General features: G+C 41.5%; 1 protein-coding gene across 4 annotated transcripts; it reads left to right on the plus strand.

Annotated features, from left to right (window-relative positions):
- The first annotated feature begins 22,070 nt into the window (after positions 1 to 22,070).
- On the plus strand, positions 22,071 to 207,545 carry Sfmbt2 (Scm like with four mbt domains 2). 4 transcript variants are annotated; one of them, XM_005071721.4, is made up of 21 exons: positions 22,071 to 22,399; positions 43,128 to 43,273; positions 51,810 to 51,904; positions 54,195 to 54,435; positions 97,143 to 97,231; positions 99,193 to 99,439; positions 104,860 to 104,957; positions 125,549 to 125,650; positions 130,316 to 130,463; positions 139,667 to 139,749; positions 146,778 to 146,904; positions 161,097 to 161,210; positions 163,039 to 163,081; positions 165,020 to 165,090; positions 167,884 to 168,026; positions 180,552 to 180,661; positions 189,891 to 190,066; positions 192,349 to 192,515; positions 193,285 to 193,548; positions 194,686 to 194,814; positions 205,759 to 207,545. In XM_005071721.4, exons 2-21 carry the CDS (start codon positions 43,177 to 43,179, stop codon positions 205,897 to 205,899), a joined length of 2,685 nt encoding a protein of 894 aa, XP_005071778.1. In that variant the 5' UTR covers positions 22,071 to 22,399; positions 43,128 to 43,176; the 3' UTR covers positions 205,900 to 207,545. The 4 variants fall into 4 exon arrangements, with proteins under 4 accessions (XP_005071778.1, XP_012970147.1, XP_012970146.1 ...); XM_013114693.3 differs by having other exon boundaries at positions 167,887 to 168,026; XM_013114692.3 differs by lacking the exon at positions 22,071 to 22,399 and adding an exon at positions 22,602 to 22,914.
- The last annotated feature ends 80,813 nt before the right edge of the window (positions 207,546 to 288,358 follow it).

Here is a 288,358-nt window from a genome sequence, read left to right on the forward strand (position 1 = left end):
TCTTACCTTGAACATGACTGGGGTGGCAAATCCACAGCCCAATAAGGACAAGCAGAGGAGTTAAGTGTTGCTCAAGGCCACACAGCAAGTTGGGCATTAGAGTTTTCTAACTTCTAGTTTATGTACTTAGTTGAATTTCCATGCAAATATATACTGTAAAGTTTCCTCACAACTCACTACGTTATTCTCTCTCCTGTTAGTCCCTTCACCCACAGACACTTTCATGTCAACGTTAATGCTGCACACTTCTACTATTTTATATATCTCTGTAAAATCTAGGGAGCACATAAGAGAGAAGACATGATATTTCTCTTGCTGAGTCTGCCTTAGTTTGCTTAATATGATTATCCCCAGTTGAGTCCACTTTTTTCCTGCAAGTGACATAACTTCACTCCTCCTTGTGTGGAGCTAGAATGTGACTCTTGAACTCATGTGTTCTATTAGTTAGTGACTTGATCCACACCTATTTAAACAAGTCATTCTGAACCCAAAATTCATGGTATTGAAACTAGACTCAACACAACACAGAAACACACTCTGGTTGCATCTTTGTTCTAGGTGCATCATCAACTCTCCCTATGCTTTGGGTTTTGATGGTACCATAAACTTAGCTCATGGGGATATGACACAACTATACTGGTGGTTGCTATGACTTGCAGCTTAGGGGAGAAAACACTTCTATGAGCAAATATGAACCCTAAGTACACCAATAGTCAAGAACTGGAAAAAAGGAACCTGACTTCCAAAAGTCCTGTGACTCTGAAGTGAAACAATGACTATAAATCTTCTACCCACTACTCCTGTGTCCCCAGTCCTCACATCTGTATTCTTACTTCCTTCCAAGTTAATAAATGTCATCCCTTGAATTGAGGTAATTTTCTTGACAGCTTTATTTTAGCCAGCTCATCTTCCTGAGAAAATGGGATGAATCAGGATGGCACTGGCTTAGCCAATGAGAATTAGGTGACAGTCTGAGCAAAGCGTTGAAAAACTGGGGTGGGGTGTGTGTGTGTGTATGTGTGTGTGTTGTGTTGTGCTTTCTTAAGGTGGCTCATGTTATCGTGTCACTACTGGGTATTTCGACATTTCCCTTTGCTTCTTTGATGTTAGCATTTCCTCCTGAATCCCCCAAGAAGGGGATTATGTGATCATGTGTGTTGCACCCTCCATTCATAACTGGGCTTGGAAACATTGTGAGCTTTGCCATCAAGGAGACATGTTCATGTAGCAAAGTCTTTGATGAGCTGTGTGGCCTTGGGTGAATGACTAAACCCCACTCAGTGGCTTCTAGAGCTATATAAATGCAGATAATGTCTACCCCTCCCCCCTGCTTTAGAGGAGAAAGTAATCAAGAAAAGACTATTAAAACTCCTAGCCTCCACAAGTGGATAAGGAAGATGTGGTAGGTTTTTAAAGTGTGGGCTTCCTTTTTCTTTCAAAATCCAACAGAGATATGTTTCTTAGTACCCAAATGTAAATACATGCCAAGAAATCCACAAAGTTAACACAGCATCATGCAGACAGAAGTATAGACATCATGTCGTAGCCAGCCAACTGTTTCCCTCAGCAAGGGGACCTTGGAGATGGATCAGTTTCTCTTTGTGATATCCTAACCAAGGAGACTCATGGAAAAGAGATGAATAGACTTTTCCCAGAACATTGCCGGGATAAGGGAACAAAACAGGATGGATACAAAGTAAAAGGAAAACTGAAAACAGCCGGATTCCAAACCTGCTAGACATAGAATTTTCAATTTTATAAACCAAAATATTTTCAGAATTACTTGTTTCATTTGAGACCTAGAGGAGCTGTTTGTACAACACTTAGGACCTCTCTCTACTACAGCAAGATGAAACTTGCTGCACTCCATTTGGCCCTGGTGTTTTCATGCTGGCTGCCAGTAACTTGCAAGAGGGAAAGCATTTGTTCTTCTCTCCCCAAACACACATCTCTGCCTCCTCCCTCCCCCGTGCCCCTGTGCTCCCCTCACTGAATGCCCTGTCTCTCTTTGTTTATGCTAATGTAATAATCTGTCCCCAGGGAGTGTCACTAAACAACCTTAAATAGTCAACAACATAATCAATTATTTTCACTGGTGGGAACGACTTGTTTACTTAATCTCTCCTTTAAAAACAGTCATTTCTAGAAGGTATTTAATACCTTACTTATTTTGACAGCATCAGGAAACTCTATTGTTAATCAGAAGCATGTTAAATCAAACAGACGTACATAAAAGCGGCCGCGGAGATCTGTCAGCCAGATCGACGTTTACAGCAGAAAGCTGTAACAACATTTTATAAGGACAAGCCATTTAGGGTCTGGGAAGCTCAAAATGAGTGACAAAACTTAGACCTGATGAGTCCAAAGGCAGAGTCACAGATTAAATACCCAAATTCATTTTAATGCACTCTCTTTTTTTGTAGGAAGAGATTTCAGAATGAGCGAATTTATAGAATCAATAAAACGTCGAGTTCTGAATCATGAAGTGTCTTTGGTTGATTTATTTTGACAGGTGCCATTTAGTTTTAATGATTCAAATGACACTTTGTAGGAACCCTAAAAGTCTGCCGTGTATGATTTATGTGTGCGGTGATAAAAGCCTGGTCATATGAATTTTACTGTATCTTAGTGGTCGAGTCATCAGTAAGGGTTGTTCTTTAGTTTTGTACGTCAGGGACAGTGCAGTGCCGGGATCCTCTACTGGATGGTTAGAGATTTGAAAAACTTCATTTATTTATTTTGTGTGTCTGTGCATGTATATATATGAGTGTGCATGTGTCATGGTACATGTTTGGAATTCAGAGAACTAATTACAGTCAGTTTTACGGAACTTATTACAACAAGTTTGCAGCAAACCCCCTTTCTTGCTGGTCTGTCTCATTGGCCCATTTGGGGTTTTTTTAAATCCTGTTTCTTATCTTAGTTTCTTTCTGTATAGGGAATACTGAGAATCATTTTGTCTGTATAATTATCCAAGTTCTAATGTCAATTTTTAACATGACTGTCATGGGCCACAGAATCTTCTTACATCAGTTGTTTTCCTAAACTGAAAAAAAAAAGATGTTTCTGCTAAGAGAATTAACATCTGGAAGGAACTTAAAGATCTCTCTATGAAAGAACACTTCCTGGGAGAAAATGATATGCCTTGTGAGATAAAAGAGCAGACTGTAGATTTCAAATACTGTGGAAGGTATTGAAGAATTAAAAAAATAGCAAAGGTATTTAACTATCTCCAGAAAGACACACATCACTAGATAGACTAGAATGCAGTGATCAAAAGAGGTAATAAAAAGATGCTGGATGGAGCTGTGAGGGGTTTAGGGGCTGCCTACTTAACTTTGATTGTCCGCTTGAGAAGACAGCATCTATTGAGAAACTGCCTGGATTGTGTTGCCTCATGGGCATGTCTGTGGCAGGTTGTCTTGGTTATTAATTGATGAGGAGGGCCCAGTCTACTGTGGGCAGTACCCTCCTGAGCCAGGCGGTCCTGGGTTGTGTAAGAGATACAGCTAAGCACATGTCAGCAAGCAAGAAAGCAAGCAGCACTCCTCCCTGGTTTCTGCTTCAAGCTCCTGCTTCAGTTCCTACTCTGACTTCCCTCAATAATGGACTGTGACCCAGAAGTGTAAGCCAAATAAAACTTTTCCTCCAAAAGTTGCTTTTGTTCATGGTGTTTAGTACAGCAACATAAGCAAACAAGGACAGGGACTATGCCATCAGGGTGTGCCCCTGATTGGAAAACCCTAACCAAATATGATCCGGAGAATCAAACAAGAGTAGCCCCGTTAAGCTGACATGTAAACTGCAAGAACTCTGGCAATCACTGAAACTTGGGGGGACCTCCTTGCCTCCAATTCCTCTTCTATGGATCATTACTGATCCTTTAGTCTCAATTCAGAGTATGCTGTTTTGCTTATAGGTCTGAGCAGCCAGGCAGTTGAATAATGCTTGTAAATTCCTCTCTCCATCATTTCTGGTCTTTGCTTAAGAGAGAAATATTCTACTCGCTTTATCTACAGACAAACTCCATTTTCATAGAACTTCTGTTCCCTTACATCAGTTGTGTTTGTTTAAATCATGCTCATACAATGACTGGCCATTTTTAGAAACCCGCATATTATAATCCACTTAGTGAAGAAGGCTTCTAACTCCCTGAAGGTACTGAGCGATGTTGTGTTGCATGCTACAAAAGAACAGATACTGAAGCCAAAAGGACTGAGTTGGTCTGTTCTTCATCCTTGCGATAAACTATCAGACAGAAAAGGTTTAGTGGTACAGGTGTCTTGGACAGTATCAGGGCTCTGACTGCTCTTCTAAAGGACCTGGGTTCAATTACCAGCATGCACATGACAGGAGAAATTGTCCAGGACAGCCTGCATCAGGCTCAGGCACTTTCTTCCTGAGCCAAGCCTGCTTCTACACCCAGAGATACCTGATGGGAGACATCAATGAGAAAAAGACAATGCAGCTGAGTCAGTCCCCTGAGCCAATGGGACCTTAGAAGGGGGTATAAAGGCAGGTCTAACTTAATTAATTAATGAGTCTGCAGCACGATCTGCTACTCACTCAACTCCCAGTGCCCATGTCGCTGGTGCTGTGTCCCCTTAACCCCCCCAAAGGGTGTCTGAGCAGGGTCACCAGCAACACGTACCTGTCTATAACTTCAATTCCAGGGGATCTGACAATCTAACACAATAAAAAATGCAGGCAAAACACCATTGAACAGTAAATAAAAATCAATTATTAAAAAATGAAAAATCTATTTCCTTCTGGCCAAAGGAATGAATGGAGACAAGACATTCCGATCTTCCCTAAGGACTGTAACAGTTCACATCACACGTTTGCTTTTTCTCCTAAGGGTTAGTCTATCTGGCTTGTCAATCACCTGACCACCCCCCCAAGCTGATTCACCCAAAGTCATAATAAAGAGGTGGGAGGAATAATTATCCCATTAATTATATAAGAAATCCCTCCCTTGGTACAGAGGATTATGAAGCTGTAGCCATGCAGTTAAGCTGGCTTGCTTTTTCTGAGTCCTGACTTTTGAAAAGCATAATTTTTCTTCTTCTCCTCTCCCATCTCTTTCCCAAAGCTCCAGCGTGGCTTCTCTGGCACTTGGGGCCCTCTCACTGGTTTTCTAAGACTACTCAGTCTGTACCATATGACAGCTTGCTACCCTCCATGATGAGCAGCCTAACTGAAACGGCTTGGCTTGCTTTCTTCATTTTCCTCCTCCGGGAAGTGTTTTTGATTTACAGCTTTCATGCCCTGTCATTTTTCTCTCCAGTTCTGGTAAAAATGTCCTTAAACTTCCTTCTAAATCTGGGTTAATTTTTAGGAATTCACCTTTTTATGTGTATGTGTGTTTAGCCTGCATTCATGTTTGTGCAGCACATGTGTGTGCCTGGTGCCTGCAGAAGCCACAAGAAGATGCCAGATTCCCAGAACTGGAGTTCTAATGTGTGAGGACTGGGACCCAAACCAGAGTCCTCTGCCAACAGCAACAAGTGCTCCTAACTGCTCATCTAGCTCTCCCTGAGTCTGTTCTTGAATCGTTTCATTTCATTAGAGATTTAAAACTCAAGGTCAGTTCAGCTGGTAAACACCAACCAAGTGATTGGTGAGAGAATGGGAGTGGAAAATTTAAAAACTCCAGGAAAATCTTTGGCTCCAGAAGAATACATTGAGAAAGGGACTTGGACATATTGTTATACTCTATGGGAAAATTAAACAAGATTTTTTGATGAAATCTGTGTATAAACTCAGGTCACTGGAATTAGGTACTACCCCTAGTTGTTTTTTCTTCAAATTCTCCTTTTATCTAAATGAATAGATGCCTCAATTTGAAGGCCTACTGTTGTACACTTTAACTGTCTTTTGGTACTCAAGGAACTATTTCCACTTTTAGCGTTTCTAAATACTAATTAATTGTTAGTCCTCCCCAAGACTTTAAAATTGAGGTCAGAAAAGTTTTTAAAATCTGTAATTATTTGATTTCCTCCATAGGCCCAAACATAACAGCTTCTTTTTTTTCCCCAAAAGGAAAAAGAAAAAAAATCTAATAAATATCTAGCTGATTTGAAACTGTTTGGAAAATCAATTGAGAAATTAAAATGATGGATAATCACAGTGTAGAGCTAAGGTGTTACATTAACGTTCATATTTTTAGAAGAGGATTGCATTTTAAATATGGCAATAATTATCATATCATAGAGAAGACAGCCTATATTTTTTTAATTGAAGTTGCACCTGAGGGCTTCAGGGGAAGGGCCCTGATGCTGGGAAAATGATCGAGAGACTATACATGTTGCCCAAGAAAGTGTGTTTATGGGGGTCAGGACATATCAGCTGGTCACATAGAAACAGAAGTGACTCTTGCATTTCTTGCATTTAAGCCTCAACCTTAGCTTCTACTGACAGCCATACACTGAGCATGCTCAGCAGTCAGTGTACAGCTCATAGTTCGTAACAGTATCGTATAGGTCCATTCCAAGTCTTCCATTTAGATGTTTATCTTAAATTTGCCCTGCGCATTTGCTTCTTTCAAAACTCTGGGCTTTATTTTCTCCTATTAAAGAAGGAAATGGAAGCGGAGCACAGTTTCTTAAACCCCAGCTTGCACGTGTGCCACCCTGGGATCTTGTTAAAACTGCGGGTCTGAATTCAGGAGGTCTGTGAGGTGACCCTTGCAGGTCAGCTTCCCCACTCAGCTGAAGTGATGCTTGTGGTGCTGATGCGAGACCTGCATTTGGGGCAAGACCAGGTCATGAATTTCCTCTTATCTCTCTCTGAAAGGAACTTCTTCAGATGACCCAGAGATTTCTGTTTTTATCATGTGTTACTTGAGTTGTGCACGGAGCTCAGAGCATTACTTCTCATCTTGTCTTCTCTCGTCTCCCTGGGAAAGGCTCAGTGTAGGTTTTGTTTGTTTGTTTGTTTGTTTGCAGAGTTTCTCTGTGTATCCCTGGCTGGCCTGGAACTCTGTAGACCAGGCTGGCCAGCCTCTCGACCTCCTGAGTGCTGGGATTAAAGGTGTGTGCACTAACTTTGTCATCAAAAATGCACTGTTTAGGGTTGGCTATAGCTCAGTGGTAGAGTGATTGCCAGAATATTCAAGGCCCTAAGTTTGTTCCACAGATAAGAAGAAGGAGAAGGAAGAGGGGCACTTTGACATAGTACCACATACTTATAATTATATGCAAGAGGATCAGAAGAGAGTTCAAAGTCAAGCTGAGAGCAGGAGAAAGGGTTTACTCTTGTGTGCATGTGTGTGTGTGTGTATGTGTGTGTTTAACTTCATAGATCACACCTGTAATCCTAGCATTTAGGAGATAGAGACAGGAGGGTTATGAGTTTGAGGCTAGCTTGGGCTACATACCAAGTTCCAGTTCAGCCTAGGATACATTGGAAGATCTGGTCTCAAAACAAACAAACAGATAAGCAACAATACATGAATGAATTTAATTAGGAGGGAATGTTAATCATCACTGAATTGAGTAACAGACAGGTAAGAAAATTCAAGTCAACAAATTAATGCTTTTGTTCTTTCATTTTCTTCTAAAGACTGAATTTTTATTTTGTCAAAGTTATTCTTTTCAAAGTGGGCTACTGTTATTGTTTTCTTGATCACAAAAATAGGATGTGCAAAAGCAGAGCCTGCCTCGGGGAGATCTAGGAGACAGACTATCATCAGGAAGGGAGCAACCGTTACTTTCTGGATTAGATCATGGAAGAAGGCAACCTTTGTTACTATGTTTTGCTCTCTTGTCTCCTTCACATTTTGAATATGTGCAAATATTATTTACCAAATTAAGTGTTTTTCACAAGTCGAGATGAATTTTATAATATGCATTACATAGTATAGAGAGTTCAAATAAATAGAAAATGAAATTATTCATTTTATTATCATTCAATTACTATCATATTTGTTTTCAAATTCTGAGAATCTTCAACTCCAGGCAGAAATGTATATTAAAAAAACCGAGATCATGTTATACATGCTATTTAAAAAATATCTTTCATGTCAAAGTAGATAAGCTGAGAACATAGTTTTTAATGCCTGTACATCAGCTGAGTCAATAAGCTCTCTAGAGATGAGTATTTTTAATAACTGTGTGATAATTACATGTATGTTTATGACTTTGCTTTGTTTTTTTAAGATTAGTTTCCTAGAAGAACAATTGATAGGTAAAGATATACCGTGAGGTTGAAACTTACTGGGTCCAAGCCATGACTCAATGGGTAAAGGCACCTGCTTGCTGCCAAGCATGCAGACTGGAGTTCAATCCCTGACTGTTACATGAAAGAAGATGAAGACTCACAGGAAGGAAGGTAAGAATAAACTCCTATAGGTTGTTCTCTGACCTTCACATGCATACTTCAGTGTGTGCACACACACACCCACACATATACATAAATTCAGTTACACTCTTTTTCTTTTTAAAGTTGAACCTTTCTTTTCTTTTCTTTGAGAGAAAGTGTTCCTTTGTGTAACAGCCCTGGCTGTCCTGGAACTTGCTTTATAGAACAGTCTGTTCTCAAACTCACAGAGACCAACCTGCCTCTTGCCTCCCGAGTGCTGGGATTAAAGGCGAGCACCACCATGCCTGCTTAAAGCTGGGATTTAAAATGATAGCAGGAGTAAAGAAATGCTGATGTTAGCTCTTGCAATTCTTCCAAAACAGAAGTGATGCATTGTGGTTCAAGGACAGGAGCAGAAGGACTAGACCTGTCCTTGCTCCCCATGGTAGAACAGAGTGCGATTGTGTACCACATAGGAAAATGTTAGGAGAGAAGTTGGATCTAGACATTCGGTTGAATTTTGCTTCTGTTCCTCTGCTTTCCAAAAGGAAATCTCTGTCTGGTGTTTGAAGTAGCTTTACAGTTATCTTTGCTTACAGTCTCATAATGAGTTCCTATGACTGTAGCTAATGTTCATCTTAATGACAAGAGGTAGAATCTGAAGGGGACAGCACTTACAATCTCTCGGTCAAGATGACAGCAGCAACCCAAGCAGAGGAAATGGACAGATAAATGTAGACAAAACGTAAAGGCAAGTTTGTTCTTTTTCCCTCTTTTTTCAACTGGAGGATATTTAGACACAAAGTGGCAAAATCACTTGTCCAAGATGATAACAGAGTGTGGAATCAAGCTAATCTAAACTGTGGTTTGGGTTATTTGTACCACATCAGGTAAGTCCATGTCTGAGTACATAGAATGTGTAAAGACTGGGTACTAGCTGGCAGAACTGGTTTCTCCATTACTTCTTATTAACATATTTAGGAGCTCCCTATGGGATAGTCAATGCTTCAGTTTCCCATTGGTTAGGCTCACAAACAAAATAAAAGGAACAGGCAATGTTTGACTAGGGCAGCATCGAGATGTGCTTCATGATGCTTACATCTGAGCTGAAGGAGAAGCAGACTTCTTGTTCTTTAGGTCTGCAAGTGGCAGAAGTGTTTGCTATTGCAGTGTTGTGACCTATAACAGAGTGGAGCTCCTGGGAAGATTTGAGTTAGTACTCAAGCATTTATCTCTCCTCTGCCAACCCCTGCTTCTGGCAGTCCTAATAGAGCCCAGCAGCCTCTTAAAGAACTGCTCTCTGTAAGTGACAGCCACTGAGATCAGCATTATAATCAGGGAGGTAATAGATGACAGCTTGGAGAACATCTATAGTATAATAGGAAATCTGCTTTAAAAAAAGGAGAAAGAGAGAAGGACAGAAATAAGAAAGGGAAGGAGAAGGAAAGAGGAAGGAAGGAAGGAAGGAAGGAAGGAAGGAAGGAGAGAAGGAAGGAAGGAAGGAGGGAGGAAGGGAATGAAGGCTGTAAGCAAAATGAGCTTTAAAGATTTTTTTGGAAGTATGGAAAGTTCCAGAAACAGAAGAGGGCAATTTGCACCTCAGTCTCAAGTTGACACACAAGGTTAATCATGAGAGTGCTTATACCTGACTTTTGTGCTCTCACATCTTGCAAAAGAGAGAAGAAAGCAAAAGTTTTAGGATTCATAGTGCTGGTCTATTTGTTTGCTCCTTGATTGTACTCTACAATGGTTAGTTCTAATTGTCAACTTGACATAACCTAGATTCACCTGAAATGAGAGTCTCCTTGAGAAACTGTCTAGATCAGGATGTCCTGTGGACATGTCTATGGGCGATTGTCTTTTTGATTTTTCGAGACAGGGTTTCTCTGTATTGTCTTGGAGGCTGTCCTGGAACTTGCTTTGTAAACCAGTCTGGCCTTGACCTCACAGAGATCCCCCTGCCTCTGCCTCCCAAGTGTGCTGGAATTAAAGGCGTGTGCCACCAATGCCCCGCGGTGGGGGGGTTGTCTTAATTGCCTTAATTATGTGAGGAGACCCAGCCTGAATAAGGCACTACCACCATTCCCTGGGTTTGGGCACTGAACTGTATGAGAAAGCTAGCTGAATACTATGCATGCATGCATTTTCTCTCTCCGCTCTTGATTGAGGATGTGATGTGAGTAGCTGAATACTATGCATGCATGCATTTTCTCTCTCTGCTCTTGATTGAGGATGTGATGTGAGTAGCTGCCACAAAATCCTGCCTTTGTGACGCTTCTGCAAGAATGAGCTATGACCTGAGATTGTAAACTAAAAGAAACCCCTTTTCCATCAAGTTGCTTTTTATCAGGCTATTTTATCACAGCAGTAGAAATGAAATGATGACACAAGTCAGTGGTCTGAGCATATACCCATGAGACTTTTGCCCATGATAAATTACAAGTTCCTCTCTTCTAACTTCCCACTATTAATACAGAGGCCTTCTACATGAAAATGTTTAGAGGAGGCTGTTACACCAGAGGACAGGTTTGTTGTGGAATAATATTTTTGTATGCTGTGTAGATGTGTCTCTGTCAAGGCACCTTCCTATTGGTTTAATAGAGAGCAGAACAGCCAATAGCTAGGCAGGTGAGGTTAGGAGGATAGGTGGCACTTAGGACGAGAGGGACAGGAATTCTGTGGGGACTCTGAGAGGCAGGGAATTCTGCAGTCAGACACAGAGAAAGTAGGATGTACTGTACTGAGGAGAAGTAACAAGACAGGTGGCAGAACATAGATTAATATAAGTGGGTTAATTTACGTTATAAGAACTAGTTGGGAACAAGCTAAAGCTAAGGCTCGCTTTCATAATTAATGAAAAGTCTCCATGTTATTTTTTGGGAGCTGGCAATCCAAAGAAAGTCCAACTACACAAGTCAAAGGTAAAGAGCCCCCAATAAAACCTATGAAAATGTGAGCTAAAAGTGCTCCTTATGGCCCAAGTTGTGTAGACTGTGGGCCATGATTTTGGAGTGGAGAGGTGGAGCTGCCACTAATCCAGCAGGTATCCTTACTACAGGCTCCCAGGACCAAGGCTCAAGATAAAGTAACAAGGATGCTGCTGAGAGTGGCTCATGGTGGGGAGGAACCACAGGTCTACAATCCCAGTTACATAGTAGGCTGGAGCAGGAAGATTCCAAATTCTAAGTCATTCTGAGCTACAGAGTGACTTGAAAGCCATCCTGAGTGACTCAGTGAGATTGATCTCAAGATTAAAAACTAAGGCTCAGGTGAGTGGCTTAGTGGCTAAAATGCCTGCCTCAGGTTCCAACCCCAGCACTGCAGGAAACCAGATGTGGTAGCTCACACCTTTAAGCTCAGCACTGGAAAGCAGAGGCAGGCAGGTCTCTGTGCGTTTGAGGCCAGCCTCGTCTACTTGGAGAGATACCTTGTCTCAAAAAACAAACAAACAAAACAAAACAAAACAAAAACAGTAAACAGTAAAATAAAAAGAGGTCTGGGCAAATAAGTCAGTGGTAAAAAGCCTACAAAGCCCCTTGGTTCAATTTCCAGAATGACAGCAGCAACAGCAACCAACCAAACAAACAAAAACCCCCAACATCCCAAGGTATTGTCCCTTTCGCTGAGACAGGAAAAAAGAAAGCAGCCCGGAGAAAGAACCCCTGCCTGACCTTTATGCCCACACCTTGGATTATCCCAATGGGAGTCACACTGAAACCTCTGCATCCTCTAGACTGTTACACGGGGACATTCAGTTGATAAAAGTAGCATTCTTATGAAAGGCACTAGCAGCCCTTTGTTGTCACCTTCCCCCTGGCAGGATCCACCCTGTCTCCCTCAATGACTCAACACAAAGTAAGTCACTTCAAGTGTAAACTTTGCATTTATGGAGCCCGTGGGTCACTCAGAAGCTGTGTAAATAAACTTTGCTTTCAAAAGCCCAAATCAATCTGATTAGTGCTCTTTAGTCTAAGAAGTTAAGGAAAGGCACTGAACAATTTCTCTACAATCTGCTCTCAAGTGTTCACACAACACTATACTTGTTTAGAGAATGGAGGAGGCATCAGTACATAGATGACATTCAGGTCAAGGCCAATGCCTTGACCTTACATTGTAAATATTTACTGAGACTCTTTGAGGAACAAATTACTGAGGGAAATATCAGGTTCTAGCTGTGATCATTAGTATGTGTGTGTTTTCACTGCCCAAAGTTAGCTAGAAAACAACTCAGCAGGTAAGAGCACTTGCTACACAAGTATGAAAACAGGGGTTCGAATCCATAGAACTCACCTGGCATCTGTAACCCCTAGCATTGTGAGAGGTGGCAGAGGAGAGAGGAAGTTTTCTGGGGTTTACTTACTATCAATCGAGGCTGGTGAGAGACCCCTACTCAAGGGAATAACGGGTGGAGTGATATGCATACACCCCAACACACACACACACACACACACACACACACACACAGAGTAAATAATCTTCCTCAATTATCAGGCAGAAAGAGTAAAAAATACTTGATGGCTTTTCCAAGTGGAAAATATTGATTCATTCAACATGGCTACTATTACCTACAAAGAAGTGGGGACATTTCTGTCTCACAGAGAGTCTTGATTTTACAAATTTTCCTTCTTGCTTTCTACTTCTTCTTCTGCTATACCACTGAAAGACACACCTGCAAAAGAGCCACAAGAAATACCATCCAGATGAATGGTGCCGGTGCACTAGCGAGGCAGAGGCAGGCAGATCTTTTTGAGTTCGAGGCCAGCCTGGTCTACAGAGTTTCAAGAAAGTCAGTGCTATGCAGAGAAACCCTGTCAGGGGAAAAAGTAAAAAAAGAAATCCATAGGTTGGCAAGTTGTCTCAGCCAATAATAGTGTTTGCTGTCAAACTCAATGACCTGAGCTTGGTCCCATGATCCCCAAAGTGGAAGGAGAGAACTGACTCCTATAAGTTACCCTCTTACCTTCACAGACACAGACACACATAGACACACACAGACATACACACACACTCACACCTAAAACATGAATTTTATTCATGTTAAAATTTTGTAATTCTCTTCTATCTAAGAGTTCAAGGCAGTTTGAAACGAGGATAAACGTTAAAGCAGGTGGTACTTAAATAAACAATGTGAATAGTGCTGACAATAACTTACTGGGATTAAGGCAACCTTTATAATGCACCCGGTGTAGGAAAGGGTGGAGATAGCTATCTCTAGGTATCATTTTGCCTAAGGCAAAAATACAGTGTTTGCTCACATTTATATGATTCAAGATTAAATTTTAATTTGGGGGGGTATTAGACTCTTCCATTTCTGGGTTCCATAGTAACATGTTTCTGTGGTTTTCTTTGTTGATAATTTTGTTAGCTATCAAGTTGAAAGGGGAGAGTAGTTCAGTTGGTAGAGTGCTTTGCCTGGTGTGTAGGAGCCCTTAGGTTCAGTCCTCAACATTGTATAAAACAGATAGACTGTCCCACATCTGCAATCCTAGCATTCGTTAGGTAGAGGCAGGAGGTTCTTCAGCTACATAATGAGTTCACAGCTTGGGCTGCATAAAAAAATGAATGTAACAACAGCAACAACAACAACAACAAAACAAAAATGAAAAGAAAGAAAGGAAGGAAGAAGGGAAAAAGGAAAGATGGAAGGAAGAAAGGGAAGAAGGAAAAAGAAGGAAGGAAAAGAGGAGGACTGAGTAGTTTCCCGTCTGGAATTCTGAACACATTGCTTGGTTTAGTCAGGGAAAGTTAACAGTTTATGCTCATGTGGTTGAACATGTATCATCTAACTTTTATATAATTCTTCCTTTCAAACAGTTAAGACAACCCCAGGGCATCTGCAGCCATGGTTTCCTCCACATTTTCCCCAAATGTCAATTCCAGAAACTTCTTCAAAATAAAACGGAATGCCTTTTGCTATTATTGCCACTTTCTATGCTTTTATCTTTTCCATATCGTGAACCTCCAAGTGGCATGTTGTAGAATTGCTTACCTTTGATTTCTCATCAATGGAATCTAAGTACCATGAAGTAAAACTTCTCTCACCGTATTTCAGACCCAGAGCAATGTCTAGGACTTTGGAGGTCTTTAGTGAGTGTTAAGGGAGTAGGTGTGAACACAGCAGTTACTGTTGTTGGTTGTTTGTGGTAATGGGAACAGAACCCTGGGGCTGGAACATGCTTCGTGACAATCATATTGAGTCATAACCTGAACTTTGTTATCAGTTTTCATGACTTCACATTCTTCTAGACATAACCATAAACATTTACCTCTTCAATAAATTGGCTTAGGAAAACTTTGAAAGAGCTCCTTCTCTTCAAGGTATGAACATAAGGTTGATACCTCCAACACCTTAACATGATATTCATTTCATGGGCACTTAAAATATTAAAAAAATTCTTAGGTGGATGATAAAAAATAGTACTCTTTGAAAGAATTAGTAAATGATTCATTTTCAAAATTGGAAGTAGGGGACTGGAGAGATGGCTCAGAAGTTGGGAGCACTGGCTGTTCTTCCAAAGGTCCTGAGTTCAATTCCCAGCAACCACATGGTGGCTCACAACCATTTGTAATGAGATCTGGTGCCCTCTTCCAGCCTGCAGGCATTCATGTAGGCAGGATACCGTATGCATAATTAATAAATAAATCTTTAAGAAAAAGAAAATTGGAAGTAATTTTACCTTTCAAAAACATTCAAGTACTTTATGTCCCAAACACTTAAAGAATGGATGATTTGATAGGATTATATTTCAGCTTCTTTCTACATAGAGATTTCAATGCATTATATATTACATTAAACATAATTAGGATCCATGGCTTCCCTTACTCCTGATGCCTATATTTGACAATGTCCTTCCTGTTACATACAAACAAATAATAACAAAAAGACTACCTTAAAAAAACTCTTCCCATTCTATGGGCTGCCTTTATGTCTTGTTGACTGTGTCCTTTGACTTACAAAATCTTCTCAGTTTCAGAAGGTCCCATGTATTAATTATTGACCTCAGTGTTTGGTCTCCTGTACCAATTCATTCAAGGGTACCTCCCACTTTCTCTTCTAAGAGGTTCAGTGAGACTAGATTTATGTTGAGGTCTTTGATCCATTTGGACTTAAGTTTTGTGCATGGCGATAGACATGGATCTATCAGAATTCTTCTACATGCCAGCATCCAGTTATGCCAGCACCATTTGTTGAAGATGCTTTCTTTTTTCCATTGTATATTTTTAGCTTCTTTGTCCAAGATCAGATGTTCATACGTGTATGGGTTAATATCAGGGTGTTCAATTTGATTCCATTGGAGTACCTGTCTATTTTGTGCCAATACCAAGCTGTTTTCAGGACTATAGCTCTATAATAGAGCTTGAAATCAGGGATCAGGTGCTTTGTTGAATAGGGCTGTTTTGGCTGTCCTGGGTCTTTTGTTTTTCCATATAAAATTGATTATTGTTCTTTCAAGGTCTATGAAGAATTTTGCTGGGATTTTAATGGGGATTGCATTGAATCTGTAGATTGCTTTTGGCAAGGTTGTCATTTTTACTATGTTGATCCCGAGTGAGGTAACCCAGTCACAAAAAGACAAACATGGTATGTACTCACTCATATATGGATCTTAGACATGGATCAGGGGAGTGACAGCCTACAATCCTACCACCAGAGAGTTTGGGAAACAGAACCTTCAATCAGTGACTGATGGAAGCAGAGGCACACACCCACAGCTAAACACTGAGCTGAACTCAAGGAAGCCAGTGACAGAGAGGGAGGACTGATGAGCATAGGAGTCAAGACTGGGCTTGTTTAACTCATAGAAACAGCTGAACTGACAAGGGTTAGCTCTTGTATCCCAGACTGATGGCTGGGGATCCAGCATGGGACTGATCCAGACCCCCTGAATATGAGTGTCAGTGAGGAGGCCTAGGCAATCTATGGGGCATTGCGTAGTAGATCAGTATTTATCCCTGGCATACAAATGAACTTTGGGTGCCCATCCCACAATGAGAGATGCTCTCTCAGCCTAAACTCTTGGGGGAGGGTCTAGGCCCTACCCTAGATGAAATGACAGACTATGAATATCCCCCATGGAGAGCCTCACCCTCCCTGGGGAAAGGAGTGGGGATTGGGGGAGAGGGGTGTTTGTGGGAGGGTGTGGAAGGAGGGGAGGGAGAGGGAGCTGGGATTGACATGTGAAGCAACCTTGTTTCTAATTTAAATTTAAAAATAAAATAAAGAAGAAAAACAACAACCAAACCTCAAAGGCAAATCAGCGTTTGCTTCCAGTAGATGGCACTGCAGAGCAAGCCTTTGGAGATGTTCCTTCTTTGATCATGAGAATAATTATCTATTCTGTTATACGCTCATATAAGAAAGTTTTACATAGGGAGATTTTGTACATTGCTCTGTCACCAACATTTCATCTATACACAATAATTAGACACCACCAAAGTAGTGGACTCCCTGTCACTGAAGTGACCCATTGTATGTATGCATGAAATCACTTTTTGATGTTGGCTTTTGCCTGCTTGCTTTACTTTGTTTATTTTATTTTATGTTGTAAGTCCTGTGAGACTGTATAAACTAGCACGGTGCCAAATTTGACCTCATTCAGGACGGTCAGCACACACAGAGGAAAGACTGTTCTAGAGTCAGAAGCCTGACTGGTTTCTCTCTCTCTCTCTCTCTCTCTCTCTCTCTCTCTCTCTCTCTCTCTCTCTCTCTCTCTCTCTCTCTCTCTCTCTCTCTCTCTCTCTCTCTGTGCATTCATGAGTGCTACTGGCTCCAGAAATGCTATCTCTACACAATGTTTCAGGTACAGTGACAGTGAGTTGGAACTCAGAATGCATAACAAGGAGTATATATTTACACTATTTCTTAAAACCACTTAAAAGAAATATTATACATGTTACTGACTAGTAGTTATTAAATGCTATCAGATATAAAAATATGCCTAGACAAGTGTCTGGGTTAAATTAGGTATGAAATACCCACATTTGGGGCTGGGGATATGGCTCATTTGATAGAGTGCTTGCCTAAGCTCAAAAGGCCCTGGGTTTGATCCCTAGAACCCCATTAAAAACAGATGTGGTGTTGCTGTGAGAACTCACCATCCTCTGGTGTATAAGTGAGTTTAAGGCTAGCCTGGGGTAAATGAAATCCTGTCACGAAGCAAAACAAAACCCCCTTTTCTTTCTCTTATCACTCAGAGCATAGAGGAATACAAAGGGTCAGGAGCAGAAAGTCAGCTTCTTCTCCACAACTCCATCCAGTTACTGGCACTGACCATATAATCTTTCTGAAATCCAGCTCTAGAACGTCTGAACCTGAGGCTTCAGGACAGGAAGCAAGCTGTCTGAGAGAAAACACCATGAAGTGTTATGTGTGTCACTGCCCACTCATATGTTACTGTGTGTCACTGTCCACTCAGATATGTTACTGTGTGCCTAGGTGCTCAAGCCAATATCTGTGAAAATTCTCAGGGAGATTTGCCACAAGGGCTTTCCTCAGTGGAGAGAGAAGCCATTACTCCAAACTGACACTCTGCAGTCAAGGTATCAGCTCTTTCAAAAAGTGCCACATGAGCATTTAGGCACAATTCACTTAAAAGTATTTTGTGTACTCTTAGTTTTTTTTTTTATTCTTGTCAAAGGAATCTGAAATGTCATAGCAACAATGAGTCATTGAAATTTCTACAAATACATAAGAAGTGGTTATACTTTTGTGGACAACACTATAATGTACCTCTTAACAATTTTTTAACCATGTGAGCATGGCTTCTTTTCCTAGGTATTTTTTGAAGTCACCTTCATGGTTGGCACGCCCACCCCAGTCCTGGACATCGCTGGAGGCAAGGCAAAACCCACAAGGTCATGGTAATAATGGAACAGAAGCCCAGGAAGGAAGAAATGTGATCCAAAGAATACCTTCCCAGGAAAACCAGGTGAAGAGGATCCTACACACAGATCTCTGTGCTTGTGTTTTCTTTCTTCTCTGTGACCCCCAGAGTTTCTGCTTTGCCCTATATGGAACTGGTAGAGACAGTGTTAGACTATTACAGAAAGCGATTTGTGGCTTTGGGGTAAAGCAAATCACTAGATAATCTTTGGAGTCTTAACAGGTTTTACAGAACATCTAACCCCATGCTTTTAGTTTACCCACTGGGGGAGAATGCAGCAGAGAGGGAGGTCACTGGAGTCCCAGAGGTTACATAGATAATTAATGATGAGCCTGGGACCAAGGTCATTCAATTCCTGGTACTTTGGCCAAGTACTTTAATGCTGATAAGGGATAAAGAAAGAGGTAGAGAGAGAGAGAGAGAGAGAGAGAGAGAGAGAGAGAGAGAGAGAGAGAGAGAGAGAGAGAGAGAGTTTAGATTTGGTGACTTAGGAGGGGGTGGAAAATGCACTCGTATGTGGTCTAAGAGAAAACAAGTTTTGGGGTAAAGGTTCCAGGAAATAGATGATTGCACACATTTGTCAAATATTAGTTTTGGCTGTTAGCTCTCCTGCTTTTGTGTAAGCTTCTATGGCCTGCATCCTTTAAGTAATATTCACATACAAAGTGTCTCTGGAAAGGCAACTTCCCTTTTTCCTTTGAAAGAAGTGGTAATGTAAACACCGGGTGTGGCTAAGTAAATAATCAATATCTATCTATCTATCTATCTATCTATCTATCTATCTATCTATCTATCTGTCTGTCTATTATTTATTTATTTATTTATTTTAAGAATGCAACAAGATTTAGACCACTATATGCCCTTAATATAAAAATAAACGCATACTTTTCCAACTCTGTAGGTCCTCATAATGTAATTCTTAGGAATGTACAGAGTATGAAGGAGAAAATTTTGTCTGTGAACTTTCTACTTTTTTCTGTGTCATCAAAGAAACTGGACAGCCTATACATATTTTACAGTTAACAAAACTAATTTAAATATTTTAACATAGTGATGAAATCCATGGCTGAATCAGAATTTAAGAGTGCAATAACATCTATAGATGGTGCCATCAAATACTTATTTGAGAGGAAATCTTCAGTAAGTGTTAATGATGTAGAGACAAGTCTTGTATTAATCATGGGTTTCACATGACTTCCTCTGAGTTGGAGTGCAATTTGTCTTTGAAGAAAAACAGTTTCTGTTTTCACTACTACTTTATTCTTGGCAAAGGTTATTGTTTTATTGATTCGGGGTGGATCCCACAATTTGATTCCCACATCCCTAAAGGGTCTGGTTGTGAAATGAAAATGGAAATTGGAACGTCTTTGAGTGGATGAAGTTGCCTGAGGGAATCTATTAACCACTTTTCATTTGCATTTTTGGTGTCCTTAGAGGTGCTTTAAGAAAGAAAGGAAGAAAGAGGAAGGTAGGAAGAAAGGAAGGAAGGAAGGAAGCAAAGAAAGAAAGAAAGAAAAGCCGAGGTACGTTAAGAAAAGTCACATGCAAAGAATGAATCAAGAGTAAAGGAAACTGAACTTTGAGACAGTTCGCTGTAGATATCATTGAAGTTCTTTGTGTAAACAACACAGCCATTGTGTGCTGTGGTAGCGCAATGTTTTTATTTCTTAATCACAACAGATAGATAAGTTAGTACGTAAGTAAGTAAATGGAACCCCGAGCCATTTATTTTAGATCCACGGGCAAAATTACATAAGGTGGGTCTGAATATCAACCGTCTAAAGAGATTGCTCAATTGCCTTGGAGAATCATGTAAGAAACTCAGATGTGTATTTTAAATTTTTTGATGGAATAACGTTCTATGGGGAATCACGACTTAAAATCAGTAAACAGACTCGAGACTGCAGGTTGGTTACAGCTCAAGTTTTTTGGCTGGTGGAGTGGTAATATTCGATTTCCTTCCAAACAAGAGCTGCCCGGAAGTCGTGTGGGGAGCTGGGAGCAAGGTGGGCGGTCTGGGACGCACAAAGGAGTCCTGCAATCCAGGGCGCCTAACGCAGCAGCCACAGCTAGCGGCTTTGGGGAACTGGAGGACCCAGTGTGAACTCCTGGCCATTCCGGTCCAAGAGGGCTTTGTACTTGGGGGATGGACAAGACCGTGACCACAGTCTCCAGGACAGCATCTCAGGTTGCACTTTAAGTCTGAATCTTGTTCCCACACCTCTCCGAAGGCTCTACTATGTGTTGAATGAGAGAAAAGAGATGACGTGAGATTTTGAGACCCGGAGCTAGCATTGGAATGCTGAGATTCACAATCCATCATCAGGACCCACCTCCGGATGCTGAAAGGGGCAGTTGTGGGTGCAGGTGGGATGTTTGGAGGAGTCTCTGCGGTCAGTGACTTTAAGGGCATGAGCTCAGAACTATGGTGTTCCTAAAAGTCAGAGGCTGGTACACTTCTGGAGTGTCTGGGGATTGAAGTGTGCTCCTCAGAGAGCACTGCTAAGGGAGTGACTGGGAGCTTCTGGGTCTTAGGTGGCTCAAGTACTAAACGGAGGTGTAAGGGCCAGGCAAGGTTAGAGCTCTTAAGGAGTTCTCCAAAAACATTAAGGAAATAGGATATTCTCAGACTGGCAGTGCTCAGTCTTTCCAAACTTCCACCATCCTCCCTGAACCGCTGACCTTCGCCCACGGGTTTGGCGAGGTCCATCTGTGGCAAGAGCCATTTCTGGGCACGTTACATCCTGATTCTTCTAGATGAGTTAAAGTCTCATAGTTGGTGATTTTTCCTGCTCAAGGTTAGCCCCTGGCCCCCTCACTCCACTGGAGGTCCCTAGCCCTCACCACTCCTTTGGAGCATATATATATTATATATTTCTTTGGGATGTTAGGATCAGGGAGATCAGGAAGGGTGACACAAATCCCAGATGTGGTTATTTTTCAGCCAGTGGTGTAAGAGAGATGGACTATAGGAGACTGGGGGGGGGGGGTGAGGAACTTTTATCCAGGGTTTCAAAAGCAAAGCTCTTGAGCAATTGTGTTTGCTCTGTTTTCTAGCAGATATAACCAGCTCTACACTCGCACGTCCCCCACTGCTTCTTAGCTTCCTAACCCGCGGATCTTATCTACCTGAGCTTCACCAGCTTTTCCGCACCGGGGACGTTTCGTTTGTGTTGTGTCCAGGCATTGCGCCTAAGGCTGGGAAGCTCTTTAGTCCTTCCACTACGTCTTGTGACAAAGTGCGGACTGACCCCGCAAACCAGGCTGCGTGGATCTTCCTCCGCAGTCTTCGTTTCTCTCGATCTGGCCCAGGGATTCTTATCCCCACCCAATGGGAACCCATCCTGGCCAGGTGTCCCACGAGAAGCCCGGCGAGCTTTGTCACACACATCCCAGTAGATCGCAGCTGGTAGATCTCACCACAATCCAAACTTAATCTCCAGCTTCTCATGTGTGGTAGGAGCCCCAGGAAAACCTCTCCTAGATCCCTCTGCCCTCCCCCAAAGGCAGGAGACTTGAGACTCTTCGTAGAAAAGCGCAATTAAAGAGCAGGGTGGGGCGGACCGCGCGGGGCAATACATTTTGGTTTTGGGGTCCCCATCCTCCCCACTTAGAAAGCTCTTGGGCAGAGATAGCACAAGTCTATACTGAGTCGACCAGGCGATTGCAAACCGAGAAAACAAACAGCAGTGGAGGAATTGCGGCGTTAGTTCAGTTGTAGATGCAAATGGGTGTTCGGGAACGCTTGCAGTGGGAACTTTCTACCCATCATTTAGGGAGGGAGTTGAAGGAAAGGAGGGAAGGGAGCGGCCCCAGGGGGGCCGCGTGGCGTGGACTGTGTCTGCTGGAGGAGGTGTCTCTGTATGCCGGAGCGTGGGGGTGGGGAGATGTCGCGTTGTGGGCGGAAGGAGTCTACCACGAACAGCAGGCTAATTGGCTTGAGACATTTTGCAAGCGCTGGAAAAGGTCATTGAAGGAGTTCGCTGTACAGAGAGAAAGAGAAATCTTAAAAAAAGAGTGCCGGGCATGCGCATAGAGAGGATGCCATATTGGAATGAGGCTGTAGTGGGAGCTGGAGGACCCGAGCGGGCGCGCTAGGGAGGCGGCGGGTAGAGAGCGAGTGAGCTAGGAAGGAGGGTGAGCGGGACTAGCGCCTACTCCGGTCGCACCCGGGGGCCAGGCTCTACTATCCGGGTCAGGACAAACTTCATCAGGTAAGACGCCACCCCAGCCACTGTCCCCTCGCCTAACTCGACCCTCGAGCAGATCTTTGGCCCGCAGGTTGAGTGCGCCGAAAGGCGTCTTTTTTCCAGTTTAGTTAAAAAAAAAAAAGAAAGAAAGAAAGAAAAAAAAGGAAGCCAGAACCAGCCTAGGGGTGGAGGTGGGGGAGGCGGGGGGTTGGGGAGGAAGGAGGAGAAAAACCGAAGAGCAGGGGCTGGAGAGGAAATGAGCAGCATTTGAGCGTAGCCTCTAACTCCTTTCCGCGCTCTGGGTTGTCATTTTTTTTTTCTTTCCCCACCCCCTCTTCCCCCGGGCTCCGGGCTCTGAAAAGCCAGGCCTTACGGGAGTCTGTCCGGAGTTGCAAAGTGACCTCGTCCTCCTCCGGGTGCAGCCTGTTCCCTCCCGCCGCCCACCTTCCTCGTTTGTGCACTCGTTTTAGCGACTCAGCCGCCTCTGCTACCTACCCCGCGTTCCCGCGTCTCCTTGGCTCTGGGGTCTCCCTCTTTTGGTGTGTATTTGGAGGTTTGGGGGACTGGGGAGAAGAAGGTGATGGTGGTGGTGGAATTGGAGATCAGCAGGGGTGGGGTGGGGGCTGTTTCCAAAATCGCGCAGACATTTGGAATCGCCCGATTGCAAACATTTGCCTTGTGCAGCGGAATTGAAATTGTCAATAGTAGTTTCGGAGAGAGCTCTAGCAAGGGCGATCTTTTTGTTCATTTTTGTCACCCTTTAAAGTAACATTCCGTCACTTGGGGCTTTCTTGTGTACACTCATCCTGCCTCTTTTCAGAATCACTAACCCGATTGAGCTCTGGAGTTTATTTATTTTGTGTGCGTGTGTGTCTTGCTGAAATGGTCTTTAAAAAAAGCAACGGTAGGAACTGCTACATGTATTTTTTGATTTTTTTTTAACCTGGAGCGGTTGAAGGAGATTAGGCTGGAAAAGGGAGAACACTGGGTGTGGAAAGTGGTTGATTCGCAGTGGCCAGACACACGTCCCCAGCCCAGTCCATACTTGTGTTTTCTTGGAAGCGCTACAGCAGCGGGGAAGGAGTCTTTAGACACCGTACCAGTTCCAATATGGCGGGCTAAGGTGGCTTTTAAAAACTGAAAATAAAGGTTTTGAGGTGGGAAAAAACCCAACCGAAGTTGCCACGCCTTAGTTTCGACTCCTTTTGGTTACTCCAGGAGCTTCTTTAGCGAATTAAGTAGGAAAAAAAGAGAGGGAGAGAGCTATTCCAGTTTTTTCCGTGGTTTATCTGTATCTAGTCCATTGCTAGAGGGTCCAGGGTGGAGGGGTGTCTTGGGCCCGGATGAGAGCATCCAAGCGCAACTGCCTCGTGTGTGTGTGCCCGTGGAACCGTGCACAAGTCTGTATGTGCAGTCACTAGGGTGTGTATTAAAGAGACCCCCTCTTCCACGTCTGTGTGTGTGTGTGTGTGTGTGTGTGTGTGAGAGAGAGAGAGAGAGAGAGAGAGAGAGAGAGAGAGAGAGAGAGAGAGAGAACCAGACTTTGCCACGTTCTGATGTGACAAATTGCTGACACGAAGTGCAAAATTCACGAGGGCAGAGGGGATGATTAATTTCCCTCTTTTAGGGGTTGTGTTTTCTTTTCCTCTCAGTGTTGTTGGAACAGGCAGAGCGAGGAGGTGCCCATTAAAAAGACTAACTGTCCAGGGTACTCGGTGAAATAGGGAGGGCTGCATGTAGTCAATGGCATTTTGTGTCCAGGGAGATTGGGTATGTGCCACATTTAGTGATAGGCTCTTGTTTTCCTGCACTCCCCGTAAAGGTGGGAGGTTGCCCCCCCCGGGGGGGCCCAGGCTTGCGGAGGATGAGGAAGCTCGGACCTCCCCCAAAAGGCTTGCCAACAAGGTCAACCTGAAGCGTTGCCAGGTCACTTTCGATTTTTCCATTCTAGGGAAGGGAAGGGAAGGGATGGGGAGTGAATTTTAGGTAAAAATTGACCCTTGCAACAGTTTAAGCACCGACTGGACTGAAGCAGGAGGGACGCCATCCATGGGTAGGTGCTCAGGACTTGGTTGTAGCCTTGGGGGTGTGAATGGAAGTTCGAGTGCTGGGGAAAGGTCTGCATCCGGGGTCTGGGTAGGTATGGGAAGGTCTCGAAGAGGAGTTTGGAGACAAAGATTGGAACCCCTCTGGGGGTTCTTAGGAAAACCAGTAAACCTGGGCCTAGGGGGGAAAACCACCCACAATGCATGATTGTAGTAGCCTAGTTGGGAATAGGGGTCCCCCGACAGGGGTCGCCAGTGTCCACGACGCAGCAACGGAGTAGTGTATGCGCGCGAGTCCAACCAGAAAAGACCCTAGGAGGACAGTGGGTGTAAGCCACACGCCAGTAGCTCTCGGTCTCTGGTGTGGGCTGGTCTGGGAGGGCATTCTTCCCCCAACAATTGTGAAAGCGCAAAGCCAAGATCGAGGAGGCATTTTTAAAGGATTGAATTAAAAACAAGACTGGTCAGGTCAGTAGTTTCTGCAACAACGTGGTCACCTGGCAGTTGCAGGGACCAGAGGGTAATTTTATTGGGCCACCCAGACTCCGTTCAGTCGGGGTGGGGAGTGTCCTGTCCGCTCGCGGTGTCAGGTGGGTGGGAGATGGGCATTAGAGACTCCATGGCAGGTTATTTCTTTCCACCTGAGCGATTGTTGACAGGCAGGACAGGACGCGTTTCATCTTCCCAAGTGGAGCGCGCAGTGCATCTCCAGAACTCCCATCCTGCGCGTCCTGGGGTGGGTGTGGGGGCTCAGTTGAGGTGAAGATACGCACAAAATGGTTCTGTTTGTAAACTGCAAATTCAACCATGGTTCCCTCCCTTCTTTCTCCTGACTTTGCCTTGATGAGGACACAGCTCATCCTAAGGCTTGTAAGCCCACAATTTTTGCACGGGATCGGGCCATGGAAGCGAGTACCCTGTTAAGTCTCAAGAATACTTCGCAGGATTGTCGAAGGGCCCAAGTGTTCCTTTTTCATGGGGAGCAGCGGTAAGAGGGAGGAATTGAGGTGGTGCTAGGGAACAGTGTTATGCGGAGGGGATTTGGGGCACTCCAGTGGCTGGAATGTGGGGACTTGCGCGCCTAAAAATCCGAGGGAGATCCCCCCTGGCCCTGTGAGGAGCAGCGGCTTGTGCTCCTTGATGTTATGTTAGTGCAGCATCCAGGAGCACCTGAGACAATGCAAGGAAGCCTGCTTCCAGAGACCGTTCCCAAACTTTTCAGTTTCACTTTTGGAATTTTAGGGATATTGAAGATTCGAGGGGTTAGATGGGATTCCAGGGAAGGTCTAGGGACGTTCCTGCACCTGTGGCTCAGTTTCAGGACTTACAGCCCTTTCCCGATAGCGCTGTTTTGCACCATATGCCTGGATATCCAGAGTTTGGAGCACCCAGCCTACAAATGCTGACTGGGAAGGGAAGGTCTTAGCCCCTGGTGGGAAGGAAGCTACTTTGGAGCTGGGCTCACTCCCCTTGTAAATCATTGTCAGTGTCTCCCACTCTCACCCCTCCATCCTGGTACCATAGTCCAAGGACCCACCTAACTACCAAATGAAAGGATTCAGGATCTATCAGGTTTGAGAAAAAGGCTGTCTTCCTTTCTGGAGAGGTGGTGGTTGAGCTGCTTGGTAATGGGGAACGGGGAGGGGGTTTTGGTGTCTTAAAGGAATTGTTGGCCAAGCTGTCTTTGAGACAAACTTCTGTGACTTTCTCCCCACTGACCACTGAATTTGCATTCCCTGGGGCCTTCCAAACCATGAAGAAATGCCTTTTAGATGTGTGTCTTTGCTCTTTCCTGGGACCTTTAATGGGCAGAAAAAATGTATGTCTCAGCCGAGTTCTACTCCTTGCAAGACTCATTCCTAGTCCCGTGTCAAGAGAATGTGGTGAGTAAGGATGGGTATTTGGACAGTCCTCATCTTAGAAAAAACAGCACCTACCACCCATTGCTGTGCAATACTAGCCTAGATTTGTTTATGTGACAAATTCAGTGTTCCCATCTCCAGTTAGGGTACTGAGACAATGAACCTCGCATAGTCACTTCTGCTGAGAGATATTACAGATGGCATTAAAAAAAATCTATGGCCTTTTGTGTAGGTATAAATAACTAGTTCCACAAAACCCACAAAATAAAACAAGATCCCTTTTCTTTTTTATCAAAAGCTGTGTCGCTTATGTTCATCGAATCCCCTTTTTGACCCCTCTAGCTGAGGTGGCATTTTCCTTTTTATTTTGTTCTTCGTGCCAGTAACACCCCTTAAGAACTTTGGGAAGAAACAGGAAGTATTAGCAACATTGCTCTGAGCTGAGCCTAATTACATGTGATTTTGGTTTACTTAATATAACATGCCTTTGAATGTAAGTCCATATAGCAAAACTCCAAACTTTCTGTGGCCACATTTAAGTCTACAAGTTTGTTTCAGATATCAGAGTAAGAGTTCTAGCTTTCTACAAGTTTTGTTTAAATGCCCTCCAGTTTGGTATAGTCAGTTTGGATAACACTTTTCTCTTTGTATTTCAGGATTTGGAATTTTTGTGTTGATGTGACAGTACAGGTCTCAAAATGAAATTTGTCTTGTCAGGAAGTAGATGCTCGTATAGGCTTTTGTCCCAAAATGATATTAAAATTTGTAGCTCAAAATACAGTTTACGCCTCATTCCCAACTCCTATATATCCAGATTGCTTCAATAGCAATTTGCTGTCTCCTATCTACAATTGGAAGAAAACAGGGAAATTATACTTGTCGCAGCAAAGCAGAAGGTCATCCTTGTGCATTAAGTTTGATAACCCATGAATGTCTGCCCAGTTTGAATTTAAGGAAAATTGTTGATGTGAGGAGAAAGGGAAAACTTAGAAGGCCTGATCTTTAGTTTCAGAGATGGCTCTGTTGAGCTGTGTGACCTGTGATGAATGTAGATTTGGTAGAATCTGAGCCTACTTGTCTACAAAAGGGCATTGGATTGGATTTCACTCAGTGATGTCCCTGTTACCACGAAGGACCAGAAACAAAGAGACAAAGGCTATGATGTCATCTGTCTACACTTACACGCTCAAGAGATGCTTGAGCTTCACATCCCCAAAGTGTAGTAAAATACGACTGGCCTTAGGTGACAGTTGTGTGACATAAGGTCTGAGAGCAGCTGGTGAGTTGTAGGCCATGGCACAGAAGTAAGCACTGTTATTGTTCAGTGATGTAAGAGCCACATGGGGCCTTGTTTTCATTTCTGCTCTGGAAAGTAATGAACATACTGTCTGGGTTTTGTGAGGTTTCTTTGAATACAAGTCTTGAAGAAATGCCCATTTGATTTGAGTCTACTCATTCCAAGGTCTAAAAGAAGCCTTTCCAGAAAGCTCTCTGTACACCATTATCTCAGACTTGCTGGGGCTTGTTTGGACTGCCTTGGCTAATGGCTATAGTGTGTCTTGATGACTAGGGCACACTGGTAGCCAGTGAGAAAGCGTCCACTGTCCCTGGGAGACTTAAAACTTTCTCTCTGTATGCCTGTCCTTTGTAAGATCCGGGCAGTTCTTTTCCTTTTGTTACTTTTTATGATTTATTTTATGTGTTTATACCTGTGTGTATATCTGTGTATCATGTGCAGCAGTCTGTGGAGACCAGAAGAGGGGGTTGGATCCTGCAGAACTGGTGTTACAGATGGTGGTGAGTCACCATGTGGGAGCTGGGAGCGGAAGCCCAGTTCTCTACAAGAGCAGCGGGCACTCTCATAGTTGAGGAACCATCTTTTCAGGCCCCTGCGCAGTTCTTAAGAACAATAATTTCTCACTAAGGTAAATGTTGACTATATTTAAAACAGTATAAGGATAGCCAATGTGTAAGATTGTGTGTTTTAAATAGAAACTCTGGATAGAACTTTGAACTTAACAGAACATTGTATATTTGCATTGTCAGTTCAGCTTTGTTCTGCAAAGATGCTGCCCTTGCACTGACCACCTTGTTATCCAAAAGCAATGAGTTAAAAGTGAAAATGTGCCACTATACATTGATAGTTATCTATTATACAGGATATAAACCCTGTGATAATGAGACTTTTCATCACTGACAAAATATCTGACACAGGAATGAAAGGAAAGAAAGGTATATTTCAACTCCCTCTTTCAAGACTTCTGTCTATTACCCTTGGCTTTTGTTTTGGAGCCTATGGTCAGACAAGACATGCTTGTGGGAGTGTGATGCAGAGGCTATTCGCCTCATGATATATATGATACATGACAAGTGTGTGGAGGCAGGGTGTGTGGACACAAGAGGCGGCTATCAAGAACATGACCCCAGTGACCTAATTTATCCTACCAGGCTAAGCCTTGTCTGCTACTGTTTCAAGAGTCTCTTCCAATAGCCCCAACAACCAGCCCTTGAATATGTGAGTTCCAGGGTGGGGGCACAGTTTATGCCTAAACCACAACATCACCAATTGACTTTCCTTATATGATAAGATGGATGTTTTCCACACAGACTAAAGAAAACAATCTATTGTTTTTCTGATTTTCTGGAAAACAAACCCCACAAAAAACAAAATACAAAACAAACAAACCCCCAAACCATAAAGTAGTTTAAAATAGAAATAGAGCATTTGTAAAATAATTTGTAAATTGTTATAACATTGGTAAAATAAAGCATATGTTGGTGACCCTTTAGGGGACAGGAAGTAAATTATAGAAGACTTGCCTTGGTTTTTACCTGGGAGAATGAGGAATGGGGCTTTGCTGAGTATTAATAAACTCAGATAGGGTCACTCGTCAGCTGTGCAGGTCACCCGTGACTGTGGTCCACCAAAACCTGAAGCTCATTGCTGGCCTTAGCGAACAGTCATCCCTTGTATAATTGACCTTTTGTTTTGCTTTGTGTTTTCAAAACTAAAGTCTCTAAAGAAAGAAAATCCAGCACATGTTGTCAGGTGCAGTGATAGGAGGAAGATGAGATGGAACTTGCCAGCGTGAAGGGATGGGATTTAAAGATTTTAGGACTTTTATTTATTATTATTATCATGAGTGTGCATGTGTGCCTGTGTGTGCGTGCGGGTGTGTGTGTGTGTGTGTGTGTGTGTGTGTGTGTGTGCATGTTTTGTGTGGAGGCCCGAGCACAGCTTTGCAGAGTTAGCTTTCTCCTTTCCACTGTGGACTCCAGGAATCAAACTCAGGTCTTTGGGCTTGGGCAGCAGGATGTGTATGCTGAACCATCTACACAAAGCCTATTATTTAACTCCCTCCCTCTGCTCTCCCTCCCTTCCTTTTCTAGAGTGTCCTGAGCACACCAAGTGGTCTTATTGGGGGAGGGGAAAGGAGAGGCTGTCACCAATTCTGGTGAAAGGCAGAGTGTGGTCGTGATCATGCTTAGGTGCACAGGCGACCAACCTCCCTTTCCTTACAACGGGCAAATTTTTATTCTGGGAGGTTTTTTTTCCTTTTCCCTCTGCAATTTTATTTCCCGAGAAAAGGAGATAGCAAACCGTGGCTTCGCTGTTCCCTGGTAAATGTAATTATTTTGTTTTCTTTTCCCCAATTTGATCAAAACTAATACCTGTACTGAATTGTGTTGCTGGAGTCTGAGTTTTAAGTGTACACCCTTCGAAGTCTCCTATTAAGTGTAAGTGAAATAAGCAACAGGTTTCTTTGCCAGAGAGCATCCTAATCTGCCTGCGGATCCCAGATGAGCCTGTGGGTGGATTGTGGATCAACCTGATTGTTCAAAAACCGTTCTTAGTGTAACCGATGCTGATTTAAATACCGTTGTTTGCCAGCTACTTTTCCTACTGAACTGCATTCTTTTTTTTCCTTGGGTTTTTGAGACAGGGTTTCTCTGTATTGCTTTGGGGGTTGTCCTGGAATGACAGTTGGGAGCCAGCATAGTAATTGCTCACATTTCTTTGTTGTAGTGAGGTAGGGATATGTGTGTCTGTGTGTGTGTGTGTGTGTGTGTGTGTGTGTGTGTGTGTGTGTGTGTGTGTAGGCTGGAGGTCATTCCTTGGCACTCCTCACCTTGTTTTTAAATGGCCTCTCTCATTGCCCTGGAACCCATGAATTAAACTAAGAGGGCTAAACTGTTGTCTCCATCTCCCTAGTTCTGAGATTTCTAAAGTGTGCCACCATGCTGGGTTTCCTTATGTGGGTTCAGGTCACTCAGATCCGAATTTTGCCTTGCAACACTCCACAGGTATCTCTCCAGCCCCTCCTTCAACCATCGCAGGTAGCTATATGGAAATTTTCTTGCAGAACTCTAAATCTCTGCTTCTTAGTCTGTCATGATGTGTCTTCAGAATGTTGCTACACCTCCAGGTTAGTGAGAGTTTATCTCCCTTGTTTCATAGGTGAGAAGACTGAGGCCCTCTTTTATTCTAGTACATTCCTTGCTATTCCCTTTTACCATGTCTATAAGGAAGGGAAGCAAGCATGACTCCTATGCGTTGGAGTGGGAGGGGAGATTTGAGAAGACTTCCAGAACAGCCCTTTTTTTTTGCATCTCAGAGCACAGCACTTGGAGGAGTTAAAGAGTCCATCTCATGTTTGTAAGTGGTATTACTGTGCAATTTGTCAGGCTGCACATGGACAGGTACAGCTATGAATGCGGCCTGACTTAGTATACACTGACCTTAATATACATTTCGTTCTTGTGTGGCTCAATCATGCGGCTTTTGGGTATGAGGGCAGTAGATGATAATGTCTTGTTGCAGAGTCAGGAGACTGGACAGTTTGTCTTCTGCCAGTTGCTGTACATTTTCTAAGTTCTTTCCTAAGTAAATTAGGGTGTGTTTTTTAAAATTTACTCTGCATAAATTTTCAGTTCTCTTAGTAAAGTCCCCATACATTTAAGTGATACAATTTATTAAAGTTTGATGTGTATGCAAATTTGTGTCTTAAACACACAAAGCCCCCAAATTTGTGTCAATTCCCAGCCAGATGGGTCTGTTGGTCTGCTTTCTGGTCATGGTTTTCAAGAGGCTGCTTCCAGAGTTGGTGCTCAGTTTTAATGTTCTGGTGCCTGTGGGAAGCAAAGATTTGGTGTGTGTGTTTATGTGGTCTGTGTGTGTTGTGTGTGGTATAGGAATATGCTTGTGTGGTTATATACATATGTGTCCAGGTCTGTGCAAATGCATGTGGAGGCCAGTTGCTGACTTGGGGTGTCTTCCTCAGTTGTTCTCCACCTTATTTTTTGAGATAGGGTCTTACATTGAAGCTGTAACACATTGATTCAGCTAGACTGGCTGGCCACCAAGCTCCAGGGATCTGCCCCTTCCCACTGCCACAGTACTGGGACTATAGTCCAGTGCCCCAGCTGGCTTGTTATATGGATGCTTGGGTTTTGACTCGTGTCCTCATACTTGTGTGAAAGGCACTTTGTTGGCCAGGAGATGTTTTCTTGTGTAGTGTAAGCTTGGTTGATGTCATCTGTTGAACACTGTTGCTGAGCATCTGTTTGGTTTGGAGTTCTTAGTTCATAAACATCACCCAAAACACTGGACCCTGGATATTTGACAGTGTCTATGCATTCCAGCTCACAGAAAGCTCTCTTGTAAATTTCTCTACTTTCTAAGTTCTCACGACTGAGTCACCACTGTCTAGTTTACCGTAATTGACCTGTGTGTGGATGTGCCATGTGTAGCAGCCAGTTTGTTCACTCACTTTGTGACAACTTGGGAAGATGCTGTAGTTTACTCTTTTTAGTATTAGTACAACTTGGGAAACCTTATATTTGGGGTTTGTTCAATGTGTCAGAATCAAGGAGATCACGTCTGTGCAAAGTCTGAAACTTAAGTTTCTTCTTGGGTCAGGCTTGGTAGTGCACATCTTTAATCCCAAGACCCAGGAGACAGAGGCTGGTGGATATAGGGATGGCCTGGTCTATATAGTGAGATATTGTCTCAGAAGAAAAGGCTTTCCTCCCCCTGAAAGACAAGCAGGCTTATTGAGAGGTTGAGAACTAGCTCCTTGTGGCAAGAGCACACTGGAAAGGTAGTTGGCCCTCTTTTCCCCTCCCCTCCTCTCAAACTTCTTTTACTTAATTTTAGGACCAGGCTCAATCCTTTGTGGCTTGAATGCAAATTTCCTGGTACAAGAAATCCTAATTTGGTACTGTGATGCCAAACCCTCTTGTACTCAGGTTGAATTTCCTAATTCAAAAATCTGAAATGAAAAATGCTCTGAAATTGAAAACTTTTGACAACTGATGGGTTACTGCACATGGGAAACTCCAGACCATGAAGCTGTATTTCAGGTACACAGTGTCAGCAGCCCTCTCTAATAGCCTAGCATGGAGACACCTGCCTGTTATCCCAGCACTGGGAGACTTAGGCAGTGACATATTGAGTTCTAGGCCAGTTTTGACTGAATACTCAGTTTCTAAAACAACAACAAAACCCCCTGATATTAACTGTGTGTTTAATGTGTTTATGTATGAAACATAAATTTCATATCTAGACTTGGGTCATATTATGTATTTGTGTCCTCCAAACCTGGAGAGAAATGAATTAGAAATCCAAAACACTTTTTGTTCTAAGCATTTTAGATAACAGATTCTCAACTTGTGTGGTATTTAACTGGATAGTTCACAATCTTATCTTTCTTTATGGTGAATAAATAACTTGTAACTAACTAGTTGATAAATGAATGCACTTTCACGTGAAAATACCCTGAGCTAAATGTTGAAAACCTTTCCTTCTCATAGAAGGCTGTTATATTTGCAGCCCTGTTGCTGTGATTAACTTCCCCTGACCAAAAGCAACGCAGGGGAAAGAGTGGTTTATTGGATCTTTAATTCCAGGTTACAGCTCCCCATTTAAGGGAAGTCAAAGCAGGAACTTCAGGCAGCTAGTTCCAGTCATCCACAGCCAAGAGCAGAAAGAAATGAAGCCTTAATGTTTGCATGTACTTGGTTGAATTTGCCCACTCATATAGTATTTGGGTCTCCCTTGCCTAGGAAATGGTGCCGCCCGCAGTGAGCGGACTCTTCCCATGTCTGTTAATTTAATTACTATACTTCCCTATAGACATGCCTATAGTCTAACCAAATGTACACAAGCCTTCATTGAGTCTCTTCCAAGGTGATTGATTCCAGGTTATGTCAAGTTATGATTAAAGCTAACCATCACAGATATTTCTTTTAAATTTTTGTTGATTATTTTTGTTTGTGGTATGTCTGTCTGTCTATATGTATGTATGTACATGTGTTTTTTTGTGTATGTGTGTGTGTGTGATGTGGAAGGTAGAGGCTGACACTTGATATGTTTCTCCCTCTCTATATTTTGAAACAGTGTTTCTGACTGAACCCAGAGTTTACTGATTCTTCTAGGCTGGCTGGCCACCTGGCACAGGGATTATAGACTTTTACTGTTATTCCTGACTTTGTTTTGTGTGGATGCTGGGACTCAAAATTCAGGTCCTTAGGCTTGCATAGCATGCACATTATCAACTGAGTCATTTCTCTAGCTCCTTGTGCACATGCCCCTCTGTGAGCAGGTGACTCTGCTCACTGTATAGTTCCTTAGCGTACATTGTTGAGGGTTGAGTTGAGGAGGTCCATTGGAAACAAACACTTGCTGTGGGAGGTGGTGGCTGCCTCCAGCTCTGGTATTTTCTCCTGGAATGCCTATTATTTCCAACATATCTTATATCCTAGTATTGGGGTATGAATCTGATTGCAAAAATATTAGCATTTCTTATGCTGGAGCAGCAATTTGTGGCAGATTTCAATCTATTTACAGTGAAAACCAATGAAGTCTGCTTGAAAAATGGAGAGTAAATTGCTGTCCTAATCAAGGTAAGTCAGACTCTGTGCTCATGGTAGATGGCACCATTCCAGGACCTTCTGCCCCAAACAATCAGGCCATCTCATTTGATGATGGGAGGAGGCAGGGCTCCTCTGTTCCTAGGAAGGCTGAGAGTTGGCTGGTGATAGCAGGAAGCCATGTACTTAGTCAGGCGTTATTAGCAGAACGAGCCAGGTGACAAGGTGAATATAAATAAAAGGGATATGGTAGCGCTTGGCACTTAACACTGCTTTTCATCTTCAAAGTCATTTGCAGAAGCGTTCTCCGCAGGCCCTTGCGATTCCTGGCTGTTTGCACTTGGCTTCTTAGGAAGAAGTTAGGATTTTTTTCAGAGATAAAATTTTGGTTCCAAACTTGGTTGTTCTTCATTTAGATTCTCTGAAATTTCCCCTTTTGATTGAAATCTTCCCAAAGGTCTCAGGTCGGTGTACTGAGCTCATTACAGAATTCCTAGTGTGGAGTGATATAGCTGGGATTCAGACATGCCGAGCTTCACAAGCCTTTGGTGTAAACCTTTCCATTTTATTTTACCCCTTTTTTTCTGAGTTAGGGAATAAAATAAATAACTTTAAGGTAAGCACAAGTCAAACGAGCTTTTGGAGAATAAAGCATGTAGAAGCTAATGGAAGAGCAAGAGAAGAAGCCAAGGAAGTGCTCCTGATGGTAGATTAGGAAGGCGAGGGTTTAATTTTAAAAAATGAAAGCAGTGTAAAATAAAAGGAGAAATGGCAGAGGTCCAGTCTTTTAATGAATGAATATTAAAATGAAAGAGAAAATGAAGGTGAGGAAATTAGCAATAATTCCATAAGGTGTCCAGAATTGAAGAAATTGACAGAAGTCAGTAAGTGCTTCCAAACCTTCAAATAGATTGCCATGAGACACAGTGTTGTGACATTTCTAAGCATCAAAAGACTGGATTTCAGATGGCATCAGAGCTCTCCAGGGTGGATGCTGGCAGGCAGTGGGGGGACACCCTCCTATCCTTTGAGGATAGATGTCTTTCTAATTGAAGATTAAAAAAAAATTACATTGTTTTTATTCATCTTGTGTGTGTGCAAATATGTGTCTCTCTGTGTGTATGTGTGTGTGCGCGCATGTACCACAGTGTACCTGTAGAGGTCTCTCCTACCAATCGGTCCCTGGGACTGAACTAAGGTCATTAGGCTTGGTGGCAGTTGCTTTTATCTTGCTAGCCACCAACCGAAGATACCTTTATCCACCTAAACTATAGTTTAAAATATGAGAGCACATCAAAAACATTTTCAGCCACACAAGGCCTGGAACATTCTGCTCTCAGTCCTTTCTTAGGGAGCTGCTAGGAGGATGCTCCAATAGCAACAGGGAGAGTCCAAAAGAAGACATCAGCAGATCCTGAAAAAAGGGGCTATGAAGTGAAGTCTCCAGACATCACCTATGCCCAGTTAGGGAAACTCCATGTGGGTTGGAGCAGACTAAGGTACTAGTGCACACTGCCACAAGTGAAACTTAATACTATTTCCATACTTAATTTATTCTTTTACTTTGTATGTGTGTGTATGTATGCATATGTGTATGTACGTGAATGTTTATGTGGAGGACATAGGTCAACAGTAAATGTCTTCTTGCCCTCAGCCTTGTGTTTTGAGACAGCGTTTTACTGAATCGAGAGAGCTCACTGATCTGATAGACTGCCTGTGCAGCGATCTCCAGGGATCTACCTGCCTCTGCCCTTAGCTCCTCACTGAGTGCTAGGTTACAGATGCCTGACACCTAGCTTGCTAGCTTCCTTCCCTCCTTATTCTTTCTTTTCTTCTCGCCTTCCCTCTCTTCCTCCCTCTCTTCTTCCCTCCCTCCCTCCCTCCCTTCCTCCCTCTCTTCTTCCCTCCCTCCCTCCCCTTATTCCCTCCCTCCCTCTCTCCCTCTTTCCTTCCTGCTCTTCCTCCTCCTCCTCCTCTCTCTCTCTCTCTGTCTCTCTCTCTCTCTCTCTCTCTCTCTCTCTCTCTCTCTCTCTCTCTCTCTCTCTCTCTCTCAGCATGTGCTAGGGATCAGAACTCAGATCCTCATGGTAGGTACTTTGTGTAGATCTCCCCAACCCCTATATTCTTTATTACAGACAGGAGCTGTAATTGCAGGTTTTCTTTTCTTTCTTTCTTTCTTTCTTTTTTTTTTTTTTTTTTTTTGAGATAGGGTTTCTTTGCATAGCCCTGACTGGCCTGGAACTAGCTCTGTAGATCAGACTGGCCTTGAATTCACAGTGATCCACCTGCCTCTGCTTCCTGAGTGCTGGGATTAAAGGAGTGTGCTACCAACGCTGGGCCGTAATTGCAGTTTTGCTGACTTCTTTTATGTTCTTCGGAGTTAGCTCAGTCAGTGGGTGATTTCTGTTCTGTTTTCTTGTGGAACTGGAATGTCTCGATGAACACATCAATGCATTCTGTAATTCTTTTTTAAACCAGAGATGGCATTTGCAATGCGAATAGTCTTTTCAGCAAAACTTTTCCTACTTGATAATAAGCATAAAAACATTACTCTATTCATTATACAACCATTTTTCCTACTCTCAAAGAATTGTTACAGCATGATAAAATGCTCTCTATGTAATGTTAGATGAAAATTGTGTTAGATTCTGAATTTTTATGAACTCACAAAATTATGCACCAAGAAACCATCTTGAGAAGATAGAAATACATGAAAATGATTTTCTTAGGTGTTAGGGTTAAAAGTGATTTTCGTTTACTGTTTTATTTAATTTTATTTTCCTGGATTTCTGTCAAGACTTTGTTCACAATGTATGCAGGAAAGAAACTGTAAACATTGTTGAAAACCTGAAAACATGACATGCAATTTGCCAAAAGAAGCATTTTTCAGCCATAGGAGAAGGCATAAAGAAAGCCTGGCGGGGCTGGGATGGTTGCTTCTGGAGGAAGGTGCTCGCTGTGTGAGCCTGTGAGCAGGAGGACCTGAATCTGACCCCAACACCCACGTGAAAAGTAAGCTGTGCTTGTAATCCTGTCTGGGAGGAGGTGGAGCCAGGCAGGTCCCTGGTGTGAGCACCCGTGACACCTGCTGTCTGCGTTTGGCTTCCATATGCGTGTGCACACACGTATACTTATTTCCATATCCTTGTACACACACATGCATGTGCACACACACACACACACACACACTCACAGAAAGAAAGGCTTGGAGTGAGGTGAGGATTAAATCTCCCACTCATCCTGGGGATTTTCACCTTGTTGCCAATATCGTTCCCTTTGAGATCTATTTACAATGATCCATTTGTTGCCTTTACATCAATGTCTGACTTAGAGATTACCCTTCCATGGTGTCTTGTGAGATACAAATGAATACAGAGTTGAATCACTGTGGAGTCACAGACTTTAGCAATGCCTCCCCCACCCCTTTGGTAGGTGTCACCGAAGCCACTGGTACCTGATTTATTAATAGATACATTCAGTCCCCCTCCCTGTTTTCAGAAAAGCTATGTGTCTGACAAGATTTCCAGGTGGGGTGCTTTATCTTTTGAATTTACAAATAAATAAGAGAAGTAGTTGTAGTCTTAGTGTAACACAATAGATTGGATTCCAAGATTGCTTCTCCTTTGACATTGTGCCCACACCCTTGACAATGGTCTAGTATTAGAGAAAGCTTGTCGCATGTTACCGGAGAGGGAAATGGGATTGTTTGTAGTTTCTTAGGCTTTGAAATCCCTAGTTCTCTTTTAACAAGCTTGACAGTATTAAATTAAATGACTAGTTTCTTTAAGAGAGCCAAGAAACAGTGATGGATTGGATTAGGGTGTGTTCCAGAGTCCCAAATGTAGGTTCCTAGTGCTGGGGTGTCTAGTACGAAATCAGTGGATAAATGTGTGTTTGTGTGTGTGAGTACATGAGCATGTACACACTTTGTTTTTTGTTCATTTAGTTGAGAGGGTTTTTTTTTTTTGTACAAAGTGTGACGTGCGGTTGAGCCGGAGGGTATTTATTCTATTTATTCTCTGTCTTGGAGTTGGGCTTTGGTTCTCTATGTTCAAGGCTGCTCAGTAGCTGTTTCTCTCGGTGTGCATTCTTCCCAGGTCAAGGTGTGTGCTTTCATATACAATCTTGCTTCTGATCTGTGTCTGGCCATTGTTTTTCTGGATTCTTTGTTTTATAGAAGTGTGTCTATAATGGAACCAGCATCCTAAAGTCAACATGATAAACCTTCTACTCTGACATCATATGTTCTTCAAGTTTGGTTACCAGGAAATGTCCAAGTCTGTCCACAACAGATTTTAGACATCAAGTCTGTCAGGCAGTGCTCTCAAGCTGCAAAATGCCTAGGAGTTTAAAGGGATTTTCTTCTCAGCTTCAGACTCAGCCCAGTCTCCAGTCTGAGCCCATCCCTGCCCTGTATCTACCTATCCTAGTTTGTTTGTTTTTTTGAGACAGGGTTTCTCTTTGTAGCTTTGAAGCCTGTCCTAGAACTTGCTCTGTAACCGGGTTGGCCTTGAACTCACAGATATCCTACCTGCTTCTGCCTCTCAAGTGCTGGGATTAAAGGCGTGAGCCACCACTGCATGGCTCGTTTGTGTTTTGAGAAAGGGTCTCAGGTCAGCAAGCTCCAGGGGTCTGTTGTCTCAGCCTGTGCAGTGCTGGGATTGTATGAGTGCCCCGTGCCTGGCTTTTCTTTTAAACACCATCTGGAGATTGCTTCTTAGCAGATCTTCATGTTTGTAAGGCAAGCACTTGATTAACTTAGTTTTCCCCCAACTCCAGATATTTAAATATCAATTTGCTGTAATTAAGCCCTGTGGAACACACCCACAGTCAGTACTTGGGAGGTGGAGGGAGGAGATTCATGAATTCTGGCGTCATTCTTGGTTACATAGTTTGTGATTAACCTGAGCTACCTGAGACCCAAACCCCCAGTTGCTGAAATTAAAATCCGGATCCTTAGTCACATTGTCTATATTTTGTGTGTCAGTAGCCACATAGGGCTTGTGGGTACCGTGTCACCAGGCAGGTATAGAAAGTTCCTTTGGATGGTGCTGACACTCAAAATCAATAATTCCATCCTTCTGATTTTAGAGTTTTCTGATAACATCCAATGAGTGTCCTTCTATGCTCATTTTCTCCCTGACAAAGGTTTGCTTGACTCATCCTAGAATTAGTTGTATTCTGTAAGTACACCCCAAATAAAGGAAAGAGGCTGGATGAGGCTAAAGGGGGGGGAGGTTTATTGTATTAAATGTGATTCAGATAAAATGATAGTCTGATGGAGAAAATACACGATTAATACTGAAGAGGCATCATAGATTCTCAGCCTTTTAGAGTTGAAAAGGATCTTTGATTGCATGTAATCAAACCTCTTATTTAACTGATGAGAACTCTGAAGCACAGAAAGGTTAATTTATGTCCCACAGCTTGATAATGACTTAGTTACTCTATATTCAAGCTAATGGCTTTTTCACAGGGTCAAGCAGACTTTCCCAGTAAGTTCCCATACTGTAGTTACAAGACTCCTCTGCTTTGGAGGTGAGAGGAGCCAGTTATGTTGCCTAGGCTTATAGTAAGAAAAGGAAGTTCCCCTTTAGAAGCACAGCTTGCTGAACTTTCATTATATATATATATATATATATATATATATATATGTATATATATATATATCTTTGGTAAAAAGAATTCTGCTACGTTTTAATAGGTGCTTTTAACTTTGACTTTGAAATTATAGAGTTTATTTAAAAATAGGAGACAAAAGGTTTGGGAGTGTAGCCTAGTGGTGGATTTACAGATGAGGGTACTCTCTCTTGCACTCTCTCTCTCTCTCTCTCTCTTGCACTCTCTCTCTCTCTCTGAAAAGGAAATATGCTTCCTCTAAAAATAGCTCTTTTTTTGTGAGTTGGAGGTGAGAGTTTGTTAGGAAGATGATTTATTTTTTAAGATATCCTGTTACCAACTAGGCATGGCCAACATGCTTGTAAACCTAACGTTTGGTGCAGAGAGGTCAGAAGATCAGCAGTTCAATGCCAGACTTGGCTACATAGAGAACATGAGGCCCATCTGGATTCTATGAAATCCTGTGTTAAAAGTAACAACAAACAAAAGCTTAAGCAAAATATCTTCATGCAAGTGAGTTCTTGTGACTCCAGTGTGTGTGTGTGTGTGTGTGTGTGTGTGTGTGTGTGTGTGTGTATGTGCGTGTCTTTTATTTTTGTTTCTGTGGAGACATGGGGTGGAATCCAGAGCATCCCATATGCTAAGGAACACTTAAGCAGTAAGCTAATCTCCAGCCTAAAATACCCCACCTTAATTTTGCTAAGCTTAATGGATCAGTCAGTTGTCACCAGTAAGACTCGACCTCCCATCCCTTTTAGAGTAAAATCGACTTTTAAATAGGAGAGTAAATAGAAATTTCTGTGAAGTAGTGTGCCATTCTTGTATTTAATGGGTTTCCCCCAGAACGATCTATTTCCACGGGCGACATTAGTGGCTAAGAACTGGCTGCATAGTGATTTATTCTAGTCTCAGTGGCTACATGCTGTGAAAAGGTTGTATTTTTTTAGGATTATTTCTACTTTGTTCTGCTGATTATGCCTTTCAAATGTTTCTTGAGCTTGTCCGCTGCTTTAGTTTTAGCCTTAGCCATTGCCTGCACTTTCTTGTTTTTATTCTGCCCCTCTGTTAGTCAGCTTTCCATTGCTGTGACAAAATGCTTGGGGAAAACAAACAAACAAAACAGAAGGGAATTTCATTCTGGCTCATAGCTTCATGGCGTGTGGTGAGAAAGTGGAGGCCCAAGGTTGTCAGAGGTCACACTCAATCCTTCTCCACCTCATTCAGTGAGTCATGGTCTCTCGGATAAACCCAGAGAGCTCTGTAATGAGGCTCATCTTGCCAGCTGGCTTGCTCTGGAGTCCCCTTTCTCCACCTTCTGTGGCTGGGATTATGTGCATGCTGCCATGCCCACCCTGCATTTATCATGGTCCTGGGTATCTGAACTCCAGTCTTCATGCTTGCATAGCAAATGGTTTAGCAACTGATCCGTCTCCCCAGCCTTTGATTTAACTTTTTCCTTTCTTTTTTGTTTCGTCACTGCTGTTGACTCTTACTCCTTGGTCACGTATCCTTATGTTTGCTTCATAAACATGAGCCTCTGTGCTTAGAGAATATTGGATGAAAAAAGATAATCCAGTTGTTTGGAGATGCCTTATATCTTTGACTGTCATCCTTGCTTATTCATGAGCAAGATGCCCAGATTACTGTTTAATGAACTACTTAAGGTGTTCTTATACTTTCTAGTCTAGAGCAAGCATTTTCCTCCTTTGTATTTTAATTACAATAAATTAAATTACAAAACATGTAATTTAATAGCCTGGGCTCTTTCCCAACAACGTTTGCTATGTTTTGATGCAACAGGTGGATAAATAAATATGCAGGGATTTGCTTTCAGAGCTGGGTGTCTGGCACTTTGCAGCCTCTTCCTGGTGATCCGAGCTGTTTCAGCCTTCCTTGCCATTGCACAAAAGATTCCCACTCCCCTCTCTTCTAGAGTCACTCCCCTTTCATTGTCAAGACTCACATTCTTTTATGAACCTAACTGCTTTCTAGGAAAGAAAACTTAGTAATACTAGAGGTAAGTGTATGTGGATGTGGAGTGTGTGTGTGTGTGTGTGTGTGTGTGTGTGTTAAAGAGGTGATAATCTTGGAGCACTTACCAACATGTGAGCTATACATTATTCTACTGCTAGGCATACTTGTACAATATTCTTTCTTTTTTGGTCTAGTTTTGCCTTTTTGCTGACTTTAGTTTTTATCTACATGTGTAATATACAAATTATACATATAATTAAAAATTATATATAGTACAATATGTAAGTACATATAAGTTAAAAAAATTTAGAGAGGGCACATGTGTCCCATGCTCCCCTTGAATTTGCTGTGAAGCCAAGGATGACCTTGAGTTTCTGATCCTTCTACTTTCCCTCATAAGTGCTGAGTGCTGGGGTTCCACGTGTGCACCATCACCTTTGGCTTATATGGTATTGGAGGTCAAGCCTGTAGCTTCATGCACTCTAGGCAAGCACTCTCCCAGCATCCTTAGCCCCAAATGAATAAAGATTTAAAAATGCAGCAGACTGGTGATGGTGCACAGCTTTGATCCCAGTATCCCGAGGCATAAACAGGTGGATCTCTGAGTTCCAGGCCAGCCTGGCCTATGTTCCAGGCCAGCCAGCAGTACACAGAGAAAAAACAAAACCAACCAACCAAACAAACATTTAAAAAGACTCCCTGGCCGTGCTATCTACCAGAGATGAGTGCTCCTGGTATCTCATGGGTTCTGCCATTATTGAACTATGTTGTAGGATTCTATGGGACCTGCCTGTAATTTTACCTCTTCCTCTTCCCAGACATAACAGAATGCAAGTGAGGAATGGCAGAGCTATTGTATGATGGCGGAAATTCTTACCCATTTCTAGTTTGTCAAAATAAGCAAACCAATGTGCCAAGGCTTATATAACTGTTCTTAGTACCAATTCACTGTGAGACAGAATGACTTCTTACAGAGCCAGGGATGCATGTGGGACACTGAGGCTGAGGTGGGTTTGCAAGGTCACCAACTCAAGGGACAGATGGCACGAGAGCCGTCTGATGTCAGCATGGTGGATTGGTACTTAGACTGTACTTGTTGGTGAAAAATGTGTCCATGTTAGTGGTGCTAATGACCTCTAGAAAATAGCTAGTTTTGCTGTGCTGTGACCTTTACTATTGACGCTGTGTAGAGATGAGATGTGCTGCCATTTGGCCTAATTCCTGGTATTTCCAGTTGGCAACTGCACCACCCTGCTTCTGAGATGTGACGATGAGTTGGTGGCCACTCTGCTAGGGTTCTGTTACCTTAGGAGTGCTGAATGAGTTAATTTGATGTATCTGATTAAAGTGCTCTGATCTTTTGTTTTTGGTTGTCCTTAGATAACTTGCTACAGGATGAACTAAGGGAAGAGGACACATCCTCGTCAGCATGGACAGACACTTGCCAGTTTCCAAGATGCAAAACTCATCCTCACCATTGGAAAAGCAAACCGGCCCAGCAAATGGAAATGGGGATCTTGATTCAGGTAGGATTCTGCTTATTGATTTTTCTGAAAATTTGGCTCATTGAACATTATTTTCTTGAGATGCTCCAGAACAATGGGGACACATTTCTAGAGCTCATCTACCACCAGTTCTTGGCATTTGCTGTCCTAGCCAAGCTATATGTCTACAGATACAGCAGCTTTCAAGTTACGAAGATTTTTGGGTCAATATTAATGTTGACCATACAGAGTGGGCTAGGTTACAAGGTGATGACACAGTACTTCTAAGTCTTGGTGCCTTATGCTCGTAAATGTCGATAAATATCTGTGCTGTCCCAACGGTTGTCATGGTGCTCTCATACTTAGTGACTGCACCATCCCTCAGCAGGGTAGTTTTAATGGGAAAAGAAGAGATGGGGGATAAGACATCACTGACAGACCCTCCAAAGTATGGAGCATGGCTTTGGAAACTGTGTAGTGTGAAAGAAATTTAGGTCATGTGCATTCGTGTGATGTAATTAGATAAAACAAAGCAAAAGCCGGGCGTTGGTGGCACACGCCTTTAATCCCAGTACTCGGGAGGCAGAGGCAGGCGAATCTCTGTGAGTTCGAGACCAGCCTGGACTACCAAGCGAGTTCCAGGACAGCCTCCAAAGCCACAGAGAAACACTGTCTCGAAAAACCAAAAAAAAAAAAAAAAAACAAAACAAAAAAAAAACAAAGCAAAAAAGAATAAACAAAAAACCAGATTGTGTTTGATTGGATTTTAATATTTAATGAATTTATAAGTACATCTCTAAAAATATTTATGCAATGGTTTATTTTAAAAGGATAGTTTTTTCTGAAAATAGAATTGCATGGTTTATATATTAGCAAATTAAATAAGGGCAAGAGAGCCATATGAATCATTAATATTTGCTACAGTGAATTCATACAAAACGTTGCCCATTATCTTAGGGGGGAGAGTTGACCATTGTCTAATGAAATTACCAAGTTTGTCTTCACTTTAAAATAACGGAGTGCACGTGTGTGTTTGTGTGTGTGTGTTTACTCATTTGCCGTGGTGCATATGTGAATGTAAGGGTCAGGCTGCAACTTGGAGGAGTGAGGTCTCTCCCAGCATGTCGTTAGTGGGGTTTAAACTTGGGAGCCAGCATCTTTACCTGCTGAGTCATCTTGCTGGCCCCATTTTCGTGTTTTGAGCAAACTCGTCAATGATGGAATCAAAATTTGCTTGATACCATTGAGTTTATTAGACTGGGTTTCTCCATTCTCTCTTTCTCTGCAAAGCTGTAGAAAGGGAATATCTAATAGGATAAAGGTATGTAGTGTGTGCTTCAGCATCAGGTCACTATAGAAGAGAAAGAAACTTCTATAGCCACAGCTGGCACCTTGCCTCCCTGCAGAAAAATGGAAATGCCTTTCTGAGCGGTCCTCACCCTGCAAGGCTGAAGGTTCATACTAACTGCTCTTTTGTTGAACTGTAGACTTGCATCCTCCCTCTCCCCTCCCCCGCCGTGTGCAAGCATGCCCATGAGGTTGACCTCATGTGTCTTTTCAAAGTGCTTTCCACCTTATTTATCTGCTTTGATTATTAATAATAGTTCAGGCAGAAGTTTGTGGGTCATGTGTGGTGGTCAGAGGGCAACTTTCATACTCACGTTATCAGACTTCTGCACTGGACCTGGGGGCTGAGGTGGGTCTGCTGGTTTTGCTTGATGGGCTAGCCTGCAAGGCTCAGGGATCTTCCTTCTCTCTCTGCCTCCCCAGCATTAGAATTGCACCACTCTACTCGGCTCTTATGTGGGTGCTGGGGATACGAACCCAGGTCCTCAGCAAGCATCTCACTGACTGGGGTATCTCTCCAGCCCCAACTGCATTTTCTTTTAATGATACTGGAGACTGAACCAATGGCTTTGAGTATTCTAGGCAGGCACTCTGGTACCACCTCCGTGTCCCCCTGCCACCCCCAGTCTTTTTTATGTCTGCTCAGTAATCTTGCACTTTGGAAGTTCCCGGGCATTTCCTGTATTTTAATAGTGCATCCTCTGCACGCATCACTGTCTGTGGCTGTGTCGTTTGCAATGATAAGTTTTCATTTTCACACAGCTGCCATATTTCTCTCCAGCATTAAGTAGAATCTGAAGCTCATTACTGATAATATACTGTCAGGAAATTATTTTTACTGACAGAATGCTATCAGAGACTGGGGGATTCCAGGTTGAAAACCCATGGTAGATACTCATTCATGATTTGTTCTTCACTCTTGTGTAGTGGATGGTTTAAATCATACAAGACGTTCTGATCTTTAATACTAAGGTTGCTAAATAATTCTAAGTTATGCTCATATTTTTCAGCTTCTGATCCACAGTCATTCCCCACGGTGCTAAGGGCTTATGTGTCCCTGTTTCTTAGTATTTCTGTATGTTTGTGATAAGGAGGCTTTGATAGTGCTACAATTTCTACAGATTAAATTAAAATTCTTACTTGTGAGTTTCATACAGGAGTACAATGTATTTTCATCATACCCACCCCATTTTCTGCCTCCGTTCCTTCTGTGTTTCCTTATTGCCTTTTAAATTTATGTCTTCTTTATCCATAATTATTGTTGATATGCCTATGTACCCTGTTGAGTGTTATTAGTGTTGTCCATATATCCTTGAGTGTAGCTGAGCACTTGGCATGGGCAAACTATCAGGGGGCTTTTCCCAGGAAAAAAAGTCAGACTCGCTCTTGGTAGACATCCACTGCCTGTAGCTCTTTAATTATGGGTGGGGTCTATGTGCCCTTCCCCCACCCATATTGGAATGTTAGATGGTGTGGTTTTGTGTGGGTAAGCATATTGTCAGGAGTTCATGGGTGCAAAGAGAGTCTAAAATTTTATAGACAATACTGACTGGCTTTATTCTCAATCACATGTAGTTTTGAGCATTAAAACCATAATAACATGGTCAAGTCTGATTCTTCAGGTCAGTATTTTTTCAACTTGTTGAAACATGAAATACCTTCCTTTTTAGAGTCATTTATGAAGACGTCTGGTTGTGCAGCTCACTGGGACATGCTTAAGGATGCTCAGAACCAGTTGAGCTTTCTGTATGTACAAAATAAGGCATGCTTGACATACTTCAGTGGGTTCTGAATGGACTTGTGAATTGGGACAATAGGCACATAAGTACAGTTTCTGTTCATAAATGCATTACTTTAGAGGCCTTCACATGTAAGTTGACTTAATCTTCAGTGCCCGGTAAAGTGACTGTTTTTCAGGTCTCATCTGGCAGATGAGGAAACTGGACAGCAAGGTGAAGTTGTGTGGTTGGTGTGTTGGAAGCAGGATTTAGTCTCAGGTCCTGGGGATCGTGCACTGAAATCACCAAGAATCGTGCCCTCCTCCTCCTCCCTACAACATGCAGATTCCTTTTTCTTCCTTTTGCCTGTCCTTTCTCCCTCTGTTACACGACACATGATGGCATCTCCTCAGCAAGTGACAACACTATGAAACAGAAGGGAGGGAGGGAGGGAGGGAGGGAGGGAGGGAGGGAGGGAGGGAGGGAGGGAGGGAGGGAAGGAAGGAGGGACGGACGGAGGGACGGACAGAGGGATGGAGGGAGGCAGGCATGTGACTGTGTAGGCGTGTCTGTAGCTCTCCACTGAGAAAACTGTCCTGTCTGATGATCAAGCGACAGAGAACTTGTCTGGTGGCTTCAGGGCTTTTCCTTTACCACTTAGTTCTGTCCGCTCTGTGCTCTGTCCTCTCTGTCCACTCTGTCTACTCTGTGCCTCTGGCTGATTTAACTCCTTGCAGTGATGAGTCTTCCATGAGATCCGTCCCATCTGAGATTGGACTGAACAGTTTTTTCTCTTTCACCTTTTGCTTCTCCTAAGGAAATCTTCGATCTTAGCTGAGATCAATAACTCAAATGTTAAGCCTGTTCTTGAAATAAGATGAAAGGACACCCCTTCCAGAAACAAAGAGAGTGTGTGCCTGAAGTAAGGACAGATAAATATCCAAGGAACCCCAGGTCTCCCCAGCAGATAGAGCACCCCAGCAGCACCCTGAGTTACACAGCAATGAATCCCATTGAAATTCGATGGCTGGACTTCTGGGTGTCTTCAGTCAGAATAAAAGCAAGCAGAACGATGTGGGGATGCCATGATAAGCAGGTTCCGTGACATGGTTTGCGCAGGCCTGCTCAATGTACTTTCCCAGAGGAGCCTGTGGTATTGTTCATGCAGCCATGGCCAGCCTCTGAGGAAAAAGAAGGAAGCAGAACTCGTGGAGTGAGTTTTCCAAATTATAAAAATTTAACAGGGCAGGAGAGGTACGTCAGGCAGTGGAGTCCTTGACTTTAGAGCAGGAGGACCCGAGGTCAAGCCCCAGAACCCGTGTGAAAAAAGCCAGTGTGCTTATCACCAGTGCAGGTGCTGGGGAGGCAGTTGGAGGTCCCGCAGACTTGCTGACCGCTACACTATCCTAACTGGTGAGAGACCCCGTCTTGAAAACAAGGTGGATGGCTCCTGACGTATGGCAGTTGACATTGACCTCTGGCCTCTGCATGTGCACAGTCATAGGCATACTCACATAGATGAACACACTGGCACATGTGCACACACAAACAATGTCTATGTGTGCTAAATATAGTCCTCTCCATATACATTGTCCTTGTGTTAAGAGACAGGGCTAGTTACGTGATTGTCCTTCACTTGCTTGAACTTAAGAGTTCTCCTGCCTCAGCCACCCTAGTGCCATGCCTGGCTCTCACTGGGCATAAATCAAAGAAGCAGGCTTCTTTTATTTGGGAGAACATGAGTCAACACTTAGAAAAATTCAGGGCTTTCCCTTCATCCCGAGAACTGTTTCTCATGGGTCAATAATAACATCCCCCACATTCCCTCTTCGAACTTCAGGCTGCAATTGTCTGTTCAGTCAGATGCATGGTGGACTGGCAGCGGCAGGTCCTGTGAGTTACTTAGACTGCTGCTCACAGTTGTGCTGTTTCCTCTCCTGGCAATAGGAGGAGCTACCAACATCTAGAGGTGTTTCAGTCTCTGCTTCCTTTCTCTTTCTGCATTTCAAAAGTTACCTAGCATGTGAGAGGTTGTCTTCTGGGAGATTGTGTCTGTGCAGAATCTGCCCGTTCGCAGATTGTATTGTGGCAGTTACAGACTTTAATATCCAGCCCTGGGAAGCCAGGCTCCCTTCAGATTGTAAAGTGAGCTGATTCCAGATTTATTATGAAAAAGATGGATGGGGCGCTTGTTTATTATATTTTTATTCTAAAGTCACTTGTGTTCCAGCTTTTCATAAGACATTCTCGTTATGTTTATTCTGGAATATTTTGGTCCACAGATAGGCTTCCTTTAAAAAACCAAAATGAGACTCGACGGCTGTTTAATGAATGTGCCTGTTTTCTTTGTAAGGTGTGAAATGTTCCTAGTAGCTTTTCATAGTGGGTTTTCATGACATCATGGGGAAATGTCTCCCACTAGTTCATTTATGGTGGTGGGGGCTGTCAGAGTCTCTTTGGCAAAATGTTTGTGGTTTTAAGAGGTTTATGGATCAGCTGTAAATATTTTCTCTGGCTTTATGAGATCTCTCATAAACATTGCGTGTGTTTGCCTATTGCTCAATGGGCGTGCCTTTAGAGAATCTACTGTTTGGGGACACAGGCCTGAGGAAGGGGTGTATGCGACAGATTTTAACAGGTTGTGCTATGAGTAAACCTAAGTTTTGTATACAGCTTTATTGCTCCAACAGCATGGCTAGCGTTTCCAGTGCCGAACATACAGTTTTTGTGTTATTTAATCTCATTTTGGACCTGATGCTTGGTTTACTTTTCTGAAGTGTTTTTTGTTTGCTTCAATGAAAGACTGAATTCTCTATTTGCTTCTGTGTGTCTTAGATGCTCCAAGTCCTGTATCTTTCTTGCTTAGGTTGGGGCTCAGGACCTAGAAACTATTTTGAGAGGCATGACTCTGTTCTCTTGTGTGTTTGATTTCAAGTATCTTTATTGGCATGTACTCAGGAGCAACTGTAAGGAACTTATAATTAGAAGGCAATATTTAAGATCATTACCTTCCAGGAACTGCTTTTAGATGGGCCTGGTAGTGCGGGAATATGCCATTCCAGCTTCTTGGGATGCTAAGGCAGGAGGATCACAGACTTAAGGCTTGTTTGGGCTACAGGGAGAGTCTTAAAACTTTTCTTAAGAAACAATATTAGCATTTTCTGATTATAAAATAAATATAATTTTCTATTCATTTCTTGGACTATGCAGAGTATAACAAGACAATTCTTTTTCTTTCTGATAATAGAAAAAATTGTTAGTAGAAAAAAGGCACCATAGCTGCTACAGGAAGCCTTTGTTTCGGCAAAGCTCCTGGTCCCAATCCCTCTGGCCCTCCGGTGTGCATATACCACTTCAACGAGGACCGCATGCCCGAGATGGCACTTCCTCTCTGCCAGTGGAATCAGCTCCTGGTTGTGAAAGATATGTAGTTTGAAGGTCAGCACCCTTTGAGCATTTTTGTAAGACAAGAGAAGTGGAATATTTGAAGTGCTCCTTCTAGGTGGCCACGCAGTCCTCGCTACCGTATATTCTGTACAACAGCCTTACAATGTGTGGAAATCATGCACAGCCGCGTATTAGCTACTTTTTCTTGTTGCTGTGGGTGGAAAGACTTGCCTTTGGCTCACGGTCTGACTGTATGATCGGTCATGGTGACAGGCACATTCACTCAGGAAGCGGAGAGAGGTGGATGCTGGTCCTCGGCTCCCTTTCGCCTTTTTATCCAGGCCCAGGCCCCAGTTCATAAATGGTGCCAAACACATTTAGGGTGAGGAGCCCCTCTTCAGGTAACCCAATCTGGAAACTCCTTCACAGACACCCAGAGCTTTGCCTCCTAAGTGATTCCAGTTACAGTTCAAGCCAACAATGATATTCACTGTCACAGGCTGCTTAGCTGTAACCATTCTAGCAAGACATTTATGCTTTCATTGTCTTAAAGTGTATTATTTGATGCTTCTTGGTTACATAATGATTTGGCAATTGCTTTTCAGATCCCAGGTGTGCAAAACTGTGTCAATTTAGAATACTTATGACTCCCTCTCTCTCTCTCTCTCTCTCTCTCTCTCTCTCTCTCTCTCTCTCTCTCTCTCTCTCTCTCTCTCTATGAATGTACTTTAGGAAGTCAGAAAACAGCTTGCAGGAGCCTGTTCTTTCCTTTCCTCACATGATTTCCAGGGGTTGAACTCTGGTCTCCATCTTTGGCAGCAGCATCTTTACATACTAAGCTGTCTTGTCCACCCCAAAGAAGAGTTACTTACTGTCTTGATGACCATTGTATGCTTTTGGTTGTTGCTGTCCTCTCCTGTGTGACTTGAGAAACCGTATCCTGTTGACTTCTGTTGGTGTGAGAGTCCCTGAGTACTCTTGTGTTGCAGGAGATGGGGTCCTGCCTGGGGATAGGCATGTCAGCACAGATGACTGGAGGTGTCAGGCAGCTGGTTTGTTCTGTTGATAACTTGCTGGGTAACCTCAGGTTCCTCAAGTGATCCTTCTGCACATCTACTTGCTTGTTTATGTGCGCGCATGCGTATCTGGCTGTTATCCCATGCGCAGGAGTGTTTGTGGAGGCCAGAGAAGGTGGTGGATCTCCTGGAGCTGGAATTACAGGTGGTTGTGAGCTGCCTGATATGGGTGCTGGGGAACCAGACTCAGGTTCTCTGCAAGAGCAGCAAGTACTCGTAACCACTGAGCCCTCTTTCCAGTCCAATTTATTTCTCTTAAAATGTTACTGAGGTCACAGTTCTATAAAAATCTTTATTTTCCAGTCTCTAGCCTTAGTGGGTAGGTAGTTTGGTGCCTGTGTCTATCCTGGCACATACCTTGGGCTTGAAGCGTCCCTTTCCATTTCTTTCAATCTTCACAAACTGGGCTGTCTTCCATGGCTAACGTTAGGCTAATCCATGTTAACTTTAAGACAACTCTTATTCATTTGACTTGAAAGCACAAATGTCGCTTTTAGTTTTGACAGGGTATCAAAGTGTTGTCTCTTCTTGTCTATCTGTCTCTGTTTCTATCTCTCTGTATTTCTGTCTCTGTCACTGTCTTTTTCTGTAAGCCTGACATCAATGTTGGCTATCTTCCTTAATCATTCTGTCTGTCTGTCTGTCTGTCTGTCTGTCTGTCTGTCTGCCTGCCTGCCTGCCTGCCTGCCTGCCTACCTAGCAGACTCTGTCATTGAATCTGGAGCTCACTGATTAGCTAGACTGGACAGATAGTGAGCCCCAGGGATTCCCTTGTCTCTGTCTCCGTTTGATTACATATATTTGTGTGTTACCCAGCATGGCTTTTTATGTGGGTTCTAGGTATCTGAACTCAGGTCCTCATCCTTGGACAGCAAGCAATTTACCAAAGGGGCTGTCCCCCCTTTCCCTTTTTAAACTCAGTATTTCTACAACAGCAAACCGAATCTCTTCAGAGAGTCTAGCCATATCTTTAAAGGCACTGAGTCAGTTTGTGTCTCCCAGGCATGCTTTGCCCTAGTTTGATATTCTTGCCTTGTTTTGTTTCCACAGAGGAAGGTTCCGGCCTGGAGGAAGACGGTTTTAGCTGGGGAGACTATTTGGAAGAAACAGGCACCAGGGCGGCGCCACACTCATCCTTCAGGCATGTACGTTAAGCACTGAGCAGCTCTTCTGGTCTGTGGGAGGGAAGGGGATCTGTTGGGTGAGTCAGGAACCAGTCAGAAGAGAAGAATGAAAAGAGAAGTGGAAATGCAGCTAAGATTGTATAGGAAGAAGGCGACACGGGGAAGTTTGGTTTTCACAGATAGCTGCATATGAAATAGGCCACAACTGGCTTCTCATCAAAAGCCACCGAGTTAGGCAAGATGTTACATTAATGTCTTCTTGGTCAATGTAATGACTGTATATTTTTCATAAGGAGGTGATATTTGGGACTGGGGACTTGGCTCAGTAGATAGAATGTTTTCCTAATTGCACGAAACCCCTCAGCATGGCCTAAAATCAGGTGTTGTGGTGCATCTGTGTAATTCCAGCAGTGGGAAGGTGGAGGCAGGAGGATTAGCAGTTCAATTGCAGGCTATGTAAGGAATCTCAAGGCTGGCCTGAACTACATGAGATTTTTTTTAAAAGGCTGATAGTGTAATTTCGAAAAGTCACATTAGAGTTTTCTAGTCTTCAGAGTGAAGATAAATTGGGTGAGAGGAATCAAGACAGATATTCTGAAAACGTATACCTCACAAAGGTTGTCCTCCTTAATAATATCTGCTTGTATAGTGCTCCTAGCATGTCCACCAGGGAACAAAGCTCAGGAAGAAAGAGCATGAGTTCTTGCCAGAGTTTTCCTAGGTGTGAGCTCTTGCTTCTATAGCACTAGCACAGAAAAGATGGTATTCCCCAAACCCAAGCTCTTATATGTGACTATTGTTTTAGCAAATAAAATGTTACTTCTGAGACATCTGTTTTCTCATCAAGCTGCTCCAGCAGCAACTCAACCTTCTTAACTTTCTTTTTGGCTCCTCAGCTTAAATAAGAAAGCCACAATAAGTTCTACTCAGAAGTGAAGTGTTCTTCTGAAAGATAACTTAAGACCTTATTAAATTTGTAAGATTGCACCCCTCTTTTCTTCTCTCTCCTCATCAAGCTGTGGTTTATTCTGACCATGGTTATGGTATGTAGTGAAACCAGGAGCTCTATTTTCAAGTACAGCAAAAGCAATGCCTCTCTTTGGCTTACACAACTAAGATCATGACCCTGCAGAAGCCAGGCTGGCAAGATCCTGGGATGACCTGGCAATTTTCTTCAGGCAGTTTTGGAAAGAAAGACGATCAACAACTTTCCCCTTTTCTGTACAGTGAAATCATGTCACCTCCATTCTCTGATTCATCACTTCTCTCATGTCCTTTTTGGTTGAAGCAGATGCCACCAAATGGTGAAGGCTTGGATGGACATGCAGTCATCTTTCAGGATATCTGTATTCCTGAAGGGTGATGCAGCCATCTACCCTTCCAGATGTTGACTAGCCCTAGGCCTGAGTGAAAGATTCACAGGAAAAGTAGTCTCAGTTTCACAGATAACTAATTTATGGTTCCATTGCTTTCTTTAAGGTCGCCCTTAGGGTGGACCTCACATCCATGGCTTTAGAATGTTGAGAACTCCAGGCTGGAAAGCTTTCTTTATTGTTATTTTTCATCCTGGTGGCAGTTCCTGGCACACAGAAAAATTGGATTACATGGAAGAGTTTGTAGCTACAATTGAGACGTGCTGTTCATTGAACTCAATCTTGGAAGCCTTTGTTCAAAAACACTAGCCCTTACTTTTTTTTTAAATACAGGATCCCTTGTAGCTTAGCCTAGTCTCAAACTTAGCATGTAGCCAAGAATGACCTTGAACTTCTGATCCTTCTGTCTCTACCTGCTGGCCTCCCACCCTTTCTAATGATGCTGTGCTGAGGATCAAAATCAGGACTTCCTGCATCCTTGACAAACATCCTATCAACTGAGCCGCGTTTTCATCCCTCATTTACTTTCTCTCCCCCTTGGTGTTTTTGAGACCGGGTCTGTTTGTATATTCAGGTTGACCTAAATTTAGGATATTTGTGCCTTGATCTCCAGACTGCTGAGATGATGGGTGTGCACCACCATTCTTGGCTTATTTACTTTTTATAGTATTAGTTTCATATTGAAGTGACAAACTGTTGGATTTTACGGGTGAAATAAAACTCACAAAAACCCAATCCATTTTATCTTTCCTTTAAATGTGGTTTCCAGAAGACTTAGCCTTGCATTGGAAGTTTGTGTTCCATTTGTCTAAAATTGTGCCTATGTTAGGGCAACAGAAGTACTGTTTTAAAATGCTCTCTGCTTAAGTAGTTCTCAAATGCATTTGAGGCACATGGCTAGTGTGATCTCGGTTCGCTTGTGTTTCTCATGTTTCAAGGTGGAGATCAGCATCCAGAGTAACTTCCAGCCGGGAATGAAGTTGGAGGTGGCCAATAAGAACAATCCAGACACTTACTGGGTGGCCACGATCATCACCACCTGTGGACAGCTGCTGCTTCTGCGTTACTGTGGTTATGGGGAGGACCGAAGGGCAGACTTCTGGTGTGACGTGATCATAGCAGATCTGCACCCCGTGGGGTGGTGCACACAGAACAACAAGGTGTTGATGCCCCCGGATGGTGAGCTCACATATCAAAGGCTTTGATATCACTCTTCTTGATGCCTGTCTTTGCAGAAGGGACAGAGAGAACCTTCTAGAAAACCCTGAGTGGGTTTAGTGCAAAGGTTTTTCAGTTCTTTAAAATGTCTGGGGCTTTCTTATCTAGGGGATGCTGTAGGGTAGGTAGTGGTGGGTTTTGTTTACTAGAAATACTATTGATCTTCAGCCATTTGGGTCACACAGGAGGAAAAGAGGTTCAATACTAATTCTCAGGTTGTATTTGGATGTTAGGAGAGGAGTTAAACTGGATGTTAAGGGGAGAGAGAGAGAGAGAGAGAGAGAGAGAGAGAGAGAGAGAGAGAGAGAGAGAGAGAGAGAGAGAGAGAGAGAGAGAGAGAGAGAGAGAGAGAGAGAGAGAGACCCTGGGGATTAGATGTATTGCTTTTACTTTTCTGCCAGTTTAGATAATTGATATTTTCAACAGACTTCTTTTTTAATTAATTAATTTTTAACTGTGTGTGTTTGTATAGCTGTGTGCATGTGAGTGAGTTTAGGAGCCTAGAAAAGGGCATTGGATCCTTTGGAACTGGAGCTACAGGTGATTTTTTTGGGTTTTGAGCTACCTGATTTGGGTGCTGGGACCTGAACTTGCATCCTTTACTATAGTAGTACATGATCCTAACCATTGAGCTACTTCTCCAGCGCCCTTACACAGGCTTCTTCCTTAGGTTTGCTTTCTTTTCTCTTCCCCTCCCTTGCTTTTGACAAGGTCTTACCTAGCCCACATTGATGACCTTGCCTCTCATCCTCCTGCCTCTACTTTTCCAGTGCTAGGATTACAGCATTTGCCACTATTGTCCCATTTATATAGTGCTGGGGATTGAACCAAGGGCTTTCTGCATTCATGGCAAACACTCTACCAACTGAGCCACATCACTACCCCTGAACTTAGTTTTTGACCTTTCTTACTGCAGGGAGACTGAGGTTATGAAGCAGGCAGAAAGCTAAACTGATGAGAATTGACATCACTCAAAGAAGTAGTCCACACTCATGTAGACATGAGATCAGTTCAGTTGCCTCAAAGCAATGGTTCTTTACTGGAGCAGGTTTTCCCCCAGGAGACATCTGGCAGTGTCTAATGGGAGGGAGATGCTACCAACACTTACTGAGACCAAGCCAGAGACACCCCTGAGCCTCCTCCAATGCATGGGACATCTCCACAATGAAATATTCTCAGGTTCAACCTTCCTGAAGTGCTGAAGGTGAGGGCTTCTGCTTGAGAAGAAGGCATTGAAGAAGTTCCTATGGGTCTGTGAGAACTGAGTCCAACCAAGTATTTGACTCTGATCTCTGGTATATTGTATGACATAGCATCAGTAGTACCCAACAGCTTTGCTATTGTCTCCCAAGGGTATTGTTTGATCCCTGTACCCAGATGGCTGTTCTTCCTTTGGAGTAATCTCTTTCCATCTTCCTTTCCCTCCCTCTCTCCCCTCTCCCTGTCTTTTCCCTTCCTTCTCTCTTCTCCCCTTCTCTTTCTCTATCTCTCTCTTCTCTTCCCTCTCCTCTCTCCTTTGCTTCTCCTACACGGCTGGTATGATTTTCTGCCTGGGAAGAATGGTTTGTGGCTTTTATTTAGTCCCTTTCTTATGCATAATTGATGGCTTGCAAAAGAGGGGTCATAAAATCCTGAAACTCAAGAGTTGCTTTTCTGTGACATTGGCAGGGTTGAATCCATTGCCTTGACCTCAGCTGACACCATGACCCCTTATTGTCTCAGAAGAAAGAGAGAGGGCATCCTTTTTGTTCTGGCCTATGCCTGGACCTACTTGCCTCCTTCCTCCGACTCTTCTCCCACCGGTCCCCGGTGCTCACAAACAAGGCTATTGGGACCTTAATGTTGCTCTCATCTCAATTATGTGTGTGTTTAATATAACTTAATTGATTAATTAATGTTGCAAGGACTTTGAGAATGCTAAGCAAACACTCTACCACTGAGCTGTGCCCTGAGCCCTGCATAATTTTAGAACGTAACTCATGTTTCATAAAAGCCATCCCTCTAAGTTCAGTGATTTTTTTTACCATATATTATCAAAGTCTTACTATAACCCGTAGTCGACTTTTAAAAAATCACATTTTAAAATTTTATTTGTGTGTATGTGTGTGTGTATACAAGAGCACACATGTGTATGTGTGTGGAGGTCAGAGGACAACATGCAGGAATCATTTCTCTCCTATGTTGGTCCTAGGTTTGGCAGCAGACACCTTTATCCACTGGGGCATTTTGCCTTCCTCTCCCCAGCCTGGTGGTTGCACTTCACAATAGCTGCTTCCGTGACCCCCTATAGAATTCTGGAGTTCTGTAATGTTTGCGCTCTAAATGCTTCTGGGTTCTTTTGGGATGGTCCCTGCTGTCCCTGGGGAGACGAGGCACAGTCGATTCATCAGCTCTCCTTTCTTACTTGGAAGAAAAATACAGCAGTTGTCAAAGTCTCAGGAACACCATCAAATTTGCATCCTGTAGACTCTGTGCTATTAGCCAAGACAAAGACGCCCTTAAAATGACAAGATGAAAATGAAAAATGAAAAAACCCTAGAAAAAAGGTGACCATTAATGTGATGGAAAGATAGAAGTCTTTTCAAACAATAGTGAGTGATGTTACCTGGAGGATTTCTTTAGTGCTGTCTTGTAAAGAACTTAAAAAAATTTACTAGGTAATCAATATGACTTGGGAATCTTTAGCTCAGAGGACAAAGTCAGGAAATAGCAGGTTCATGGGGCAAGAGGTTTTATTGATTTCTGTGGGGAGGGATAATTATTGCTTCATAACCAGAGACAGTGGTTGTTCTACAGGGACTAGGCGGATCTGTGTTTTGAATGGGGATTTTATTGTATGGTTTTCTTAGTGAGTTAATGCTACAAATACTGCACCTGTGTCTGGATGATCTTTATCTTTGTTGTGGTTGAATTTAAAAGCACTGCAAAATATGAAATAGCAATTCGGGACCTTAGTGTTTCTGTCTGAGAAGCTCCATGGTGATGAGAGGCTTGTACATGTGCTTGAGGTGTGTGTGTGTGTGTGTGTGTGTGTGTGTGTGTGTGTGTGTAGACCAAAGGACAAGCTTGACTGTCTTTCTTCAGGTCTGTCTACTTTGCTGTTTTTTATTAGACAAGGTGTCTAATTGTTTAATTGATCTTGAGCTCTCTTGTTAGGCAAGGCTGACTGTCCAGGGAGCCCTGGGGAACTGTCTCACTAGTCCTGGGATTACAAGCTGGGTTCTGGAGATCTGGCTTATTGTGCTGAGCTTGTGAAGCAAGAACTTCACTGAGTGAGCTATCACAGCAGTCCAGCTGAGGCTTCTTACAGACTTCCAGGAATCAAAAGTAAAGAAAGAGACGCTGCGGTGGACTAGAGATCTGAGTGTTTAGGAGCTCACCATTTACTTAGTTCCATGGTTGAGTCCCCCAACCTTCTCCATCTTCCAAGTAAGGACTTCTGTATTGTAATCCCAGTGAGCTATCTGGTCCAACCTTCCTGCTTTTGTGATTCAGCTTAAAGGAGAAAAGTAGGACAGTGTGACTGCTTACCTTTCTATTTTATGAAGGAGGTAGGGAGTTCTTTTAGGATTAGGATTATGCATGCCAGTTTAAAAATCCATGAAAAGCACAGGAACAAAATGCTGGTTTCCTTGTTGAACCATGGCATATATTTATATTCTAGTTTTATTTCTGTTACTGTGATGAAATATCCTAACAAAAGCAACTTGCAGAAGAGAGGGCTTACTTGGTGCACAATTCCAGGCTACATCCATTATGATGGAGAAGTCAAGGCAGGAACTAAAAGCATCACATCCAAGCACGAGCCACGAGCAAATGAGCGCATCCTTGCCTACTTCCAGTACTCTTACACAGTCCAGGGGCCATCAAGTGAAACGTGCCATTTACATTCAGTGTGGGTCTTCTTACTTCAGATAATACCAGGACAGTCCCCCACAGACTTGTTTACAGACCAACCTGATCTGCACAATTCCCCAACCAACTCTCACCTTAGGTGATTCTAGATCTGGCAAGTTAGCAGTTAAAACTAACAACCATGACATATCTAGGATAGAATATGCTTGTGAATCAATAATTAGAGATGTTAGTTCCCCTTTTCAATCAAGATAACTAACAGTCCCCTAATGAGTGGCCAGGGAAGAAACAGTAGTTGTCAGCTAGGAGTCTGTGGGTTTTTGCCTACTGTTCAGTGGGAGGAGAAAAAGGAGGTCCCTTCTCAGGCTGAAGTAGCTGAGTTCAGGATATTTGGATTATCTAAAGCTGTCTCTGCATCAAAAAAAGAGTAATTCTATTGATCCATTGTTTGATACAGGGTTTTTATGGGGTGCTAGTGACTGAACCTGGGGCTTTGTGCATGCTGAATAAGCACTGTACCAACGAAGCTACATCCCCAAATCCAGATGCTATGATTTTAGATGCCAGTTTGATGGAGCACCTAGTTACAGTACTATGTTTTCCTGTTGCATGATTTTGACTTTAGCTTTGAATGAATGTAGGCCTTCATAAATATGTTAAATGTTGGGAAGGAAAATGAGCAGGGCGGAATTCCCAGTCTGTGTCATTGTGATGTGATTCCCATCAGCAGTCAGAGAACTCCATTAACAAGGACATGCTCAAAGACAACTGGGTTCAGTGGCCAGTTGGCTGTTGAGAGTGCAGTGTTCCTGCTCCAGGGCTAACCAGTGCTAATCTTTCATATTAAAAGTATTAAGAGATGTACTACATTAAAGCCTCACTAAGTGCAACCAGGGATTAGAGCTCCTATTAGCAGAGCAAAATGGAAAGTGTTTTGGCTTAGTAAATCAATAAGGCTTGATTTATTCATAAGTGTGCACCACGCTCGCAAAGGGCAGCTGCCAAATAATTATTGTTTATGGTGATAATGTAGGGAAGTCATTTAATCCAATGACTGTTTTCATTGTTATGTATTCAGAAGTTGCAACATTACCTCCTAATGTCAGGGGCCCGGGAGCTTTGGTGCGCTGATGCTCTGAATGGTGTCTATTGAATTATCTTAAGGATGCTCCTATGTGAGATTGCAGGTGAATATTTGTGAAGATGCAGGACAATAAAAGCCCTCGGCTACTTCACAGGCAAGTATTTATTCGTGCTCTTGACTGCTGCAGTATGAGTGTTGGAATTACACGGCCTTAGGAGTCCTGCCACTAATTTTTATTTTTGTCATTATGAAAATATCTGTAATTTGAATTGCAAACACCTGCAGGCATGCCAGATGACTGTAGTTATCATTTCAAAGTGGAATCACCATTATCGGTGTTAGTTAATATATATATGTATGTATGTATATATATATCTTATTTGAATAAAGGAATGTTTATTCATGAAGTGTGAGGAGAAAGTGTGAAGATGGCCTTATGTTATGTGGGTAGATCTGCCAAGTTCTCTGGTGTGTGTGGGGGACTCTAGTTGATTGCAAAGGAAGAGTTGCTGCCAGATGGGACACAGTGCTAAAATGTCCTGATGCAAGGACTCACTTGTCCTTAGCCATTGCTTAACCATGGCTGTGAAAAAGAGAATTTCATGTTTTATGAGACTATTCATTTTTAGTATCTTTTTTCTGTTTCTATTTGTGTGCAGTCATGAGAAGTGTGCATATATTGTGGTCACACACATGAACAAATGCGTGTGCATGTTTGTGTCTGGGTAAGTGAAGGTCTGAAGGTGATACTGGGAATCATCTTCCATTTCTCTACCTTATTCTGTGAGGCAGACTCTCTCACTCAAACCCAGAGCTTCCCAATATGGCTACCTTCTGGGGATTCCCTGCATTCTGAGGATGGAGTGAACAGGCCAGGCTGCCTTGGCTACCTGATAATCACACAGGTTCTGGAAAGCTGAACTCTAGAAAGCATTTTAGCACTGAGCTATTTCCTCAGCCAGAGAATAGTCATTTAAAAATCTTCAAGATTTAAAATGTAATTTTACTAATATTAGTGGGACTTAACTACTGTTTTCTTTGGAGATCTTGTTATTAACAAATATTTCTGATGATTGTGATCTCAAGCCCACAATCCTCCTTCATCAAACTCCTGAGTGCTAGAATTAAGGACTTCTCCTACCATGCCTGTATAGGTCAGTTTTTTTTCTCTAATTGAACATTTGGAGTTGAGGGATGCAGGGTGATTGAGATAATTTGATATAAAGAGTATAAAACAATATTGGTATGAGAAAAGATAGAGTGCATTTGATAAATATGACAGTAAATAAATTAATCATAATTGTATTTTAAAATCCTGTTATCAAAAGTCACTTTTCTTATTTTTCAAAGTAGTGTTTTACTCTCTAGCTTAGGCTTGCCTGGACCTCACTATGTAGACATTGTTGTCCTTGAATTTGTGGCAGTCTTCCTGCCTCAACTCCTAAGTGTTAGGATTACAGGTATGTGCCAACATGCCTGGCTCCAAAGCTAGCTTTTCAGCATGGTGTGTTGAAGAAGAAAATTTCAGCAGGAAACAAAGTAATCCTTCTATGTAGACACTCAGTAGACCTTTTAAAACAACTCACATGGTTTGAAGCCTTTTTGAGCAGGTGCAATGTCTGTGTTGACACCATGTGTAGACTAGAATGAAGTTGGCTTGTGAACAGTCATGAGCATATATGTATGTGAGTCTCTGTGTTTGTGTGTTTTGACTTAAACAGTATATCATTTTCAAATGGCATCATTAAAAACTTAAACCTTTAGACTCTGAAAAAATACAAAGGTGTATAGATGGTTGAGTCTACACACTCCAGGGCAGTGATTACCTACAGCAGCCACCTATTTTGATGGTCATTTGTTCTCTGCATCTTCTTTTCTGCCTGATGTGTCTTATATGCTTATTCTTTGTGCCTGAGCATCAGTCATGAAACCAAGAGAATTGCAGATGTCTTTGTATAATCTCCATGCATGTGACCTCAGCATCATGACCCCGTATTGTCACATAAACAATTGCATCAGCAACCTCAAGCTTTCTCTCAGTTCAAAAATATCCTGCTTGACCTGGCATGGTGGCACATACCTGTAATCTCAACACTTAGGACAATGGCAGAGACAGGAAGATCAGGAGTTCAAGGCCACCCTCAGCTACATGGCCAATCTGAGGTCATCCTGGGCTACATGAGACCTTGTCTCAAAATAAAAATAAGTTTCAGATATAAGAATTCAAAGAAATGTGATGAATGAGATCTATGAAAGGACTCCAAAATAAACAGGAGCCAGAGTTGTGTGTTAGCTTCTGAAAGGAAAAACAGCAGAGACCAAAGGAGAGAAGGCAGTTTTGACTGTCCATATGTAAAGTAGAAATGTTTATGGGTAAACAATGAATGCATTCTGTTCTCTGTGAATTTTGAACCAGCAGACTCAACCAACCACACGGATCGAAAATATTAAAGTAAAAATTTGCATGTGTCCTGAGCAGGCTTTTGTTATTGTTCCCTTAACAGTAGGCTATAGCATCTATTTATATTGTCTTTATATTGCATTACATGTTATAGGAAAGCACATGTGTAGGCTGTATGTAAATTTCACATGATTTTACATAAGGAGGGAGCATCCATAAAGTCATGGAGTCAAGGATTCAATCCCCATTGTGCACAAAGGGACATCTGTCCTTTTCTATATAATCCAGCATGTCTAAATATCGGATCCTCTCCCAGGTAATCTTTTCTCTTATGAATACCTGTTTTGTGTTTGTATTGTCTCTTGAAAACTACTGTGTGCTATTCTTCCTTCATCAGTGTCTTGCACAGTGAAAAATCAATCATATATATATATATATATATATATATATAGCGTGTGTGTGTGTGTATGTGTGTATGCATGTGTGCAGGTTGCAGGCATGTCTACATATATGTGTATGTCAGTGTGGAGGGCAGAGGTCAACCTTAAGTGTCATTTTTCAGCTGACAGCCTCCTTGGATTTTGAGACAGGGTCTCTCTTTGGTTTGAGGCTGGTTGATTTGTCTAGGCTGACTGGTCAGTGATGTGACTGTCCGTCCTCCTAGTTCTGGAATTATAAATGCATACCATCATGTTCAGTTTCCTTTTTTTTAATGTGGGTTTGGAGGCAGGCCCTTGTGATTGTACGATAGCTTCTTGGCTGAATTTAGCCATTGACTGAAATTTCCAAAGTAGACTATTTATTACTGTGTGTCTACTTATCATAGTTCTAAATGTTTAATCCTATCCTTATAAAAACCATGTAAATTGACTGGTGGTGTTTTTATTTCTCGTTTGAGGAGAAGGTGGCCTATTCTAAATCAGGTGCAGAATAAATTTAAGCCAAAGGTGACTATTCCCAGTATTGAAGTTAATGATTTGAAAATAGTTGGGGTGGAGTGATGTCCATCATTCTATGGTTGCTGGTAAAATTCTGTGAGTTAGATTTTGTATGCGAATGGCCGATCTTGAAATATTAGGAACGCTCACTGAGACAAACCCTCGGCCTCTTGTGATCTTTAAGAGCAGAGTGGGAAGCTGCTTGCCGGAGTGGTTCCCATCTTGTCTTTTTGGCGGCAAATAAACGGAAGAGCTGTGGTCTGGAACTTCTTTGTCAAATGGTAGTCATGAAATATGTAAAGTTATGTAAATTGGATCAGATGCTATTTGGGTTTCCCTTGTTGCATGAAAACTGTAAGCATAAATCCAGAAGCAGATTTTCTTTTCTTGTGAGTCATAAGTGCACTTATTTTCTCCAGCTTCGTAATTGAGCAACATATGTAATATAAATGGAACATGCGTGTGGTTGTGTGTGGACTACCAGTGTGAGTGTGTATTTGACCTCTGATCACTCCTTTTTCCTGTTACTCCTTTGTTTATCTCCATCATTGTTAGAGCCCTGGTCTCATTTGGCCAATTCCTCGTGTTGCTACCCCTCTTTCCTTATCCAGAGATCCTGTCCCTATCCTGCTCAGATGACATAACCCTATGCCCACAGAGGGCTCAGCTCCCATCTGGCCCAGTTCCTGCTCTGGGAGGACCTTCTAATGTCCTACATGTGCTTGAGGTTCATTTTGTGGGGCAGGTCTCATGGCACCTGCAACAGACAAGTCCTGTGGACTCAGCTTGTTTGCTGGAACATCTGATGGTTTTGCCCTCCTTTGTTTCCACTCAGCCTGGAATCTCCAGCTCTGCCCACTGCTCTCTGTTGGGTTGCTGGTCTTTCAATTAATCTATTGGAATGGTGAGCTGTGTCCAGTGCGGTTTGGTCTTTTGGTCTTCAGAACGTATGCCTCCTATACTTTTTATTAAAGCTCCCCCATGGATCAATGTTCTGTTCCATACCTTCATTCCATGGCCACATTCTACGGTGATTTCTACACTCCAGGGCTGTGCTTCTATTCCACAGTCAGGTCTCCCTCTATGACCTTGCCGTGCCTACATTCCAGACTATCTACAGCTCGGTCTTTGTGATCTGAAGACCTTCCAGAAGAAGAAGAAGAGTTTGTCTTCTCACTTCAGCTGTAAGGGAAGGCTTGCACATGTCGTCTGAACCTGGAATTATTTTAAGGCTCACTGAATACAACTTTCAATTCAAAATCTTGAGCACTAAGATGGTGTGAATCAGAGATAGATGTAATAGTAATTAGAATTCTCCAGAGAAAGAGAGAGAGAGAAGTGATAGGATATGGATGCATGTGTGTGTGTGTGTGTGTGTACATATCTATATACACATACATACATGCAGACACACACACAGACACACATACATACATACTGGATTGGCTTATGCTAGTATGGGAGTCTGAGATCAGATGGAAAGGACTGGAATGTAAGACTCCAGGCAGGAGACTTAAGAAAGAATTAGTGTGTGAGCCCAAGAGGCCATGTCCTGTACAGACAGGAGGGCTGATGTTGCAGGTGAAGCCCTAAGGTCTTTCCTGGGAAACTCCTCACAAAAATAAACTGTGCCCTTTGTTCTGCGCATGCCTTCAACTGATTCTATGAGGCCCACCCATGTAAGACAGACAGTCTGCTTTACTCAGAGTGCCAAGTCTGGGGACTGTGAATTGTGATGTTAACATTGTTAGAATGAAAGAAAAATCAGTGGCCAAATTGCTTCTCCAAGAGAGCATAGCTATGATGGCATTTGTTCATGACAGGCATCACTTTGCAGAAGCGCTGAGTTGGAGCAATACCAAGCATCACCATTTCCCTTTTTTGGTTCCACTTATGATCCCAGTGATCCTTCCCAGTCAGTGAGAGTTTACAACAGTTGTACATATTAGTTAGTGAATATTTGATCATATTGAACAAAACTGAATTTCGTTTTTACATCATACTAATTCATGTTACTGTCACTTGTGTAGATGTTGTTCCAGAAATGATGTGGGTGAAAGACAGTTTTGATTTTTTTTCATGTTGGCAGTGGGTCGAGATAGACTCATTGATAGAATTGCAATTTTTAAAAAATAAGCACATTTAATTAAAAAGTTGTGAAAAATATAGACAAATTATTTAACCTTTTTTCACTGTTTTAGATTTTGGATACCTGTAAATAAAAATTCAACTCTACATATTTTAGTTGGTAGATCCAAATGATAGAATAATAGATAATCTGTGTAGTAGCTTTTAGAAGGAAAATAGATTGAAAGAATTCAGGCCTAGGGATGTATCTAAGTTGGTAAAGTGCTTGGCTAGAATCCATGAAGTCCTGGGTTTGAGTCCCAGCACCACGTGAAATTGGGCATGGTGGTACATGCTTGTAATCCCAGCACGCAGGATGCAAAAACAGGAGGATCAGAGATTCAAGGTCATCCATGGCTACATAAGTCCCTCTCCCTACATGTATCTATATAGCTAGGGATACTACTTTAAGATTTTGTTCCTTTAGTTTTCAATTTTGATGAAAATATTAAGATGATACAGGTTTCTTTGAATACAACATGTTATATCAAAAATCTTGATTTAGCTTGACAATGGTTTTGCTGAGATGAAGAAAAACAAAGTCATCTTAGAATAAAGATACAATTGAATTAGGTAAATCCTTACTTTGTTTCTCATCTAAATGTTTACATTTAGTCATCTTTGGCATTTTGCCCACTTTGAGTGTCAGAGGTTCTATGGCTTTCCCTCCCTCCCTCCCTCCCTCCCTCCCTCCCTCCCTCCCTCCCTCCCTCCCTCCCTCCCTCCCTCCCTCCCTCCCTCCCTATCTCTCTCCCTCCTTCCCTCCCTCCTTCCTCCTCTCTCTTCCTTCCTCTTTCCCTCCCTCCCTGTTTCTGTTCCTCCCTCTCTCCTTCCCCCTCTCCTTCCCACCTTTATATCAGTGGTGTTATGTATATGTGTGGTATGTGTAATGTGTATATGGGTGTGCGTCTCCTCTTCCTGCCTCTCCCATGCTCAGTTGCTAGTAGGAAAACTGGAGCTGGGTAGACAGTTTCATAGCTGTCAGCAGCTGCTTGGGCTTCTCTTTAGTGCTGTGGTCATGTACACGCTAAACATGTGCTCTATCACAGGGTGATACCCTCCAATTGATTCACAGCCTGTATTGCTGTTGCCATGGAAGCAGAAACAGTTTTCTACCAGTCTATGGGCAGTTGTTTATTGAGGGCTTTTGTTTTCTGTTCTTGTTGAAGCCAGGTGATACAGATTACTAAGCTTACTACAATTACTAAGTATTAATTGAAACACATACGTAATACAATCAACTTTTAGCCAATGACATTCCACCTCCCTTCATCTTTACAATGACTAATCCACTAGGATAGCATTCTCATATACTTTTACATTTTAATCTAATTTAATTTAAATTTCTTAAGCTTTTTTTAATGTGGGCATACAAAATGATTATGACATTTTATAATTACTTTGTCCACTGTGGTTTGTAAAATATGGATCGGTGTAAATGGCATTCTAATAATACTTTGCTCATTTTAGTATGTGTAATTGAATATGTGTAAACTTCATACTTATTTCCATAGTAGCGGAACCTACACTCTCACCATCAGTGAACAAGGGTTCCTCTTTCCCTCACACCTTAGCCAGAATTTACTTGTTTGATAACAGCCAAGAAGAGAATGAGATAAAGCAGTTTGAATTTGCATTCCCCCATGCCTACCTAACCTTCCAGTTTAAGCATTGGTGACCAACATAAAGACCTCGTGACTTTTAGAGAAGTGGAGAGTGGGAAGATCCAGTATTAGTGTGTGTGTGCATGTGTGTGTGTGTGTGTGTGTGTGTGTGTTTAAGTCAAAGGCCTTTACCTCAGTCTTTCCTTAAAAATGCACCAGCAAATCAACATCAATTAAAGATCCTATTAAGATAGCTGGCAGAAGTCTTCTGTCATTAAGCACCATATTGTTTAGATGAGGCAATATTTCTGAGCAGGTAGTCTGTTTCCTACCTTGACTCATCTGCGGCCATATCGATGTGGCATTTTCTAGATTGTTAATTGCTATAGGAGTGCCCAGTCCACTGTGGGCGGTACCCTCCCTAGGCAGGCAGGCCTAGGCTGTATTTAAAAAAAGGTCACTGAACACATACATGTTCCTTCATGGTCTCTGGTTCAGTTCCTGCACCTGGATTCCTACCTTGAGTTCTCACCTTGGTTTCGAAACCCTTTCTTCTCCTAAGTTGCTTTTGACCAGTGTTTTTATTTTTTATTCATTTTTTTTATCACAGCAACAGAGAAACAAGCTAGGACAAAGGGTGAATGCCATTTAAGCCAACACTTGATACTATTAGATTGTGATAGTATTTTTACAGTGGCCTGGGGAGATGGAAAACAGATTTCTGTGTATGATTACTAACTGCAGGGCATTTGACTTGGAATGTGTTCTGTACTTGTAGACTTTGTATAGGTAGAATTAAGGACTTAAAATTGATTAGTGTATGATCTAATTTCTGTAGGAGGCAATTGTCTACTTAGATGATTAAGAGTGATCTTGAAGTTATTTACTGACTTTTAGGAAGGTGTTTTGAACCTACCACCTCTAAATGTACAGTTAGGCTTTTGAAAGACCCTGGAATATTCTTCTTTTACTTTTTGTGTTGTTAGGGTTGGAATCTAGGGCCTTGGGTATGCTAAATAAACACTTTACCACTGAGCTACACCTCCTGCACTATAATTCTGCAATAGTGACACACTAAGCTATCCTGTTGGGCCTTGAATATAGTCCTTTTTCCTCAGTCTCCCAAGTAGCTGGATTACAGGTGCAATTCCTCCATATCAGAAGATTTTCAACCTTGTAAAGTGTTTAGACTCTGACCCTGAGGGGAAGTCACCTGACTTTTTTGGCAAGAAGTAGGGTCCTTAGCTTCCTGGTTCATGCATTAGCGATTTCACTTCTCTTTGGGATCTCCTGGTACCATCTTTGTCAAGCCCTTAATTTTTTTTGTAGGCCTCTTTTTTTCTGTTGACTTTCCAAGACTACATCACAACCTTCTTTGACCATTGTTATTCATAAACCACAGCTCAAAAATATTAATTATAGGAGCTGGGTTATTTGTTCATGAGAAAGCCCTTGTCTAGCATTGGTGAAGGCATAAGTTCAACCCCACCCCTACTCCATTACTGCCAGATCAATTTGAATATAAATTATAGATAAATGATAGTTTCTCTGATCCTTCTTCTTGGTTTGCCTACCTGTGTCTTCAGCTCTAAACCATAGCATGTAAAAACTGTAGTTGAGCATTAGGACGACAGGAAGACAAGCCACACGTGTTCTTTCCCTGAAGCAGCTCACGGTATACACCAACAAGACGAGGAATTAAACCGAGGAGGCATGGAAGGTCCCCTGACTAATTCATTCCAATTAAACTGACTGTGGCTTCCTTCAGAAGTGTGTGAATAATTGTGACTGCTACTCGATCTTTGGATTGGCAGATGAGAGCCATAATAAAGAGTCATAATAGAGGGGAACATTTCCTGCCTCATTTTTAACTTGAACTCTCAGAGTCTCTTATATAACAACCCCCTAAGCCACCCATCTTCCACAGGACCTGCCAGTATAGACATTGCAATCAATGTTGTATTTTCTGCTCTCTCAACTCTGTTGTCCCCATTCTCTGAACGGTGTGCCACTTTGTTAGAATATCAACTTATCACAGCATGCTAATATTGGTTCTCATGTGTCCTTTTTCATTCTGATGCATTTTTGACATATACATCTCTTACCTCCTTACTTCCATTCACAAAGATATTAATAGAATTCCTCTGCTGGGTGGTGGTGGTACACACCTTTAATCCCAGCACTAGGGAAGCAGAGGGAGGCAGATGTTTGTGAGTTCAAGGTCAGCCTGGTCTACGGAGTGAGTTCCAGGGCAGTCAGGATTGTTTCACAGAGAAACCCTGTCTCAGAAAAAACCAAAAGAAAAAACACAACAAACAAACAAAAAAACATTCCTCAGAGGATGATGTAACGGTTTAAGAAAATTCATGGTTTAGCAAAATTGTTTTTCTTTTAATTTAGCTCTATAATGGCTTAAGTTTTGGCTCATTTAAGCAGTTATTTCATAATAGTTTTAGGTAAAACAAAAGCAATGAAAACATTAATAATTATATATAAAAATGAACTTGTATAAATGAATATTTCTTGGTAACTACAAGAGTTGTTCCTATATGACTCAGTATTGTGGTTTCACAGTCTCATTGACTTCTAAGCTGTTTCCCTTCCCCTTCAGCCCATGAGTTAAACTAACTCAGGCAAGCCCACATGTGTACATGCATAACTTGCTGTGGTAGCTAATATGTAAACTAACCTACTAAAATTTGCTTGTCATACAAATATTGTGGTTCTCTAGATTAATATCAATTCATTAATTTTGAGGTTTGCATCTGAAGATCTTGGGGTGCTCACGGTGAACACATGATAAATTATTTTTAATGAGAGAGAGCTGTCTTCAGCTTCTCAACTCCCTTTTGTCATGTTCTGTTAAATTGTGTGCCTCACAGTTGCTTGCTGTGGTTTTATAGCTTTCCTTTTACATAATAAATGGCAGAATGCCTCTCTAATTCTGCTTTGAAAACTTTTTTTATTATGGGAAATTTAAGTGTATCCAGTAATAGGCAAAACCTTGTATGTTCATTCTTCAACATTAACCACGATCAGTTCAAAGCCAATCTTTTGTTTAATCAACACGCCATCCTTCTCCTGGATTTTACTACTTAAAAGCAAATCCTAGACATCATATCAGTTCATCTGTAAATATTTTAGCATGTGTGTCTGATAGATAATTCTGCACATGTGTGTATAGAATTATTGAGAAGTCATGGCAATTTAAAGAGAGGCTTTTTATTTATTTTCAAGATGGCTTTTGACAAGTGGAGCCAAACATTGATTTAAAAAACACTCCCCTAGTGGAAGTTAAATGCCTCTTCTGAAAAATCTGTGGAATGAGTAAAACCTAAAATTAAATCAACACCTCTACTCAACAAACTGTACCCCAAATTAAAACCAGAAAAGGGTGCTCTTTCTTCTAGATATAAAAAATGCTGAATGTTTGTGTTTTGCTTTCTTTGGTGGACCTGGGATAAATACATAAGTGTAGTAGTTTTAGTTCCAGACAAGGTGGCATACATTGTAATCCCATCACTGGTGAGGCTGCAGCATGAGGTGAGTTAGTGATCAACCAGCTACAGACTTGTGTTTCAAATACAAAATGACAATAACAAAACAGTAAACTAGTAAATAAATTCAGTAACTTTAGGTATATAAGCCATGGCAGTGGTGACATTGTGTGCCTGGAGAGCTGGTTACTTCTCCAATTTTTCATTTGTGTATGTTCAAAAAAAAAGTCAGTTAATTTTTTAGTATGCACAAACGACCATTTTAGGTCTACCTTGTGAAGTTAGGATACTGAGAAGTTAAGTCATTGTGCTGAGTGAATTTACTACCTGCTGTGCTAAATGATTTTTCTCATGGTTGTGACCAGGGCTTTTTTTGGCTTTTAGATTGAAAAGGGAGATAGTTCGAGAAAGCATATAGTCAGTCACAGCAGGGAAAGCATGACCGAAGGGACAAGAGGTAGCTAGTCCCATTGCCTCTGCAGTCAATAAATTAAATTGAGGCACACAGTATATTAGACCTGGTTTTTAAACTTCAAAACCCATACCCATTGACTCACTCCAGCTAGGCTCTACCTCCTAAATATCCCGGAACCTTCTAAAGCAGCTCCACTAGCCAGGGATCACGTAATGAAACACAGGAGCCTGTGGAGGATGTTTCACATTCAAAATGCAACACATGCTAAAGCCAGATTTACTTGTTTTTAACTCCTTCCCCTTAGAGAAATCTTGTAGAGTAGACAACCAGGGGCGGTTCAGCCAATGGCATTACAGACGTGAGTTGACTCTGTATCACAGAAGTGTAGGGATCTCTGCTTGGTTGTGTAGTATGGGCCCAATAACTGGTAATGTTGCTTATCAGCTAGAATGAACTTTAAATCAAGTTAGGCCCTTCTACAGTGCATGCTTGCCTTTAGCGTCTTTGTGCCCTGGAGGATCTCTGAAATTCTGTCTTGCTAACTGCTTCCCTTTCCATATCAACAGTCTGGGCATTCACAAGTAAGCATGTCTGCACATCCATAAGTGTGAGTGTATGTGCACACACATGCATACACACGTCCACTAACATGCACATGATGTTCTCTACCAAGATCCTAATGCTACCAAAAAAGGATGGAGTATATAAGTGGATGTGGTTGGCATATACTATCACCCAAAAGTCCTTGCAAATGGGGAAGCTTATCTGCTGTCCTATCCCCATCTGGGAAAATATCAGGGTTTCACATACTAAAATGAGTTTTCTTTTTTTTTTTAACTTTAAACAGATAATTCGTTTTTATGTATGTTTTTAATTTAAATTAGAAACATGCATGCTTCAAATGTCTATCCTGGCTCCCCTATTCTCCCTCCACCAGTCCCACCCCCCCCACCCCAGCCCAATTCCCACATCATTCCCCAGGGAGGGTAAGGCCCTCCTTGGGGGTATCTCCAGAGTCTGTCATTTCATCCAGGGCAGGACCTAGGCCCTTCCCCATGTGTCCGGGCTGAGAGAGCATCCCTCCATGTGGAATGGGCTCCCAAAGTTCATTTGTATGCCATGGTGAACACTAGTCTACTACCCAAAGCCCCAGAGATTTCTGAGGCCTCCTCACTGACACTAAAATGATTTTCTCCCCGGATATTTGGTGGATATAAGGTAAAGTATTAGATTCAGGGACACAAGATTGTTTTTCATCATTATTGAACTGATCACCTTTCACCTCAGTTGCTTGTTCAAATGGACAATGAGAATTATTTTTCTATTAGAAGTTGTGTGTCTACAGACACATGTTTAGATAGTAGTGATAATTAATTGCATGTGTTGCAGAATAAAGAAGACATGGCAGGGTCTTAGAATGTCCAAGATTTATTAAGATACTACTCCTGATGGCATTTTTATTTCTGCACAATACCATGCTTTATGATAAATATTTGGTAGGCCGAATAATTGTATTAGAAGGTGATGGTGTGGAAAGGCAGGGGAGAGATGGAACATGGAATGCTTTAGAACCTCAATAGAGGGTTTCTTGCTTATGTGCCTGGTGAATTTTGGCTAGCACAGCATTCCCTAGAATCACTTAGGCATGCCTTCCTGACTACCCCTATGTGGAGGTCACATGGCTAATGCATTAAAGGGTAAGTGGCATACATCTGCAGGACCATTGCGGGCTGCTTTACGAAGACGGAGGTTTCTGTCCCCCTGGGTCCCACTGCCCTTCAACCGCAAATAAACATATGGATGCTATATTAATTAGAAAATTGTTGGCCGATGGCTTAGACTTCTTATTAGCTAGCTCTGTCTTAATTACTAACCCATTTCCATTAATCTGTGTATTGCCACGAGGCCTTGGCTTACCCGTAATCCCGCATGTTACTCCTTGGGCAGCATGGCATCTTTTCATGGCCTCCCTTTCTCACTCACTTCTTTCCTCACTCCTTCCTCTCATAGCCCTGCCTATCCTTCCTGTGTGGCTATTGGCCAAACGGAGTCTTAGTCATCAACCAGTAAGAGAAGCATATATACAGAAGGATGTCCTCCACCAACTTTACACAGTTGTCCTTCTTCTACGTGGAACTAAAACTGGCAAATTACATTTGATTTCAAGTTTATTTCTCTTAGAGCTTGAAAAACAGTTTTAAAACTATGAAAGGTTATTAAATAGTATTTTTAAATTAATTGCAATTGATTTTTTATGTGTGTGAGTGTTTGCCTGCTTATATATGTGCACCCCATGGTACTCAGGGCTTGAGGATACCAAAATTGTCAGAGCTCCTGGGACTGGAGTATAGATTGTTATGAGTGACCATGTGAGTGCTGAGCAGTAAGTCCCAAAGTCACCTCTCTAGCCCCCAAATGAGAAAGAAATGTGGTGGAATTCATATCTGTGTAAGGAACAGTCACTGTTTGGAACATAGCATTTCCATCTAGAACATTCCTTGTTTAGTCAACATGAATATAGACGAGATTGGATTCTCCACAATGTGAAAAAATTTTAGGAATGATTTCACATCCATTGAGAGGCTCAAGTTGTCAAATTCCCTTAAAAACCCCGTTGAAGTTTGGATTGGACTTGCATAAAATTGAGGAACTGAAATAATGATGAAATTGAACTCAGTTTCCTTCTTTTATAACAAAGATGTCTTTGGGCATGTCAGTTATTCTATTTTAGGGCCCGAGTCTCAATGTTGAAAGGGCCCCAAAGAAACACAGTTCGCAGCTGTGTGTGGAAGTGGAATAGACAAAACCATGAAGGACCGGAGATACGATCTTACAATTCTTTTAAGAAACATGCAGATGTGTGTGTTGAAGGTTTGAAAGAAAGAGGGACATGGCCTACAGGCCAGATTATTTAGCAACTTTCCTAGTGTTTTCACTGCGTATTATATTCCAGATGGTTTTCCTCCAATCACTATTTTGATGCTCATAAATGCTTTACTGAGATGCTGGTTACCTTCTCCTTTTAACGGAGAGATAGGCATTTTCGTTTCAAAGGAGAGGCTCCCTTCTTCCCTCCAAGAAAGATTGTTAATTTGTTTTATATTCAGAATAATCCTGCAATAAAATCTGTCATATTGTTAATTAAAGATCACATCGTAGGTCCCAGGAGAGCAGGTCTTGTGGAACTTCGGCATAGGAATGTTGCTTAGGACTGTGTATTTAATTCTCTTCACTGATCCAGCTGGGAGAGGACCTATGTGCTTAGCAGGTCTGCTTTGCCTCCAAGCAGAATGGTTGACTGATAGTTCCATCACTTGCATTTGTGATGGTAAATATTCATTGTCACCTTGAAGGGATTTAGATGTTCCTAGGAGTCATAGCTCTGGTATTGTATGTGAAGTTTTAACTGAAGAGGAAAGAGCCAATCCTGAATGTGAGTGGTACCATGCCCAGGGACAGGGCACCAGACTGAAGAAAGGGGAAAAGGAGACAGTCACTGAGCAGCAGCATTTGACTTTGCTTCCTGACTGTGGATGCAGTATGATAAGCAACCTCTCACTCCTGGTTCTAAGCCATTTTGGCCATGACAGATGGTACCTTCTAACTGTGAGCCAAATAAACCCTTCTGTCCTTAAATTACTTTATCAGTTACTAGGTCATAGCGGCAAAGAAAGTAATGTAAGTACTTCAGTGAAGAATCCTACTTGACATTTGCCCGGTAGAGGATACGCACTTTATGAACCAAGGAACCCACACATTGAATCACTGCTTCAGAAAAACAAGGCGTACTTTACCTGCATCGCTCCCATTCTCTGAACAGAAGGAGTAGGATTAGTGGATGTCTTGGAATGGTACCAATGGTCAGCAAGTGTGACTTCTTTGTGACTGTTATCTTATGTCCTATAGTGACATGTTTATTTGATAAGAAAATACTTGAGTGATTCTCATGAAAAAAGAAAAAGAAACAGTAGAGACAAAAGGTTTCCAAAGATAAGCTTCTCCAGTGACTTGAAGTCATTTCCACTCTGCTTTGCTCTGGGTGTCTGTCTGAGATAGAGAACAAGGTCTTCAACCCTGGTTTACCAGCTTGTTTCATTCATAGCAGGGGCCTAGACCTTGGAGAATAGCTCATAAAAGGATTTGAAGTCCTTTGAGGAAGCACTAGATAAAAGCTAGTCATTAATTAATTTTTAAGAGTCAGCAGCTGCATACTCAGGCATCTAGTTTGATAGGAAAGGAAAACAAATGCCTTGGTTTTAAATTGCCTTGTGTGTATGACAGCATATTAAAATAATGAGAGCAATTCATCTTGCCATGTTGGGCTTGTCAAGCTTCGTTTTCCCCACCCTGTCTCTCTCTCCTCTCTCTGCACGTATGTGTGTACACTGTCTCTTAGTATATTTACGTATGTTTACATGTGTGTCCAGGGCACAATCACATGTGTGTTTGTGGAGGTCAGAGGATAATGTCAGGCGTCTTCCTCCATCACTCTCCATATTGTATATTGAAGCAGAGTCTCTCAATAAAGTTGGAGCTTGCTCATTCTGGCTAATGTAGCTTACCAGCTTGTCTCTGAGATCTCTGGTCTCTGCCTTCTGAGTTCAGGAATTCTAGGTGAGCCACCACATCTACTTAGTTACTATATAGGTGTTGGGGACCTGAATTCTGGCCCTCATGCATCTGTGGCAAATTGTTTATCTACTGATCCACCTCCACAGCCCTTCTCTGCCTCCATCCCCTTCCCTTCTTTTCTTCCAGTTGAATCCCCATGCTTTCTGTACTATAAAAAGATAGAATAATGGTAAGATGAACAAAACATGAAGTTATCACAAGCAGATAGCTATGGCTCTACAGATTGCTTAAGATACCCAGATACAAAGCTACCTGTAGAGTGTTTTCTTTTCCAAATGTTTATGTCAAGTAAAGAAGACATCCTTGGGTATGTCTCCTAGATGGTTCCAAATCCAGTCAGGTTGACAACAAAGATTAACCATCACATGGTACAAAATGGCTTCTTAATGGGAAATCCCAGAGAAACCCTAATTTCTAGATAGAGAATTTAATGAAAACAGTCATGAACATCTGGACTGGATTCCACCGGACTCACAAATCTGCTAGTTCTGAGTCTCTTCCTGGTACCAGACAGAATTTGTTGGCAGACCTGCACATAACACAGTCAACAGATCTGTGTTGAAATAATTGTTATCTTTTCAGAGGTCTTCATAATTCTTGGAGAAGCTTTGTTCTTTCGGTGATTCATGCCTCTGTGACATGCTCTCACCTTGAATTGCACTCCCACTTGTGATTAGAATGATAGCACTACGCAATGTTCCTGGAGCTCCTTGTCATTCTTCAAGAATTTGCAAAAAAAATCTTGTATATTTTTTATTCAAAGACTTCAGCCATCTCTTTTCTTCTTACCAGGCAATTATACACATGTCCTTTCTAATTGAACAGAAATTAAAGTCTAATAATTAATGTCATTTTATTCATTAAATAATACACATTTCCATGGAGAGTTGATTCTGAACTTTCACACTCTCCACTGAGAGGGTCCAGAAGGCCATGCAATTATGATGTTGTTGATATATACGTTTTGGTATTTGTTTCTAATGATGGATCTCATACCTATACTGACATCTCTTATTTATTTAAACATTCTGCTTGTGTACTGTGTGGGTGGCTCTATTCTGAGACACCTTGTGCCAAAGTCCATAGAGGTTCAGTCATTGAATGAAAGCCCTCCTTATCTAAATGTACATGGTGATATTTTCTATTCTGTTGCTTTTAAAAATGAAAATTTTAGTCAGAATATAATTAATGAATTCCACACCTCACTCCGGATTGTGATCCAAAGTTTTGAAAATAAATGTCCAGTTAACACATGCATTTGGGGTTTCTGATTCTGAGGAATCTACCCTCTCTTTTGGCAAAGTACTCTAGGAGGGGACATTAAAACAAATTCTTTGCAGGAGCCCTCTGGTGGTGTGAATGAGATGTATCTCAGTCTCAGGCATCTGCATGAATACTTGGTTCCTAGTTGCTGGTGCTATTTGGGTTCGAATAGGAGGTGTGTCCTTGCATGCGGAAGTATGTCACTGTAGTCTGGCTTTGACAGTTTAAAAGACCATTCCCAGTTCACCGGCTGCCTGTTCCAGGTTCAAGATGTGAACTCTCAGCTGCTGTGCCTGCTACCTGCTGCCTCTGCTCTCCTATCGTGTAAAAAGCCGAGTGTGGGGTTGCATGTCTATAGTCTCAGTTTTGGGAAGGCAATGGGGATTCCTGGAGCTCACTGGCCATCTAGAACCAGTATGCTCCAGGTTCAGTGAGAGACCCTGTCTCAAAAGGTAAGTTGAGGAGTAATTGAGGGAGATGCCTGATATTGACCGCTGGCTTCTACAAGCATGTCCCACACATGCATGTGTGCCTATGCCCGTGTACACACACACACACACACACACACACACACACACACACACACACACACACTCACACCTCTACATAAAACACATCCGTATGCCCCTGCAGATTTTGTTGACCAGTTTCTATGCTATCGTAGATGAATTAATACACGACCCAAAAGCTCTTTAACATAAGGACAATTGGTAGACGGAAATGTATTTTGGGAAAGCAGGCAGAGTGCCCTGCACTAGCGCTTTAGGATTAGTAAATACGGGAGCTCTCCGGTTACACCAGGTGCAGCAAGGGCAATCACAAGCACCCACAAAACTACACGTTCGCTAGTATGTTTGTACTCGCTCCATATTTTCTTCTTAATCTTGGCACCGATGCATCAACTGTCCATAGAATTAAGGAAATGTGTGTTTAGTTCTTATTTCCAATTTGGTGACATAATTTGGAATTGATGCTTTTATTTAAAATAAATATGTTATGTGTCATAGGGGCAGTGCTGTTGGGTTGACTCTGTCTTCTTAGAAAGAAAGGATAAGCCATTGTGGCTTCCCATAATGCCTCAAGGGATTGTTGCTGTTGAGATAGTGTGAGCCTACCCTTTGAGCAGTCAGTGAGGTTTCCTGAGGAGGATACAACCTACTCCTCGAGAAGCTGGATTCTTCTCAGACTTGTACAGACTAAGCTGGCGGAGATGATAAGACAGTGTTTGGAAGGAGTCCTTATTCATGTTACAGAGAGGGTTCAGCTCTGTGGTATATGCTAGGTGTCAAATTCATCATTAGAGAAATAAATAGATGCATTGCTATATTCAGAGCATTTGTTGGTATGGATGTGTTTGTGGGTGGTCTGTGGGGTTGTTGTGTTTCCCAGAAGCCTTTATATTTATGATGTGGCCATATGACATCAAGAAATTCATGTGAGTCCAAGGCCAGCCTGGTCTATATAAGGAGTTCCAGGATAGCCAGAGCTACATAATAAAGAGTCCCTGTCTCAAAAAAGAGAGAGAAAAATCCATGGGCACATCAGACAATAACAATAATTTTTAGAAGAAATTATTGTGGAGATGTCTTTGAGGTGAAGCATGTGAGATAGACCTTGAGAAATGTTCAACATCTTCAGCAGGCAAGCAAGGGTAAACCCATCAATTGCATAATTTCAGGCACTGTGCTAGTTATCTTCATGGTGCATTTATTTATCAACACATTGCCACTATTTATATTTTGCATGAAAAAAGTGGAGCACCACAATGGATGGGTCCAGGGTTCCTTGTCAATTCAGTATCACAGAGGTGCTGATGAGCTAACCCTTAGTGATGGTCTTGGCTGGCAATCATCCTGACCTGACTGACTCCTCTGTTCGTGGATGCCAGGCCTGGCCAGGGACTTAGCTCTGGGTTCCTTCTGTAGCGTGTCATAGGCAGTCTCTGGCCAACTTTTAATTTTTCCCTAGGCTTCCTGGCTGTGGGCTTCAGGCTGTCATCTGCTCATCCCTGTCTGACTTTCTCCTAGCATCCTTTGTTTGAAGGTTCTCCTATCTTCTGGTCCCCATTTAAGTTACTGCCCATTCCTAGCCAGAAAGATTACTATTCTCTTTTCCAGTCTGATAAAAATGCAGCAGTCCCATGCACTAATTAGAACGTTGTGTAAACATAAGTCTTACTGAGGGAGGTCAAGCATTTTGTCCCCTGTGAAGCATTTTACAATCTGTTTCCAGTGTGTTCCTCTGTGTGTCTCTGCTATGATCAAGTAAGTAGGCTAACCTCAACTTACCTTTCCCCCAAGAACTTGGCGCATGTCTCCAGTTTTCCTTGTCCATTTATTGTCCAGATACATGTATTCCTATAACCGCGTGTTTAACTAGTAACAGCAGGTGTTTCTATAGGGCTTGCTGTTAGATTGGACACTGTTCTGAAGTCTTCTTTGGTGTATGGGAGGGTATGAGTGTTGGTGTATCTGTGGGTATATATGGAGGCCAGAGATAAACCTTGGGTATCATTCTGCAGGAGGCACATCCCTTGATTTTTAAGACACAGTCTCTTTAGTCCGGAGCTCTTAGGTTCAGCTAGGTGTGTGTCAGGCAAGTCCCCAGAGATGTGCCTGTCTCCCTTCCCTTGGTTTTAAGATTACACACAGATGCTAATTCTCCAGGCTTTTTCACATGAGTTCTGGAGGTCAAACTCAGAACCTCGCCCTTTCAGGCAAGCACTTTAAGACTAAACTGTCCTCCAAGCTGTGGGTTGTATCGTTCATGTTGTGCCTACTGGTGGAGGGGGTTGTTTCTGTCCCTGTTTACAGAAGAGGAAAAGGAAAGCCATGCTTCAGAAAGGTCACATACAAATAGTAAGTGTGTAGTTTAGATTTGAAATTATTGGACACAAATTCCAGTCAGTGTTCTGACTGGTGAAACAGATCAGTTACAATGAAGACATTACTTACTTTAAAGGGAGACTTACTTTAAAGAGTGGTCTCATGATACACCAGCCACATCATCTCCTCTTGTATCCTTGGATCAGAAAACTCATCAAAATCAACTTAAGGATGTATTTATCATGGCTCACAGTTTGAGAAATTCTAATTCCTAATTTCTAAACCTTGTGCCCTTGGCAAGAGACTCATGATAGGAGGACCACATAGCAGAGTTGTTCAAATTCTGGTGGATCAGGAAACAGAGGAAGGGTTAGAGCCAGAAGCTGGCCAACCAAATACCTACCCCTAGTGACATATTACTACCAGTTAGACCCCACCTACTAAAGGATCCACAGCCTAACGTCCCCTCACAGTGTGACACGAGCATCCAAAACCTGAGCCCATGCAGTCCATTTCAGATTCCAACCCAAATCTACAGTCTGAGGTTGGCAATCCAGAGATGCAGGAGAGTGGCTGGTGGAATTTCCAGACAGCCCAACATGGCTGAGAATCAGAAAATCCAATAGGGCAGTTCCAAGACGAAAGCCAACAGGCTGTCAACTTCAGTTTCATTGGGAAGCAGGAAAAAGCCATGGTTCTAATGCAAGGCAGTCACCAGCAGGGAGTCTTCACTCAGTGGAAGGCTCACCTTTGATTTCTTCTCAAGTCTACAACTGACTGTATGAGCCACTGGCAAAGACAACCTGCCTTATTAGCTCACCTGACTTACACCGTAAATTTATTCATGCATATGCAGAATAATGTTTGAAGAAGCATCTGGACCACATAGCCAATGGATATGGATACATGGATAGCTATCACATTGGATCTTATCAGCTCCGTGTGTGTGTGTGCGTGTGCGTGTGTGTGTGTGTGTGTGTGCGTGCGTGCGTGCGTGTGTGTGTGTGTGTGTGTGTGTGTGTGTGTGTGTGATCTGCTGTTCTGTGATCTTTACAGGTTTAGTGTCCTTACCTTTTTGAACAACTGTGCCAGGAAAGGCTGTGTAATAATTTCCCTGAGTGAGCTTGAGCTCCAAGTCCTAGGAATCTTGCACTCATGTGGAAACAGAAGAGGTGAAGCTTGCTTGTTCCTGAGAGGATCTGGAGTTTTGTTTTTTGTTTTTTTTTTTTTTGATTGTTGCCTTGAGGTTCATCATGTGGCTTTGCTGTAACCAATCATGACGTCATAGTCCTGTTGCTTGGAATGTCATGTGGCTTTTTCTGTGAGAGATAAGGGGCAGATGCATCATTTTGATACTGAGGAAGTAAAAACTGGCTAAAGCTGCTGGGTATTACAAACTGATTAATACTGGACCTCCCAGTCAAGACTCTCTTTTCTCTTGAAACTAAGTAGTAGTTTGTAAATGATTCTAACTTAACAGCGATTCTATATTGGGCTTTTATTAGATGTTCTGACTTGGATGTTTCAAATTGGAATTATGTCAGTGTTGTTTGTCTCAATTTTCTATTCTTTTTGTAAATGTATTCTTGCATCCATGTGCAGGTGCCCTGCATGTGTGGAGGTCACGTGTTAGCATCAGATGTTTTCACCAGTTGCTGTGCACATGAGTTTTAAAGGCATTCTCTCTGGCTAGGCTGACTCACTTGCGAGCTCCAGTACTCAACCTGTTGCCACCCCTGTAAACTCCAGGTGAGATAAATACGGTACTCTGCTGCTGGCACCAGAAATCAAGTGTTCAAACATGGACAGCAGGCACTCTACTCACTGAGTGTCTCCAGCCCCAATTTTGCACTACTAAAAATGGGAAAAGTAGTAAGAATGAACATATTGGATAAATATGAAAAATGAAAAATACTTTCCTTATATTGCTTCAAACTCATTAACCGCTGAGAAGATGGGAATTTGCGGGTACTACCCAATTCTATAAAGATACTCTTTCTCATGAAAATATTTTACATTAGAAGTTTAATTGAGAAGAGAAGGGTCTTGCCTTACTCGGTGTTCTTGTGGTGCCATCAAACAATACTGAGAACTCAGTCAGCCAGATTTCTCTGCATTGCTTAATTTATTTCATCAACAATGGATGCTTGCTTCTTCTGTGTTGGCAAGCACAGTTTACAGCTTGAATTTGCTGTACTTTACAATTTATTTTCTTTATGATCAGCAGACATATGGGTTGTTCTGAGCTTGGCTCATGAGCATAGGGAATAACCGCTTTGAGGACAACCCTTTCAAGCCAACTGGCTTCATAGTCCATTGGGGAGCAAAATTCAGCACATTGTATAGTTTTGTCCTCAGAGGTAGGTGGGAGGCTTCATGTGGACTTGTTTCAACCATGTGATGTAGCCAAGTATGGGAGCGTCCTCAGATTTTTCATCTCTCTCTCTCTCTCTCTCTCTCTCTCTCTCTCTCTCTCTCTCTCTCTCTCTCTCTCTCTCTCTCTCTCTTGTGAAATTAAGTTATACAGTATAACCACCTGGTAAATGATTAATGTCTCAATTTTAGAACTTTGTGATTGACTCCAGCTTCAGGTTTTCTAACTTCCTATCCAGGAAGAGTAAGTAATAGCATTTTAATATAGACACCCTTTCTGGAAGCTGCCAAAGAAACAACCATTAAACTGAGGCTAGCTGCCCCAGAGCAGTTCCATTTGGTTAATCTGATAATTATTGGTGGGTATTTATATAAGGAGGTATAACTGAAGCCCCAGAAGTGATTAAAGAGGTGGTTATTTCTGGCCCCTTGCCTAGAATGTGGGATCTAAGGCAACATTTTTAGGTTTTCGCACTCAAGGTTGCTTCGCTAACCTCTTTCACATCGAGTTTGAACACCTGTGGACACCCCGCCACCTTTATTTGAGTCCAGAAAAAAGGAAGAAGATGGTCTCTTGGGATCACTAAGCTCAAAGCCAGTTCTAGGAGTGGGTGGGTTACTGTTGTAGTAACCCCACCTCAGCCTTCCAGAAGCAGCCTTGCGTCATTACTGCATGTCCACGCTGCTTGCTTATGTCTTGAAGATGGTTTGCTTTCTGTAAGTAATTTAAAAAAAATCATTCCGGGTCAGGGAAATGAAAAGATGTTTTTAGCTATTGATTTCTGCAGAGGAAGGAAAATAATTTGAAGGCGTTAACAAATGATCTTTTCAGGAGCCAACGTGCCGGTCTTTTTCTTGCTGTCCTCTCCCTGTAGCGCTGAAATAAATCCACTTTTTAAGAGGCATTAAAAAGTGCCGTGACAACTGTAGTTTCAGCAGATAGATTGAGCTCATGCATTTTATCTGCATAATCTGATTGTAATTTATATATCTTCAGTCCAGATAAAGCAAAGCCATTTCTTATTATCAAATTCTTCTCATTGTCAACATGATGTGAGGGGGGATATTGACTTTAACTGAAGGGTAGTGATTAATCATAGCAGCTTGCAAGGAGATCATTTATTGCTTTGTATAGCTGAGTGGCTGCTGGTGGAGCTGCGAGTCAATCATGATAAACCCAAGTGGGTCAGTTGTTCTCAGATGACAATGGATGATGTGATGGATTTATTAGCCATATTCTCGATTAAGGATCTCTTTACATTCTTAGCCAGGCAGATTGCAAATAGTAAAATAACAAGTTGCCATCAGTGGAAGAATCTGCTTGTGAGCAAAGTAGAGTTGAGTCAACTGAATGTCACAAGAGAAGATGAATTATGAAGATATGGCCACCGGTACTGCTCAACTGGTGATTAGTTTTGTCAAGTTCAGAAATGGCAATTGTGTTCCTGGCAGTTTGGATGTTTGCTGAACTAGGAAGTGTGTTTATACAGGTTGTGCAATGAGAACTTTTTTTCTAATTTATAGGTAAACATTATTGCCCTGACGACCGTCTCACTTCTTCACTTAGCTGCTTTTCCCTTGTAGAGCTTGTGTGTTTTTGAACTGTATATCCACTTAAAATGAACTAAAGTTGCTTAGTAAGACTCCAGGGGGGTGGTAAGATGGCTCAGTGGGCAAAGTCCTTGTCACACAAGCCTGCCAATCTGAGTTCTACTTTGGTACCCACCTACAGGTAGAAGGAGAGAATCAGTTATACAGAGTGGTCTTCTGATGTAAACATACTCAGTGTGACACCCACTTACCCAACACAAGTCTCTCTCTCCCACACAGTAGCAAATAAAATTGGAAAAGAATAGAAGATTCTAAGGAAGATCTATCAGGGAAGAATGAAACTCAGCATTCGTTAACAAAATCAAATGGTGGTGAGTCCTATGTCATCCTGTCCATTCATCAATCCATTCAGTGCTGTTCTTCAAGTATTGAAGACTGGAGTGAACCACCTACTCTATTAAAATGCCTTGGGTACCAAATAGTCATTTTCTTTGCTTGGGGGGGGTCCATGACGGTGATAATTGTCTCTGGAGTCAGAAGTGCATGTGTATGCATGGTGTTGAAGTGCTCTAACAATAGGCACACTTGGTTGCACAGTCAGGGAAGCTTGTACTAGTGAGTATCAGCTCCTGACATTTCTCCAGTCTTTGCATCTTCTTTCACTGTGTCCTTTCTGGGCAACGATGTGTGCTGGTTGGAAAGGCATTTCTTTTGTGTGAATGTGGTGGCTGTGTATATACATGCACTTGTGTATGCAGGTACAAGCGCGCAAGTCTGTGGTGTGTGTGTGTGCATGCATGCACGTGTGCGTGTTTATGTATGTATATGTGTATGTGTATGTGTACGTGTATGTGTGGAGATCAGAGATTGATGTCTGTTATCTTCTTCACTTGCCCTGCATTTCATCGTGTGTTTTGAGACAGGGTCTCTCTCTCAGACTGAAATTCATGGGTTTCACTAAGTTTCCTAGCCTGCAACCCCCAGGGATCTTCTATCTAAGCTTCCTCCAGTCTTGGATTAGAGATAAGTGTTTCTGTTCCAGTTTTTCATATGAGTACTGTGACTTAAAGAGGTCTCCATGCTAGTGTGGCAAACCTATACTAACTGAGCCTTCTCCCCAGCCCTAGAGAGGCATTTCTAAGGCTTTAATAAACTTTTGGCATTTGGCTGGAGAGCAGTGAGACCATTACGTTAATATATATGTCTGAAACTGCTTTCCAAGTGTTCTCTGTGTGAACCATTGGTTTCAATTGGGGAAGATTTGCCACCTAGTTACCTTTGAAACTATCTGGGGATGAGTTCTGTTGTCACAACAGAGGGAAGTATTCCTAGCTTTAATAGGAGATTTTCAGGATACTATTAAGAATGTGTAGCACTCAGAAGAGCCTCCTGGCAACAACAAAGAGTTATCTGGCCCCAAATGGTAGAAGTGTTAATTTGACACACTGGCTTCACTCTAGCGGTCTCTGGGCTTAGTTGTTAAGAGTTTATGCGCCTTGGACAAGTGGCTGCTAGTTTGTACTTGGAGTAAATGTCTTCATAGGGACCTATTGTGTTCTTTTATTTTTGTTTTGTTGTTTTAAACTTCAAATTGCCCATCTTCCCTCAGCTGAAGAAATAATACTCGTAAAGTGATTAGAAAATAGTTCCTTGTCCCTCATCTGGCATGAATTATTTGTTTCACAGAAGTTGATGAATTACTGCTTCTAAGGTCGCCATGATGGTATAATCTCATCTAGTCTGGTCTTAGTGTTAACGAGAGGAAAACCATCAGTTAATATCTGTTACATTTCATTGCTTAAAACTAATTGTTAGTGGTAAAGCTTCCTTTTACAAACATAATTTGATCTCTTGTAATTGATAGAAGAAAGCTCAGGAATTTGTCTAGACTCTGATTACAGCTGGCGTTTTCTAAATGGGCCACATGCAATAATCCGTATGAATTCTGTTGATGTGATTAAGCAGACAGAATTTATAGTCAACGTCAGAATGACTTGGTGACAGCACCAGTATTCTTTTACATACTCTAGCCCTTTTGTGAGCTTGTCATGATGCTATTTCCTGATACACTATTGCAGCACTTTTGCTTTGTTTTAAGGGTCATACAAGGTAAAACCTTTGGGATTTACTCATTTGAAACTTCCTGTTTGCTTATTAAGAAAAATGTAATGATGGAGTTCAGGGTTGGGTGTGTAGCTCAGTTGGTAGAGTGCTTGTAGCATGCATGAAACCTTCGGATCTACCTTGAAAGTTTCATAAACCTGGCAGGAGAGCACATGCAGGGGATGGTAGCAGTAGAATCAGAAGTTAAAGGCAAGGCTTGACTACATGGAAACTCAGAGTCAGCCTGGGCTACCTGTGTCAAAAAATAATACAAAATATAAAATAAAATAGCTCAAAAACCCTATTATATACTCAAATATACTTCTTCTCATTATTGCTGATTGCATTATTTAGTTCATTTCTGTGTCCAAATAAAGCAACTTGAGAGGAAAGGTTTACTTGGCTCATGGCTTGAAGAGGTACAGTCCAGCACAGTGGGGACAGCATGGAGGTGGGTGTTAAGTTCAAAGCTGTGGCTACAGTGTGGCCTTGTTTGCTCGCATCTGGTGGATCAGGAAGCAGAGAGGGGATGCTGGTGTTCAGCCGACTTCCACTTTCCCTTCCTCCTTTATTACCACCAAGCCCCAGACTGTGGCTGTGTCACCTAAATTCAGGCTGACTCTTTCCCCCTCAGTGAACACCCAAAGGTGTGCCTCAATCTAGTGTGAGCATCCTGGCAAAAGAGAAGACAATCTAGAGAGGCACCTGAGGCTCTCAGCAACATGCCCGAGGAACTGGAATTTTCCCAGGACTCTCAAACTGGGAGAAGGAAAGACTGAGGCCTTTGCCAACTAAGGGGAGGGGGCGGATGTCTCCACTCAGTACACACACACACACACACACACACACACACACACACACACACACACACACACACCACACACAACACATTCACTACACTTACACACATGCACACAAATATACCACACATGCACTCATGACATTCTAGCATGCAGTCATTCACTCACAAACACACCCACACAGCCTTATATTCAATTTTATGGATTCGTGAACTTTATGAAGCCTGTCATGGATGGCAAGTTAATAACATTTACTTTAGACCAGGATGTAATAACCCAGTCAAACAGGCTTTAGAAATGGGTTGTCTGGTATTAGAGAATTGGCCTGGCTCTTAGGTATTTGGTTCAAATGTTCTGGCTCAATAACCTGAGGTTGGGGTAGAGTCCTGTGCATAGGGTTTGTCTTGGTGGCCATGTGTCTCTAAGGGCGCTCAGGGAATGAGAGAAGAGTGTCATGATTAGGTCTGGATCTCCACTCTAGACATATCCTGAACCAATGGATCTTGATGGTTCCTTGTTCCCAGGGAAGCACCAGGAACATATGGACCATTACAGTTTCTGTGAGACACTGGGGCTTTCTAGGTTGTACGGAATTCTAGTTATTTTCTGAAGAAAAAAAATCTACCCATCACTGGTTAAGGGGAAAATAGGTTCATTGTGAGCAATAGGCGCTCTGGCAGCTGGATTTTGTGTCACCAAGAACCACAAATAACTCAGGACCACATTTGCCTACCCTAGTTGAGGTGGAGGCAACCTTTGGGCAGAAGTGAGAGCCTGCTTCATGGAAGATCAGTCAATAGAGGACAGAATGTAGGGATAAATACTGAGGGTGTGTGTGTGTGTGTGTGTGTGTGTGTGTGTGTGTGTGTGTGTGTGTGCACGGGGGGGTCATGGAGAGTGCAGAAATGTACTGTAAACATTGTTTACAAATATATAAGTATCAAGGTGACCTTCATTCTTTGTTTCATTTTTTGGGGGGAGGCAGGGGTGTTCCTCAGGCCAGCCTTTAGCTCACTAGGTGAATAAAGGCAAACTTGATTTTTATTCATCATACCACTATGTCCTTTTTGTGTGATGTTAGGAATTGAATCTACATCATCCTGCATGCTAGGAAGTCATTCCATGAAGTGTGCTGTACCCTCAGCCCTCCAGTGAATCCAAGGTCACAGTTTTGAATGGGTTGAATGTGGTTGTAGTCCTCACACATGAATGCACTTATCATAATAATTTACTGTTTAATTCCATTTCCTCTTCTTGTTTGAAGCAGTGATTTGACTTTGTTAATTGTCTGGCTTTAGTTCTGAAATTTAAAACGTGGCTTCTTTTGAATAATTTCTAAAATTGGCTTATTTCCCTCTTGCAGTTCATTATCGGGGGTGTGATCATATTACCATGTCCTTGCTGGCACATGTGTCTTCCTCTTCCTCACTTTCCCCCCTTCTCCTGATCATCTGAGTGACTCAGAGTTCTTCCTCTCTCCCCATCCTTCCCTTCCTCTCTCTCTCATTGAGTACATAGACCCCGTATCCACAAGTGATCACACTCCCACAGCTCTATCAGGTTGATACTGTAAATCCAGTTTTATAGGTAAGAGCTTACACCCACAGGTTAGATGTTTTTTCTGAAGTCATACAGCCAGTATGGGATGGAGCCTCCATCCAACTCAACAGGGCTCTCAGAGAGCTGCCATTTCCTATATTAAGTGGCTTTCTCAGTGACGAGAAGTTTATCTCAAGTTTCTTGCTAGTTGTCTTTGAAGGTACACTTTGCAGGAGTGTTACGTGATTGATCTTTCTTCTTTTTGATGAGTACTTTTGTTCATTTCTGTTTGTCCACTGAACTTTTAGATTAGAGATTATATGACAGTTGCTAATCAGAGTTTTCCAGGGAAATGAAACAATTGGATGTATGTAGAAACACCTGCAACCATGCACCACATACACACTCACTCACGCTTACACACATGCAAGATTATGGACACTTGGCAGGTCATGGATCTGTCAGGGGAGTTCAAAATGCTGGAGACTTAGGAAACAGTGGCAGTTTGAGACCTGAGTTTGTCTGCTGAGCCCCCAGGAAGAGCCCATACTGCAGATGAGGCTCCAAGGCTTCCTAGGAATCACCTTTGCTCTGGAAGCTCAGTCATTTTCATTTGGTGCCTGCATATAGGTGTTTTTACATGTGTGTATATGTTTCTGTGCACAGGCAATGTCCTGTGTGTGTGTGTGTGTGTGTGTGTGTGTGTGTGTGTGTGTGTGTGTGTGTAGACTAGAGGTTGACACTGTGTACTTTTCCTCTATCACTCTCTACTTTGTGTTTTGCAATTTGATTTCTGAGTGAACTTGGAGCCCAGCAGTTGACTAGAAGGAATGACCAACAGCCCCTAGGATGGTCTCCCCTTCTGCCATACACTCTAAGCCCTCAGGACTGGGGTTACATATCTGCTACACTCAACCCAGTGTGTGTGTGTGTGTGTGTGTGTGTGTGTGTGTGTGTGTGTGTGTGTGTGTGTGTGTGTGTTGGGGCTGCTGGGAATCCAATCTCAGGTCTTCATTCTATACTGTTTAGTCAACTTCATTCTATACTGTTTAGCCATCTTCCCCGCCTTACCGATTTACTCATTCAAATGATTGGATGAGGCCCACTCACGCTAGAGAGGACAACCTGCTTTAGAAGCTGAAAAAGTCCTCACAGAAACACCCAGAATCATATTTGACCATTCATGTGGACCCCATGTCACAGTCAAATGGACAAATAAAGTCAACTATCACAGGTAGTGGCTTGGAGACTGTTAACAAGAGACCTTTGCATTCCATCAGAGATATACAAAGGACAGTTAAATGTTAATTTTTTGCAAGTCCTCTTCTTTTTAAAATGTATATCTTAGGAGAACATTGGAAAGTATCTGAATGAGAGCTCTTTTGCTCCAGCAAAGAAAGTGACTTTGCAGAAAGAAGTGTATTGACTATGAAGAGGAGGAAGAGACCTTGGAGAATAAAATCTTTAACAAGCCAAGTTTTCATTAAACTTAGAGTGCTGGACTTATGTGGAATGTCAATTCCCATTCAATAGTTTCCTGCCCTGAGGATGAATAAAAGACCTATAGTGGAAAGAGAGAAAAAGCTAGCCCTCAGGAAGGGTGTTCTGTAAGAGCCAGTGGGTCTTTAAAGCAGTAGCTGGGGGAATGTCTATAAAAATGGGGTATTAATATCTGGAAAAGAACTGGAGAGAATGGGTAAGGTTAAGAGGAAGCTCATATTTCACTGGATGAAAAAAGTCTCCAACTAGTGAGCAATGATAAAGTTTTAAATTTCTTGTAATTGTTTTAGAGGCTCTTTTGACTTCTTGCCTCTTGGAGACATGCTGTGGAGTAACATGGTCTATACTTGTCAATCTTGATTATTTTTAGTGCTAAGAACTTGGTGGGAACTTCAGGGAAAGATGTTCATGGTCCCTTTGGTCTGCTCTCTGGATTTCTGCATCATATAGGCTGAAATTAGAATAAATGATAATTTACCTTGTGCAGTACATTGATAAGACTTTGCCTATGATGTTGAGATGAGCTGTATTGACAAAGGCATGCATATTGCTTGTGGTAGCAGCGACTTTAGTCTGGGTTGAGATCTCCTCAGAAGATGAATTGAACAGATACACTTTGTAAAGTCAGTTAACTTGACAGCCCGTCCTGCAACTAAACACCAATAAATGTAAGGAATGCCTATTATGCGCTGTCATTCTGGGGAGTAAGTGTACAACTGTCAACACAAGGGGAATGGAAATCCATAGTTTCCTTGAGACTGTACAGATGAATCCAAGCATTGATTACAAACTGTAAAGGGCCAGAGCTGGGGACTGAGGGAGTGAGTGCCGTGTGTCACAGGTCAGGGAGGACCAGTGAGGAATTACTGAGTGAGGTGCCCAGAGATGGTCAGGAAACTTTGTAGTTATTTTCATGTACATGGAAGCAGGTTTTCTGAGCCTTCATGGGGTTCACTAAATTGAGACGATCTTACAGAAATAGTAAGGTTGCAAATGAAGAGAAAGATAATGGAGAGGAACCACACTACAGAGGACACTGTCCATGCCAGGTTTAGAAGTTTATACTACAGGGTTCAGGAACGGAGTGAGCCAGTCCTATTTCTGGCTGTAAAAGACTCATGCTGAACACAGCATGCCAAGTAAGAACTGTGCTGTATTGATTAAGAAATGAATACCCAAAACATATGAGGAGTTCCTTTAAGTCAGTGTACTCTGTCTGTGCATATTATATGTGTGTCCATATGTGTATGGTGGTCTAAGGTCAAAGTTGTGTGTCCTCCTCTAGTTTTGCAGAAAGGGTTTGCTAAAATGGAACTCACTGATTTGGCTAGGCTGGCTTGCCAACAAGCTCCAAGGATCCTCTACGTTAACCTTTCCAGGGGAGTACCAGTATGCTGGTTTTTGTTTGCTTGTTTGTTTTTTATGTCGGTGTTGGGTTCTGAACTTGGGTCTCCATACTTGCATGGCCAACACTTTAGCAATGGGTTATCTTTTGAAATGAAGAATCTATAAAAAAGCATACCTGAGATGTGAATAGGGAACTCCTAGTAGGGAACCTGTGTTGTCATAAGATAGTGATAACAGCCATAGTCAGTGCAATGAAAATGAAAATAAAAAACATAGTTTTATATACTTGACATTGGTGAACTTATGAAGTCTGATCCTATAAAATGCTGGCAAGGATCTGGGTGGTGGTGCATGCCTTTTAATTCCAGCACTTGGGAGGCAGAGGCAGGGAGATCTCTGTGAGTTCGAGACCAGCTTGGTCTATAAGAGCTAGTTCCAGGACAGGCTCCAAAGCCACAGAGAAACCCTGGAAAAAATGTTGACAAGGATGGCGAGGGAAGGGAGCTTGTATACTGATGATGAGAGTTTAAATTGTAAAAATGACTCAGGGGAGTAGGTTGTCAATATCCAGAAAATCCTTTGTTGTTGTGTTCATGGGAATTCTAAACAAACAGTGTTATAAGAATGAAAGTTTCAGACTTCATCCCATTCTAACAGCAGCCTTTGACACCGTTGATCTCTATTTGAAGTATCTTCTGTTGATGGCAGACTTACTAGAGGCAGGGCTGTTCAGCTGGGTCTCTGCTGTGCACACCACTAGGGGTAAATTTCACAACCTCATACATGGTGAATTCAGGATGAAGTTTCAGGAAAAGGAGGAAGTTTTAAAAAGGTCCAAAGACCAAGAGCCTACAAAGAAGAAGCCCGTGGGTCCCCATCCCATTATCCCACAAAGACACCCTTGGTCCTGTGTGTGCACTTTGTTAGGAAGATTCTTCCTTTGGTGGGTTTCCTTCTTGTGAGGTAAAGCTGGGAGTAGCCTTGATAATGTGTAGCAGTTTCGGTATAACACCAACTGGGTCAGGGGAGGAGGTCACCCCCAGTGATTATTAAATGTTTATTGTGTTCTTTAAGAATTTTTATTTATTTTTAAATGTTTACTTACTGATTTAGTATTGTGTTTAGTGGGTGGGGTGGGGTGGGGTTGGCACAGTGGAGGCCAGGGGAACTTGTGGCATCAATTCTTTTCTATGTGGAGAGAACTCTGTGCCTTCTTCGGAGTCAACTCATCACCAAGTTTGGCAGCAAATACTTCTACCTTCTGAGCCATCCTAATGGTCATTTTTTTCTGTTTTATGCCATGTATTTTTAAAACCCCAAGTCACTGCAGACTTGAACATTTAGATATAGCTCTGAAATGCTGCCCTTGTGAAGACCTACTTTTTAGAACACAGTGACTCTTGCTGTTCCCTTTGTGATCATGCACGTGTACTCATACAGCTGAGAGTCTTGAAGAGTTCATGCAAAATTTTCCCTCCAACAATCTCTATTGTGAATATGCGAAGTCGTGGTTTGAGTGTGAAATGGCCCTCACTGGCTTGTGTTTGAACTTGGTCCCCAGCCAGCGGTGGTGTTTTTGAAGGTGGTGGAGCCTTATCACTGGAAGTGGGTCCCTGATGTGGCCTTACAGTTCCATAGCCTGGCCGGCTTCTACTCCACAGATAGAGTGTGATCAGCTGCCAGCTGTGTTACATACCTGCTGCCATGTCCCTCCATGATGAGACTGTACTCTAATCATGAGCCAAAATAAACCCTTCCTTAAGTGTGTGTGTGTGTGTGTGTGTGTGTGTGTGTGTATGTGTGTGTGTGTGTTAATGGGCATTGGACCTAGGGCTTTGTGCATGTCTACTGCTGATCTATACCCTCAACCATCTTATTTTTTATTTTGAGACAGGATCTTGGGAAGTTGCTGCAGATAGCCTTGATCTCACTCTGTGAACCAGGCAGGCCTTGAACTTTCTGCTTGGCTTGCCTTAGTCTCTCAGGTAGCTGGGATTACAGGCCCATGACACCAGGCACTGATAAGAACACGTGTATCTACATACCAGATCAACCATTGTATGTGGTCTAGTCTATTTGTATATAGTGGGGGTTTCCATCCTGTGAGTCATTTGAAGGTCTATCCTGTTTGTAAAACCAGTTTTACTTGAACACAATACGAAAATATCAATGCAGCTTCTTCTTCAGAAGTCTTCATGGGAAAGATCGCTTCAGTTGTCATCTTAGTGGGAATAACTTCTTGTATTTTTCATCCAGCACTGCTGCCTCCTTTGTTTAACTGAGAGTGTTTAAAACCCCTTTCTGACATGTCAAAAGCTGCTGCCCAAGCTGTTATTGTAAAGTTCAGTTTTCTCAGGGCTGGAGATATTGCTAAGTGGTTAGAGCATGGGCTGCTTTGCCAGAAGACCCAGGTTCAATTATCAGGACCTACAGAGTGGTTCAGAACCATACACGTAGGTTCATAACTTCAGTCCCAAGAGATCTAGTAGCCTCCTCTGGCCTCCACAGGCACTAGGCACACCATGGTGCATAGACAAAAGACTTTTACACATAAAAGCCAGGCCTCCCTAGGTTTTTTGTTGCCTCACATTCTAGACTGTATATTGCAGGGACCCAAGGAAAACCTTTGTTATAAGAAAGATGAAGATAAAAAAACAATATAGTCTTCAGGAGTGAAAGAGGACCCAGGCAATAGGAGAGGAGAAAACTTCCAAATTACCCCACTAAAGGAGTTTGAAAATATCACCTATTACAAAAAATAGTACAAGGAAGAAACCACCAGAGACTAAAGGGCAATTCATTACAAACTAAAATTACAGTCCACAGAGAAGGCTTGGTGGAAAGTTACTTGAAAAAAATTATTCATGGAGATCAACTAAATATCCTGTGTTTGTTAACCTCTACAAGACAAGCCAGTGTCCAAAACCATTTCTGTGTTGCTTAGAGCCATTTAAATGAAAAGGGTCCCCCCATTGTGACTTCCGTCTGCCTCCCAGAGGGGTGGAAAGGCATGGTGTTCTCTAGTTCACTGGGTGCATAGGAAGTTTGCACAGCCATTGTGAATCAGGTGACACACTCTGCCCCTTGCTCAGCACAGGCTTCTTGCCGCATCTTGCCCTCCCCTCTGCTTGAAGGGACAGCTGCACCCCCTGCCCAGGCTCTGTAGAAGATGGTGCTCTTCAGCAACAACATGTCATTGAGCTCCTTGTTGACATTCACTTGATTAGGTTTGAAATATAGCAGTAGGGGTGCTCTTCAGGAGTCTGAGTTTAAAAGTGACAGAATCTCCTGCCTGTTACTCCTTTTTATTGCTTCCTAATCCTATGAAAGCTGCTGTGGGATTTGGGGCCATCCCTAAATGCTTTCACAAAAAGTCTGAGTTTCTGTCCTCTGGATCTCAACAGTCCCAATGAGGGTTCCTCCCCAAATAACACATCTGTGGAATATAACTTTGAGTTTTAAAAAGTTTTCTGTTTACTTACTGTAACTGAATAGAACTTGGGAAAATGTTCTGAGAAAGAGTTTTTAGAAGATTTAGAAGATTAGAAGGAGGGTGGCATCTCAGTCCATAAAGTTCTTGAGGCACAAGCATGAAGACTGGAGTTGGATCTCCAGAACCAGATGCGCTGCTAGGTGCTTGCCATCCCAATGCTGCAGAGATGAAGACAGGATCCTGGAGCCCATCATAGATGGCGAGCTCTCCACCAGTGAGAGACTGTGGCTCTCAAAAATAAGGTAGATGATGCCTAAGGTCAGCCGAAGGTTGACCTCTGGACTCACCATATAGGTACAGACAGACACATACTCACAGAGACTCACACAGGCACACACAGACATACATAGGTGCATACTCACAGAGACTCACAGACAGTGACACAATCACACACACACACACACACAGTCTCACACAGACATACATAGGTGTATACTTATAGAGACTCACACAGACATATACATAGGTGCATACTCACAGAGACACATACACAGACATACACACACCATCTCACACACAGAGAGACACACACAGTCACATATGCATACAGACAAACACACAGTCATATACAGACACAGACACACACAGTCACACATAGCACACACACACACACACAGTCACATACAGTCATACATGCAGATATATACGCAATCACTCACAGAAACACACACATCGTCACATACACATATGCATACAGACACACAGTCATAAGCAAATAATATATGAAAACATAAAATATAAAGATCTGGACTGTGTATCTCTTGTAGATTTCTAGGACTTTCTATATATTGGACATAGAGAAAATTTTGTGTAGCACAGTGTTGCCGGATATTTGATCGCACCGTGAAACCCAAGACTGTGTTAAGAAAATCAACCTTGGATCAGGGGGCAGAGCCAGCAACTAGTTGACAGGAATTAGCCATAAAGAATATGGAGGAGTCAGGAGGGCAGATAGAGAGACACAGGAAGGGGTAGGGAGGGACTGGGAGTATCGCAGTCTCTTTTGGTTTGGGACAGCTGGGAAGACACACTCTTGCTGGGTTTCTGGCCAAAAAGAAGGTAAGCTGGCTGATTCTCAGCCTCTCTGAGCTAGCAGGTTTGCACCCCTACATCTGACTACTGAGTCTTTAGTGGTAAATAGAATGATAGAGACTTAATTAGAACTACATTTGGTGGCAGCAGCAGAGACAGTGCTGGTGGGACCAGAAATCCTGCCAGGCTGCAGCCTGAGCAGCAGGGCACTGATTGTGGGGCCACGGGCTGCAGATAGTAGTTAAAATGCAGAGGCAGCCACTAAGAGCAGGGAAAAACAACAGCAAATGGCCTCTTATTGCTTTATTGGTCTTGTGATATGCTTCCAAATTTGTATTTCCAGATACAGTTGTATATTTTGTCCTAATCTTGATGTTCTGGAATAGGCAGACACTTCCTTGCCATTCATCCTGCCTGGGACTGCTTTATCTACTTGTAAAAAATTGGAGCATTGCAGATTGTAGTGGAAAGATCCCTTGATATACAGCATATGGATTTTTGGAGGCTTGTGGCTGATTGTCTTCTAGTTTTATTCTGTAAGAGTAAGAGCTCCTTAGGAACAGCCTTGTGGAGAGGAGAAAAACAGTGTAAGCGGGAGGTCTTCATGTGCAAAGCACAAGGCATGTGTCAGTTAATTTTCTGTGTCTGTACTTCTGGTCTTGTCAGCTCGCTCATGCAGGAGGGCTAATTTGATGGAAGACATCATTGATTGGGGTTTAGTTTAGTGGCCAGACACTTTTGTCCAGCAGTTTTGAGTCTCTGGATTCAAGCCCTCATTACTGTGAAAGAAATAAAAGAAAAACAAAATTATTTTAAAACCTACTACAGCATTGAAAAAATGATACTTATATTTTCACCTGATGGCAACAGAGCACATGGACATGCTTTTCCTCCTCTTATTAATATGTGTTTTTCCATAGGAGTGTACATATTTAAAATAAGAAAAATGGTATTTTAAATGGAGGGACCTAGGTGTAAAAAAGAGGTAAGAGCCTGGAATGTTGCTGTGGCACATAAGACCCTACTTTCCATCCTTGTATGTTGTGGGAGCATTGTAGGTGATTGTTTTTTCTTTTGAACTTGATCCTTCATGGGTTTGGGCAAGTGTTGCATGAGGTAAATGTGTATGATGGGTAAAGATGGGGGTGCTGCTGAACCCTAATCTGATGCTAGTTTTGTTAAGACTGTTCAATCTTTAAAGGATATTTATTTTGTTTTTAGTGTGTGTGTGTGTGTGTGTGTGAGTGTGTGTGAACACCTAGGAATGCAAATGGGCAGAAGAGGTTGTTGGATGCCCTGGAGCTGGATTTCAGTTGTTCACTGCCCAGAATGGGTGCTGGGAACACATCTCGGCCCCTCTGCAAGAGCAGCAACCCACTTTCCTGGTGCTAAGACGCCAAGCACATGCCACCATACCCGGCTTTGCCTGCTCTTCTCTTCTCTTTCATCTCTTTCCTTTTTATTAAATATAATGCTTCTGGAGGTGGAACTCAAGTTCTCCTGCTTTCATGACAAGTCCTGTGTGGAATGAACCACCCCCTTGGTCCCTATTGCCTTTCACATAATGTCTCAGATGTACTCCATTAGTTTTTACAATGCTATCTGCCTTGTTTTCCAGCCTGTGCTTTTGTACCTAGACACAGAAGCACCCGTTTTTCCTCTTTTATAATCGTTACTGCATTCAGACATTCGGAGTCTTGCAAGACTGCACTCACACAGAGGCCTCCCGTTTCTGAAATGTCTGTGCTGACTTGTTTCCAGATGTCCAAGGAACACCATTTCTGAGTGGCGTGTGTTTATGCTGCGCCCTCCCACCCCTTCTCGATTTCATGCCACCACTCTCATTACCACACACCGTTTCTTCTTACGTGAAAACTCCTCTTTTCCTCCTATTCTATAAACCTGCTACACAGTTCAGAGCCTGGCTTTGTTCTCCCACTGAGAAATGCACCGCTGATGCTCTAGCCCTCCTTAGCTGTTTTCTCTTGGAATCTTTCACACTGCTGCCATGTCGTCCTTGTTGCTTCTGACAGTTATCTAAATAGGTGTAACTCCTAAGGGCCACAGATTCCTCCCCTCTCTAAATGTCCAGGTGCATGGTAGGCATTATGTCCATACTTGATAACACATATGAGACTGCAATTTTATTATTCTTTACTTAATCATAAGCCATAAAATTCAGAAAAATAATGAAGTAAACTGGACATACAGAGAGCTGCAGTGACTTGCGAGCGTTTGATACTCCACTGATGTGTTGAAGTGTTTGTTTTTTCTCCCTTGTTTTGCTAGCAATCAAGGAGAAGTACACAGACTGGACAGAATTCCTCATACGTGACTTGACTGGTTCTCGGACAGCGCCTGCAAACCTTCTGGAAGGTGTATGTATTGCTATTATTCATCTATTATAGCTCTGAAGCACTCTGGTCCTGTGATCTCAAACCTAGTGACACCTTTGCATATATCCTTCTGCGGATACATGTGGACACAGATGTATTTATTATTTTTATGCTCACAGCCTAACTTCCGGTTTCTTACTGAATTATAAAGGTGATGGATTTGGGTGGTATTGGCTGATGTTTTTCTGTTTTATAATCAATAAATGGGAAATTTTCTCTGCTCGAGTGCATTTTACAATTATGTATCAGGATGTCTTCCCATTACCCTTAAGCCTTATGGTTTAGGATAACTTTTTGACAGGCGATGACTAAGCATATTTATGTGCTTACTGTAGTCTCCTGGAGTCCATTAATAAGTAGCAACACCAGTTGTTCATCTTGGGTGCATAATAACTCCATGATCTCACACATATGTGTTACCTAAGACTATTGATTAGCTTTCTCCATAAAACAAGAGGAGACAAGACTAACTGTATTGGAATGTAGCTGACGTAGTTTTTAGGTATAGAAGCAGAGTAATTTAACCTTGAGTTTTGATGATGTATCTGAAAATGCTATAATGAAATCTTAGTAATTCTTATATGTACTTGTACAGGAAGACAAAGCAGTGTGTCACATGTAATTATTAAGTTACCAACTCTGTCTCATGGGTACCTCAGAAAGGGGAGCCCTAAGTGAATGGCTGGGAATAAGATGTGGATTTTCATTATCATTACTATTATTGTTGTGTTGCTGTTGTTATTATTATTTTTAACCGTAATTCTCTTCTATGGCAATGGTATTAATATGTAAGACAACCACTATGTAATATAGTGCTTATAAGTAACTTGTGATGATTTCACCTGATATATTTATCTTAATGGGTTGAAAGACTGCAATGATGATTACTCGTCATTTCAGAGGGACAAGTTGCCTCACCTTGTTAATTGTTAAACATATTTGCCTATGAGGTTAGTTAAACGGACACTCTTCATACGCTAAGCAGGTTCCTCAGAAAGGGCAGTACTTAAATTTTCCCAAAGCAATAACCAGATTAAGTAGTACTTACTTTCTTCATATGCCAAGAAAGTTCCTCAAAAGGGGCAGTACCTGGAAGTTTTCCAAACCAATGTCCAGGTTAAGTAATAGAGTAACTTCACATAATATAGCCAAATGTTAAAAAAAATCTGATCCTATAATCCCTGTTCTGGGGAAGCAGAGGGAGGCAGGTCCTGGCTTCACTGGCCAGCCCCCCTACTTAGTTAGAGTTCCAGGCTAGAGAGAGACCCTGTCTCTCTCAAAATGGTTGATAATGACTGAGAAACAGCCCTTGCGGTTGTCCTCTGGCCTCCACACATGTGTAGGCATCTACATGCCCCACCCCTCACATAACGAGAAGCTGAATGTAAGTGAACGCACACATATGTTAGACAGCTGCACATCTGTACACATCTGTATTTACTCACTCAATCTGTGTATGACAGTGTTTAGGCTGTTAATAGATGGCACTATAAGGTGAAATTCTCTTAAGGAGTCAAGGTATAAATTCATATAACTATATTAGATACGTCTGTCAATTTGAAAATAGACATTTTGTTAACAGATGTTTTAGCTCTGGGTGCATCTGAGTATAATTCTACTTAAAATGTACTAATTTCTAACAAATGTAATTTTATTTGCGAAGGATAACTTGTTTGATAAAATACTAGCATAAACTGTTATTTTCTATTTACATGTGATTTTTTTGTTGTTGGGAAATGATGTGGATGTGTGTGAGGGAGGAAAGGGAAGTGGGTTGTGTGTGGGTGATGTCTGAACAGAGGATTGGGGAGGGGGTGACGCCAGACTGTTTGGCAATAGCTTGGAAGATGGTGTGAGAAAAATATTATCTTCTGCTGTCATCTGTTTCCATGAGAACCTTAAAATCAAGTTTAAAATACGGAGTTTTGCTTCTGTTTAAACAGCCTCTGCGAGGGAAAGGCCCTATAGACCTCATTACAGTTGATTCCTTAATAGAGCTTCAGGACTCTCAGAACCCCTTTCAGTACTGGATAGTTAGTGTGATTGAAAATGTCGGAGGAAGATTACGCCTTCGCTATGTGGGATTGGAGGACACTGAATCCTATGACCAGTGGTTGTTTTACTTGGATTACAGACTTCGACCAGTTGGTTGGTGTCAAGAGAATAAGTACAGAATGGATCCACCTTCAGGTAAGAGCTGACATTGTTCCTCTGTGATGTACTTGAGATGCCAAACTCCTGTGGGTGTGTCTCGGAGCACATCCCCTGCTGTGTCTTCTACATGCCAGGATGTGCGTTTTAAGCATTTTAACCTCAGAATCTTTTGTACAGAGACTAAAATCCAAGGTGCTGATTAGAAACCATCTCAAAGGAGAACATGGTGCTGTAGCCTCAGGAAGTGCTGTCACTGGCTCAGAAACGAAAGGGGTGATTCGAGCATGGTCTCCCTATTTTTTAGGGGTTGTAGTCTTGGAAGCATACTCCACAATCTCTGTTTGCTTGCACATCTTTCTGATTACCTGTTTTCTATTCATCCACTCACCCATTTTTCTGCCCACATTCATCTGTGCATCTACATTCCTGCCTGCCCACGTATGTGACTAGACATCCATTTAAGCAATCTGTCATCATCTGTATATCATCCATTCCTCTCCCCCTCCTTCCTTTTTTCTTCCTATCCGTCAGTCTGTTTATACCCATTCATCTATCCACATTCATCCTGTTCCCACCCTCCTACTTACTCCTTATGCAGCCTTACATTCATTTATGCATTGACATCGGCCAATCGGTTGCTCTTTCTACCCGTCATACCCATTCATTTGTCCAGATCCATCCATACTGCCTTCATCCATCACCCGACCTTTTCGTTCACTCAGCTGTGCAACCGTACCCTACCCATCCATGTCTGTCATCCACCAACCCATCCATCATCCATCCACCTATCTATCATTTACCTATATCATTTACCTATTTATTTTCTGTATGTTTACCCATACAAATTCCATAACACCTGCTTCTGATTATGAATTCATTTTGACAAGGAAACAGCAATGAAAGGATTAATATGCTTACCCTTTTCCCCTATCAAGTTACCAGGTAGTTTCAAGTGGACGGGCAAATGGCTTTGTATAAGCTTAATTGGATAGAACAGTGCATTCTTCCCTCTGACAGATCTGTCAAAAATCTCATCTTTACAGAATAACCATCCTTAAATATTTGTTATATTCTAGGTGATTCTACATCTGTTGTGTTGTTTGATTCCAAAAATGTGGTGCATGTTTGGTGTGACTCTCTTTCAATAGCCAATGGCAGGACTATGATTAAGATTAAGCTGCTTCTCCATGATGGTCTGGAGCTTGTAGTTGGAGTTCCCAGGTCCTAGGTCCAGTGCATCTCATTGCCTCTGCTGACGTATGCTACTTTTGATGAAAAACCTAGGGACAGAAATGTCATATTGTTAATACACTTACACATGCCAAGGAAGAAATATGTCTTTCTGATAGAATTTTATTCTGTGGTCAGCTTTACAGGTATATTTAGAACAACTAATTAGTCGATGGCTTCATTAAAATTGCTCTTGTGTTGGTTGCCAGTGTGAGTCTTGTGCATACGAAAGTGAGAAGTTATATTTACCTTATCTGTCACTCAAGGGCTTTGATTGTGGAACATTTCCTGGTTCTGGATCCCGGGTATTTGCATCTGTGTTAAATCTGACAGGCGGATAGACGTGTAACCTGGTATTTTATAATAGCTGTATTGTTGTTGTCGACATTTTGAAAAGCAGCCAAGAAATCCTTTTTATACCTTAAGCATTTTGGGCAATAACAAACAAAGGTCTTGTCCATGCTGTGAGAAAAGATTGAGCTCAACTTTGCCTGGGGATTCATAACCTGGCAGGAAAAATTTACTTGTGGGGAAAGGTGGCTTTGTAAATCTCAGCCCAGTGCCTAATTGCTTTATAAATTCTAGAAGGAACTTATCCTTGCCAGTGCAAGGATTTATAGTAAAGCAAAGAGTTTCCAGTCACTTCTTATGTTCTTTGTTCTGTCTTTTTCCTATGATGAAATCCTGGGACTAAAACTCAAAAGGTGGAGTGGAAAATCTCCCTTTAGGAAACATTTGCTTGTGAGTCTTCTCACCTTTGATAATTCTCTATCTCAATAATGCATGAATAAATTGTGCTTATCTGTCTTAGAATTTTCTGGACATAATGTTGATTTCACAGAAGAGCTCATGAATTCATCTAAAGACTGCACAAGTGATTTGTCCAGAGATTATTTCTCCAACATTTAAGGTGTTGGCATGATGGTTGTATATGGGGGCGAGAAAGTAAAAGGCAAATCGCCACTCAAATACAGTAGTTACAAAATGAAAACTGGATTCTGTTGCCTCACTCAGTGAAACAATACCCCTGAGAAAAGAGGCAATTATTACTCCGATTTTGCACGTGGGAACAGAACCTGATATGTTAGATTTGTGTATAAATTAATTTCAAATCCAGGGGTACTTTGTGCCACTTAAATGGTAGCACTATTTCCTGAACTGAAATGGCATTGTGAATAAAATTTCAGACAGTATAGAAAATATTAAGCAGATTCTCTTTTCCCAAGACACCAATAAACCCATATAAAATTACCAGCATCAAAAACTGAAGGAGAGGAGAGAATCTGCAGATGTGGCATTGGGGGAAATACAGTAGACCGCATGTGTGCATTGAGAAGGCTGTGGAAGCTGATTCTGCCGGCGAGATTCCCTTTGCCATGCCTTTTCTCCAATGTCATCACCATGTTGTTAATAATCTTCAGTCTTCACTTAGTGTTACCTCCTCCTTTTACTTTTTAAAAGACACTTTCTTCCTGGGCTGTCCAGTGTGAGCACAGAGAATAGAAATAGGTAATAGGAAATGGCTGGGCCATTCTTTGTCGGAAACTCTAGGAAAGGTACTGCATGTTATGCTATGCACTTCTGAGGATCTAGCTTTGTGGTGCTTTCTGTGTCTGACCTGAACTCTGGTGCTTGAGAGCAGAGAGAGAGAGAGCAAAGGAAAGCACCCCACCCTGCAGTGTAGGAGCAGTTATGCAATTATGCTTACTGTGTAAGATGTATCAAATGGTTGACATGTGATTTAAACCATGGTCAGAATATTGTGGCCAGCCTTTGGTTTTCCAAGAAGGTTGTCAAGTCAGGGCTAGGTTGAGAAGCGCACTTGCTTCCTTGGCTACCAATGCTAAGACGATATGATAGATGTTTTGATATTAACAGAAGCCAAGGAAACAAATTATATCTTTAAAACTTTTAGATAGATACTGGAATCAGGAAATTTCATAGTAGAACTGAAATGCTTCTTGCCTAAACCGTTTCTGTTTTCAAAAGAGCTGGTGTGTTTGAAATTATTTTCTTATATTGCCCAAACAAGACACTGGAGTCTGGTTTACTTAATAGTGAACATTTATTTTATCACAGTTCTGAAGTCTGGACAGCTGAAACAAGAGTGCCAGCTTGTCTAGAGAGCTGGTGAGGACTCCCTGGTTGTCCTGCTGGCTATTCAAGGAGTTCATTAGAATACATTAATTCTATTAAACAGCCATCCCACCAGACCCCTCTTAGTCCTCATCACCTTCTAAAGCCTTCTCTCCAGATGTCGCACTGGAGAGTCAAGGTTCTGCATAGCAAATCGGAAGGACACAGATTCAATTCATAACATTTTCCAATCTCTCCTGTCTCTTAGCAAGCATTGCTGAATCTTTCCTCACTGATATGGCCCTGGTAAAGGAGGAGGGAACGGATTCATGGTGGGACTAAACACCTGAGAAGGGGGCATTCCACAAGGTCTCCCTTTACTTACGGCTATTTATTTCTTTGCCTATTTTTGGTGATGTGGTTGCTTTCTGCAACACTTTCTACCAGAACATTCCAAACTTTCGCATGAAAGGAGATCTCCTCACTTTCCTCTAGACTCCTGGTGACAGATGGGTGAGAGCCATCTTTTTAATTGTTTATGACTTCCCATGACCAGTAAATGGAGTCTGATGAACACTGTTAAATTCCCTGCAGTGCAGGTCATTTTGAGAACAAGTTTTATGTCCTTTTAATAGACCTGTTTATTGTTCATAAATTCAGTGGTGTACCCAGGGTGGGTCTGTCTGCTGAAACACACACAGGGGACATTGTTCTCTGTGCATTGTGTCTTGGAGGTGTTTCGTCTTCACAGGTGGTAGAGATCGCTGACCAAACTGAGTTTTACCTTTGCAGAAAAGAGACTGCCTTGCCATGGTGTTAGATCTAACCCGCATTAGTTCCCTTTCTAATTGCTGTGACAATATACCTGACAAAATCAACTGATTTTATGTTAACTGAGTTTATGTTAACTCACAGTTTGAGTGCATGGTATCCATGGAAGAAAGCCACTACTAAGGAAAATCATGTATTTTTGTTCCTACATAAAAATGTCAGATTAGGGAGAAAATCCTGCTAGAAGTATAAAGTTCTATACGAAATGCTAGGAAAAATATTGGAAGAATAGAAGATACTATGTACAAAGTCACCCTCTGTGTAAAGACAGCAGACAGTACATTGATAACTTGTCTAAGTTTGGTACGGTCTCTTACCAACTATAATTATACCCCCTCAAATACTTAGCAAACTACTAAAACAGGGGGCTTCGAGCTCAAAGTGAGTTTAGAAGCTGTAGGGATTCAAATATATAGCTTCGTGCTAAAAAGCAGACATGCAAGAAATTAAAAATATAGCCCAAAGGTTTAATGTTGCCTTTTAAGTGTGCTTAAATTCATATTCATATCCCAACAGTCTGTCTTCGGCAGTGAGGGTTGATATAGGGACGATATAAACACATCTACTTCCAATGAGAGCTTCCACAAATCCTATTTTGATAAGGTCTTAAATCTGTTGTGATCAGGCCATAAAATTCCCCTACAGTTTCAGCAATACATGAAAACAGTGCTCAACAGTTTTTTTCCTTTTAATTTTGTATGCAGACTGTATAACCTCTGTGTGTAAATCTTCCCCCTTCTCCAATGCCTGGGGGAAAAATATGGGCGACATGCGGTATGTGAGGAACGTTTCAAGTATAAATATAAAACTTGGTTTGTAAATTTTAACTTGCCTTTTAATAATTTTTCTGACTTATAGGGGTGTGTGTGTGTGTGTGTGTGTGAACTTAGAGATTTAATGGGAAAGTGTGATAATTGCTGTAGGTGCCAGACCAGAGCTGTTCAGAGGTCAGAAATTTACCAAAGAGTGAGTTCTTCATCAGTGGGAGGATGTCTTAGGTGATACGTAGAATCGTGGCTATAGATGACAGAAGGTCTTGCTAATGTGATTTATGCCATTAAATTACAGAGACCAACAGAACACATACAAATGTTTCCCAAGGAAGAGCCCTGCCAAGTATTCTCCATTTCTGATAGCAGAATTGCAAGCTGCTCTTTAATTTCAGAGAATCCCTTTATCAGGTGGCTGCTTATGGGGAAGTGTGAGCACGAGCACTCACCAAGTGCTGTGGTACCTTAGAAGCAGAGGAAGATAACATTTAAAGAACCCACTATCAGAATCGCAGTCCTTAAACTCTCCGTGGTTTGCTGTTGATACAGAACTCTATCCTCTGAAGATGACTTCTGAATGGAAATGTGCTCTGGAAAAAGCCCTAATTGTTGCTGCTGAGTCTCCTCTTCCAATGGAAGTATTTAAGGTGAGTTGTGAATGTCATCAGTCTCTCTCTCTCCTTTCCTTATTTATTCCCCTTCCCTCACCATTCCTTTTCTCAGATACAAACTAAACTGTTGGAGGACCGTGGAAATGGCTTAGTGGGTAATGTTCTTGCCGTGCAAGTATGAGGTTCTATCCCCAGCACCCATGTAAAGATGGACACTGTAATGTGTATCTGTAAACTGGATTCACTGATGACCACCTGTAATCCCAGTGCTCCTAAGGTGTTAATGCACAGCTGTAAATGGATGTGCTAATGCACATGTACAATCCCAGAACTCCTACAGTGTCAATGCACTCTTGTGATCCCAATGCTCCCATGGTGTTATTGTACACCTGTAATGCCATCCCTAATACGGTGTTGATGCACATCTGTAAATGGATGTATTCACGCACACATGTAATTCCAGTGCTCCTATGGTGTTAATGCACATGTGTAATAGCAGTGCTCCTATGGTGTTGATGCATATGTGTAATCCCAGCACTCCTGTGGTGGGATGGGAGGCAGAGACAGGATGAGCTAGCTGGCCTGGAATATGGTGCTGTAAGAAACATTGTGTTGACTGACACCTTCTTGTTTTCATAGGTGTACTGTGCCATGCATGCACCTTCATGCACATACATGAACATACATGTATGCACATGTCATACATACACATATGTTATGCACACAAACATCACACAAACCAATTTGAAAAAGAAAAGGAAAACTACTGTACAGCAAATCTGGTCCCATGGTGAGGAAACTGCCTGCTTTGCCCATTTCCATTTTAAACTCTGAAAATTGTGTCTGCTCCCATTGTTGCTTTAAAAATGACTTTTCATAAATATTTGTGTCATAGGATGGTGATTAAAATATTCTTGTTTCTTCTTCTCTGTGATGAAAATCTGTTTAATCCTCCTGCATTTCTTACTGAAGTGACAAAGGACATTACATCAAGTCTAACTCTACTGCTTTTTTTAAGGGAGTAAAAATGAGGGGCTGTAGAGACAACTCGGTGGGTCAAGTGCTTGCCTCACTAGCGGGAGGACCTGAGTGTGAGTCCCTTAGGACCCATGTAAAAAGGGGGACATGGTGGCACACACTTGGTTTTTTAAAAATTTTTATTTTTTCTATTTTTTATTTAAATTAGAAACAAGATTGTTTTACATGTCAATCCCAGTTCCCTATCCCTCCCCTCCTCCCCTGTCCCCCACTAACTCCCTATCCCATCCCCTTTTTGCTCCCCAGGGAGGGCGAGCATGGGGGATCCCCTTCCATGGGGGATCTTCACAGTCTGTTATATCATTTGGAGCAGGGCCTAAGACCCTCTCACATGGTGGCACACACTTGTAATCTTAGCACTTGGGTGGTAGAGAGAAGTAGATGGGGGAACTGTGTGGAGGGAAGGGGGGAGGGAGGAAGGGAGGGAGGGTGACCAGGACAAGGGAGGGGGAGAATTGCTTTTTTTTTCTTACACTCAGTTTTCTCAGTAGTTGATGAGACTCTGTCTGGAGTGTCTGCTACATACCATGCTTTTGCTAGGTCCTCTCCTACAGCAGTGAATGAAGTAGGAAACATAATTCAGCTGCAGTGGATTGTCAAGCTCTTACCTTTTAAAATCACATTGACACCCTAGGAATTGTGGTTTTAGTCTGAGAGGCTTGGGAGACAGTGTTGGTCTTCCAGGGTGGTCTCATGATTGTCTCCCGAGTTCTTGCTGTCCACACTAACTGTGTGAGCTCTCGCTTTCCTTTTGGAGGTAGCTGCAGTTCTCACTTCTGAGTCTTTTAAGGAGTCTGCACTATTAATGGGGTTAGTGCTGGGCCTTTGTGCTGAAGATACCCGTTTTGATTTTGCTGAATTGGTTAAATTACATTCTTGTCATCAGCTCTTTTGCCCTTCCATACCTCTGTGGCTGCATAGTGAGCTCCTATGCAGACAGAACAAGCCAACCCGCTACCCCTCACCTCTGCTGCAGTTATGCTTATTGTTTAGGACAAATGTAAGTGGGTGTTTTGTTTGACACCTTAGTCTGAACTTTTTTTCAGAACCCCTCATTACTGGGGTTTTAGTGCTGAACATTGGTGCCTCATTTTTCCAAGACCTGTCAAATCTAGTATGCTGCTGCTTCTCCTTGGAGTGTTGTGAGGGGATAGGGTACCTCCACCTGGGTATTTTTTTTGTTTGTTTGTTTTTTAATGTTCTTCTAGTTCCCTTCATACCTGAATTTTTTCCTGTAAATTGTTACTCTCCTCCAAATCTCAAATATAAATTATCTGAAGAATTCTGGACCTGGGCTCCTGGTCTCACTACCCAGCCTTGATGAGGCTCCGTGATCAGCTCCTGTGGCATCCTGTGTGCCACAGAAATGTTTAGTCATTTGTATACTTCTGTGCATAACACCCACAAAGTTTTGCCAAACTTGAAGTTCCAGGAAATAAAGGGCTATATGTTTTGTGAATGGCTGGAAACAAAATCCCTGGCATGTAATAACTATTTTTCAAATAAACAGATTCTTGAATGGACCACATGCATTGAACTCACCAAAATTTGAGTTAATATACTTATGGATGAATTGAACATATGACTGTACTTAGTACTGTGAATCCTAAGACTTGAAAGGCAGAAACATTAATAGTCTCAATCTGTTTTTAATTAAAAAGGAGCAGCCATTCTTTGCAAAAGACCATTATGTCTTGTTGCCCTGATTCCAAGACTTAACTTAAGTTGGTCTGCTTTTTCTAAAATACAATTGTCTTCTTTCCTCACCTTAAATCCATCCTATGAGAATTCAGACCATTCTCTTGATATATTGCTATCTCAGAATTACCCTCTTCCTCAATGTTTTGCTATGACTAAGCACAACTTTAAGAGTAGGTACTGAGTACCACTGTGGGACTTAGCACAAAGACAGGGTCCATGTGGTAGGGACTTCATAAATAAAAGTTGGCTGTACTCAGTATTTGTGTTGTTAAAGTAGTTGATGGAAGAGACAAGAACCAGATAGTTTTATTTGGATGAATCCTTAATTAATTTTGTGTCTAAGAAGTTTGTTCCCTAAACCTACTGTAGTAAATTGCCATGGACTGAGCAACTTATAGACAATAGTGAGCTTACTTTCTCACACTTTTCCAGGTTATAATTTAAATCAAGCCAAGAACAGGTTTGGAATCCACCTGAAGAGAAATGTGTTTGGCAATCTGTATAACTTTTGGGTCCACCTGTCAAATCTGAAATCCTTTGGTTTGTAGTGGCATCAGTCCAGTTTTCCATCTTATCTTCCCATGTTCATGACTTCATAGTCTGTGTGTCTGTCCACATTTCCCGGTACTAATAATGAACTTATGCTTACCCAGAACAACTCATTATGAATACATTTGCAAAGACCTTGCTTCCAAAGGAGGTGTCTTATTCATGGGCTCCCGCAGTTGTAACCCTGAAGGGGATGCTCTTTTCTACCCAATACCACCACATTTCACATACAGTCAGTAATTTGTAAACAAAATTCTCTGCTGCGTTCCTCAAATGAATGTATGCATTGCTAATCATGCTCAGAGAAATTGCAGGAATGTGTGTGATGAGGGTCAGATTGTTTCCGCAGTTGCTTCCTGTTTTTCTTTCACATGTGTTTTTAAGAGTCCCTGCAATATTTCTCTGTAGGTCTCTGTAAGGCTGACCGTACCCTGCCCCGCCTCTGTACACCCCTTTTCATGCTGTGTGGACTATATGTATGTATACATGTACATATGTGTCCCAGTGTATATTGAGGACAAAAGTGAACATTGGTTACCTTCCTCAGCTGCTCTCCACCTTGTTTTTTGAGACAGTATTGGAACTGAGGAATTTGGCCAGAATCGCTGGCCAACAGGCTCTAGCCATCTTTCTGTTTCTGTTTCTACAAAGTGCTGGGATTACAGGCACATGCTGCCATGTCTTTACATGGGTACTAGGGATCCAAACTCAAGTCCTCAGGGCTGCACAGCAAACACTTTATCAACTGAGCCATCTCTCGAGCTCAGAATAATTCTCATAGACATATAATGATGATACATATATATCTGCATCTATGTATTTCCCCTGTTATGATCAGTGTTTCTCAGTGAGCAGACTTCGCTTCTATTTCTGTCATTATAGCGCCAGGGATATATGTTTGAATTCAGCAGCGACTCATCTGGGATGCATGTTGTTATGGAAAATTGCGTTAGTGTTCTGTGGTTATGAGACAGAAGTCAAAGCTAAGCACATTTAATGGCCAGATATGAGCAGTATTTCTAGGCAATTCTTTTTATTATTTTTACACTTTAGATAAAGTAGGCATTTGATGGAATGGCTCTCATTATGTGCAGCTCCTTTCTTTGGGTGATGTGTTCACAGACTGCGTCTCTTCGTGCAGCCAGGCATGTTCATGGGCTCTGTGTTTCCTCTGCCTTGAACATAGGCAGAAAAAATACACCAAGAGGCTCATCAGTAGGCTTTTTTGCTGTTCACCTGGATCTGAGACAAAATAACAAACAGCTTTGAGATTGTCTTGTTTTGAAGAAATTTTGACTGGCTGTTTATGGACAATAGAGATAGCCCTTAACATGTAAACTCAGTCAAAAAAGAGTAGTTAATGTCCCAAGTTAAAATAAAAACTGAGGGATATTAGAAAATGTGTTTTACTGGGAAATAAATAAGGATTTCTCCCTAAGGATTTAGTAGTTTAAGAGGTTTAGCAAAATGTTCCTATTGTGGAAGTAACTTATTCTTTAAAAAATGACAGAGAAGGGTGGGGGATGGAGATGTGGCTCAGTTGTGTGCTCGCCTAGCGTGTGCAATGCGCTTGGATTGGTCTCCAGCACCGGATACACCTGATGTGGTAGCACATGACTATAATCCCAGCACTCTGGTGGGGGAGGCAGGAGAACCAGAGGGTTTGAGGTTATCCTGGACTACTTGAGTCTCTGCCTCAAAAAGAATCAACGGTGATAATGGCATTGGGGACCATGTTGCTTATTCACATGGTTCTTACTTGGAGGACATTTGTCTTCTTTACCACCTGGATAATTCCTGTTAGGACTCTATTAGAGATACACTTAATTTGGACACAAACTTCCGTGCTAGAATAACATTCATCTATCTGCAGCCTCAGCATTAATCCCCCCGTTTAATTAACTGACATATCATCTGCCATTGAGCTAGTTTTGTCTTTTAAAAAGAACTATTAAGATGTTTTCCCCAGAGCTCATTTCTGCCATCAAACAATGAAGCTGTGATGAACATATCCATCCAACTTTGTGGTTAATAGTGCTTGTTGCTTCAGTTTTCTAGTTTGGTGTCTGCAAGGAAGGAGAGTAGGGTACAGGTGGGGTATGTGGGAGGGTGTGAAGGGGGAAAAGGGAAGAGAGATAGGATGTGACTATATTAATGCAGACAGATAAAATATATTGAAATATACATGTCACTAAAAAGCTTGTGGATACTTGGTTTCAAAATAGAGCCAACAAAGGCTAAAAATATAAGAGCTGGTCAATGAGGAATGCAACCCTACTTGAGCCTGTTGCTTTTTATTATCTGTCCTCTCTGGAAATTGATCCTACCTCTGTGGCAAATGTGGAGTAATCAAAGTTTCCCTGGTAGGCCATATGTACACCCAGAAGATAAATCAGAAATAGCACTTCCCACATTCCAAGTCTGTGGACATAAAATATTTTTCCCCTTAAAGGAATAGAAAAGGATGGTCATTGCCATGAAGTGACAGGTGTGGTCAGTTCATAAAGAAGTGAAAATACCTGGGTCAGTTCTTGGCTAGGAACTAGAAAGACCTGAGAACAGCTAGAAAGATGCTAGGGATAGACCAAAAGTGTCTCTGCGTGATGAGCAGAACCTGAATTCCAGGAAATCTTAGCACTCACATACTTGAAATGCCAAGGGCTTGTCTTGCTGACAAAGCTTAGAGTTGGCTTCATTGACTCATACGTAGTATGTATGGTTTTATTTTTAAAAATTTAATATATATATTTTATTTTTAAATTTAAATTTAAATTAGATACAAGGTTGCTTCACATGTCAATTCCAGGTCCCTCTCAGTTTCCCTCCTCTCCTCCTGTGCCATCCCACCAACCCCCCCAATATCCCCTCATTTCCCCAGGGAGGGTGAGGCCCTCCATGGGGGTGACCATAGTCTGTCATTTCATCCAGGGCAGGACTATACTCTCTTCGTTCATGTGTGTGTGTGGTGTGTGTACCTATTCGTGTGTGGCTCCATTGTCTGTGTGTGCAGGTGAACATGTGTATGTGTGCATGTAAGGAGGTTAGAGGTCAACGTTTTGTTTGTTCTTTAGTTACTTTTCTCACTAATTTTTGAGACAGGGTCTCAAACTGAATCTGGAGCTCATGAATTCTTGGTGGCCAGTAAGATTCAGGGATTCACCTGCCTCTACCTCCCCAGGCCATGGACTATAAGCACATGCCCCTCTGCCAACTGTGTGTGCATGTGCTTGTGTGTATGTATGTGTGTGTGTGGGGGGGGGTTTGAGGAACGAAACTCAGGTACTCATGCTTCTACCATGAGTACTTCACCCATTCAGCCCCTTTCTCTCAGTTCTTTGATCCTTGGACCTATGAACTTCCATTGTGTGATGTATGGTGATGTGCGCTTCCTCTTACATAGATTACGTTTCCTCATTAAACAGATACTGGAAACACAGTACGCTGGAGGAATGCACCGAGAGAGTTGGTTTTCAATGATGGGTTCTGATCTAGTCTGCTTATTTCCTGTACTGGACTTTCTTTCTCACCCTAACCTGACTCCTGCCCGCCTCAGGTAGCTAGGTATTACCACTGAAGAGCTGAGACACAGTTGAACAGCGAGGACTCATGCTTCTGTATTCTTCTTTATTGAAGCCGAGGAGAGGCTTGTTTTATGTAATATGGATATGGGAACCTTGATCCTTGATTGTCTCCATTATTACTTCTCTTTCCAATTTCTCATCAATATCTGTGGAAATCACAGAGGTCAGGATGGCAAGTTTTGACTTCAGAAGTCAAAGATCAGAACTACCAAAGTACAGCTGGAACTTGGAACATGGTTAGGTTGGTAGAATGCTTGTCTAACACGCACAAAGTCCTGGATTTGATTCCCATCACCACATAAAATAGGGATTTGACATGCCTGTGATCTCAGCTATTTAGAGTGAAACCAGGAGTATCTAGACCAGCTTTGGCCAACATAGCAGGCTTGAGGCCAGCCTAGGACACATGAAACCCTGTCTGAAGACAAAGTATATCTGGCCTGAGTACAGTCATGCATAGTTTAATAGTGGAGGTGTCTTCTGAAACAGACATCCTCCAGTACTCTTGATACTGTGTGAACAGTACAGAATGTTCTTTGAAAATCCCAGATGGTGTAGGTCACTTGACACAGCCTTTTCGTGCACACAATCAGAATGTGTGGTAAACAGGAGATGTGTGAGGCTGCTGCTGATACGTGTTACGGTGTCCCGTTTTTAATAAATAGAATGCTATGCTCTGAAATAGCAATAATGTATAGTATAACAAAACTACAAACCCATGACACAGTCTTTTATTCCATTGTCATATTTTCAATGTGGCATTTGATGAAATGCCCAGTATTTCCTTATGACTGGAACTAGAATGGGGTTGTTTACATGGAGTCATCACCTTATAACATTATTCTGCCTACAAATGTCTCTAGGCCACAGAATATTTTCAGGTCCATGATTAGAGTTATTTGGGGCACTATTATATGGGTGGTTCATCATAAGACAGCATGAGACTATACCTCAATAAGATTCTTTGTCGGTGTCCTTGCTTGGTTTATTTTTTGTCGTATTTGACCCAAAGAGCTGTTAAGCAGATCCAAAAGTACACCTAGGTAACTGTGGGGGTTAAATGCACTTTTCACCTTTGCTGTCTGTAAATAAAGAGTTGCAATAGTGCCTGGTTTAGCTTGGTGTGCAGGCATGAGGTACCTCTAATCCATTCTTGGTATTTGCCTTCTGAATTTGTTACGTTTTATAAACAGAGAAAAGGGGCAGCTGGGAGAGGACTAGTTGAGGTCATTTGTTTTTATTTATAGAAAGATTTCATGCACATATTTTCCTCAGAGTTTGTTCATATTGTTGGGGAGAGGGCAGTTAAAGAAGAAGCCTGATATGGTCCCTGGTATCCACACATGTTGTACATGTATGGACATCAATTTATATAACACACAAATATGTATACCTCCTCAACACACACAGAAATGAGAAGCAGGGCTTGCTTGTGAGAATTCTTTGTGTTCTCTGGGTTCTTGAGCCCAAACATGAACTATAGAACAAGAATGAACTACAAGGGTCATCCCGTTTTTATGAGTATTGGAAAAAAATCATAGGTGAAATAAAAGGGCAACTCTGGTCAAACAAGGTATGTAATATAAAAGTCACAAGACACACACATAGAGTTTACTGCAAGAGTAAGGGGCTACATGCTGCTCTCTCTGCAGTCTGTTATATAGTAACTTGCTTTTTAATTTTAAACACTGAAAATGAAGGCATAATGTTAATTCTCCATTGTCTTACTGGGAACTGTCAGTCCAGAGTAGTTTTAGTTCTTGTTGGTGCAGAGAAAGCAGGATGATGTTAGCATGGACTTAATGCAATAGTTTTATGGTGTGCTGGGAGTTCCGGGACTAAATCTCTATTAGATTCATTTCAAAGGGCTTATTGTATCACATTTCAGTTATTTAAGATTTAAATTTCAGTCACTGTTGACAAGAATAGATTAGAATTATTTCATCTATGGAGTATTTTATTGTAGACTTAAGCTACATTTCAAGGAGGCATTTTACTTCCCATGAAAATGCACAGGGGTGCCTGTGGATACTCTAATATGCACAGTGTCTGTCCTGAACAGGAAGTTACAAATATCAGTGACTGTGGTGGGGAAACCAGTACTATCAAGTTTGAGCTTCTCATTTGACACTTTGTACCTTCAGAGGTTTACATGTAAACTACATGGCAAGGTCAGTCATGCAGCCTTGACCTTGAACCTCAGTGTACACCCTTTGCACACTGAGGTCTTTGGGTGTTAATGAAAGGTCTGGGTTTTCTGTCTTACTCCCTCAGACAGCCATCTTGTTTAGAGTCCCCTAGATGCCATAGGGCCAAAGATAAGAGTAATCCAATTCATCTCCCAATGCTACTATTAAAGGCCAGCATAAACAAGATAGGTAAGTTTTGATAACTGTGTATGTATTTATATTACGTTGTTTTTAAAAGAATGACTGACAGGTGAAGATATCTCAGTCAGTAAAGTACTTGACATGGGCATCAAGACTTGAGTTGATCCCCCAGAACCCACATTAGAGAAAAACCAGGCCCAGGAATGCACATCTATGATTCCAGTGCTAGCCAGGTAGAGACAAAAGGGCCCTTGCACAGTGAATCAGTCAACTCCAGGTTTGTGAAACGGGATTTAGAAGGCATAGGGTGTAGAGCTGGACATGGTGGCACAAGGCTTTAATCCCAGCACCCGGAAGAGATGCGAGTGGATCTCTGTGAGTTCAAGCCCAGGATGATTTATGTAGTGAGTTCTAGAACAGCAAGAGTCAGTCACACAGTGAGTCTCCCTCTCTCCCTCCCCTGCCCTCTCTCTCTCTAGTATAAGCTGTAGAGTGATCAAAGGGGACACCACACACGCATGTGTATGCATGGGTATGCACACAAAATACAACTTTAAAAGGGAGTGAATAGGTTCTGAATACTGGATCTGTCATAAATCGATCTTTAAGAAGATGTAATCCTTGGTGTCTCCTACAAGATTTCTCTATTGTAACAGTATGATTCCTTCTGCCATGTTGATGTTCCTGTCAGAAAATGTGTATATCCTGGGTGTGTGATAGCTCCACTCTGCAGAGGGTCTCAGTAGATTCCATCCTCTCACTTGTGCTTTTGTATGGATTCTTTTGGCTTTGTTTTTCCAGACAGGGTTTCTCTGTGTAGCTGTGGCTGTCCTCGAATTCACAGAGATCCGTTAACCTCTGCCTCCTGAGTGCTGGGACTAAAGGCATGCGCCACCACCACCTGGCCTTTGTATGGATTCTTACACTCATAGGGCCTTGGTGGTTTTTAAAGTTTTGATGATTCTGAGAACCTGTAATGATAAATTACCCATACTGGAAACATCTTTGCAAAATTATACATGGGCATGTATATGTATATGTATATGTATATGCATATGCATATGTATATGTATTTGTATCTGTCTGTCTAGGCACCTTTGAATGCCATGAAATAGCAACAAAGGCAAACAAAGAAACACAAATAGATGAAGTCATGGGTAAATTCCATGAAAGCTGTCATCCTTTTCCAATGGGAACTCCTGAGTTTGTTTTGGTGACTTTCCCTAACTGTTGAGTACCAAGTGCTCAGAGGCAGGACCATGTGGGTCATTTCCTATGCAGATCACAGCATCATTGCTGCCATGAGAATCATGTGTGATAACAAGCACTTGAACCTCTGCCATCATGAACTGCGCAATATTTATAACTCTATCCCTTAATAATGGCGTACTTATGGTTATGCCCTTTATTTCCAACAGCATCTTCTAACATCACACACTAGGTACCCAGAACGATGACAGTAGAAGGGCAGGGAATAAAAGATCTCTTATTGAGGGAGCATTAAAGTGGATCAGTGCTACAAGAAATGGTCTTTGTGTCTCTTGGGCCAGTAGGACTCTGGGCTTCAATGAAAGAGGGGAAGGAAGCAGCATTAGGTGAGAATCTGATAAGGAAGCAGACTACACTTCAGGTGTCTTGTTAAGCATCTGACTTCTCTCCACCCAAGTCAATGGTTCCTTCCTGGAGGGCAGTAGGGGGTGGCTGCAGTGAGACTCATCAAAGAGCTTGAGACAGTGTCTGGAGATGTTTTGATTGTCACAGTGAGGTGTCCTGTGACATTGGCATCTAGTGTGCCAGATATTTGGCAAAATATTCTTTAGTCCACGGGGCAGTTCCCTACAAGGAATAACATGGTCCCCAAAGTCAATAGCATCACGGTTGAGGAGGTCTTACCTAAGGAAGGTTTATTTTGTGACACGGAGGAAAGATGCTAAGGAGCAGGCGTGACCTGTGAGAGGACCTTGGAACTGGCTGATTGGCTGTTGGCACCTTGTAGTTTGCAGTCTTCCCGCCATGCAGAACATCAGCTAGGGCTTGCTGCCTGTGTAGCTGTGACTTGTCATGAACAGTTGGAACTGTCAGTCGGCTGGGTGGAGCACTGTTTCTTGCTAACTCCTGTCTCTGTGAAAGGTGGTGCCTCTACAGAGAGACAGTTCAGGAGCTGTCTCCTGTTTCCATGGCAACAGTGGAGTTGCATTTAGGGTGTCCAGCTAACGAGTGCTTCTGGCTAATTGTGTCCTCTACGATGGTTAGGGTGGGTGTGCGGCCAAGAGGGCTGCCTCCCCAGTCTTCTTCCTTTTCAGCCCGCCCTGCCCAGAACATTAACTCAGGAACTTTTTAAAAAGGCCTCTTAGCCTGTTGGAAGTGAGTTAATGAAGTTGGAGAAAGAAAATGGCAGAAGACAATGTTTACTTACACATATAAATTAGACACTAGGTGTGTTTGGTTTATTTGTTTTGTGTGCGTATGCTTGTGTGCATATACATGAGAACACACACATGTGTGTTGAATTATGATTGCCTGTGCATGCAATTGTAAATAAAGGCCAAAGGATGCACTGAATGCTGCCTTTAGCGCTCTCCTTAGTTGTTAATAGAGGGATGCTCTCTGAGCCTAGAACTTACTTTCCAGGGAGCTCCTGGGAGCCACCTGTTGCAGACCTCCTAGCACTGGGGTTGCACATATGTGCTGCTAACCCTGACTTTTTACAAAGGTGTTAGGAGATTCGAACTTGGATCTTCATTATTGCACTAGAAGCCTTTTATCCACTGAGCTGTCACCTCATCCCCTGAGGTTTTCCCCCTGGTGCTATAAGAAAGAGGAGATTTCTTTCTGCTTTTGCGTTGCTAGGTGTTAATCGGTAGAAAATATTCCTAATGCCTGTAGCTTTACATATAAAAAAACAATTTAGTATTAGTTTCGGAGCTAACCATCAAATAGTCCTGACATCATCACCTTTTATGAGTTGTGTGGTCCAGGTTGGCATACGTAATACTTCATCTCTTCTTACTATTTTTTAACTTGATTGAATGTACCACTCGGAGATAACAATTGCTTTTTTACAGCTGTGAGCATAAAATGGAAAAGCTTACCGCTGTCAAGAGTATAGATTTTTTCATTACATTTTTGTTATAAATATTTCACTGGCTAAATTCAAATCAGTGTGATGGAGCTGAAATGTAATAATACTATTGATTTAATAAATGCTGGCATTCCAATGTCATTTCTTGATGAAATTAATATTATGTGAGTCATTTTCTAATGAGTACATGAGCATTAAGCCATTCTTCAAACAAAAAAGGAACACTATGAAACAAATGGCTTTTTAGAAAAGTGTGACATATGCTGTTGTGAATAAAGTTACCAGAGTTCATTATATAGCCATTTGAATGTAGTACTAATTAAAACCTTCCTTAAAGTTTACTGAAGCCCATTCTTAGAAATTATACAAGTTATTAAGGACTTGAAAAGAAACCTATGTGATGTTTAATTTCCCAGTAGACCAAAACCTAAAGAGATTAATATTGTGCAGTGCAGTATTTATTTATTATTTTGTGTGTATGTGTACCTGTGTGCACTGTGTGTGTGAGTGTCTTTCTCTGTTCTCTTTTGAACCTGGGCTTTGCATTTTCTAGGCAAAGCTGGAAGTCATTGAGCCCCAGTGCTCCTCTTTTCTCTGTCCCGGTTCCCCACCTTGGGGTCACAGGAGTATGTCAGATGCCTGGCTTGTTATGTGAATGCTACAATTTCATTCTAGCCCACATAACTGAGCAACAAGTGCTCGTAACTTCCAGCCATCTCTCCAGCCACCCCCAGCAGAACTTCTGTGTTAGCACAATAGGATTATGATTTAAGGACTTCAAAGAAGGGGTATATAATTTGCCTAGTTACCTTTTGCTTTGTTTCATATCAACATAAACAGAAAGGCAGAATCAAAGAGCTAACCCTTACTAGAGTTACTGCTATTAGCAAGATAATTTCTTAGAGCCTTCAATTCTGGAAGTTAGGCTTGGAATTTGGTTGAGTACAGGGGAAGACTGTCTTGTCTTTTTACATGAACATTGTCATCAAGTACATTTAAATTGTTTTCTGGTAGTAGTTTGAACTCAGTTTCCTCTGTGCCGCATTCTGCATGAGTCTGTGTCACGTGGGATCTATTTATCTAGTGAAATAGGGATGGACAATCTGAAGTAGCCACATGTTCTATTTTAAGAGTATGACTTACAGTTTTCTCAAATCTCTGCAGTAAATGTGTGCACAATGAATGGTCAAGGTGAAGCACATGAGGCATGCACACCCTTTCTTGTTTTCCGTTTTCTTTTTCTCCTTATCACCTTCCATAGATTACTAATCATAGTAATTTATATGTCTGTGAAGATCCTCATTATTCAGCCCAAAGCTTGGTCAATGCTGCCAGGAGAGTTTGGCTTTCCAACTTCCCAGATGGCTCTCTGTCAAAGGCTATGTTCCATTCCTCAAGAGTCACATGTTACCCTTTTCTGAGTGCAGCAGTCTCTTTCAAAGGGAAGATGTTACCATATGCTGATGTCTACAGCAGTGGGTGACAACTGTGTGAGCTGCTACCCCATGTTTGATAGTGATGGATTTCCAACCTCTGCTTCTGAAAGGAAAATGGAGCACTAGTCAGAACTGGAAAGCCAAAACAACAAAAGCATGGAGGTTTGACCAGATCTATTCCTCTGGGGTACCACTTCATGCTTATCACAGCTTGGATATTTAGCAAAGTGAGCCTCAAGCCTGTCAATGTCAGAACCACATTGTCTGCCCTGCTTGCCATTCATTGTAGCTTAGTGCTTAACATGCAGTATTTAAAGCGCCACTGACAGATGGAGACTGATGTGGAGTCACTGATGAGATTAGCCTGTCATAGTTAAAACACTGATAATGGTGGCAGGAAATAGGTATTGATGAGGGCTGATTGATGAAGCAGCAAAGACAATTTGCTGCCCACATTCCTTTATTATTCCTTACTCAATGAACCGGCATAGGAAGGTAGAAAAGGTATTTATTCATTATTGATAAGGGGCTGGGACTGTAGCCATTTTGGAAAGTCCTTGCCTTGCATGCATGAAGCCCTGGGTTCGATCCCCAACTCAAACCAGGTGGAGTGGTACACACTTGTCATCCCAGCACTTGAGAGGTGGAGGCAGGTAGGCCAGAAGTTGAAGGTCATACCCTACTACATAGGGTGTTGGACTCCAGCCTGAGCTATGTTCAATCTTGCCCTGAAAAAAATTGATGAAGACTGTGGATGAATGAATATTAATATTTTGTGGGACAATTCTAATATCAGAATTCTTTCTGTTATATATTTTCCCCTAAGTCAGTGTAGGTTATTGTGCATAAACAGTCAATAGGTGTCACTTTTCAACTTGGTAATAAGTAGCTTTAAAAACTTTTAGAGAGCCTACAGGGCACAGGAATTTTTTTGTACAAATTGTTAATTTTAAAATTACAGCTAATTAATATCTCTCTCTGTCTCTCTGTCTCTCTGTCTCTCTCTCTCTCTCTGTGTGTGTGTGTGTGTGTGTGTGTGTGTGTGCGTGCGCGTGCGTGTATACCCATGATCCACTGACACATTGAAACTAGAGGTCAACTTGTGGAATTCTGATTTTCTTCCAGCCACCATGCTTGGCAGCAGACCCATTCATCCAGCAAGCCCTCTCAGCAGTCCAAATTTTCCACATATTATTTTAAAGGCACTGGACTTATAATCAAGATGTTTGTGCTTGAATTTGGGTCCTGAGTGCCACGTAGGTCACTAAACTTCTCTGTGCCTTAGCCCACACCACAGATGCTGTAAGGTGTGGGAGACACCACAGAAGTGCTTACAAGCATTCATAAACCCTTAGGGATTATGGCTTCACTTACCAGATATTAGCTACACAACCAAGTCAGACTTAGTGCAGAGCCATAGCACATTCATGGTGAGATCTGCTCAGTCTGGGTGGAAGCAGACTTGGTGAGTCCTAAGCAGAAAAAGGGGCAGGCATTACAGAATCCCCTTTACTATGCCATTTCACCCCAAGGAGAGGTGATCATGGTGGCCTGTTAAGATAGTGCTCCCACAAAAAAGAATTTTTTCAGTTTTTATTGATAAAATATTGCTTTAGAGTAAAATAAAAATTGAGGACTTGGGATATAGATATGAATGACATCACTGGTATTTATTATAGAAGAGTAGTTTTTCAGTAACCCATTTAAGTGGATTCCAGTCCCTGTGAGTGAACAGGGTTTCTTGAATGTGACAGGCATATTTGTAAATGTCCTAAGGACTTAGTACTCTGTGCTGGTTTCGGTGGTAACACCATTTTTGATTCATCAGATGTGGATCATTTTCTAGAGCTCTGTTAAGGCCGCAGACTATCTTAAGGAACATGACTTTTCCATTATCTCTCAGTGGATAATTGACTTTGCATAGTCTCTTCAGGAATCTGGAGCTCTCTCTCAGCATTGGGGAGACTGAGCCTTTGAGGGTAAATGCATGGGTCCTGACTGCCTTAGCCCTACAGTGATTGAACTTTAATGACAGTGTCTTCTCCATACTTTCTTATAAGTCATTATGGCTGTCTGGCACATACATAGAGCTCTACACTCGATGCTGTCAAGTTCCAAGTTCCTCAATCATCCTAAAAACTTGCTATTTCTTAGGAGTGTTAAATGACTTCTTTTTACTCTGTACAACGTATTCACGTTTCTCCAGTCTCTAAGTCCAGGGTTACCTGATTCTGTCTCTCTCTCTCTTGTGTGTGTGTGTGTGTGTGTGTGTGTGTGTGTGTGTGTGTGTGTGTGTGTGCGCGCATATGCATGTGTGTGGAGGCCAGAAGTTGATTTCTAGTGTCCTCCTCTATTGCTCTTCATCTAGTTTTTGAGACAGGGTCTCTCACTGAACTCAGTGCTCACTAGACTGACTGGACAGTGACTTCTGCACGGGGGAGGGAGTGTCCACTTGTCTCCACCCCATCAGCTCTAGAGTTACATATGTACTGTATGACACCCAGACTTTATATAGGTTCTGAGGATCAAACTGAGGTCCTCATGATGACACAATAGGCACCTATCCCACTGAGCTATGTCCCCAACCCTTTCTTGGCATTCACCCTTAGAGATGTTTGAATGTCTCCATCTTTGGTTATTTAGTTTTATAAGTTACAAGTAGAAGAATTTGACTGAAAACTCTTCTACGATCTTTGTTAGTTGGACTTTTTGTTTTATCATATTTCCCTTTTCTTTGCCACATAGTATTTGCATGTCTGTCTTCATGCACATGTATATATGTTCTATGTGATATCTAGTTATCTACTCTGTGTTCTTCTAAAGAATGAATGATAGAGCTTAAAACTGGATGGATGTCAGGAAATTATCTGTTTTTTTTTGCCTTTTTATCTAATTTGATAGGTATTCACTGAGGTCTTTCTGGAATGAACCACATATTATAAACAAGAGAGTCTGACATTCACCAGAAAGTACTACATGTATAATACAACCTCTTTTGTTGTTTTTCAGCTTCTTTAACGACTAGAATTTTCAGTGCAAGCTCCTTAAAAACATACCCTTGTTTTTTAAAATAAAGTTTATGGTATTGGAATTGGCAAATACTAGAGGTGGTAGATTTGGTTAAACCCTTATTCTTGCATGCATTTTGTCTTGGGTCTTTTAAATTACCACTATGCTATTTTAAACTGGCAGGGTTTCTGCATGGTTATAGAGGGAGAGTTTTGTTTGTTTCTTTATTTGCTTTAGAGCCTAATTAAAAGGTGGCCAGGGCTGGAGAAATGGTCAGTCTGTAAAGTGCTTCCTGTGAAAGTGTGCCTGGTTCTTTCCATAGGTGCTCAGGGTCCCAGTCCCCACACTTGGGGTCCTCAGCAACGATGGAAAGAACCTGGTGTGGTGGAGTTAGTTACCCCTAACTCCAGTGCTGGGGGTAGGATGGGGTAAATGTGGGGACACAGGACAGATGGATCCCTGGAGCTCCTTGAATAGTCAGCCATTGATGAACTGACTAGCCCCAGTTTCAGTGGGAGACTGTCTGGCAAAAAGTAAAGTTGGAGAGTGATTGAGGAAAGATAGCCAGTGTTGACTTCTGCAACACACACACACACACACACACACACACACACACACACACACACACACACGAAACAAGTCAGATAGAACACATACCCCCTCCTAACCACACACACAAATGATCAGAAGAAAGTGGATTTGAGGGCTGCAAGGAAAAGTTCGGCTCCATTCAGAAGAAACAGCTCTTCTGTATGCTTTGTTTCTAAGGACAGACAGCCATGGATTGGTTCTCACCAAACATCTGTACATGATAAGGAATGAGATAAGGGACTAACCTATATGCAGAGTCCCCTGAGCCACAGAGATTTTTATGTAGTATCAGGAACATTGGATGTGGCTGGATGGATGTGAACTTAGCTAAAGACATCTTCTGGTCAGTGATGGACATCAAATTAAGATGCTGGGACAGAAAGGCTTTAGGGTTGTGGAGTAGCTTCTGCTTGGAAAGCTGGTTCCACTGGCCCAGCAGAGATTGGTGTTAAAGTTTACAAAGCAGAGTTGGTACAGATGCTGGAGCTGAGGGTTTAAGCCTGGGGTAGACTAGAAGTCTAGATTGCTGATAGGCCTCTTTTACAAGGAAATTGAGAGATGGAAAATTCCACAGAGAGCCCTGGGGATTAGAGGCAGCTAAGGAGTGAGCATTTGCTATGATTAGCGAGCAGGATCACATGCAGGTTTAGGCCAGCAGCTTTGCACCGTGAGTAGAGGGCATACCACAGCAGAGATGCTGGTGGAGGGGTCCTGAGAAACCCGTGCCTCCTCCTGTGCCACTTGTAGTTACCCTGGACATGTCTGTATTGTCAACACAGCATAATAATAACTGCTTTAACTTGTTGAGGACATGCAGGGAAGTTTAATTATAACTTCAGAATAAAGGGATAAAGAGTTCTGTTTAAATGAGGAAAACACCTGCAAAATCCACAAGTGTGATTCAGATCTCACCCATAAGTACTGGGGGTGTTGGTGTCTGCAGGAGAGCATTGATTTTAATCATTCAATTGAGGTGTCAATTAGTAACTCTTGTGTTTGCAACCCTGCTTAGTTAGTCTGTGTTAATTCACCTTAAATCCCTGGACTGTTGCTTTGAATTCCTTTTCTAAAGTGCCTTTGAAAGCAAGTGTTTTGTTTGCAGCACCACCTGTATTGAAGAATTTCTCCTTGCTCTTTTCCTTAGGCTTATAATTTTATAAAGTGTTGATTGTAACTTCTTAAGGAGTTTATAAAGTTGGTTATGTAAACAACAAAGCCACCATCTGCATTTAAGAGTTTCCTTAGGCATTACATTTTTATAAAGTGTCTAGTTCTGAAGGAATTTATGTGGGTTTTGAATGAATGAGGTCCTTTGAATGTCCCCGACATGGGACTGCATCTCCTCTGATCACCCCCCTCCACGGCACCAAGCCCTTCACCCAGACCCTGAATGTGTTGTCTTTGCATGCAGAGAGCTTCATAGATTACTGTGAAGACATGAACGTGAAGGGAGCTGGGGCTGGAGAGATAGCTCAGCAGTTAAGAGTGCCTGATGTTCTTGAAAAGGATCAGAGTTTGGGTCCCAGAACCCATGTCAAGCAGCTCACTCCTGAATCTGTATAACTTCAGCTCCAGGTCTGCTGATGTCCCCTTCTATCCTCCAAAAGACATTTGCACAAATTGTGTATGTGCCTGTGTGTGTATATACATGTACACACACACACACACACACACAGAGCAAGTGTTCTTGTGATTCTATGGATGCTTATATTCTACTCCCTTGACAAACTGGTGAAGCATTAGAGAGATCTGTCTGTCTATCTATCTATCTATCTATCTATCTATCTATCTATCTATCTATCTATCTATCTATCTATCTATCTATCTATAGCACAGGCTGGATCTATAACTCATTGTGCAGTTCAGACTTGTCTTAAATGTACAGTCTTCCTGCTTCAGTCTCCTAAGTGATGGAGTTATAGGTATAAGCCACCACATCTCAGGGGTAGGGCATGTAGGGGGCACTCACCCTTGCTTGAACATGTGGAGGATAGAGGTCTACATTGGATATCTTATTTTGTAACATTCTCTCTTATTTTTTAGACAAGGGCTGTCACTGAACTTGGAGGGAGATATTTCAGCTAAACTGCCTTGCCAGCTAGCCCTGGATTCACCAGTGCCCAGTCCCTCATCTCGGGAGGGTTATAGATAGACATTTGTGCTGCAACTGGCTTTTCCATGGGTGCTGGAGATCTGAACTCAAGACCTCATGCTTTTGAATAAAGCAGTTTGCCAACTGAGGCATCTCCCCAGCCCCTCTGATGGAGAATTTTATAAGGAGTTTCTTTGTTTCTGGTCTCCTGTTGGACAGAGAGAATTCATTGGCTTTTGGGGGAAAGCTGAAGCACAGACAGACTCCCATCATGTCTAATTCTTAGAGCTGACTACGGAATAACATCATGGAATTAATTCAGAATCCACTTGAGATTTCCAGATCCAAGAAAGCAGTAGATCCCAGTTTTAATTTTTACTTCCTACCCAATTGATATATTTGGAAATTGCAAGCTTAGTTGAGTGTGTTATTTCCTCAGGGACAGACTGCAAATATATTTATTTATCCATGACTACATATACTGCATATGAGGTACGAGGTTGTCTCCAGTTCAGCAAGATAAATTCTGAAATCTTAAATCCGGTCAACCTTGTTTTTTAGGTGTGTGGCTAAAGAAGATACTGAAATTTGTTTTCTGGAAGAGGCAGGGAAGCCTCAGGGTTCATAATCAGGTTTCAGGGAGGGGCCAGTACTGGCAAACACCTATTAAAAAGGGAGTGCAATGGTCATCATTTATGGAGTAGGAATCAGGTTCAGACTGTCCCTAGGACAGCTGCAGGGTCTCACGAGCACTAGGGTCTGGCACTCAACCAGTGAGCAACTCAACCACTAGCCTGTTTGGAAGGAGAATAGGAGAATCTCCCTGGTAGTATGTAATTTGGTGGCAAAAGGCCATGGTCTTTTTCTGAACATAATTCCATGGGTTTCAGATGACTGACGGCCATCTCCATTGTGTGGGGCTTCAGCAGAGAGCACCAGATCAAAGCAATGTAGTGGCATGTGAGTTGTTTTGCTTCATGTAAATATAAGCATGGCTATGAAGACGTGTTATCGCTCCCTTGGAAAAGTAATTGAGCCTGCAGAAAATAATTAAATCCGCAGTGTCTTGCAATAATTAGAAATTTGAAATTGGGAGGATTAATTATTTCCATCAGATTTTAGTCACTCAAGAAAATGCTCAAAAACGGAGTCCACAGACAGTTGCCAAGTTAATTCACGTCACCACGTCCTTTAATATGCTCACCTTTGTCCCTGCAGGACCATGCAGACCTGCGAAGCCATTTCTTCACAGTTGGGATGAAGCTGGAGACAGTGAATATGAGTGAACCCTTTCATATCTGTCCTGCATCAGTGACCAAGGTGGGTTTCCTGCTTAGCTCCTTGCAACTCCTCACAGTGAATCCCATAGGCCTTCAGAGTACTAACAATAACGCCCAATAAATAAACCGAAGGCAGATGAATGCACCTCCTTCCCAGTTCTGCATCCAGCTCTTTCTGTGAGAGGAGGCTGAGGGCTCTCACTATATACCTCCTGGCATGTACAGAGTTACTGCTCCTCCTTTAATAGCTGTCCACTGTGGAACTGATTTTAAAAGCACTACAAGGGTAACTTACAGGGCTCAATGGATAAGAGGGATTTCAGTGCAAGCCTGAGAACCTGAGCTCAAACCCCCAGATTTTATGTTAAATGTTCCATGTCTGCAATCCAAGCACTTAGAGGACAGAAACAAGAGGATTTCCAGGGCTTGCTAGCCAGCCAGCCTAGTCAAATCCAGCTAGCCACCACCGCTGCTGCAGCTGCCGCCACCACCACCAAAATAGCCAAACACAATTCCAGATTCAGTGAGAAATCTTGTTTCCAGAGAAAAGAACACTTGCCATCCTCCTCTGGCCTGGCACACACACGGGGTGCACACACACACGGGGTGCACACACACACACACACACACACACACACACACGCACACACACACACACACTCAGGTCTTGGCATGTGGCACACACACAAGAAAGACTAATTTGCTCTGCCTTCATGACCGCATGTTTGTATCGAGAAAATTCCTGGAAGTAGTGAAAGCAGATTCTTATTTCCTCATAAACCAGTATGTCGTCGACTCTTTTTATTATCATCTGTTTTCATTGGCTAAAGGAGACCACATGCTTTTGAGACTGGCAGTCAAAATGAAATTCCTTTTCTATGCAAAGTTGTTTTTAATGCTGATCGGGTAGTCTCTTAAGATTATATAATTATTAAGATTACCTATTCTTCATAAGAGAAATTCCAGTGGTTCTAACAATGGTCAAATTCAAATTGTATGCTTCCCACCTTAAATATTAGCTTTTGCTAAGTGGCAGGAGATGCTGACAAGCTTAGCATTTTTAGCCAAATGTAGCTTTCAGTTAAAGACCTTTTATATTCAGAGGAAGAATTTGATTAAAGATTCAAGGTCAATTGCACTTTAATTTCTATTTCCAAGGGAAGTGGATCTATTTTCCTATTAACTCAGACATTTCTATATTTGAACTTTCTTTTCTTCCTCTTTCCTTCCTTCCTTCCTCCTTCCTCCTTCCTTCCTTCCCATCTTTTTCATAATTTGGTAGAATATCAGAAAATTAGTGGTGACACTGTATTAAGCATATAAACTGATTGCAATCATGATATACAGCTTTCTTCTTTTCCTAAATGTTTCTTACTTAGTGAACACATTATTTTTGTAAATTAAAATTTTATTAAGAGGCAAAGTCAACATGCTTTGCTAGATAATATTGGGATTGGAACTCAGGCATCCCTGCTGTTCTACCAACTATTTAAAACCTATGATTGGAAACAGTGTTTGAGGTCTTTATTATGTTTCTGGTAGCCGTCACCAATTTCCCCCAGACTGAAGAGCTGTCCCCCTGTTTTAAAACTTGTTCAGAATTTCCCTTTGTGCCAGAGTTGGGTGGTGTAGCTATGGCAGCCGCCCATTTTCTGGGTATATGAACTTGTCTAAAACACTGCAGTACCATCTTCGCATGTGCGTGCCAGGCCAGAGGAGGATGAAAGTAAGCTTGCAGAGCTGGTGTGCTCATGCCACAGGGCTCACATTTCTCATATTTTTATACTTTAAGTTATTGCTATATTCAGTAGTAGTGACACATTTCTTACAGGTAGCCTCAAATATCATCAATTCAAATCGACTTTCAGCAGCAGAGGTTGAGTTTTCACAATCAATTTCCCTTAAATCATCTCACCAGAGAAGGAAGTATTTGCAGTTAGTTTGAACAACGTGTTCACGTTACTTTTCTTAGCGTTTGTGTGAGCGGAAATTCTTATGTCATTCTGCCTCATGCATGTCCCATTCTTCTCTTACTGCCCATTTGTTGTTTTAATGCATGAGATGCAATGTATGCTTTTTGTCTATTAGAACCCGTGTATGCTTTACCGGAATATTTTTCATGTAGAAAATATTTACAATTAAATATATTTTCACTGGAGGGGATACCAGGAGTAGATATGATCATATTTCATTGTATACATGTCTAAAATTCTCAAAAAATACATTAATCATATTTCTCTAAACAGTGAAAAACATCTTAGAATATTTGGCTTGAGAATGTAACACTGTGTTGTCATTACTTTTTACAATGGAAGTTTCATGCATGGCATCCCTTTGAGGTTTTCTTCTTGGCAGCCCTGTTGAAGATAGAATAACTGCTGTTAAAGCTAGAATAACTGCTGTTAAAGCAGAGATAAATGCGGAGCTTCCTGAGTGTTAATGACCAGGCGTTAACAGTGTAGCAGGGCTGGCTCTAGTATTTCAAACGCTGGGAGATGAGGTGTTAACACTGGCACATGTGAAGTGCATTGCATCCATTAGAGGACAGGACACAGGAACAAAGTCAGGGCTTCTGTTTCCATCACTTCCACTAGCGTTTCTTCTATCAGTTTCTTCCCATTCTGAGCAGCGCAGCCTTAGGTACTTCACAGATGTGTGAGCTCTGTATCAGAGGGAGCACAAAGGAATGATTTTCATCCCTGGGAACATGAGGCCTGATAGACGCGACAGAAGTCAGTGAACTTTTCTCTCAAGTGTTCTCACATCAGTGTGCAGTTTGAGGAATGCTGGAACTCTGAAGAAGGGTCTGGTGGTGCTTTATACACCCTGCCACTGGGATATCCCAAACGTGTGTATGTGTGGTAGGACTGATCACAGTAATCCTGCAGTTAGTGACTGAGCGGTCAAAGGCATTGCTCTGGACAGTGAGGCATAGAGCAAGTCCCTGTTGTTACCAAGAAATAAATACAGTGTAGTGTAAGCTAAATACTAAGGAGACAAACCTCAAGAAGGGCTTAAGTAAAGGCTGGTGGCGATTTAATTTTTGAAATTTTTGTCTTATGTGTATGGTTGTTTTCCCTGCATGTATGTCTATACACCATGTGCGTGACTGGTGCTTGCAGAAGCCAGAGAGGGCACTGGATCCCTTGGAAATGGGGTTACAGACAGGTGTGAGCTACCTTGTGGTTTCTGGGTCCTCTACAAGAACTATTGTTCTTAGCCACTGAGCCACCTCTGCAGTCCAGAGAATGTGTTTTCAAATATAATAAGGAGTTATTATCCTGGGCAAGCTGGTCATGCTTGTCCTTTATAATCCAGGCTGTTCTTAAACTCCTGATCCTCACGCCTCCATCTTCAGGTGGGATTACAGGCTGTGCCCTCATGCCCATCTTGATTCTTTATTTCTTAAAGTAGACTTTCAAAGGCAACCTCAGCGTGTAAAATTAGAACTAGTTACTGGAATAAAATGAGGATGTGAAGATTGCAGTTTCTACTCTTGCTTAATGTTAAAATGCATTTGTCTAGAATATACTTTGTAATGAAGGAGCAAGGAACCACAGCTTAGTAAAAATGGAAAGATATTGCATCTCTCTCTCTCTCTCTCTCTCTCTCTCTCTCTCTCTGTGTGTGTGTGTGTGTGTGTGTGTGTGTATGTTGTCTGTCTGTGTATGCATGTGCGTGCCTGTGTACGTGTGTGATCTTGTGGGGGTGGGTCCTCTGATTTTGCTGTCTGCTTAGAGCTTTGTTTCTTTTTCTTTGTGGTATTGGAGAGTCAATCTAGAACCTGACACATGCTAGGCAAGTGCTCTACCACTAAGCTATATCCTGAGTCCTTTTTAGATTTAGTTTGTTGCTTTGAGGGAGAGTCTTACTAATTTGCCCAGACTGGTCTTGAACTCAATCTGTCAGCAAACTTACGAACTTAGGACCCCGCTGACTTGGTCTCTTTAGCTGGACTGACTTACACCACCAGACCTGTTTGTTCATTTTTATCGTTGGCATTCTTTCTCACATCTATTGTATATTCATGTACAGAACACTTTCCATGCCTTTGTGAATCATTTGATGAATAAAAGAGGTCACTGTCCTCAAAGAACATTTGATATTTTGGTGGTAACAGGTGGCAGGTGGTGATGGGAACACGGAGTAGAGACAGGTTCTGCATACATGATTTCCTCTCTGGCTATAGTATGTTGTATTTTGAAGGCTGTAATTCATGAGCCTAGAAGTCTCCCAGGGCTGAACTCAGCACTGTTGAAGGATCTGGTGTAAGGAGTTTCATCTGTTGTTGAGATTGAGGTGTCATTTTAACCCAGTTTATTTTTATATGGGCAGGAATTTCTCTGATTGTTTGCTTTTCTTCCGTGTGAGAGAGGCCCGCGTTTTATATTTCTGTCTTTATTTTCATTTTCTCTCTCCTGTATATTTTAGTTACTTCTCTCTACTTGTGTATGACCACATGTCTTATTCTGCCTTTAGCCACTGGAATAATTTAGTAATTTGTACTGAAATTCTTTTTTTTTTTTTGTTTTTGGTTTTTACGAGACAGAGTTTCTCTGTATTGTTTTGGAGGCTATCAGTTGAAATTCTGTTTTTTGCTAGCATCAATTTGATAGGACATGCTCAGGGTCTTTGAAACAGTGTCAGGATTTAGATGTGTCAAATCTGAGAAATTAACTGATTTCTGTTTTATTTTTTCTTTTAGGTTTTTAACAATCATTTTTTCCAAGTGACTATTGATGACCTAAGACCTGAGTCTAACAAACTCTCGATGCTGTGCCATGCGGATTCTTTGGGAATTTTGCCAGTACAATGGTGCCTTAAAAATGGAGTCAACCTCACTCCTCCCAAAGGTTCGTATCCTGTGGGAATTTGTGGGCTTGCAACGATCCAGGCTGGTGTCTTGTTGTCTCTGAAATGATGTCATTGTGTTTATATGGAGAAGCTGCAGTGTGAATTGACCTTGATGGAGGCAAAGAGCTTTTCATTGACTTGATTGACATGGGTGTCGCCAGTAGCTCCCCCCCTTGGGAGGTCAGCCTCAATGGCAAGGCATGTCCTCCACCAGTTGCTGTGCAGGTGCTTCTCTCTGATGCTGTGTAGTGAGTGGTCCATGCAACAACGGTACCCAGTGATTGAAGTTAAAGACATGGAAGTGTCAGAAAAGTCATTTTATATGTACAACAAAATGCCAGTGGTGTACTTCTCTACACTTATTTTGCTTTCTCTATGCTCAGATACTCTTAGGATCCAAAAATGTAATGTAGTACCACGTTATGGTAATTCACTTAATGGTATAATATGATCCCATAATTCACTTCATGTGCAATCCATCACAATAAGTCACATAGGGCCAGGTTGCATTAATATACTTTTTAAATTGAGATACAAGAGCCACAGTGCTTAACGACACCCTGTCATTTGTAATGAGAGGCAGGAAAACCAGGAATCCAAGCTCATCCTCAGCTAGACTATGAGAGAGTTTGCATGGCAGGAGAGAAAATTGGAGAAAGATTAAAAAAATAAACTTAATGGGGCAGATTTCAACAGACTACCTTAAATAAAAAGAGGTTTACCTTAACCTTTTCAGATATGTAGGGATTATGGGATTACTTCTGATGTCATGTTTGCTAGCTGGCTGTCACAAGCTACGCACATCATTGTGTTGTGTGGTGCGTGGCTTAGCTCTGGTATTGTCCTTGTTGAACTTTGGTCCTCATTTTTCTTTGTACTTTGTATATCTCCATGTCGGCTCTTGACTCTTCAGATTATAGTTGCGTAGTTACATGGGTTGATGACAGCACTGAACGTTCTTGTCACCGTTTGAAATTTCTGATTCATTGTGTCCTTAAAAATCCTGTTATGAGGACACTTCATCATTGACAGTTCATATAATGTGCCATGCCCAGAGAAACAAGACTTTCAGTGACAGACAGGAGCCGTGGTCTCCACATCTGCCCCCGATGATGATGGAAAAGACTTCAGTCTATGAGCTCTCTGTTCGTTTCTGGGCAGGTTCTTGTCATTGTGTGACCTGAACCATATAAAAAGCTAAATCTTTAAAACTGTCTGGGGGACTTCGTGATAGTCTCTGGGTAGCACGTGTAACCAAGTTGGCAGTCAAACTCTTCACATCTATATACAAGCTTCTACTTTCAGTGGCTTATTGGGGATTTTTATAATTTCTTTCTCACTATAGAAGTTCTGTGTCTGACTACTTGAACAGTATGAAAGCCTCTAAATTAATCTCCTCTGTGTTCTAACTTCTGAAGCATGTGGAATGGACTCCTTCGGAAGAGAGCTTAGATAATGGAAATTCTGCTTGGTTAGATTTTATATATCTCTACTTAGTAATCACATCTATTTTAGAACTAAGAAAGGACAAACAATTACACACTAATTTTGACTACTTGATCAGTTCATGGTGACAGAGGCTTTTGTGGATATCCATGTTAATGAAGTTTTGAATACATATCCTGTGAAATATATGGATGAGATTGTTGACATAGCTTGAATATTTATTAGGAAAATAGGTGTAGCTATTTGGCTACTCACATTTATCATACTAAGAAAATTATTGTGCATTAGTATAATTAAACTCTTAAACCTACAATGAATGATCACCACACATAAAATGAAGTATTTTCTGGTGTGTGTGTGTGTGTGTGTGTGTGTGTGTGTGTGTGTGTGTGTGTGTGCACCTGTGTGCAGGCACACCTGAGGCCAGAAGAGGGTATCAGGTCATCTGGAGCTGGAGATACCTGTGGTTGTACACTGTCAGTGTGATTCTGGGAACCAGACTCTGATCTTTGCAGTGATACCAAGCTCTCTAAACTGCTGAGCCTTACCTGTCCAGCTCCAAGATTTTTATAACTACTGACTGTCCACTGTTATGTTTTTCCTTCTGTCACCCTAATACTTGTGACTCTTGGGTGAAATTATATTAAGCATCCTTCTTAACCATTCCTTACAAAGGTGAAACATGCCTCTCAGCAGATTTTGAAAAAGAAAACCAATTTTTCCTCATGAATTTGCTAGCTTTATTTGTTTATAGGATATTGAGTTATGGTAATTAGTAGTTGCTAAGAGGAAAATCCCACTGGCAAACCTTTCAAGCATTCATGAAGTGACAAGTGTCCTTAGTTAAAGAGCCAATGGTGATCTGTAGCTGTCTTCTGGCTATGCAGTGACTTTGTTGCAGTAGAGAAAAAAGAAACAAGAAATCTATAGAAAAGTGGACAAGGAGTATGAACAGATATAGTCTAAGGAAAATACAGTGGTATGTGTGTGTGTGTATCTGAGATAGGTCAGGAGCTACCCTCAGCTGCTAATCCTCAAGGCAATTCTACATCTGGATTTTTTAAAAAAAATATGTGTATCTTATTTATCTATTGGCATTTTTACTGAAACTTTTTTCGTATAATATATCACACTTTTCCCAATTCTCCTCCCATCCAGCTCGATGTCCTTTCTTTCTGTCTTTCAACAACAAACAAGCAAGCAAAAAAACAAGCAACAACAAAACCCAAGAAACACACACACACACACACACACACACACACACACACACACACACACACACACACACACACACACACACACACAAAATCACAAAGTCGAAAAGCAAACCAAACAGCAGTATTTGGATTTGATGACTGTAGAGAAACACATAGTCTTAGTTTGGGCTCTGAGATTGCAAGTGAGTCCAGTGGTATGGAATACACAGCAAATACTCTAAATACTCTGCAGATGATTTAGAGTATATAGGAGTATGTGTTAACCATTGCATTGAAATTCCGTTTCATAGTCTATGAGGGATTTTAGCACTCAAGTGGAAGGCCTTCATATTTGAAATGAATCTTAAAAATTATCTCATTCCAACCCCAGTCATTTTTTCCCCTGGAGAATTCCAAGCTCCATTGTGTTAAATGATTTCTGAAATCTCAAGACGGTGTCTAAATCCCAGATTTATAACCTCAAACGAATGTGTTTCTGCATAACTATGCCACCCTTGCTGCTGCTCCCATGGCTGGCATCTCTACACAATCCATCCTTCAGGGCAGTGTGGGTGGCCTTGGGCAGCACTGGCAGATTTAGTGGCCAGCCATTACTTTTGCATGGATAATTGGTCTATGCTACAGAGCCGTTGTGAATTACCATATGAAGGTGTAATTTTCCAAATGTTGATGGGTATACCGCAGTTGTGGCTTTGTTTATTGGGCTCCAGTTTCATCTCATGAGGGTAGATTATATTTATTTTGGTAATTAAAATGAATGTGAATTTAGAGCCGTCAATACTGGTGGGGTTTGTACTGTGGTTTAGTGGTTTCCCTTTTGAGGCAGTTCATTATGTCTTATCTTACTCTGAGGTTCGGGAACCTTGTTGCAGGGTTTTTCAAACACCATTCCATATTTTATTAATATATGAAAGGAGAAGAAGATTTTTAAAATCTGCTTTAAGACTGAACTTTGGGGTTTATAGCTAGAATTTGCAAGATATAATGTGCACATCCCTAAGAGATCTCAAAGGTTTTCCCTTGTGCTTAGATATCTGTGACTACTGAGTACTTGCAATTAGATGTTGCCTGGTCTCTGACAGATTTTAGGTAGAAGGTGACATAGGAGAGAGACATGCTAAGAACACAGATCTCTTCATGTTGTTTTGACTCTGCTCTCTTTTAAAAGAGAAATGAAAATATATCTGCCCCAGACTCTAGAGACAAGACTTCTAAGCTAGGATGGAAAGGAACTTCTCAGTGGCTCTCTGCCTCAGTATTTCGCTGGCCAATCTGATCTGATCTGATCTGATCCTATTAGTTTAATTCAATAAAGGATTGCCAGTATTATAGGCCCTACAAAAGTGATTAGATAGATACATAAATAAACTAAAATAAAGGATACATAGGGCATGGACCACCTGGACACATAATACCACAGATTAGTTGTAGAATTCAAAGAGGAAGAATTCCAAACTGAGGGGGGTGTTTCATGGAAAACATCAAGCCTTTAGATTTGCATTGTAAAATTTAGGAGCCAGTATTGAAATTAACTGTGAATTTTAGCACTTTGCTGGTCTCTAGGTAGACTGTTTAAGAGACGTATAAACTGTTTACTGTCATTTAGGAAGGAGCGGTTATTTAAATTATTCCTGGGGCACAAGATAGTGACTTCCTAATTCCAATTCTCTTGCCTTATAGAATCTGAGCCACTGCAGTTGATCTTAGTTCTTTTCAAAAATTCCATTTTATCAACCTTTTGTTGTATTGTAGAGACTATATAGACATTCAGCCAGACTTGGTGGCATATAAATTTAGTTCCAGCACCTGGGAGAGTCAGGAGGATCAGGAGTTCACATTCATGCTTAGTTACATAGTGAGTTTGAGATCAGCCAGGAGCTCATGTTACCCCACTATATATATATATATATATACATGTTTGTGTAAGTGTCTGTGTATATATATGTGTGTGTATACATGTACATACATATATATGTACACACACATGCACACACACAAATGACACTCATTGATGCATTCAAATGATGTTAACGTTTTGGGATTTTGCGTTTTAGAGATTATGATGTACTGGGGTAGTGAGATGGTTCACTCATTAGGTACAAACACATGCTGCACATGCTCAACAATCTGTGTTCAATTCCCAGGACTGACACATACATGTTATGTGTTATCCTCTTGGCTTGGGGCACCTGAATTTTTTTAACTTTTGCAGAATGCAATGTAATTAAATTTTTAAAAAGTATATTTTATCTGACAGTGGAGGCAGGGTGGCTGACATGATTAATAGATCTAGAAAAATATCCTTATTTCTCATCTTTTGATTCATTCTCCACCAAAGAGGTCACTTTTAATTGAAAAGAGTTACGAAGGTGAACCTGGTTGCTTTTAACATTGAAAATATTTCCCACTGTTAAAAGCTAAGATTCCTTTTTGCTCACTTACTCATTCTTTAATATTTTAAGGAGTTATATTTAAGGTGTTATTTTTTCTGTCAACACTTGATATTTATATATCAGAGTCTATTTTTGGAGATATCTGCGTCTCCTAACCTAATTCGAAAGAGCATGTTGGTTTTGCATTTATGCAGAGAAGTATTTTAATTGGCCCACAGTGCCCTATTACTAAATGCTGCCCAACCTAATTCCTATTCTACAAGACAGAGCACTGTGGCTAGTGTTCAGCCAAACTGTCTCTCTGGTTCCCCTCCTCTTGCCTCACTTTCCCTTGCTTTTCTGTGTGATTCCATGAACATAAATAGAAAGAACTCCCATGGGAATGGATAAATATCTACTATTTTAAATGACTATGGGCAGAGTCCTGAGATGTGTAGATGAATATTTTGATACTCCTCACTGCTCCCATTTGTTGTTTTTGGTTGATTTTTGTGTATAAAATACCAGCACATGGTCCACTGGACTCCACAGCACATGGCCCTCTAGACTCCAAAGTAGGATGGCTTTGCATAGGTTTTCTTTTATATTACAACTGTACCATTAAAATTTTGTTCTCACCAGCTTATTCCACACCAGGCTTTCCATTCTGTTTGCTGATATTGGGATTCACTCCTGGGTTTTGGGGCTCACAGATCCTTTTCCATGCAGAACTTACCCCTATACCCTCAAGGAACTGTGTCTCTTTCCTGGGTTCTATGATGGCAATGTCTTGTGAGGACTCATTATCATGCATCACTACACCTGACTCTCCTCCCCTCCCCTCTCCCTCCATTTTCTTCCCCTCCTTTCCTTACCCTACTCATTTCCCCTGTCTCCCATTCCCTCCCCTCCCCTCCTCTCCTCTTTTAAAAATGTAAGTTCTGGAGTTAGAATTCAGGTCCTCATGCCTGTAAAGCACATTTCGTTGGCCGAGTCATCTGCCCAGCACAGCTGACTTTTTAGATTGGTACCTTCTTAACTTTTTGTCAGTGAAATCTTAGCTCATAAAGGGAAGAGTTTTGTCAACTTGCTTCACATCCCTAATTCCTCACACCCAGCATGCATAGGATCAGTATATTCTCTTTTGTGGACAAAGGAAGACGTGTCTAGGATAGAGGCTGAGCACATCCTTGAAGACTAACAGTCTAACAAGCTGACATCCCCTATAGTGCTTTGCATTGTACTTTTTCCATATGAGTATTAAAGTTCTGTGTCCCAACTGACTTCAGAATGTGGGCATCTTTTAGTTTTCTTCTTGTCCAGCTGATAGATGGCAAATATGACATCCTTTCACTTTTCTTAATTTTTACACATTTTTATAACAGGCTCCATGCAAGAGGGGCTCTTACTGTTGTGTGTCTACTTTGTGAGAGAGTAAAATCCTACCTTAAACTTTTCTGATATCCCCATTCTAAGAGACAGGTGGGGGTGCAAGACTACTGCCTTGAGGCAGTCCTAACTCACCACTTTGTACCAAAGTAAGGCCTAGCTCAGAGATGCTTGTACAAGTTACTTGGGTAACATCGGGATTGGTGAAGTTGAGGCAAATGACTTGGGTAGGGGTCACTTGTGGTATGTGTCACAAATTGTGCAGGACTTTCATTGATTGCACATCATCTGTGTATTATACTAGAACAAAGATGGTAGGCTACCAAATTTTTATTACTGAAGTCTTTTCACAGTCATGAGTAAAAATTTGAAAAGTACCAAGAGGTTGAACACAAGTTCAAAACAATTATTTTTCTTATATTTTTCTGTTCTTTGCGTATTTTGCATAACTCTAGCAATTATATGTGTTGACAGTCTTTTTAGCTATGGCCACAACAATTACATTTTCATCATTTTTCCCTAGCCATGCAGTTTCATTCCTGTATGATATCCAAGGGGCTTGGGGATGTCTTGGGTAAATCTTATGTCATTTTCTGTTAATGAAGTGTTATTTCTGCCTTCCCCAAGTTTCATAAACTTGCCGTACATTTCCTAATATATAGCCCACTCTTCAGTTGGAGGGGTCATTTTTATGGAATAAGGTCCTAGAAATGAAACTGTCAACAGCATAATTTTATACTGTAAGTTTTTCAAAGGCACTGTCCATTTGCACAACCATACTTAATGACTGCAAGTAGAGCTGCTTGATGCCTGTTCATTTGTATCACAAGATAACGGGTCATCAGTCTCTTCCCCCTTGCACCCATACGATTTGGAATGTGGTCATTCAAAATCAATAGTAATAAAGGCTTAAATACCTTTAATGGCTGTCATTCACACAGCCTCCCTAGGTGGCTTCTTAGGAATTGTAATGGCTTAAGGGGTTTTATTTCCTCTTTATTTTTTTCCTCCTCTTTACGGTTTTCTTCCCTGCCTCCTGGTTTAAAACATGTTTTCCTGGCTGTGCTTAAGCCTCGATACTTCTTGTTCCGTCTTTGTTGATGAATGAGTGTAATTGACCCCTGTTGTCTCTATTATACAATCCATGGCAATTTGTTTTTTATGTAGTAGTTATTTTCTGAGCTGTCTCAAAACTGCCTTACAAAAAGAGCTCATTATCAGCCCAAAGGAAAAGAATTTTAAATGGTGGAATGAATAACAGTCTCTGAGAGAAGGGGGAGGAGAGTCTAAGCCATTCCAATTTTCAAGTAAATGAGTGAGTTTTAGGGTCAAGATAATTAATTGCTGCTTAGGTGAAACCCAGCAAGACTTGATTATATCTAGAAATTATTAGATTAAAAATGGCTTCCCTGTGGACACTGTTGCACTCTGGATGTATAGAAGGATTGAATGCAGGTCCAAGATGGCACTCTGTGTGACATTTTGCAGTCCATTGGAAACTGGATGTGGAAAACCCAGCTAAATATCTATATGTAACAACCAGGGGTGACTTCTAAGCCAGAAGATTTGATGTGAGCAGATATATTCCACACAGAATACCCAAATGCAGTTCATACATACAGTTGAATGAATATCAGAGAATACTTTGTACTGGAGAGATAGCTCAGTTGGTACAGGGGTTGTCTCTCACACATGGGGACCAGAGCTCTGTCTCCAGGACCCATGTGAAAAAGAGCTAGGTATGGTGTGGCAAGAAGAACCAGGTATGGTGTGGAGTGTGTCTGTAGGTACAGGGCTGAGAGATCTCAGGGATTTGCCTGGTTCTGCCTCTACAGTCCTGTACCTACAGACACTGAGCACTCCTGTTTCATACAGAGCCAAACATACATTGCATTAAGAAACAATAGCAATAGTTGTACTCTAACTTCCACACACATTTTCCTTCATGAATATGCATGAACTCAAATGGGCATGAAAAACTTTGTCATGCACCCATTTTGGATTTTCCAGGTGCTTCTACACCATAATCTCATGAATTTTTAATTTTTAGCTTTTATGCTCAAGCATGTATGTGTGTGTGAGTTGTTGGAAGCCAGAAAAGGGTCTGGGTTCTCTGGAGGTAGAGTTACTCATACACACATAGTCGGTGCAGTCACCCTGATTCATAGACTTGAAAGCAAAAGGGAGTGGGTCTCTGTATTTGTTTTATTTTGATTAGAAAACATGGTCAGGCTAAGGTACATCCTGACTACGATGACGGTAGTAGCATCACTGGTAAGTTCACCTAGTGTCCACTTTTGGTCAGTTCAAGTTCCCATAAAGTAAGTTCTTAAGAGATTTCTAAAGCATATTTTTGACATAAATGCCCCACATCCTCTCTTCCTCCTCTCTCTCTCTCTCTGTCTCTGTCTCTGTCTCTGTCTCTGTCTCTGTCTCTCTCTCTCTCTCTCTCAAATTCTGTCTGCTGTTCTCAGTAGCAAGTCTCTCCATTGTCAAGAGCCTCTCTAAAGCAGATGGTTGCTATCAACTTCCTTCACAAGATTTCTGGTCCCAGTAACTACATGATCCCACACCTTCTTTACCTGTATTTAACACATTCCACTTTCTTAATTGTTTCTCTTGATCATCAAGAAAGCTCGAGAGCTTCCAGGCTTGAGAAGACTTCACTCTTTGGTTCTCAACTTAAGTTTCTTATTATTTTTCAAAGATACCCCATCTAGACTGACTGTTGCCTGACATCCAGCTCAGCTAAGAGCTTGTGTGTTCCCTTCCTCACAGGTTACTCGGGCCAGGACTTTGACTGGGCAGATTATCACAAGCAGCATGGAGCAGAAGAAGCACCGCCCTTCTGCTTCAGAAATGTAAGACACTTCCCGTTTGTTCCTTTTTGAAGTTGCAGATGTTATACCCTATACATTTTTGTGATTTTTTTTCCTATTTGGTGATCAGGTGTGGAGTACTACTTTGCACAGCAGGGTCCTGGAACCATCATAGGTTTCAAAACAAGTTTAATTTCATGTTCCCTTGACTAACAAACTCACAGTAGCTCCAACATGCTAGAGTTTAGTTCCTGCGTTTGGAAGAGCCAAAGCTCAGAGATGCTTTGTTCTTAGAGTTTATTAAAGTGTGTAATAAACTGGGCTGGGAATGGAGCTTTGTTGGAAGATTGATTGCCTAGAGTCAGTGACTCAGTTCCCAGCACTGCATAAGCTGGGTGTGCTAGTGTAAACCTGTAATCTCAGCACTTTGTTGGTAAAGGCAGGAAGATTAGTGGTTCAAAACAATTCTCTGCTACATAGTGAGGCTGAGGCTAGCCCAGGCTACAAGAAACCTTATTTTCAATAGGTAGGTAGGTAAGTAGATAGATAGATGACAGACAGAGAGACAGACACTTTAGGAAGTGCTTTTGTTACTAGTAAGATGCCAGCTGAGCAGCTGTCTGCAGGGCTTACTTTAAACTATTACATCATTGTCATTGCAGCAGTATGTTAGTGGCATAAACTAAAAATAAATAAATGAACTTACTCACCAGCAAGAGGTGGTAAAGTTTGGTGAAGTAGTTGGCAAAAACATTTCATCAACCGCAGAGACTATAGCAAGGGATATGGACTACTACTTCTGTTTTAAGAATGAAGTGTGTATCAACATACCTGTAGTTAACAAAGTAAATCCCTTATGCTAAGAAGAAATGACACCCCCCTTTCAATTGAGACCTGCAGCTTTTACCCTTCGTAGCATTTGCAAACCCAAAGGCTTGCTTTTGACCCTGTGTTCTCAGAGTTACTGATTGACTGTCCATCCTGCAGGGATGTCTGTGCCACAGGGGTAACAGGATTCAAAGAGCAGGAAGGGAAAGCATGGCCTCTGAGAAGCTTGTCTGAGCAGAATTGAAGCTCAGGATGATGGAACATGAAGTAGTGTGATTAATGGGTTCATGTGTACTCCTAAATACAGAGGAATAGCAGCAGCAGGATTGGCAACAAGGATTCAGTTGACTATTCAACATTTCAGTTAATGACATTAACGGATGGGGTCAGTTTCTCTGCAGCAGCATAGTACTTCAGGGAATGTGTTTTAATCTGTGTGATGGGGACAGGTGTGACTATGTTCCAGGACCGCCTTGAGGCTTATCAAGCCCAGTGACACATGACTTGATATTATGTGGATGTCACTGTCTCAGAATATACTGGCCTGCCTTTCGTGGAAGACTGGGGAAATAGCCTGTATTGGCTCAAAACCTGTTCATGGTTATGCTTTCTACCTCTCAAGAGAAACATTCCTTCCCTGACTCTTTAGTGTTGGAAAGGAAATTTTCACATCATTCCTTGCCTCCATTTTTAGAGCATATTTCTCCCATGGCAGCATATTTCCGAGAGAAAGAGAGAGAGAGAGAGAGAGAGAGAGAGAGAGAGAGAGAGACAGAGACAGAGACAGAGACAGAGACAGAGACAGAGAGACAGAGAGAGACAGAGAGAGAGAGAGACAGAGAGACAGAGAGAGACAGAGACAGAGAGAGAGAGAGAGAGAGAGAGAGAGAGAGAGAGAGAGAGAGAGAGAGAGAGAGAGAGAGATTGATTCGGGGGTTGGGGGATAGGGGCTGCCCAGACATTAATGTTAGCTCTCTCTCTCTCTCTCTCTCTCTCTCTCTCTCTCTCTCTCTCTCTCTCTCTCTCTCTCTCAATATTTTGAGTACACACATACGCACACACTCTCTCTCTGAAATCGTTCACTGATTTCTGCTAGGCTGGCTAGCCAACAAGCCCCAGAATCTTTCTGTCATCCCCCTCCAGTGTTAGCATTACACATGACTTTTTCCATGGATGTTAGGGATCTGAACTCAGGTCCTAACGCTCTCTTGGCAAACATCTTCCCTACTGAGCCATCTCACCAGCCCTCTGAAAATTTCCTTTTATCCAGGAGCGTCTACATGGCATTTCATTCTGGAGCAATTAACCGCATACCAGGTTGTCTTTGGAGCTTCCAGGATTCAGTCACCAAGATTAAATCTTGCTTAATGTATTTGCTGGTGTATTCATTAGGAATGCTTTTGTTGCTGGCTCCCCATTTATTTAATAGACAGGAGTGTTGTCTGCCTGCCGGCATATGCATTGCATACTGGGACTCCGCTGAATTTGTTAGCTTGCTACAAGTGCTCTTTAATGGAATGCTTATTATGAATTCATTTTTTAATCACACATCTCATGTGTACAAGAGGAGGGCTGTGTGGAACTGGATATGCCGAGGACATTTCCCTCGGGATGTTTTAACAATCAGAGTTGGTTATGGGATGGACTGACATAGCCAAATGCTTAGTAAAGGAAACTCAGAGGTAACAGTTTTGTTATTGATCTTTTATAAATTATCCTCAAGCAGTGAGAGGAAATGAAAAGAGGTTATGTGGTTGTAGCTTTTCCTTATTAAGTGAGATAAAATGCCTTTTAACTTCAAGGTTCTCCATGCAGCCACCCAGCTGTGCTATCAGAAAGAGGTTTTATATGTAATTGTGTGAATGAGAGAGAGTGACCTGTGTGTGTATATGGGGGGGGCATAAAGATCAGCCCACCTTAAACATCCCTGCTTCCTATTTCTAGAGAAATGTTGCAGGGAGGGAGGAAATCGACTTTTTTTTTAAAGCACGCAGGGCATAATTTTTGTTCTGATTACATGAGGACACAATTGCCTTTTCAACTGCTTTTATAAAAAGATGCTTAAATCTAAATTACTCTGATTTCTTTCCTCATAAGAGTCACATAACGGTACAGTCTTTTATTGGCTTTAGGAATCTGTTTAGATGAGTTTATATATTTCAAAGTAGATATGTTTTTATAGTACTCTAGCATATTTGATTGCAATTTATAGTAGCTGCTGTTTGGGGAAAGCCACATTTATTTGAGAGTAATATTTGGAGAGAGGTTTGCTCATCGTACTGAGAAAACTCATACTGACTTGATCTTCCTGAAATAGCTACTTAACTCCAGACCTACTATCAAAAACACTCACTTGGGCGTTGTGGAGCATGAATAAAGACAACCAGACATGTTCTGGGGCAGAGCAAGCAGTTGGAAAGAAGTGCCATGGTCAATGTTCACATTTCTATGCCCACAGTGTGAAGATAACCTAAGCTCACAGTGTATGAGGCAACTGAGTCCTGGCAAATATAGATACAATTTTGGACAGTGGAGAGCCAGGTAGACAAAGCCCAGAATCCTGTTCATTCAATGGCACCTGCATTGTTGGTGGACTGCTGAATCTTCTATGTCCCAGGAAATCTCCTGTTAGCCTAGGTGAGGAAAGAACAGAGTGGGCGTTTAAATTGCTTCTAAAGAGACAGAGTATGTGGTTTGAATACATCCAACAAGAGAGTTTGCTAAACCTGAAAACAGAAACAAAAGCACAAATCCTATACATAGCCTTGTGGGATTATAGCACAATCCAGAGTTTCTGTGTCATTACCTTTAGACCTTGCATGTTTCAACTAATGCACGCAGAAGCTGGAAACTGTATTCCTTCTGAGAAGGAAGAAGAGGAAAAAGAAAAGAAAACAGAAACCAAGCATGATCCAGATACTGGGATTAGCAGACATGCATTGCACATCCCCTGTTCTGAAACTCAGTTTTAGAAAGTGTGGGTCTTACTATGAGATACCCACACCAGCAGCTTTAGCACCCCCTAGGGGCCTTTTGGAAATACTGATTCTTTAGTTCTCTCCATGTTTCTGATCCACCCTGGAATTTGATAATGGTAGATGTAAAGGAAAGTATGCTTGTTATGCATGTAAAGACAGGAAATAAAAGCTGCCAAAGCTAGAAGCTTTAGAATTGAGGATGGTGCCTGAACTAAAGGAATCCATCAGTTTAATAGCAGAATGGAAATGGGAGTTACTGACCTTGAATGTAGAAATCATGATTGGTGTGGAACAGAGAGAAAAGAAAAAAATTGCAAGGAGAAATAAAGAAGAGGAATGAATCTTGAGGAGCAGTCTCCTGTGACCTTGGAGACCTAGAAGAAGTGACTGAAGGAAGATGAAAACAGATACCTCCCCTGGAGGATATGATGACAAAGAAGCAGAAAGACACACTTAGCTTCACAGTCAGCAGGGCTTGTGAAAGTTAGAAGCTGATGATGCTTCTCTAGCGTGACAGTTATTTTTAATTGTCCACGTGCCTTGATCTAGAATGGCCTGGAATGGAGTCTCAGTGATGGGTCTTCTTTATCGGGTTGGCCTGTGGAAGATTGTCTTGGTTGCCTTAACTGATGTGGTGAGATCCAGCATACTGTGGACAGTGTCATTCTCTGGGTTTGGGTCCTTGACTGCAGAGGAAATAAGCTGAGGAATGAACATGTGTGTGTCCGTTCCCTTTGCCCCAGCTGTGGGCATAACAGAACCAGCTGTTTCAAGTTGCTGCTGCCTTGACTTCCCAGATATGATGGACCATGGGCTGGAACTGAGTTAAACCAAATGCTTTCTCTCCTAAGTTGCGCTTTTTCTTTGTGTGTGTGTGTGTGTGTGTTGTGTGTGTGTGTTTTATCACAGCAACATGAGCCCAACAAAGACAACAAGGTATCTGTTAGAATGGCTGAATTTTGGCACACCAGCCGTGTCAATGTCCCTGGAGAGTTATAGTCACTAGGGCACTTGTGGGAATTCAGAAACAAGGTTTAACATCTGTTTCTTATATAACCCATCAATTCTGTTTCTAGAGAAGTGAAAATTTGTTGTGAAGAGGGTTGAGCTTGGATCCCCCTTCATTCCAATGATCAAGTCTGAACCCCTCAAAATGTGGTGTTTTGAGTGACGATGTCTAAAGAAAGGACTATGATAAGATGAAGTCCTAATCCTGTATGACCTGTGTTCTTATCAAAAGAGTAAGTCAGGACTCAATACATACAGAGGGATGATCATGGGAGCACACAGGCTTCAGCCAACCATCTGTAAGTCACAGGAACCAACCAGATGAAAGCTTGATGTTGCTGTCTTAGTTTCTGGGACTTCGAGAAAACTTTCTTGGGTTGTGTAGGCCACTTAGTCCGTGGCATTTGTTAAGGTAAACCAAAGTTACCTTAACACACAAAAAAGTGCACAAGCAGGGTTGTAGCAGCTTCAGTTACAATAACCACATTTTGAAAATGGTTCAATGTCCCTTAACCGGCAAATGGACAGATAGATTGTGATGTATATACATTAACTACTCAGCCATAAAATAGAACAAACTACGTATGATTCTTGCAAGAATGATCCTCAGATACATTCTACCAAGTGTCCTGCTTTCATTTCTGTTGCTGCAATAAAATATCTTGACCCAAATCTACTTGGGAGAAAGATTCCAGCTGAGAGTCTATGGAAGCAGGGAAGTCAAGGCAGGGACACGAGGCTGTTCACTTTACATGTGCAGTCCAGAATAAAGAAAAGCAACCCCTTCCCCCTTGTTGCCCTTTTCTACAGTTTATGACCCAGCCCACGAAGTCCTCCCACTCACATTTGGAACATATCTTTCCCCTCAACAAACAATCAAGAGTTCCTCCCATCCCCCCTCAGCATACTCTTGGGCCAACCTGAGCTAAATAGTTTCTCATTAAGACCCTCTTCACAGTTCATTCTAGTCTGTGGCAAGTTGACTTTTAAAATCAACCATCAACCAAGTGAAGGAAGACAGACTCAAAGGATCTCATAGAATGTGATTCTATCTATGCGATAACATAAAATAAATACATTGAATTACAGAAACGAAAGCCAGAGTGATAGCTTTTGTTTCTGAACTGAGGAACTGAGGAACTGAGGGTCAAGGACTGGGTACATAGTACTGTGCAAACGTGTTTGGGGCTGTTCAGCAACATAACTGCAGTTGTGGGTGCATATGGTTGTATGCATTGGTCCAACAGCATTATCTTTATAGACCAACTAGGATGTCCTAAGCAGTAGACTTTAGTATATGAATTCTGTGTGTGTGTGTGTGTGTGTGTGTGTGTTTCTAGTACTTGTGTGTGTGTGTGTGTGAGTGCACATACAGACCTTCGGACAGCCTCAGGTGTCATTCCTCAGCTGTGGTTCACATAAATCAAAGCTCCTGTTGGCCTGAAGCTCTCCAAGGGGTCCAGGCTGGCTGACTAGCAAACCTCAGGGATTTGTCTGTCTCCTTCCCTAGTGCTGGAATTTCAAGTAAAGGTCACCATATCTGCATTTTTAAAATGTTGGTTTGGGGATTGAACTTGAGTCCTCTTGCTTACATGACAAGTACTTAGAGACTAAGGCATCCTTCTGTATCTCCCAGCCCCTACTCCCCCCCCCCCCGTGTGTGTGTGTGTGTGTATGTGTGTGTGTGTGTGTGTGTAGTTAATTAGAAAAGTAAAGACAAATGAGGAATATGAAAATAAAGACAATTTCACATAAATGAAAACGAAGGAATTTGTCACCAACAGACCCGTGCTATAAGCTAAAGGGCATTATTTAAATGTCCTTTAAAAGAAGATGATACCATATGGCTACTCCATCTGCCTTGTTTAACACCCTAGGTATGATTTTAGCAAGCAATATAGAAGAGCAGAGAAATGATGTGTTTTACAAAGTTCATAGAATTGAAGTTCAAACTATGAGAGAAAGAATGTGTCTATAGCCTCATTGATTTAGTACAACGTGTCAGGTGTCCACCGAGTGTTAAGCACAGTTCTGACCTATGCAATAAAAAATGCATGACCCTTTGCTCGTGAGCAGTGGGGAAAACAAGCCTGTCTGTCTCAGGAATAAGGTGCAGTGTGTTTACTGTATTCACTGGCCAGTTCTGTTTCAGGAATAAGGTGCAGTGTGTCTACTGTCTTCACTGGCCAGTTCTGTAGTCACACGTTATCCTTCCCTGGGAGCTGCTGGCTCAGGCCTGCTTCTCTTTTCTTTCAGGCAGCCTTCAATCGGGGCTTCACAAAGAACATGAAGCTTGAAGCTGTGAACCCCAGGAATCCAGGAGAACTGTGTGTGGCCTCTGTGGTCAGTGTGAAGGGGCGGCTGCTCTGGCTCCATCTAGAAGGTATGTACAATCAGCTGCTGCTTACGAGTTCTTGGGGGTCCTCTCCAAGGGGTACAGGAAGATTCAGCACTCTCATGAATGCCCCTCTTGTTACCCTCCTGTTTAAACAGATCTTAAATTATTCAGCGTTCTTAAATAAGTGAAACTAATCAAATACAAATTCATTCCGCGGCGCTCGTCTTAACTAATAATTTCATGAAATGAGATGCTGGCCAGATAATTATGTTTGGAACACACTGGTCTTTTTACATCTATGATTATAAAAGCTAATGTGGCAATTAAATTAATATGAGTCACTAAAAATGGTATTTGAGGTCTTGGTCATTATGAGAATAAAATGATATATTTGCATTTTAATGTGGTCAATACCCTTCATGTTTTTCTTCTGTACATGTTTAATCTTTTTCCTCAAAATACTAATTTGAGGATGCTCTCTCTCTCTCTCCAAACACATTTAATATTTTTTTCAATGATGTTGAAACAGTTTTTTTTACAGATACTTTAGTTTAGAATATGCAGAAAATTCACAGTGTAATGTATTTTGTGAATAGAGCATTTTAGATTTAGGCATAACATTGTGTCTTGCATGTGTCGTATTTTGAATTAGAAATAATTAAAATAGATTTAATCTCTAAGGATTCCCAGTCTTTTCATAATGTAATAACAACTCAGATGTTTGATGCATATGCAAAGCAATAAGAATAGGCAAGATTATAAAAGACTTCTAGATCTTTGGTATATTCTTAGCTTACATCTTATGACACGTTCCTGTCACTATTTGCCTTAGTTACTTTTCTGTTGCTGTGATGAAACACCATGACGTAATGAAACAAAATCTCATTGAGCTTGTGACATCAGAGGGTTAGAGTTCATGATGGCTGAGCAAAGGCTACAGCAGGAACAGCTGATAGTTCACATCTTGACCTACAGTCAAGAGGGAACAGTGGGAATGTCAAGGGTCTTTTGAAACTTTAAAGCCTGCTCCCCATGACACACCTCCAACAAGGCCACGCCTCCTAATCCTTCCCAAACAATTCCAGGAGCTGGGGTCCAAGTTCTTAGAAGGGGCATTCTTTTATTTTATTAATTTTTATTTAAATTAAGTACAATCTTATTTTACACACCAATCCCAGTTCCCTCTCTATCCCATCCTCCCATTACCCTTACCAAACCCCTCGCACTCCTCAAGGAGCATGAGGCCTCCCATGAGGGATCGTCAAAGTCTGTCATTTGAAACAGGACCTAGGCCCTCCCCCATGTATCTAGGCTGAGAGACTATCCCTAGGAGGAGCATTGTAATTCAAATCACTACATGATTGGAAAAGGACGTGTGGAAGAAAGGGCTAGAATTGGCACTAATAGCATGTGATCCCTATTTCCCATGGAAGCAGGTCTGAATATTGCATGCCAAATTCTCAGATTAGTTCATAGTCTCATCAACATTATAGTCGATTGAAAGATGTGAAGCATGCTCATCCTAGATGTCTTTGTGTCTTTAATTTCTAGATAATAATGTAAACATTGCTGTAGTTTTCTGTGTCAAAATCCATCTGAATTAACTGAAATTCTGAGAATGGGTTTTTCTTTGTGGATTCCTAGTGAATGGCTTCCACTTGGAAGCAATAAAAACAAAGTCACGGGCAAAATGGTGACACTTTTACAGTTACAAAGGGGACACCTTTGGTTTTGTTGCTACTTGTAGACTAAGATCAGTTGCTGTTGGAGACACAAGATCACTCCCATGGCTTCTCACCACTCACTCAGCTTCTGTCTATGTGTGTTGAGCTACACTAATGAGACTCTGCAAAACAGAAATGGTGACGTTCGAAGCCCATGTTTCCTCTTTATTATTTAGCACATTATGGTTGAGATTCCGTGGCAGTCATTATTTATTTAGCAGTTTCTCCTTTCAGTATACTTTGCAGCTGTTAATTACCTAACACAAACAGCAGTAAGAGTGTCCTGATTTTTATAGCTGGAGAAACCAGCTAAGCCATTAAGATCTGCCTGGGGTTCATTTTCATTGCTCTTGACATTTTCTGTTGCTTAATTCGCTAGACGCTGCAGCTTCCTGCTTCTTGAAAGAGAGTGATGAGCATCATTTAATACATATTTAACATTTTTGACCATACCTTTTTTTGTTCTGATTTCCTCAAGATACAAAATTTTGGATTTTACTGGGAAAAAAACTCTACCCCAAACCCCAAAAAAAAAAACCTATCCCACATCTATTCTTATATTTTTTATAGTGCTTTGTGTAAAAAGGAAAACCAGGAAGCAAAAATTCAAAAAAAAGAGTTTCCATTTTTCCAGACCTAATATAGTTTTTAAAAAGTGCTTGTAAACAATTGTTTGAATATTTCCTAGTGACTGTTGAGTATTATATGGCATTATTGGGCAAAAGCATGCACCTGTTTCTTTACTTAAAAGATACTTGCTGTGAAAGCGTGAGAACCTAAATTTGGTTGCTGAGTACCCATGTGAAGAGCTGATGCAGCGTGCCCCTGTCATAGCAGGACTGGAAAGGCGGAGAGGGACCCCAGGGCCACTCTGGTCAGTCAGTCTAGCTGCTTTGGTGAGCTTCCAGATTCAATGGCGGGACCCTGTCTCAAAATAAGATGGTAGTGATTAAGTAATATGCCCAACACTGTCCTTTGGCCTTTATATATGCATATACATGTGGGTGGGAGTGTGCTAAGGTGTATTTACACACACACACACATTCACACACACATGCACACATACAGCATATATTAAACTTCAGACCATCTTCTTGGTTTTTCTTAGATTTTATTTTTGTTTTGCTTTATTTGGACTTTGAGCTTGGAGTTTGTTTTACCTTCTAAAGTGACACTCGGTGGCACTGATTTCTCTCCATTTTACAGTTTCATCTACACATAGCATCCCCATCCCAGTCCTGGGGACAAAATGGTAGAGCTTCATTATGGTCACTTTGTGGCTATTAAATAACTTTAGAGGGTAATGATTATTCTGATTACAGGCCATTTATTTGACACTTTAAATTTATAAAGGTCTTTACAACAATTTTATTAGTTATTTTAATGCATTAAATCACTTTGAAGCCTTTTCAGTGTATGGCTGATTGACCACTTTTAGGTAATTAAAATGATCATTTCGAGTTAATATTTGACTCCGTAAGAAGCCAGATCACTCTTTAAGTATCTTTAGAAGGTCTTTTATTAAAAAGAAATCAATGAATAAAGTATATGAGATTAATGTAATATTTTTAGGTCACACTGGCAAAAGATTCTAATTCTCACAAACCACTGACTGGAAAGGAGACACGTCGCAGCAGGGGTTAGTGTCTTGGGGTGGCCCCTGCACTGCTTTCTCTCATCTCATTATTCCAGTGTAGGTAATTCCATCTGGAGCTACGAACGCTCTCCCGGGACCATACTTTCAGTTTTCATGTCTCCAGTAGTGCCGCTGTGAGCTGCACGGCATGCTCGTCCCTCAGTCGTCTCCCAAACTAGTGAAGCTTATCCAGCTCACTTTCTTGTGCAGCGGATGTGGCCTGGTATTTTACATGTGTGCATGGTTCTTTTGTCCTTCAGTGGGGTCAGATTGTTGTGTTGCCTTCTTTGGCCTCTTTTGTGTCACCAACTTTCTCAGAATCCTTTCTTTTGGACACATTATGAGGTGTAAGTTGCCATTCCCTTATCTAAAATGCTGGAGAGCAGGTCTTTAGGATTTTTGAATATTTGCTTGTACGTAGGATCCAAATTGAAATGTGAAATCACCTCTCTCTCTCTTCTCTCTCTCTCTCTCTCTCTCTCTCTCTCTCTCTCTCTCTGAGAGAAAAGTCAGAAGAGGGAGAAAAGGAGGTATGGGTCTGAAAGTAACTATGAATTATTTTTAATAGACTGTACAAAATAACCAAACTGCATCCTGGACAGTTTTCTTTATGAGGTGTCATAATGGCACTCTGAAATTTTCCCGGTTTGGATCATTTGCATCTAGCAATGTGGATTCAGTCTCCCTGTATATCCGTGTACAAATCTTTATTGAACATCTCATCAGTGACCCAATGGTACTCAGCTCGCATTTCCAGTGATTGATACACTGATTGTTCAAGAAACTTGAATAACTTAGGTTTGTGTTCAGAATTGCACCAAAGAAATTTTAGTTGTAAAAGGTATTGTGCCTTTGAAAACTTGTGGTGAAATAAATGCAGTGTAAAGTTGACTCTTTAGACTAAAGTTTTAGAAGTGTCTGGGCATGTTGCATTAAATTAATGAACATCACTGTGCGCAACATCACCAGAATCCACTTCCAGAACTTTCTTATTTTCAAATGGAAACTTAGTACTCATTACACTAAACTCCTGTGGATTTCACCACAGGCCTTGGCAGCCGCTGTTCTGGCTCTATAAACTTCCTATAAACCCCCATGGAGATAGTCTTACAGTGTTTGTGCAGGATTCACTACCACTACTAATACTTTTATGCTTATATCCTATTCCATAATGATTTATCCTTTTGTCCCTCTTTTGCTTGCATACGTGTAGCAGTGTGCATGGATACATGTTTATGTGTATGTGGGTACACATGTGTGTGTGCACTTGCATGTGGAGGCCAGAGACCGATGCTGATTTGCTCTCCACCTTACATACTTGAACCCAGAGCTTTCTGACTCAGCTAGTACAGATAGCCAGCTTGTTCTGGGGTTCCCATCTCCTCTGCCAAGGGGTCAAGGTTGCAGGTAGACCACCGAGCCCAGCTAGCACTTATGTGAGTGGCGGAGATCCAAAGTCTGGTGCTTGTGTTCGTGTGGCAAGCACTTTGACGACTAATTCATCTCCTTAGCGCCATCGTGTCTCTTTGATTTTTTTATAACCCTGGCCACTTTTTCAGCAAGATTATTAGCATGTGAGAGGCTCCTGGCTTATTCAGAGTTAAAACATCAGTTGTCAGAATAGCACTCTTTATTCCTGAATATAGGCACGATGCTTCTGTTTTTCATCCCTGCAGCTTATTTTCTTTCGTGGAATTGTTAGTTGTTAGACTTTGACTCAAGCAGCTTGCTGAGTGCTGCTGATACGGGAAAGTCAGAATGAGCATTGTCTTCAGTCATCAGACTTCTCTCTCACTTCTATGCCATTGACTGTGCTGGTGGCATTTGTCCTCATGATCACAGAATAGATGCTCTATCTCCAGCTATCACGTTCAGCATTGCTGGTGGGAGGGGCATAACGGTACTAAAGGGATATCAAATCTGTCTGGTTTCATTTTTCTTGGAAGCATCTCCAGTGACATGAACTGCAATTTCATTGGCTAAGACTAGAATGTGTGATCATCACAGTTCCCCAGTAATTTTTCTGTTGGAAGAGATGATGAGTAAGTTTTGGATAGCCAGTCTTGAGTAACACATTTATCAGATCCACAAGTTGCTGTGCCACATTTATGACTCATCATAAATTGGAGATGCTGTAAGATATGCAGGACAAAGTGCTGAGGATAGAGATGGCCAGGGGACCCATGAAAAAGATTCAGTTAAATAATGCCCACATATAAGTGAGATAGAAAAGACCAGACACAGAGTTCCAGATGGAATCAGAAGGGTTAACAAGCCATGTTTGCATTCCTTCTAGCCAATAGCTCTACCTTGTAAAGCTGTCCCCGAAAGTCCAGGCCTTGGTTCCTTAATCTTGACTTTAAGACTTGGTGATACCCTTGACTCTATCACTGTAATTTCTTGACTGTAATACTGCTTTGTGTGGCGAAAGGAACAGAACTCTCACTGATCTTTGGCTGTCCTTTTTCCCTGTGTTTGATCCCAGGTACCCAGTCCTTAGCAAGGTCTTGAAGCGGTTAGGCTGAGATTGGTCCTGGAATCTTATCTAGACCTAGAATCTCTGGTGCTATAAAGAACAGGCATTTGAATTAAAGGTCATAAAAGCGAATCTGGCCTTGCAGGATTCTTCATACTACTTCTTCTACTACTATTATTCTGAATATTCTTATTGAGACTATGACACATGTACTCCAGGTTGGTCTTGAACTCGCTGTGTAGACAGGATGTTCTTAAAATCCTGGCCCTCCTACTTTCACTTCCAAATGCTGAGATTTCAGGCATGAGCCAACATACCTAGGCCCTTTACACGTATTCCTGACATAACAGGGTTCTGGAAAATTGAATATGATATAACGTTATTAGTAGTGTTTATTTCTGATGCAAATAATTTTTACCTATTTGTCTTTAATGCATTTATCCAAGTTTGTCAAAACTTGTGTGTTAGTTAGCTTTCTGTCACCATAACAAAACATCTGGGATAACAGCTTATACAAAGGAAAGCTTTTCTGGGCGTGGTTACATACACCTTTGATCCCAGCACTCTGGAGGCAGAGGCAGGTGGATCTCTGTGAGTTCGAAGCCAATCTGGTCTACAGAGCTACAGAGTGAGTTCCAAGACAGCCAGGACTGTTACACAGAGAAACCCTGTCTTCAAAAAAGAAAGGAAGGAAGGGAGAGAGGGAGGGGGGGAGGAAGGGAGAAAGGAAGGAAGAAAAGGGAGAGAAAAGAAAAGCTTTATCTGGCTCAGAACTGGAGAGTCCGTGGCTGATTGTCCTCATTGCTTTGGTCTCCAGTGGTTAAGCTGCAGTCAAACTAGGCTTCTTCACCTGCTATGGACACTTTTGTTCTGGTCTAAGATGCTGAAAGGATGCTGAGTGTGTTCTTTTCTGTAAGCGATAGGCTTAGTACTGAACCTTGCTATCTTGCTTGATAGGTGTTTCTCTGTTATCATTTATAATTTTCCATCTTTACCAACTTTGTCTCCTTTTAGCCTTCTGTCTCTTATTGGCCAGTTCAGATTTGAATCCTCCATGTTTCCTAGATTCTTAAAATGGGCGGGTTTGCCTTCCCACTATCGCCCTTAACACATCAGCATCGTTGACTTTATTCTTTTTTGTGGTCTTTATGGCCAAAGTCAGTTTTGTTCAGGGTCTTCTTATCATCATTGCCCATGTGCAGCCAACACATCTCTCCATGATATCAGATGGCCGTTATGTGTCAACAAAATGCCCCCTTTCACGTCCATCTTTATCCATGGAGGACATCTGCCTCACTGTAACCTCCACTTGCTTTCTTCTTGAGTCTGTTGCCTGACTCACTGGTACTGTTACTTTATTGCCTAAGTCGAAAGCTATAAAGCCATCCAAGCAAGGAGTTCTGTATAGAGCATGGCTCTACTATGACCTTTCACGAGCCGTTTGTCACTTCAGTTGCTGTCTCCATCTCTGTAGCCTTCTCACTGCCACATTCCAATCTGGGTCTTTGTCCTTACTGTCCTGATTCCAGAAGTTTTCTAACTGCTTCATCTGCCACCTTCCTATAGCGTTAAGAACTTACGCTGTGAAGTATAGTCACTGCCTTCCTCCTAACATTCCATGAGTCTGTTTCTTGCAGGTTTAAGACTAGATTCCATAGCATGGGATTCAGGTGTGGGGTCTTGAGATAATCTCAATCTTGAAACCTTGTTTGTTATTTGCTTAGCTGTTTAGATTGTGTCTGAGGGTAGAATCCCCCCTTCACACACTGGTTGTGGGGTTGCCTGAGTAGCATCATGCTTAGAGACTTATGCTCTCAGAGCTACACTTGATGTGTAGTGACATGTGCTTTGCATGTTAAGGTTGTAGTATTTGGTATTATTAGGCACTGCTTTTTCAACTCCTCTGCTGTCTTTTCTTTCCTTTTTGGCATCACTTTGGGGTTGAACCAAGAGCCTCACACCTGATTGGTAAGCATTTGTCCACTGAGCCACAGTTTCAGCAGAGGCATTGCCTTTCCTTCACAAATCTGTTCCTTCAAGGATCCTTCATTAGAAAGGCAATGCATCCTCGAACATGCTAGTGTTATTATTAGTGCTTCAGGCTATTCTGTGCAACTCTGCTTCTGTCCCTCCGTCTCCCCCAGCACAGTGTTTATCCACATGTGCACTTTGCTGCCTCAGTGTTTGCTGAGCAGACAGGAAGAATAAATACATACAATTTATTACAGAAACCAATAGCAATTTCAGGGACCACCATTTCTTAAAACACGCCCTTTGGCTATCAGTGTGAGGAGTTTTACAGCAATATGCTAACAGGTGAAAACTCCTCAGTCAAGTTTTCAAAATCTTGGTTGAGTTTCCATAACCAACTTCTCCATCAGTCCAATGTACCACCCATAGAGCACATATAACCCAGGATAGCTATAAATGTGCATGACAAAATTGTAACCCCAAACATGCTGGGGTTACTTTGCATTTTTGTGACTTATGTACTTCTTTGGTGTGAACATTGTAGTTGGCAGTACTACCTCACAGTGTCACATGAAGAAAGTAAAGGATGCTCTTGCATCCTGTGGCATGTAAGGCCAGTCAGGCCAGGCTCTGCAGGCTAGTGGCAGAGCCTGGCCTGACCGGCCTTTTTGTGTGGTAACCATAGCAATTCTGCTAATAATACGGGACCCTTCCCAAGAGAAGGAGCCACGTGCTTGCTACGCCACCCTATTAAAATGAAATTAGGGAATGAGCACTTCTGAAGTGCCAGGTGTAAGCCTCACATGTTACTACACTTAGCTGCTGATTCTTTTCTGTACCTCAGATTACTTGTCTTGAAAATGGAAATGGAAAAGCCCCTGTTTTCAGGATTGTTGGGAAACGGCCCTAGTTTTCAGGATTATCCTGGGCTAAACTCAACTAAATTGCTGGCCTGTAGTAAGAACTATGAATATCTTCCTTTAGGGAATGTATTTCCCTCTGCGTGTACACACTCATACATGAACAGGTACACACATGCATGTACACATATGCACAAACATTTGTACATGCAACTATATGTATTTACACATGCACACACACAGACAGGTATACATTTATGTATGCAATATATGCACACACACACACACATGCACACGCACACGTGTGCCTCTTCAGTTCCATTTGTACAATTTTCTTTCAGACGGTGTGTTTCCTCTGACCTTAATCTTTTTTCTTTCTGGCCACAGTTCTATTTTCTCTTTATTTCTTAGGAGTTTGGCTCCAAGGCAGACAAAGAGATGCTCCAAAGGCTCTTTTGTTGCTTGGCTTTGCAAAGGGGACAAGCACAGCAGGTCATAGCTAGGGCTCCATCCATCTCCTGATTCTGGTTGCTTTACCCTTGTCTTATATTTTCTCTTTTCATCTCATCTTTAAGTCTGTCCATATTTGCCATGCCCTTTAACTTTGACGAAGAACATTAGCCCAAGTAAAGTTGTTCCCTTAAACGTCTCTTATCTTTTCCCCATCCCAGCATTTAAGTAAGATGAAGAGGTTGTACCAATTCTATTACTGAAGTAAATGAAAATCATTACTTGTATCATGATTGGCTCTGAAGCTTTCTCTTCTCTTATCCCTCTTGCCTGTGGTACCCCATTGCATCTCCACTCTGTAAGTCACCTGTGCTTTCTCTCTCTTGTGACTTGTTGGAAGTGACACAACTGCGTATCTTTGGGACCTTGGCAGGATTGTGTTCCTCCACTAAAATGCCCTGCCAAGCCACCCCGTGTGTCACCCTGATGTTCCTGGGTTACAGCAGGTCACCATCTCTATTGAAGTAGCCCATGCCATTGACTAGATTGAACTGCAGTACAAAGTTCTAGCAATCACATAGGCAAACAGAGTCTTGGGATCCACGATGGGAGGACAAAGGCTACAGGAGATGGGAAATCATCTTTAAGGCTCCCATATGATTCCTACAAATTCAGATGCTTGTAAATTAACTGTAGGACTAGCAAAGTTCTTCTTTTAGCAGTGGTTTCATTTTATTTTCTTGTATGGTAACTTGCATTTTATTAATTTGAACTTGACGGCAAGACAACATTTATGCACAGAATCCTTCTTTTCTCCTTGACTATCCTGTGTTGTCATTATTCTGGAGATTGTGGAGACTTTGTAAAAGACAACATTCACAAAGTTTTGTATTAAACTCTAACTCTGGGTGTAAAGAGACGCCTTCCCGCCAGCCTGGTTCCAGAGCCACATCAGTCCCAAATAAGCACACAGGAGGCTATATTAATTATGAAGCTGTTGGCCTTGCTTGTTTCTTACTGGCTAGCTCTGACTTAAGTATTTATCCCATAATTGTTAATATAAGTATTTCTCTTACCAGAGAACTTTCCGGGCTTCTTATCCCTATGGCAGTTACATCTTGACTCCCTGTGTTTCTCCTACCCAGAGTCCTCCTCGACTCCTAGTCCCACCTATCTTGCTTCCCTATTGGTCAACAGTTCTTTATTGACATATACACATGTCTTCCCCAACATCTGGGTCTTGGCCTTCCTACTCCTCTGTGTTTTGCTCTGTTCTCAGGAGTTACCACCATTAGTACTTCACATTTCCTCTCAGATTTATTTCATCAAGTGTAAACATACATTTGAAGACAGATCATTGTGTGCTTTACACTCGAGAGTACAACCTGTCTTTCCTCGCTCTACGCTACACCTTGGAGATCATCACATTAAGTATTTAACTAGCTGCAGACTCCTCCAACACTTGAATACAGCCTGCATTTTTTGACTGCTTTCCTATGAAGGGGCTCTCTGCTTCCTAATGAGTTTTGAGATGGACCTTCTAGATAAGTGTGGAAGTGATACTGACGAGATGCAGCTTAGTCAAAGGCCTGCTCAAGTGTGGTCTTGTCTGTAAGGGGCCTTTCTTCTCTTTTCGTAAGTTATTCCTTCCTCAAGAATCCCATGCAGCATGTCTTGCTCACATACGAAGTGACAGATATTGCCCGAGTCTTGGTGACGTCTCTAGGTGTGCTTCTATAATCCCAGCAGTGCTGGAGCGAGCAAGCAAGAGTCCCAGACACATGCGTCGTTTTGTAAAGCTGTTGGGTCTCCAGGCTTGGAAATATTAGCTTTCCTTTAAAAAGTTATCTGGAATCTGGTCCTATGTATCTACACTTATGCGATCATCACAGCAATTGATAAGACTGATAAAAAGGAAAAAGCAATTGCTACTCACCATTCAGAATGGGGTTTAAAAGATGGGGGTCAGGAAAAATTTTCCTGAATGATACCCACATTGCTTCAGCATGTTCTCTCTCTCTCTCTCTCTCTCTCTCTCTCTCTCTCTCTCTCTCTCTCTCTCTCTCTCATCCTGTATCCCCCTCCCACCCTCCCTGCTCTCTTCCTCCCTCTCTCCCTCTTTTCTTGTTTTCATTCATTTTACTTACAGCCTGAGTGTACCTGTGCAGAAGCCACAGAGGGTCATCAGTGTCTTCCTCCGCTTCCTCTCCATCATATTTCCTTGAGACATGGTCTTTCACAGAATCCAGAGCCTGCCATTTTGGCCAGGCTGCCTGGCCTGGCCAGTGAGCTCTTAGGATTCAGCTCTCTTCTCCAATGCAGTGCTGGAGTTAAAGCCAGGCACACCTTTGCTCATCTTCTGATGCGGATGCTGAGGAACCACACTTAGGTCTCATGATTGCAGGGCAGTACTCTTATTCCCTAAGGCAGCCTCCCAGCCTGGATAAGTCACTTTGCCATCCTATGCTATTTCAAATATGCCTTCAGAGGCGAGATTTAAAGTGAAAGAAAAGCAGGAGTGTAAGTTCCTTGGGGGGGGAAAAACAAGTGGTTCACACCTCTTAGCTTATAAATATCTGTTTGTTTGGGCGAGGCACATAATGAAAGAACTTTAAAGCCTAGTAAATGTATCCTTTATACAGAAGTGTATATATTAATTAGAGCATTAATATGATGTAGTACTTGAGCCAACAGAACATTTGGGCAGAGGGACTTTAAGTGGTCAACTTCATTTTATGCATTCTTTTGAAGTACTGTTTTGAATCACCTTGAAAATCTTATTTGTGGCTAAACAAAATCTAAAACTGCAGATGTTTCTGGTGGATAATTTAACCTGTGGGAAAATGGTTGTGACACTAAGAAACCAATGCTATTTCTATGAACCCAAAGTAAAGAAAATGATTTTGCGTGTGGGAAACATACTTGAGACCCTTTTGGTTGGATCATGTAGGAATCATGAGCACTTCAGGATGAAGAGAGTTGTATCCATAGGAAGACACTGGGAGAGTTACTTGAAAAAAATTCTCTCTCTCTCTCTCTCTCTCTCTCTCTCTCTCTCTCTCTCTCTCTCTCTCTCTCTCTCTCTCTCTCTCTCTCTCTCTGTGTTAATATGGAGGCCAGAAGACAATCTTGGCTATTGTTCCTCAGGTTGTGACCACCTTGATTTTTGATGCAGTGTCTCTTACTGTTCTGGGTCTTAGGAATCTGCCTATCTCTGCTTCCTCAAAACAGATTACAAACATGAGGCACCCTGCCTGGTTGTAAAAGACCAGGGGTTTATGTTTGCAGGGCAAGCACTTTGCTGACTGAACCATCTCCCTCCAGGGCATTTCTTATTCCCCAGTATGCTGGCTTAGTATTAAATTAAGAGCATTCACTTATTAAACCACATATGTACTTTTCACAATGTCATCACATGGTTGTGAAAGAAGGGGATGTGAGGCATGGAACTAACGGCTAAGTTGGGACTGGCTTTTGTTTTGTTTTGTAGGTGGTGTGTGTGTGTGTGTGTGTGTGTGTGTGTGTGTGTGTCTGTCTGTCTGTCTGTCTGTCTGTGTGTTTGGGTCTTGGTGGTTAGCTTCTTGAAGTCAAAATGACTTTGGGGAAGCAGGTCAGGGGATCTGATTTAAAGTTCAGTAGATACTGTGTCTGATATGGATGTCTGATGAATGTTAGATGGATGTCTAATGAGGGTTACAGTGGTGTTTTCATCTTAAATATTGGTCAGGACACAGAGGCAAAGTACATTCAGAGAGTCACTAGATATTAGTAGATCTCGTATCTTATCTGTTGATTTTGGTTTGAGAATTTGTTCTTCCAAGTTTTGTTCTATTTGTTGTTGTTCTGTTGTTGTTGTTGTTGCTGCTGCTGCTGCTGCTGTTTTTTGTACGGACAATTGATTTCACGTAGAATTTTCTTCTGCTAACTGGAGGAGTGTATTCTAAATCTGTTCTCTCTGTAGTCAAGGATGCTTGATATTTTAGCTGCAATTGTAGATTTCTGGTTTTTTTCCTCAGGATTTCCCAGCTGTTATGTTGGTTTATTACACAGATATAATTAGGGATCAGGATGCAGAGTTTTGACATATCTCATAAAAAGGAACATATTCCTACAGCAAAGTATTTCGTGCAACAGGTTAGTTAGCACCTGTAGGTCACAAACTGAGCTAAAAGATGAACAAGTCTAGGGCCTGGGAGATAGCTTGGTTAGTAAGGTATGTGTTACAATGGTACAAGAATCTTTGTTTGATTGCCAGGGGAAAATGCTAGTGTCGTGGTGTGCGTGTTTAATCCCAGCATGAGGAAGCGGAAACAGGGGGATCCATGAGACTCACTGGTGAGCCTACTTAAGATCTCAGGGCCAGGGACTCTATCTCAGAAACTAAGGTGTGGGTGCATGTGGCCTGAGGAATGGCACTGGTGGTTGACCTCCTGCCTCCATGGGGAAGTGCACTCACACCTGTACACAAATGCAACTGAATATACACACCAACACAAATACATAGGCATACATATACATATACAAAAACGAACCACTCCAGTCAAAGTTGAGAGGTAAACACATCCTCTCAGGAAATTACCGTATCTCTAGTCTCTTCCTAAACAGTGGTTTCCCTATAGCTGTTGCTTTTGGCTGTAATGTTTGCTTTTATTTAGTTGACAGTTACTTTTTGCTTGGTGTGGAACGAATTCTGTCATGGTGGATTACAAACTTTACCACATGTCTTTAATTTCATAGCTACTCTTAGGAAAGGGGACATCTGGTCCCTTTTTGAGTATATCTGGCTTTGATCCAATTTTTCTTAGCATCGTTCTTTCCTCCCCCTTTTTAGAGCGGTGTATGTCTTTTTCCCTAACTCCTATTTTACTTGAACTATCTCAGATTCTCACCCTTAAGTTATTTCAAAATTTGTGCCAATCTTAAGACTACATACTCTACAAGTCATCTTCTATACAATTATCATTTTAAAATGCATTTCTCAGTCTTAGGGATGCTTTCTTTATATGTGTGTGTACACGTTTGTGTGGGTGTGGACATGCACGCACACACGTGTGTGTGTGTGTGTGTGTTTCCTTCTGTTTCTTTTTGATACCCATTATGTTGGTTTCTTCCCTTTTCAGGTCTTCAGACTCCAATCCCAGAGGTCATTGTGGATATGGATTCCATGGATATCTTCCCTGTGGGCTGGTGTGAAGCAAATTTTTACCCTTTGATCACACCACACAAGGCAGTGTGTAAGTGTTGCCTGCCCAGTGGAATGAGATGATGAGCACATAGTGTCCGTAATCTTGGTGAAGAAATGGGTGATTTGGTACAGGATGCTGTGAAAGTAAAGGGTCTACGTGTTCTAAGGAATGCCTTTATTACTATTGTTTCTATTATTCTTTAAGTGCTGATACCAAATGGACATTTGGGTATGTTTTATAGGTGACAGTAAGGAGGCAGTTGAAGGAGGCTATGCAATGCATTATTGTGATTGGGAAAGCTTAGATTAGACTCTGTGTGTGTGTGTGTGTGTGTGTGTGTGTGTGTGTGTGTTACTTTTTCTTTTTTCCCTGATTTTTAAGAAAAGGTATGCAGCTCAGGTTATTTTTAATTTACATGTATGTGTGTGCCTGTGCATGGATATATGTACGTATATGTGAGCGTCTCTCCAGGTCCTCTGTTAATATTTATTTCTAATAAATTATTATCATCTTTATAAAAGGGTAGACCATAGCTTGGTTTATATATGCTACACTTTTGTTGTTGATTAGCCTTGATTAAGACAATTCTGCATTTTCTAACATTAGCGATTTTTTTTGAAGACATGATCTCACTATATAGCTTTGGCTGTCCTGGAACTCACTTTGTAGATGAGGCTGGGCTCAAATTCACAGAGATCCACCTGCCTCTGCCTCTGCCTCTGCCTCTGCATTCTGAGTGTTGGGATTAAAGGCGTGCATCACTATGCCAAGAGTAGCATTTGCTAATCAAAGTTCAATAACCATTAGAGTTTGGTGGGATAAGAGTTCAAGTTTGCCTCCTTTACAGCACAAATGTGTGCTTAAGGAATGAATGCACGTATTGGAGCTGGAGAAATGGCCCAGTGGTTAAGAGTATATACTGCTTTGGCAGAGAATCTGAGTTAGGTTCTCACCACCCACCTCAGGCAGCACAAAACCACCTGTACCTCCAGCTCCAAGGGATCTGGCACCTTGATTGGACTCACATCCACATAACCCAACACAGACACACTTGCTTAATTAAAAATAAAAGTCTTCACAGAAATAGTAACGTAGAGTGTTCTCATCTTCCCCAGATCATTGTTTCCTGGTTGATTTCCTAGATGCCTGTTTCCCTACCGCTAATTCATTTTTCTTTTCACTGAGGTTGACGTGGGGGTATATTATTTTGGCAGTATTCTTCACCTTATCACAATTTCTGTCGAGTTTGCAGCAATTTACTTTAATGTGTGTTCAAGTGCAGTACAATATGTGTTCTCTTTATCTTCCTTATTAAAAATGCCCTTTAAAATGAAATAACCAGTGTAGTGATAAGATTAAACATACTTACAATTTTTCATGCTTGATAAAACCATATCTGCTTTAATGTAAGGAGATATGTAAATTTGTCGCTTGCTCTCAGCAACTTTTTAGTTTTAAGAATAGACACAGGACCCATCTTAATAAAAATAATAATCACTAAGACTTTTCCCTAAAAACCACCCTCATTATTTAGAGGCTTAAAAGATTTCTTGTATTCAGGATAGTGAGGGACTGGGAAACTGCTCTGTTGAGAGAGTGCAGGCCTACATGGCTACCTACCTAGCATCCACTGAAGCCTCGGCTCAGGCCCAGCACTGCACACACTGGGCGTGGCTGCACATCCAGGTAATCCCACTTTGGAGGTGGGTCCTGGAGGATCAGACACTCAGGGTTGCTGGCGGCTACATATCCAGTTCCAGCCTGCATGAGGCCCTGTCTCTGAATAAATAGAACGCGCACACTTGTACACTAAAGCCATTAGAAAAGGACTAGCCTCACTAAACTGTCATTTTTGCTTTCTTTTCCTGTTTTACAGCCGAGAAGAAAAGGAAGATTGCAGTTGTACAGCCGGAGAAACAGTATGTTTTGTTTTGTTTTTGTTTTTTTTCCTTCCCAAACTTCATGATTAGCTATAAAGGGCCTGAGTGATTTTTTTGGGGGGGGCATTAGTTAACAAGCATCTCAGCATCGATGGTGACAGCTCCTGTTCCTTGTGCAGTTATTAAGTGCAAAATACTGAGCCCACCCTCAAAGCGTTCTACAGCTCCCGTGGTTATTTCTCATTTTATTCCACACTGACAGGAATGACTCTCTCTGGTACTGATTCTTGGTGGCCTCATATGACAAGTGTAGTTTATAGATGGGTGATCTGTTTTGCTGACCCTGAATGTCTAGAGGCAAAAGACTTGGTTGTCACCCTAATTCCCCTGTCACCTTGCTGGCTGGCCTGAGAAGTTGCTTTACTCCTTTGCATTTTAACATCCCCATTTAAAAACAATACTTTTGAGGTTTTTGTTTTGTTTGTTTTTGTTTTTCAAGATAGGGTTTCTCTGTGGCTTTGGAGGTTGTTCTAGAACTAGGTCTTGTAGACCAGACTGGTCTCGAACTCATAGAGATCCTCCTGCCTCTGCCTCCCGAGTGCTGGGATTAAAGGTGTGTGCCGCCACCACCCGACTTTTTTTAAATATTAAATTTGGTTCCATGTGTAAAATAAGTGGGTTTATTCATTTATGGTGTAAATATAGGTTGTAGTTTTGGGGGAAAGGTGTTTTAGGGTAAAGTGTTGTACATGTGGGCAGAGTGTGTTTGAAAAGTTGAAACTTCTGGTGAACCTTTAGTGGGTTATAAAGTATCTAAAATACATCCAAATGTTCCTTCCAGCTGAGGTGATTGTGTTTCCTTAAGGAACAAAAACATATGGCTATAAAGTTAACTGAAAACAGCACCTTTTTATGTATTCAGGCTTAAAATTAGATAAAAGAAGTAAAACAAACATTTGCACCAGTAACTGAATGAGGATAATGGTTTTGAGGACATTTTATGTGTGATCTTCACTGAATGCCGTGGGTCAGGCTTGTAACTTGCCTTCAGTTGATCTATGTAACATGAAGTCAATAGACGAACACCAGGCTCCTGAGTGAGTCCTAGTTTGCAGCTCATGGATTAATGGTTCTCTCAACTCACACATTGCTGGGCCCCACACTCTCATTCAGGGTATTTGGGGGTGCGGGCTAAGAATCTCAATTTCTGCAAATTCCCAGCTGATGCCAGTTCTATAGGCTTGGGGAACCACCGTCTGATGTTCACTGCTGTAGAGGATGCACCACTCTCCATCTTAAGATACCTGGTGATGGTTTATTTGATATTTACATCAATTTTCAAAAAAAATGTAGTTCCTATGCAGCCAGCAGGGCTGAGACCTCATGGGCCCCAGCTTTCTTATATTCCTGTAAGAACACACACACACACACACACACACACACACACACACACACACACACACTTTTTTATGAACATGAACTCTAACAGACAAGCCAGAATTAACATTTTAACGATCACAGCTTTATAGTTCTCCCTCTTGAGCCTTCTTTTTAGTATGGCCACGACCCACATAGGTACTGAGTAAGGACGGTAGGCACAGAGTAAGGACGTCCAGAATCACCTGAAGGTTGTTTTCAATTAGACCATCACGGTGGATAAGTCTGACTCTAATTATTTGGCAGTTGTATCTAGAACGTAATTGGGAACATTCTTCTAAGTTCAGAAGAGACTCACTGATCAGGGCTGACCACTCAGGGCACTTGCACCCTGAACTTTTTAGGGTCATCAAATGGATTCGAAAATCAGTTTTCCAAAATGACCTCCTTATTTAGTTTACTGGTGCTGCTCTTGTACACACAGCCTACCCCAAAATGACTTTATCTTGAATTTCTGGTGTAGCCGTTTTAAATGACGAAGAGTTCACAGTGCCCTCCTCTCTTCTGTGGTCTGTGATAGCTGGTTTTCTGTATCCACAGATTGTCATCCACGGTGCCTGTTGAGAAAATACCTCATGACCTTTGCTTGTTCCCTCACATGGACACTGCAAGTAAGTGGGCCCTGTGGAGGGCTCTGTCCTGCTCTGCTGTGTGGTTGTGATTGGAGAAATGCGTATTGTTTCAGTCACGGCAGCTCCACTTTGAGACTGTTTTCTGTTCCTCCGTGGCTACTCAGTAACAGATACACATTTAAGTTTTTTTATTAGATTGAAGTTGTACTTCATCTTTACTGCTGTTTGGCCAGGAGCTGTAGACAGGTCCTGGAATCTGCAGGGAAAAGATCTGTTTGGTATTTGGCCATTACAAACCTAATTAGCATTCTGTGTCACAGACCACGGTGAAGTAAAGAAAAACACTGAGCGTTGGTACTGGGCATTCCTTTCTTGCCATTTTTATCATACTTCTACTTGAGAGATGGTCTTGCCATGTAGCCCAGGCCAACTTTGAACTCCCAGCCTACTGAGTACTAGGATTGCAAGTGTGAGCCACTGTCTCTGGCTTATCCATCTGTACCCTTGCCCCAGTGACTCCTACTTATCCCACACTCACTTTTGATTGACTAATGAAAACCTGAGGTGAGAAGAGGATTGTGACCTTTGTTAATACATTGTTACATCTTTGTGAGATACAGTTGTGATTGGCCACTGGACTACCAAGTGTGACTAGATATGTCTGCATGAGCTGGCACTTGACTCAGGGTTCTGTGTTCTTGACCAAACAAAATCTGCTTTGAATTCCAGGACTATGGTCTATGTACTAAGAATACTTTCACTAGCTGATGTTCTCTTTGTAATAAAGAGAACAACTCTATAAATAGAGTAGATGAACATTTAACTAAAGGTCTGGATAATACTACCAAAAAATTATAAGGAAATTTAGTTGTGAAGTTAATTATCTAGCTTGTATAAAATGCAAATTTCAAAGTGCTTTTGGAAAACTACATCAGCTACTATTGTATAGTCCACTGCAGTAATGTTACTCTTCTCATTGATTCAGCATAAATCCCTACCTCCTATCTACTGGGTCTTAAGTTTAAGAAACCTGCCTTTCTCAACTGTTAAATTACCTTCACACAAATAGTTGTATTTCTGAAGCAGTATAACTGTTTCTGTGGCATATCTTAGGTACAAGCTGAGTGAGTACACCAGACAGTAGGTCTCTTAGCCCAAAGAGAAACTTCATTACACATTACAAATACCAAGAAAGTTTAGTCAGGTCATATGTGACAATGCACACTTGGGATCCCATAGCAGAAGAGTTACAAGTTCCACACAAGTGTGGCCTATAGAACAGCAAACCCAACATGCCCCACTGAGTATGTCCAAAGGATGGGAGTTCAAGCCATGATGTGGTGTGTTTTGTCTCCATCAGATTGTCAACATGGAGAAGCCTGACCATGCCTAGTTGGCTTGGGTGTGGAAAAAGAGCAACTCTAGCATGGTGCCGTTGGGAATGCCCATAGCGTTGTCATGTAGGGAGCAGTGTGGTCATCTTTACTAAGAGTTTAGCTATGCAGATGGATGGACTAGCCACTTCCATGTCCTTACACAAATCTCTTGCCCATATGCAGAAGTCAACTTTTGAAGACACGTTCCTTAAGTCAATCCTGAAAACTCAGGAAAAGTATCAATAGCTAAGTATTTGTAAGAGAAAGAACAAATAAACTGCTATATACATAAAAGGAATGAATCATTATAAAAGTAAAAACTGAATGTTTTGAGTTGATTGGTAAATTTGATTAATTTTATTGACTTGTGACTCTAGAAAATTTAAGCAATTAACAAAATGCAATAGAAAACCATCCATGATATTTTTTGTAAAGATCCCAAATACATATCATTTGTTGCACAATCCATGTGTTGAGAAGTAGTTTATTAATTTGTATGAAAATGATAAGAAGATATTTCAGGGTGATGGTTGCTTCTAAGGCAGAGGTTCTCAACCTGTTGGTCACAATGCCTTTGAGAGTCAAATTACCCTTTCACAGGGGTCACCAAATACTATCAGAAAACATGGATATTTACATTATGAATCATAACAGCAGCAAAATTACAGTTATGAAGTAGCAATGAAAATAATTTTATGGTTGGGCCGTCACCACTTGAAGAACTGTATTAAAGGGTTACAACAGTAGAAAGATTGAGAACCACTTTTCTAGGGCAATGAGAGGAGTTGCTGGGGTAGAACTTACAGAGGATCTTATCTGTATGACAATGGTGGTCCTTGAGCTGTGTAAGAATTTCTGGTTTGTCATTGTTACAGTCTGCTTCTTTCTGTATGTAGATGCTATCTGATCTACAGAAAACTCTGATGTTTACATGATGGGAAAACAAGCAAAGTGGAATAGTATCTTAATACAGTTTTTACAGATGAGCTGATGTGCTAGTGTTAGACCACGGGACACCTTTCTCCAAGGAGAAAAGCATGCATCTCTCTGTCAAACTTTCAAACTGAAGTCAGGCTGCTTGATTAGAATGACAGCAGCTCTAGCTCTCGGGGAAGCGGCGACCGTTCAGAGTTCATTTCTACTCCAGATCCTCCAGCAGTCAAGACGAGATCTTTGGATTCAGCGCAGGTCTTGACAGCACCATAAGCCACAGTGTAGTCATCCACAGCATTCACTATGCGATTCTCTCCCAGCATTCACTATGCGATTCTCTCCCAGCATTCACTATGCGATTCTCTCCCAGCATTCACTATGCGATTCTCTCCACAGCATTCACTATGCGATTCTCTCCACAGCATTCACTATGCGATTCTCTCCCAGCATTCACTATGCGATTCTCTCCACAGCATTCACTATGCGATTCTCTCCCAGCATTCACTATGCGATTCTCTCCCAGCAGGAACGGTTAACGGGAAGTACTGCTGCCCACAGCTGTTTGTCAACCACCGGTGTTTCTCAGGCCCATTCCTGAACAAAGGGAGGATTGCAGAGCTACCTCAGTCAGTGGGGCCTGGCAAGTGTGTACTGGTGCTTAAAGAGGTAAGGCATCGGGACTGTTCTCACAGGAGCTTTTCATTGTGTTTGGTTTCCACAGGGGATGTCCAAGACCTCAAGTCGATTCGCTTGAGTTCACATCCAGCAAAGCACCACACTGTACTTGGATGGAACACTAGAGATTCAAAAGCGACATCCCTACCCATGAAAGACTCGAAGTCTAATCACATGCTTTTCCTAATGAGTTAGGGAGATATCTTATGATATATTTAAATCAAGTGCTCTAGGAAGACAAGACAGGAGAATGACTCTGGAGTGAACACTCAGGGCCAAGTAGTGTAAGTTTCTCAAGGAAGAAGGTACCTTGGACAGCCAAGAGACCTCAAAAGGCAGGATTGAGTGGCTGGCATCTTTTCTTTGCCTTTTCTGCCTTTTAAAAGACAGGGTTTCATGTATTTCAGGCTGGCCTTGAACTTGCTATCTATTCAGTGATGACCAAGAATTCCTTATGTTCCTCCCTCCATCACCCAAATGCAGGAGTTACAGGTATATACTACTACCCAAGTTTTTATGTAGTGACGGTATCTAACTCAGGGCTTCCTGCATTCTACCAGCTGAGCTACCAACCCAAGTGGCATCTTTGCTGTCCTCTCCTCCTCAGTGCCTGCCTGGCACCTGCGCTAGACAATAATAACTGCCCCCCCCCGGTCTGTTGCCCTGGCCACTCATCACTTGGGGAGTACTTCCCATTTCCTTCCTGTTTGGGGAGGTGACCTATCATAGAGGCTAACCTCAAGGAAGCAAATGGACATTGGAGGTCCTTCTGGGTTTTGTGTTTGTTTGTTTGGTTGGTTTTCTTGGGTTTGGTTTTTGAAGCAGAGTTTCTCTGTGTAACAGCTCTGACTTCCCTTTAGACATAATTGCCTCAAACTCACAGAGATCCACCTCCCGAGTGCTGGATTAAAGGTGTGTGCCACTATCGTCTAGCATAAACAAAAATTTTATTAGTTTTGTGTGCGTTGGTGTTTTGCCTGCATGTATGAGAATGTCTGAACTAGAGTCGCAGAGAGTTGTGAGTTACCATGTGAGTGCCGGGAATTGAACCTGGCTCAACCCATCTCCTTTAGAAAACCCGCTGGTGCTCTTAAACGCTGGGCTGTATCTTCAGCCTACTTCTGCATCTTACTGGTCCAACCTCAGGTGGTATTGATGACCCACTGGAATAATAGAATAGTTTCTAGACTCTTCCAGGAACTTTCTGCTCTTGCTCTGCACACCCCAGGGCTCTCTCTAAGAGAAAGGATACCAGTATGACTTTTTTATTGCTGATGTACCAGGATGAATGGCTTTTAAAGCACAATTCTGCAGCTACAAAGTCCATTTACCCATTGACCAATTGTTTACCAGGCAGCTTCTAGGAGCCAGGAGCTACCACTATCTGAACCATTCTGTCCGTCTGAGTTTCCTATTTAGTTTTAGGAAAAGTACATAATCCAAAGCTAAATAAATGTAGGTGTGTTCTAGAGATGGGAGCACAGGTCTGTGAGAACAGAAGTATGTGTGTGGGGGGGAATGGCAGGTGACATTTGACTTGGCAGAGTCCTTGCAGTCTCAACTGTACATCATGGTGGGCATTTGGGGAATATACTGATGAGCAGGTCAGGCTTGGCTATGGCTATCCAATAGGTTAAAAAGGGTGTGTTATATTTTAAGAATAAAACCCAAGAGGATTCTGGGTTGTTTGGTGTTTCATTGTTGAGTAGCACCAAGGAGTTCAGAGGAGGCTGAGTGTGAACAGCTCTCTTTGGTATTCCAAGCAGTTTGGTATGAAGCCTGGGTAGGGAGGATTTCTTATAGTGACATCAGGTTGATGTGACTGGACTGTGGCTAAGATGGCATAGATTGTTTGCCTGTTTTAGTGCCTGGTATTGAGAGGTCAGGGACACCAAACCTGACATAGACACAGAGAATAATCGAGTTTCTTTACAGCCACCTGAAGCCTGATTCGCATGGCAGATTCTGGTTGCTAACACAAGACTTAGCTATGTTAACCAACAAGACCTTGGTTTCATTCTCTCTTCAGAGGTTGGCTATCTTACTTGACTAAATGATTTTTTCCAAGTTGAAACAAGTTATCCTTAATCTTTTTCTGATAGATTGCCAGTCACCAAAATAAAAAACCCAGCCAAAAGCAGTTTTCTGATGACAAAAGTTGGTTTTTGCTGATGGTTAAAAATGTATATAGCAGGATGGAAGGAAAAATAAATAAATAAAAAGCAAGCGCTTCCATTCTGTGAGTGGAAGAAAAATGTAAGTTCCACCAAAGCAATATTTATGCTAATGCTCTTCCTTTGGTTCCAGAACCTCTGCATGGCTTCAAATTTCATTTTGCTTAAAGAGTACGAGGTAATTGAAGCAGAGACAGAGTGCCTTGCTTTTCCGGGCCATTGGCAGTATTGAAAATTTAAACACTTTTGTGTCTTCAGAAAATGGAAAGTGAGAGTTGCTTTCTCTGTGTCTGATCTGCTCTAAGTGCAAAGTGTTTGTAGGTAGATGCAGGGCTGGTGTTTGGAAAGGTTAGCTGTAAACTGAGGAAAGAGGTCCTCAGATATGTAAGGGGGTCTATATGTTAGAGAGCAGGAAGCTTCTAGGAAGTTGTGGTTAAAGTGTGCATCAACTTGTTTTCCGGGTATTAGAGTCGGGAGGGCTTTGTAGAGACCCAGAGATCCATGCCTGACTTATCTTGAACTCATAGATGGTATTAGAGGAGATAAGTTTAATTAAGCTGGAGCCAGAGTCCATTCCCAGCATCCTCTAAAAGTAAACTCGGGACCTGGAGTGGGTGTAGACCTTGTGGTGTTAGGTCCTTATGATGACCTCTTATATGCTGGGCCATTTTATGGACACAGTAGAATTTTGGGGGACAAATAATAGTGATGGCATTTGTCCTAAAATTTGCATGCTCAGACAGATCATTGCCAGTTGGGACCATCCATTTCTAACTCAAATCATTCCAATTTGATGCCTTCTCCAGTGTGCCAAGGACCCCGACAAATAGACAAGCTGTGGATTTATGTAGTATTATTCTAAGACTGCTAGTGTCTTGTGCCATCCTATGAATCCCCTGGTCTATCTGTTGCATTTGGCTTACATGCAGTGTATTGCTGGGGTATGAGCATACCCTCATATTAAAGGGAGAGCCAGCCAGCAGGGACACAAATTTGGAGAAGCAGAATGTCTCATCTGCTGACTCATGGCAGTGTGCCTTGTGATGAGTATCTCAACTTCTGATGATGAAATGGGAGAGGTGTTGCTGGCAGAAATGACTCTGAACATAGTGTGGTGAAAAGTTTGTGCCACTGGCTTTAAACAGACTCTGAGGCCTGTGATGACTCACTCCCAGGGTGATGCATGGAGGTTTGGGAACCTCTATGTTTTCTCTTAGAAGTTCTTAGCTTTAGAATATCTGCCAAGGTCAGACTCCTGTGTTCAACAAAAACAGAAGCATGTCGTTTCAAATGGGGAGTTTCCAGGAACTCTTTCCATGCTCTCCTCATCATTTTGGTTGTGTTAAACTGGCTGTCACTCTGTGGTTGCAAAAGCTTTGCAGAGGTGTGACCTCTCTTCTTTGGCAGCCTGGACTATAGCAACAAAAAGCAAAGCAAGCATGCAAACAAACAAACAAATAACTATAAGGAAAGCCACCATATTGTAAATGTCTATTAGGACTCAAAAATATCACAATCTTGCCCTTGCCCTTTCTTTTGCTCCTAGCTAATTCTTAGGAGACAGGGTCACAGAGCCTGTACCTGTAGGGAACTTTTGGATGTGATGAGCTTCCATGACTGTATCATTTCCTTGGATAGATGTGATGAGCCTCTGTGAGAGTACCCCTTCCTTAGATGTGATGTGATGAGTTTCCGTAAGTGTATCATTTCCTCAGATGTGATGAGCCTCTGTGAGTGTATCACTTCCTTGCTGGGTGACTTTCTACCCTAGTGAGTTGAGGATGCCAGAAAAGCAATGAGACTTCTGCGCATGAGTAAGATCAAGAGACTGAATATGATACTGTATATCAGATCCACCAAGATGGGCATCCTATTTCTGATTGAAGAAATAAGATTATAAGCCTGTTCCATACTGTCTAGTTCACATACTCAATTATGTCCATATTCCACTGTGTATCCCGTCTCTGTATCTGCCACCTGCCTAGTTATCCGCCTATCTAACCATCTGTCTGTGTATCATCTCTTACAGTACCCAACCTCTATATCTTTCAATCTATTTGCCTATCCCCTACCATCTATATCTGTCTGTTGTCTACATGTTTAATCATCTATGTTAGCACCTGTCAACCTATCCATCTATTTATCCAGCTATCATCTAGTTCCATCATGTTCATTAATCTATCTTACTCATCATGCATCTTCTTCCTCATAATCTATCATCTAGCTCTCTATTATCTTTCATCATTATGTCATGTATCTATTACATATTTATACTTATTTATATCTATGTATTTACCTATTTATCATCTATCTATCATAGTATCTGTGTACCATCTGTTACCATCATTCTCATCTATCAGATACTTGTATCTATCTCATTATTTATCATCTATATATCCATTCCTAATGTGTGAAGGCAAATAACAAGTCTATTTGTGGAGCTGATGGAAAATGGGGATGGCTATTAAGTCATGTTCATCAGTGAACCAGAAAGAAGTTTTCTTTCTTTCTTTCTTTCTTTCCTTCCTTCCTTCCTTCCTTCCTTCCTTCCTTCCTTCCTTCTTTCCTTCCTTCCTTCTTTCCTTCTTTCTTTATTTCTTTTTCCTTTGATTTTTGAGGCAGGATTTTTCTGTATAGCTTTGTAGACCAGGCTGACCTCGAACTCACAGAGATCCACCTGCCTCTGCCTCCTAAGTGCTGGGATTAAAGGTGTGCACCACCACCACTCAGGAAGAAGTTGACATTTAAATAACAGGGATTGTCTTGAATTAATTATTAGTTTTTATTAGCACCCGTTAAATAATAATAGATTTTATTATGACCTTTTCATGTGTATATTTAATGTATTTTGATCATTTCACCCCTGGATATGTCCATGTAATCTATCCCTCCTTTTACTGTTATCTTCCTCTTTTCAAATAGTCCTTTCTACTGTATTAGTTTTGACCAGTGAATTAGGGTTACTTATAGTAACGTGAGAGATAGTTTAAAGGAGTATGGATAACTTACCCATGGCTACACCCCTGAAGAAAATGACCCTTCTCCCAGTAACCCTTAACTAGCCTGTAAATCCTCAGGGAAGAGCAGGCTGGGCCTCTTATGTACCTCTCTACTCTATATTGAAATATTCAGTTCTCAGACTTATGCAGGCTTATTCAGGTGACCATAGATGCCAAGTGTTAAAGAGGGCAGTGGTTGTGTCATTTCCAGAAGACAGTGTTCCACAACTGTCTGCTCTTTCTTCCAGCTCTTAGATTCTTTCTGTCACCTCTTATACAGTGTTACCTGAGCCTTGGAGAGAGTGCTATAGATGTCCCATTTTTGGGCTAAGTGTTCAGCACTCACTCACTCTTAGTACCCTTTGTGAGTCTCTATAGAAAGGATTTTCCCCAGTGACACTGCACAGATGAAAAGCCTCCTTTAACTGAATTCCATCAAAGTCAGTCATCAGAATCAAAGGCAGAGGCACACATGCCTCATGAAGGTGTTCTCCTGTGCCTTTGCTGCTACTCCTGGGTGTTAATGTTGAACATCAACCCATTAAGAATGATGCAGCAGGCTTGGACTAGTGTGTCCATGATAATGCATGTGTATGACTTGTGATACAGGTGTTTGTGGGATTCCTGGTAACGTCTGCTAGGCATTACTAAAGAAAAGTTCAAGCTGCTTTTGCTCTTGTACCTTTCTCTATTGTTTTCCTATATGGAAGACACAATACATTTATTGAACTTTCTCATCATACCATAGAGGACTTTATAGCAACGGAAATCCAAAACCAAAGCTATCTCTTTCCTGGGCCTCCATTCACCCCACTATATGGTATCAGATAGATTCTTTTTTTTTCAGATTTGTTTATTTGAATTAGAAACAAGGTTGTTTTACATGTCAATCCCAGTTCCCTCTCCCTCCCCTCCTCCACTAACTCCCTCCAGCCCCCTATCCCATCCTGGGGAGAGACCTTCCATGGGGTATCTTCAAAGTCTGTCATATCATTTGGACCAGGGCCTAGGCTCTCTCCCACGTGTCTAGGCTGAGAAAGTATCCTTCTATGTGGAATGAGCTGCCAGTGTCCATTCCTATACTAGGGATAAATACTGATCCACTGCCAGAGGCCCCATAGATTTCCCAGGCGTCTTAACTGACACCTAAGATCAGAGGTCTGGATCAGTCCTGTGCTGATTTCCCAGCTATCAGTCTGGGGTCTATGAGCTCACCCTTGTCAGGTCAGCTGTTTCTGTGGGTTTCTCCAGCCTGGTTTTGACCCATTTGCGCATCAGTCCTTCCTCTCTGAAACTGGATTCCAGAGTTTAGCTCAGTGTTTAGCTGTGGGTGTCTACTTGTGCTTCCATCAGCTACTGGATGAAGGCTCTAGGATGGCATATAAGGGAGACATCAATCTCATTATTGGAGAAGGGCATTTAAGGTAGCCTCTCCACTATTGATTAGATTGTTTGTTGGGGTCATCCTTGTAGATCTCTGAACGTTTCCCTAGTGCCAAATTTCTCTTTAAATCTACAATGACTCCTTCTATTATGGTATCTCTTTTCTTTGTCTCCTCTATTCTTCCCCCAACTCAACCTTCCTGCTCACTCATGTCCTCCTCTCCACTTCTCTTCTCCACTTTTCTTTCTCCTAACTCCCTCTCCCATCCTCCCATGCTCCCAATTTGCTCATGAGATTTTGTCCCTTTCCCCTTCTCTGGGGGACCATGTATGCCACACTCTTTGGGTCCTCCTTGTTTCCTAGCTTTTCTGGCAGTGTGGATTGTAGGCTAGTAATCCTTTGCTCTACATCTAACATTCATATATGAGTGAGTACATATCATGTTTGTCTTTTTGTGACTGGGTTACCTCAATCAGGATGGTTTCTTCTAGTTCCATCCATTTGCCTGCAAATTTCAAGATTTCATTTTTTTCCTGCTGAGTAGTGCTCCACTGTGTAAATGTACCACATTTTCTCTATCCATTCTTCAGTTGAGGGGCATCTAGGTTGCTTACAGGTTCTGGGTATTACAAATAATGCTGATATGAACATAGGTGAACAGATGTCCTTGTTGTATGAATGTGCATCTTTTGGGTATATGCCTAAGAGTGGAATTGCTGGATCTTGTGGCAGACTGATTGGCATTTTCCTGAGGAACCTCCATACTGATTTCCAAAGTGGCTGTACCAGGTGACACTCCCATCTGCAGTGGAGGAGTGTTCCCCTTTCTCCACATCCTCTCCAGCATAAACTGTCATTGGTGTTTTTTATTTTAGCCATTCTGACAGGACTAAGATGGTATCCCAGAGTTGATTTGATTTGCATTTCCCTGATGGCTAAGGATGTTGAGCACTTTCCTAAGTGTCTCTCAGCTATTTTAGACTCCTCTATTGAGAATTCTCTATTTAGTTCTCTATTTATTTTTTAATGGGATTATTTGGTGTTTTGGCGACTAACTTCTTGAATTCTTTGTAAATTTTGGAAATCAGCCCTTTGTCAGGTGTGGGGGTTGATGAATATCTATTCCATTCTGTGGGCTGCTGTTTTGTGTTGTTGACTGTGTCCTTTGCCTTAAAGAAGCTTCTCGGTTTCAGGAGGTCCCGTTTATTAATTGTCAATCTCAGTGTCTGTGCTACTGGTGTTATGTTCAGGAAGCTGTATCCTGTACCAGTTCATTCAAGGGTACCTCCCACTTTCTCTTCTAAGAGGTACAGTTTGGCTGCATTTATGTTGAGGTCTTAGATCCATTTGGACTTAAGTTTTGTGCATGGCAATAGATGGATCTCTCTGCCGTCTTCTACATGCCAGCATCCAGTTATGCCAGCACCATTTGTTGAAGATGCTTTCTTCTTCCGTTGTATAATTTTAGCTTCTTTGTCAAAAATCAGTTGTTTGTAGGTGTGTGGATTAGTATCAGGGTTTTCAATTTGATGCCTTTGGTCTATTTGTCTATTTTTATGCCAATACCAAGCTGTTTTCATGACTATAGCTCTATAATAGAGGTTGAAATCAGGCATTGTGATGCCTCTGGAAGCTCCTTTATTGTACAGAGTTGTTTTGGCTATCCTGGGTCTTTTGTTTTTCCATATAAAGTTGATTATTATTCTTTCAAGGTCTGTGAAGAATTGTGCCGGTAATTTGATGGGGATTGCAATGAATCGCTAGATTGCTTTTGGTAAGATTGCCATTTTTACTATGTTGATCCTGCTTATCCAAGAGCATGATGGATCTTTCCATTTTCTGGTATCTTCTCTAATTCCTTTCTTTAAAGACTCAAAGTTTTTGCTATACAGGTCTTTCACTTTTTTGGTTGGCGTTATCCCAAGATATTTTATGTTGTTTGTGGCTATTTTAAGGGGTGATGTTTCTCTGATTTCTTTCTCAGTCCATTTGTCATCTGTATATAGTTTCTTGAAGTGATTAATTCATCAATTTTCAGTGAGCTAACTTCTGGTTCCATATTGAAATTTACTGAACAAAAAATTTAAAAAATTAAAACCATACCCTTGCTCCTGTCATTCATAACTGTTGCTACAGATAATGTAATAGCATGGTGCCCCTGCCTTCTGTGTGCTTAGATTAATAGTGACCACTGAAGAAGGCTGACAATCAGGAAAGGAATGTGGTGTTTTGTGGAGGATGCTTAAAGGGGTTTTCTGTGAAGGGACTTTTAGAAGGAAGACCTCAGAGAGAAAAAGAAAGGGCTATCTGGATGTTGTCATATTTCATTACTGTGGCATACCTGAGACCATTGGCTTATTGGGATAAAAAAGAATATTTGGCCTCAGAGTTGCTGGGATTCCAGTCATGATCCATTTGGTCCACTTGCTTTGGGATCTTTGTCAAGATAGCCCATCATGGCGGAGAGCACATGATGGAGGAAAGCTGTTCACCTCCATGCTTTGAAGTGACAGAGAAAGAAGATGGGGCTAGAATTCCTTCATCCCATCCCAGGATATGTTCTTAGTGACATAAAGATTCTCTTACCTCTCAGTACTGCCTGTCATTGGGGACCAAGCCTTTACTAACTGGTCCTTTAGGGACCTTACAGATTCAACTCATTGCAAGAGAAGTGAACAGACCTTCAGAGGATTTTTCTCAGTCCCCAGCTAATGTGGCAGGAACCAAATAAGCAGGGGCCTAACCATATCAGGAACCTGTCCCTGTAGGGTCACAGTGGATGAGCTCAATGTGGTAGCAGCCATAGGGACAATTACTAGGTAAATACAAGTGTTTCACATGCAAATGGAGAAAGTCATCTTGCCCAAAGGCTTGTAGCTTCATGGGGATCTAAGTGAGATTTGATGCCAGGCATTTCTAACTAGAGGTCATTGCTTTTCTCCTGTAACCCATCAGAGAGGAACTTGCTTATGGGGCTATGTTCTCAACATCCAAAACTCCAAAGGATGCAGTGAGCCATTGCTTTGCAGTGTGGATTTTCAATTGGAGTTGCTCAGATGGATCTTTGTTAACAGTTTCCTTAGCTGAGGGTGGACTTCATGCTATTCCTAACTCTTATGGAGAACATACTGAATTGGATTCTGATCGTTTGCAAGGCAAAGTCATCTGCTTTAACACTACCTAGTGATAATATCTATCTACATAGTTCTTATTCTTCCATTTGCATGTTTGTATGTACTGTGCATGTGTATACATGCATGTTTGTATATGGGGTGGCATGCACATGAGGGGTATGAATGCATTTGGAGGTCTGAGGTATTCATTGAGATGGTGCCTCTCAACCAGACCTTTATTATGTGACTAGTCTGGCTAGCTAGTTTGCTCTGAGAGCTCCTGTTTCTATCTTATGAGGCTGGGATCACAGGTGGCCAGTTCTTTAACCTTTGAGCAATCTCCCTAGCCTCATGTAGTTCTTTTTATTGGGCAGCTGTATTTTCTTCAGCAATCACGGACATATGTGTGTATCTGCACTGTGTGTATATGTGTGTGCGTATCAGCACTCTAGCGTCTTAGAAATCCTCGTTGAACTTGAAGACGAGTGGGAAAAACCATGCGAAAGAAAATTCAGTATTGGGTGCTTTTACAAATTTAACTGCTGCTTGTTTCCAGGCTGAATTGAACTCTGGCTGGAAGGCATGTTCTGGTTATATTCACAGTCACAAAATGCATTCTGTTATGCAGCAAATGACAGCATAGCTCTGGGGTTTTCCCCACTAGTCAAAATGAAAAGAACCAACTGAAATGCTATTGCCTGATAATAAATGCTTCACATGCTACTGCAACCAGCTCTAATTAGATTTATTTTTAAACTCAGTTTTTACATTGTACTGATGGCAAACGGAAAAATTAGATGATTGTTTTAATGCAGGAAACAAAATGTACCACAACAGTCTGCATTGCCTTGTTGTTCCATTTTAACCTAGGTTCAAATGTACCTCTTATTGGTGACAGTCAGAGCTCTTGGAACAAAGCTCAGTGCCACCTAGGATAAAGTGGGTTACATACTAACAGCATAATACATTTGTCTCTGTTTTGGCAGGAGTGTAAGTAGTCATGTTTGTATACATGTATGGGAAGGTGTGTGTGTGTGTGTGTGTGTGGGTGTGTGTGTGTGAGAGAGAGAGAGAGACAGAGAGACAGAGAGACAGAGAGACAGAGAGACTACATGTCCAGAAGTCATACATGTATGAGTACATGTAATTGCCAGAAGTGGAACCAGAAACTCACCAGTTTGGCTGGAATAAGCTCCAGGGATCTGCCTGTCTTTGCGTTCCAGTTCCGAGAACCTGACTTGTTATGTAGGTCCTGGGACTTGAGCACAGATCTTTATATTTGTGTAGCAAGCACTTTGCCGATGCAGCCATATCCCTATCTCTGAAAGGTTTATTCTCCTCAGAGGTTATGAGGGTATATCTACCCCAGCCAATATTTTCCCGAATAGCCTTCTGTCTCCTCTTTTATGTTGACTGATTTCCACCTAAAGTAGACATGGTGGTAGGAGTGCTTGTCTCCCATCTTAGAACTATTTTTCTCACTCTCTATTGTATTTTGCCACCACACATGTAGTATGTACCTTCATCATGATGTGACTAGTTTTCCTTTTTCTGGACTTGGGTAAACTTGAGAAGAAGTGGTACCATGTAATGTTCCTGCCTGTCTGTATTCTTAGCATCCCATGGAGCTGCCACAGATGGTCACTTTGTGGAATTTCACACCTGATATCCTGTTTCCTTCTTCATGCTGTTGAATGTATATGGGTATCAGGATCTTGGAGTATGGTAGAGATGTGAATGTTAACAATTAATCATGCAGGCATGGTGACACATTCCTGGAGTTCTGGTACTTGGGAGGTAGAAGCAGGATGCTCAGAGTTAGACATCAGCTTTGGCTACATGAGACGCTGTCTCCAAAACACACACACACACACACACACACACACAACACACACACACACACACACACACACACACAAAATGAGTAAATCATGACTTACTTAGTGAGAGGCCAGGGCCCAGAGGTTTAAGTCCTTGGCACATTGAGAATTACTAGGAATAACTCTTTTCTCTAGAACCTGCTCCTTTGACTCTTAGTGTACAAATATCTGGGCATTCTGGCAACTTCGCTGTAGGTAATTGCCACATAATTATTTTCTTGGACTTAATACTTGGAAATGGGGGTGTTATTTAAAGACGTATTTGAAGACATATGATACTAGATGATGTTAAATACTCCAGACTACTGATCAAAACACATACCCAAGAACACTATCAAATTAAATGCCCCTAAGTTGAGAGACTGTCAGCTTCCAGAAACTTCTTACACTCCTTAGAGGTGTCTGAAGTCTCCACCACAGTGTTAGCCCAAATATATTGTTTGCTTCATTAGTTACCTTAAAAAGTATAAAATTAATATTTATGTTCGACTAGTATTTGAGGGGCTATGCACAGGAATGTTTGTGGAGACAAGAAGAGGGTGCTGGATCTCTTAAGAGTGGAAATCGCAAGCAGTTTGAGCTGCTAGACATGGGTGCTGGGAACCAAATATAGCCCCCAAGAGCTACTGAGCCATCTTTCCAGACTCCAGTACGGGTCTTAAAAACAGAGTGAAGAACTCAGAACCCCAGTGAAGAACTGTGCTGTTGGAGAATAATGACCTGAAGAGCTTTGAGCATCAGGCACTCCCGCCAGTGAGCAGTTTCCAAATTCCAAGCAAGGGTGGCTAGGTTTTATATTTTCTGGTTGGTGAGTTAGTTCCATGTTGTCTCAGAGTGTTTTACTAGACTTCATCAGAGCCCTTCATTTAATGAGATGTAAGGCAAAAACCTCTTGTCAACACATTCTTGTCCAACTCAACAGGAATGGATACAATTGTGGTTGATTTGGCATCTTCCTTCCCACAGGTTCTTAGCATGATAATCAATGCAGCCTACAAGCCTGGGAGGGTATTGAGAGAATTGCAACTGGTGGAAGACCCCCACTGGAATTTTCAGGAGGAGACACTCAAGGCAAAGTAAGTATTCTTAATTCTGGGACACAGAGGGTTTGCAATGTTTTCCCTGATGTTTCGAAACTTCTCATTCCTTGATTTGATATTACCCCGATGAACAAAAACGAGTAGCAGGTCTGCTGTATCACACCTCCATGTACTACAGGTAGACTTACTGTCTGGATTAGTTTTCATTGTCTCCATGACGAAATACTTAATGAAAGCAACTTAGGGGGCCAAGGTTTATTTTTCCTCATGGCTTCAAGGAGTTCAGTCCATGCTCAGATGGCTCCATTTCTACTTCTGTGTTGAGACAGAACAGCATGACGGTGGGAAGTGTGGCTGAGATTATTCATGTCACAGTGGACAGGAAGCCAAGCAGAAGAGGAATGAGGTGATTAGGTATAATCTTCCAAGACACTTCCCCAGTGACCTATTTGTGTCAGCTTGTTACCACCTTCTAAAGACTCTGCCAGCTCTTAAAATAGAACTGTCAGCTAAGGACCAGATGTTTAATAGAAGGGCCTTAGAGGGACATTTCACATATAAACTGTAACAGCGATATTTCTGCTATATTGAGCTGCCTTAAGCATTAAAATTGCAAATATGAAATGCAGATTTGCTTAACTAATATTTTGTGCATGTGTTTTTATGTATATGTGTGCACTGTATATGTGCAAGTGTATGTTTGTGTATTAATTATGCAGTTATGTATGGAGGCCAAAGAGCACACTTATGATATTTGGGAGACAGGGTCTCCCATTTTCTTAGAGTTTGCCACATAGGTGAGGCTTAATGAGCAACAAGCCCCAGGTACCTTCCTGTTTCTTCATTCCCACTTTAAGGACTATAAGTCACCACATCTGGCTTCTTTAAATGGGTTTTAGGGCTTGAACTTGGGTCCTTGTGCTTGCAAGGCAGGCATTTTACTGATTGAGTCATCTCCCCAGCTAAACATTCAGGGGAAAAAACTTATCTGTGTTTATAAGCCAATAAATGACTTAGAGAGGAGAAAAACATACATAGCAGGGATGTCCTTTGCCATTATTGCAGATATTTGTTAATAGTCTTCAATATTTGCCGTTATGACCTGTTAGTCCCAGATAAAAAGTTCTCTGCCTTAGGGTGGAAAAAAGTTAGAAATAGAAGAAACGGATACATGTCTTTGGCTTGCATTAAGTAGAATGGCAACAAGCTCTGGGTCCACATATTGGCTGACTTTCTTCTTTTATTTGGAAATTGAGAAGGTGGCAAGTTTTGTTTCATGTAAAGTCTTTCTCTTTTTATTTTGTGTGTGTGTGTGTGTGTGTGTGTGTGTGTGTGTGTGTGTGTGTGTAGGAGGTTTTTTAAAGTCAGGGCCTCTGTTAGTCAACCCAGCTTTTAAAATTTTTAGTTTGTGACAAGTCTCACTAAGGTGCCCAGACTACCCATTCTTGCTATGTTTCTTAGGAGACCTTGAGCTTGAGACCTCCTGCCTCAGCTTCTTGTGTAGTTGGGGTTGCAGGCAGGTGCCAACACATCTGGCTTACATTGCATTTCTCCATCTCTGAAAAGGAGAACAGGATCCTTGACACTGTTCTTGGTCATGCTCAATATTGCTTAGTGTCTGAGAGGGTTCTTAGTCTTTTGTGGGTTCCCATATTGCCATATAGATAGCCAAGACGGTCTTAGACTCCTGATCCTCCTCTCCTGCTCATACCTCCCAAGTGCTGGCTTTACAGGTGTGCACCAATACATCTAGTTTAATTATGGGGATGGAAGCCAGGGCCTCATGCATAATTTGTAAATGGCTAGTATAATTTCCTCTGTTAATAACCTTTCCTGGTACCATTATGTGGCTGGTGAAACAGTTTAGAGTCAGCTACCTACCCCACATCTCTGGTGTCTCTTTAGATCAGCCCTGTGGTCTTCAGTTCCATAAAGGTCATTTATGGTCTAACGATGCCCTGCCCAATCACAAGGGGAAGGGAATGAAGGACTGTATGGAGAGGGTTTAATTTTACAAAGCATAAAGCCAATGACAGGCAAAATTACATGCCATCACCCCAAGAAACTCTTACAGGAGCTTCTCCCACAGCACAGAAGAAACAAAGCAGTTTTTTCCCTTTTAATTTTCCATATTCCATGTTCTATAAGGTTCTGCCCTGACAGAATTTTTTTCCCAGAGTCCTGATAGGCTAATGCCAGAAGACTCCAGTCAGTGTTTACACAGAGAAATCCTTACTTTTCACTTTTGAATTTTTCTGTACCACTTACTATAACCCAGAGACACCTAACAGTTATGGAAATAACCAGAACACAAACGTCCCAAGTCTCATTAAAAGCACCGCTCTTCCTAAATCAGCCAGAAACTTATTCCATGACAGAAAGTGTTCATTTTGCAAGTGTTTGCACTTATTTCCATGTAACTGAGTCTATGGGAGCTTTTATTGAATTCAGGCTGGTAGAATTGAAACAGACACCTTGCTTTCCATTCTGCTCAATTACAAAGGCAACATATTACCTCTTTTATCAAGGATGGCAGTGAGGTCCTCTGCAAAACCTTGCACAGCATCTTCTCAGGAGGAAATGCCTGTCTGCACGGGGTTTCTCCTGGCCTGATCATAGCAGCCCCTCTAAGCAGCTGCTAATGATGACAGCTTTGCAGTCAGCAGGAGCCTGGTGGTGACAGTTCTGTGTGTTGTGTCACCTCTTTCCTTCTCATGGCAAATGACAACTTTCTAGGCCCTGACAACTTGGCTCGGCTTTTCTTTATGCAAATGGAAGGAGACTGGAGAGTGAGCTAGCTTCTTCCTCTGTATTGAAAGGCAGGAGTGGCCTGTATTGTGAATGAATTAACTTAGCAGAGGTTAGACCTGATGTTTGAGATTGTAGTTGTCTTTGTTGCCTGAGCTGAACTGTAATGCTATAGTGTCTTTGGGAGTTGAGGGCCTGTGATAGCCCCCAGGTAAATGTTTGATGTCACTTGGCCTCTGTGGTTGCTCACTGTTTTGCTTTTCTTTTCTTCTAAAAATATTTTTAGCATACATTAGCTATATATAATAACTAGTTTTATTAGGACATTTCCCTTCATGGAATAAGGCATTTTCCTCCGTTACCCTTGTTTATCTCCAGCCCATTGCACACATCCTGTTTCTTCTCCCCAACTAGTTGTTCTTCTAGTTCATCTCCCCATCCTCCTGGTCATCTTCTTTGTGGTCCTGCTCCTCCTGGTCCTCCGCGTCTTGGTCCTCTCCCTCTTGTCCTCCTCCTGCTTCATGACCCAGTGTGTTTCATTAGTATTTCATAAAGTCACATAGGTAGAAGTGTTTACAGAAGTTTGAACGACTTACCGGTGGCTATTCCACAGAGTGAAGCCTTCCCCTCGCTCATTTGCTGTTTTTCTCCTCGTCGTCCTCGTCCTCGTCCTCGTCCTCCTCCTCCTCCTCGTCCTCCTCGTCCTCCTCCTCCTCCTCTTCTTCTTCTTCTATTGGAGGATGGTATTTTCCTCAAAGAGTAAATATGTATTTTTTGCTTCACAAGATAAGTGTGCCTTTCAGGAAATTTTGACCTGTAAATAAAACAAAAGCCAGCATGATCACATACATTAGTCTACTGGTGTTTCCCATACGTTTTCATCAGTTCTACCTTTCACACCACTAAGGAAAGGGATGCAGGGTTTGGGCAACTGTAAGACGTGTGCCCTGTCGTTGTTCCTCAGCATGTGTCTGAAAACTGGATCGCCTGCGCTGACAAAGGGAAAAGCATGCTGGCATCGTTCATTGCAGCCGTTTTGTAATGGAAAAATTTCCTTCTGATAAATGTCAGTATTCCAAGCTACCTGTGTCATTCTGAATTTTAAGATGGGGGAAATTTTACTCTCTCCTTTAGGATAAGACAGTTTCTTTCTATCTTACCTCTTCTTTGAGCCTGTATTAGGGAAGCCGGGGAGACGATCTACAGATTTTTTTCCAGGCTCTTATGGCAACTTTGTTCTGCTTCGCTGTCATGTGGGCAGAGGCGGCAAGGCTAAGTCGGAGCTTGTTTTAGTTGTGTGTGTGAGCTGTGTTAGTCATGGAGTTCTCATCTCTCCCACGCTGGTGGCTGCCTCTGTGATCCTCACTTTCTCCCTCCTCTCCCTCTTTAGCCATGTCACAGCTTTCTATGTTATGAGCAGAAGGATGTCATCCTGGGGGGTTTGTGTGAAAAAGGATTCCCAAATAGAGAGTCTGATCACTGGGAGGGAGTTCTTGCTCTCATTTCTTATTTTGTTTACCTGCATCAGAGAAGCACAATTTGCACTCCTGAAATATACCTGCAACTGCCTGGTTGAGGAGCTTGCTCCATGGGGGGGGGGGTGTTAGTCAGGTGTTAGTAGTAAATGAGTCAGCCGTATAGCTTGAGACTCTTGCTTAATGAGCTTGGGGCCATGGGTTTCGATCATAGCAGTATGTGTGTGTCCCAGTGTGTGTCACTGTGTGTATCACAGTGCATGTTGCATCTGGGAAATGGGGTTTCAAAGCATAAGACTGTGCGAGCGGTTCTCTGTGATTTGGTTGTACTAGGCTCTTGCTTTGCTGATAGACTCTGGAATTTGCTTTGTGTTGGCCCGGAGGAATCAATCCTCTTGCCCAAGTTCTCTGATGCCAGCCAGAGGTGCCTGTAGCTTTCTGAAGGCAGCACCTCCATGGCAGGCGTGGCAATAAATCCAGATTCCTGTCCCGCCCGCCATGCCTGCAGCACCTTCAGTCCCATTTGCAGCTCCTGCCTCTGACGGCAGGAAACCTGCTGTAAATACACAGTAAGAAGTAGCTTTGGGCAAGAAGGACTTCCTTTGCCTCACAACCTCAGGGCAGAGTCCATCATGGTGGAAAGCATGCTCTAGCTGTGCTGACAAGACATGGGTGACTGGTCACTTAGGATCTACAGTAGGGAAGCAGAGACATTGATGCTGGTCTCAGCTGACTTCCCGCCTTCCCCCTTTTCATTCAGTTTAGGACCACAGCCTAAGGGATGGTACCGTCTGTATTCACAGTGGGCCTTCTTTCTTTAGCCTTTCTGGAAACATCCTCACAGATACACACAGGGCAGTGTCTTCTAGTTGATTTGAATCCAGTTGACAGTGAGTTGACAATGAATATCCGCCATCGCACCTGCAATTGCTAACTGCAGTACATTATTTGATCAGATGCCAACACCACCTCAGTAGCCTCCCTCCCTCCGCCTGTGTTAGTCTCACATGCAGATGGCCTCCTTACCACCACCCCCACTGCAGCCTCTCCTATCCCAGGACAGTGCCTCCCCGGTGGATTGTATTAAAGAGAACAGCACCTTTGGTCGGGAGGGGAGGTGCGATTCGGCAGATGGTTAGCGACCTTCAGGGACACCAGTCAGTGGTGGCTCGTGGACAGCTCTGGGATTAAAGAGGCCATCTTGATTGCCCTGAGCCCGGTCACCAAGCCTTTTGTGCTTCCTCCACAGTCACTAGCTAGATGGGAGCTGTCCTGGAAAAAGCCAAAGCAAGGCAGTTTTGGGAAGTTGAGTCACACCCTAAATGAGCCGTGGCTGACTCTGTGTGCCTGCAGTACCCTGCCCCGGAGTCAGGAACGTCAGACTCTGGAGGAACAGTGTCTTGCTATGTTACAGCACTCTACCCAGACACTACACCTTGCTCAGTCCCTCCACCACCGTGGAATCTACATAGCCATGTGAAAGAAAGCCATCATTATTTGACTGTGATTTAATTCTCATTTCAGTATATTTAAGTGGACCTTTCCTAATTATGGGAGAGTTTAGTAAAGCTCTTGCTTTGTTATAAGACAATACAATGACATATGTATATGGTTGCCATAATGAAGCCCGTTACTTTGTGTGCAAACTGTAAAAGTTAATAAGACAAAGGAAAGGGCTACTGTTTCAACTGAATCGGCCTGAAGTAGGAAGGGAAATAAATGATTTCCCCATGGCCACAGCAAGCAGCCCTGCTCTCTCCGTGTCTCTTGATGCACTTTGTCACTGTGGGTTTCCGACACGCACATGCTTTGTCTTTGAGTTCCCCTTACACAGTTTGGCATCTGACCTGGATTTCACATTTTTCCTGCTTTTTGTGTGTCATATTATTTCATTTCTTATTTCAAAGAGACTTTAAGATTCTTGATATCAAGTTCTTTCAAGCAGAGCTGCAGGGCCACAAACAGGGAAAAGAAAAGACTTACAAGGGAAAAACGTACCTGCAAAAAAATTACATCCTCTGTTTTCCGCAAACCTGGGGATATACGTGTTCTCAGAGTGGGGCTATTCTTGTCACGAAATTCAGCAACAGTAGAAAGTGAGACCTTCACCCTGCAAAGTGCATCCCCGCAGCATCCCCAGGCGCAGAGAGAAGTTCTCTCTATAGAGGGTTCATGACGGTTCTAGGGGGGAAAAATCAACATTGACGCAAAGCTGTTAGATTTAAAGTATCATTTTGTCTACAAAGCATTGATTTGAGTCTTACCATACAGAAAGGCAACCTCAAACATCAGAGGAATTGAAGACCAAGGAGGGTAGAGGCCATAGGACAAGAAAGTCCCGAGGATAAATACAAAGTATCTTTTACAGTTATAGTTTAATTTTTTTTCTGTCAAGACTTTGAAAAATGACTTATTAGGGAAAACATACTATAGAATTCAGCATGGGACTGATCAAGACCCCCTGAATCTGGGTGTCAGTGAGGAGGCCTAGGTAATCTATTGAGCCTTGGACAGCAGATCAGTACCCATCCCAAGTATACACACGGTCTCCGGACTCCCATAGAACAATGTGAGGTGCACTCTCACCCTGAACACTTGGGGAAGGGTCTAGGCCCTGCCCTATATGAAATGACAGACTATGGACACCCCCATGGAGGGCCTCACCCTCCCTGGGGGAATGAGGGGATAACAGGGGGGGGATGGGGGGGAGGGCACGGGAGGAGGGGAGGGAAAGGGAGAGGGACCTCGTACTGACTTGTGAAGCAACCTTGTTTCTTATCTAAATTTAAAATGGAAAATAAAAAAAATATTATTAAAAAAAAAGAATTCAGAAGGACATTAATTTTTAAAAATCAAGATGGAATCTATTAAGTAGTACTTTTCTTTCTTGTTATTTCTCCAGCGCGTTTTTCTTTGTGATCCAGATCAAGGTTTTAGAGATTGATTTTATTATCTTTATATGTGTGTGTGGTGGTGGATGTGGTAATGTGTGCACATGAGCAGGTGCCCACACAGACCGAGGCGTCTGTCCCCCCGGGAATGGAGTTATAAGGGGGTGTGAGTTGCCTGAGGACACTGGGAACTGAACTATGTTCCCTGTGAGAGCAACACTCACCCCTAATGGCTGAGCTGTCTCTCTAGCCCTGGATCAAGTCTTTTAAACAGTGTTTTACCTTCTGATTTTGAACATGATGGTCTCTTTATCTTATTATTTGAGCTTGTCCTCTGAGTGCTGTGACCTTGTCCATGTGAGACTTGGGTCCCCAGTGAACTATTGATTGTGCACACATCCAGAAAAGGGTTAGTTGTCCTTCTTTGGGGCTAGCAAACTATACCTATGGTGGACAGGAGAGTTGATGACTTCTCCAGCAGCAGTTTTATGTGTGGAACCACCTGTCTCTCTGCCAGCCTGGAGAGAGACAGAGAGGGTTACCCTAATGGCCAGGGTATGGTGAAGGGCTTTGCTATTCTGTATGGATCCCTGGACACTTCTACCATACAGAAGCCCGTCCCCGTCACTGTGGTAGCTTGCTTGTGGCCAGTTTTGCTTCTGTGGGAACTAAAGCTGCTGGCATCCCCAGTTCCAGGACCTCCGGGTGGAAGACTGATTTCACACGGCTGCACGACAGGGTTTTGCTTGTTTTGACTTTTCTTATAAAATATTTTGTGTTTCTCTCCTCTTGATTGTGACCTTGCTTGCCTGTCACTATGCTGCACAGATGCCATCTGTGAATAATAGGAATGTCTCCCATTTCAACAACATGCAGTGCCATCTTGACAAAGATGCCATTTCAATGATCTGGCTTTGCATAGTTTTCCAGAGTACATTCATGATCCAGTATGCACGGATACTTAAAAATAACAAACAAACTACCCCTTCGATCTCATTAGCTTCATTCTGAGGATCATGACCATTAGATATGTCCTATGCTATACTGTGACATACTAAGCTTAGCTATGAGGCTCCATGTAACATGGTGAGAGCCTGCTACGTCGAAATCTCTACTACAGGAGATTTAATACTGTTACTCTACTCTTTGTGCCCACTAGAGGGTAATTCTCCAACATTCCCAGGGAGATTATAAGGAAGTATAAAAGGAAAAAAGAAGCCACGCACAGTACACTATGTTATTAGAAAATAGAGATGTCTATTTGGGAATGTACTTGTGCTGGTCTGGTTTTGCTGTTTCTGTCGCTGTGACAAAATGCCTGAGCTGAGGAAAACAAGGGAAGACACACTGTTTTGGGCTCAGTGCTTCAGGGGTTTCATGGCAGAGCCCCGTGGTGGGCAGCGGATGGGAGAACAGAGGTTCTCACCTCATGGAAACTGTGTGAAGCAGAGCCATCAAGAGGGACTAGGGGCGAGAGATGCCTTTCAGAGGCACACCCCATGACTCATTTTCTTCAGCTAGGCCCCACTCCCGAAGTCTCCACCTTCTCTCAACAATGCCATCGACTTATGAATCCCCAAAACTCCAAGGCTGGCAGCCATACATACATCTAACACCTTTGGGGAACAACCCAGATTTATCCCTTAACAACACTGTGTCCCTAACCCTTGGCCTGTGGGCTGTGTGCATCCTAGGAGAGTTACCAATGAGGCCCAACAGAGTCACAAACTTACTTGTAACATATGATTTTTTTAAAAACATGTATTTATTTCTATTTTATGAATATGGGTATTTTGCTTATGTGTACTTCTGTGCTCCATGTGCCTACAATGCCCTTGGAGGCCAGAAGAGGGGGGTAAGATCCACTAGAACAGTAGTTACAGAAAGCTGGCAGCCATCTTGTGGGTTTCTAGGAACCTAACTCCAGACCTCTGGAAGTACAGCCAATGCTCGTAACTACTAACCCATCTCTTTAGACCATCATGCCATGCCATTTAAAAAAGGAACTTTTGTTAGTAACTCCATGTTTAGTTCTCATGCGTAAGCTTTGGAGGTGACATCACAACATCAAAAGGTTAGACATGCCTTTGAGTCTAACAGAGTGCGTCTGGAAATGAACTCACCATTCCTTCTCCATCCTTTGTTTTCTAGGTACAGAGGCAAAACATACAGGGCTGTGGTGAAGATCGTACGGACCTCAGACCAAGTATCAAATTTCTGCCGGCGCGTTTGTGCCAAACTGGAATGCTGTCCAAATTTATTCAGTCCCGTGTTGATTTCTGAAAACTGCCCAGAGAACTGTTCTGTTCACACCAAAACCAAATACAGTGAGTACCGAGGAAGAGAAAATCACACAGCACACCTGAGCTGTGTTGTGGTATATTTGTTCTGTTGTTGTTTGTTTTGCTTTTAACTCTTTGCATAGCTTTTCACCTGAATAACTGGAGAACTCTTTAAGATCTGCTGTGCAGGTCCATATGTGTTTTTAACCTGATATAAGAAAGGGCTGGGATGGTTCAAGCATGGTGAATTACCTACCATTAGATGGCTTTGGGAATGGAGAAGTGAGAATTTCAGAGGACCAACTGGTTCCTAAGTCATGTGGGCGAAAGGAAGTGATAAATTGATTATTAGTAATGCTTAGGAACTCTAATTAGTCAACTTCTTGTCCTTACCCAGGATTTCTAGCACTACTTTTTTTGGTTTTGTTTGTTTGTTTGCTGGTTGGCTTGTTTTGTTTCTGAGACATGGTCTTTCATTTTGTAACCCAGATTGGCCTAAAAGTCACTATGTAACACAGGCTGCTTTCATACCCACAGAGCTCCTCCTGCCTCTACCCTTTTGTGTTGGAATTGTAGATATGAGCCACGGTGCTGGCTCCCATAGCAGGAAAGTCTCTGGGCAGTTTTCTTACTATGCTGACCCTGTTGGTTTCTTCCTGCTTAGACACATCCCTCAGTGCTCTCTCAGGCATATACCTGGAGGATTCAGAAACCATCTCACTTCCCTCCCGGCTGCCTTTGCTTCCCCACTGCTCTGCAGGACTCTGAGTTGGCCCCACTTTCCCAACCTACAGTGCTTGCCACTGCCAACCCCCATGCCCACCCAGTGCATTGAAAGACCTCTCTGTAGATTGACAGCTTCCCTCAGCCCTGCATTTCCTCTATTCTCATAATTTCTTCTTCCACTCTGGTAGGCTTCCCCACTGCAGAAGCCTCTACCCAGGTCATCTCAGGCTCTGAAAACTCCAGTCTACAGTTTCTGAGCTTGTTATTCTCCCCATAGTTTTCTCTGGTTCCAGGGCAGTGACAAGGACATTGGCTCTGTCAGACCAGGTCCCAGCCTCCTACTACAGTTTAAGGACCCACACAGTGTAATCGATGCTCTGTGAGCCACCTGTGACATAACAACTGCTTTGTTGGAACCAGGGTTTTGAGTATAGTTGACATAGTTATAAGTATACTCAAGATACCGCTCACAGTATGGTTCTATTCTATACAACATTGGCAGACAGACAGACAGACAGACACATTCAGATGTACTTGACAAATTAACCTTCCACTCCCAGGCCTTCTAAGTGTCAGAAGGTCATCTGTTCTCTCTATTATATCCCTATGCCTTTCCACTTGCATATTTAGTCCCGGCTGAGATAGATGATTGCATAGAAGCTAGTCTTGCACAGGCTAGACAAGCATTCTGCTACTGAGTTACATCCCCAGACCTTGGTGTTTTGACACACGGTGTCTTAGCTTTTTTTCCTTGTTGGTGTGACTGATTAGACACTGTGACATGGACAACTTAAGCAGGAAAGGGTTTATTTTTGCTCACACTTCCAAGTCACATCCACCATAGCAAGAGCGTTACAGTGTCAGGAGCTAGAGAGAGGTGGTCATGATGCATCTGTAATCAGAAATATAAAGCATGCGGTACATGCTAGTGCTCAGCTTGCTAGCCCATTGTACTACAGTCCAGGATCCCAAGCAGGGAATGGCTCTGCCCACAGTTGGGGCATCTTCCCCCCTCAATTAAGTCAAGATAACCCCCCACTTGCAAGTTCACGGGCCCTTCTCAGGTTATGCTAGATTCTGTCAAGTCGACCATTAACCCTAACCATTACATAGACTGTCCCTTTGTGAATTAGGCTGGCCTTGAACTTAAAATTTTTTTTTGAGATACCTTAACTCTCTATAGCGTACTGTATCCCAGGATATTCACATCTCCCTGCTCATTTCTCCATCTCCTTACCTTTGACCAGTGGAAGGGTTTGCTGGGTAGCAACTACTCCTGAAAGTGACTTGACTGACTGGCTTGACTGAGTTGTTTTGAAAGTTGACCTTGCAAATATAGTTTCCTATAGTCCCAGGACACTGGGCAAAGGGTGGGGAGTAGGAATTGCGACCTGCAAACGAAAGCGAACTGAAAGATGATTCCGGGCCTTATTTCATGAAACTTCAAAAGGCTTATACCCTTCAGCATGAATATTTATGTCACTGGAAACTGAGCTCCAGCCATTGGATAGATTTGTGACTATAGAGGATGGGATCTCCCTATGGCTCTATGATGTGCCAATGGTTGGTTGTACTCAATAAGACCATCTTCCTCCCTGTAGCCTATTACTATGGAAAACGAAAGAAGATCATTAAACCCCCCATTGGGGAAAGCAGCATTGAAACCGGGCATCCAAAACCAGCCAGGAGAAGGAAACGACGGAAATCTGTCTTTGTGCAGAAGAGACGGAGAGCTTCTGCTGTGGACTTCCCAACAGGCTCCGGGGAGGTATGCTGTCCTTAAAGGGCTTCCAGCCTTGGAGGAGGAGTGTTTGTTTGGCTTTAATTTCTCTCTCTCTCTCTCTCTCTCTCTCTCTCTCTCTCTCTCTCTCTGTATACAAACATGCCAGCACGGGAGGATGAGAAGTCAACCTCAGTTGTCATTCCTCAGGGCAAGCTTCACCTGGGGTCTTGGTTTTGTTTTCTTTGTTTTTGAGGTAGGGTTTCTTGCTTTTATTTGGAACTCCTCATTTTGGCTAAGCTGGTTGGCCAGCAAGTCCCAGGGATTCACCTGCCTCCACCTCCTCAAGGCCAGCTATTCCACCTGGCTTCTGAGGGTCAAGTTGAGGTCCTTGCATTTGCATGATAAGCGCTTTACCTGTTGAACCATCTCCTCAGCCCCTGACTTGTTATGCTTTTGAGAGATGGTCTCAGTGTGTGCTCTAGGCTGGCCTCAAATTCACTAACCTTTTGCCTCATCTTCCTGAGTCCTGGAATAGGAACCTGGAACAAGACACTCCCCATAAGCCCTTTAGTGTAGTGATAATCAATTGCACATGTTCAGCTACTGTTAGCAAAAGGCAGTGTTAGGAGATTCTTTGGTACGATGGACTCTCTTTCAAGGCCTCCATGGACAAACCTTGCCAAGAGCTATGTTCTGGAAAGAAAAGTCAAGCGGCATCAGGGCCTGGCAACGGGGCTGTTGGTGAGAGTCACCTTACTATGCTCACTCAAGTGTCTGTCAATCCACCCCCACTAAGCACATCCCTCCCTCTCAGGAAAGCGAAGAGGAGGATGCCGATGCCTTGGAGGATGACACTGCCAGTGAGGAAACTGGTTCCGAGGTCCGAGATGACCAGACAGACACCTCATCAGCAGAGGTGCCCTCTGCCCGGCCCCGGAGGGCTGCCACCCTGAGGAACAGCTCAGAGGCTGTGAAGCGGCCTCCAGTGGAGAGAGCACGGAGGGTCCGTCCAGTGCCAACCACTGCATCTGCTGATGAAGGAGACAAGGGTCCACCTGCTAAGCCTGAGGTACCAGAGGTAAGCTCAGGGAGTGGAGTAGAGCTCAGGGTGTGGTTCAGAAAAAACTCTTTAAAATATCAGAAATCACCGTAGATACTCTGTCCAAATTCCCAAGTCCGAGAACAAAAGAATGAATTTACCTCTTGGTTGAGACGGGTGAAGAAACATCAGAAAGAAGTTTCTAGGGCTGGAATAGTGTCTTCATTTCTGGATGGCGTTAATCCCCCAGAGCTTCTAGTCAGGTAGGCAGAGAAGGTCCAGTCCTCCAGTTGTGGTCCCAAAATGCCGTCTCTATATCTCTCATTTCCACACTTGAATTCTGTATCACTTTCTCCTCTATGGGACATGTCTGTAACATCCTAGTACATTAAATCAGCAAACTTGACACCCCCTAACCCTATAGGTGCTTGTGAACACACTACAAAGGTCCTTGGCACCATCTTAACGAAGTGAATGGTGACAGTGAGCTGTACTGCATGGGTCTGTCTGGACTCCTTAGTATCTACTTGCATTTTAGTCGATGATGCTTCCTTAGTAACCATGCCCTATATTTTCCAAACGAGGCATTCAAGGTTGACAGTCACTATGCCATGGGGTGGACAGGTATGCATGTTCATCAATGTGCTTAGAGGTCAGGGGTCAATCTCAGATGTCATTTCTTAGGAGCCATCTGCTCTTCAGTCTTTCTTCTTTTATTTTTATGTCTTTTGTTTTTCATTTTATTTCATGCCTAGAGCTTAGCAGTTTAGGCTGATTGGCCAGCAAGTCCCAGAATCCTCCTGCTTCCACTTCCCCAGTGCTTTTCTGTTTGTTGCCTGTTTTTTTATCTTTTATGTGTGATCTGGGTATTGAACTTAAGTCATTATGGTTGCATGACAAGCATTCTGCCGTCGTCTCCCAGCCCTGCTGTAGGCTCTGTTGTTACTGTTTTTGAGCCTTTGAAGATACTCAGGCCATTGCAGGTTAGAAGCCACCAAAGACAGGTTGCTAAGAAACTCCATAGAGACTGAGCTCTGTGACTGTCTGTGTGTCCTGTGAGAGACCAAGAGAGGTAGGAGTTCTGGTTCCACAGTGTGCTTGAGGCGTGCAGGTTATTAGAAAGTTGTAGCTGGCCATGAAGTGTGTGGTGACAACCCTCTGCCCCCTTCTCTGCAGGAAACAAAGCAAGAGGAGGAAGAAAGGTTGATTCTTGAGAGTAATCCACTGGAGTGGACGGTCACAGACGTGGTACGATTCATCAAGCTGACAGACTGTGCGCCCTTGGCCAAGATCTTTCAGGAGCAGGTACAGTGGCTTGATATGTCATTAGTTTGTTTTCTGGACTCCAGGTTTTGTCTCTCTGTGTTTATATGTTTGTGTATAAGTATATGTGTGTTCATGTGTGTGCACTTACATGCATTTGTGTGTGTGCATGTATGTGCATGTAATTGTGAAGCCCTGAGGACACCACAGGGTGTCATTCCTCAGATGATATCATCTTTTTGAGACAGGTTCACTCACTGGCTTGGAACTCACTAAGTAGGCTAGGCTGACTGGTAAGTGAGTCTCAGAGACCCACTTGTCTCTGCCTTGCCCCCAAGTGCTGGGATTATAAGCATGTACCAGGGACACCTAGCTTTGTAAAAGTGAGTTCTGGTGATCAGATCCTTATACTCCCAAGGCAACTACTGTACTGACTGAGCTGCCTTCCTAGCCCAGAGACTAGGTCCTAAAGGAACTACTTATCTTGTCTGGCTTCTTCATGACTTACCAGGTAGGAGTAAAGCCTCAGGTGCCCTTCATCTGCTTGCTACAGTTGATACCTACAAATGGGCTCATCCATGGTGCAAGACTGATATGAGAGTCTTGTTTCTGGTTCGTAATTGTCTCAGAGGGATGAGAGTTTTCTGACCGAGACATACCTGGTACTGCCAGGTGAGGCGTGGACGTCTAGGCCCTGCCCCCTCATTCACAGGTACCAGTTGTGCTGTTGCTGCGATGAAATACCCACCCAAAGCAACCTGGAGAGCAAGAGTTTATTTCATCTTACAGCTTACAGTATTTCATGAAGTGTTGTCAGGGAAGGAGGTCAAGGTGGGAACCCAGAGGCCAGAGCTGAGGCAGAGGCACGATGGGTCTTGCTTGCTGGCCATCTTGCTTGTTTAGCGTGTTCAGCTCAGGGGACCTTCTTTCTACCCAGGGTTACCTACCCAGGGGTGGTACTACCCCAGTGGACTGGGCTCTCCTATATCAATAGTTAATCTACGAAAATCCTCAAAAACTTGCCTACAGGTCAGCATGATGGGGACATTTTCTCAGTGGAGGCTTCCTCTTCCCAAATGACATCAGCTTATGTTTAGTTGACAAAACAAAACAAAAAAACTACCCAGCACAACATCACAGAGCAAATATGTCTTTTAAGGCATAATATTACTTAAATACTGCTTTCCATATAGTTGATTCAAGATATGCCTGTCTAGTGTGTTTTTAGATTTAACAAGCCAATAATTAGGGAAGATAAATTTTAAACATTAAGTAAGAAAAAAAGTCTGGTTTCCCAATCATACAGGGAATTTTCTATCTTTTGGTACAAGTTAATGCAGTAATATGTTATAAAAAAGCAAATCATTGAGCATCCTAGTCCTCTGACTCCTACTCAAAGGAGTGTAGTTCTTGGTATACAAGCTCTCCCGCCTTGATATCCATGAGACAAAGTGGTTAATCTCATTCATTCTGGAAACTTCTGCAGACTCCAGAGAAGGTTATGTAGAAAGCATGAACAGGAGCCAGACAGAAGGTCTGGCCCTTAGCTTTCTGGCATTCACTGCTCTTCTTCTCTGGGTACAGACAGGGAGGCAGACAAGGAGACGCGCTTTCTGATCTAAAAATGAGGGTAATGGACCCGTTGCCTTCATTGCATCAAACAGGCACAAAGATGAAATGGCAAACAGTGCTGTAGCTTAGCATAGCTTAATGATAAAACTGCATCTCTGTCTTAGAAACAAACACAAAACTATAGTTAGTAAACTCAGCATTTTCCAAGTCTGGTACTTAGGCATAGTGGTATCGCCAAAAATTGACCATAAACAAAGCAGAAACCTGTTATGTTCAAGTATACGACAAATTCTGTCTATGTAGTTTTAAGTGCATCACCAAGTATATGTTGATCCACGTGTACTGACAAAACACCTGCTATATGCTTCATAAAGTCCAAAACGTGGCAATGAGATGACATTCATAAAATTGCATTTTATTTTGGCTTAGGCTATTGCCAATGTTCCATGCTCATTTTAGAAACATTCTGTTGTGAGCAGAATAAAGGATAGATTTTTGTCACTTTTAGATTCTAAGTTAGGTGGGAACTCAGCAATATGTATAGCATGGATGGTTACCAGGCTCTTGTGTTGATACCTTGAGCAAATTTTCAGTGAGAAGCTGGCTTCTGTCGGAGGTGTGGGGGGGGATTAGGTGAAACACTGCTCTTAACATTCCCCCTTTATCTCACTGCTAAGCCAAGTTTCCAACAATATTTCAGAAAGTTTCAAGGAAATGAACATTGCTGGTATACCCCCACTGTAGATTCAGAGTGGACAGAGGTTTCCTCCACCCGCCTCCTCTGCCATCAGCTAAAAGCTTTGTCCTTGATTTAGACGTTAGGTGTGCTTTAATGTATGAGTCTTGTTCCCAATTAATTTTGCATTTCACATTAGGGATTTTCAACTGTTAAAAAAAGTGTTGCCTGCTGAGCTGCCTAAGTGTGTGGACACTTGAGTCCTTTCTGGCCCATTAGACTTTTAATGACTTATTTTTACTAATTTGTTCTATCATCATTTTGCCCAAATGACAGCACTCTGATTGGGTGAGGCCTCCGGCATTTTCTAAGCTGTCACACGAACTAGGTGCCTGCAGATTATTCCCTGGCCGGTACAGAAGATCACAGTGTACAGAATGATAATAGCTGTGCACATTCACGCCCAGAGATGTTAGAAATGCAGAGACAGTGCTAATAATCACCAGGAGCGACTGCAGACATTACACATTCTGCATTACCAGCATCCGTACCTTTTACTTCTGAAATGCTGTGGCAGTCTCTTAGTAAAATCTATTCTCTATAATTTCATGCTGCAAATGTGAACATTATAGAGTGAAAGTCCATGCATCTGTAATGTGTTTTCCAACACACACCCCTGAATAGCACTGTCTGTGTGCTCGCTCATTGCCGATTACAATCTGTTCACAGGAGAAGCAGACTGCTTGAATGAGTCGTTTATTTTACGAAAACTTCAAGGGATCGTTGACAATTTTAGTTGTCTTTGAGGCTTTCTTCTTCTCATTGGCCCACGTGTTTGTTCATTATCATCCCAATTTACAGAAGATAAAATTTAACTTTATTCAGTCCGTGGTCATGTGGGCCTGCTGTTTCCAAGCTCCTGTGGCTGTGTCATCAAGAAGTGTTGTGGTGAAGCAGAACCACACACTTAATGGTGATAGGAAAGCAAAGACAGGACCAAGGCCAAGGCAAGTCCTCGGTGACTTATCCAGTGATCCATCTAGGTCAGGTCTTGGTCCTCAGGATCAGGTCACTATCCTAAAGCATTAGCACAGTAGTGTTTAGGTGTGAACCTTTAATTTATGTTCTCACTACACAGATAACTCCATTAAAGAACTACCACATCCTAATCTGAACTCTGTCCAAGTCACTATCAATTTTCCCATGTCCTTAGTGTGCCTTTCGTGTTATATATCATGTCATATCTTATTCCTTCAAAATGTTCTGCAATTATGGTGAGTCTGCTTAATTTTCATGTGTATTTTATCTGAGTCCACCTCCTTAAAATTATCCATCCATTAGTGATCTGTTTAATATAACAACTTATCTGCCAGCATTTATTAATGATACAGGAGCATATTTATAAAAATTCAGTCAACTGTAAGTCTGGTGTGTAATCTACCCAATCCATGAAAAAAAAAACAAAAGCAAACTTCTTCCAGACTGAACCAAAGATTACCTCTGAGATACTTGGTACAGGGAAATTCCCCACTCATTCTACTCATTCTTCTATGCTTTACAATGTCATATCTGTGTCCCCTTTGCCCAGCCTTTTCCTGTTTACCCCTTTCTCTTTGCTACCCCACTATGAAGATGCAACAAGCATTGACTATGTGGAATCCACAGTGAGAGTGAGTCCAAAATAAAGATTAGCCTAGGGTTAGTCTTTGCACAAGGGTGACAGCAAGATGACTTAGTTGCCAAACCTAGCTGTTTTTAACAGGCAGGCAGCATGGAAATTAGAGGCCCAGTTGTATTCTGAGCAGCATGATCTTCTCAAAATCACGACTCCCATCATTTAGGGAGAATGAGAATGAATTGAGAGCACAGAAGTAGCAATCATGGGCCCTCAGGTGGCTCAAATATGGACAGACAGCATTTTAAGCACTTCCCACCTCTAGATATCGGGCCTAGTTTTGGATGAACTTTTCCCAGATAGAAACGAAGGTGAAGGATTGCTAGTTAATCAGATTGATTAGCCTTAACCCTTTCCTCCACACAACTTCTTGTACAGGGTTTTTTTTTTTTGGTTCAGCTTAGCCACAGATGTCCAAAGATTGTTTCTGTGGAACTCAGATACGCCAGTCCCTAGAGAGTTCCAAAGTGGTGGCCTCTGTCTGCTTCTTTTCCAAGTTGCCAACCTTGACAGTCACACCAGGCAGTATGGAGTCTTTCTCACACTCCAACCCATGACTTCAAAGCTAACCCCTCTGTAATCTTGGGGCTCCATCACTGCTTCTGGCTGAGTAGGAGAGGGGAGCTGAATGTTTCTTCTCTCTGTTCTCCTGGGAGGAAGTCTAGGAGCAGGAGGAGTGGCTATGTGCTGGGCCCTGACAGGAGAGGCATTTGATTTGAAAAGGTCACAGAATGACATTTCAAGGTCCTTGACATCATTTTTAAGTGGTTTCATCTGGTCTGCATGGCGTCTATGAGATCTGCCATTCTCCTTAATGCTATGACCCCAGGGTGGCCTTTACCACCACATTGCACAACAAGCTATGGGATCCTGTCCCGGAGACAGGATGAAAGAGCATAGCATGTCTTTGAAGAATTAGGCTGACTGCCCGTATCTTCTTTGTAAGGTCACTGTAGAATCAGTTTGTGAATTGTTTCCTCATCCATGACTTTTATTTTTCTTATGTGTGTATGTATATGCTTATGCATTCATGTATACATGTGCACATGTTTGTATGGAGGCCAGAGGTCAACATCTGGTATCTTCCTCATTCTTCACTTTATTTTCAAAAATTCTTTTTAAAATATTCTCTGTCTCTCTGTCTCTCTGTCTCTCTGTCTCTCTGTCTCTCTCTCTCTCTCTCTCTCTCTCTGTGTGTGTGTGTGTGTGTGTGTGTGTGTGTGTGTGCAAGTTTGAGGGAGTTCAGATGCCTACAGAAGCCAGAAGAGAACATCAGATCCCCTGGAGCTTGCTGGAGTCTTCAGCAAGAGCCTCTCTCTAGTCCCTCCAACTTTTTTTTTGAGACGGGGCCTCTCACTAAATCTAGAACTCTTACTAATTCTGAAATCGAGACTGACTGGCTAGCACACCCCAGAGATCTTCCCATCTCTTCCTTCCCAGTGCTAGACAGTCATGCACAGCTACATCTAGTTTTCACAGGTATATTACTGTCCTTAACTCTGGTCCTCATGTCTATATGAACACTTTATCAATGAGCCATCCGCAGACCAGGTTTTCTTTTACACATAGGTGCCAAACATTTAACTCAAATCCTCTCATGGTTTGCTGACAGAATTATACACAACCACAGCTAAGGTTTTTTAGTTAAAAGCAAAACAAGATCAGTGAGATGTATCAGACAGAATCTCCTCATTATTTCCACCCTTTGATTTATAGCCTCCCTTTGTAGAATGTTCTTATTTCTGTAGTTAAAACACATTTTTAACTTGCTGACTTATCGTGTCGTCGACATACATTGCTTTAGTAAAGATGTTGAGTGCCCCTAAGCCCAATCTATTCTATGATTTTTTTCCTTTTTATTTTGTCATGACAGTTTCTTGCCTGTAAATAACGTATTGTGAGTTTTCTCAACCCTCTTAGCTTTTCTTACCTCCTCCGTCTCCTCACTCTACATTTTAGTCCCTTTCCCCAAATGAGCCCTTTTGGGTGTGTAGCCATTTCCAGGGCCACCTGTGTGACCATTGGTTTGGAACTATCCACAGGAGCCTGATGGGGTCATCAGTGGGAGCATGGTTAAGCAGTGAGAGGTAGGGCCATCCCGAGGCTTTCCTCCATCCATGCCTGACTGTGGAGGGGCCAGTTCTGCAGGCCCAGTGCAGGTATCCACAGCTGCTGTGAGTACGTGACTGCAATGGCTGTGTTTTGCCCAGAAGATAATCTTGAAGGTCTTTCCCCTGTCTTCTGCCACAGTATTCTCTGAACCATAGAAAGGATGTTTTAAAGTGTCTGTTTGGGACTGGGCACTTTATCTGTGTTTATTCTTGTCATCTTGGAAAGCCATGGGTCTCTGCATTCACCTCTCTTCACTGGAAAGAATGGCCTCTCCCATTAAAGCTTGGAGAAACATTTGTCTATGGGTAGAATCATACATGTTGATTTAGTCAAACAACAGTATTCAGCTCCCAGTTTCCAGCCCACATGACTCAGTACCTACATTCTATTAAAGTCTTACACACAGGGAACTCCATTCATAAGAAAGATGAGAGTGCTCACCGATGTCCCATCATTGCTTAAAATGTGTTCCTGATATCTCACTGTTTCCCCTCCACATCCTCATCCTTGAGTATGGCAGCCATTTGGGGGTACTATCACATGCCTTCACTGTGTCTATTTAGGGGAGTGCAATACAACATAGGAGGGTAAGAAATTCTGGAGAGAATATGTTTACCAAGTCTAGAGAGGATTGCTAGCAGGAAGATTTGGAATGGGGGAGGAGAGAGGTAGAAATGATGTAAACACAGTACTTACATATGAAATTCTCAAAAGAATTAAAATTAAAAAGAGAGGGTGCTGTAGATATAGACAATCATATACAAGATAACATTATAGCCAATCATACACAAAATAAGTCCTCATTCTCTTGGAATTAGAGTAACTTCCTTGTTCACGGTGCTTTGTGAAAAGTTGACTCACAACAACACTGTGGAAAATGCCAGTTCCCCCATGTTTATACAGGCAGGCTTCAATCTTAAGCACTTCCCACCTTTAGGTCTTGGATCTGATTTTTTAAATTAGTTCTTCTTAGCTACAAACCAGAGTGAAGGGCCTCTAATTGGTCATATTCGCTATCTTTAATGAGTTAGCCTACAATTAGAGCTTCACTGAGCTGTTAGCTCCCATTCTTCATCCCAGAGATGAAAGAGTAGCTTCCGTGTAGAATTCAGGCAAGTAGGTTCTTGGGGAAGAACCTCAAAGGTGTTCTCTATCAACTGTGCTCCAGGTCACCCAGCTTGGAGTGGAGTATATACTCTCCTCCACATTCCAGCAACAGCCTCTGATGACTCCCCCTTTCAACATAGGGCTGATATGAGGCAGCGGACACAGAAACAATTGGGAGATGCCCAGACCAGAGTAAAATAGTGGTGTCATTGGCAGTTATGAGGTTATAATTTAAGAAGAGAAATTGCAGAAGAAATAGTTTTGAACTGGGTCATGGAAGAGATGCCAGTTATAGCAGCTTGAGAAACCTAAACCTAAACTGAACAAAACCATTAAGCTGGGTAGGGATGTGGGTGTTCTTGTAGATTGGTGAAGTGAGTTGGCACTGAGGCTACTGGAGTGGCCAGTGACTGAAGGGTTGGAAAGAAACCATGGGAGCAAAGACATGGAGGGTGTCGCTGACAGAGAATGTCAGTGGATAATAAAACATTTTGCTGAAAGCAGCAAGAAATAAGATCCTATAAAAGAGACTACGTTCTCCATCCAAATCTGGAAATTAATGGAATCAGTTCTTTACCATTTAATCTTGAGAGCTAACTTTATTATTTCACACTCATGTTAAACATCTACCCATTCATAGAATATGTTTGTGTTCTGAATACTGTACTCAAGTCAATCAACTACATGTTGGGTGAGCCGAGGGTTTCACAGTTGTGATCACTGCGGAGCATGTCTTGCTTGTCCAGTACATTTATTTTAAGAGTCAAGTAGTTGGAATAGTTTTTTGAAGTGAGCCCCACTCCAGCAGTGTAGAAAAATGGTACATTTTTGTGGATGGTTTAAGGCGCCCAGCATGGCCACCTTGGCAATTAGGAAGGAGTTGGTGGTCTGAAAACCTCATAAACTTTACATTTATGCTCAGTAGATATTTTCCCTAAAGGAAAAAAAAGTATTGGAAAAGATTTAAAAATGGGGTGGGATTCCTCGCATCCCTGGTGATCTGGACGTATTATCTACTTAAAAGGCATTCATTGTTGTTGTTGTTTGAAGTGTTGAGGGTAGAGCCAGGGAAACATACCAGCAATCAATATCTCAAATACACCAGCCATGGCTGTCTCCTGCTTTGTTGATGCCTTCTCCAAAACAGTGCACTGTGCACTCAAGGAGCACCCTCGTTGACTTCATGACCTTCATCTGCAACTTAGCACTTCCCATGTCTCCAACTATTGTCATCCTTATCAGTAAAGTGACGCGCTCTCCAATTATTGTCACCCTTATAAGTAACGTGATGTGGAAGAACAATACAAGAAAAGGGACGGTCTGTATATAACATGAAATACATCAGAAGTTTCATTTGTTTTCTTCATGACTGTCTATAAGACTTATCTACGTATTTTTGAGGTTTGATAATGTTATTTGTGTCTTTATATAGACATTGCCTATTCCAATAGCACAACCTGTGCTTGTCTGTAATTTAAAAATAAATAAATTCACAGTGATACCTTTAAGTTAGTGTCCAATTTTTACTGCTGCTGTACTTACTAGGTAATATTGTGGATCTGGGATCTGATCAGGTAATAAACTTCCTTGCTCTTAACATCAGTCCTTAGATGATAGGTGATACTTCTCTTGTCATTTGCCTTCTTACTGGTATGTTCTTTTTGTACTTAGGTATTTTTATTATTATAGCTTTAGAAAATAAAAATTTTCTTTATGATAAGACAAGATCTCTATATGAAATTTGCTGACAGGTGGTTTCTATAATACATACCTAAACAATAGTAAAAGGCTGTTGAATCCTTATAGTTCATGAGAGCCCAGAATATAAAACTTCATGTGACCAAAATTCTGCCATGCTGAGTAGAGTTTATTAACACTGACGCTTAGCATCACTTTATGCCTCTGATAAGATCTTGCTATAGTATTCTGGCCAGCCTGGTACTCATTCTTGTGGGACTTTGAATGTGGCGTTTCCTCCTGTTTGCTAATATGTCTGCAGAGAAATCTGTTGTTATCTCACAATGATTCCCTAATGTGTAGCTTGGCACTTTTTTCTTGCTGTTTTAGAATTCTGTCTTCCTCATGGGTAGTTTGACTACACTATGTCCTTCTGTGGTCTTTTGAGCCTCCTGGACCTGAATGTCCATAGTATTCTTAAGATTTCAATTATTTATGCCTATTATCTCATCAATTAGATTTTTACACTCCCCAACACTCATTTGAATATTAGTTCATTTAGTGGCATCTCCTAGGGCTCAGTAGTTTCCTTTCCTCTCTTTCCTTTTGTGTCTGAATGTGTTATCTCAGAAGAATTCTCTCCAGGTTGGGAGTTTGTTCTCCCTGCCTGGTTGCTGAGGCTCCTATCTGTGTCTGTTGCTGTTTTACTTACTCGTTTCTTTACCTTCAGGGTTTCGTTTTGGTGCTGTTTTTTCCTAACCTTCATCACTTGGCTAAATTTGTCATTCTAATAGGAGCTTCTCTTCTAATTTCATTGAATTGTCTGTCTGTATTCTATTGTATCTCATTTGTCTTCCATGGAGTCATTCTTTTGAATGAAAAAAAGGTTCATTTTGTTCATTTCACTTGCTATTGGGTTCCTCCAAAGACATCATGTAGTCTTGATTTTTTTCATAATTTTATGTATCTATATTTATTGTACATCTGGTAGATCCATTAGCTCTAATAGTTTTGGAGGGTAGCTGCTGTAGTAAAAGATTTTCTTCCAAAGATGAGGGGTGTTTGATTGGCTATGACATTGACTTGGGTCCCATTTGAATATAGCATAGTCTCATGATTTCATCAGAAATAAATAATGGTTTAAGACATAGTTCATGTGGCACTAATGATATAGACTGTCCATTTTTATCACTATCTGACAATGGGAAAATTTAAGTGGGCCAGATAAATATAGCCCGTGTGTGTGTGTGTGTGTGTGTGTGTGTGTGTGTCTGTCTGTCTGTCTGTCTGTCTGTCTATAGACACATAAATACACACATGAGATTGTGTGCATGTGTTTTCCTCTGGATTATCACACTATATAGTTGAAATTTCCATAATTGGTGTCTTATCACCGATCCTGTAATATCAAACCTTACAAAGTAGTAAGGAAACGTATTTTTTAGTATCTATCAATTTTGTGCTACTTAGATTAGCATAGAAGGACCTGGCCTGGAAGGAAGAAATTGCTGTCCCAGAATGGTATACTGAGCTTGGGAAACAAATTCTGGAGCCTCTTACATGTTTCATTGCTTGCCTCCACTAGTAGAGGCTTAGGAATTTCAGAGAAGCTAAAATTATTTTATCGGTCCTGGAGAGATGGCTTGGCTCAAAGGGTAAAGTACTGAATGTGTATGCCAATGACCTGAGTTTGTGTCCTCAGAACCCACATAAGATCCAGAGACAATAGTGTACATGTGTCTGTAATCCAAGCACACTCCTGTGAGGAACTGATAGAGACAGAATTCCAGCCAGCTATCCTGGGAGAGATACCCTGTCTCAAACATGATAGAGAGTGAGGACCAAAATCCAAGGTTTTCCTGTGACATGCATCTATATTCCTGTTCTCGTTCTCTCTCTCTCTCTCTCTCTCTCTCTCTCTCTCTCTCTCTCTCTCTCTCTCTCTCTCTCTCTATCTCTTTCTCTGTCTCATACATACACGAACTCTCTCACACACACACATTTTATTAACACAAGCATTCAGTAGTCAATAAGTTAATTGTTAGCTATGATAATATGCTCCCCAATTCAAAGTCCTTCACATATATAGCTGCAGCACAAAGCTTGACATGACAAGTACATTATCCAAGTATATCCTACTTCTCTAACATGGTTTTGTCTTCTGCAGGACATTGATGGCCAGGCACTTCTACTGCTGACTCTACCAACAGTGCAGGAGTGTATGGAGCTGAAACTGGGACCTGCTATCAAGTTATGCCACCAGATCGAGAGAGTGAAAGTGGCCTTCTATGCCCAGTATGCTAACTAACTCGGCTGGCTTTCTTGAGGTGGTGCCTCATTCTCATGAGGCTGTCTGTGTTTGTGAAGGTTTCCAGGACTGAGACCTTGATTTTCTGGGCTTTATGAAATGGTACATTCATTGAGGATTTCCAAAACCCAGAAGCCCAGGACCTCCTTCATGCACCAGCCTGTCTGATGGTTCTGTTTCCGAAGCACGCAGAAGGACCACAGCAGCAGTTTCTGGGACTGTAGTGAAAGTTCTGAGACAGAACCGCCCTGACACTGGACTTACTTCTTCATCTCTGAGTTTCATTTTTCTCCCGCCCAAAGTAGACAGCTTCCTGTAAGCCAGGTTTCCTTACACTGAGGTTCAGGTTCTTGGAAAACCAAGATGGACCGAGTGCCTCCAAACAGAATCCCTGACTTGCTGGCAGCTTTAGCTGACTCACTCTCACGCTCTTCTACAGCTGTATCTGCCCCACACATGCAAACTACTGTGGTTTAGAGCCCCCTGCTCTCTCACTCGATGTCATTGACAACTCCTTTCCCCAATACAGCTGTAGGCTCTGTTTCAGGACGCTTGTATGAAATGATGCGCTAAGCTCTTCCTCTGTCAGAGGTGTCTTTTCACAAGTATGGCTGCTCACAGTAGACAGTACTGTGTAAGCAGAGCCCAGAACACTAGCAGTGGCAAGCGCTCTCCATAGTCTCCTGTGGAACCGTAGCTTCAGGGTTCTAAGAGCACTGTGACCAGTCAGGAGGAGACTAGTGTCGGGAAATACCAAACTGAAGGAAGAGCTTTCAGAGGGCAAGCGTGGGAAGAGATTTGAGGAAGTGTTTTGTGAACTAGATGTATCCACTTAGAAATGCTAACACAGCTGGTCACGGTAAAGGACCCCTTCTGCACCCCTCTTCTGGCTCGCCACACGTGAAGCAAGCATGAGAAATCAATAATGCCTAGCATAATATAGCAGAGCTAATGCTGGATCTGGACTCCATTAGTTTCCATCCTGACTTCGCTAATGGTCAGTGTCATGTCCTTGGGTAACTCCCCACCATTGTGGACCCAAGCTCCCGTTGAAGGAAAAGTTAGGACACTTAGTGGTGAGGCATTGAGTATATGTCTCCCCCAGTCTTTTCCTTGTTCTTGTTAGAGGAGTCAGGTGGGCCAAATGAGACGAAGAATGGGGCCACAGGACTTAACCCTCAATTCCAGCATTTCAATCTCTTCTAGGTTGCTTATGAAATTTCCCTAAGCCACTTATATAATAATCAGTGCTTATAAAATATGGCAGATCCTTTCTACCAAGCACTTCATTTGTGTTTCCTCATGAGTCGTTCAACAAACGCTTATAAACCCAAAAGAACTGAGGTACATAATGACATAGAGGCCACCTCCCTGTCCTTTTAAAACCATGCAAGGAAAGCAAACTTGGACTCTGTTGAGGAGTGCATGTTCATTTGGGAAGCTTAACTTCATTCCTATATGGTTTTATGTTGATCTTTTCTCTTTGACTGGAGTCTCAACTATCCCAGAACATGATATGACAGGCTGATTGCTGCTTGTGTTTTGGTAACATTTTTTTTATTTTATTTTCCAGTTTAAATTTAGATAAGAAACAAGGTTGCTTCACAAGTCAGTTCCAGGTCCCTCTCCCTTTCCCTCCCCTCCTCCCGTGCCCTCCCCCCAACCTCCCCCCATTATCCCCTCATTCCCCCAGGGAGGGTGAGGCCCTCCATGGGGGTGTCCATAGTCTGTCATTTCATATAGGGCAGGGCCTAGACCCTTCCCCAAGAGTTCAGGGTGAGAATGCACCTCACATTGTTCTATGGGAGTCCAAAGTCCGTGTGTATACTTGGGATGGGTACTGATCTGCTGCCCAAGGCTCAATAGATTACCTAGGCCTCCTCACTGACACCCACATTCAGTCTTAATCTCTTTGATCATCAGTCCTCCCTCTCTGTTACTGGCTTTCTTGAGTTCAGCTCATTACTTAACCAAGGGAGTCTGCCTCTTCTTCGATCAGCCACTAAATGAAGTTTCTGTTTCCCAGACTCTCTGGCCATAGGATTGTAGGCTGGCACTCCCCAGATCTATGTCTAAAATCCATATATGAGAGAGTACATGCCATGTTTCTCTTTTTGTGACTGGGTTACCTCACTCAGGATGGTTTCTTCTAGTGTCATCCATTTGCCTGCGAATCTCATGATTCCATTATTTTTTTCTGCTGAATAGTACTCCATTGTGTAGATGTACCACATTTTCTCTATCCATTCTTCGGGTGAGGGACATCTAGGTTGCTTCCAAGTTCTGGCTATTACAAATAAAGCTGCTATGAACATAGTGGAACAGACATTTTTGTTGTATGAATGGGCATCTTTTGGATATATGCCTGAGAGTGGAGTTGCTGGGTCTTGTGGTAGGTTTATTCCCATTTTTCTGAGGAATCTCCATACTGATTTCCAAAGTGGCTGAACCAGTTGGCACTCCCACCAGCAATGGAGGAGTGTCCGCCTTTCACCACATCCTCTCCAGCATAAAATGTCATTGGTGTTTTTGATTTTAGCCATTCTGACAGGAGTGAGATGGTATCTCAGAGTTGTTTTGATTTGCATTTCCCGGATGGCTAAGGATGTTGAGCACTTTCTCAAGTGCCTCTCAGCCATTTTAGACTCCTCTATTGAAAACTCTCTATTTAGTTCTGCAGCCCACTTTTTAATAGGGTCCTTTGGTGTTTTGGAGACTTGCTTCTTGAGTTCTTTGTAAATTTTGGAGATCAACCCTCTGTCAGATGTGGGATTAGTGAATATTTTTTCCCATTCTGTGGGCTGCCTTTTTGTCTTGCTGACTGTGTCCTTTGCCTTACAGAAGCTTCTCAGTTTCAGTAAGTCCCATTTATTAATTGTTGATCTCACTGTGTGTGCTACTGGTGTTATGTTCAGGAAGCTGTCTCCTGTACCAATTCGTTCAAGGGTACCACCCACTTCTCTTCTAAGAGGTTCAGTGTGGCTGGATTTATGTTGAGGTCTTTGATCCATTTGGACTTAAGTTTTGTGCATGGCGATAAACATGGATCGATCCGCATTCTTCTACATGCCAGTCTCCAGTTATGCCAGCACCATTTGTTGAAGATGCTTTCTTTATTCCATTGTATATTTTTAGCTTCTTTGTCAAAGATCAGATGTTCGTACGGCAACATTTTAAGGTGTGGTAATCTGCTAGGCTTCCAGAACTGTGATTGCTTTTGCTAACCATTCTCAAGATTGTGCAATGGTTTCTGATCAACCAGAAAACAAATTATTTGCTCTTAAGATTTTTCCAAAAGCTGATTTTCTAGTGTCAAGCTACAGAACTTTGGTAAATGGACATGCCTAGGCACAACTGAGGGTTGGATTGGGTCCTTTGTGGTGCTGTAAGAACGGAACTGTCCCACGCTGGTGCCTGCATGATTGGCTTGCCATTGAATTTCTCTCTTCTAAGCTACATGTTGAACCTTCCTAAGTTGGCCTGCCTCCTCAGCCATATGCTTTTGGCCATAAATGCTCAATCTATCTGTTGGAAAGGGTATCTATTTCAAGGTGGTGTGGCATCTCTCCCATGCTGACTCCTTCTTGGTCCTTCACTTTGGGCTTCTCAAGATGAGCTGTTTCTTTTGCATCTGAAACCAGGATGGGGCTGTGGCATTGCTAGAACATGATATCCTTTGAGAACAAATGTCACTTTCTCATGCCTTTTCCAGTAATGACACCGAGGAGCAGGTTTGCTTTAGAACATGGAGATTTTTCTAGAAGTTTGCTGAGCCCACAGAAAGAGCCAGGAGAACATTACAGAAAACTCAGTCAGGACATGGCCTCCATTGGTCAGAAATCCTTTATCCTATGGAACCAGATATTCCAGCCTGTTCTCATCCTTCGGCCGTGTGGTTTAACCTCAGTGTCTCTCTGCACAGTATCATTCCCTTCAACCTCACTCTTAGTCTTCAGCTTCAGCAAGGAAGAGGTGACAGTAATTATAGCAGAAGAGTGTCCAGCCAGGAGCCACCCTCGTCATAGCCCAGCCCTCCAGTAGACTTGGGAAGTATTTGAGGACCAAAGGGGATGCTTTTTCTGAGTTCTTCAGAGCTTTGGTCCGGGATGGCATGCTCATATTGAGCACAACAATTTTGTCACCACATTGTAAAAGGGGCTTTGTTTCTCTCTAGACTCACATCTCCCCTGCTTCTGTCTTCAGCATGGGCCGAATTCCCAAGGAATGGTTTTCTCTATATCCCCGTACTTTGGCAGAAAAAGAAATGGATCTTATATACATTCTCCCCATACCACCCCAGCCTGTACACCAAAATATTCTCTAAATACTGTCAAATGTTGCACTCACCCTATTCCTTCCTGGATAGTATCATTTCATTGTCTCTCTGATTATCTTCTGGGACCAGAGTCCTCTCCTTCATGTGCCCACATCTTGGGTGCATCACACCATTTATTGCCTCCTGTAACCAGCCAAGCAGATATCCTACAGTCCGTGCCATGCAGTGGAGGAAGGGAAACATCACCTTAACTTAAATAATGACAGTCCATCATTTATTCCCACTCTAAAGTTTAGGGAGTTTGTTATAGCCCTTAACTTCCTGACTGCATTTGTACTGTGTTGTAAAAAATTACCCTGTCCACAAAGTAACATACCCTGATCAAAGCCGAGTATGCTGGCATTGCATATCTTTGCTCTTCACCGTGGTGCCCTTCACCACAACATCTAACCTAGAGCTCACACAACAGGTCTGTCACTTTTAAAATCAGATGCCTTTCATCAGAGTTCAACTCACAGACAGCATTTGAGCTCTATAACTACTTAAGTCCATAGACCTTATTTGATCATATACAAAAAATAATTTACTGTGTTTGCTTTGATTTGGTCCTCAATAAATTAGGATGATCCACACCTTAACACTGCCACATCCGACCTTTCCTGCCATCTTTACACGATTGCTTTTGATCAGCCTTTTGAAGACAGGTCCCTCCTAATCTGTCTCAGAATTTTGAGTGTTCTACGAGACAAATACTGGGTTTGCCATCTATGTTACACCAAACACCCCTTCCTGAGAGTTGTTCCTTAGTTTTGGAAGCACTCGGGGTTTCCATGATTATTTTGTATAACACCCATTTATATTTATTTCTGTATATAGAAATAGAACAGAACAGTAGTAGGATCTTTGTTGTGATTTGACATTGCTGCTTTCGGGTTAGGATAGTGAATCTAGGTTCCAATTCCTCTCTATTCTGTCTTTGGAGAGCTGTGATTGAGTGTGCAATTATTTGGAAGGAGAAAATGTAAATTAATGTTTCTGTAGTGTTTATGGAAGAAGTCTCTGGGGACAGCTACTGCTTGTGTCTCTTTGGTGCAATAATTAACTAGCAAGGGAAGCTGAAATGGCGACCATACAGTCTAGTCTTACTTGCTCACAATTCCTTTCTGTTCACAAATTTTCTAAAAATTACTCTCTTTAACTAGGTTAATTTTTTAAGTTGCTTAATTCTCATAGATTTTTAAACTAGGGTGGTTTAGAGGAATCCAAAATAATAATATTACAAAATGAAATTGTGGTATTTGTGACCCATTTAATTTACTGAAAAAAATCATAATTGCTGTCCTGCCTGGTCTCCTTGGGTTTTAGTTTTTAAAAGCCTTTGTGGTTTAAATGATAAATAATGATTCCCTTTTCTGAGATGTAGACTTCCTTGTTCCATTTTCTTTTGATGGCTAGGGCTCAGCACCAGTGAGGGTACGGGTCATGTCATAAAACCAAGGCAGGACATCGCTTTGGGAAGCAAAAAGAGGAACACTGAAGAAGAAAAAGTCTAGAACAATCTTTTGCTAAAAATTATTTTATGATGAAAACTGATGGGAAGGGTTTTTTAAATAATAGAAAAGGTAAACATCATGCCTGTCATTCAGAATGCAAGCTAACATGATCTGTGTAAGCAGTCACTAATGGTGGGAGCCCTTTATCTTTCACGTTCCCCTTTGAAAAGTTTGTATTGAAATTTGGTTCATATCTTGTGTATGTTTTGGTGCATAAAAGAGAAAAGAATCAGTGTCTTTACTTTTGAAATTTAAAGGACAAAGGGCATGCTCTCTCAGTTTGTTGTAAGATTGTATTCTGTATATATGTTTCCATGTACATAAATGAAAATATATATCAGAGTTATATTTTAATTTTTATTCTAAATGAAAAACCCTTTTTACTTGAAAACATGGTAAGCCACATTGTTAATAAAGTAAAAATAAATTCTATGGTGGTGTTTGTGTTTGTGTGTCAAAGATTATTGAATATAATATTTGGGGCTTGTATTAGGATCATTTTTAAATTTCATTATAGCATCTACTATTTAGTTGGTTAGAATCATATATCTCAAAGTCACCTCATTGTTATATTTTACTCAAGCAACTAGAAGAAGAAATGATTTGGGAAATCTAGCTAGGAATGCAAGCAGGATGTTGAAGAAGAAATCAGTATCACTTCTTCATTCATAGGCTCACGCTTAGCTAGCTACCTTATACATCCCAGGACCACCTCCCTAGATCCAGGATTCACATGTCTCCACCTCCAACTGGGATGGCAGCACCATGGGACTCGGGAATGACACAGTTGGTAAAGTGCTTGTCTTGTGATCATAATGACCTGAGTTTAGAAGCCAGATAAAAATACCTGTAGTAATGATGCAAGATTGTCATTCCAGTTCTGTCCAGGTGGATACATGTGAATCCCTGGTTCTCTGATCAATGATTCTAGCCTACCTGGTGAACCTCAGTTCAACTGGAGTCCCTGCCTCAGAGTAGATGGACTTCCTGAGGATGATTCCAAAGATTGTACCCTGGCCTCCATACAAGTACATATATGTGCAGATACACATGAACACAGTATTGTTTATTTTCATATCATTCCTGGTCTTCCCAATTTTAATCATCTTTCCTTTTCTAGGATTGCTTGATACTTTGGAACAAAGATGGCTCTGTTTCTATAGAAGTCCCATATAATAACCATATCTGTACATCTTATGACTTGATATCACAAATAAGTCTTGAGCATCCAAGTAAAAAGAGAAAATCAGCTTGTTGCTGTGGTACCCTACCCTTGAGATCCCGTGGGAAGAGAATCCCCTTCCTTGTCTGTTATCAAGACTGGCATCACCCAGGGAGGGTAAGAGGGTAAAAAGTTAGATCCCTGAGTAATGCAGATGGGGAAAGGAGTCATTTCTCCTTCAATCCAGTCTCAGATAACTCTCTTCACTTTAAATTTGCTTTTGGTCCTGATGACATTCAAAATCCACATATGTTGACTTTTGTTCTTTTAATTATGGATGCTTTAAAAAATAGATTGATAACACAGGTTCTTACTTTGAAATTCAGAGTGCCTTCAAATTTGAAATCCTCCCGCCTCAACTTTCTTTATGCTGATATTATAGGTGTATGCCACCATGCCTGGCTCACCTGAGGGAGTTTTGTTTGTTGGCTTAGTACTGCTATTTAAATAAATATAAAGCTTTAATAACAAAAGCAGAGCCTTAGAAAGCAATATACCACCAGCAACAGATACAGGACTGTAGAGCTGAATAAATACAGCCACCATATTTCTATTTATACTTGAATATCCTTGAAAACAGAAGTTTAAACACTGACTAAATGAGAAGTAAATCTGAACACTTCCAAATCTCTAAATTGAATAAATCAAAGCAAAAAACATTCATGTTGTCATGAGAACCCTATTTTTATTTTTTTAATTCTGCTTAGCCAGACTGTGTACAATTTTCAGTTCACTACAAGTTATTTCTCCTTTGTTCTGAGGTTTGTGGCACAACTGTTTGAAGTCTATAAGAAATCACAATGCCTACTGGAGATTCAGAGAGTGTACATTTTAAATGCTGATTGTGTGAACATAACCTTGGATAACTCCACATGAAAACCAGTGAGGTGAAAGTACCACCTGAGCTACAAAAAGTTTTTGGAATCGTTTCATGAAGACATATTTATGACATTGGCACAAGCATGGATAATAGCACATCTCTGTTGAATGTAGTTTGTTATGTCAAAGTTTTGTTTAGTGTCATTTGTAGATGACATGTCCAAATGGTATATCAAGGTAATAAATAAAAGGAAGTTTTTCTTTGTCATTCTGATAACAGCTCAACATACAATGACCACCACTGCTGTGCTTTCTTACTTAACCTCAAATTTGTGCTGTGTTAAAAATTGGTTTCTTTGCTGTGAAGTTTTGGAATAATAAATATAATATAGTGATATATATTATGTAAACATCTACACAAATATTAGGAATGTATATATGTACATTATGTGTATATATGTAGGTGAATATGAATGTGTATATGTATATATGTATCACAGATCATGGGTGTATTTACGTGTGTTTGTGATATGTGTGTGTGTGTGTGTGTAATGTGATGTGGTATGCTGAGAGAGAACTCAAGACAAAGACAGGTAATGTTGAATAGGGGAAAGCATACAAATATTGCATCTTTTACTGTCTTATTCAATCCCTTTCCTGTTACATAACACAAAACTTTAGTTTTCTATAAAAGATAGATAGTTATATACCTTTACATGGTCAATAGAATTAGACATGAAATATATTGTTATGTGATTCTTAGCTCAGAGTAGATGCCTCAGATTCCCACCTTCATGTATCAATTCCTGGGTCCCTGACCATTTACCCATTGCAAAATATCAGTTACCTTTGGCATGGCTGCATTCATGCCCATCTTGTAGGTACCACTAACTAGATAGGAAGACATAAACAAGATGGGAATTCCAAATTGTCTTAGAACTATTGGTGCTGAAGTCAGAAGATAGGAATGGTACTTATAGTAGAGATGTCATGCAGTTAGGACTGGAGCAACTCCAGGATCCTTTTAACAATGCAGTTCAGAGAGACATTGATTGTTTGACATCTGGATTTGCCACAGTGTTTGGTGGCATCATGTCAGTTGTAACTGGTGTATAAGAATAACAGCAGACTGCATCAAGACAGAGGCAGTGGGTGACCCCTACCAATGTTTAGATACATGTTATGTGACTAAAGATTTTACAAGTCCAGTGGAGTGTTCTAAAAGTTTCCCTCCAAAGTATACGTTGTGGTTTTGACATTTTGCCATACATTGCTGGCCTTAAACTTGTAGTCAAGGATAGCCTTGAACTTCTGATCCTTCTACCTCCACCTCGAGCTAGGGTTACAAGCATGTGTTGTCATACCCAAATGATGAGTTTTCATTACTGTCCTTAAACTTGATTCTTAACATTCACTGTCTTCTTTAATGTGATGATTGGTGAACTTCTCAACAAATGTGAGTTACATATCATGGGAGACATTGGACCTAGTGGGGTTATTCATGGATTTCTTCATGTTTTCTCAGCACCAACTTATGTTTTCTGGGTAGATACAGATGCTGCTATTACTTCGTCTTCCAACACTCCTGACTCTCATGACCTCCCACAAGGTCATTGCCAACTCCATGGTAACAACCACAAACCACACTGGCATTCAGAACCCATGTAACTGACAGATCAAAGCTTTAGTTTCATGTGATATAAGGGAGTGTTTCAGGTAACAAGACTTGGAAATTTTTAAGGAGCAACCCCATAACTTTTATCAATTACGTATGGGTTGCATTAGCAATTCCCTCCTCAAGGGCAGTCATCCCTTGTATGGCTGCTCTGCAGTTTGTCCAGAAACAACTCAGAAGCTTCCACCTTCTCTTAGAATAGCGCTCAACCTCAAAATGCACCATTTTCATTTAGTTTCCAACCTTCTGTGTCTAACTTTTCAGCTTGAAATTACTTTCTCTCCTTAGTTTAGAAGCTTTTCCTTGGGGCCTCTTTTCTAAGAAATTCAAGCAAAATGTAGGCATTTATAGTCAGCTCCTATCATAGTCATGCAATGTGCAAACAATAATGAAATACTCTGGCCATAACTCAGCAGACCTAGAAACACCAGCCTTCTGTAATTGGGACACTCATCATACAAGTCTTTTCAGAATTAAGACTTGGGTTAGAGGTGAAATTTTTAAAGTACTCTTTCTGATTATTAAAGTAGTATGTTTGTATTATAGAGCATGTGGAAGGCAAAGGTGTTATTAAGTTGCCCATTATCTCATTATGTTCAATTATAATTTCATCGTGTTTGCATTTATATTTAGAATATAGTATTGAAATAAAGCTATGTATATCATTTGAAAAATTTACACTGGTATTCTTCAATCATCCTCCATGAGGTGGCATTAATATTCTTAAATATTAGCACTTTTGTTTTTAATGTATTTTATGTTAACCGTTTAATTTCATTCTTTCTCAATATCATGTGAGTGTGTAATGCATCCTAATGGCTCCATTGTCTCACTGGGCTCATCTCCCTTCCATCCCTGTCACACCCCTTTCCTCTAACATCCCCTTTCCTAGAGTCTTGTGTTTTGGTTTTATTTTATGACCCATTTACTTTAGCTAGAGCCATTTGGGTGACACTGGATGGTGACACTTCTATTTTACTTCAATAAGCCTCTGCATAATCCAACATGATATCAAATGCCCAGGAATTGCCCACCTGGATTCTAAAGATACTGACATTTTACTGTTTGCTTCAGATTTATATATTTTTATATCATAAAGTCAAACTCCCTACATTCCCCTCATTCTATCTCTCTTCCCTGTATTTCAGAGAAAACCACTATTCTGATTTTGGTGTTATAAATTCCTAAGCATGTTTTTAATGTCGCTGTATCTCAATATAAACCTTATAATAGATCCTACTTATGTGGGTCTTCAAATTAGTGGTTAGTGCCACCTTATCATGTTGCTTATGTACTATAATGCTATTTGCTTCTTTTGTTCAGTACTGCATATACTGCATATATGTCATTATACATGCCTTTAATTCATTAATATGATTTTACTCTTTTATAAATACCAAAGAATATGTATCATGACTTGTGCATCTCTTCCACTGGTAGACTTTCTTAGTTTTGTGAAGTTTCATAGATGTTGCCATGAAAATTGTACATATTTTTCTGTACACAAGTAGCAGGACAGAATTAATGGCCACCGGGGGAGAGGGAGTCACATTCCTCAATGGTGTAGGCACTGGTAAGTTGTCTTTGCTCAAGTAGCTCCCCCTCATGTTCAACAGGAAACATTAAATTCAGTAGGTCACCCAGATTTTTGGGAAGAAGTAGGGATTTGGTGGGGGGAGATGAGAACATAATGGAGAGAATACAGTAAAAGTACATTTATCCACATGTGTATGATATTATAAGAGAATAAACACATTTTTAAAAATTACTGCATACAGACAAAGCTGGAGCAGGGACAGCTCATAACCTGTGGCATGAGCTCAAGGTAAAACCAGTGGTTCACATCTGGTAAAGTGGGGAAGCCCTCAGTACACAGGCCTGCACTCTTGTCTCCACAGTCTCCTCCAGTTTTGCCATGGTAGCCTCGATGGGGTTTTCCTTCTGGAACATTACCCATTGCCTTGGTATCCACATCCACGGTATTACCCACCTGTCAACTCCATCTTTCCTAAAAGGCCTAAGCACCTGCATCAACTGCCTCCCCTCTTTCCCTTTGTGTTTGATGGATTACTGAAAAATGGTGGCAAAATCTTACCTTAATCCTTGGGGTTAAGTTCTGATACCGGCTCCTCACCCCACTCTTCTGAAGCTCTTGCCACCACTGAACCAGGCTTCAACTCTAGAGCCTAGCACATTGTGGCAGACTTGGAAAAGGAAACCATTTTGCAATGTAGTTGCATCAAGGCTATTCTGTGGTACTCATCCAAAGGATGAGTGCTACAGGGGTGATTCCCGGCCCCAGTCCTGAAACCATTTTGTCCTTCATACCACTTCTGGTCTGCACAGACATTTCTCTCATTTCCTTTGCTTTCTTTCTTTCTTTCTTTCTTTCGTTCTTTCTTTCTTTCTTTCTCAAGTATATCTTACTGATTTCATCTGTTGGTCTTGTGTGTTTAGATAGTGGAGATGTGTCCAAGTTTAAACATATACAGCTATCTTCATTAAAAGTCTCTCCATGTTACCAAGCAGCAGGTGGCACTGGGATTTGTTCTGGGAATGACGCTAACTTTTGTGATATTTCAGCTATTTAAAAATGAGTTGTGTGAGCCCAGATGAACATTTATATTGGCACGGGGTCCATTTACGTTACAATTCCCCAAACACTCATCTAGCTGACATTTCCAAATGTCTCTTCCACATAGTAAAACCTCCATTTAAAAAAAAAGATTTGAAAATAAAAGTTTTGCCTGGTGTCCTCTTTGCATTCTTGTAAATTCCAGTATCTGAAAGAGGTGTCTTGAATGGAATAAATGTGTGAACAACTCTTGTTTTGTTCTATGTAACTTACAGGCAAGCTAATACTTACCACAACTTGTATGAATTGATGCCGTCTTTTTAAAATAATGATGGGATGGATGCAAGTATATTTACCATTTACCAAGTGGACTCATTTGAAGTTGGCAAACTTAATGTGGAAATGGTCTAAGTTCACTTAGATGTACCCGCTTCAGCCCCCAAAGTCCTACGTAGTTCATTCCCATGAGCTGAAATGAAAACATTTTATGAAAGTTTAATAAGTATTGTGATGCCAAGTTGTATCATAATAAACTTAAGATGCATTTATTCATAAGATAAAATAGTTTGTATCTGCCAAGTGAGATATGTTTTTGTACCTGATAAGTGGGGTTTGCTAGGCTAACCACATTAGGGGAAAGAATATCTTTGTTTCTATTGAAAATTGCTGAACTGTAAGGGGACCTGGCAGACAGAATGACAAAATACCCATCAAGAGGCCCTTACCATAAAAGCAAAACCCAGTGCGGGAGCGGCGGCTCACTTGCGCACATGCATACAATTATTGACATAATATAATGCTATTATGGAGACACTGACTTACACAATAAACAAGACTAAATGGTGCCATAAATCAAAATCCTCTTATGAAACAATGAGACTCTCCCAGGCTCAGTCTTCTGGAGGTTGCCCTGTGCATTAGTTACTTTTCTTATTACTCTAGTTAAGTATCTAACAAGGAGCAAACTCGGGAGGAAGGGTTTCCATTGGTCTTGGTGCTGGCCCCTGTTCAGCAGTATCTATTGCCCCCGTGGAGCACAGAAGTGGTTTCTTCCAAAGATTCTTCATCGGAATATCATACAAACAGCCCTGGTACAGTCTTTAAGGGACTTCCCTCAGGAACTCCACAAGCCAGGCCTTCATTGCCTGCGTTTCTTTCGACAGTCTCTTCAAGCCCATTAAGCTTGGAGTACTTGACATCCTTTCCAGCCCAAAGTTCTGAACACTTTCACAACCATCCCCCAAACCAGCATAGAGAGGTCCAATAGAACCAACATCTCGCCGGGCGGTGGTGGCGCACGCCTTTAATCCCAGCACTTGGGAGGCAGAGGCAGGTGGATCTCTGTGAGTTCGAGGCCAGGCTGGACCGACAGCCTCCAAAACAATACAGAGAAACCCTGTCTCGTAAAAACCAAAAAAAAAAAAAAAAAAAAAAAAGAAAAAGAAAAAGAACTAACATCTCCCTTTCTGATACCAATTCTGTTCTGGTTTGATTTTGATTTCTGGGATAAACTTGGGGAGGAGCTGGTCTATTTGACTTATACTTTTAATCAAAGACCTTCACTAGGGGAAGTCAGCGAAAGAACTCAAGGAACAGAGGCATCAGCCATGGAGGAAGTCTGCTTACCATCTTGATTTTCAAGGCTCACTCAGCTTGCTTTCTTACACAACCAGGACCAAGGTGCCCAGTATGGCATCACCAATAGGGAAGTGGCCCCTCCTCCATCTATTTACAATTAGGAAAATGTCCCTGAAGACTTGCCCATAGGCCAATCTGATGGAGACAATTCTTCAGTCAAGGTTCCCTCTTCCCAGGCAACTCTAGCTTGTGTTAACTGCAAAAAACAACCTGCACAGAAATTAATAAACAAAATTCCTTCATGTCTCTCCTTCATTTTGGAAAGAATTACTCCATATTGTCCGGTCTGCCTCACACTCCTGGTCTCAAGTGATCCTCCAGTCTTAGTCTCCCAAGAGCCTTGTCTGAAGGTCTTGCTTGAATTCAGAAGTCACTTTTAGTAAGGAAAACCATGAACTCCATGTAGGGTCGCACCTGCTGTGCGGCCTGGAAAGTAAAATGCTTCACAAAGAGCATGATTAGGAATTTCAGAGAAGAAGAAATATTAATATCCAGGAAATACATTAAAATTTTAATATAAAAATGCAAATTAAATAACTACAATTTTTATATCTTGTACCCACTGACCAACATGAAGGTGTGACGTAAGTGTCAGCACAGAAACAATATAAAATAAATCACAGTGCCCAAGGCCCACCGATAAGCCGTGTTCGATGATGGCTCAGCTGGCAAAGTGCTTGCTTTGCAAGTGTGAGTACCCGAGTTTGATTCCCCAGGACCCACATAAACCTAGGCATTATAGCTCATGTCAGTAATAACAGTGAAGTTTTAGAGTCAACTCAGAGCACGAAGCAGCCAACAACAACACCAAAAAGAAACGGACTCACATACACTGGCTCCCACATGAACACATATGTACATGCACATGCACACAATAATGAGACTGTTAACTAATGTCTATTAGTGTTAAATTTAATCATTTTTATTTAAAATTTTACCTGGAAAATTTAAAGGACTTCAGTAAAGAATAAACATATTTAAAAATGACATCTAAATTTTATACATCAGTTTTATTGTGCCTACAGATACTAAGCCAAAAGAAATAGTGTTGAAATAAGTATGTGTATGGAAGACATGTATATGGATGCTAATTGAAGCATTGTTGAAAATAGAGAAAATGATTAAATAAACAATAATATAACTCTATGGTGACACTCTGCAACTATTAACAAGGATAGACTTTTCTTTATTAGAGTTAGCTACATTAGTGATATATCGCTGTGGGGAAAGTGGTAGAGTATTACACAAAAGTGTTACAATATCATCCTTTTTGTGGAAGAAACAAACGCATATATAATTTATTGATATTTGTTCTCAAAAGCCTATGAATATAAAAAAATCCTCACAGTTACTCTTGAATTAAAAGTTATGATCAGCTGGGCGTTAATGGTGCATGCCTTTAATCCCAGCACTGGGGAAACAGAGGCAGGCTTGTCTCTGTCATTTTGAGGCCAGACTGGTCTGCAGAGTGAGTCCCAGGACAGGCTCCAAAGCTACACAGAGAAACCCTGTCCCAAAAAACAAAACAAAAGTTAAGATCATCATTCATAGCCTGTATAGATATAGAATGTATTTGTACTTTTAACATTTTGATATTAATAATAATAATAGGTGTGTGTTTGTGTGTAATAAATAATAATAATTGGTGTGTGTGTGTATGTGTGTATTTGTGTGTGTGTGTGTGTGTGTATACCTGTATTCAAATAGAGGCAAGAGGCCAATTCCAGATGTTGTTTCTCAGGAACTGTCCACCTTGAATATTTAGACAGGATCTACTGGCCTAAAACTGTGCCAGTGTGCTAGATTGGTGGCCAGGAAACCCCAGGGACCCATTTGTCTCCTCCTCAGCATGAGGATATAAACTCACTTTGTTTTTATGTGTGTTCTGAGAATCAAATTCACATTCTTTTGTTTGGTTTTCAAACACTTTACCAATTAAACTCTCTTCAGGCCTGGCTGTATTTTTGGAAACTACAAAAGGAACTAGTCAGTCCTTAACACCCATCCACACTCACCATCATTTCCATTCTTAAGTTATGACAGGGAAGTGGGTATTCATGGATTAGGAGCCAGCCATCCATTTTAGAGTCATTCATTTCGTTAAGCCTGACCTATCCACTGTATGATCTTTCTTTGCATCTACCTGTTTGCAATGACTCTCATATGATACAAGAAGCCCTGTGAGAACCACAGTCCTGCGTCACAGAATTCCAAGCTTTCCCTTAAGAGTTCTCACTACTCTTTTATAGCCTCAATGAAGCCTGAATAAGCTGGGTGGCTTGCCTTCCAAGGTTACACAGCTTTGTTTCATCCTCAGCAACTGTGTGTTTAATAACTGAATAATATTAAAAGCAGCAGTGTTTAAAGCGTGGGAAATGTGGAGGAACATGAAACAAACATTGCAGAACAAATGGTCAAATTGTTGGAATCTTTCTGGAATAAGAAACAGCAATGAGAGAGGAGGAGAAGAGATGTTAACAGTGGACTGCAGCCAGGATAGATCCTCAAATGCTTCGATCCCAGGTTCGGTTTGTATTCTCATTTTGTACTCTATACCACAAGGGCAAGCAAACAAGATTTTACAGAAGCTCTCCAAGCAATGAGCAGGTTGTTAAGGGCAACGACCCATTGTTTCAGGTAGCAAGTTACGTCATGCTTAGCAAATAAGCACTGCAAGTGGTGCTTTATACAAATCACTAAATAAATCAATATCTAAAAGTTCATCTTTTTATCTTGTTCTACTTCTTCTTCTTCTTCTTCTTATACTTCTTATTATTCTATTATCATTATTATTCTATTCTTATTATTCTGCTTCTTGGAAATCTTAGGATTATGTTTGTCTGGATGAGACAGGAGAGTCTGTTTTCTTACCTCTTGTCCTTTTAAGGTATGATGGTTAATATTGACTGGATCTGGAATCAGCTAAAAGACATCCTTTGGACTCATCATGAGGGTGTTTCCAGGAGGGATTAACTGACAGAAGATGCTCTACCAGAGCAGATAGTGTCTTCCACCCTGTAGCTAATATAGTGCCTAAATTTCACCAAATACTTATCTACACCCAGCATTGTGCAATTCAAGGCTTCATTCCAATCAGTGCTATATAAGCTGCAGCAGTCTTCCATAGACTTCATTTCCTTCCCCCTTTGTTCTGATTCCTTTCTTATTCCTAGAACTTATAACTAAATACTATAAATTACACTTGTTTATGTGATTTACTTCTGTTCCCCCTATGAGAGCAGAATTTCCTCATATACAGCTAGTTCCCCTTCCTTCCTTCCTTCCTTCCTTCCTTCCTTCCTTCCTTCCTTCCTTCCTTCCGTACTTCTTTCCTTCCTTCCTTCTTTCCTTCCTTTTTCCCTCTCTCTGCTGTTAGGACTTAGCATCCAGCACAAGGCCAGTACTCAGACAGTATCTGTTAAATGACTGCTCTAAACTCTCTTTACACATTAACATCTTGAATCTTTGAAACCACCCTTTGAGACAGGTACTAAGTCCCTTTTACTTATGAGTGAAGAAAGGGGAGATTTAGCAATCTCATGGACTGTGGTCAGAAAGATAAAGTAGAAGAAAAGCAGGACTAGAACTCAAGTCCAGACTTTTTAGTATAGAAATATTTTTGCTTTATTTTCTAACTCATTAAACTATGCTAGGAGACATACACTAAAGCTAACACAACCTATTTCTAGTTTAAAAATATTATGTCACTCATGTCCACTTGTGTTCTCAAAAAGAACGATCATGTAAAAAACTAATCTATTCATCTGCTAGCAACAGATCACTTTCCAGCAAGGGTTGACTTGAATAAAGGTGGCCATATGAACCTGCTCTCATAGAACAGGTGTCACAAGCTAGATTCTTAGTATGACTTTTAATGATATCCTTCAGTCATGACCACAACTCTATGCAATGTGTTTTGTGCCTGTGACTGTAACCAGAAAACTCAGACACTGATATTGTACCATGGCAACCTGAGCCATAAGCAAGACAATATTTTTAAAAAGCAAGCTCAAGGCCACAGGTTTTATTCCCCATCACTGAAAAATGAAGACAAATAAACAAAAGGCAATAGCAAAAAACTCCCAAGCAGAAAGGCAGAACAGAAGGAAGAAACCAGTAACAAACAGCTCATCTCACATAAGTACGACAGCTGATTTAGATGAAAACACTCTTTGCCTATCAACCATACAAAAACAGAAACCTAGAACAGACTTTAAAATTTTAAGGAATATTTACCTCATATAACATTTTTCATTCAAAAAAGAATTCATTTACTTTCATGTATCTGGCTGCTTTGCTTGTATATATGTTTGTGCATCAAGTGTGTGCCTGGTGCCCAGATGCCAGAAAAGGACAGATCTTCTGGGACTGGAGTTACAGTCAGGTACAAGCTGCCATGTGGGTACTGGGAATTGAATTCAGGTCCCCCGAAGAAGCAACCAATGCTTTAAACTGCCGAACAATCTCTCAAGCTTGCTTTTGTTTTAATGATAACCCTCATCACCTCTACCAAGAAATATTGGTATTCAGCATACGTGGACTGTCTGTGCTCTGTCCAGTGTGTAAGGAGGAGGGGGAAGCTACTGGAAATCTTCTACATACTCAATGTTCTGGAGGTTAGCACTTCTGTTTGACCAGGAATCAGTGCAAACGTCCTGGCTACAGGGAGATTGCTTCAGAAATTGGAGCCTTTGGGTCTGTGTTACCCAAGACTGAGATCCAGCTGTCAACATAAAGACCCATCTCAGGCTGGAGAGTGCTGACATTTGCCATCTCACTCCCATTTCAAACAAGAATCATCTCGTTTAACCCTCCAACAGCCTTTCAGGCATTGTCTATTGTTTCTACTTTCAGATAAGTAAACTGTGCTATAGAGAGGTTAAATAAATAGCTCTGACATCAGTTAATAACTGGCGACTAGAGGTTTGTGTCTAGCTCCAGAGTTCATTGTAGTTAGCCTCTCTGCTACATTGCCTCTTTAAATACATTCATAAAGGCCATGCTGCTAACACTGAGATCATTTTGAAATTTCTAAATTTCTATTATAATCATTATGATTGACTACATATGTTAGTTCCTTGGCACAGTTTTGATCACATGAAAATTGCTCAATAACAACTCTAGTGGATAAGAAAAGTAAAATGTCAAAAAGACCTATCAGCCCTTGAATCTGTGTTGTCTGGGGTGAACTAAAGAGAGAGGCTGGAAACAACCTCTTCCACAAATCAACAAGCCAGCACTGAGAGTATTTCAGAAAGGAATATTTATAGCCCAGGTATGAACAGGCACTCAGTGGATACTTGCTGACTGGGTAGAATCAAACAGATTTTCATGAGTGACATGGCATGGGAGCTAATTGCAAGCCCTAGTTGAGAAGCCACTCGATGAGGCAAAGCAGAACTCCGTGGACTAATGTGAAAGCAGCAGTGTGTTATTAGAACCTCATCGCTACTGGGACTGGGAGGGGTCTGAGGAGAACACTGTCATGTGAAAACAATGTCCAAATAGAATTCCTTCAGCTTACTAATTTTTGAAAACTTTTATACAACTGGCATGTTAAATGTCTTGGAAATTGCATGGAGTCTTTGCAAGTTGCCTCATTTAATCATGACATAAATTCGCAAATGCAATTTACAGCATTCAGTAAACTCATCATACCTGGATCCTCTACATGTACCATTTCAGCATTAAAATAGTATTTAAGATTATACTCTGGAAAATTGTGTTGTGACAGGATGAAATCAAATAGTTGAACTTCAAGGAGGGGAGGGAAACAGGCTGAATGAATGGATGGTAGTGCTGTGCCTGTGTTCTTGAGAAGTAAGTATAGTCTTTTCAATTTTCATTTGAAATGCAGCCATCTGAGATTTGGCGGCTGTTTGAGAAGTCAAAATTTCTTATTAAATTGTGCAGAAATTGACAGATTCTAAACAAATACGGATAGTAATCACTAGAGAGCACACAATCACTTGGATATATGGAAATTACAAATTGTAATATCTTCCTCCTGAGTAAATGAAATATGCAAAAGAACACTGCATAATACAATGGAGTTCTTGTAATCCCTGGGCAGCTACTGTTAGCTAGCTGTTTTATCACAGTTGCGTATTTCCTCAGTTAATAATAAAGGCACAGAATTAAGTTTAGAATGAATTATAAAATTCTCTTAAAGTTCAGTTTTTACATAAAATGTCACTGCAAAGTATCAAAACGCTCTGGCAACCAGTGGCATAAATCTTTTTTAAATGTCTGTGTGAACCTTGCTGAAGAGTCTACTTTATTTAAAAACTGTAATACTTTTATTTGTGTCGGAACATTTCTCTAATCCGTTTTCAGGCTGTTGGTGTGCATGGTAATCCAGGTTCTAAGGAAAGGAAAACTTAGCTCTGCCAGAAAACACTTTTACAATCTTGATGCTATCTTAATAAGTTTGTTTCTCATGGTATGTATCTGTGGAAGGTGATACCGAAATACAATGTTGATGGCAATGGTACTGATTCTTTGATCTCTTCTTTCCACACCCTTCCACCTTTTTTTAAAGACAAAGTCTGTTATAACCCATGTTGACCCCGTACTCACTACATAGCTAAGGATTACTTTGAACTTCTGACCCTCATTCTGCCACCTCCTAGGATTGCAAACATATGCCACCATGCCTGTTTATATGCAGTACTGGGAATCAAACCCAAGGCTTGCTAGGCAAGCATTTTGCAAACTAAGCTGCATCTCCATCCCATTCATCACCCATTATTTTATTCAATAAGACTTCAGTCTTTCTGTTTGGTAGTCTCTGTTTGAAAAACCCCAAGCCCAGTGCTCTAAAATATGTAACACGGGGATCTCTTTCTTTTAGGATTTTATAGCCATTGTGTGTAACATTCTCATTTTCAAGAAAACATTCACTCTGGGATAAGAGCTTCAGCCAACCTGATTATTTTCAGGTGTTACTCACCTTCCCATCTTCTATGCCTTTTCATTTCTTGTCATTCTTACCCTTCATAAATTTCTATTGTACCAAATGGACATAAAAGTGAAAATCCCACTAATTTGTACCCGGGAAGGTTACTTGAAGCTCTGTTGGGGGAAGGTATGGATGTTGCAAGAGTAGAAACTCCTTTTCCCCATGAAGAAAATGGAGTTGACTTATTCATCATTAATGTTCAGGACCTGGTTTTACCAGGTGACACTTGATGTGGACAGACAACATTACTTCTTTTATTAATTAATTTTTTGTTTTCCCACTGCCAACTACATTACTGTTGCCTAAAATGTGGAAGGTCCTAATTCCTCCCCAAATGAGATAGAAACTTCATGTTTTTTAGCTATAAATCTTCTATGGAAATAAATCATGTAATATTTCCAGGGTTGGCATGCCACTCCAAAGGAAACTTCTAGAATGTGAAGTCAGGCAAGGCATTGAGATTGAAAAACTGGACCAGAGTCAACATTTAAAAGATTGTGGTACTCCAAATGGCCACAAGTCTTGAATGTTCAGGCAGGTGCCAAATGCCAAAAAGGGTCAGTGGGCTTAGGGCAACAGTAATCACAAACATTTCTCTGAAAGTCCTAGAACAGTGGTTCTCAATCTGTGAGTCATGATCCTATTGGGGCAAATGACCCTTTCACAGGGGTCTCATGTCAGATATTTACTTTATGAATCATAACAGTGGCAAAATTACAGTTATGAAGTAGCAATGAAATTATTTTTATGGTTGTGGGGGTCACCCTAACATGAGGAACTGTATTAAAGGGTCACAGTATTAGGAAGGTTGAGAGCCACTGTACTAGATAGAAACAAGAGAATCGGAAACACTCACAAATGTTCCAAGATCAAAGAGCCTGCAGAAACTTAACCAGGGAGACTTCCTTTGCTTTCTGAAAAATAAAGAGCTGGCCATTGAGACAAGACTAATGTAGAACAGAAGGATGGTGTTTTATAGCCACTTGGCAAAACCAGACATATCCTGTCAGACTATCCCACACATTTCTACACTTGATTAAATCTTTACGATGATTAAAATGCATAAAATGGGTAACCTTTCATCAATGGAAGCAATGTACATGAAAATGATTGACACTTAACTGGAAAGGAACTCTTGTATGTTTTTGGTGCAACGTATAAGAATTCAATAAATATGAGTTAAATGTCGGCAAATAGAAGGAATGAATTTTGGTAAATAAAACATCTGTTTCTGAAACATCAAGACAACAATTCCAATGAGATTGGATATGTTCAGGTTGGTATGGCTATAGATCCAGGTTAGAAAAAAAAACAATAAAATGATTCGTTATGTTATTCTGCCGTATTTAAAAACCAGTGCCTAGCCCAATTGTAATCAGAGAGGCTACTTCCAGTAGCTGATGGGAGCAGATGCAGAGACCCACAGCCAAGCTTTAAGTACCCAAATTGAAGATCTCCATTGGATTCCTTCCTTTGGAGCTCCAGAAACCCTGTGGAAGAGTGGGAGGAAGAGCTGGGCGAGCCTGAGGTGTTGAGAACACTATGAGAACACAGCCCATAGAATCAACTAAGCAGGACTCATAAGGACTCACTGATACTGAAACTACAACCATGGAGCCTGCGTGAGTGAGTCTGTGCTAGGTCCTTTGCGTATATGTCAGGGTTATTAGTTTGATGATTTTGTGGGACTCCTAACAGTGCTAGTGAGGGTGTCTCTGACTCTTTTGCTTGATCTTTAGACCCTTTTCCTCCTACTGGGTTTCCTCACCTAATCCTAATGGGGTTCATGCCTAGTCTTATTGTAACTTATTGTAACTTGTTATGCTGCCTTCAATTCATATACCTGGGAATCCTGCTCTTCCCTGAAAGAAAACAGAGAAGGAGTGGATCCAGGGGACAGGGGAGATGGGAGGTAGTGGTGTGAGCAAAATGACATTGGGAGGAGTGGAGGGAAGGGAAACTGGTCAGTATGTATTGTCTAAGACAATAATTCAAAAAGAAAGTATACAATTCAGGTATTATTTATCTGGAATGTACTTTTAAATTTTAATTTAGTGAACACCATCATGTGATATTCCTGCATGCACTGTAGCATGTATGAAAGATGCTTATTCTCCAATACCAGCATGTTAAAGTCAGTGCATAAGAAGAATAAGGAACCTGAATGAAAAGAAATAGGCCTCCTTTGCGCTGAGTGGGAGGCCCAAGTAGCTGACTGGAAGAAGGTTGAAGATTAGCATGGCAGGACTCATCAAGTATAGCTGGAGGAAAGGAGAGTGCAGGTGATTAAGAACTAGGGGCAAGTCCATCTGATCAACAGCAAAATTGGTGGAGGGTAGTGCATGCATGTGCACATGCAACACACTGATGAAATTCCCACTTGGAAGCTTATGCTAATGAGGCTGAAGGTGAAGAATACAATAAAGGGATGAGTTGATATTACCATGTGTGTCAAACCTTCCTGGGAACTTTGTAAAAGGCCTGAGACCTATGGAGCAGAAAGTTCTTATAGTTCTTGCTATGCAGATTACAAAGCTTCATTATTGCAACCTTTCTGCTGAGTACAGACTCACTGGCTAGACTGGTTTTTTTTTTACTTATTCCTGCGGAACACACTCTATTTCATCTACCCATCTTTTCTATCACAAGGAGACAAACCTCCACCTTCACATCACGACTATGAGGAAATATCTAGATTAGGATAGGCTCTGGGTGTGCTTGTAAGGTCTATCCACATTAGATAAGTAGAAATGGGACGAGTCACCTTACCTGTGGGTGGCACCCTTCCACGGACTGGCATTCTGGATTGAATAAAGGGAAAAAGTGACAGGAGCACTAGCATTCCTCCCCTTTCCCTCCCTGTCCCCTCGACCCTGCCCCCGACACAGATACAGTAGGGCCAACTACCTCAAACTTCTGTTTCCATGACTTCCCCAGTATTCCCTGGAACTGTAAGCTGAAATAAACCCTCCTCTCTTTAGATTATTGTTGGTATATTTTGTCGTAACAACAGGAAACGTAACAGATATATTCCATCTCTAACCAAGCATCACAGTTTTGTGCTATTCAATTGGTATTCCATGGATTTTAGCCCAATGTGAGAATCACTGATTCCCTGTGTGATTTTTGAGTATACACAGAAGACATGGCTAGGTCTCTAGTTGCCCATGACCTAATTAGCCAAGCAGTACCTATAGTACCCGGGAATCACTCAGCAAGAAAACAGTTCTCACATCTTCATTGCCTCAGTTCAGAGTCTTTTATGCAATCTAAATGCTGGGACACTGCACAACTCATTTAATTACCCTGCCATTTTTACAGAATGCACTTTGACTTAATTTTATCTCCTCGAGTATAAAGCACCCAGAGACTTCTCATAAACAAGAAGCTGCCTCTGACAGTTTCTGGGAAGGAGCCCCCAGGGGTGGAGGATGGTGATTTACAGAACACTAACAGCGCTACAGAACAGCCTTGCCACCAGAAGTTTCCAGGGCTTAATTACTGTCTTTAAATTTTGAGCTAGAGTTAGACATCAAGCATCATTCACCAGAGGACAAAGGACGGAGGATACATAATTGTACAACTAGCAATATATTTGAAGGAATATGTCAGTATTTTTCTGTCTCCACAGTTCTAGAAAGAGATCAACCTAATCAGTCATTGTTCTTTCTACAGCCAACTTGGCCAATGCACTCTTCCTGTGACCCATATTTTTCATTAAAAAAACCAACACTTTGGGGACTCGGTTGGAAAAGCTCATGCCAAGTAAGCATGAGGACCTGAGTTTTATCTCCAGCACCTACATAAAAAGCCAGGTGCTACCATGTGTGTGAAGTCCCTGCATTGGAAGGATTGGGGAGGCAGACATATGGAATCCTGGGGCTCACTGGTTAGTGGTCAAGACTAATGGATGAGTTCTAGGTTCAGTGAGAGACTTTGTCTCAAAAACTAAGGTGAACAAAAATTGAATAAGACATCTGTCTGTGACCTTTGGTTTCCATACACATGCAAACACACCCAGAGGTACCTACATGCATATGTACATACACATACAACACACACATATATCTTAATTCAACTAAAGTATTCCATGCAAACACATCCAGCGGTACCTACATGCATATGTACATACACATGCAACACACACATATTTTAATTCAACTAAAGTATTCCATCCACAGAGTGTTGAGATTCACTTGCTCCTAAAAGGATACCAGAACTTTTATTTTTTATTCTCTTCAGTCTCTGACCAAGGATATAAAAAAATCAGTAGTATTAGAAAAAAAAGACAAACTTTTAATCTTTCTTTCAAACAACTCCTTTACCATCCTCTTGTACTATTTAAGATATAGGTTTAGGGGGACTCAGAGCACTAAAATCAGGAGATGTAAACAAACCTACAAACAACACTGATCTGACAGATTTAAGAACTAGTAATTGAAAAGATGCCAAGGCACCAGCAAGTCTGCTTTGTAATTCATAGATAGTATCTTCTTGGTGCCCCTACTGGAAGGAAGGGGTGAAAGAGTTCTTTCTCTCTCTTGGGAGTCTTTTTATAATTGGAAGCTTTCTCCATTTCCCTTGTTTGTAATGAAAAATCTTTTTATTACAGTGCTGATCATACTTGAAGAATTTAGCGTCATGGAGCCCGGAAGTGGGATTCAGAAATCAGTCATGAACATGCTGAAGGAAACGGGAGTGTTGTGTTGAGCTACAAATATGTCTGGAAATGTCAGACTCTATTTTCAGCCACCACATCCAACGTGTTAGGCAATCGCTGGCATTTGGATGCCAAGAGCCCCATGGAAAGGAGAAACTGGGCCTGGGGTGATTTATCTAGCTTGCCTCATTTCCTGGGATCCCCTGGTCCTGATTCATCCTCCAGAAATATTTTCTGTAGTTCCTCCAGGTACACAGTATCACTGTGGGATTGACAAAGTGGCTACCACTGTCTCCCTTCTGGACTTGACAATTGGGTAATATCTCAACACTACCTCTCTCGGGGGAAGGAGTTCCCACATTTCTCTAGGCAGTCACAGATACCTCCTTCTCAACTTGTTTTTCTTCTCTTTATTCCCTTTATCAGCTCTCCTCCAATGGGTGGTGAACTCCTCCAATGGGTAGCAAATATTGACAGATTCTCAGTCTGTGGGAGAATTTATAATAAAATGCCATACACTGGGTGGGTTATAAACAACAGATATCTATTTCTTACAGGTCAGTTACCAACAGAGTTAGTGTCTGGTAGACAAGCACTTCCTAGTTCACAGATAGTGTTTTCTTGCTGTGCTGTCACATGGCAGAAGATGAGAGAGAACTATGGGGACTGATTATAAATTGTTAATCCAACTCACGCCTTAAGATATAATCATCATTCACTCATTGTCAGTCTTACTTCCTAGTCATATCACTAAGGGTTAGGTTCTAATAGGTAAGTTCAGGAGAATCACAAACATTGAAAACAACAGAATTCTCAGTCACAGTCTTTTTTTTTTTTTTTTTGGTTTTACAAGACAGGGTTTCTCTGTATTATTTTGGAGGCTGTTGGTCCAGCCTGGCCTCGAACTCACAGAGATCTGCCTGCCTCTGCCTCCCGAGTGCTTGGATTAAAGGTGTGCGCCACCACCGCCTGGCTTACAGTCTTTTTAAAAATTTTTGAACTATCTTTGAATACCAGTTTTCTATATGCACAGTGTCATTATTCTGATAGTATGAATAAATGCTGATCCGAAACCTGAACAATACAAATAGGTGAGTAGATATTGACCTAAAACATTTCATCTATACAACATACAAAGTGAAAAGTTTATGTCTAAGAATAACTCGCTTCCTGTGCCAAATTATGTTAATATAACAGGAAATTGGTAATAGCGAAATGACAACAGAGCTGAAGGACTATCACTGAACAGGGCTTTGAGGGTAGAAAAGAATACCAGTTAGCAGAATGGAATTGTGCTGGATGATATACACCTCTGCAGATGAAAAGTGTGAGTCACACCACCCTTCATGGGTTCACTGTCCATCATCCCACTGTGTTCTCGTGTGGAGCATGCAATTGCATGCTCCAAAATTTTATGTCAATCTTGCTTTGGAGTCAAAAATTGTTCTGTGAGGTTGTGAACTGGACAAATGAGCTTCCCAGAAAAAAATCTAGCAGAAAATAATGCTTGCTTTCTGAGTACCACTCCCTCCTTCTCTCTCTCTGTGTGTGTGTGTGTGTGTAGAGAGAGAGAGAGAGAGAGAGAGAGAGAGAGAGAGAGAGAGAGAGAGAGAGAGAGAGAGAGAGAGGAGAACTCAGTTCTTAGATCACTTGGGTAAAATCATTTGGAATTTGAAGGAGAATAGCCCCGAGACCTCCAGCCAGTGACAACAAAAATCTACACATGTTCAAGTCTTCTATATAAAATGTTATAGCATTTGCTGTGCAGGAGCCTTGCTAGGTAGGTAAAACTCATCTCACAAGCACGAGAATTCAAGTTTGAGCTCCCAGAACCCACATTTTAAAAAGTTCATTCTTACAATCCAGTGCTGGAGAAGCAGAGTCAGAAGGGTCCTTGGAGTTTGTTGAGTCTAGTCAAACCAGTAAGCTTCAGGTCTAGGAACAGACTTAGTCTCAAGTAAAAAGTAAAGTGGAGAGCAACTAAGAAAAACATTCATTGTGGAAATGTAGCCTCTACACATGTGTGACTATACTTGCACACACATGTGTACACAAATAAACACAGATAAAATTAAAAAGTAATAGAATGAAATCCTGCAGCATTTGCATTGACCTTGACACATTCTCCTAGGTACTTTGAATCATCTCTAGGTGACTTATAATTCTTAATATTATGTGGGATGGTTAGTTCTAATTGTCAACTTGACACAACCTAGAATCACCTGAGAACAGAGCCTTGAGGGAGGAATTATCTTAGATCAGGTTGGCCTGTAAGCAGGTCTGTGCATGGATGATTACTAATATCAGTTGATGAAGGAAGACCCAGGCACCATTTCCTATGCAAGGAAGTCCTGGACTAAATAATAGTAGAGCAGTAACTGGGCAGTAACCATGTGTGCATCTCTTTCTCTTTGTTACTGATGTGACTACCTGTTCTAGTTCTTGCCATTGTGACTTCCCTGCTATGATGGATTGTAACTTTTAACCCTAAATTGAATAAAATTTTCTTCTCTAAGTTGAATTTTGGGAGGATATTTTATCATGGCGACAGAAATGAAGCTTTAATATCAGGCAAGTGTAAGTGTAAGCAGATTTAGTACTGTACAGTCTAAGGATTAACAATAAGACAAAACTCTGCTCATGTTCAATGCATATGTGTTTTAAACTTTCGACTTGTGTTTGCTTGAATTCATGGTTTATGAGAGCCAACGATGTATGTTCCTAGCCTGTCAGAAACTGTGGCAGAGGAACAGGTTATTATACCATCAGTATTGGTTTTCTTGTGAATGAATTGTCATCTACTTGGGTCTTAGTTGTTTCTTTTGTAGAAAGAATACTTTAAACTTTCTTTGCAGTGCCTCAAATTTTCAATATGATGATGAAATTGCTACAGAAAAGTATTTCTTCTTTACCCTCTAAGAATTACTTTGTTGGTGCATGTCTTTAATCCCAGTACTTGGGAAGCAGAGGCAGGTGGATCTTTGTGAGTTCGAGGTCAGCCTGGTCTACAGAGCTAGCTCCAGGACAACTAGGGCTGTTACACAGAGAAACCTTGTCTCAGAAAAAAATACAAACAAAAAGGATTTCTTTGTTATTAAAATATAGGTGACTAATAAATAGTGAATTGCTGGGTTTTTCTTCTGAATATCAGGAAGTGAGATTTTTGCTGGTTTGTTGTTTGTGTATGTGGGTGTGCATGATTGTGGGTGTGTGTGCATTCAGGTGTGCATGCTTGTGTGTACATTCACACAGAGACCAGAGGTTGACATCAGATGCCATTCCTCAATTGCTCTCCAGTTTTTAAAGGCAGGGTCTCAAACTGAGCCCTGAGTCCATCAATTTGTCTAGGCTGGCTGACCAATGAGCTCTAGGGATCTGCCTGTCTCGACACCCACTCCTTCACCAATGCTGAATATTACAGTTGCACACTGTGTCCGTCTTTTTCTTGTTAGGCACTTTTACTGACTGGGGTATCTCTCTCTCCCCTACTTTAAGATTTTAAGATTTAGCTAATGACATAAAAAGAAGGGACATTAAATGAGATGTGTTGCAGTTCAGAGTATATCTTGTATGATATGAAATATAGACAGCTTATTGGATTGAACAAGTGTCTACCCTATGCACAGTTTTCCATGCCCCATTTTTAACAAGTGCACTCTTTAAAACACCAGAATCTCATATTTTTATTTAGCTATTTTCAAGTCATTAGAAGTAAAACACTGTTAATAACACAAACAATTCACATTCTCACAAGGCTCTGTAGTCTAGGCTATCAATTTATAACAGTGTGTGTTATAAAATGTGCAATACTTGTTACATCATTTATGAGTCTAAACATGTGTAATCATAAGTTGAGATGTCACTGAATGAATGGGACAGAGTCATGAGAAACATGGATGATTGTTGTCAATTGAAAAAGAAATAAGCAGTGGCAAGTGTAGCTGGATGCGGTGGGTGCCACATCTTCTTCATGATCCAGTGGGTTAACAGGGAGAAGTGTTTTAATGGGAGCCAGGGAAGAGCTGGGGTTGCTGGCTATCTAATTTGATACTCAGACCTAAAATTCAATCCCTGTGTCTGGTTGGTAGTTATCACATGGGCTGAATAGGTTTTTGTAGTGCAGATGTTTCAAATGAATTATAGTTTAAAAGATAAAATGGATTATTAGGAATGCTTTTTAAAAATATGGTTTTATGGGCAAATAGAGATAACTGGTCTTAAATGTTCTAGTTACAATTCCTGAGGTCAATTATAGTACAGCTATAATTCCAGAATCCTCTGAACCGCACCCCTGTATTACTCCTTCAACACCTGTTCATTAGTTCAAGAGGCCTTGCCTTTATATTAATCACAGTTTAGTGCATGTAGAAAAAGATATTCACTCTGCACAGCTGCTACCTCTTTGGAACAATTCTTTTTATTTTTCATTATATTGACCTTTGGAAATGAGACAGAACTCCAAGTTTTATCAACTATTCTCTGAAAAGCCATTATTCTGGTTTTGCTTCTTACAATGATATTGTCGAGGGCACTTGTAATAAAACCTTCCACAATGCCACCAGACTGGACAAGAGAAACCCAGAAGAGGGTCTTTATTCCACAAAAGAGTGGAAGAAGAAAGATAATAAGCCAAGGGGAGGACGGTGGAGGGAAGGAGTGAAGAAGGGAGGGAGGGAGAGAGGGAATTGGGGAGATTGATACTCTACTATGGAAAGGCCATTTGATTATACCCTTAAGCACATGAATAATGATGGTTCTTGGTGCTCAAAGGAAGAAATATTTTTATCTAACACTGGTATTTAGGATACAGATGTAGAGATGCATAAGTGTTGATGTAATGGTTACTTTTTTACTTTTTTTATTAACTTGACATAAACTAGGGTCCTCTATAAAGTGGGAACCTCAGCCTGAAACACACCTCTATCAGATTGCCTGTAGGCAAATCTGTCAGGCATTTTCTTTTTTTTTATTAATATTTTTTTTATTTTCCATTTTAAATTTAGATAAGAAACAAGGTTGCTTCACAAGTCAGTACGAGGTCCCTCTCCCTTTCCCTCCCCTCCTCCCGTGCCCTCCCCCCATCCCCCCCTGTTATCCCCTCATTCCCCCAGGGAGGGTGAGGCCCTCCATGGGGGTGTCCATAGTCTGTCATTTCATATAGGGCAGGGCCTAGACCCTTCCCCAAGAGTTCAGGGTGAGAGTGCACCTCACATTGTTCTATGGGAGTCCAGAGACCGTGTGTATACTTGGGATGGGTACTGATCTGCTGTCCAAGGCTCAATAGATTACTTAGGCCTCCTCACTGACACCCAGATTCAGGGGGTCTTGATCAGTCCCATGCTGGATTCCCAGGCTGATGCCTGGGATTCAAGAGTTAACCTTTGTCTGGTCAGCTGTTTCTGGGGGTTCAACCAGCCCAGTCTTAATCCCTTTGATCATCAGTCCTCCCTCTCTGATACTGGCTTTCTTGAGTTCAGCTCACTACTTAACCAGCCAGTAAATGAAGTTTCTGTTTCCCAGACTCCCTGGCAATAGGATTGTAGGCTGGCACTCCCCAGATCTATGTCTAAAATCCATATATGAGAGAGTACATGCCATGTTTCTCTTTTTGTGACTGGGTTACCTCACTCAGGAAGGTTTCTTCTAGTGCCATCCATTTGCCTGCGAATCTCATGATTCCATTATTTTTTTCTGCTGAATAGTACTCCATTGTGTAGATGTACCACATTTTCTCTATCCATTCTTCGGGTGAGGGACATCTAGGTTGCTTCCAAGTTCTGGCTATTACAAATAAAGCTGCTATGAACATAGTGGAACAGACATCTTTGTTATATGAATGGGCATCTTTTGGATATATGCCTAAGAGTGCAGTTGCTGGGTCTTGTGGTAGGTTTATTCCCATTTTTCTGAGGAATCTCCATACTGCTTTCCAAAGTGGCTGAACCAGTTGGCACTCCCACCAGCAATGGAGGAGTGTCCCCCTTTCACCACATCCTCTCCAGCATAAATTGTCATTGGTGTTTTTGATTTTAGCCATTCTGACAGGAGTGAGATGGTATCTCAGAGTTGCTTTGATTTGCATTTCCCGGATGGCTAAGGATGTTGAGCACTTTCTCAAGTGCCTCTCAGCCATTTTAGACTCCTCTATTGAAAACTCTCTATTTAGTTCTGCAGCCCACTTTTTAATAGGGTCCTTTGGTGTTTTGGAGTCTTGCTTCTTGAGTTCTTTGTAAATTTTGGAGATCAACCCTCTGTCAGATGTGGGATTAGTGAATATTTTTTCCCATTCTGTGGGCTGCCTTTTTGTCTTGCTGACTGTGTCCTTTGCCTTACAGAAGCTTCTCAGTTTCAGTAGGTCCCATTTATTAATTGTTGATCTCACTGTCTGTGCTACTGGTGTTATGTTCAGGAAGCTGTCTCCTGTACCAATTCGTTCAAGGGTACCACCCACTTTCTCTTCTAAGAGGTTCAGTGTGGCTGGATTTATGTTGAGGTCTTTGATCCATTTGGACTTAAGTTTTGTGCATGGCGATAAACATGGATCGATCCGCATTTTTCTACATGCCAGTCTCCAATTATGCCAGCACCATTTGTTGAAGATGCTTTCTTTATTCCATTGTATATTTTTAGCTTCTTTGTCAAAGATCAGATGTTCGTACGTGTGTGGGTTAATACCCGGATTTTCAATTTGATTCCATTGGTCTGCCTGTCTATTTTTGTGCCAATACCAAGCTGTTTTCAGGACTATAGCTCTATAATAGAGCTTGAGGTCAGGGATAGTGATGCCTCCGGACGTTGCCTTGTTGAACAGGGTTGTTTTGGCTATCCTGGGTCTTTTGTTTTTCCATACAAAATTGATTATTGTTCTTTCAAGGTCTGTGAAGAATTGTGCTGGGATTTTAATGGGGATAGCATTGAATCTGTAGATTGCTTTTGGCAGGATTGCCATTTTTACTACATTGATGCTACCTATCCAAGAGCATGGGAGATCTTTCCATTTTCTGAGGGCTTCTTTAATTTCTTTCTTTAAAGATTCAAAGTTCTTACGATACAGGTCTTTCACTTGTTTGGTTAGCGTTACCCCAAGGTATTTTATGTTGTTTGTGGCAATTGTAAAGGGTGATGTTTCTCTGATTTCTCTTTCAGCCCTTTTATCATCTGTATATAGTAGGGCTACTGACTTTCTTGAGTTGATCTTGTAACCTGCCACTTTGCTGAAGGTGTTAATCAGCTGTAAGAGTTCCCTGGTAGAGTTCTTTGGGTCATTGATGTAAACTATCATATCGTCTGCAAACAGTGAAAGTTTGACTTCTTCCTTCCCAATTTGTATCCCCTTGATCCCCCTTTGTTGTCGTATGGCTATAGCGAGAACTTCAAGTACCATGTTGAAAAGGTATGGAGAGAGTGGACAGCCTTGTTTTGTTCCTGATTTTAGAGGAATTGCGTTGAGTTTCTGTCCATTTAGTTTGATGTTGGCTGTTGGTTTACTGTATATGGCTTTTATTATGTTTAAGTATGTCCCTGTTATCCCAGATCTCTCCAAGACCTTTATCATGAAGTGGTGTTGGATTTTGTCAAAGGCTTTTTCAGCATCTAGTGAGATGATCATGTGATTTTTGTTTTTCAGCTTGTTTATATGGTGGATTACGTTGATGGATTTTCGTATGTTGAACCATCCCTGCATCCCTGCGATGAAACCTACTTGATCCTGGTGAATGATTGTTTTGATGTGTTCTTGGATCCGATTTGCCAGTATTTTATTGAGTATTTTTGCATCAATATTCATGAGGGATATTGGTCTGAAGTTCTCTTTCTTGGTTGTATCTTTGTGTGGCTTGGGGATCAAGGTTATTGAAGCCTCATAGAAAGAGTTTGGCAAAGACCCTTCTGCTTCTATTGTGTGGAACACTTTGAGAAGAATTGGTATAAGCTGTTCTTTGAATTTGTGGTAGAATTCTGCACTGAGGCCATCTGGACCTGGACTTTTTTGGTTGGGAGACTTTTGATGACAGCTTCTATTTCCATAGGGGTTATAGGTCTATTTAAATTGCTTATCTGTTCTTGATTTAGTTTTGGCAAATGATAGCTGTCCAGGAAGTCATCCATTTCCTTTAAATTTTCGAATTTTGTGGAGTACAGGTTTTCAAAGTATGACCTAATGATTCTCTGGATTTCCTCAGAGTCTGTTGTTATGTCCCCCTTTTCATTTCTGATTTTGTTAATTTGCGTGTTCACTCTCTGCTGTTTGGTAAGTTTGGACAAAGGTTTGTCTATCTTGTTGATTTTTCTCAAAGAACCAACTCTTCGTTGCATTGATTCTTTGTATTGTTTTCCTGGTTTCTACTTTGTTGATTTCAGCTCTCAATTTGATTATTTCCTGGCGTCTACTCCTCCTGGGGGAGTTTGCTTCTTTGTGTTCTAGAGCTTTTAGCTGTGATGTTAATTCTCTGGTATAACTGTTTTCCTGTTTCTTCATGTGAGCACTTAGTGCTATGAACTTCCCCGTAGCACTGCTTTCAAAGTGTCCCATAGGTTTGGGTATGTTGTGTCTTCATTCTCATTGAATTCGAGGAAGTCTTTAATTTCTTTTTTTATTTCCTCTTTGACCCAGGGATGGTGCAGTTGAGCATTATTCAATTTCCATGAGTTTGTAGGTTTTCTGCAATTTGTGTTGTTGTTGAATTCTAATTTTAAGGCATGGTGGTCTGATAAGATGCATGGAGTTATTCCAATTTTTTTGTAGCTGCTGAGGTTTGATATGTTGCCAAGTATGTGGTCGATTTTTGAGAAGGTTCCATGTGGTGGTGAGAAGAAGGTATATTCTTTTTTATGTGGGTGAAATGTTCTATAAATATCTGTTAATCCCAGTTGGGTCATTACTTCTATTAGACCCTTTGCTTCTTTGTTGAGTTTCTGTCTGGTATTCTTGTCTAGTGGTGAGAGTGGTGTGTTGAAATCTCCCACTATAACTGTGTGGGGCTTTAGATGAGATTTAAGTTCTAATAATGTTTCTTTAACGAATGTGGATGCCTTTGTATTGGGGGCATAGATGTTCAGGATAGACACTTCATCTTGGTGGGTTTCACCTGTGATGAGTATGTAATGACCTCCTTCATCTCTTTTGATTGATTTTATTTTAAAGTCTAGTTTGTTAGATATTAGGATTGCTACCCCTGCTTGTTTCTTGGGTCCATTTGATTGAAAAATTTTTTCCCAACCTTTAACTCTCAAGTAATGTCTGTCTTTGAGGGTGAGGTGTGTTTCTTGTATGCAGCAGAAGGAAGGGTTCTGTCTTCGAATCCATTCTGCTAGTCTGTGTCTTTTTATGGGTGAGTTAAGGCCGTTAATATTGAGGGATATTAATGACCATTGATTGCTCATCCTTCTTCGATTTGCGATGGTTGTTGGTGGTGGAATTATGGGTGGAATTTCACCCCTTTGTTCTTTTGGCTGTTGGTAGAGAGGGATTCTCTAATGCTTATGTTTTTCTGGTTGTAGTTAGCTTCCTTGGGTTGGAGTTTTCTTCCAAAATTTTCTGTAGGGCTGGGTTAGTGGACACATATTGGTTGAATCTAGTTTTGTCATGGAATATCTTGTTTTCTCCGTCTATAGTGATTGAGAGCTTTGCCGGGTATAGTAGTCTGGGCTGGCATCCATGGTCTCTTAGTGTAGGTAGAATATCTATCCAGGACCTTCTGGCTTTCAGAGTTTCCATGGAGAAATCAGGTGTAATTCTGATAGGTCTGCCTTTATATGTTACTTGACCTTTTTCCTTAGCTGCTCTTAATATTCTTTCTTTATTCTGTATGTTTGGGGTCTTGATTATTATGTGGCGAGGGATTTTTTTGTGGTCCACTCTATTTGGTGTTCTGTAGGCTTCTTGTACCTTCATTGGCATGTCTTTCTTAAGGTTGGCAAAGTTTTCTTCTATGATTTTGTTGAATATGCCTTCTGCCCCTTTGAGGTGGATTTCTTCTCCTTCTTCTATACCTATTATTCTTAGGTTTGGTCTTTTCATGGTGTCCCATAATTCCTGGATGTTTTGTGTTAAGGATTTGTTGGATTTAAGGTTTTCTTTGGTTGATAAATCCATTTCTCCTAATGTATCTTCAACACTTGAGATTCTCTCTTCCATCTCTTCTATTCTGTTGGTAATGCTTGTATTGGTAGTGCCTGACTGTTTGTCCAGCTTTTCTATTTTCTGCCTTTCTTCAGATTGCGTTTTTTTAGTGACTCTATTTCAGTTTTCAACCCTTGCAGCGTTTGCATTGCTTCTTGCAATTTTCTGTTTATCTGTTCGTCCGTTTGTTGCCTTTTATAAATTTTTTGGTTTGTTCTTTCTTCCATTTCTTGCATTTTTTGGTTTGCTTTTTGTTCCATTTCATGGATTTTGTGCTTTGTTTCTTCTTCCATTTCCTGCCTTTTTTGGTTTGTTTCTTCCTCCATTTTTTTTCATTTTTTGCTTTGTTTTTTCTACTATTTCTTGCATTTTTTGCTTTGTTTCTTCTTCCATTTCCTGCCTCATTTGGTATGTTTCTTCTTCTAATTCTTGCATTTTTTGCTTTGCTTTTTCTTCCATTTCTTGCATTTTTTGCTTCATTTCTTCTTCCATTTCGTGCCTTTTTTGGTTTGTTTTTTCTTCCAATTCTTGCATTTTTTGGTTTGTTTTTTCTTCCATTTCTTTGAGGGATTTTCCAATATCCTCTTTTAGGGCCTCTATCATTTTCATGAAAGTGCTTTTAAGGTCGTTCTCTTCTGCTTCCTTCGCGTTGGAATATTGGGGTCTTGCTGGTGTGGAGTCTCTAGAATCTGGCGGTGTCATATTTGTTTTTCTGTTGCTGACTGTGTTTTTGTATTGTCTCTTTCCCATCTCTTCTTCTAGTGGGTGCAGAAAGAGCCCTTCCTGGTCTGGGGACCAGAGTTCCCTTTTGGTGGGTGCTAGTAAGTCCAGTAATCTGGTGGTTCTTCTATGCCTTGTCCAAATGCTGGTCCGTGGGTAGAGAAGAAGAACAGGAATCTGGGGCGCTTAGCCTCCTACCTGGTCCCCTGGACCCTATGCTGGGTCCTGTTGTACCTGATCCGGAACTGCTACTCCCCTGGTCTCCCTGGCTCCTGTAGTTTCCTGGTCTCTTTGGTGGGAGAGAAGATCTGGAGTCTGGGGTGCTTGGCTCCCGCCGGGATTGGGAGCTCTGTGCAGTTCCCAGGCGATCTGCAGGCTCTGGAACACAGGCTGGGAAGCTGGCCTGTTTACCTGATGCTCCCACCGGGATTGGGAGCTCTGTGCAGTTCCCAGGTGATCTGCAGGTTCTGGAACACAGGCCGGGAAGCTGGCCTGTTTACCTGATGCTCCTGCCGGGATTGGGAGCTTTGTGCAGTTCCCAGGCGATCTGCAGGCTCTGGAACACAGGCCGGGAAGCTGGCCTGTTTACCTGATGATCAGGCATTTTCTTAAATAACGATTTGTGTGAGAGAGCTCATCCCACTGTGGGCAGTGCCATCTCTGGGAGGTGTTCCTGCGAGGTATAAACAAGGGGGGAGCTGAACATGACCCCAGGGAGGAAGTCATTTTTTTAGGATCTCTGCCTCACTTCCTGACTATGGGTCCCTGCCCCGCATAGGTTCCTACCTTGGCATCCCCTGATGATGGACTATGAAGTATAACATGAAACAGATCCTTCCCTTCTTGGGTTGCTTTTGACCACAGGACTTATCACAGAAATAGAAAGCAAACTAGGACTGTTGACATTGCAGAGTGGGTCAGAATCACCGAGAACTGTGGTAACCACTCTGTTACTTTAACAGAATATTAAACAAACTGTGGTTGTATCATATATTGTTTCCTTGCAAAATAAAAGAGTTCCTAATTGTTGACCCGTGTGTGCCAAAAAGTGACTGTTGGGGGGGGTGCCATGTAGCAGCAGCACATGCCCCTAATCCATCCATTTTGGTAAAAGTGGCTTAACAGGAAAATAGCAGCTTTCTGAAAGAACCACATGCTATGGAGAGAATATTCTGAAAATGTCTCTCTTCTTACATGAGATTATTTGAGGAAATGGCTCCAGTGAGTCCCTGGTAGAGATTTCATAGTTCAAACTTGCGAAGAATCCTTCGACAATCTGAAGATATTAAACAATCGAGTTGAGTTGCAGAGTGGAGAGCGTTTGTTGAATACACAAAGTGCTGCACCTGGCGATCAGTAAAACCAAACTGTCGGGAGTCTGGGGAGAGAAACTGGTAATGTAGACTTCAGAAAACATTTAGGTGTCTGATAAAAGTGACTAAAAATAGAAAGTTTGGGGTTCATCCAAACACTTTCACCATCTGGGTTACTATAGCCACCAAATCCAGACTGAAAAGCAACTGAATTCAGATGCAGATCATCACATTGCTAAATCATAAACTATTTCATTAGACATCTCAAAAATAATGACAAATATTTAATCAGATGATCCTTTAATATATTAGTGGTAATTGCAGTTAGAGATACTTTTGTACTAGCAACAAATTGCCCATTGTGAGGATTTTAGGCTCATCATGTTCAAGTTTTTCTGTCTATATTTTGTTATTAATATGTTACTTTTGCACAGAAAAATATTTTAATGAATATATGCAGATATATGTGGGTAAAGTGCTACATATGTGTATATGCACATTTTACATAGCTTGTATATGTATGGGTGATTTACAAGTAAAACACAAATTCTTCTTAGATTTGGGGAATACATTTTTTCCTGTAGTTTAGAGGCCTTTCATACAGAGGAAAGGCTAGAGTTGGGAGTCAGAAGTCCTAATTCAAGCTCTGACTCTGAGACACTATCGTATACAAACCATCTAAGCAACTGGGGCTGGAGAGTGGAAGGTGCACATTGTCTTGGAGAGCTTCTGTGAGGATGTGACTTCGAATGCTGGCTGTCCAGCATGTACCAAAGAACACTCAATAACCCATTGTGCATATTAAAATGCATGAAGACTATCCCGTTCATTATTTATTTTTGTGGGTGAGGAATCTGAGGTCAGAGGATCAATAAAATGGTTCCATGGATTTGAATGAGTTCTAGAATACCACTCCTGGAATTCAGTGGCAAATTCTTTTTATATCTCACATTAGTTTTGATTATAAATAAAGATCAATTTCCCATAGCAACCGTTTGCTAAGATTTCTGGGGAGTCATCTTCTAGTGTGATATGGAGAACTGTGTGCAATATGGAGAACTTGTTTCAGTTATGTTCAACCTAAATTACCAACAGGTTGATACTGCCTTCATTTTAATTTCTTCTTTCCACTGTCATTAACAGTTCTCACCAGGAACATTCTGGAAATAAAGATTTAAGAGTAGAGCTTGAAAAGTTCTTCTAGACTCCAGATTATATTAGACACTTTATTACTCAATATTCTCTAGAGGAACAGAACACAAAACAAATAGAATGTATACACACATGCGCACACACACACTCAAAGTAGGGATGTATTAGAGTGGCTTGGAGGCTTTGGCCTTAGGAGTCCAACAGTGACTGTCTCCTGATGAAAATGTCAAGGCTCCAGTAGTTGTTCAGTCCATAGGACTGGATGTCTCAACAGACCCAGAGAGCTGCCCGTCTGTAGTCTACATTGGAATCCAGAAGAATTGTGTTCTAACACCTGGAAAGGAATACCCTAGCAACAGAACAGATAAACTTGCCACTGACAGTGAGGGCAAGCAGGCAAAATAAAAGCTTCCTTCTTCTGTGTTCATTCATGGGGGCTACCACTGGAAGCTGTGGCCTAGATTTAGAGTGATTTTCTTTCCTCAGAATATCCAATCAAGAAAATGCCCTCACAGGCATGCCCAGCTGTTTGAGTTTTAGTTGTTGGTTCTAGATGTAGTCAAGTTGACAACCAAGATCTGCCAGCATAGACACCAAGAAGAGACATGATGGTCTGGGTGGTACTCACTGGAAATAGCACTGAAGGATACATTTGTTCTGAATGAGTGGATTTTGAACATTGTGGGAGTCTTTTCTCTCTCTTAGAATCTGATGATTCTTTAGTAGTGACTTTTCTAACTACTATATCAAAATACCTGGACAGAGCAACTTAGGGACAGAAGGATTTACTTTGGCTCAGGGTTTGAGGATCAAGCTCACAGCATGTGGTAGAAAGAGACAGGTGTTTATGGTCACATTGCACCCACAGTCAGAAAGTGTGTAGTGATGATGTCTACTTTACAGGTTTGATCCAGTCTAGGGTCTTAGCCCATGAAAAAGTGCCGCCCACATTCAGGTTAGGTCTTTTCTCCTCACCTATCCTCTCAGGAAACACTCTCACAAACACAGCCAGAGCTTTGTTTCCCTGGTGATTTGTAACCCCCTCAACATTACCTATCACAGCCACATCCCTAGAAAATACATATATGATTATGTGCATGATGTTGTACTACAGATGATCAGCAATTCCTGGAGCTTGTGTATTGTCAGCTATACCACTATGCTTTCCTGTTTGCCTAGAGGAGGAAGTCACATACTGATGTGACCCATTTATATAGATTCTTCCCTTTACTTTGGTTCCATGTCACTGACAATGAGGCCAAATCTGTTTTAAAAATGTTCTTATGCTCTACTTAGGAAATGTATCCAACACCTGGACCTAGACATGGGATTCCAAACACATATGATGCTCATTTAAATATTTTTATTACTTCATTTACAAGTCTCTGTGTGTGTGTGTGTGTGTGTGTGTGTGTGTGTGTGTGTGTGTGTGTGTGTGGTGTGTAAGATAGAGGAGGGTGCTGGATACCCTGGAATTGAACTTACAGGCAGTCATGAAAGAGTCACCATGTAGTGATTGCTTACATGATACTATGCTGATGCTATTATTGACTCATGTCATCATTCTTGGAAAGTCATAATAAGGCTCACTCAATGCTACTGTTTTCATTTGAGACATAAAGAAGTTAAAGCTTGCAGAAGAAAAGTAATTGCAGAGTGAGTTAGCTGTCCAACTCTAGCTTACACCCCAACATCCACATGTGAGATGTGAAACAGAAAACACTGATCAGAGTATCTCACTGAATGTCTCCATCCACCTGCCTCTAACTGTCAGAGATTCACCCAGAGAATGGAACAGATAGCAGAGGTTTTGTAGGTGTTGTGACCATCTGTTTCTCAGCCATAGACAGAAAGTTTACTGTTGGTAGACTTTTTCGCTACTCTTCTTCCCTCTGCCTGAGATATTAATGTAGAGGCATCTGGCCTTGCCAGTAAACCTGAAACTATGCCCAAAGGCTACTTCTTGAGGTTTACTGGCAAGGCCAGATGCCACTACACATTAAGGTGCCATGCACTCCATGGTAGTGAACAGCCTTAGAATTTGAATTCAAACCATCTCTCAATGCAAGTCATAGGGAAATGCATTGTAGTTCTGAATTTGAAGCAAGAGAAATATGAAAAAATCCATTGGGGTGGGGAAAGCTTCTAGTTTATTTGAAATTTTTCAATGACTATTAGTTGGGCAGGGATACCACAAGTCAAACAACACCAGGACTGAAATGTCTCTATAATTGGCTGACAAAAGTGAGTGAAAATATCACCACTTGAACAAACAAACAGTGTTAATTCTGCAAATGTGTTTATTGGTACAAATCATCCAGAGCCCTTTAACTGAAAAAAGATTGTGTGGTTTGTTTCTTTGTTTACAGCAAGACCAGATCTTGAGAGGAGAAACTGAGTTTGAGTCCCAAGATTCCTCCGCACAATGAGCTGACTCAAACGCTGTGGGTGAGTGATAATGAAAGCTGTAAATTCTCTTAAAGGGAGCCTTCTGATGGTCCTCACAAATCACATACAATGAAAGTGATATACAAACACTTACTGCAAGGTGCGATCAAGTGGAATAATATCCGACACAGTGAATAAATTTAAGTGGGTGCTCCTGTTACATGGTGACATGTTGAGACATAAATGGCAGGGCAATCTGTGCCCTAGAACAGTCGCATTGAACAATTGGAGTAAATGACTCCCTAATTTTGTAAACTCAAAAGTTCTTGCAAGTCTCTCATTAGTGTTTGGGAGAAAACTAAAGGCTATCTTATGTCTTAGTTTGATGTAGTAAGGGTTCACAGGGGCAACTTGGAGTACAGTGGGTCTTGCAACCTAACTCTTAGAGGTGACATCACAGAACTTCTGAAATCTTATTCATTTCACAGGTTTTTGTTTTGTTTTTGTTGGTTTGCTTGTTTTGGTCTATATTCTTGTGATAACAAGTGAATGCTAAAAAAGATTAGCAAGAATCTCATTCAGTTACAGAAATTACCCCTTCCAGGAGAACTGTTTTATACATAGTGAGATCCAACTGTGACAAGAAAAGATTAGCAACTGAGGAGACTATCAAATTTCCAATTTTGTTCAAAGAGATATTTTGCACCTCAGTGGATTCCAGGCAAATACTGGTGAGTGACTTCTCTGTTCCACTTACAGTTGTCCCATGGTTTGCAGTATGTGTAGTGTAGGAAGAGACCTTCCATAGTCTACCTCCCATAGTCTTTACACATGTTCTTCTATGAAGTGTCTAGCCATAGTCTCCTAGTACAATTAATAGTACAATTAATCCTATGGATTCCAAACATAAAGACAGTTTAAGGGCCACTCAGTTACTTTTATATTGCTATGACCAAATATCAGGCAGAAGTAGCCTAAGAGGAGAGGTTTATTTATTTAGGCTCACAGTTCAAGGAATATAGCCCACTCCTTGGCAAATAGAGTAGCTTGTTTTTTATGACAGGACTTTGTGGTGCCATTGTTCACATCTTAGTGGATCAGGATGTAGAGAGATTGGGTCAGCAGTAGAGCATGGCTATATTCTCAAAGGCAATGCTCCATTTACCTACTTCTGCCAGCCATGTGTCCCAACACAGAGTTTCCTAAGCCTCCCAAGTATCCAAACTCATAAGCCTGAGGGTACACTTCCTGTTCAAATCATAACAGCACTTTGCTGAGAGAGTTTATTTGATATTCATCAATACCAGACCAATTCCTTTATTACTTTATTAGGGTGCAGTTTTACTTCCTTTAAAAGCACTAATGTTGCTGGTTGTTGGTGGAACACACCTTTAATCCCAGTACTCAGGAGGTGGATCTCTTTGAGTTTGAAGCCAGCCTGGTCTAGAGAGTGAGCTTCAGGACAGGCTCCAAAGCAATAGAAACAAATTCTGTCTATAAAAATCAATAAATCAATAAACAAATGCACTAATCTTGATGTATAGCTATATTGTTCTTAGTTTAATAATTGATTAGACTATAGCTGGATAAGGAAAGAGGTTGTGACTAGTACACATGGTTGAAACAGTTATTTTTTAAAGAAATAAATGGATGTAAGACTTGGCTAAACATGAGTTTATTAAGCAAGATGAACAATATGAATTAAAAAAGACTCGATTTGGAGAATTCAATGAAAAGGTCATTAGGGATGCAGCAATATGCTTTTACTTTATAGTAAAGAATACAGTTCCTGGATCTCCACTGCATATGACAAACTGTGGAGGTAACGTGGAAAAACAGAGAAGCTATCTGAGTAGGAAGCACTAGAACAGCGTCTCCTCCATAGGAACCACAGGGTCAGAATCTGATTTCAGCAATTACTTTGGACTTGTGAAGTTTGAAAGTTTACACCTTCCAGGGAAGACTGGAAATATAAATATGGTTAGTTTCTGGTATAGCGTGATGGTAGCTGCCCTTCCCCAGCACACTTCTCGATGGACAGCTGCTCACATGCTTCTGGATCTATGATGTGCCTGTCAAACAAATATCAGGAGTCTGATCTGGATGGTGACTGCTGCTGCTTACATTTTACGAATATGATGAAGAGACAGTAGGCAATGCTGTGTTTTCTGTACTATTGCAGATCTCTTAGACTCCTGATGAAGTGATTCCTAAGACTTGGAGGGCTTCCAAGCCCTTGATCTTTCCCACTCAACCCTCCTTTCTTTGTTTTGAGTAAGACATAAAAAATAGCATATTCCAAGAACAACTATATAGAGAGAAAATTAGTAGGTGACCATGTATCCAAAGAAATTCTCAGAAAAGATATAAAGATAACCTATACCAACAGATTTCTCTCTGTCTCTCTCCCTCTCCCTCCCTCTCTGTCTCCTCTATGTGTGTGTATGAGAGACAGAAAGAGAGAGAGCAGAAAGCCTTGGGAAAAACAGAACTGGGTTTACAGAGTTACTGAGTCATTAGATTCAGGTGTCCAATTCTCAACCAAGTACCTAAAGGCATACAAAAATTAGGAAAGTATTATCCATTGAAATGGAAAGTGAATGTTCCCATTTCTCCACATCTTCTTCAGCATAAACTGTCATTGGCGTTTTTTATTTTAGCCATTCTGACAGGATTAGATGGTGTCTCAGAGTTGTTTTGATTTGCGTTTCCCTGATGGCTAAGGATGTTGAGCATTTTCTTAAGTGTCTCTCAGCCATTTTAGACTCCTCTAATGAGCATTATCTATTTAGTTCTATACCCCATTTTTTAATTGGATTATCTGGTGTTTTGGAGATTAGCTTCTTGTGTTCTTTGTAATTCTGGAGATCAGCAATCTGTCAGGTGTGGGGTTGATGAATATCTTTACACATTCTGTGAGCTCCCATTTTGTCTTGTTGACTGTGTCCTTTGCCCTTCAGAAGCTTCTCAGTTTCAAGAGGTCTCATTTATTAATTGTCAATCTCAGTGTCTGTGCTACTGGTGGTATGTTCAGGAAGCAGTCTCCTGTACCAATTGGTTCAAATGTACTTTCCACTTGCTCTTCTAAGAGGTTCATTGTGGCTGGATTTATGTTGAGGTATTTGATCCATTTGGACTTAAGTTTTGTGCATGGCAATAGACATGGATCTCTCTGCAGTCTTCTACATGCCAGCATCCAGTTATGCTAGCACCATTTGTTGAAGATGCTTTCTTTTTCCATTGTATAGTTTTAGCTTCTTTGTCAAAGATAAGGTGTTCATAGGTGTATGGGTTAATATCAGGGTTTTCTATTTTATTCCATTTATCTACCTGTCTATTTTTGTGCCAGTACCAAGCTGTTTTCATTACCATAGCTCCGTAGTAGAGCTTGAAGTCAGGGATTGTGAGGCCTCCTGAAGTTCCTTTATTGTACAGGATTATTTTGGCCATCCTGAGTCTTTTGCTTTACTATATACAGTTGAGAATTGTCCTTTCAAGGTTGGTGAAGAATTGTGCTGGGATTTTGATAGGGATTGCATTGATTCTGTTAGATTGCTTTTGGTAAGATTGCCATTTTTACTATGTTGATCCTACCTATCCAAGTACATGGGAGATCTTTTCATTTTCTTGTATCTTCTTTAATTTCCTTCTTTAAAGACTCAAAGTTCTTGTCATACAGGTCTTTCACCTGTTTGGTTAGAGTTACCCCAAGATATTTTATGTTGTTTGTGGCTGTTATAATGGGTGATGTTTCTCTGGGTTCTTTCTCAGCACTTTTATTGTCTATATATTGTAGGGATACCTATTTATTTAAGTTAATCTTGTGTCTTGCCACTTTGTTTTTTTATCAACTGTAGGAGTTCCCTGGTAGAATTCTTCAGGACATTCATGAAGACTATCACATCATCTGCAAATAGTGAAAGTTTTACTTCTTCCTTTCCAATTTGTATTCCCTTGATCTCCTTTTGTTGTCTTATTGCTCTAGCAAGAACTTCAAGTACAATATTGAACAGATATGGAGACAGTGGACATCCTTGTCTTGTTCCTGATTTTAGAAGAATTGCTTTGAGTTTCTCTCCATTTAGTTTGATGTTGGTGCCAGTTTGCTGTACATTGCCTTTATTATGTTTAGTACATTCCTGTTATCACTGATCTCTCCAAGACCTTTATCATGAAGGTGTGGTGGATTTTGCCAAAGGCTTTTTCAGCATCTAGAGAGATTATCATGTGGCTTTTCTTTTTCAGATTGCTTATATGGTGGATTACATTGATGAATTTTCTTATGTTGAACCATCCCTGCATTCCTAGGATGAAGCCTACTTGATCATGCTGTATGATTTTTATGATGTGTTCTTGGATTCGATTTGCCAGTATTTTATTGAGTATTTCTGCATCAATGTCCATGAGGGAGAATGGTCTGAAGTTCTCTTTCTTAGTTGTGTCTTTGTGTGGCTTGGGTATCAAGGTTAATAGTAGCCTCGTAAAAGGAATTTGGCAGTGATCCTTCTGTTTCTGTTGTGTGGAACAATTTGAAGAGTATTGATATTAGCTCTTCTTTGAATTTCTGGTAGAATTCTGCACTGAAATCATCTGGCCCTGGAGTTTTAGGGGTTATAGGTCTATTTAAATTGTTTATCTGTTCTTAATTTAATTTTGGTTAGTGATATCTATCCAGAAAAATCATCCATTTCCTTTAAATTTTACAGTTTTGTCTAATACAGGTTTTCTGATGATTCCCTTGATATACCCAATGTCTGTTGTTAGGTCCTCCTTTTCATTTCTGATTTTGTTAATTTTCATTTTCTCTCTCTGCCTTTTGGTTAGGTTGGATAAAGGTTTGTCTATTTTGTTGTTTTTCTTAAAGAACCAACTCTTTGTTTCATTGATTCTTTGTATTGCTTTCTTTGTTTCTACTTTACTGATTTCAGCTCTCAATTTGATTACTTCCTGGTATCTACTCCTACTGGGTGAGTTTGCTTCTTTTTATTCTAGAGGTTTCAGGTCTTCTGTTAATTCTCTAATGTGGTTATTGTCCAGTTTCTTCATGTGGACACTTGATGCTATGAACTTTCCTTTTAGAACTTCTTTCAGAGTGTCCCATAGGTTTGGGTATGTTGTACCTTCATTGTCATTGAATTCTAGGAAGTCTTTGATTTCTTTATTTCTTCCTTTACCCAGGAGTGATGAAATAGAGCATTGTTCAATTTCCATGATTTTGTGTGGTTTCTGCAATTTGTGTTGTTGAATTCTAATTTTAAGCTCTGGCAGTCTGATAAAATACAGGGGATTATTCCAAAATTTTTATATCTATTGAGGTTTGCTTTATTGCCAAGTATGTGGTCGATTTTAGAGAAGATTCCCTGTGGTGCTTAGAAGAAGGTATATTCTTTTATGTTTGGATGGGATGTTCTATATATGCCTGTTAAACCCAATTGGGTCATAACTCCTGTTAGTTCCTTGGTTTCTTTGTTAAATTTTCGCCTGGTAGTACTGTCCAGTAATGAGAGTGTGGTGTTCAAGTCTCCCACTATAAGTGTGTGGGGTTTAATGTATGATTTGTGTTTTAGTAATGTTTCCTTTATGAATCTGGGGCCTTTGTATTGGGGGTATAGATGTTCAGAATTGAGACTTCGTCCTGATGGATTTTTCCTATTTTGATTAATTTTAGTTTGCAATCTAATTTGTTAGATATTAGAATAGCTACTCCTGCTTGCTTCTTCGATTCATTTGATTACACAATCTTTCCCCAATCCTTAACTCTCAGGTAGCGTCTGTTTTTGAAGTTGAGGCGTGTTTCTTGTGTGCAGCAGAAGGATGGATTCTGCCTTTATATCCACTCTACTAGCCTATTTATTATATAGGTGAGTTAAGACCATTGATATTGAGGGGTATTAATGACCATTGATTGTTGATTATTTTTTGTTTTGAATTCATTTTTAGTGGTGGTATTGTGTATGAGTTTTTCCCCCTATTTCTGGCTTTTGGTAAAGTGATATTTTCTATTGCCTATGTTATTGTGAGTGTAGTTAACTTCCTTGACTTGGAGTTTTCCTTCCAGAAGTTTCTGTAGGGCTGGATATGTATTGTGTAAATCTGGTTTTGTCATGGAATATCTTGTTTTCTCCATCTATAGTGACTGAGAGTTTTTCTGGGTATACTAGTCTGGGCTGTAATCTGTGGTCTCTTAGTGTTTGTAGATACTTATCCAGGACCTTTTGGCTTTCAGAGTTCCCATGGAGAAGTCAGATGTAATTCTGATAGATTTACCTTTATATGTTACTTGGCCTTTTTCCTTTGCTGCTCTTAATATTTTTTCTTTATTCTGTATGTTTGGTGTTTTGATTATTATGTTGCAAGGGGACTTTGTTTTTTGGTCCGGTCTATTTGGTGCTCGGTACGCTTCTTGTACTTTCATAGGCATGTCCTTTTTCAAGTTGGGAAAGTTTTCTTCTATGCTTTTGTTGAATATGTTTTTGCACCTTTGAGCTGGGCTTCTTCACCTTCTTCTATACCTATTATTCTTAGGTTTGGTCTTTTCACTGTGTCCTATATTTCCTGTTAAGGATTTGTTGTATTTAAGATTTTCTTTGGTCAATGAATCAATTCCTCTAGTTTATCTTCAGTGTCTGACATTCTGTCTTCTATCTCTTGTATTCTGTTGGGTATGCTTGCATCTATAGTTCCTGATTGTTTACTCAGCTTTTCTATTTCCAGAATTCCCTCTGTTTGTGTTTTTCTTTGTTTCTGTTTCAGTTTTTAGGTCTTGAATTGTTTGAATTGTTTCCTTCATCTGTCTGATTGGTTTTTTTTTTTTGTTGTTGTTGGTTTTTTTTTTGTTTTTTTTTGTTTTGTTTTTTTTTTTTTTGCTTTCCTTTTTTCCTTGCTTTCTTTAGGAGATTCTTTGGTTTCTTGCATTTTTTGGTTTGGTTTTCCTTCCATTTCTTTAAGGGATTTTCTCATATCCTCTTTGAGGGACTCTATCGTTTTCATGAGGTTGTTTTTAAGGTCATTCTCCTCTGTTTCATCTGCGTTGGGAGGTTCAGGTCTTGCTGGTGTAGTGTCATTAGACTCTGGTGGCATATAAGTTCTTCTGTTGTCAGATGTGTTCTTAGACTCTCTTCTTCCAGGGGTATTGGTGGGATTTCTCCCTTTCCTGGTGGGTATGGGTTCAAGACTCTCTCTCTCTCTCTCTCTCTCTCTCTCTCTCTCTCTCTCTCTCTCTCTCTCTCTCTCCCCAGAAGGTGGAGGGGCAAGCCCGGAATGGTGCCCGATGAGGTTGCCTGCTTTGTTCTGTCTCTAGGTCCCTCTGAGGTGTTCAGTGACAGGAAGGGTCTGGGGCCAAGGGTGAGGGGAGTCGAAGAGGACAATGTGGGCTAGAAGAGACCCTGGGACTCATCTCTCCACCAGCGCAGAGGAAAGCCTGGAATGGCGGCCGATGAGGCTGGCAGCTTTGTTCTTTCTGCCTTCAGGTCCCTCTCCAAATTTGCACCGTTATTCTACATCCTTGGTATCACAAGTTGTCACTTGTGTTATTGATCTTAGCCATTTCGACAGGTTTAAGATGGAATTTCAAAATAGTTTTGGTTTGAATTTCCCTGATGGTTAGGGATGCTGAACATTTATTTAAGTGTTTCTCAGCTACTTGAGTCTCTTCCATTGAGAATTCTCTATTTAGATTTGTACCCCATTTTTAAATTGTTTACTATTTTTGGTGTATAGTTTCTTGAATTCTTTGAATATTTGTCCTCTATCAGATATGGAATTGGTAAGAAACTTTTCTCAATATGTAGGACGTTGCTTTGTCTGGATGATGGTGTCTTTTTCCTTAAGAGAAAAACTGTCATGTGCAACAAAGGGCAATTAGAAGGGAAAGTCTTACTATAATTTGATGCAACTCCTCCTTTTGTTTGTTTGTTTAAATGAGCTCATTTCAGAATGTTATTCTAACCCAGTCAGAGATCTATCTTATATGTACACCTGTACTCTCTAATAGTCCAATTTGTATTTGACTGCTTCTGCATGAATTCCTAACTTGAAAATTAAAGTAAAAAATTTTTCAAATGAAACTTCACTGCATTCACAGGGAAAATAATCAATTACAATAAAATGGGAGATTATTGTGTTTGAGGAACAGGAAAGAAAAATGATTGAAGAAAAGGGGACAAACTTAAGAGATCTGAAGGCTATGATTAAACATAACAATACCTTCATTTCCAGAGTCCTGGACATGGAGGGAAGCAGGAGAGGAGAGGGAGAATAATGAAATAATGAGGACTGAAAACTTCCCAAATTGTATAGAAGCCATAGATATAACACCCAAGAAACTTAGCAATTGTCAAGCAAGATGAACTGAAAGACCAAAAAAAGGTTTTGAAAGGAGTAAGTATGGTCAAACTGCACTATACACAAGCACATAATAAGGATACCCATTAGGAATAATATACATATGCAAACACAAGAGCATGAAAGAGAAAAAAACATATCTAGAAGATTCCAGAAGTATCTTCTAGATGTCTAGTTCCAATTAAGGAAATTCCTGAGTCACCTTGCTGTCTGTAGAGATACCAGGTGAGAGGACCGAGCTTCCATAGAGACTATAGGTACAATCAGTTTCTGCAACCTCAAGGTGAACAGCAAAAGCTATGTATATAACAGTATGCTGAGCTACTGTCTATTGAATGCTTGTCATATGTCAGGTGACATGAGTAACTCACTGAATCTTCACACTGACTTTATTAATCTACTTTATGTTCATTTTACAGTTCAGCAAAGGAGGCAAATAGTTAAAGAACTTGAGTCAGATGCAGCTGTTATGAGGTAGATACTGTACTCCAGGCCAGGGATGAATGACTCTTAGAAACTCTGATTTTGGTCACTAGCTGTTGTACATATATTTATATATTTGAAAAATCTGCAAGAATGGCATTACTAATAGAAAACAAGAAACAGGCTTCTTCCTACTCTCTTCTTCCTCTTTACAGCCAAATAATGTATCTGAAAGCAAATGGAAAGTTTGTATTACAGAAGAGAAACCATGTTGAGTATCCCTTGGACTTGAGAGAAAAGGATAGCTATAAACTCAGGTCTTTCTTGACATAAGGCCCTATGGCTGCTCAGGGTGGGAAAGGGAAGCACTCGCGGTGGTGTATCCATCTGAGGAATTAAGAGAGAGCACAGGACCAGAGAGCCCCTTGACCATTCTGTTACCCTAATGGTTTCCATGTTTGTGAAAGACCAATGACGGAAATTACACCAACATTTGCAGCAAAAAGAATGCCAGTTGTAAATTGAATTTTTCCTCTTTTCTAACCAATGAGATCTTTTCTCAAGGTGCAGGAACCTGGGGTGTGAAGGGAGCTCATCATTCTGTTTCCAGGTTTTACACCCACTAATCCCTGTTCTGAAATTTAAGCAACATCTTTGTGACAAAAGGAGGTTGTAGGTGACCTTAAAAATTGTCAGAGAAAGTGTTCATCTGAGGATACAGCTCAGAAGGGGAATCTTTAATTAGATAAATTGTAAAGTGTTTCCAATGTATAAACAGATGTCACACTCCAGCTCAGCTGAAGTTGTGGTCAGAAACAAAAGTCTTGTTTTCACAGCCCCTTGATGACATTCTCTGGAGACCAAGCTGATGTCAGACGTTCATGAAGAGTTGTCTCTCAGGCTACCTCAGCTACTGTTTTTCCTTTAGATCCCCATGGAAGGGTCACAGGAATCCTCAGAGTCTCAGTGGCTTGTTCAAGACATAGGTCTGTGAGGAGGGCTTGCTGACCAGTCTTCTCCCACTCTCCACTCCTAGGCACTATGGCAGTCTACTCCATCTTCAGCCTGACAGTTGGCTGGATGGAGATAAAGCATATTGTGATGGTGCCGATAAGGTTCTTAGAATGAAAAATTTCAAACTCAAGAAAGATAAATGTACGTTCAGTTTTAGGAATGATAATATCTGACAGACTAGGCATTAAAAATGACGGTGGGAAGCTGTGGTTTTCACAGGAGAGCTCTGGGGTACAGTTGGGGTGGGTCAGAGACAGGAAGCACTCCAAAGCTGTTTTAGAAAACATTGCCACAGTCAGTGTACTGCTGGATCAATATGGGCCCTTTCTCCTGCAGTACTAGCAACTGTGTCAAAAGCATTATGTATACAAGGCAAATGCTCTATTACAGATCTGTAACCCCATCCCTTCAGTGTGAGCTCTTGACCAAAGCTAGGTTTCCTTCCCCAGCTTTTGTGTGTAAAAGCCATCCTGTGGATGGATACGCTTTCATTAGACATTTCTTGTCATTTAGGAGCGTGGCAGCCTCTCACTCCTCAGTGTGGTTTCTGATTGACTTCAGTGTGCTAATACAGTGTGCATAAAATTGAAGTGGAACAAACAACAGACGAGTACTCCCTAGCTCTTTTGTAACATGATTTTATGCTTTCTCTTAGAGGTGTAATTACTGAAATGTCCAAGGTACTAAATGCTTGGCTAAGCAATTTATGTATCTGATAGATAAATATTATTGTCATTCTTCCATATCTCCATAAGGGCTACAAAATACTAAATTGTCACTCTCAAGTCAGAGAGTTAGAAGTAACAAGGCCAACTGGCTTTCTGCAAACTCCCTAAGATCCTGCTAGGAACAATACTTCCGGGTGCTTTGGAAAAAATTTAAAGTCAGAAAAAAAGAGGTTGAAAACAAATCACTCCTAGTCCCAATAAATACCAGGAACAATTTCCGTATTTCTTCTGATACTTTTCCCCATGTGTGTGTTTTCCTCCACCATTGTGTAGTTCAATTGTTATTGGTATCAGCACATCATGGGCTCTACAGGCCTCAAATGGGGCAGAAGGAAGAGCCACTACATTGGTCAAGTAGCCCCAAGATGCTTCCCTCAAGCCCTATAGAACCTCGTTCACTTAAGAAAAGCAACAATAAAATAAGCCTCATCGGCAGCAAGGGATTAATGAGAATAAGATTGCTCAAACTGTGTGATGTGAACTTCAAAGTCACAGTTCTTCTGGAAGACTTTTTGACTCTTTCCTGATCTCAGCAAATATTACAAATTCTGGGGTTAGTGATTCTTGAATAGCTAAGAATATAAAAATGGTTTGCATAATATATTTTCTAGATTCTTTTATTAATGGTTTATTTTCTCATCATTTGATAGTTTTGTTGATATATTAACACTGCACATATTGAATAGAGAAGAATTCATGAGTTTGCATCATGTCAACCACTCATTAAGCTGTTGCCATTGTCCTGATAAGAAGCACATGTAGAAATCCACTCAAACAAGCTCTGAGGTGATGCAGGCTATGGGGTTTCTTTTTTCTCAATATATGTTTTTCTTTAAATTAGAAACATGAATGCTTCACATGTGAATCCCAGCTCTCTCTGCCACCCCTCCTTCCTTGTCCCTCCACCATCCCCCTCAGCCCCCCACCCCATTCACACATCATTCCCCAGGGATCTCCTTGGGGGATCTCCAAAGTCTGTCATTTCATCAAGGGCAGGCTGAGAGAGGATCCCTCTATTTGGAATGGGCTCCCAAAGATTATTCATACAATGCCTCTAGAGGCCAGTAGATAATGAAAGAAGCCACTGGAATTGGAATTACATGCAGATATAAGGAACTCTGTGGGTTCTGGGAACCATTCTGGGATCCACTACAGCAGGATCAGCAGGAGCACATTTTTCAATGGAAAGCTTTTTGCAGCATAAAACATACAACAGTATAGCAAAAATTTGAACAGAAATTAAGTGAGTAACACAACTGGAAAGAAGGGTGTAGATAATGCTATGGAGTTTCTTAGCTATTCACATGGAATCATACCCTATAGAACAGTAGTTGCCAAACATGGGGCCTTGTGTCCCCATAGCCCTTGGCAAATTTTTCTCGTACATAACAAAATAAGAAAATATCATTTTCCTAAAGAGAACATATTCCAGTAATGGAACTGTTGTTTACTCTCTAATATGTTCTGTTCTGTCTTATAGGGTTTTATTTTTTTCATGCCTTTTCTTGACTGGAATAGAAATCTTGCTGTCTTATTTTAAAGTTTTTATTCCTCAAAGAACCAGAGCCCAGGAATCTCGTGCAGCCCTCAGTGAATCTCAGGGGATGTGCAGCTTGAGAAGTGTTCTAGCTGTATTTCTGTGGCTGCAATAAAACATTCTAATGAAAATCAGTGTAGGAGAGGAAAATGGGTTTAATTTTCCAGATTATATTGTCCATCATTGGAAGAAGTCAGGGCAGGAACTCAGGCAGGAAATTGGAGGCAGGTCTGCTTGCTCTTCTACATGGCAGTACCTCCAACCAGGGAACTAACTTCATGCTGGAGGAAGTACTAGAAACCATGGAAGAATGTTTTGTGCTGGGTTACTCACAGGATCATGATTAGCTGGTTTTCCTATACAGCCAAGACCACCTGCCCAGGGAATGGTGCTGCCCATGGTGGACTGCACCCTCCTACATTAAATAACAATCATGACAATTCCCCATAAGACATGCCTTCAAGTCAGTCTTATCTAGGCAACTCCTCAATTGAGGATCTCCTCTCATATGATTTTAGGCTGTATCAGGTTGACCAACAAAGCTAAAGAGGACAGGAAGATAGACAATGATAACAGTGACAGAGGTTACAGATATAACAGGACAGCAGCTAACCCTAGCAGGGCTTCTTGGTGCAGCTCTAACACCATAGAAAATACTTTACATGGATTTGCCCAATCACTCCTAAGGCAAATCCTCTGAAATGAATAACAATAAGCATCCTTGTTGTCTGAAAGAAGAAACTCAAGTGCAGAGTTCTTGAACTCCAAAGTTCTTTCATCTTAAAAACAATTCTATGATCTATTAATGTATTCCCACAGCTGATGGAAAGTCAGTCTGCAGCATCAGGCATGGTCAGGAAGCGCTTAGTTCCTACTCACCAGTGGGTTTTCCTTTGATGAATTTTAGTGGGTACCTCTTCTTCTTTGTATGTGTGTCCATATGGATGTGTTTGGATACCAAAGGTCAACTTTGTGTTATGTTCTTCAAGTATTATCCACTTGTTTTTGTGAGACAGTTTCTTTCATTGGCCTCTAACCTACCCACCAGGCTAGGCTGGTTAGCCAGAGAGCCCCAGTGGTCTCCCTGTTTCCACTTGACCAGGGCTGGAAGGCAAATACTTGCTACCACACCCAGCTTTTTTTTAAAAAAAAGTATAGGTTCTGGGAATAGGATGCAGGGATGAACCATTTCCCCTTACCTACCTACAGGTAGACTTTTGAATCATTTGTTGAGCATGCTAACTTTAATTTTATTTCTCATGATTCAGGCCACAGAGGCTAGACATAGTCCTTGGAAAATATCCTTTCTGTCATCTCAGAGGTAGGACCCAAGCAAAGTAGTCCACAGGAAGCTTCATCTAATGGGCCTGAGGAGCTGCATGCACCGTGCTAAAGCTGGGGGATGGGAAGCTCTCATTGCTTCTCTTTTGTGGTTACTTATTTCAAATAGATTCCCCTGCATGGAAACGAGTTTCAATATTTATTTAGAATACTACAATTCATTATTGTGCTCAGAAAACTGTTAAGTGTCCACTCCTTCTCTCTTCTATGTTTGGCACAGACCTTAGCTTCTTCTCACACTTTAAAAAGAAAAACACTTGCATATTAAATTATATTAACCTCAATAAAAGCTTTCTCTATAAATTGTGTCATGGGATATTTTTCCTTTGTAACTATATTTCCAGCATAACTATTGTGTATTCAGTATCATTGGCACTTCTTACTTCTTTCAAAATACTGTAGAGGTTCACCCAAAGACTACTACATACTAGGATTGCATGATTGTGAACCACTCATTACAGAAAATTTAGTTGCTGCTTTATAATTTAGCTTTCATCAAAATGAATTCCTGGCTTGAATTATTCCCCCAGAGATTTTTGATTTTTCCTGGTGTTGCATAGGTAACACCAACAAAAAGTAAATCTCTTTCCAAAGAGGTTGACCTTGCTGGTTGATAGTATTCAACTGTTCCTGGTCTACATATTGTCATGTGATTGTGAATAATTCATTTTGTGGTAAGCCCTTTGTGTGGCACATTCTTTTTTAGATAGTTTGACAGCTGTATGTTTTGAATTATTTGAGTGGTGTCAATGCTAAAGGCTTTATTCCATTGTCCCCAGAGTACTATGAACTTCAGAGTGCACTTGCTCTGATTGGGGATTCTGAAAGGACAGAAATCATAGTCAATGACCAGGAAAAGCATACACTAGTTCTCATTTAGAAGGAAAAGTAATTTCGGGTTAAAGATAGTTCTGCACTTGTCTATACTGCACGATTGCATATAGAAACATAATCCTTCACAGTGATTGAGGATTTATGGAGTCAATAATTGTGCTAAGCACTTTGGCCATCTTTATCTCTTTTGATCCTTCCAACACTCCTGGGAGATTGTTACTGTTATGTCTCACCCTTTGAAGATGAGAAAAACACAGCTTAGGAATGTCTGTCTAGTTCCTCACCCAGGTCACATAGCTGAATAGTGAGTCTTGATATGAATTTCAGAGCCCTTGACATTAACCACTCTACTACAATGCATTTCAAATTATCTCCCATATTTTTTATAGGTTTAAAGTCCCAGTTTTAAGATTTTTTTCTTTCTATTCCCTGAAAAATCTTTTACCTTCAGGAAATTACCACCCTGTGACATGGACAGACAGATCCTTATTGTGTAGCCCCACAGTCTCCAGTCCATAGGCCACCTCTGGGTATCTCATCCTTTGGCCCATTTCTCCTACCCAGGGGTGCCATCACTCTCTGAGTTTGATATACATAGACACTGAGAGACTCATATGAGCTGGGTTTGTGTGTGCAGAGTTGTGATTCCCGGGAGCATCACTCCACTGCATTAATCTAGCTGTCAGCTAGGACAGAGAGAGACTCTGGAAACTGTAGCAGCTGTTGGGAGCAGGGGCTTCTGTGGAGAATACAGTCTGACAAAGACCCTCACTGCAAACTCACTGCAGGATTGTCCTCCCTGCTCTGAGATTCCTAGGCAGGAGTCATGAAGCTTGGTTTGTGGGTGATTTCCTAGATGCATCCAGGTCCCTTCCGAAGAACAGATGTCATCATTCATACACCGTGATCTTTGTGTGCATATTAGTGTTAGTGCATAGGTGTGTGCTATATATGTGCGTTGGGATGGAGTGGTGTTGTACACCCATGTGTGCCCTTGTTGACGTCAGAGGTTGATAGTTAGAGTCTCTACTGCTCTCCACATTCCTTTTTGTTTTATTTTTAAAAATTTATTTATTTTAGGTGTCTGAGTGTTTTGACTGCATGTATATAAGCATACCATATGAATGCCCATGTAAGCTAGAAAAGAGTGTCAGATCCTTTGGAACTAGAGTTACAGATAGTTATTAGCCACTGTGTGGGCGCTGGGAAACAAACTTGAGTCTTTGTCAAGAACGGGAAGAGCTCTTAACCACTGAGACACATCTGCCACCTCCACCTTCCTGTCTGAGACGCTGAACCTGCAACTTGCCTTTCAGCTGGATCGGCTAAGCCAGCAAATCCCAGGGGTCTCCCTGTCCAGCACCTGCTGCTGAAGTTACAGGGGTGTGCCATCACAGCAGCTTCTAACATAGGGTCTGGGGATCTGAACTCGCATCCTCACTCGTGTACAGTAAACGTTTTTCTCTAGGCACCCTCTCTCCAGCACCCCCCCCAGCGCTCTATTAGTACTGGTTGTGGAACCTTTCCTCCTGGAAGGCTGAGCTTGACATTTATATGGCTGGGCACTTTGCTTTAAACCCACTTTGCTTCTGAAAAGGAAATTCCCAAAGCCATGTTTAGCAAGTATGATGCTTATTTGAGGCAGTTCATACATGGCATTAATTAGACTGAGAATTCTTGTGTCCCAAAGGACTCCCCAGAACTCTTGGAGCAGAGCTATTTCCATTGCACTGAAGTTAACTGAGAACCAGGTTAACATAAAGGAGGGAAAGGTAGATGGGAAGGCAGAGCCAAAGGACGAGTCAGTAACTCGTGCAACACTCTCTAGGTTTAGTAAGGAAACTGAGCTATAGCTAGAAAATGTACTAGGAGAGCTATGGAATCCAGACAGTTCAACTTCCGGGGCAACAGTAACTCTTCCTACTTCCTCTACCCACTGTATGCCATAAAGTGACCTCACTTCTAAGTTCATAAGTTAACCCAAATAAGAAAATCTAGAAAACAGCTCTTTGTTCTCTGTCACTCCACATAGCTTTTGTCCCAGATAATAACAACCTTATTAACAAGTGAAAGGTGTTAACACCTTTCAATTCAATCCCTGTCAATCATCTCTAGTATTTTCTTATTTTGTACCCTAATTACCTTCTAAGCAGACTAGCAGTAGCCTAAAGCATTACATGAATAGTGCTACAAAAACACTGAAAGGTTTATTTGTTCTATGTAAGTTCCAAACACTGGAGAACCCATAACAAGCCAGATTTAGCTCTGGTGCAATACTCCCCATGCACTGCAGAAGACAGTGTCTTCATCAGAGGAAGCATGTGCCTCTTTTGAACACAGGGGACCTTTGGAGCACATAAATAGGAGACCAGGGTTAATCTTCAACGGGAAGAGAGAGCTTCTGGGAAAAGGCAGTGTCCTTTAGGTGTATATTACAATAGAGACTTGGTTGGTTGGGATGAGGGAGAGGCTAAGGAAATTATGTAAGAGAAAGTAGGAAAGGAAATGGCTTGGAGATTGAGGGCCAAGTGTTGGATAAAGATGGGAACAGTAAAAAGAATCAGAGAATAAAGTTGGGTTGCCACCTAGGACATTTTATAAGTTCACTGAAATAAGGAGCAAAATGTTTAGCAGTACTCTGTTAAAACAGATGTCCATGTCAAATCCAGGACTGGCACTGAATCCTTTCTGGGAAACATAAATAGGGGTCACCTAGTAACTTTGCAGCTTATGAGCTGTTGAGAACAGAAGTAGCTAGGTTCTCCCAGCATTGTTGAGTTTTTATTTCCATTGTCTGAAGTAGCAGTACATGACAGTCATCCATGTGCCCATGCTTCAGGTAGTTTTCTTTTTACAGAAAAGCTTGAACTTAGCCTTGATTGGCAATTCTTTTTGGTAGCTCAGCTTAAGAGGTACAATGGTGGTAAATAGATTGAAGTGTATTTTACAGCTTAAGTGCTGTATCGACCAGGCTGCTGATCATATAGACAGGATAGCTTAAGAAACAGAAAGGCAGTATTACTTAGTTATCTGAAAGCCCAAGACCAAGGATGGACCTGATCCCTTTTGAGGACTTTGAGAAGGAAATCTGTCCAATATCTCTTCTAAAGCATCTGATGACTTTGGGAGCAATCTTAGACATTCCTTAACTTAGAGGTTTATGAGGACACTAGTCAGAGTGGATTATGGGTTAACTATTAGCCTCATTTTCACTTCAAAATCTCTCTAAAACCCTGTCTCCAAATATGGTCAGTCTGAGGGAGTTAGGACTTCTACAAATGGGTTTTTGCTTATTTGTTTATTTTTATGAGAGGGATACAATTCATTTTCATCAAAGAAAGAATATAAAACTAACCGGGCGATGGTGGCACACGCCTTTAATCCCAGCACTCGGGAGGCAGAGGCAGGCAGATCTCTGTGAGTTCGAGGTCGGGCTGACTGACAGCCTCCAAAACAATACAGAGAAACCCTGTATATATATATATATATATATATATATATATATATATATATATATATAACTAAATCAATAAATATGAGTGATATTTAGGGATGATATAAGCTAATGGTTTTCAAGCCTTTCTGTTAGCAGTTTAGACGGAAATAGAATGGGATCCCAACATGTGAAACTGGGCAGTGCTTCTGGTTGAAAATGGGTATAGATGACATGACAGCTTAAGTCTAAGGTCAACACACACAGGATGAGAGGCAAGCATGTATGTTAGTAACACACACATACACATACACACACACACACACACACAGAGAGAGAGAGAGAGAGAGAGATCCAAAGGCAATCTCTTTTTCAAAACACACCATGCTTCTTTAGATAGTAGTAATTTCCCCTAGACTCCCCAGTGCAGCCCCCAAAAGTCTGAAGACCCCTGGTTAACTCTTAGGATTTTGGTAGAATCCTACAGCACTATTCTTCTCAACTTCCCATATGGTGATCAGAGACCCTGGAAGAGCCACTCTTTCTCTGTTACACATGATGATAGCAACTAGCTGATGAAGAGATAGTAGAAGAGTCCTGCTAACCATTGCTCCAACTGCAGAGTTGCCGATATAAGCAAACACAGCCTTAAAGTGATTCCAACAATATTACTTGATATATGACGTCAGATTCCCATGTATACTTATTTTATGCATAAAAGCCAATTGGCTTATTTTTAATGGAAACTTGTAGAGAGAATTATAGCTTGAAATGGGGTTTTTCTTCACCCTCATTATTTATGTTCTCCGAGACCTTGTTGTTCATTTGATTCATGCAATTTTATTATGAAAACTAGGTACAAAATAAAAAAACACAGCATCATCCTCAGAAACATGCTGACATGGATTCCTATGGAAATGGATTCAGAGGCTACGGTTGCAAAACCAGTGTGAGAGTAGTCAGGACTCTCACACTGAAGTTGCTGGCCTCCTCTTCATTCTCCTCTTGAATATTAACTGAGATCCTTGTTGGAAGACAGCAGCAGAGCAGCACAGTCATCTTTCGGTGTCTTTTAAAGTAAGAAGTAGCTGTTCAGCTGGCCACAAGACTCAACAGGCAAGTACTGTGACAGAGACCTCACTTTGGGCTAATCCCATTATGTGTGACTCGCTAACATCTGCTTCGTTTCTGAACATAGGTTTTGACACCGTGTTATAGTTTAAATTTGAAATGACTCCACCATGCACTCATGCCTTGAAAATGTCAGCCCCCGCTGATAGTGTTATTTTGAAAAGTTCTAGAAAGTTGAGGAGATGGGGCCTAGCTATGGGAACTGGGTTCCCGAGGCAGGGTCTTGGGGTGTTCTGTCCCTGCCTGGTTCCAGTCTTCCTTACTAGGTCCCAGTCTCCTGTCTGGGGGCCAGCCTTTGCCACATGCTTCCACTAGGAACTGAGATGTTCTGCCATGCTGGATGGAAACCCCCAGCTGTGAGACAAAGTAAGTCTCCCTCCTTCGAGAGCTTCTGCCAGATACTGTGTCCATGTGCCATCAAAGTAGCTTAGACTTGCCGGAAGACACAGAAAGTGTAAGACATGTGGCTGAGGCAGCTTAGAAAGATAGAAATGGGAGTTTGCAATTGCAAATTCTCCCCAAGCTGGTCTTGTGCTCAACACTACTGCTACAAAGAGCAATACAGCACCTAGCACCTGGATTTAGCCTGTAGGAGGAATGTGTCTGATGCCAAAGGCTTTAGAATTCTTTGAAGGAGCCACAAGGAAGCATGAGCAAATTCTTTCACCTGTGTTTTCCTAACCAATCAAAGACTGATGGCTTCAGGCATTTGCATCTTAAGAAGGTGAGCTCATCAAAGCATTAGTTGCCAGGAATAGCTGATAAACAGTAAGAAAGAAAGTTTTGAAAAACTTGAGCTCTGAGGTGGAAACAGTGGGACTTTCATCTGGAAGGAGATAGTTTTGACATAATAACTACAAGCCCTAGCTAACAGGGAAAGAAGAGTCAATAACTTTGAGAGGAAGTAAACACCGTTAGACTGCTATCATTTTCCTTATCAAAATTCAGTGTGCCCTTTCCTCTGAGCCCTGGTGATTCTAGGTGATAGTCTGAGATGTCTGGGCAGCTTACTGTGCCTTCTGCAGTCAGTCCTTTCTATGTGACCTCAGGAGCTCATGGGCTACCACCCCAGTATCTTCCCCTGACGTCACAGTGATAATGTGGCAGGCAGAGCTTTGGAGAAGTGCGGAAGTCACAAGGGTAGAATTAGAATTAGGGACTCCAGAGAGATCCCTCGCTCCTTCCACCATGTGTGGACACACATCTGTGAAGTGGAAAACCTTACCAGGCACAAAAGTTGCCAATGCCTTCAGCTTTCACTTCGTGACTTGAAGATTGGGAAATCAGTACCTTTTATCCACAAATCACCCACTCTGCTGTGTTCTGTCACAGCAGTCAAGAGATGTCATCTAGAAAAGTGGATGATGTAGCTCAGCCAAAGGCACTTACCAAACTTAGGAACAGGACTCATCCTGGTGGGATGGACAAGGAGGGTGCCTTGATCCAGTGATTCTCAAAAGCATGTGAATGAAGGTACTTTTCTCCAAGCAGGGGAGCCCTGAGGTAGAGGACACCCCCTTCTCCACCTGCACTCAAAGTGAATGTAAATGGACTCAGAAAATGAACCAAATGGAAAAGTGGAGCAATGGTCCTTGAGCTCAGCCTAGTTGCTAACCTCACCTCCTAGGGGCTGCAAAGTTAGCAGCTTCTACTACACGTTCCCACCACGGTATGCTGCCTCATCACAGACCTGAAACAACAGAGCCAACCAAATATATATGGAAACCTCTAAAACCACAAGCAAAATACAACATTTCCTCTTCTTAAATTGAGAACCTCTAGAATTTTGTTACAGTAATGGAAAACTGATTAGCATTCAAGCCAAGATACTACTTTCTGCTACTTGTTAGAACACCATTTACTCTGCTTGAGAAGACTAAAGTAAGGTAGGTAGTTCCTTTCTAATGGTATATGAACTTATCTTTTAGCTGTGACCCTGGTGGTGATATTAAGAAGCCCTGGTAGAAGATTAAGGTTTTAGGACAAAACAGTGGGAAAAATCACAAAATACTTCCCTCTCAAACTCAAAAGCAAAGCTGAGGAGGTGGTTCTGTGCTGTGCAAGCATGAGGGCAAATTCAGAGTCCTAGAGCTGTGTAACAGTTAGGTGTGACTGTGTATCCTTAGCATGTGCCAGTAAAACCAGCATATCTGCCAATAACCCCAGCTCACATCTGTAACACTAGTGCTGGGGACAGAGCAGAGAGAAGGATTTTGGGGGTTCCCTGGCCAGTTAGACTAGCCAAAACTGTAAGCTTCATGCTTGGTGAGAGAGTGTATCTTAAAATATAAGATAGGAGAAGTTGTTGAGGAAGATATTATAACATTAATTCCTGCAGTCTATATGCACCCCATAGGCTAGTACTCCTGCATACATTTTTACACACACGCATACACCACTCACACTACTCACACAATGAAAACATAACCCCAAAGCTTTGTTTGGCAACTTTACAGTGTGTGTGTGTGTGTGTTAATAATTTTGCCTCAGATAGTCTGCTGTGTTTACTTCTGGGAGGTAGGAAATGTCTAAGAACCAAGTGAGAAAACCATCCAGATCAACAGGTCAGATCTCATCCCCAGTGCCTGAGAGATTGTGTGAAAAATCAAAGTTAAGAGAACAAGATTCAGGAGGCAAAAGTAGTAGAATTCTACATCTCCTCTACTCTTCTTCCTTTCTCCTGGAATGTGGGGAAACGTTGGCATGCCATTTTCTTTCTGTCAATATAGTCTCTTCACAAGTCCAGTCACCATCCCCACATAGATACCAAAATTATATTTCATATGACTTTTCCCTGTTGTTTTGACAGTCAGCTGTAGTCCATCACTTATTTTGTATTAAACGGATGCAGATTAATTAGGGAGAAATGAGTGTCTTTCAAAGTGTCCTCACAGTGGCGTGTACAGACACCAAAGGGCCAAATGCCTGTGGAGATTGCAACAGCAAGCTGGAAGGAGTTTCACAGACCACCTGGGTTGACCATTTTGCCTTGAATATTGATAATCTAAAACTGGCAGGAAAATCTGCTTTCTGAAAGCTGCACAGTGTGAGGAGTCAATGACAACTTGGGTTACCAGACTTTTCCAATGAAAGGCCAATATTCGAAAAACTGCCAATTGAACCCATGGAGGCAGCCTGTTTAGAACACAGGACTTGATTTCCCCTGAGATCAATAGTCAACTAGGAACTATGTATCGGGCACTTTCCTCATGGGGCAAGCCCTGGGAGTAAAGCAGAGACTCTGGATTCTGGGGCACCTCGTGGGTTTGAGAGTCCGTTGGTGAAGGAACAAGTGGAGCAGTGGTATGCTGAGTGCTAAGAAGAGAAAGTAGAGTTCCAGAAGCACCAAGGCAGAAGCAAAGCCCAGCCTCCCAGAACCCTTGCTTCATCTGGTCTGCAGTCTTCTTTTAGCCAGAGGTATCCATTCATTTTCCAGTAGAATATGAACCTCTGTGGATGCCCACTAGGAGAGCCTGTGGGAGTTATCTAGGGGCCTCTTGTGCTCAAATCAATGCCCCAGTTGGAAGAAGAGGGACAGATTATGACCCAAGTGACTCGCTTGAGGACCTGATACATTGAGTTGAAAAGAACCAGATTACAGGTGGGAGGATAGAGCCTGTTTATTGTGGCTGGGGTGGCAGCATGTACTGACCCTGGCACCCAAGACTACTCCTTGGCAGACGGGAGCCTGTCTCCTGAAGTTCTGTACTTTCCATCATGACATCTCAGTTACCAAATGCCACAACTTGCCTTTGGAGCACAGTTTCCCCAGATCCCTTCTCATGACACACCTGCTCATTCTCTCGTTCCCTTTTACTACTCTATCACTTCTTGGAGAGCAAGCTTCACTAAAGAGAAGCATATGAAGTCAGGCACTGGATGTAAGATAAAGAGCCCTCAGTACCTTCTAAGGAGCTCTGAACTTGGGAGATGCCTGCTCAGCCTACATGACTTTGAGGGCGTTGTGAACATGGAATGGAACTCTACAAAGAACATGACTCCAGAAATCCTGGCACTTGAAAGGAGACAGGAAGATCAAAAGATCAAAGTCATTTTCAGCTACATAACAAATTAAATGACATCTTGGGCTACATGAGGCCCTGTATCACAAAACCCAATGAAAGCACTACCTCAGTTTCCTTCATCTGTTTCCCAGAAACTGAAAGGACACACCTTCCTGTGCCTTCTTCACTAGTATTCTTGATAGATGACGTTCATCTCTATCTGGTCACTTACTGAATACTTATCATGTGCTCTGCACAATGCCTTTTCACATCAGAACCATCCCTAGGCACAAGAAAATGTAAACAATATTGGTGACCTTTGATTGTCTAGTAACACATTGTGCTGGCCTGTTGACATGGCAAGATTAACTGAGTTGGGACTGGCAACCTGCTGAACAACTCTTATTCTATAGTAGGATAAGATATGAAAACTCTGTGGTATTTGGGCAGGTGGAGTTCGGTTTCCTTGTGACTCTTTGGTCAATATAAATAGAAAGTCTTGATGATAATGGGATAGGGTCTCCTTAGGGTTAGCTTGATTTTTTTTACTGTGGTTTTCTTATTATAAAATTCACATAAAATCACCATTGTAAAGTATATAGTGCTACACATTATACATTTTAAGTGAATACTAACATTGATTTTGGAGTATTTGTAATGTTAACATCACTGTAGATACTGTCCCCACAGAAGACAGGTGAGATAGCTCTGGCCCTCTGAAAGTAGTAGACTAGTTCCTGTTATTTAAAGTCCAAGGACCACCTGAGATTAGCATTAGTGTCTTCACAGTGGGTCATTGTATTACTTTTCTTTCTCTGTGACAAAATACCCAGTAACATGAACTTACTAAAGGAAGGTCTTTGGTTGCAGGGATAGTTCACTCTGGTGAGGAAGGCAGAGCAGCAGGAATGGGGTGTTGGTCATGCTGCATCCAGTCAGGGATCAGAGACATGGATGCTGATGCTACACCCAACTTCCTCCTCCTTACCCAGTTCTGCACCACAGTCTGTGGGATGGTGGTTCTACATTCAGGCTGATTCTTTCCATTTGAGTCAAAACACTAGAAACATGTTCACAGACAGACCCAGAGCTATGTCTCCTAAATGTGATTCGAAACCCAGTCAAATTAATGATTAGTTTTAGCTATTAAAATTGCGATTCCCAGAAAGGGTAACAATATTTGTTAAAGAAAGGTTCTGTCAAAGATATCAACAGCTTAGTACATCCACTGAACCTATCCTCAAAGAATAATTCCCCTAGAACTGTTATTATGTTAAAGCCAGTTGCCAGGTTTTGTGTGTTAATATTCCCAGGCCTTCTGAGACATGCAGGTGTTTAGATGTAAGTGCTTCTGGAAGTCATGGCAGTGGAGTGGGCTAAGATGAAGCATAGAGTAGACATGTACCTTCTGCAATTGACCTGGATATTGGAGCGCAGATAGGTGGCATCTTTGAATCAAGGCAAGATTCCATATTTCCTTGAATTTCTTTCACTATTGACAAAATAACATTGACAGTTACCTTGGGACATGGTTGGAAAGTTAAAAATAATGATAATAAAAACTTGTTTGGCACAAAAGCCTATCAGTTAAATATCCAGAAGAGTGGCTCATTTATAGTACATGTCCAGTAAAACCACCTTTGCCTCCTAATCCTCTAATAGCTTGGAGATGAAGAAATCAAGGACCAGGTTTAGCATCCAAGTCAGCCTAAGGAGCAGAAATACATCAGCTATTGTTATTGTTATTGTTACTGGCAATAAACATTTCTCTCAAGCCTTAAGTGTACAGTTCTGCCCAATAAACAAAATTAAACTCAAACGAGTAATGGCTTCTTGAGAACATAATCACTCATGTTTTGACATTACTCATTGTGAGGCACAGAGCTTTTCCATAATAAGAAGCACTTTGCGGGCATCTGGTTTATGAAGCAGAACACTAATTTGTATTGTTTATAAGAGCACATGGGGAAAGGGTGACACATCTATTGACTCATTGCTGGCCCATCGCCCACCCCGATTGTACTTGGGACTGAGTGTAACCAGCATCCCTTTCCAAGCCAGGAAAGGGACACTGAACTTACCTTCATTTGCTCCAAGGGAGGAGATGGAAGTGATTTCTAGCACCATATTCTCATTCTGTTTAGAACACTAAGAAATGATGTTAGAATGTTAGAATCTCTAAAAAACACTAAGTGCTCTTGAAGGGAAGTAACAGACACTAGGAAAACTTGAGAACTGGGTTTGGCATTTTCTCATCTAAGTCCTCTGCAACTTGAGGCTCACATATTTTTCTAATCTCTAAATCAACACAAATAGCCTTCTTGATTATAAGGTGATTCTGAGTTTCTCTGACTCTCTCACTCTTTTTGTCTCTGTCTCTCTCTCTCTCTCTCTCTCTCATTTATGTGTACATGCTCTTATGTGTGCCTGTACCAATGCATGTATACATGTATGGCCAAGTGTGCGGTGAACAGAGGTTACCCTCAGGTTAGCAGCACCTTGTTTTTTTGGGTCCAGGTCTCTCAATGACTTGGAATTCTGATTTGGCTAGGCTGGATAGTCAGTAAGCTCCAGGGTGTCCATATAATGCTGCCTCCCTCGAGATGGTTTTATATCTGTATAAATCTGTCTGTCTATCTATCTATCTATCTATCTATCTATCTATCTCTATTGGTCTGTCTGTTTGGCTTTCTAGCTATACCATGTCTGGATTTTGTGAATATCATTTTTTTTAAAAAAAGTATATATGCATGTAAAATATATCCATTTTACAAATATAACAGTGTCATGATTGCTATTATTATTCTACTGTTATCATTATCTCAGTCCATGATTCCATTCAGCTTATATAAAAGAAAATTACAGTGAATCCTTTTCCTGTGCCTTGTATTGGACTGCACAAGAAAAGGACTTATTATGTGTGTACATGTTTCAGTGAAGAATGAGAAAACACCGAGAATGGCAATCCTTAAATTTTACTTAAGGATATTTAGCAAATTGTGGAGATTTTCTGGGTTCTCTGGTTCAGCTTTAGGCAATATTGGCAGCTTGAAATGTGAACACCAACCAGTAAATGTTGTCAAGATATGAACAGAGTGTGGGAAGAAGGCAGTTGTAGAATTAGTAAATCATTCAACCTCTCATTATTAATTTTATCACGTATAAAATGAGTTCTACAGTCCATTCAGCTCTCAACTTTTCTGCTCTGATGGTTCTATAATTAGACAAACCACTGCACAATTGGCTCCAGTCTATAATCCTAACTCCTGTAAAAGCAATGCCTACGCTAGGATAGTTTCTGATGTAAATAAAGAAAAATCAGGTGATTTAATCACTAGCATTTCCTTCTCAGCAGGACTTGAATTATGGCCAGGCAGATTCTAGGTGGCCCCAGGGGCTTCTTTTTTATATTAAAATTTTTTATTTTTAAATTTAAATTCAAATTAGAAACAAGGTTTCTTCACATGTCAATCTCACGTCCCTCTCCCTTTCCCTCCCCTCCTCCCACCCCCTCCCACCACCCACCCAATACCCCCTCCTTTCCCCAGGGAGGGTGAGTTCTTCCATGGGGTTGTCTATAGTCTGTCATTTCATCCAGGACAGGGCCTAGAACCTTCCCCAAGAGTCCAGGGTGAGAGTGCATCTCTTGTTGTGGGATAGGCACCCAATGTCCATTTGTATGCCAGGAATAAATACTGGTCAACTACCAAAGGCCCCATAGATTGCCTAGGCCTCCTCACTGACACCCCCATTCAGGGGTTCTTGATCAGCCCCATGCTGGATTCCCAGGCATCAGCCTGGGATTCAAGAGTTAACCCTTGTCAGGTCAGCTGTTTCTGGGGGTTAAACCAGCCCCAGGGGCTTCTTAATCTAAAAACTTAGGTTCTTGTTACTTTGGGGGACTTCCCTTCTTGAGAATACTTGGAGTATGGAATAGAATGGCATGGCACTCAGACTTGCAAGCTGGCTACCTTTGATCTCACATAACTGTAGATTTTCTGTCCAACAAGACAAGCTATATTCCTCCACTACTGTTTCAATTAAGCAGCAAAAACTTTCTTAGAAGATTTCTCCACCCTCAGGAGAGATCATAGGAGCAAGGGGGGCTCAAGATCATGATGGGGAAAACCACAGAGACAGCTGACGGGAGCTAGTAGGAGCTCACAGACTATGGACTGGCAGCTGGGGAACCTACATGAGATCCTCTGAATGTGGGTGACAGTTATGTGGCATGATCTGTTCGGGGGACGGTGGATCCTGGCAGTGGGACCAGGACTTACCCCACATACATGAAATGACATTTTGGAGCTCATTCTCTATGGTAGAACACCTTGTTCAGCCTTGATACAGTGTGGGGGTCTTGGTCCTGCCTCCACTTGGTATGTTAGACTTTGTCGACTCCCCAAGGAAGGCCTTACCCCTTCTGAGGAGTGAATGGGGTGGGAAGGTGGGAGGTGGAATAGGAAAATGGGATGGAGAGGGAACTGGGGTTTGTATGTAAAATGAAAAAAAATAATAAAAAAGTTTCCCATTCTCAACAGACTTCTCTGGTATATTGGTTGGAATTATATTACATGATCATCTCCTAGCTGCAAGACAGGCAGGGAGTCTTAGAAAGTATCAATTATTTTCAACACTTATAGAGGGAATTGAGCTTTGTCTATAAAGAAACTGAGTGTGTATGGTTATATGGTAGTACAGTCAACAGTATTTGTCATCTGGAAAGTGAAGCTAAGATTCTCATAATCACTTTATTGTCCTTTGTGATCTAACATTCTGCTTAACATAGGAATGCATGGATTCTGTTCTCAAGTAATTGACATTCCATTATGGAGATATTTACCTTATTGAACTGTGAAATGGTTATTTTTGGGACTCCCACTCTACTGGCCGTAAAACACGAAACAAATATATTTCTTAATATAATATATATATGTTTTCTAACTTCAATGAATTTCATCTACTATCTTAGAACATTTTTGCTAAATCTCAACAATCAGTCATAATAATATTAAAAATTAATCCTCTAGTCAATTCAATGTTGTTTTCTTCAGTAAGTCTCCTGACCTTTCTACACTCCAGCCCCAGCATTCAGTAGCTAGACTGGTGACTGCAGAGTCCTGTACTGGAGACACAGACAAGTGATCTACTGATGAATACCTCTGCTGTGAGGGACTCAAGAGAAGGAAGACAGCCATATCTTTACATGTCATCCAAGGTGAGACAAGAGTCCTTTTCCTAGTCTTCTTTCACAGTGTTATTAGGCTCAATAGAGATGTGTTGAAACACCAGTATGTCACATCTCACAGTACCCCAAAGCATTATTAATTCCCTTAGGAGCTAGCTATGCACTCTACCCAGACTCCCACTAGGCACGTAGATCCATTTATTCTGTATTATAGAAGTCTTTTGTAAGCTCCCAGATACATCTTTCTCCAACAGCCTGATCTGACATGCAGAGGCTTCATAGTCCTTGTTCCTCTGGAATATTGTATACATTTCTACGGCAGCTAAAACAAATTCCTCCAGACCAAGTGGCACCTGTTTACTCCCCATGGTTCTGGAGGTCAAAGGTGAGAAATGGGCCTTGAAAAGCTGAGATAAAAGTGCCCATGACTGTTTTCCTACTAAGGCTCCATAGGAGACCCTGCTTCTTGTCTCTTCTATTTGCCAGAAGCACCATAACCATGCCTGCCAGTAGAATAAGAAGTTTTTGTGCCCCTCCCTCGGACTACCCAGCTATGGAGACAATGGATCTCAAGGGACTGGAATTTCCCCAGGAATCTAATGATGGGAGGAGGAAAATGATAAATCCTAGTGCCAGATAGTTGGGGAACTTCTCTCTAGTAAAGTGACTTTACACAATTCTGACAAATTGTCAGAGCATCTTGCAGAATACACTGGAACCGAAATTATGAATGGTGGGTGAATGCTGTCTCAGGATTCCTATTGCTGTGAAGAGACATCCTGACCATGGCAACTTAGAAAGGAAAACATTTATTTGGGGCTGGCTTACAGTTTCAGAGGTTTATTCCATTATCATCATGGAAGGAAGCATGGTGAGATGCAGGCAGACACAGTACTGGAGAAGGAGCTAAAAGTTCTACATCAGGATTGGCAGGCAACAGGAAGAGAGAATGACATTGGCCCTGGCTTGAGCAACTGAAACCTCAAAGCCCATCTCCAGTGACCCACTTCTTGCAACAAGGCCACATCTGTCTCCTAATAGCCACATCTCCCTTTCTCTGAGTCTGTGAGGTCCATTTTCATTAAAACCACCAGATATACCTTGACTAGAATTGCTAATCATGCATACTTCTTGCCTTGTCTTTAAAACTAAACCTTATATCAGGATTCTGAATTTGGGGTCATTGGGGGTCATTGATCCTCTTCCTCATGTGGCCACATAGGATAAATTTCCATTTATCCTGCTTTTTATTATTACTCATTTTTCATTGCCATATTGAAGATGGTCAGTAGAGGCTACATTGTACAATAACAGCATCCTTTGGTTTGGGGCACATTCCTCTGAGGATGCAGTCTTGTGAATCTGCTCATTGGTTTCCCAGGCTGTCTATCTTTCTCTGCTTCCATTCCAGCACTATATTCAGCATCCACGTAGAACTAGAAACCTGCATTCCAAGACAGCCAACACAACAATTTTCCAATCTTTAAAAAAATTCCCTTAAAATATATACTCTAAATTTATAATAGACTCTTATAGGCTGCTTAGATTTTTACTTTAGGGGGTGAATTTTTCAGATATGTGTAACATTTCCCTCCTATGAAATGGAATTTATGCCCTGCTCCCTGACATTCTCTTATGCTGATCTAATGTCCAGAAAAAACTTAAAAGGAGACACTGCCCCACAAGGACACATGGCCTTGATGTCATTGAAGTCCTCATCATTTATATTATTCATAATTAATGTAACTCTTTGTCCTTTTTAAAAATGAACTTTTAAAGCTGTTAGCGACAAGTTCATCAAGTTAATACTATTTTATCTCCCAGACCTATGTAAGCAAGAATACTAAATGACCCCCGGGGCAATTTTCACCTCTTATTTGACAATTTAATTTGTTTAATATGAACTCCATTCTTGTGGAGTCGTCAATATCTCAGGGGAGAAATAACGTACTTGAGTTTCCATGGGCACATGAGAACACTATCCCTTCGAGACTCAGATGCTGTTTTTATATGTGTATGGCTGTAACTGAAGCCCTGGGATTACTTAAGCTAACAAGTGTGGATTCAGCCTAATAGGAATGCAAACAGAACCTGAATTCATCGTTTTGTTAATGGCTCTTTCCTGGCACATTCATCAGCTTCTCTTCCATTCCCTGCCCTAATAAACACACTGTATTATTTTATGACCTCTCTTCTGAGTGTTAATAGAATAACGGAATCATTATGGTCTCCATTATGTACAGTCATAATGGGATGAAGGATTTGCTGAAGTCCACATTTTCCTACCATCCTGTAGATAGATCTTAGAGTTAGATAAGTACCACTCCTTCCTCCCTTTCTCAGCCCAAACCATTTCCTTGGTACTCTCAGTTTCTTTTTTTGTACTCTGAATTCCATTTCATTTCACTTGTGTGTGTGTGTGCTTCTGTGTGTGTGTGTGTGTACAAGTGTGCCCATGTGTATGCACTTGTATATGTTTTGAGCTGGCCAACTAGCATCCTTTGAAAAGGGAGTATCTTTGATATCAACATAAGACAATGTACAAAGAAACAAAATGAGCTCATCTCATTGCACTACTTTGTAGCCGAGGTGAGAACTAAAGTCCCTTGGTTTTATTTTGGTGATAATTTCATAATTATGATACATGTATATTTATTCTGAAGCACAGCATAGTTTAATCTAAAAGCTGATTTAGAGAGAGAGAGGATGTGTGTGTGTGTGTGTGCGTGCATGTTCACGTGCATGCTTCTGTGCATGCGTGTCTACAGTGTTTCTGATATTTCCAGAAACATGTGAACATGAACACACTGACACTGATTTGCTAGGGCTATCATGACAGAATGCCACAGACTAAGTGGATTAAGCTACAAAATCTATTTTCTCTTGATTCTGGAGGCTGCAAGAGCAAGGACAAAGTACCAGTAGGACTGTTTTTCTTTTCTGAGTGGTGGAACTGGTCTTCATCCTTCATGTCTAGGTGGCCTTCCCTCCATGTGTCTGTGTCCTGGTCTCTTTTGATGACAGTCAGATGGAATCAAAGCCCGTTTTGGTGACTTGGTTTTTAACTTAATTATGTCTTTAAGGCTCAGACGCCAAGTGTAATCACATTTAGAGGTTGTGGTGATTCGAATGAGAATATTCCCTATAAGCACAGATATTTGAACACTTGTCCCCAGTTGCTGGTGCTTACTTGTTTAGGGATTTTCGGGGTACAATCCTATTGGAGGAAGTATGTTATTAGAAGGGGGCTTCGAGGGTTTAATGACATACCACTTCCAGTTTCCTTTCTGCTTCATGTTGTGGTTTAAGATATGACTTCTCCACTTCCCATTCCTGCTGCCATGCCTGCCATTTGTGGCCATGCCTCCTACTGTGAACTCTTGTCCCACTGGAACTAGGAGACAAAAGAAACTGTTTTTCCCTACGTTGCTTTTGATGGTGATGTTTTATCACATTTAGTCATAACTAACTAGTATAAAGGTGCCGGGGGTAGAGCTCTACCATATGAACTCTGGGGTAGACAAAGTCCAGCCCATGACAATGGAGATACTAGTTGTCTTTCAAGGTGCTCAAAGGTGTGAGATACTTTGGAAGGAGAGGTGAATTACATAAGCTACAATGCACAGTCATGTGGTTCACTCTGCCTATGAAATGAATGTGTCTGGCTGTCATGTTCTCATAAATAAAGGTAATTTTCAAGGAGATCAATGCAGTATAGATTTTACACTTCCTTATCAGACAATGCAAGGAATGTAAATGTACTTAGTTTTAGAAGATTGAAGAGTGTGATTCTGGGCTGGTGAGATAGCTCATCAGGTAAGTGCACTTGTTGCTCTCACAGATAACCAAGGTTGAGGTTTGAACATATTTATGGTGTCCCAGGGAATCTGACATTTTCTTCTGGCCTCCAAGGGCATCAGTCATGCACATGATATACAGACAAACATACATAAAAAGTATTTATATACATGAAAATAAAAATAAATAAATCTTTTAAATGAGAGCTTTGAGATTCATAGCTTTGCTTTAAATAAATTTTCACTGATTATAATCTGGCAATATTATATGGAAAATTACAGAATCAAGCAATTATTAAGTTATAAATTGCATGCTCTGAAAAGTGATGAGCTCTGTCCAAGTCTCTCTTCTCCCTGCATGGATTTGAGCACTCCTTTGTCTAGAGTATTCACACAAAGATAGGAATTGCAATGTGATTCAGATTTACCACTTAGTAGCCAATGAAAGAAAAAGATCAAATACTGATGTCACTACATTACAATCTCTGATGGTGTGTGAATTGTTAAGACAATAAAAGAGATGTGTGTTACATTTATTGCCATACCTTAAACTGTGAAAGTTCTAAGTATGCATCCTCTTAACAGTTAAGATAGAAAAAACATGATATATAGGGCTTAGATTATTTGGGGGTTCAGGTATCTTTGGGGGGCATCTCTGAATATTACCTTCATGGAGACATTTGCTATTTCCTTAAATGAAGCCTGTAACGAGCAGCAGCTCTGACTGGTGACTGTCCAATAAGTAATGCAGAGGAAATAAGTAAATTGAGAGTGGGGTCCAAGTACTGCTCTTAGGTGATAGAATTTTCAGTCGCAGGGCAGGGGAATAATCGTGAAGCTTCTGAGAGGCAGACAGTATCCTCAGATGCTAGCAAGGTGCTCTCTATGAGTGAAAGTCTCTGGAGAGAACCACAGTTTATGACAAACCTTCTGTAAATCTGATTAGCTGATTAGAATATCAGTGGATGGAAGGGTGGAGCATTGAAAGTTCAGAGCCAAATTATCTGGAGCCATCCTTAGCCTCCTCTCCAGGCATTTATTGCTTTCCTCCGTGTGTGCACTAACATCGCTGTGAGCATTAGGTAAAGCTTTTGGAGCATACAAGCAGACCCCTAGTTTGTATCAACGCAGAAGCTAAGAATGCCATCATAGAGCCTCTGAGGTCTGTAGCTCGTTTTTCCCTCACTTTTTCTGTTACCTGTCTATTTGATGTTTCTACCAATGTACTTGAAAATCATCTTGATTTATGATTTTCTTTGTTCTGTTGTTATAAAACTTCACAAGACTGTTAGCATATTGAAACTTGGGATTTGGGATAACCTAAAACTGTGTTCTTGGACCCTGGCAGTCCTATCTGCCTGTAAGATAAATGTGTCTTTATGCACTTTGACAGCTCATGAGAAGAACAGATGTGAACAAGCAGCATAAAGTTGTTTTAGAACGAAAACAGTAACACCATGAGTATCTCTGGGCTACCAAAAGCTACCACAAATTCACTCATTTAGCCATTAGTTTTCTCCGTCAATTACTTAGTTCCACTTATTAGTAGTTTATTTTTTGTCATCTCATTGAAAAGTTAATGAATAGTAAGATATCAAACTGTTGGTGGGACAGTCTTAGCAATTGTGTTAGCATCTTCTGGTCTAGACTGTGGCACTCAGCTCCCAGTGTGTTACATCTTGTCTAGACTACAGTGGTCAGTTCCCAGTGTCTGCCAGTGGCTTGATGTGGATCCTGGAAATGGCACCACTGTGGGTCTCAGTCCTGTGCCTCATGCACAGGTGTTTAGCGCATCTGGTTGGGCTGCCTTGTGGACTATGTTTCATTTCACCTGTCAGAGATCAGCATAAAAGCTTAGCTTACTCCCCATTAATGGTGGGAGAAGATTCCAGGAAAGAGTTTGAGGGCCATAGGGAGGCATGGTATCCTTTGTCTTCTCAACTCCTTCCTGCCTTGAAATGTCTTTATGTGGTTTAAATATGCTGATTAAGGGCAGAAGTGGAAAATGAGCCCAGCTTTCACCACATAATTACTTTCACCCCTATGAACTCAACTCATAAAATAGAGGTCAAGTTGTAAATGGCTAAACTCATAGAACCCTCCCCGTTCCTAGTTCTAGCTACGGCAGTGCAGAGCATAGCGAGACACTTCCAGCTTTGTGGGTCTCATTCTAGCCATCTATGTCAAAGAGAAGACAGGAAGGTCAAAGTTCAAACCTAGTCACTGGATTTTTACTTGTTGGGAACCTCTGTGCTATTTTAAGAGTCTCCCAGCACAGAGCTAAAAGGTATAGGTTTCGGCTGGAGGGGAGGGAATGCATGAGGAAGAGGATAAAACCCTCACAATGCATCTATTTAATAGGCCAACTTCCTTCTCCTCCCCCACACAGGCATGGTCATGTGGTGACCGTTTTCTTTTTCCTGGGGAGAGACTTTTCTGTCTTTTTAAGGGAATGACAAGCACTATTTACAAACAGGAGGAAAAGAAAAAAAAGGCACTTGTGTCCCTACCATGAAATAACAACACCGTAGATCACGCTAGCTGAAGGCTCCACATCTTATAAACACAGCACACCACATTACTCCCTGTGAGTTATTGTTTCGCTGCAGAGAGCAGCGGGCTCTGAATATATTAATGATTCATGCTTGCCTTGGCAGAACATCATGTATACTAATCACGTGAAACCAAGCGTACAAGGGCTCTTTAAATGCATTTGTCCAGTTAATAGTTTGACTTAATCTGATATTTCATTGGGTCACTGACCTTTTCATTGTTGGTAATGTACAGCACAAAATGTATGGTTGACACTCTGATGAATCAAGAGAGAGTGGCTTCCTGGTTGCCAAGCAACATGTGCTGCCTGCTCCTTACTGCTGCAGGATTCTGTCCATACTACACGTGTTTCTTTTATACTGATGAACCACCCTGTAGTCCTGTGAGAATGTATGTATATGTCCATGTGTCTTTGTGTCTTTGTGTGTGTGTGTGTGTGTGTGTGTGTGTGTGTGGAGGGGGAACTTCACAGACATTAAGTAGCTCATTTGTGCTGCTTTTTATAGACATTGAGCAATACACTCCTACCATAAACAACTATGCCAGAGTTAATACTCAATAAACAGTGTGGTTTATAAGCAATTAGGGACCCAGATCTCAGAATAAAACAGTTCAGCAGAGTGAGTAGCTACCCTGCAACAATGCTCAGTAAGATGGGTGGCTTGTTAAAAGTGTCATAATTCTCATTTATAAAACAATTAACAGTTTGGTGAATTTTAGTCAGCTGTGCACGGAGTTTCTTAATCAAACATGGACAAAAATCAAAGAGCCACTTCTCAACTTTACATAATGGACAGCGCCTAGCGCCTGCCCAGAAAGAACAGCTGAGAATAAAGAGGTGAACTGATGTTTTTCTCCTGTTTAGTTATCAACCTCAAAGCCCATTGAAGACATCAAGAGGAGTTAAAATAAATGGGTTTTGCCAAGTTTTCAAAAGAAGCCAGGCAGCTCCTCTACTTTGCAATGCGTTTGTATTTCTCAGTAACTTTGTAGGCTGATTAAAAAAACAAAAACATTCATTCTTTAAATTTCTTTATTTTACCTACCTACCTACCTACACACACACACACACACACACACACACACACACACACACACACACACAGACGCATGCACGCACGCACGCACGCATGCATGCACGCACGCACGCACGCATGCATGCACGCACGCACGCAGTCCTCACTCTTAGTAGGCACACTGGCATCCCTGCATGGCATCTTGATTGCTTTTGAGGCATCTTATCACAGGATTCCAGTATTCAGCTGCCGGTTTCTTTCCCCCTGTAACTGGAGCTAATGAGAACTAATTTAAATACACTTCTAAATAATGTAAGCTTCCAGCACTGTACTCAGAGTGATCGGAAGCAGGATAGAGACTAATGTATCCCTTCTCAGTGTTTATCACTCCAGGCAGGTTGATTCTCAACCTCAGTTCTCTTTGAAGAGCATCTTGGAATGAGTATACAGTGGCTTGACCCTATTAGCTACCTAAAGCAATGTATTTGACCCTTTTATGCAGAAGCTGATAATTGTTATATATTAATTGAAGGAAGGCTGGGGAGGCCGTCTGCTGCACCCATGCCACAAGCAACTCCGAGGTATCATGAAAAGAAAGACCAGACGTTTACTCGTTTGTACTAAGAGAATTCATGTGCTGCCTTTATTGCCGAGAGAGAGAGAGCGTGTGTGTGTCTGTGTGTGTGTGTGTGTGTGTGTGTGTGTGTGTGTGTGTTCATTGCAAGTGCTCTTTCTTGTAGGAGGGAGGAGCTTTATATACAGGCTTACAGCACAGTGGAAAAACCCCAGGTAGAAGAGAGTGTGTTTTCCTCCTGCTGAATGTTGATGTCAGAGGGTCAAGGCCAGGGCAGGAAGCCAGGACTAGAAAACAGGATGGACTTGTACCCTGTGGGGTCTGGGGCCCAACAGCAGTCCAGTTGGTACAGTGCCAATCTAGTGTGCATAAATCTGGGTCTCCACCCCAGCACTGCATAAAGCGAGCATGGTGGCACATCTGCCGTCCTAGCACTTACCATTTATCCTTTAAAACCAAAAGCATGGCTTTCATAGATCATTCTCCTTACCATAATGAACAAGGCCCTTCTAGAATACCAAAGCAACAGCTGCTGAATGACTGTTGCTAAAATAGCCAGAGTAGTAGACAACTCTCTATACAGGCTAGTTTTTCTGCCAGTCTGATACAAGATAGAGCCACCTGGGATGACAGAACCTCAGTTGATAATATACTCCTACCAGACTGGCCTGCAGGAAAGCCTATGGGAGTTTTCTTAATTGGTGAATGATGTGAGAGAGCCCAGACTAATGTGGATGGTGCCAGTCCTGGCAGGTGGTCCTGGAGGGGCATAAGAGAGCAGGCTGAGCAAGCCAAGAGGAACAAGCCAGTGAACAAACAACACTCCTCTGTGGTCTCTTCTTCAGCTTCTGCCTCTAGGTTCCCGCTCCTTCCCTGACTTTCTTTGGTGATGCACTGTGATGTGGAAGTATAAGTGAAATAAATCCTTGGTCATGGAGTCTTATCACAGCAATAGAAACTTACTAGCCAGGCATGGTGGCGCACACCTTTAATCCTGGTAGAGCCAAGCAGATCTTTGCAACTTCAAGACCAGCCTAATCTACATAGATAGTTCTAGGATAGCCAGGGCTACACAGAGCAACAACATCTACAACAACAACAACAGCAATGAAGAAACCCCAACCAAGACTTTCTTGTTGAAGTTCTGTTGATGTCAGGGAATTGGATTTAACTGACACAGGAGGAATTAGGAATTAGAACGGGACAATACTGAATGCAAATTCCTATTCAGTAGTCAGAAAACTTCTTTTCATAAAATGCTGGGAGAGTTATTCAGTTCTTGTACCTCCTCCTTGCAAACTTCTCTTTTCTCACGGCTATCTTAGTCATTGCAGGCCAAAATTCTCATTTGGGTGCAGAGCAAGATTTATGGTAGTAAGAAGCACAGTAAATATTGACTGTGGCAACGCAGAAGTCAATATTTACCTCCAGGGACAATAAATCCTGATATCTACCAAAAGATAAAGTCAATATTTTGAGGGTGGTGTCAGGTGCATCCAAAATGTCCTTGCCGGAAGTAGCCAGAAGTGTTCTGGTATTGAGACAGTGTTCCCTAAGCTTTGCCCTTTATACTAACATTAAAGTGCTTATTATGGTGAGGCTAGGGAAGCATTCCTACTTCCCTGACTTTTGAAAAGATCAAGAAATTGCTGTCCACCTCCAACGCATCCTTACCTGTAAATTTTTAGTTTAGAAGGCATGTATTTTTTTATTTCCTCATCTCTCTCTAAGTAAGTAACAAAAGGGGAAACTGCTAGCAGCTCTTCAGGCTTCCAATTGTGACACACAGGGGAAGTCGGAGAGAAAAACGCTGAGCAGATTCAGTGAACTTTCTGGAACCCAGGCTACCAAAGCTTGTCTGATTCTCACCAATAGTGATGCACATGTACTCATGGATTTTTTTTCATCTGCATCCTTTACATGGAGCATCCTTCGTCTGACTAATTGTTAAGCAACTAGATGAAAAGCAACCTCAGGGGGAGATTGTTAAAAGAGTCTCCCCCGTTCACGTCTTTGCTTGTGAGTTGAATACATGTCACTCCTTTTGAGAGAGGGTTGCCTGTGTTCTGGGGACATTTCAGTTCTGAAGAAGCAGCAGGTGCTGGTCCCTGCCCTGCACTACCAACAGCTATGTCTGTCCTGAGGCCGGCAGGTCCTGGGTGGAGGAGTTACTTACCTGTCTGCTTGTTCAGAGTGGTTTTAAACTCTCCAGGAAGTACTCATTGTGCTTCCAGTTATCCTACAGCCAATACTTCAGGATGACCAAGAAGGCACTACAAACAAACACTGCTCTGAAAATATTCTCATTCAGCAGAGATCATGGAAACCTTTGTCCTTTGAGAACAGGATGCTAATGTGGCCTTGTTTTGTTTGAACTTCTAGGAAATAGTGTCTAGCATGTGTTAGACAGTGCTCTGTCACTCTGCTGCCTTCAACGCCCACTGCCAGGTGTGAATGGAGAAGAAATAAATGGCATTCCTTACCTTCTTTAACTGCTGTTCCCTGCAGGGAGGTTGGGGAATGAGCATCCAGGAGAAGGAAGGGTTTAGGGGGTACTTTTTTTTGGACACACCAAGGTGGATTTCACTCAGAAGACTTGTAAACACAGTTTGCACATGTCAGGCCTTCAATTGTTATACCCATTTCTCAGATTGGGGATGGAGGCCAAGTGAGGAGGTAACTGACACAAAGTGGGAAGACAGGATGGGAAGCTAAGATTCATGCCTGGGCCACCTGCCAGTTACATTCCTGGCTGTGTCCAGTTGGCTGTCAGTTCTCAATGTTTCTTTCTTCCTTTCTTCCTTTCCTAATCTCTGTGCTTAATCATGCTGGTGTAGATAACCCCAGTTAGACAGCTTCTCCCTTGGTTTTTCTTCACTTCAGGTTTAAGATCAACCCGAGACCTCTCTTATGACCTTGGAGTTCTATGGAATTACCCTGGGTAAGGCAAAAACTACACAGAGAATTCTAGAACTGAGCTACTTGGCTCCTGGCATCATACTAGGAGACTTCACGAACTTCTTACAGGTTGTATTTTGGGAGCTGTTGGTGCCACAGTGGATCAACAATGTAAACAGAAAGAAGAATGTGCCATTAGGACTAATTCAAGAGACAAAAGAAACTTCACACTCAGTGAGATTCCTCCTCTCCATCTTTATTTCTCCTGAGTAATGTTTGTATTGTAACCAGGAGTGTTCCCCCATCTTCTTGAAAGAGTAGAGGTGCCCCCATAATAATGATTTGTAAGAGTCAGAGTCCTTCTAGTACCTTCTTATTAAACAATTACATTTCATTTATTTGTTTGCTTTTGTGTGTGTATGTGTTCTCATGCCACGGTGTGCATACGGAAAATGGAGAAAAATTTGCAAGAGTTTGGTTTTCTCCCACCATGTGGGTCCCAGGGTATGCATGCAGGTAGTCAGGGTTAACAGCCAGGGCCTGTACTGGCTCTGCCATCTTGATGGCCTGCCTCTTTCAATTTAGTGTGAACCAAAGGCAGAAGCATCGACTCGTATTTCTGAGATGACCCTTGGAGGACACTGACTGTTGAGTGGAGTTGGCCTGGTTCTTTATTTCAGTCCCCAAAGCTGTATGTCCTTATTATCACTGTGGTCTCCTATGTACCGGCCAGAAGACTGAGGCACAGGAAGTAAGAATAAGTAACTTGCCCCTGATGAGTGCAGGCCCACGCCCCCTGACTCACATCCTTTATCTTCATTGTTTACTGCACCATTGACTTCCTCTTTAAAGGTTATGTTTCGTTAATTTCATTCCCACATACACACTGTTGTCCAACAGCTTCAAGGCCAACATTCTGCTATCAGCCAACATTCACTTCTCAACCTTATTAACAAAGATGTAAAAAAGACTTCATAGAATGCCCCAAGGAAACAAAACACACCAGGTTCCTGGTACATCTCTGGCAGGATTGGCTCCTGATAATCTTGTTAATTAGTTAGTAATATTCAAGAACATCTCTTGGAAACTCTGTTTTAGAACTCTCTTGGAGCATTCAGACTTAACTGTGTCCATTTCCCTAAGGCTCAGGTTGGCATATTTTTAGAAGACTGGGGTATTATTTGCCTACTGTGTGTCTTCTATCTGTTTCATAATCCCTTACTAATTATAGCCATACTTCTGAGATAAATCTGTAGGCTTACCTCTGAACTTCAGGTCTCCACAATAGGGAATCAGTGATCTGAATTCTGTGAAGGAATGTTGTGTGTACATTTCTACCTCTGCTGCAGCATCTTTGTTTTTCGCCAGTCTGTTCAGCATTGTTTCCTTTTGTTCTTTGACCAAGGTCTTACTATATAGCCTTCCTCACTCTGTAGAGCAGGCTAGCTTCACATTCACAGAACTCTGCCTGCCTCTGCCTCCCTAAATCTGGATGGAATTAGCGACATGTACCATAACATCCAGCTCGTATTCTGCTTCTTCTTTTTTTTTTTTTTTTTTTTTTTGGTTTTATGAGACAGGGTTTCTCTGTATTGTTTTGGGGGCTATCGGTCTAGCCCGGCCTCGAACTCACAGAAATCTGCCTGCCTCTGCTTCCCGAGTGCTGGGATTAAAGAAGTGCGCCACCACCGCCCGGCTCATAAAAAAATACTTATCCATTTTCCTGTGTGAAAACCAGTAACTCAGGAGTGAGCAGCCACCTGTCTTTATACTAACTGACATTACAATAATGTCGGGACAATAGACCTTGGCCAGAGAACCACTTCCCCATCAGCCTGGGACCAGGCAGCTGTAAGACAATGTTTACTAAAAACAATACAGTGCCCAGGGCAATAAGTTCCTGAAAAAGGCTTGCCCACAGAAACGCCCTGACCTCGACCTTTTCCAAAGACTAACCACCTCTTTCTGACCCACCCACCCACCACAGTCTCTTGTGTCAGGGCAGAACCAGCCATCGGTAAGATTTGAAAACCTGTACTCCACAAAATTCGAAAATTTAAAGGAAATGGATGACTTCCTGGACAGCTATCAATTGCCAAAACTAAATCAAGAACAGATAAGCAATTTAAATAGACCTATAACCCCTATGGAAATAGAGGCTGTCATCAAAAGTCTCCCAACCAAAAAAAGCCCAGGTCCAGATGGCCTCAGTGCAGAATTCTACCAGAAATTCAAAGAACAGCTTATACCAATTCTTCTCAAAGTGTTCCACACAATAGAAGCAGAAGGGTCTTTGCCAAACTCTTTCTATGAGGCTTCAATAACCTTGATCCCCAAGCCACACAAAGATACAACTAAGAAAGAGAACTTCAGACCAATATCCCTCATGAACATTGATGCAAAAATACTCAATAAAATACTGGCAAATCGGATCCACGAACACATCAAAACAATCATTCACCACGATCAAGTAGGTTTCATCCCAGGAATGCAGGGATGGTTCAACATACGAAAATCCATCAACGTAATCCACCATATAAACAAGCTGAAAAACAAAAATCACATGATCATCT

The sequence above is a fragment of the Mesocricetus auratus genome, unplaced genomic scaffold (assembly GCF_017639785.1).
Source record: "Mesocricetus auratus isolate SY011 unplaced genomic scaffold, BCM_Maur_2.0 Super-Scaffold_100013, whole genome shotgun sequence".
In the NCBI taxonomy this organism is placed as follows: domain Eukaryota; kingdom Metazoa; phylum Chordata; class Mammalia; order Rodentia; family Cricetidae; genus Mesocricetus; species Mesocricetus auratus.

Bases quoted from the DNA above. Each gene is read 5' to 3' on its own strand.
- Sfmbt2 (XM_005071721.4), top strand. From the start codon at position 43,177: ATGGACAGACACTTGCCAGTTTCCAAGATGCAAAACTCATCCTCACCA. The intron at 51,905-54,194 runs GTACGTTAAGCA...TCATGTTTCAAG, and splicing joins CACACTCATCCTTCAGGCAT to GTGGAGATCAGCATCCAGAG. The intron at 146,905-161,096 runs GTATGTACAATC...TTCCCTTTTCAG, and splicing joins GCTCTGGCTCCATCTAGAAG to GTCTTCAGACTCCAATCCCA.